Source organism: Coregonus clupeaformis, chromosome 16 (genome assembly GCF_020615455.1).
Source record: "Coregonus clupeaformis isolate EN_2021a chromosome 16, ASM2061545v1, whole genome shotgun sequence".
Taxonomy (NCBI): Eukaryota; Metazoa; Chordata; class Actinopteri; order Salmoniformes; family Salmonidae; genus Coregonus; species Coregonus clupeaformis.
In genome coordinates, this window is record NC_059207.1 from 38498603 (window position 1) to 38742395 (window position 243793).

Genomic DNA, 243793 nt, shown 5'->3' on the forward strand with positions numbered 1-243793 from the left:
TTAGGTTGTCCATTTTGTTTTCCAATGATTGTATGTTGGCTAATAGGACTGATGGAAGAGGCAGATTATTCGCTCGCCGTCGGATCCTTACAAGGCACCCTGACCGATGTCCACGATATCTCCGTCTCTTTCTTAATGCGAATGACAGGGATTTGGGCCTTGTCAGGTATCTGTAGAATATCCTTCGCGTCCGACTCGTTGAAGAAAAAATCTTCGTCCAATACGAGGTGAGTAATCGCTGTCCTGATATCCAGAAGCTCTTTTTGGTCATAAGAGACAGTGGTAGAAACATTATGTACAGAATAAATTACAAATAACGCAAAAAAACACACATAATAGCACAATTGGTTAGGTGGCCGTAAAACGACAGCCATCTCCTCCGGCGCCATTCTAATCACATATTTATGTTTATTTATTTTCCCTTTTGTACTTTAACTATTTGCACATAATATGACATTTGAAATGTCTTTATTCTTTTGGAACTTTGTGAGTGTAATGTATACTGTTCATTTTTATATTGTTTATTTCACTTTTGTTTATTATCTAGTTCACTTGATTTGGCAATGTAGACATGTTTCCCATGCCAATAAAGCCCCTTAAATTGAGGGGGGGGGGGGTGAGTGAGGAGGGAGAAAAAGACTGGCACAGGGGGAGAGGGGTTTGCCCAGACACAGAGCAGAGGGTCATGGTGAAAACATGCCCTGTCCTTTGTAGTGAAGGCTGGAGGGTAGGAGACCATGGGGTCACTCGTCAGAGGTGAGGGGAGCCGCCAACAAAGCTGTGTCATCTCGCAGAGGAAACAAGGCTAGTGTTTTCTTTCACTCCTCACTTTGCCAGCCTGTTTGAACTGCAGTGGGCCACCCACTGTCACCTTGTTTAGACAGCTAACAGTCTGCTCAATCCATTCATACCTGGACCATCAACAGCACTTGACACTGTTCAAAGGAGACAACAGAAGTTGTGTTTACTCCTTTTGGTCTCTCTCCGTCCCCGGAAATGGAAAACATAAATTTACTCAACATCTGTAGCAGAGATGAAACAGAATAATAATTGGATGCAATCATATGAAAGTCTGCAGTCCTTCTTGTGAGGCACATTCACGCCTGAATGCAATTGTAGTTTGGCATCAAACGAGATAAAGAAGAAAGAACAGGCAAAATCAAATCAAATTTTATTGGTCATATACACATATTTAGCAGATGTTATTGCGGGTGTAGCAAAATGCTTGTGTTCCTAGCTCCAACAGTGCAGTAATATCTAACAATTCACAACAATACACACAAATCTAAAAGTACAAAAATGGAATTAAGAAATATATAAATATTAAGATGAGCAATGTCTGAGTGGCATTGACTCAAATACAGTAGAATACAGTACATACATATGAAATGAGTAAAACAGTACGTAAACATTATTAAAGTGACTAGTGTTCCATTTAAAGTGACCAGTGATTCCATGTCTATGTACAGTTGAAGTCGGAAGTTTACATACACTTAGGTTGGAGTCATTAAAACTTGTTTTTCAACCACTCCACAAATTTTTAACAAACTATAGTTTTGGCAAGTCGGTTAGGACATCTACTTTGTGCATGACACAGGTGATTTTTACAACAATTGTTTACAGACAGATTATTTCACTTACAGTGGGGGAAAAAAGTATTTAGTCAGTATTTGGTCAATAACAAAAGTTTCTCAATACTTTCTTATATACCCTTTGTTGGCAATGACACAGGTCAAACGTTTTCTGTAAGTCTTCACAAGGTTTTCACACACTGTTGCTGGTATTTTGGCCCATTCCTCCATGCAGATCTCCTCTAGAGCAGTGATGTTTTGGGGCTGTCACTGGGCAACACGGACTTTCAACTCCCTCCAAAGATTTTCTATGGGGTTGAGATCTGGAGACTGGCTAGGCCACTCCAAGACCTTGAAATGCTTCTTACGAAGCCACTCCTTCGTTGCCCGGGCGGTGTGTTTGGGATCATTGTCATGCTGAAAGACCCAGCCACGTTTCATCTTCAATGCCCTTGCTGATGGAAGGAGGTTTTCACTCAAAATCTCACGATACATGGCCCCATTCATTCTTTCCTTTACACAGATCAGTCGTCCTGGTCCCGTTGCAGAAAAACAGCCCCAAAGCATGATGTTTCCACCCCCATGCTTCACAGTAGGTATGGTGTTCTTTGGATGCAACTCAGCATTATTTGTCCTCCAAACACGACGAGTTGAGTTTTTACCAAACCATTTTGGTTTCATCTGACCATATGACATTCTCCCAATCCTCTTCTGGATCATTCAAATGCACTCTAGCAAACTTCAGACGGGCCTGGACATGTACTGGCTTAAGCAGGGGGACACGTCTGGCACTGCAGGATTTGAGTCCCTGGCGGCGTAGTGTGTTACTGATGGTAGGCTTTGTTACTTTGGTCCCAGCTCTCTGCAGGTCATTCACTAGGTCCCCCCGTGTGGTTCTGGGATTTTTGCTCACCGTTCTTGTGATCATTTTGACCCCACGGGGTGAGATCTTGCGTGGAGCCCCAGATCGAGGGAGAATATCAGTGGTCTTGTATGTCTTCCATTTCCTAATAATTGCTCCCACAGTTGATTTCTTCAAACCAAGCTGCTTACCTATTGCAGATTCAGTCTTCCCAGCCTGGTGCAGGTCTACAATTTTGTTTCTGGTGTCCTTTGACAGCTCTTTGGTCTTGGCCATAGTGGAGTTTGGATTGTGACTGTTTGAGGTTGTGGACAGGTGTCTTTTATACTAATAACAAGTTCAAACAGGTGCCATTAATACAGGTAACGAGTGGAGGACAGAGGAGCCTCTTAAAGAAGAAGTTACAGGTCTGTGAGAGACAGAAATCTTGCTTGTTTGTAGGTGACCAAATACTTATTTTCCACCATAATTTGCAAATAAATTCATAAAAAATCCTACAATGTGATTTTCTGGAGAAAAAAAATCTCATTTTGTCTGTCATAGTTGACGTGTACCTATGATGAAAATTACAGGCCTCTCTCATCTTTTTAAGTGGGAGAACTTGCACAATTGGTGGCTGACTAAATACTTTTTTTCCCCACTGTATAATTCACTGTATCACAATTTCAGTGGGTCAGAAGTTTACATACACTAAGTTGACTGTGCCTTTAAAAAGCTTGGAAAATTCCAGAAAATGATGTCATGGCTTTAGAAGCTTCTGATAGGCTAAGTGACATCATTTGAGTCAATTGGAGGTCTATCTGTGGATGTATTTCAAGGCCTACCTTCAAACTCAGTGCCTCTTTGCTTGACATCATGGGAAAATCGCAAAAAATCAGCCAAGACCTCAGAAAACAATTGTAGACCTCCACAAGTCTGGTTCATCCTTGGGAGCAATTTCCAAACGCCTGAAGGTACCACATTCATCTGTACAAACAATAGTACGCAAGTATAAACACCATGGGACTTCGCAGCCATCATACCGCTCAGGAAGGAGACGCGTTCTGTCTCCTAGAGATGAACATACTTTGGTGCGAAAAGTGCAAATCAATCCCAGAACAATAGCAAAGGACCTTGTGAAGATGCTGGAGGAAACAGGTACAAAAGTATCTTTATCCACAGTAAAACAAGTCCTATATTGGCGGCAGGTAGCTTAGTGGTTAAGGGCGTTGTGCCAGTAACCGAAAGGTCGCTGGTTCTAATCCCCGAGCTGACTAGGTGAAAAATCTATCGATGTGCCCTTGAGCAAGGCACTTCACCCTAATTGCTCCTGTAAGTCGCTCTGGATAAGAGCGTCTGCTAAAATGTAAATGTATAACCTGAAAGGCCGCTCAGCAAGGAAGAAGCCATTTTACTACCTTCACCACCTGGGGGGCGGCCCGACAGGAAGTCCAGGACCCAGTTGCACAGGGCGGGGTTCAGACCCAGGGCCCTGAGCTTAATGATGAGTTTGGAGGGTACTATGGTGTTGAATGCTGAGCTATATTCAATGAACAGCATTCTTACATAGGTATTCCTCTTGTCCAGATGGGATAGGGCAGTGTGCAGGGCAATGGCGATTTGAATCATCTGTGGATCTATTAGGGCGGTATGCAAATTAAAGTGGGTCTAGGATATCAGGTAAGGTGGAAGTGATATGATCCTTAACTAGCCTCTCAAAGCACTTCATGATGACAGAAGTGAGTGCTACGGGGCGATAGTCATTTAGTTCAGTTACCTTTGCTTTCTTGCGTACAGGAACAATGGTGGACATCTTCAAGCAAGTGGGGAAAGCAGACTGGGATAGGGAGAGATTGAATATGTCCGTAAACAATCCAGCCAGCTGGTCTACGCATGCTCTGAGGACGCGGCTGGGGATACCATCTGGGCCGGCTGCCTTGCGAGGGTTAACACGCTTAAATGTCTTACTCACGTCGGCCATGGAGAACGAGAGCCCACAGTCCTTGGGAGCGAACCGCGTTGGTGGCACTGTGTTATCCTCAAAGCGGGCAAAGAAGGTGCTTAGTTTGTCCGGGAGCAAGATGTCGGTGTCTGCGACGTGGCTGGTTTTCCCTTTGTAATCTGTGATTGTCTGTAGACCCTGCCGCATACGTCTCGTGTCTGAGCCGTTGAATTGCAACTCCACTTTGTCTCTGTACTGGCGTTTTGCCTGTTTGATTGCCTTACGGAGGGAATAATTACACTGTTTGTATTTGACCATAAATCCCAGTCACCTTGCCATGGTTAAATGCAGTGATTCGCGCTTTCAGTTTTGCGCGACCACTGTTTTTGATTTGGCTAACCGAACTGAAGCATGCTGACAGTGGCTTCAAGGACACAACATCTCACATTTATCAATATCCACTGTCTAAATATATACAGTACCAGTCAAAAGTTTGGACACACCTACTCATTCAAGGGTTTTTCTTTATTTCTACTATTTTCTACATTGTAGAATAATAGTGAAGACATCAAAACTATGAAATAACATATGGAATCATGTAGTAACCAAAAAAGTGTTAAACAAATCAAAATGTATTTTATATATTTCAAAGTAGCCACGAGTGTGCAAAGCTGTCATCAAGGCAAAGGGTGGCTACTTAGAAGAATCTCAAATATAAAAAATATTTTGATTTGTTTAACACTTTTTTGGTTACAAAATTATTCCATAAGTGTTATTTCATATTTTTGATGTCTTCATTATTATTATACAATGTAGAAAATAGTAAAAATAATGAAAAACCCTTGAATGAGTAGGTGTGTCCAAACTTGTGACTGGTACTGTATATTTGCTAATAAATAATTAATCTTCTCTGGTGGAATTAGGTCTCAAGATATTGTACAATGCCCATAATCAGCTAAGATCTTTCTTTATCATGAACTGTATCTCACATTTACAATGAGCTAGTAGCTCACAGTTTAGTTAGGTAATGTGGGAAACTAAAGATGAATGTTCAATGCTCAGACATGCCTTTGGATTTAACATACACAGACATACACATAGACATAGACAGTAAGACACAGACACAGTGTTCCACACACATGATATTTAGGTATGCAATGCACCCATTTTCTTTTCTTTGCCTCAGTCAGTAACCTAATATGAGAGCTACCACCCTTAAAATTGCTTTCAAATCCCTCAACAAAAGATGTGTGTGTGTATAGTGTGTGTGCACTATTTCAACATCCTCTAACTTGTGAGAAGAGGCAGCAATAATCATGTCTGCAGCAAACATAAAGGAAGTAGGATAAATGAAAGAGCAGGAACAGAAAGAGGAGTGCATATCGTTTCCTATGCTGTTTAATCAGAGGGGAAAAAACTGCCATTCCCCAAAGATGCCCTTACTTCAGGGATAAAAAGGACGTATGAAATGTGCATTTCAAACAGTTTTCAATAGGACTGTTTTTGATACAATGTCAAATGTCTCTGCTTTTCCTCTGCCCTGGTTAAGAAACTGAACAACAAATGCAACATATACAATCATCAGCTATTTTGACCTAACACCTCTTTTAGCATATTATCAGAACAGGGGGAAAAAAGTAATAATAGCACTCATTTGACAGTGTACTGAAGTGAAGGAACGTTCCACTACTGGATTGCCAATAGCTGTCACATTGTCAAAGGGAAAAAATATGTGGAGACCATGTATTTCTGTTAAATGTTTTTTTTTATAACTTATATCTAACCTTGTTTCTTCAAGTACATTATTAACACTTTTGATTTTGTTTCAAATATTTACATTTTAACATACGCTCTTATTCAAAGCAACTTACAGTAGTGAGTGCATACATTTTCATACTGGTCCCCCATGGGAATCAAACCCACAACCCTGGCATTGCAAGTACCATGCTCTACCAACTGAGCTACACGGTACCAATATGACGCCTCAGAACAATGACAGTTCATAGTTCTCAAGTTGTAGCACAGCTCAGCTTTCGGAAATTGTTTAAAGCCTTTGCGTCTTGAGGTAGTATTGTTGCAGGGTATTTTCTCCCCTCAATAATTGACCACAAGCTTCATCACGCACAAAGTATGTTCTGGGAAGGATAGTGAGATTAGTTATTTAATGCTGTTTTGATATTTGAGCTTGAGGAATGCCTAAAGATACAGTAATCCTTCTGTGTAAGGAGGAAGCTTCATAGACGAGGTAAGACTGCTCACAGCTATGAAACAATATCTGAAACAGATTAAAATGATTTTTCCTCTGCTTGATTCCCACTGGGCAATTCAACATCTATTCCACGTTGGTTCAATGTTATTTCACTGAAATGACATGGAAACAATGTTGATACAACCAGTGTGTGCCCAGTGGTTTTATGTTCCTTTCAGCTTTCCCAGGTGCTATATCTTACATGAGAAAGGGTGAGAGGGCAAGAGAGGGTGTCTGTGTGTGTGTATGTGTGTGTGTGTGTGTGTGTTTGGGTCTGTATTGTTGTGTATTCCTTCACACTGTGCTTGCTGGATTTGCTACTGCCTATGGTTAGCCCACAGCTAATATGCTTCCACATTTCCACCAATAAGAATGGTTCTTTCAGCTCTGTAAAGTACTTTTCAAACATGTAAAAAACATTTCAAACATCAATACATCCAATCAGTGCTGCAGACAGCCAGACAAACACAGTGGGCTGTGAGCCTGTGGAAAGGCACCGCTTGATTCGTTCACCTACACCTCCACTCATCCCTTCATTCACACATCGCCAACAACCTGCAGTGCGAAGCAACGCACAAAATTACCCATAGTTATCCTGAGTCGATCCACACACATAACAAGGCGTTTTTGTTTAGTGTTGTGTTATTATTGGATCATCAAGTTCAAATTATCTGCTACAGCACACAATTGGGAGGGTTTCATTCAAGCTGGGGTTTTTGTACCAAGGCACAGTTTAAGCAAATAACTACTGCCAATGAAAATGTCTGGGAAAGCGCACTTCAATGTCCTCACAAATCTAAACAAACTTCAGAAAGAGAGGCTCTACATGTGGTTCCTTAAAAGAGAGCACCATGCCTTGGGTGGAAAGAAAACATGAGAAAACAACTTTGTTCCCTTATTTCTTTACTTTACAAAATCACAACTAATAACAGCAAAAGACAACTTTATCCCAATGCTTTTGCTTGCCAGCTCATACAGTGCCTTCAGAAAGTATTCATACCCCTTGACTTATTCCACATTTTGTTGTATTACAGCCTGAATTCAAAATGGATTAAATAAAAAATAGATATCACCCATCTACACACAATACCCCATAATGACAGTTAAAACATGTTTTTAGAAATTGTAGCAAATTTATTGAAAATGAAAAAATACCTAATTTGCATAAGTATTCACAGCCATGAGTCATTTCAGTCATTTAGCAGACGCTCTTAACCAGAGCGACTTACAGTTAGTGAGTGCATACATTTTCATTCTGGCCCCCCGTGGGAAATGAACCCACAACCCTGGCATTGCAAGCGCCATGCTCTACCAACTGAGCTACAGTAGACTACCAATACTTTGTAGAAGCACCTTCACCTTTGGCAGCGATTACAGTCGTGAGTGTTTCTGGGTAAATCTCTAAAAGCTTTCCACACCTGGATTGAGCAAAATTTGCCCATTATTATTTTCAAAATTCTTCAAGCTCTGTCAAATTGGTTGCTGATCATTTCTAGACAACCATTTTCAGGTCTTGCCATAGATTTCAAAGTAGATTTAATTCAAAACTGTAACTCGGCTACTCAGTAACACTCACTGTCTTCTTGGTAAGCAGTGTAGATTTGGCCTTGTGTTTTAGGTTATTTTCCTGCTAAAAGGTGAATTCATCTCCCAGTGTCTGGTGGAAAGCAGACTGTACCAGGTTTTCCCCTAGGATTTTGCCTGTGCTTAGCAACATTCTGTTTCTTTTTCTGACAAACTCTCCAGTCCTTAAGGATTACAAGCATACCCATAACATGATGCAGCCACCACTATGCTAGAAAATATGGAGAGTGGTACTCAGTAATGTGTTGGATTGGATTGGACCCAAACATAACACTTTGCATTCAGGACAAAAAGTTAATTGCTTTGCCACATTTCTTTGCAGTATTACTTGAGTGCCTTGTTGCAAATAGGATGCAAGTTTTGTGAATATTTTTATTCTATACAGGCTTCCTTCTTTTCACTCTGTCAATTAGGTTAGTATTATGGAGTAACTACAATGTTGATCCATCTTCAGTTATCTCCTATTACAGCCGTTAAACTCTGTAACTGTTTTAATGTCACCATTGGCCTCATGGTGAAATCCCAACTGAGTTAGGAAGGACACCTGTATCTTTGTGGTGACTGGGTGTATTGATACACCATCCAAAGTGTAATTACCATGCTCAAAGGAATATTCAATGTCTGCTTTTAGTTTTTTACCCATCTCCCAATAGGTGCCCTTCTTTGCGAGGCATTGGAAAACCTCCTTGGTATTTGTGATTGAATCTGTGTTTGAAATTCACTGCTCGAATGAGGGACCTTGTGTGTGTGGGGCACAGAGATGAGGTAGTCGTTTAAAAATCAAGGTAAACACTATTATTGCACACAGAGTGAGTACATGCAATGTATTATTATGTGACTTGTTAAGCACATATTCCTCCATAACAAAGGAGTTGAATACTGACTCAAGACATTTAATCTTTTCATTTTTTATTAATTTGTAATGTCGAAAAACATAATTCCACTTTGACATTATTTGACAGTATTGTGTCTAGGCCAGTGACCAAAATATCTCAATGTAATCCATTTAAAATTCAGGCTGTAAGAACACAACAAAATGTGGAAAAGGTCAAGGGGTGAGAATACTTTCTGAAGACACTGTATAGTTTACTTAAGTTATTTAAATCTCAACAGCAAACAATGAATCATCAACAGGAAACAGTGCATTCAGATACATACAGTGCATTCGGAAAGTATTCAGACCCCTTGACTTTTTCCACATTTTGTTACATTACAGACTTATTCTAAAATAGATTAAATAGTTTTTTCCCTCACGAATCTACACACAATACGCCATAATGACAAAGCAAAAACACGTTTTTAGAATTTTTTTGCAAGTTTATAAAAATAAATAAATGAAATGTCACATTTACATAACTATTCAGACCCTTTACTCAACACTTTGTGAAGCACCTTTGGCAGCTATTACAGCCTCGAGTCTTCTTGGGTATGACGCTACAAGCTTGGCACACCTGTATTCAGGGAGTGTCTCCCATTCTTCTCTGCAGATCCTCTCAAGCTCTGTCAGGTTGGATGGGGAGCATCGCTGCACAGCTATTTTCAGGTCTCTCCAGAGATGTTCGATTGGGTTCAAGTCCGGGCTCTGGCTGGGCCACTCAAGGACATTCAGAGACTTGTTCCGAAGCCACTCCTGCATTGTCTTGGCTGTGTGCTTAGGGTCATTGTCCCGTTGGAAGGTGAAACTTCACCCCAGTCTGAGGGACTGAGCGCTCTGGAGCAGGTTTTCATCAAGGATCTCTCTGTACTTTGCTCCGTTCATCTTTCCCTCGATCCTGCCTAGTCTCCCAGTTCCTGCCGCTGAAAAACATCCCCACAGCATGCCACCACCATGCTTCACCATAGGGATGGTGCCAGGTTTCTTCCAGACGTGACGCTTGACATTCAGACCAAAGAGTTCAATCTTGGTTTCATCAGACCAGAGAATCTTGTTTCTCATGGTCTGAGAGTCTTTAGGTGCCTTTTGGCAAACTCCAAGTGGGCTGTCATGTGCCTTTTACTGAGGAGTGGCTTCCGTCTGGCCACTCTACCATAAAGGCCTGATTGGTGGAGTGCTGCAGAGATGGTTATCCTTCTGGAAGGTTCTCCCATCTACACAGAGGAACTCTGGAGGTCCGTCAGAGTGACCATCGGTTCTTAGTAAACTCCCTGACTGTCACGACTTCCGCCGAAGTTGGTGCCTCTCCTTGTTCGGGCGGCGTTCGGCAGTCGTCATCACCGGCTTTCTAGCTGCCAACGATCTACGTTTCTTTGTCCATTTGTTTTGTCTTGATTGTACACACCTGGTTCCCATTACATTATATTATTTCCCTATTTAACCCTCTGGTTCCCACATGGTTTTGTGCGTGTTTGTTATTTGTTTTGTGTCTAAGACTTATGTGAGCTGGTGTGTTTTCCCTGCGTGGAAATCAGTGTTGTTTCTTTTTTGAGTAAAGTACGTTGTTTACTCAGTTCTGTGTCCTGCGCCTGACTCCGTCCTACCGCTGCACATGGACACTTGACAGAAACACGCACCACACATGGAGTCAGCAGGTGCATCCAGTCCTCCGATACCAGTGGAGGAGCGCGTCCAGCAGCACGCAACGATGCTCCAGAATCTTGGCACAGCCATCGATCGCGTGTTGCAGACCATGGAGCGATAGGAGAGAGGGGGTTTTCCCACAACCCACAACTTCAGATCAACCCACACCGATGTCCACCCCTCCGTCACCTGGACCCAGTGGGATTCGGCTCTCGCTCCCGAGGGCATATGATGGGACGGCTGCCGGGTGCCAGGGGTTCCTTCTCCAGATGGAGCTCTACCTGGCGACCATCCACCCGGCTCCCTCGAGATACGAGAGCGTGTCCGCCCTCATCTCCTGTCTGTCGGGGAGAGCGCTTGAGTGGGCCAACGCTGAATGGGGAGGAATAGACGCAGCGTTGGTTCGCTATGAAGATTTCACCCGCCGCTTCCGGGCGGTCTTCGATCATCCACCTGAGGGGAGAGCGGCGGGGGAACGTTTGTTCCACCTCAGACAGGGGAAGAGGAGTGCACAGGACTTCGCACTGGACTTCAGGACCTTGGCTGCCAGTGCGGGATGGAATGAGAGGGCCCTGATCGACCATTACCGGTGTAGTCTACGTGAGGACGTTCGTCGGGAGCTGGCATGCAGGGACACCACCCTTACCCTCGACCAGCTGGTGGATTTATCTATACGGCTGGATGACCTGTTGGCCACCCGCGGACATCCGGGTCAGGGTCCGTTCATTCCATCCCCCAGCACCTCCGACCCTACCCCTATGGAGCTCGGAGATGCTGCTCTAAGGGTGACCGGAGGGGGGGCCGTTTCCTGCACCAACTGTGGCCGCAGAGGGCACACTGCTGGTCGGTGCTGGGGAGGTTCCCCAGGGAGTCGAGACAGCAGGCAGGGCACTGGTGGTTCATCCCAGGTGAGTAGGCACCCGACTCACCAGAGCTCCCTGTTGCGCACGTGTGTATGCATAGAATTTCCTGAGTTTTCCCCGCCTTCCCAGCATAAGGCGCTAGTAGATTCAGGCGCAGCTGGGAACTTTATTGACAGTTCATTTGCACATAGATTAGGGATCCCTATTGTTCCTGTTGATGTGCCCTTCCCTGTACATGCCTTAGATAGTCGTCCTTTAGGGTCGGGCCTGATTAGGGAGGTCACAGCTCCACTATGGATGAAAATGCAGGAGGGTCATGAGGAGAGAATTAGTCTCTTCCTGATCGATTCTCCTGCGTTTCCTGTGGTGTTGGGGCTTCCCTGGTTGGCCTCTCATGACCCCACTATTTCGTGGCAACAGAGGGCTCTCAAGGGATGGTCACGTCAGTTCTCAGGGAGGTGTATAGGTATTTCCATAGGTGCAACTACTGTGGAGAGTCCAAACCAGGTCTCCACTATGCACATTCCCCCGAATATGCCAATTTGTCTCTCGCCTTCTGTAAAAAGAAGGCGACTCAACTACCACCCCATCGACAGGGGGATTGTGCGATAAGTCTCCAGGTAGGCGCAGCACTTCCCAGGAGTCACGTGTATCCTCTGTCTCAGGAGGAGACGTCGGCTATGGAAACATATGTCTCGGAATCTCTGGGACAGGGATACATTCGGCCTTCCACTTCACCTGCCTCCTCAAGTTTCTTTTTTGTGAAGAAGAAGGATGGAGGTTTACGCCTGTGCATTGACTATCGAGGTCTAAATCAGATCACTGTGAAGTACAGATACCCACTGCCTCTCATAGCCAGTGTGACAGAGTCATTGCACGAGGCGCGCTTCTTCACCAAATTGGATCTCAGGAGCGCTTACAACCTGGTGCGTATCCGGGAGGGGGATGAGTGGAAGACGGCATTTAGTACCACCTCTGGGCACTATGAGTACCTTGTCATGCCGTACGGGTTGATGAATGCTCCATCACTCTTCCAATCCTTTGTAGACGAGATTTTCAGGGACCTGCACGGGCAGGGTGTAGTGGTGTATATAGATGACATTCTAATATACTCCGCTACACCTGCCGAGCATGTGTCCCTGGTGCACAAGGTGCTTGGTCGACTGTTGGAGCATGACCTGTACGTCAAGGCTGAGAAATGTCTGTTCTTCCAACAGTCCGTCTCCTTCCTAGGGTACTGCCTGTCGGCGTCAGGGGTGGAGATGGAGAATGACCGCATTTCAGCCGTGCGTAATTGGCCGACTCCAACCACGGTAAAGGAGGTGCAGCGGTTCTTAGGATTTGCCAACTACTACCGGAGGTTTATCCGGGGCTTTGGTCAGGTAGCGGCTCCCATTACCTCCTTGCTGAAGGGGGGACCGGTGCGACTGCAGTGGTCAGCTGGGGTGGACATGGCTTTTGGTCACCTGAAGGCTCTGTTTACCTCGGCTCCCGTGCTGGCTCATCCTGATCCCTCCTTGGCATTCATAGTAGAGGTGGATGCGTCCGAGGCTGGGATAGGAGCTGTGCTGTCTCAGCGCTCAGGTACGCCACCAAAGCTCCGCCCCTGTGCTTTCTTTTCGAAGAAGCTCAGCCCGGCGGAGCGAAACTATGATGTGGGGGACCGGGAGCTGTTAGCTGTTGTCAGGGCTCTGAAGGCGTGGAGGCATTGGCTTGAGGGGGCTAAACACCCTTTCCTCATTTGGACTGACCACCGCAATCTGGAGTACATCCGGGCGGCGAGGAGACTGAACCCTCGCCAGGCAAGGTGGGCCATGTTTTTCACCCGTTTTGTTTTCACCCTATCCTACAGACCAGGTTCCCAGAACGCTAAGGCAGACGCACTGTCCCGGATGTATGACACAGAGGAGCGGTCCACGGATCCCACTCCCATGCCTTCTTGCCTGGTGGCACCGGTGGTATGGGAGGTTGACGCGGACATCGAGTGGGCGTTACGTACGGAGCCCACCCCCACCCAGTGTCCAGCTGGGTGTCTGTACATTCCGTCTGATGTCCGCGATTGATTGATCTGTTGGGCCCACACGTCACCCTCCTCTGGTCATCCTGGCATCGGTCGGAAAGTGCGCAGTCTTAGTGGGAAGTACTGGTGGCCCACTTTAGCTAAGGACATGAGGGTTTATGTTTCCTCCTGCTCGGTGTGCACCCAGTGCAAGGCACCTAGACACCTGCCCAGAGGGAAATTACAACCCCTACCCGTTCCACAACGGCCGTGGTCACACCTATTGGTGGACTTCGTGATGGATCTTCCTCCGTCACAAGGTAACACCATGATCCTGGTCGTTGTGGATAGGTCCTGCCGTCTCCTTCCTTTGCCCGGTCTCCCTACGGCCCTACAGACTGCGGAGGCCCTGTTTACCCACTTCTTCTGGCACTACGGGGTGCCTGAGGATATAGTGTCTGATCGGGGTCCCCAGTTCACATCGAGGGTCTGGAGGGCGTTCATGGAACGTCTGGGGGTCTCGGTCAGCCTGACCTCAGGTTTTCACCCCGAGAGTAATGGGCAGGTGGAGAGAGTTAACCAGGATATGGGTATGTTTCTGCGGTCCTATTGCCAGGCCCGGCCGGGGGAGTGGGCGGCTTTCATCCCCTGGGCAGAGATGGCCCAAAACTCCCTCCGCCACTCCTCCACTAACATGTCTCCGTTTCAGTGTGTACTAGGTTATCAGCCAGTCCTGGCACCGTGGAATCATAGCCAGATCGAGGCACCTGCAGTGGATGAATGGTTTCGGCGCTTGGAGGAGACATGGGACGCTGCCCATGTGCGCCTGCATCGGGCCATCAGGCGACAAAAGGCGAGTGCCGACCGCCACCTCAGTGAGGCCCCGGTGTATGCACCTGGGGACCGGGTCTGGCTCACGACCCGAAACCTGCCCCTTCGCCTGCCCTGCCGGAAGCTGGGTCCGCGGTTTGTGGGGCCATTTAAAGTCCTAAGGAGACTGAACAAGGTATGCTATAGGTTACAGCTCCCCCCTGATTACCGTATTAACCCCTCGTTCCATGTGTCTCTCCTCAGGCCGGTGGTGGCAGGTCCGCTCCAGCAGTCTGAGGTGCGGGAGGTTCCTCCGCCCCCTCTGGACACTGAGGGGGTCCCGGCGTATACTGTACGAGCCATCGTGGACTCAAGGCGTCGTGCGAGGGGCCTTCAGTACCTCGTGGAGTGGGAGGAGTACGGTCCGGAGGAGAGATGCTGGGTGCCGGTGGAGGACATCCTGGACCCCTCCTTACTGCAGATTATTTCACCGTCTCCACCCGGATCGTCCTGCGCCTCGTCCTCCGGGCCTTCCCCGAGGCCGGTGTCGGCGCGCTGCTGGAGCAGCGCGTCAAGGGGGGGGTACTGTCATGACTTCCGCCTCTCCTTGTTCGGGCGGCGTTCGGCGGTCGTCGTCACCGGCTTTCTAGCTGCCACCGATCTACGTTTCTTTGTCCATTTGTTTTGTCTTGATTGTACACACCTGGTTCTCATTACATTATATTATTTCCCTATTTAACCCTCTGGTTCCCACATGGTTTTGTGCGTGTTTGTTATTTGTTTTGTGTCTAAGATTTATGTGAGCTGGTTTGTTTTCCCTGCGTGGAAATCAGTGTTGTTTATTTTTCGAGTATAGTACGTTGTTTACTCAGTTCTGTGTCCTGCGCCTGACTCCGTCCTACCGCTGCACATGGACACTTGACACTGACCAAGGCCCTTCTCCCCCGATTGCTCAGTTGGGCCGGGCGGCAGCTCTAGAACGAGTCTTGGTGGTTCCAAACTTCTTCCATTTAAGAATAATGGAGGCCACTGTGTTCTTGGGGACCTTCAACCTTTTTGGTTCCCTTCCCCAGATCTGTGCCTCGACACAATCCTGTCTCGGAGCTCTATGGACAATTCCTTCGACCTCATGGCTTGGTTTTTGCTCTGACACCTGTCTATACACCTTATATAGACAGGTGTGTGCCTTTCCAAATCATGTCCAATCAATTGAATTTACCACAGGTGGACTCCAATCAAGTTGTAGAAACACCTCAAGGATGATCAATGGAAACAGGATGCACCTGAGCTCAATTTCGAGTCTCATAGCAAAGGGTCTGAATACTTATGTAAATAAATTAGCCACAATTTCTAAAAACTATTTTTCGCTTTGTCATTATGGGGTATTGTGTGTAGATTGATGAGGATTATATTTTTTTTATCAATTTTAGAATAAGGCTGTAATGTAACAAAATGTGGAAAAAGTCAAGGGGTTTGAATACTTGCCATTTTCAGAAAATTGCTTCTTACTTAATATGATTCAATTTGCTGCAATGAAGAAGAAAAACGTTTTGAGATCAACAAAATCCTGGATCTTTGGCACAGCGGTATCACTGACCATAGGGACATACATCCAACATATGGCCACTGATACGCCATTATAGCAAGGCAAAGGAAAGATGTGTGCCATAAAAGGCACAGGCATCTCAATCACTCTGAGCATGATATCTATCCAGTCCTCATCATTATGGCTCTTTGTCTTTATCAATACTCATTTCCCCTCTCTCTGCACCAGGCAGTACAGGAGCCTCCTATCCCCGCACACAGCCAGCCCAGTCCCAGGGAGTCCAGGCAAAGGAGGAAATCAATAGCAAAAATATTGCTGCAGGCTCACACATTTTTATCTGGTTTTGAATGAGTCAGCTTTAATTTTGCTTTGCTCTCAATTTGCTTTTGGGATGGCTTTGGCTGCACACTGTACTGTGAGGAAGCCTTCATGAGGCTTTTCCTATAAAATAATCTCTAAAACCCAAAAGTATATTTTACTTGTGAGTGTCCCAAACTGATGAACTAGAAGAGGAACACATCACAGGCCAGGGGTGTATAAGCATTTTGCTGCACCTGTGATAACATCTGTAAATCTGTGTACGCAACCAATAAACTTTGATTTAATTTAATTATAGAGGTACATCAATCACAAAGGTCCATCAATCACAAACAGCTCAGTCAACGGTAGATTATCTATTGTGGACAGATTTTAATGAATGAGCTGAAATCTATCTATGGAAGGATTTACGAGCAAGCAGAGCTAATGTAAGACAATGTGAGTAAGGGGCCGGTATAAAGAGATCCTCAATGTTGCTGAAAGAAGGGGGCTTCCTGCTCCTGTGAAGTAACAGGAGCAGGAAGCTGGCCTTGTTCTCTGCTCTGCCAACCAGGCCTCCCTCCACCACACTCCCACATCCACATCATTAGAGCAGTGGAATGAATGGGGCAGTGATTTGATTAAATCACCCAAGGTCGGTTAAAGATGGCTGCCCTTCGTTCACCCGTTTCTGCACTAGTTGTTTGGGAATTTGTTTCTCTTTTTTGGAGCAGAGACAAAAAGGTCTAGACAGAGAAAAGACCAGTGCCTTGCTGGGGAGAAAGGGAAGGGTCTAATCTAATTTGGTTGGAGCAGGATGTGTGTGTGTGTGTGTGTGTGTGTGTGTGTGTGTGTGTGTGTGTGTGTGTGTGTGTGTGTGTGTGTGTGTGTGTGTGTGTGTGTGTGTGTGTGTGTGTGTGCTCGGCTGTGCTGCGCAGTGTGAGGATACTGTGGGAATGGTGCTGGAGGACTGTGGCTCTGAATGGAACCTCCAGAGCCAGAAGCAGTGGGGAGTCTCCCCAGACGCACTGATTCCAGGCCAGTCACTCAAAGAGGGATTAGAAAAGAGAAGGCCTTCCTGATTAGCAATTCACACTCAAGTGCCCCCACAAAGACTCTGGGTCATATTTCCATCAATTCTTGTCTCCAATGGGAGCCTTTAGTTGTTTACTCTCTTTTTAACCATTTTCCTCCTCATTCGTTGCTCCATCTAAACTGGAATGTCCGTTAAACGCTCTGTGTTCAGAGAAACCTTGTTAAATAGCAAACCAAGTCTAGCACCACAGATTCCCATCGGATCTAAAATGACTTTCCCAACAAAAATGTGTTTTGCAAGCAGTTGACTGTAACTGTTTTGGTTCAGTGCTCAGTCTGGAGCTGGTGAGCAGACTCAGAGGGGACGCCTTCTCCTCCTCCTCTTCTTATGGCTGTTAAACGACGACCACTTGAAAGGAGGATGAAGTAAGAACAAACTTCTAAACTAATATTGCCCTTTTCAAAAGGAGCCTCAGACATTATTGGATCTGATGCATAACAAACATAATGAATTACAACACTGTGTTTATTGCAGGACTGTCAGCGGGTGGGTGAGACTTTCCCCGGTTGTGTGGACGCATCCGTCATCATCATCATCTCCCTACTACTCCACACTATAAACACTAGCAGTGAGGTGCCTTTAATCTAGTGGTGTAAAGTACTTCAGTCAAAATACTTTGAAGTATCACTTAAGTAGTTTTTTTTAAGCATCTGTACTTTACATTGCTTTTTATATTTTTGTCTACTTTTACTTTTACTTCATTACATTCCTAAAGAGAATAATGTATTTTTTACTCCATATATTTTCCCTGACACCCAAAAGTACTTGTTACATTTTAATGCTTATAGCAGGACAGGAAAATGGTTCAATTCACACACTTATCAAGAGAACATCCCTGGTCATCACTATTGCCTCTGGTCTGGTGGACTCACTAAACACAAATGCTTCGTTTGTAAATTATGTCTGAGTTTTGTTGTGTGCCCCTGGCTATCCGTAAATTTAAAAAACAAGAAAATGGTGCATTCTGGTTTGCTTAATATAAGGAATTCTTGAAATTATTTATACTTTAAATTTTGATACTTAAGTATATTTTAGCGATTACAATTACTTTTGATACTTAAGTATATTTAAAACCAAATACTTTTAGATTTTTACTCAAGTAGTATTCTACTGGGTGACTTTCACTTTTACTTTAGTCATTTTCTGTTAAGGTATCTTTACTTTTACTCAAGTATGACAATTGATTCCTTTTCCACCACCTCTTTAATCATCACAGTGGATACATACCACCAGTGGGTTGGTTTTCCACTATGGGCTGTTCGACTCGCTGTATTCATGACACCGCTGCACCAGTAGACTAGATTATGAGATGAAGCAGACTTTCATGGAGCTGAGTGAAGCGGAATAGTGGAAAAATTAGCCCTCATTAATAAGTCATTTTTATTGAACTATTAAAACCATATGTGCAAAGAATACTGGGGGCTTTGATGTTTTGCAGGGCTTTTAAATAATTAATTGTCGGATTCATATGCATTTCCTCAAAACGTCTGACCCTTTACTAAAACTGATGCTCTTATTAAAGTGCTTGTATTTCAAATGGGAAAGAAATAGTTTTTTGGGGGGGGGGATTATTCTTGCAGACATTTATGGAATATTCTTAGTAAACTGGGCTAGGGTTTCTCACTCATTGTTCTACCATCTAAAGTATATTCCTCTACATTTTCTGTTGTCATTCATTCATTCATTTCTTTGACATTACACACTCTGGGTCGGACAGAAGCAATATCTTACCACCTTTTTGGAATAAACTTTTTTTGAAATAAGTTAATTATTACACAAAGTAATAACGGCCATTTCGATTACAAACACCTGAGCCTTATTGGTAAAATATCCCCTGTACTAACTAACAACATACAGTGGGGTCAGAAATGATTGACACCCTTGATAAAGATGAGCAAAAATGACAGTATAAAATAAATAATTCAAATACTGAGCTTTATTGTATGCTAAAAGAAATTGGGAAATTATATTATTTTATACTTTATTTTTTTCAAGAGATTTTTTTTAACAAGTAAAGAATCATTCTCAAAAAGGTTAGAGTCAAAATTATTGACACCCCAGCTTTCAATACTACTCAATACCTCATCTTGCTAGGATAACGGCACTGAGCCTTTTTATAGCATTTTATGAGTTGGAGAACACATTGGGAGGGATCTTAGACCATTCCTCCAGATCCTGCCAGATCCTTGATATGTGCTCATGGACTGCCCTCTTCAATTCAAACCACAGGTTTTCAATGGGTTTCAAGTATGCAGACTGAGATGGCCATTGTAAAATGTTGATTTTGTGGCCAATAAACAATTTATTTGTGGGTTTTGATGTGTGCTTGTGGTTGTTGTCTTGCTGGAAGATCCACTTGTGGCTAAGTTTTAGGCTCCTGGCAGAGGCAACCAGGTTTTTGGCTCAAATATCCTGGTACTGGGTAAAGTTCATGATGCCATTGACCTTAACAACAACTCCAGGGCAAGTGGAAGCAAAATAGCCCCATAACATCAAAGATCCACCACCATCTTTTACATTAGGTATGGGGTGCTTTTCTGCTACTCCATTCTAATTTTGACTCCAAACCCTGGTGTGCATGGCCAAAGAGCTCTATTTTCATGTCATCCAACAAATGTAAACGCCTGGAGTTTGCTAAACAGCATTGGCACTTGGATTGGAAACTTTGCTTTGGCCATGCACATCAGTGGTGGGTTTGGCGTCGAAATGAGAATGCATGAGCAGAAAATAACCCCATACCTACTGTAAAATATGGTGGTGGATCTTTGATGAACCTGGTTACCTCTGCCAGAAGGCTGAAACTTGGCCGCAAGTGGATCTTCAAGCAAGACTACAACCGCAAGCACACATCAAAATCCACAAAGAAAAGGTTAATTGGCCTCAAAATCCAAATTTTGTAATGACCATCTCAGTCTCGACACTTGAAACGCATTGAAAACCTGTGGTTTTGAATTGAAGAGGGCAGTCCATAAGTGCAGACAAAGGATATCAAAGATCTGGAAGGATTATGTATGATGGAATGGTCTAAGATCCCTCCAAATGTGTTCTCCAACTCATAAAAGAAAAATGCTCAGTGCCGTTATACTCGTCATGGTAGGTATTGAAAGGTATTAAAAACAGTGGTGTCAATTATTTTGACCCCAAACTTTTTGAGAAAAATAAATCTCTTTATCTGAGCAATTGTATTAGTATAAAATAATAAAATTTCCCAAAAGATTTGCATACAATATAGCTCAGTATTTTTATTATTTATTTTATACAGTAATTTTTGCTAATCTTTATCAGGGTGTCAATAATTTCAGACCCCACTGTATATAATTGGAGCAGAATGAACTAAAATCGAATGGTAAATAAATGCATGTGATTGTGAGGGAGAACAGGAGCCCTGAACAATGCGCAGGGAATCTTGATAAATAGTCTCACCTCCAACAGAGTGTTGTTTCTTCTTATTGTGGGCCATGAATGAGGAGAGGAGGCCCTTGGTTAAGAAGATTATACCCCGACCCCACCCGTTCGTTTAATCAACATGCCCTTTCAGCTCTGCCAACAATACAAAACATGTCTAAAACGTCCCCCTCTCGCTCCCATGGCATACCTCTCTTATGTTGTAACAGACTGGGCTACAACTTAACCACAAGGAATTAAGGCAGATATTTTGCTTTATATGGTTTGGTTCGATTTGTGCCATCATATTCAGTGCTCATCTTCCTATTTGAGACTTCATTAACAAAAAACATTAACTTCAATTATTTATAAAATAGCTAATAAGTTTTCCGTTCATTTAAATTTATCAAAATTCCCACAAGGACCCAAGGAGCTTTCTTTTTTCACCATGTGCTTCTTTCATCCATGGTTAAATATGTAAATAAAATGTCTAAAGTCATTCTTCAAAGGGGAACAAAAGGAAAAAGGGAGCTGAGGGAAAAGACAGCCAGAAAATTCCTCCAATTCTCCATAACATTAGCCAGAGGGGGGCCAGCTTCTAGCCAGAGCCTAGCAGCAGGGGTGCCAGCTCGCGCCATAGAATCACACATCTTAAATCCCACACACAAAAAAATAAAATATATTTTCAGCTCCAGCCATCAAAGGGCCCCTTTCACTTGATTAGTTACAGAATTATCTCACATTTGCTGATTTCTCAGAGATGGAACTGCAATGCACTGTTTGCTTTATAGAGTTGTTGTGGTTGGAAAGATTGAGTTAAAGTTGATTGTGTGTGTGTGTGTGTGTGTGTGTGTGTGTGTGTGTGTGTGTGTGTGTGTGTGTGTGTGTGTGTGTGTGTGTGTGTGTGTGTGTGTGTTTGTGTATGTGTCTGTGCGTGTGTCTGTGTGTGAGTGTGTGTGTGTGTGTGTGTGTGTGTGTGTGTGTCTGTGTGTCTGTGTGTGTGTGTGTGTGTGTGTGTGTGTGTGTGTGTGTGTGTGTGTGTGTGTGTGTGTGTGTGTGTGTGTGTGTGTGTGTGTGTGTGTGTGTGTGTGTGTGTGTGTGTGTGTGTGTGTTTGTGTATGTGTCTGTGCGTGTGTCTGTGTGTGAGTGTGTGTGTGTGTGTGTGTGTGTGTGTGTGTGTGTCTGTGTGTCTGTGTGTGTGTGTGTGTGTGTGTGTGTGTGTGTGTGTGTGTGTGTGTGTGTGTGTGTGTGTGTGTGTGTGTGTGTGTGTGTGTGTGTGTGTGTGTGTGTGTGTGTGTGTGTGTGTGTGTGTGTGTGTGTGTGTGTGTGTGTGTGTGTGTATACTGGGGCGGGGGTGAATATATGAAAAGGAGGAGGGGGAAGTAAACAGAAAAAAATACAGAAAACAGACAGTAGTAGCTAGATACAGATGATATAGATTGAACACTGATTTCTCCATTTTGCTTCTCATTTTCAAAGACATATCATCATGACCAGCAAAACAATCATGAGAAGAAGGAAGAGAGCAAGAACAAAGAATTACAACAAACCAGTAGACTGTGTATTCTTATTTGGCTATGTGACAATGTTATCTTGTATGTTTCAATAAACAAGCCCAGATGGATAATAAGGGTGGATGTCTGCTTTAAAAATATGTCCGGCTGTGTTTCCTGAACCCAGATGATCAGTAAATAGAGAACACAATTGTTTTGGCCCTGTGAATGCAATGCAATGCTATCTCTCCACATTAAAGTTGTCATCTTTTTAGACTATTAAGCATCGGTTACACAGTAAAAGTCCTTCTGAATGGGAGCGACTGATCAGGCATGTCAGCTGTTGTCCTTGTAGGAGTTATTGTGACTGAGGAGGTATTCAATCAAAGTATTATAGATTCACATGTGTTAAGAAGAGGAGGAAGTGTCCAGATCTGAGACACAGGCAAATGTAGTAACTGTAGTTAGACGAGTAGAAACAGCTAACCTGCAGGTGGCACATAAGAAAGAGGGTATTATGTGTCCATAATGAAGTGTATTCATAACCTGTATTTATGTTCCTGCTCCGTCCAGACATTGTGCACCAACAGCTGAAATGCCACCTGTGAGATATGCAGTGCTAAACCATTTAGGCACGCTGGTGCCATGTTTCTCATCTTGCCCGAACACATTTCTGAAATAAAGCACTGTTTACTTGTGATCTGGATTTCACCCTAGGTGGAAACCATGGGCAGATGAGGGTATAAATCTCCAAACTAAAGACTTTCACAAGGTAATGTGAGTTGAGCTGTGAGGGATCTGGTGTCACAGACACTCTGGAGGGGTCCTCCATATCCTTCTCTCCCTGCCATGCCACCCTGCTGCAGAGGCCCTCACCTCAACCATGGAGCCATGCCGCTAGACTACATGTGGTTCACTTTGAGGTCCATATCACTGCAGTAGTAACCACTCTCCCAAACTAGCAGCACTGTCATAGTAGAATAGTCATAAACAGTGAGAGACACTAAGGACATCTAAAATGTCTTCAAGGGTATATCCAACAGACATGGTTTCTCTGTCATGTACAGTTACATGCCATAAGGGAATGCATGTAGTGATTGTAGTGGGTGTGAGAACAGGTGCTGAGATAATACAAAGCTAATACTGTTCCATCAAGGCTCATAATAGTCCCCCTCGTCCAATCCCCCCGTCCCCGGTACCACCTCTTTATTACCACAGACAGAGATGAGTAGCCTACATTGACTTCATAATCAGTTAATTAAAAAAAGAGACATATCCACACTGAACTGAACCCCACCAAATCTCTTCTGAGATAACTTTAACGGGAGCCATCATTAAAGCCTCACCAGACAGACTCTTCCCATCACTGCCTGTCTGAAACTAAAACAGACAAAGAGACTAATAACAGCCACCCTACACTACTCATTGGCACTATGACACTACCAGAGGATGACTGCTGGGGTTAGGCCTGAACTGTGGTATGCACTGACAGCTCCTAGTGGTAACCCAGGCCACTCCTCAGTGCCAAGATCAGACGCAGATGATGAATCAACTCCAACAAGACTGAAATGGATTTGTCTCAGTGTTTCTCCTTCAGGCACTTTCCTTTCGTCATAATCTGCCCATTTACAATTGAGAACTAAGATGTTCTCATAAGTCATTATAGAATGGTTATAACCGATTTTCAGACATCCTATTTTATTTAAAGAATAAACAGTATCATTTTGTGAAATAAATGTGCAAACAATCAGATTTGTTATGCTAGTATGTTCTTACGGAAAGAAGACTGATTTAAAATCAATCATGATGTAAAAGCTCTAGGCCTATATATGTTGATTATAAACACGGGAGAAAAGCTTGAAACACTCTAGGTCCAACTGTAGGATAATGGGTTTGGAAGTATCTTATAAAATGTTTTATGGTGGATTGTGAAAAGTGTCTGGTAAAATGTATGAGGGCTGGAAATTAAGTGTTGTAAATGATTGAATGGTAGATTGTGAAAATGTTCCTATTTGGTTAGGAGGGAACAGGTGTGTTCAATGAAAGGTAGTGAGCAGCTTTTTGATTAGATTGGTCAAGCGGAAATATTACCCCACTGTGTGTGTCTGCCTCTTTAGATGGACATACATGTGCAGACATTAAAGGCAGCAAAGATCCCTGAGGACTACTGTGAATATTTACATGTATGCCTGATGGTGGCTATATGGAGAAATTATAAATAGATGTCTGAGTCACTAAAAACCTACTTTATGCTAAACATGATAGGGAAAAAATATTTGATCCCCTGCTGATTTTGTACGTTTGCCCACTGACAAAGAAATGATCAGTCTATAATTTTAATGGTACGTTTATTTGAACAGTGAGAGACAGAATAACAACAAAAAAATCCAGAAAAACGCATGTCAAGAATGTTATAAATTGATTTGCATTTTAATGAGGGAAATAAGTATTTGACCCCCTCTCAATCAGAGAGATTTCTGGCTCCCAGGTGTCTTTTATACAGGTAACGAGCTGAGATTAGGAGCACACTCTTAAAGGGAGTGCTCCTAATCTCAGCTTGTTACCTGTATAAAAGACACCTGTCCACAGAAGCAATCAATCAATCAGATTCCAAACTCTCCACCATGGCCAAGACCAAAGAGCTCTCCAAGGATGTCAGGGACAAGATTGTAGACCTACACAAGGCTGGAATGGGCTACAAGACCATCACCAAGCAGCTTGGTGAGAAGGTGACAACAGTTGGTGCGATTATTCGCAAATGGAAGAAACACAAAAGAACTGTCAATCTCCCTCGGCCTGGGGCTCCATGCAAGATCTCACCTCGTGGAGTTGCAATGATCATGAGAACGGTGAGGAATCAGCCCAGAACTACACGGGAGGATCTTGTCAATGATCTCAAGGCAGCAGGGACCATAGTCACCAAGAAAACAATTGGTAACACACTATGCCGTGAAGGACTGAAATCCTGCAGCGCCCACAAGGTCCCCCTGCTCAAGAAAGCACATTAACATGCCCGTCTGAAGTTTGCCAATGAACATCTGAATGATTCAGAGGAGAACTGGGTGAAAGTGTTGTGGTCAGATGAGAACAAAATCAAGCTCTTTGGCATCAACTCAACTCGACGTGTTTGGAGGAGGAGGAATGCTGCCTATGACCCCAAGAACACCATCCCCACCGTCAAACATGGAGGTGGAAACATTATGCTTTGGGGGTGTTTTTCTGCTAAGGGGACAGGACAACTTCACCGCATCAAAGGGACGATGGACGGGGCCATGCACCATAAAATCTTGGGTGAGAACCTCCTTCCCTCAGCCAGGGCATTGAAAATGGGTCGTGGATGGGTATTCCAGCATGACAATGATCCAAAACACACGGCCAAGGCAACAAAGGAGTGGCTCAAGAAGAAGCACATTAAGGTCCTGGAGTGGCCTAGCCAGTCTCCAGACCTTAATCCCATAGAAAATCTGTGGAGGGAGTTGAAGGTTCGAGTTGCCAAATGTCAGCCTCGAAACCTCAATGACTTGGAGAAGATCTGCAAAGAGGAGTGGGACAAAATCCCTCCTGAGATGTGTGCAAACCTGGTGGCCAACTACAAGAAACGTCTGACCTCTATGATTGCCAACAAGGGTTTTGCTGCCAAGTACTAAGTCATGTTTTGCAGAGGGGTCAAATACTTATTTCCCTCATTAAAATCCAAATCAATTTATAACATTTTTGACATGCGTTTTTCTGGATTTTTTTGTTGTTATTCTGTCTCTCACTGTTCAAATAAACCTACCATTAAAATTATAGACTGATAATTTATTTGTCAGTGGGCAAACGTACAAAATCAGCAGGGGATCAAATACTTTTTCCCTTCACTGTACCTCCTGAGCATAACTCCCTTATATACTGAATATGGATTTTACTGTAGTTCAAATTTCACACAAAACAATGTAACCTATTCCTGAAACAATTATGAATCGGCTATTCTGTGATGAAATGGGGATCTCCATAGCCTACATCAGGTCATAGCCTATAATTATGTTCGAAATGGAAGGAAAACATTATTCACATTGTATAGGCTAGTGGTTGCTCTAGTGGTTTTTAAATTGTTGCTTTTTGTCAACACGTTAACGCACTACCCGACTCACAAAATATATAAGGGGAATTGGGAGATAAAAACTCGTGTTATCTCAACCTCATTCTATTTTACCACAATGCACGGACCGTGAAAATTGTCAGTTGTGGCAAAGAAAAGAACATATGTCTATCTCGATTGGAAGGAGCCAGAAAGACAGTTGGGTTGTCTTTAGCTACGTTTGGTGTCTGCATATACCTGCGCTGGAACGTGCTAAATTCTGACACTTTTGTATCTAAAGTTTTAGTCGGAAATAGAGCAAATGGCCAATGAGTAGTTTGCTGCGAACAAGCTCTAAAATGCTGTGATGGTTGGTCTATTCTACTGGCTGTTCCGCACGATTTGAAAATAATCACCGTGTCAGTTTCATCTTTCTTATGCAAAGTAGCTGTCTTTGAAGGCGGATCTTTTGGCAGGTTAGTCCAGGGCGGTGGCGACGATCAGCTCAAACGAGAAATGCCACCAACCACTCCAAACTGATTAGGTCTGTCTCCAGAGTGCTTCGTTAGGAATAGACCACAACTCTGTTTTAGTTTATAAGGTTACTACACCGTTTGCGTGGATTTATCGTACGCACTTAGCCTACCCAAACGCAGTGCAAGAGGAAGAACAATTTAGTTGAGTTGGTAAATATTGAAGTTATGACAGACTGGTTCCACTCGTGCTGCAGGACCTGATTTTAATGTCTATGTGCAGGACAGAAGCAGGAGGATTCCGTCCTGACGTTGTTGAAACTGAGGAGGACTGTCCCTAAACGCACTTTGAGAAGCGCTGGAACGTTTGTCAGGATCGGAACACTTTTATCCAATCAGAGAAAGAACCAAGGCAGACAGAAAAATAAATGGTGCGACGGACTAGACACAACTACCACAAATGCATTTAATCTCTTAATATGTTGGATTATTCTGGAACAAATTAATACACTTCAAAGCATGGACATTATGGTAAGCGACCATTATTTTGAGGGAAAATTATTCTCACTTTTTTTGGAATTGTCTCTGGAGTTAAATTCTAATCAAAGGAATTAGCCTACACGTTAAAAGGTGAAACGATGGTCTTTTCATAGACAATTGTGAGTTTTCATCCACAGTTTGGCACATTCATAAAACATAAGCTACAGAAAGCTTTTTAGTAGACCTTTCCTGTAGGAGACACAACTTCTGCTTTATCCTAAGAAGTGACATTTTATCTTCAATTGTTTGCCACTAAAAGGTTACAAGAGGACAGACTATGCATTCCACTGCTAAAAGGAGCCTTATCAATGTGCTGCTGGTCTGTCTGAGTGGTGGCTGCTCAGCCATTAGCTCCATAGACCCAGATCGGCCAGGTGAGGGGAGATGTCAACAGATTGTCATCCCCCTTTGTAAGGACATTGGCTACAACATGACAAGGATGCCCAATCTGATGGGCCATGAGGACCAGAATGAGGCAGCCATCAAGCTACATGAGTTTGCCCCGCTCATAGGGTTTGGATGCCACACTCACCTCAAGTTTTTTCTCTGTTCGCTGTATGCACCTATGTGCACGGAGCAGGTATCCACCCCCATCCCTGCCTGCAGAGTGATGTGTGAGCAGGCCAGGCAAAAGTGCTCCCCTATCATGGAGCAGTTCAACTTCCGCTGGCCTGACTCCCTGGACTGCTCCAGACTACCTACCAAAAATGACCCCAACAACCTCTGCATGGAGGCCCCCAACAACGGTTCAGACGAGCCCCCCAAAGGCTCCCACACCCAGCGTCCTGACTTCAGGCTTCATCGGCCCATGAAGGAGACGGAGAGCAAGGAGGCCTGCAGTAACCCAGGCAAGTTCCACTATGTACAGAAGAGTGAGTCCTGCGCCCCCAAGTGCTACCCCAAAGTGGATGTGTACTGGAGTCAGGGAGATAAGCAGTTCTCTCTGGTGTGGGTGGCTATCTGGTCCATCCTTTGCTTCATCTCCAGCTCATTCACTGTCCTCACCTTCCTTATCGACCCCCAGCGCTTCAAATACCCAGAGAGGCCCATCATTTTCCTCTCCATGTCCTACTGTGTCTACTCTGTGGGCTACCTGATCCGTCTGTTTGTGGGGGCAGACAGTATCGCCTGTGACCGGGACAGTGGGGTCCAGTACATCATCCAGGAGGGACTGGAAAGCACGGGCTGCACCATTGTCTTCCTCATCCTCTACTACTTCGGCATGGCCAGCTCTCTCTGGTGGGTCATCCTCACACTCACCTGGTTCCTGGCTGCAGGGAAGAAGTGGGGCCACGAGGCCATCGAGGCCAACAGCAGCTACTTCCACCTGGCGGCCTGGGCCATCCCGGCCATCAAGACCATCATGATCCTGGTGATGAGGAAGGTGGCGGGGGACGAGCTGACGGGGGTGTGCTACGTGGGCAGCATGGACGTGAAAGCTCTCACAGGCTTCGTGCTCATCCCACTCTCCTGCTACCTCATCATCGGCACCTCCTTCCTGCTGTCGGGCTTCGTGGCCCTGTTCCACATCCGCAAGATCATGAAGACGGAGGGGGAGAACACGGATAAACTGGAGAAGCTGATGGTGCGGATCGGAGTGTTCTCAGTCCTCTACACTGTACCTGCCACCTGCGTTATCGCCTGCTACTTCTATGAGAGGCTCAACATGGACTACTGGAGGAGGCTGGCCGTGGATCAGAAGTGTGTTGACAGCAGCAGGAACAATGCAGAGTCTGAGGAGTGTGGTATGAAGAGCTCCATCCCGGCTGTGGAGATCTTCATGGTTAAGATCTTCATGCTGTTAGTGGTGGGCATCACAAGTGGCATGTGGATCTGGACCTCAAAGACACTGCAGTCGTGGCAGAATGTATTTAGCAGGAAGCTGAAGAAGAGGACGAGGAGGAAGCCTGCCAGTGTGTTCACAAGCAGTGGGCCTTACGTCAAGCCTCACCCAGCACTCAAAGGGCACAGCACGAAGTATGAGCCTACCAGGCCCCCTCCTACATGCGTATGAGCTGGCGCTCTCACAGACAGTCTGCGAAACCAACACCCTTCTAAAGCCCTTACCTACAACAGACATTATAATCAGAGTGCCAACAAGAGACAACAATGTTCATATTTATTTTAAGTATATTTTTTCTTATCTTGATCCATCTCAAGCTACAAGGACAGCCTTTGTTTAAAAGATATGCTACTCCTGGAACCACTTATCCATTTAAGAACATGATATAGAAAAAAAAAATTTGTTTCCAAGACAAAGAAAGTGGAATAAACCATTTGGATGTGTCATGGAGTTGCTTGAATAATGTGCAATAAATGTTTTCCTTAGTGGCAAAAAAGACAGTACTGTAGAAACAGATTAAAGACAATGAAAAGACTCCACTGACAAAGGGAGTGAATGGTCTGGGAGATCGAGACCCTTTAGTGTTATGTTGTGTGACTTTTTAATGGAAATCAAGGCAGTCATACATGTTTGGACTGAAGTGAGAAAGCAGCTGTTGAAAGGGGCTCAGGACTACATGGACTGCCTATTGTAAAGCAAATTCATGCCACAAATAAATCAACAAGCACTGGGCATCGCAAAAGTTAATATTTGTACAGACAGTTTTCCTGTTGTTGTATCTTTGCTGTTTTATAGCACAAGGGAGCATTTGTATATATTTCTTAAAGTTCATGTTTTATAAAAAAAATTAATAAAACATTCCAGTTTTAAATGTCCTGAAATCTGGAATTGTATATTATAACTGTGTGGATTTTATCTGTCATGTGAATGAGTTCACCATGGGTTTTTACGAAAAGCACATTTCTCAATTTGTATGACAAATTATTACATTGGACATTTGAAGATAGTCATCACTTACCATTGATGTGAAGGTATGGGATATTTCAATCATCCACTGTGGTCTGAGCGTGTACTTGTGTGTGTGATAGTCCGTGCAGCCGTGCACACACTTGACTTACAGTATCTCTCTCTTTTGAGAGGTTTATGCTTTTAATTACATTGGTGTTTGAAGTTAGCCTTATGAATACTCAGACTTCTGTTGATACCTGATAGAATGGAGTGAGCTCTCAGTGAAGTACATACAGGATGTAGAAACAATGATATCTGTACATGTCTGTTTTAATTGTTGAGAAGGAAAGCATCATGGGTAATCCAGAGCCCACTCCCTCATAGCGCATTTATTAGAGTTGACTAATAGAAAAATGTTTGATGACATCAAAGAGATTATGAACAAAGCACTTTTATATTAGTGTAGAGTCATTTTTGAGAGTGAGGCTTTCATATTCCACTCCTATTAAAATGTATCTATTAACTTCCATGTTTCATACATAATCTATAAGGAAACAAAGGCTTTTATGTTTGTTTGGTCTGATATGATCCTCTCACAAATAACCTCTCACTCAAAGAACTCACTCAAGTCAGGCTTTGATTATGTTATTGAGATGATCAGTCCACTGCTTTAATGGGATTTCTCTAATTACAGTTATGCTCACACTTCTGTAGGCCTATAGATGAACATCTATGCAGTTAAGTTGAGATAACACAAAGACAATGATTTAGTTTTTGTGCTTTTTTGTCAGGCCACTGATTCAGTCACGTGTTTTCATGCATGTGTGTTTTAGGGATGGGGGTTATGCAATAATCCTACAGTCATTCAGGACAGGATTAGGCAGTTTGAAGGGTCTGGCTTTGAGAAGAGGATAACTGTAAACAAAATAAACTGTCTGTCATCTACCCTCCTCTTATCACCCAGGCATAGTGATATTTCTTTAAAGAAACATCTGGCCTGGATTTCAGGCTATCGTATTGACTGAGACCAGTTTTCAATAGCATGGTAGGCTATTGACTGAAACAAATATATCCGTTAGCGTACTAATTTGGGTGGGGGTTAAATGCTCTCACACTGTAAACGATTATGTAAACAGACCATCATTGTAAATAAGAATTTGTTCTTAAATGACTTGCCTGGGTAAATAAAGGTTAAATAACATTCAGGGCACATCCCCTTCAAACTACAAATCCATTCTGGAGCGGAAGCCACACTAATATGAGCTCAGCTACCCTCTGGGTTTTGTCTTTAGGATTTAGAGAGGTTACCAAATGGGTAGAATGTCATTCTAATGTGAGGGTACGTTTTAGCCTATTAGCCTTGAATACTCAACTACCAGCACTGAATTACCCAATTCCATTAGGTCATACCATAATAGACAATTTCAGAAAACACCAAAAAACAAGGATCATTGTGCACCTTCATTTTAACTTTAAGGTTATGTGGCTTTAATATGCATGAGAAGAACTCCCAGACCCAGGTATAATAATGTTGCAGGTTGAGTGTAAATATGTGCTCTCCCCTGAAGGCATTCAAGTTCCAGCATCAGCCCAACCCAAAATTAAAGCAGTGTCTATTGATACTCTGTGTTACGGAAAAAGTGAGTGTTTTCGAGGGCTTCAACGGAGGCCACCTGGATAACAGCCCCCAAGGTGTCTGGAAAAGCTGTAAATATGACAGTTACCACCCTCTTCCTCTGGAGCGTATGCTTCTAAGTTACTCTTTTCTTTTCAAAGAGAAACACTCTGAAGTATGTGAGCAAGGGCACAGTAGTGTCAGCCCAAAATGTTTTGGAATAGACTACACATGCTTCTGAATTTTGATAAAGGAAAATGGAAGACCATGTTTCTCTGAGGTAGATTTCTTGTTTTCAAGACACTATATCACAGATTATTAGACCTGCTATTCCTCATCGCTGCCATTGTTTTCCCCTAGCAGTGCAAAGGCTTTATGGGTCTGGAGCTATGATTTAATCAGCCAAGTGGCTCATTAGATAATGTGTGTGTCACATGGCCCTCTCATAGCCCAGTTGTTGTCCCTAGTGATGGTTTGGTAGACAGCATGTTTTGTTTGTCCCAGTGGGGAATCTGGCAGCCGGCATGTGACTGTGGCTGAGGGTCTTCAGATCACCATATCTCAAAGGCAGACCATGGCCCCAATCTGAAAGGCCTCACTCACCCCCCACAGCCCCTCTCACACTCACTCTCTCATTCTCTCACCCTTTGCTTCCTCGCAACTTTTCATCTCAACAACTCTCCTGCTAATATGACACTCACATACTGTAGTTCTCTACAGCAGCAGTCTTTTGGGGGAAGTGTAAAAGTGTTTGACAAAAGAGACTGGAGTTTCTGCTTGTGATCAGCTTACCCACTGGGCACAAACTGTTTGAATCAACGTTGTTTCAACGTAATATGTCAACGTATTGTGACTTGAAATCTACAGGAAAATACATTGGATTTGAAAAAAGTAATCAATGTCGTTTTGTGGTTGAAATTTCAACCACAGGATTATGTCATCATGGTAACCAAATTTCAACATAGACAAACCTTCTATAAAATATGTTGAATTTGTACCTTTATAATATAATATGCCATTTAGCAGACACTTTTATCCAAAGCGACTTACAGTCATGCGTGCATACATTTTTGTGTATGGGTGGTCCCGGGGATCGAACCCACTACCTTGGCGTTACAAGCGCCGTGCTCTACCAGCTGAGCTACAGAGGACCACAAACAACCTCAGATATTCAACTTTATTCATTTTACATTTAAGTCATTTAGCAACTTACAATTAGTGCATTCATCTTAAGATAGCTAGGTGAGACAACACATCACAATCGTATCAAGTATCATATGATGCAAAACGCAACATCATATGATGCAAAATGTATCATACTGGCTGTATTTCTGTATTTTGAAAGTTATATGTCTTGAAAAGTTGATTGCTGCCATTCAAAACATTTTGGGACTATGTCAACAATGGACTAATACCAAAAGATAGTTTGGGGGTAGTTTTCCTTTAAGAATACTCTTCAAAGAGCACCTCCTACTGGATAATCTACCATTTGGTCTCCCATCCAGGGTTTTAACCAAGCCAAGCGCTGCTATTACCAATGTGCTATCATGAGAATGATTGTTGAGAGATCTCCACTTAAAAACTAAATTGATTCACTGTTGCTATTGAAGTCATTCCAAAGGTAGGTTTAACAGAGCAAATGAAATATTACCATACTTTAGTCAGTCATCAACAGCTTTTTCTTAAAATCAACATAAATAGACAATACAACAGGCCTAGGGTTTCAAGCTCTGGTTGATTTGAAATGTAATGATGTTTAGTGATATTGAATTGTGTTTGGTTGTCATTGCAAGCAAATATCAACATTTGAAGAACATCTTCTGCTTGGATAGTTCCATCTGTGCCACTGACTTAGTCTGGCTTTAATTCCAATTTATCTACAAATTAATAATTGATATGTTTGATTCACGTCTCCATCTCAAACAAAGATCAACGTTAAAGAATAGGACTAAATCAAACTTTATTAAGTCCATGTAAAGTTAAATTTGAAATCCTATTCTTTAACTTAGATTTTTAGTTGAGATGGAGATGTGAATTCAACATATCAATTATAAATTTGTTGACAAAATGGAGTTAAAGCTAGACTAAGTCAGTGGCACAGATGGAACTATCCAAGCAGAAGATAAATATCCTTCAAATGTTGATATTTGTTTGCGTTGACAACCAAACACAATTCAATATCACTTTTGAAATACAATAAATAGCCTTGCCGACAAGTTAACAAATGGTATGCGGCGGCAGGTAGCTTAGTGGTTAAGAGCGTTGTGCCAGTAACCGAAAGGTCGCTGGTTCTAATCCCCGAGCAGACTAGGTGAAAAATCTGTCGATGTGCCCTTGAGCAAGGCACTTAACCCTAATTGCTCCTGTAAGTCGCTCTGGATAAGAGCGTCTGCTAAATAACAACAAAACAAAAACAAGAACAAGTATGTTGGATTCACGTATCCAACTCAACCAAAAATAAAAGTTACAAAATGGGATTAAACCAGTGGCTCAGATGGAACTATCCTAGCAGTAGATCCAGCTCCTAATTTTTTTATATACAGTGCCCTCCACTATTATTGGCACCCCTGTTTAAGATGTGGTCGAGGACTTCCAAAAATTCTCCTTTTTTTTTAAACAACATGATGCATGACCCAAATGCAAAAAAATTGAAAAATCCAACCTTTTATTTAAGTACATTACTTTGGTGGTAAAAAAAAAAATCACACATTTAGAAAAAAAAAAACTTGAAATCATGTGTCCCACAATTATTGGCACCCCTAACAATTCCACTGAAAATTGTAATTGATTTTTTTTTAAATATATTTTTCTGTAGTTGCTAAAGTTGGTCAGGGTATCTAGGAACTTTTAATTAGTAATTCATGACTTCCTGTTTCCCTGGGGTATAAATATGACGTGACACAGAGGCCTAATTCTCTTACCCATTTGTCAACATGGCAAAGACAAGAGAACACACCATTCAAGTAAGGCAGATTTGTGTCGACCTTCATAAGTCAGGCAATGGCTACAAGAAAATAGCCACTCGCCTTAACTTGCCCGTATCTACAGTCAGAGGAATCATTAAGAAGTTTAAAACAACTGGAACAGTGACAAACAAGGCTGGAAGAGGTCCCAAGTTTATCTTGCCACAACGCACAGTGAGGAGGATGGTAAGAGAAGTAAAAAAAAGTCCTAAGCTCACTGTCACAGAATTGCATCAAAGAGTGGCATCTTGGGGTCACAAAGTCTCCAAAACAACCCTCAGACGCTCTCTACATGCCAACAAGCTGTTTGGGAGGCATGCAAGGAAAACGCCTTTTCTCACTAACACTCACAAACGTAAACGTCTGGAGTTTGCTAAGCGGCACTGGGACTTCAACTGGGATCGTGTGCTTTGGTCAGATGAGACTAAGATTGAGCTTTTTGGCAACAAACACTCTAAGTGGGTCTGGCGTAAAACAAAAGATGAGTATGCCGAAAGCACCTCATGCCCACCGTGAAGTATGGTGGAGGATCTGTGATGCTGTGGGCCTGTTTCTCTTCCAAAGGCCATGGGAACCTTGTTAGGGTGCATGGCATTATGAACGCTTTGAACTACCAGGACATTTTAAATAAAAACCTGATGGCCTCTGCCAGAAAGCTGAAGATGGGTCGTCATTGGGTCTTTCAGCAGGATAATGATCCAAAACATGTGGCAAAATCTACACAAAAATGGTTCAGCAGTCACAAACTCAAGGTCCTCCCATGGCCATCTCAGTCCCCAGACCTCAACCCAATCGAAAACCTGTGGGGCGAGCTAAAGAGGAGAGTGCATAAGAGAGGACCCAGGACACTGGATGATCTAGAAAGATTGTGCAAAGAAGAATGGTCAAAGATCCCTCTCTCTGTGTTCTCCAATCTTGTGAAATGTTATAGGAGGAGATTAAGTGCTGTCTTGTTGGCAAAAGGGGGTTGTACAAAGTATTAACATCAGGGGTGCCAATAATTGTGGGACACATGATTTCAAGTTTTTTATTTTCTAAATGTGTGATTATTTTTTTTTTACACCAAAGTAATGTACTTAAATAAAAGGTTGGATTTGTCTCTTTTTTTGCATTTGGGTTCTATGTTGTTTAAAAAAAAGGAGAATTTTTGGAAGTCCTCGACCACATCTTAAACAGGGGTGGCAATAATTGTGGAGGGCACTGTATTTGGTCGTCGCAGGTATGTGGAGATCTTCACAATTGCTGTTATATTCGCAGGTTGACATTTGTTGTTAGGAGTCATGTTCTGGGGGCAGAACTGAGCGGATTCCACTTAGATAGGCTAGGGTAGAGTAAAGGGTAGGGTTAGGTTAGGTTTAAAAACAGATTTTATGATTTTGTGGCTGTGTCAGCTAGTGACCACTCTGCAGAGCTGCCTCTAGAACAAGATTCATAACGAAAAACGTTAACCTGCGTTATAATTTGCACAGAATCTTGAGCGGCATTGATCACTTGCACCATGACTTTTAATTTAAACTCCACTGCAATCCAGGTCATTTGGTGCTGTTATTAGATGAAGCACAGTGATACATTAATCTGTTGTATAAATAAACAAAACATCTGACATTGTATTCCCATTTTAACTTTCCTGTTTGTTGTAAATTGTTGAAAGCGCAGCGATAGACATTTGTGTGACAACTAAACAAAAAATCAGACATTGTTTTTCCATTGAAATTTGGTTTTGCTTTTAGATGGTTGAAAGCATAGTGATAACACATTGGAAATTCAACTAACTTTTGGCTTTCTTTTTGAGTGGGTGAATATACGGTAGGTTGTAATCTCATTGATCAACATCTCAATCAAATATTACCCAATTATCCACATTGAAATGACGTGGTGTGCCCAGTGGGTACTTGAAAGTATCAAACCTTTGATACTAACTTAATTTAATTGAAACTGACTGGTTTTCCACAAGTTGGGATGGCAGATGGTAGTATTTTCACATTGTGTAATTGAGATGATGTTAAGCGTCTTTGTGTGGCCGGGTGCTGTAAATATACAGTTAATGTGACATAACAGGCCTTCTGGAAGCAAGTCTCTGACGATCAATGACTCACATTCAGGGAGGGGAAAACCAGCAGGGTAACATCATCACTTCAGCTGATCCCTTAACACCAGCACATCAAGTCAAGATATAGTCATACACCTATAAAAACGATGACCAAATTCCTATTCCCTTGCCCCCACGCATATTGTGTAGCTTTTCTCCCATTGTATATGAAGGTGAGGTGGAACCAGAATTCTGCCTCTCTACCTGTGCATTGGCTGCTGCTGCTGCTAGTAGTCATAAAGTGCTCTGGCACGGTGACATAAATCAGGCTGTCTGGTTGACTGGTTGACTGGCGGTGAGGCAGCTTCCCTTTTATCAGGCTTTCTGAGGACGCCCCATGTCCTCATCCTCAGCTGCCCAAGCAGCACCTGTTTACCAGTCCAGGCCTGTCTGTGGGAGTGCAGTACTCAGCTCTTCTCTCTCTCTCTCTCTCTCTCTCTCTCTCTCTCTCTCTCTCTCTCTCTCTCTCTCTCTGTCTGTCTCTCTGTATCTCTGTATCTCTGTCTTGCACCCATTACACACACACACACAAAGGAATTTGTCTCTAGCTAGGGGGGAGCTCTCCCAACATGTAAGCTCCTGATGCACTAAAACAAATGTAAAGGTTTGTTTTATCTTTGAGGAGTGAACCCTGGCACTTCTCCCACTCATTTAACAACAGCAACAAATATACATAATTTGCCACTTGTAGAGCTGCCCTTCCATTGGCTTTGGTGGGAAAGAAAAGGAACAGTGTACAGAATAAAAGTGATCTTGTTAAAAAAATATATAAAAAAATACCTTAATAAAGGTCTAGACATATCTACAATGGCTGGTAGTAGGATAAGGATATTTTTGCAAAAAGTCCTATTATCATTCTCCACATCCATAGCAAACACACACACATACCTCCGTTTGCATTTGGGCTGCAGGAGAGGCAATGTTCCCCCTGACTATTGAAGGTGAGGGTAATTACATGTGTTTGATAGTAGCTTTGGTTAGAAAGTGAGCTGAATATGTTTATTTGCATGTTTAGGAGCGAATGAGGTAGAGATCAGGCAGATTAGTGTTAATTTAGACAGACCTCTGTTGACAGCCTGGTCTCATAGACTAGACGTAATATAGTACATGTAAATATGTGACACTCAAATCCTAAACTTAACCTTAATCCTAACCTCTAACCCCTAGCCTAGCTAACATTAGCCAGCTAGCTAACATTAGCCACCTAGCTCGATTTTGTAACATATCATACGTTTAGCAAATGTATAACATATAGTAAATTTTTCACAAATTAAAATAAAATAAATCTAATCAAATAAAATGTATTGGTCACATACACATGGTTAGCAGATGTTATTGCGAGTGTAGCGAAATGCTTGTGCTTCTAGTTCCTACTGTGCAGCAATATCTAGCAAGTAATATCTAACAGTACCATAACAAAACCTAATACACACAAATCTAAGGAAAGGAATGGAATAGGAATAAGATGCAATAGATAGTACAGAATACAGTATATACATATGCGATGGGAATGTAAGATATGTAAACATTATTAAAGTGGCATTCTTCAAGTGACTAGTGTTCCTTTTATTAAAGTGGCCAGTGATTTTCAAGTCTGTATGTAGGCAGCATCCTCTCTTTGCTAGTGATGGCTGTTTAACAGTCTGAAGGCCTTGAGATATAAGCTGTTTTTCAGTCTCTCTGTTCCAGCTTTCATGCACCTGTACTTACCTCACCTTCTGGATGATAGCGGGGTGAACAGGCAGTGGCTCGGGTGGTAGTTGTCCTTGATTATCTTTTTGGCCTTCCTGTGACATCGGGTGCTGTAGGTGTCCTGGAGGGCAGGTAGTTTGCCCCCGGTGATGCATTGTGCAGACCGCACCACCCTCTGGAGAGCCCTGCGGTTGTGGGCGGTGCAGTTGCCGTACCTGGTGGTGATACAGCCCGACAGTGTGATGGGTGAGTTGAAGGAGTCAGGCACAGGAGGGTAAATCACAGAATAACAGGATTTATTCCGGAAAACAGAGTTACGCAGTAATGCGTCAAAACAGTCCAGTGCGCAAAACAGGCGCACTGGAACCAACAAGGTACACGGGGAAAATAACCTGGTGATACAAAATAAAAGGAGCTCCACCGAGCTTCACTATCCTCACAATAAACAATCACACACAAAGACAAGGGGGCAGAGGGAACACTTATACAGGTACTGATGAGGGGTGTGTGTAATGAACAAGACAAAACCAATGGAATGATGAAATAAGGAGCGGCAGTGGCTAGAAGGCCGGTGACGACGAACGCCGAAGCCTGCCCGAACAAGGAGAGGTGGCAGCTTCGGAGGGAGTCGTGACAGACAGGATGCTCTCAATTGTGCATCTGTAAAAGTTTGTGAGGGTTTTAGGTGACAGGCCAAATTTTCCAGCCTCCTGAGGTTGCAGAGACGCTGTTGCTCCTTCTTCACCACACTGTCTGTGTGGGTGGACCATTTCAGTTTGTCAATGATATGTACGCCGAGGATCTTAAAACTTTCCACCTTCTCCACTGCTGTCCCGTCGATGTGGATAGGGGGGTACTCCCTCTGCTGTTTCCTGAAGTCCACGATCATCTCATTTGTTTGTAATGGAGATCCACAAATGAATACGGAACGTAACATATCATACTAAATGGAGCATCTCAGATTTACTTACAGAATAATATGAAATTCTCTGAGACCAGGTTGCTAGTCTGCTGTCAGCTGGAAGCAGGGTGTTTGCCATGGTGATTTAGCAGCGCCAGATTGTGACGCTCTAATCTGCCACCTTCCTAATCTTCACAGCAAAGTGCTCAGATAATAAAACCATCAGAATTCCAGCATTGCCCGGTGGAGGGGATGGGTTCCCTCTCTCTGAACGCATTCCCTCTCACACAAATACACACATATGCACATACAGTCATATTGAATGTAATGGGAGTGCTATTTTCTTCCCTTTGTCTTTAGTGCATTGGTGCATTGGAATGTAGTCACTGTATGATGCCTATTGTGATTACTGAACAAATCCTTCCCCATGCAAACTTTCAAGGAATGTCTGTGTGTGTGTGTGTGTGTGTGTGTGTGTGTGTGTGTGTGTGTGTGTGTGTGTGTGTGTGTGTGTGTGTGTGTGTGTGTGTGTGTGTGTGTGTGTGTGTGTGTGTGTGTGTGTGTGTGTGCACGCGTGCGTGCGTGCGTGATGTTGGCAAGGCAGTGAGAGGATTGATGGCAAAAGATGCAGGGGTGGAGGGAGCAAGCACACCAGGAGACTGTCAGTATGTTTGTGTACATTTGGGAGTGTTTGTGTGTTTGTGTTTGTATGTGTGTGTACATTTGGGAGTGTTTTTGTGTGAGAAAGATATATAGGGAGAGAACAGAGCGAGAGGGATGATGGTGGAACTGGCAGCGCTCAGGAACACCGCTGAGAGAGAATGCCTGTTGTTCAAAGACACTCTCAACAAACTTAACAAAGAAAGATGTCTCAGAGGGGGAGCATATGAATGGAAACTACACAATCAACTGTCACATAAACTTGTGGAAAACATCTCGGCCTCACTACCAGAACATATACAGATATTCTACAACATTTTACAAAACTAGATTCTGTATCAGTTCCAAAACAACATTATGTACAGCATATAACACATATAGGAATAAATGTGTTCTTGTCATTGTATATAACCATAAGTGTGCCAAATCCTGTTTCCCGCTATGTGAAGTATCTATATTTTTACTCCATGACAACAAATGTATAGTTTACTGTAATTGGTCTGTTCTCATTTTCACCTTCCAGGTCTGGTACATGCAACATATGTGTTTCTGTCCACAAGGATTGTATTAAGTGGTGCAATCAGAACCTGCCTGTATCCCTGGAGTGTTCCTTTTTTTCTGGGGAAAGTAGTTAATTTAAACTGGCATGTACAACACATAACATGTGTTACCCCTCAGTGGTTCCGTAGTTTACTCTAGGCAGTGACAGGACTGGAAGAAATGTAGGCCAAACACAGAACAATGACCAAGGAGTTGATAAATGGCTTTATTGTTTTGTTTCTTACTGTATCTGATACCAGATACATTCAAAGGAACATGTGTTCCTTTGAATAATCAAGTTAAAGCCTGGGAAGGGGATCTCAGTTTCCCAAACACTGAGGTTGACCCTGATTGCATGGTCCTGATAGTGGTAATGAGAGTGATGACAAGTGGGTAATCTACAGAGTGAGGAGGTCAGAAGCCACTTATCTGCCCCTAGTGGAAAATCCAGGCCCACTTAAAGTCTGTCTGGGCGACAGCTGTCTTAAGTGAGAGAGGCCCACAGGCATGCCCACTGCATTCTAGAACCCCAGTGTACTGTAAACGCTCCATGAAAGCATGCAGCACGCTCAACTTTAATCTCAATGTCTACTTGTTTACAACATATTTCATTTGCATATTAGTGTTTGTGGGTTCACAAATACAAGCGACATTGAAGTGATGTGCTAAACATAGCTCTCAGCATTTGATCGTTATATCAGGGCATGGGCAACATTTTCAATCAAGGCTAGACACAAAACAACATGACAAACAGCCTCTGATTTAGTTATTCAAAGGATAGAATAGTGTGCAGAGAAATTAAATCAAACTCCTCTCAATTGTTCATCTGAAGGTGGGGATTGAAATGATGGAAGCAGAGATGGATGAGCTCTCATTAAGTGTTGTTTTACTTAAGAATATAGGCCTTGGAGCTGAATTAACTAAGTGGCTGGAGCAAGTCAGCAGAGGTCAGGGAGGATATTGAAGGGCTCCCATGAGAGCCGGACACTTTTGAGGATATTCAAGGATTTGACCCGGTGACAACAGGGATGTCACTAAGGGTAAGACAGCATTACTTCTCCTTATTGTGCCTATGCCAAAAAGCAGAGGGGTCTCCAAGTCTTTGTCATAGTCACGTCGGTACATTCTCCCTTTCTTCCTCTCTTTCTTCCTTTTCCCGCTGTCATTCTTTCCTGCTGCCTCACCAAGGCCCTGGAAAAGGGAGATTTCTGTCCACTGACAATGCTTACTGAGTCACAGACATCCACGTATGTATACAGACACACAGGCCGTTGTAAGGTTCTGTATTTATTTTCTTAGTCAACCTTGTGTTCTTGTACGTAGTCCTGTTTCTTTGTGTTCTTGAACGTAGCCCTGTCTTTCATTTTTGTTCATTGATTTCACCTGTGTTAGTTACTCACCTGGTCTCATCAGCTCCTTATTTAGTTCAGTTCTTTCTGTTTGTGCCTTGTGAGGTATTGTTCGTTTTGACTCTACTAAGCCTAGCTCGTTTGTGAGAACCAGTTATAGCCTTCAGTCCTAGTTTTTGATTCTCCTGCCTGTTTGCATTTTCATTTACATTTTCGTCATTTAGCAGACGCTCTTATCCAGAGCGACTTACAAATTGGTGCATTCACCTTATGATAGCCAGTGGGACAACCACTTTACAATATATCTAAAAATATATATTTTTTTAGGGGTGGGGTAGGGGGAGGGTAGAAGGATTAATTTTATCCTATCCCAGGTATTCCTTAAAGAGTTAGGGTTTCAAGTGTCTCCGGAAGGTGGTGAGTGACTCCGCTGTCCTGGCGTCGTGAGGGAGCTTGTTCCACCATTGGGGTGCCAGAGCAGCGAACAGTTTTGACTGGGCTGAGCGGGAACTGTGCTTCCGCAGGTAGGGGGGCCAGCAGGCCAGAGGTGGATGAACGCAATGCCCTCGTTTGGGTGTAGGGACTGATCAGAGCCTGAAGGTACAGAGGTGCCGTTCCCCTCACAGCTCCGTAGGCAAGCACCATGGTCGTGTAGCAGATGCGGGCTTCAACTGGAAGCCAGTGGAGTGTGCGGAGGAGCAGGGTGACGTGAGAGAACTTGGGAAGGTTGAACACCAGACGGGCTGCAGCGTTGTAGGGGTTTAATGGCACAGGCAGGGAGCCCAGCCAACAGCGAGTTGCAGTAATCCAGACGGGAGATGACAAGTGCCTGGATTAGGACCTGTGCCGCTTCCTGTGTAAGGTAGGGTCGTATTCTGCGAATGTTGTAGAGCATGAACCTACAGGATCGGGTCACCGCTTTGATGTTAGCGGAGAACGACAGGGTGTTGTCCAGGGTCACACCAAGGTTCTTTGCACTCTGGGAGGAGGACACAACGGAGTTGTCAACCGTGATGGCGAGATCATGGAGCGGGCAGTCCTTCCCCGGGAGGAAGAGCAGCTCCGTCTTGCCGAGGTTCAGCTTGAGGTGGTGATCTGTCATCCAAACTGATATGTCTGCCAGACATGCAGAGATGCGATTCGCCACCTGGTTATCAGAAGGGGGAAAGGAGAAGATTAAGTGTGTGTCGTCTGCGTAGCAATGATAGGAGAGACCATGTGAGGATATGACAGAGCTTGGACTTGGTGTATAGAGAGAATAGGAGAGGGCCTAGAACTGAGCCCTGGGGGACACCAGTGGTGAGAGCACGTGGTGCAGAGACAGATTCTCGCCACGTCACTTGGTAGGAGCGACCTGTGAGGTAGGACGCAATCCAAGAGTGAGCCGCGCCGGAGATGCCCAACTCGGAGAGGGTGGAGAGGAGGATCTGATGGTTCACAGTATCAAAGGCAGCAGATAGGTCTAGAAGGATGAGAGGTCATTCTGAGAGAGATAGCAAGAGAGTTGGCTAAAGACGGCACGCTCAAGAGTTTTGGAGAGAAAAGAAAGAAGGGATACTGGTCTGTAGTTGTTGACATCGGAGGGATCGAGTGTAGGTTTTTTGAGAAGGGGTGCAACTCTCGCGCTCTTGAAGAGGGAAGGGACATAGCCAGCGGTCAAGGATGAGTTGATGAGCGAGGTGAGGTAAGGGAGAAGGTCTCCGGAAATGGTCTGGAGAAGAGAGGAGGGGATAGGGTCAAGCGGGCAGGTTGTTGGGCGGCCGGCCGTCACAAGTCGCAAGATTTCATCTGAGAGAGAGGGGAGAAAGAAGTCAAAGCATAGGGTAGGGCAGTGTGAGCAGAACCAGCGGTGTCATTTGACTTAATAAATGAGGATCGGATGTCGTCAACCTTCTTTTCAAAATGGTTGACGAAGTCATTCACAGAGAGGGAGGAGAGAGGGGGAGGAGGAGGAGGATTCAGCAGGGAGGAGAATGTGGCAAAGAGCTTCCTAGGGTTAGAGGCAGAGGCTTGAAATTTTGAGTGGTGGGAAGTGGCTTAGCAGCAGAAACAGAGGAAGAAAATGTAGAGAGGAGGGAGTGAAAATATGCAGGTCGGCAGGGAGTCTAGTTTTCCTCCATTTCCGCTCGGCTGCCCGGAGCCCTGTTCTGTGAGCTCGCAATGAGTCGTCAAGCCACGGAGCAGGAGAGGAGGACCGAGCCGGCCGGGAGGATAGGGGACATAGAGAGTCAAAAGATGCAGAAAGGGAGGAGAGGAGGGTTGAGGAGGCAGAATCAGGAGATTGGAGGGAGAAGGATTGAGCAGAGGGAAGAGATGATAGGATGGAAGAGGAGAGAGTAGCGGGAGAGAGAGAAGGTCGCGACGGCACATTACCATCTGAGTAGGGGCAGAGTGAGTAGTGTTGGAGGAGAGCGAGAGAGAAAAGGATACAAAGTAGTGGTCGGAGACTTGGAGGGGAGTTGCAGTGAGATTAGTAGAAGAACAGCATCTAGTAAAGATGAGGTCAAGCGTATTGCCTGCCTTGTGAGTAGGGGGAAACGGTGAGAGGGTGAGGTCAAAAGAGGAGAGGAGTGGAAAGAAGGAGGCAGAGAGAAATTAGTCAAAGGTAGACGTAGGGAGGTTAAAGTCACCCAGAACTGTGAGGGGTGAGCCATCCTCAGGAAAGGAACTCTCTCCAAGGGAACCTGGAGGGCGATAAATGATAAGGATGTTAAGCTTGAATGGGCTAGTGACTGTGACAGCATGGAATTCAAATGAGGAGATAGACGGATAGGTCAGGGGAGAAAGAGAGAATGTCCACTTGGGAGAGATGAGGATTCCTGTGCCACCGCCCCGCTGACCAGATGCTCCCGGGGTATGCGAGAACACATGGTCAGACGAGGAGAGAGCAGTAGGAGTAGCAGTGTTTTCTGTGGTAATCCATGTTTCCGTCACCGCCAAGAAGTCGGGGGACTGGAGGGTAGTATAGGCTGAGATGAACTCTGCCTTGTTGGCCGCAGAACGGCAGTTCCAGAGGCTGCCGGAGACCTGGAACTCCACGTGGGTCGTGCGTGCAGGGACCACCAGGTTAGAGAGGCAGCAGCCACGCGGTGTGAGGCGTTTGTATGGCCTGTGCGTAGAGGAGAGAACAGGGATAGACAGACACGTAGTTATAGTTAACAGGCTACAGAAAACGCTACACTAATTCAAAGGAGATCGGAATGAAATTAACTAAACATCTGGGGAAGCGAGGCCTCCCTCACTAACCTTTCACTGAAACACTCAAATTCAACTCTTCCAACTTCCACTTTAGAAATTATAATTGCTGTAATCTACAGTAGTTCAATGTTTCCAGGAATAGACTAACTTAGTTTATTCAGCTAGCTAACTTGGTACAGTATTCTTCTGTGAAAACCGCCCAGGGCACCGTATCCTATGACGCCATAGCTAACTAGCATGCTAGCATCCAATAACACACGGTTTAGCACCAGTACTTGGTTACAACAAACTACCAATGGATCATTCATGTCCGTGTCTAGTTCCTTTCATAACGCGGAAGTAATTAAACGTTGGCTAGATAGCACAAAGTCAGTCATGCTAGCTACACAAGTGGACTACACATCTCTAATGTTCAGAAAGTGAAGCTTACGTTGCAAAATTCTCATTGACTAAAATGATACAGTACTGCTAGCTGGTAATGTTGGCTAGCTAGCAGTGGCTGCGGTGTTGACTGTTTGAAAATGTAGCTGGCTAGGTAACCTCGATATTTTCTCTATACTACACCTTTGTCTTTGATACCAAGACAACTATGTAGCTAGCTAACGTTACACTAATCAAATCATTCCGTTGAAATGTATTTAGTTGCTACAGTACTGCTAGCTGGTATAGTTGGCCAGCTAGCAGTGGCTGCGGTGTTGCTACCCGCTAGCTAGCTAGCTTTAATGGTCCAGGTAGTGGGTTAGCTAGCTAGCCTCGTGCTTCACCGGGCTCAGCCGAATACACTACAATACCTACCTACAATAACTACCTACAATAACTACCTGGATAAACTACCTACAATACCTACCTACAATCTAAATGCATGGTTTAAGCTTTACTCGACACATATAAAGAAGAAGCCAAGCTTACCTCTCTGCTTACCTCCCCGCTTAGAGGAACACAACCTCACCCCATCGCTCCTCAGTTTGCCTACCTGTGTATGACCATTGCCTGCCTGTGACCACGATTCCTGCCTTCTGCGAAGGCTAAATAAACACCTGCCGTGCACTGCGCGTGAATCTACACCTTTTTCGCCCTGAGTATTCATTACAGCCATAGAGTTCCTAGATTACCCACTCTACCAAAATAACCCAGTAACACAAAACCATTTCTCTGAAACGCCAACTAACACATCATATATATTTCAGGAGAGAGGGACAGGATGTGTGTGGGTGAGATATCTAGGTGGTAGTCTCCAACAACACGGGTTGCATGAGAAGACAAGTGATAGGGTGCCAAGAAGTGCACACATACAGTATACCAGCCAATCAAATTCCTCATATTACTTGAGGAGGGAATATTATATCTGTGCTGATTATGTCCTGTGCCAAACAGCCCATTGAATGTCAGCACAAACATTCTTATTGCATCCTTACACTTATTACTCGAATGTTGTGAGTTCCTATGACAGTTAAATTAAATAAATCATATTTATGTATGCATTTCATTGTCATACAAATATGTTCCGAGAGCAAATGTCAGGGAGATTAGGCTGAGGGGAAAATTGCAGCAGTGCTATTTAAACTGAGGAGGAGCAGCCAGGAGAGCAGAAGGGAGCAGCTCCTCTCTCTCAGGTCATGGGGCATGTCTGTGCCTCAACCTGGCTGAACCTGTAGCTGTACCTGATTGCTGCGGCTGCTGCACTGTAATTATACTATCAGAGAGGGAGCGAGGCATCGTGGCCCCGGGGCCCCAGAAGGCCCCCCCTGACAGGAGTCAGTCACCATCAGAGAGACACTGTGCCCTCCTGCACTCACACCAAGCCAGCACTCTCTTGACTTCACAACCTCCCCTGACCATGGGAGCTGGCCGTACAGGAGCCTGCACCTGTCCAACAAGTTCAGCTCTCTCTCTCTCACAGCCAGCGCATACCACATGTGCATCCTGCACTCCAACATTCTGAACACTTTAAAGGAGTTATAGCGCCAGCCAACAGGAAACAATGGTGGCGACTGCTGATGTGAACCAACACCATTCTTCTCTGTTGGCTCACGGCCCTATGGAGGAAAACTCTAAAACACTTGGTATGGCCAACCTGACAGGAGAACCCATCCAATAGAATATAGAGTGGAGCAGCCCCAGCCAAGGACAAATTGGGGGTAAAAGTTCCTCTCCAGGTGACAATTGTATAAGATTTCATATAATTAATATTGATATTATAAATTATATACATGTATTTGCCCTTCATATTGAAATGTTGGCAGAATCATGGGTGTCTCCGGGGCTTACTTGAAAGATGATGGACTGCACATACAGTACATACATATTAAGCACCACCCCTCTCCTCCTTTCATATTTTCTCCAATTACTTTTCATACATGTACCTATACCTTTACACAGACACACACAAGTACAGTGTTTTAAAGCTCAGTTTTGACCATGCATTAACACACCACGCTATACACTATATCAACTATACAATATACACTATATACATTATACACACTATACACTACACACACTATACACTATACACTCTACACACTATACACACTATACACCAGTGGTGGAAAAAGTACCCAGTTGTCATACTTGATTAAAAGTAAAGATACCTTAATAGAAAATGACTCAAGTAAAAGTGAAAGTCACCCAGTAAAATACTACTTGAGTTAAAGTCTAAAAGTATATACCTAAGTATAAATAGTAAATGTAATTGTTAAAATATACTTAAGTTTCAAAAGTAAAAGTAAAAGTACAAATCATTATATTAAGCAAACCAGATGGTGCCATATTATTGTTTGATTTATTTACAGGAAGCAAGGGGTACACTCCAACACTCATAATTTACAAACGAAGCATGTGTGTTTAGTGAGTCCGCCAGATCAGAGGCAGTAGGGATGACCAGGGATGTTGTCTTGATAAGCATGTGAATCGGACCCTTTTCCTGTCCTGCTAAGCATTGAAAATGTAACGAGAACTTTTGGGAGTCAGGAAAAAAATGTATGGAGTAAAACGTTTTTTTTTTTTTGTAATGTAGAAAGACTTCATAGTTAGTGAGTGCACACATTTTTTTTTTTCATACTGGCCCCCCGAGGGAATCAAACCCACAACCCTGGCGTTGCAAGCGCCATGCTCTACCAACTGAGCTACACGGGGCCTATATACACTATATACACTATTCACACTATACACAATAAACTAACTATACACTATACACACTATACAATATACATTCTATACACTATACACACTATACACTATACACTATACACACTATTCACTCCACACTATACAAACTAATCACTCTACACACTATACATTATACACACTATACACGGTACACTATACACACTATACACTATACACACTATACACTATACACACTATACACACTATACACACTATAAACGATACACACTATACACACTATACACTATATACACTATACACACTATATACTATACACACCATATACACACTATATACACTATACACTATACACACTATACACACTATACACACTATAAAATATACACTATATACACTAAACACTATACACACTATACAAACTATAAACACTATACACTATACACTATAAACACTATACAATATACACTCTAAACACTATAAACACTATAAACTCCACACTTTAATGTACAGATACAGTACAGTACTTTAAAGTATTTTTACTTAAGTACTTTACACCACTGCTATACACATTATATGCATTTTACACTATACACTATACACACTGTACACTATACACATTATACACATGATACACTATACACACTATACACACAATACAATTTACGCTATACACACTATACACTATACACACTACAGACACAGTACACTATACACACTGTACACACTATACACTATACACCATACACACTATACACACTATACACTATATACACTATACAAACTATAAACACTATACACACTATACATTATACACATTATACACTCTACACACTATACACTATACACAAGATACACTATACACACTATAAACTATACACACTATACACTATACACACTATACACACTATACACTGTACACATTATACACACTATACACACTATACACTGTACACACAATACACTATACACACTATACAATATACCCTATATACACTACAAATTATACAATATTCACACTATACACACTATGCACTATACACACTATACAATATACACGATATACACAATACAGTATACACTATACACACTATAAACAATGTACACGATATACACAGTACATACTATACAATATACACACTATACACTATACACACTATACAGACTATACACACTATACAAACTATACACACTATAAACACTATACACTATACACACTATACAGTATTCACACAATACACTATACACACTATACACCATACACTATACACAGTATATAATATACACTATATACACTATATACACTATACACTATACACTATACACAACATACACTATACACACTATACACTGTACACTATACACACTATACACTCTACACTATACACACTATACACTCTACACACTATACACTATACACAAGATACATTATACACACTATAAACTATACACACTATACACTATACACACTATACACACTATACACTATACACACTATACACTATACACACTATACACTATACACTATACACACTATACACTATACAGACTATACACACTATACACACTATACACACTATACACACTATAAACACTATACACAATATACACTATACACTATACACACTATACACTATACACTATACACACTATACACACTATAATCTATACACACTATACACTATACACACTATACGCTATATACACTATACACACTATATACATTATACACACTATACAATATACACTATATACACTAAACACTATACACACTATACAAACTATAAACACTATACACTATACACTATAAACACTATACAATATACACTCTAAACACTATAAACACTATACACACTGTACATAGTACACTATACACACTATACACTCTACACTATACACACTGTAAACTCCACACTCTAAAGTACAGATACAGTACAGTACAGTACTTTTTACTTAAGTACTTTACACCACTGCTATACACATTATATGCATTTTACACTATACACTATACACACTGTACACTATACACATTATACACACGATACACTATACACACTATACACACAATACAATTTACACTATACACACTATACACTATACACACTATACACACAAAACACTATACACACTGTACACACTATACACACTATACACACTATACACACTATACACTATATACACTATACACACAATACACTATACACACTGTACACACTATACACACTATACACACTATACACTATATACACTATATACACTATACAAACTATAAACACTAAACACTATACACACTATACACTATAAACACTAAAACAGTATTCACACTATACACTATACACACTATACACTGTACACACTATACACTATACACACTATACAATATAGACTATATACACTACAAATTATACACTATTCACACTATACACACTATACACACTATGCACTATACACACTATACAATATACACTATATACACAATACAGTATACACTATACACACTATAAACACTATACACAATATACATAGTACATACTATACAATATACACACTATACACTATGCACACTATACACACTATACACTATATACACTATATACACTATACAGACTATACACACTATACAAACTATAAACACTATACACTATACACACTATACAGTATTCACACTATACACTGTACATAATATACACTACATTTACATTTACATTTACGTCATTTAGCAGACGCTCTTATCCAGAGCGACTTACAAATTGGTGCATTCACCTTATAGCCAGTGGGATAACCACTTCACAATATGTTTTTTGTTTTGTTTTTTGGGGGTGGGGTAAGGGGGGGTAGAAGGATTACTTTATCCTATCCCAGGTATTGCTTAAAGAGGTGGGGTTTCAAATGTCTCCGGAAGGTGGTGAGTGACTCCGCTGTCCTGGCGTCGTGAGGGAGCTTGTTCCACAATTGGGGTGCCAGAGCAGCGAACAGTTTTGACTGGGCTGAGCGGGAACTGTGCTTCCGCAGAGGTAGGGGGGCCAGCAGGCCAGAGGTGGATGAACGCAATGCCCTCGTTTGGGTGTAGGGAATGATCAGAGCCTGAAGGTACGGAGGTGCCGTTCCCCTCACAGCTCTGTAGGCAAGCACCATGGTCTTGTAGCAGATGCAAGCTTCAACTGGAAGCCAGTGGAGTGTGCGGAGGAGCGGGGTGACGTGAGAGAACTTGGGAAGGTTGAACACCAGACGGGCTGCGGCATTCTGGATGAGTTGTAGGGGTTTAATGGCACAGGCAGGGAGCCCAGCCAACAGCGAGTTGCAGTAATCCAGACGGGAGATGACAAGTGCCTGGATTAGGACCTGTGCCGCTTCCTGTGTAAGGCAGGGTCGTACTCTCCGAATGTTGTAGAGCATGAACCTACAGGATCGGGTCACCGCCTTGATGTTAGCGGAGAACGACAGGGTGTTGTCCAGGGTCATGGCAAGGCTCTTCGCACGCTGGGAGGAGGACACAACAGAGTTTTCAACCGTGATGGCAAGATCATGGAACGGGCAGTCCTTCCCCGGGAGGAAGAGCAGCTCCATCTTGCCGAGGTTCAGCTTGAGGTGATGATCCGTCATCCACACTGATATGTCTGCCAGACATGCAGAGATGCGATTCGCCACCTGGTTATCAGAAGGGGGAAAGGAGAAGATTAATTGTGTGTCGTCTGCGTAGCAATGATAGGAGAGGCCATGTGAGGATATGACAGAGCCAAGTGACTTGGTGTATAGAGAGAATAGGAGAGGGCCTAGAACTGAGCCCTGGGGGACACCAGTGGTGAGAGCACGTGGTGCGGAGACAGATTCTCGCCACGCCACTTGGTAGGAGCGACCGGTCAGGTAGGACGCAATCCAAGAGTGAGCCGCGCCGGAGATGCCCAACTCGGAGAGGGTGGAGAGGAGGATCTGATGGTTCACAGTATCAAAGGCAGCAGACAGGTCTAGAATGACAAGAGCAGAGGAGAGAGAGTTAGCTTTAACAGTGTGGAGAGCCTCCGGGATACAGAGAAGAGCAGTCTCAGTTGAATGACCATTCTTGAAACCTGACTGGTTTGGATCAAGAAGGTCATTCTGAGAGATATAGCAAGAGAGTTGGCTAAAGACGGCACGCTCAAGAGTTTTGGAGAGAAAAGAAAGAAGGGATACTGGTCTGTAGTTGTTGACATCAGAGGGATCGAGTGTTGGTTTTTTGAGAAGGGGTGCAACTCTCGCTCTCTTGAAGACGGAAGGGACATAGCCAGCGGTCAAGGATGAGTTGATGAGCGAGGTGAGGTAAGGGAGAAGGTCACCGGAGATGGTCAGGAGAAGAGAGGAGGGGATAGGGTCAAGCGGGCAGGTTGTTGGGCGGCCGGCCGTCACAAGTCGCAAGATTTCATCTGGAGAGAGAGGGGAGAAAGAAGTCAAAGCATAGGGTAGGGCAGTGTGAGCAGGACCAGCAGTGTAATTTGACTTAACAAACGAGGATCAGATGTCGTCAACCTTCTTTTCAAAATGGTTGACGAAGTCATCCACAGAGAGGGAGGAGGGGGGGAGGGGGGAGGAGGATTCAGCAGGGAGGAGAAGGTGGCAAAGAGCTTCCTAGGGTTAGAGGCAGATGCTTGGAATTTAGAGTGGTAGAAAGTGGCTTTAGCAGCAGAAACAGATGAAGAAAATGTAGAGAGGAGGGAGTGAAAAGATGCCAGGTCCGCAGGGAGTCTAGTTTTCCTCCATTTCCGCTCGGCTGCCCGGAGCCCTGTTCTGTGAGCTCGCAATGAGTCATCAAGCCACGGAGCAGGAGGGGAGGACCGAGGCCGGCCGGGGGATAGGGGACATAGAGAGTCAAAGGATGCAGAATGGGAGGAGAGGAGGGTTGAGGAGGCAGAATCAGGAGATTGGAGGGAGAAGGATTGAGCAGAGGGAAGAGATGATAGGATGGAAGAGGAGAGAGTAGCGGGAGAGAGAGAGCGAAGGTTGCGACGGCGCATTACCATCTGAGTAGGGGGCAGAGTGAGTAGTGTTGGAGGAGAGCGAGAGAGAAAAGGATACAAAGTAGTGGTCGGAGACATGGAGGGGAGTTGCAGTGAGATTAGTAGAAGAACAGCATCTAGTAAAGATGAGGTCAAGCGTATTGCCTGCCTTGTGAGTAGGGGGGGACGGTGAGAGGGTGAGGTCAAAAGAGGAGAGGAGTGGAAAGAAGAAGGCAGAGAGAAATGATTCAAAGGTAGACGTAGGGAGGTTGAAGTCACCCAGAACTGTGAGGGGTGAGCCATCCTCAGGAAAGGAACTTATCAAGGCGTTAAGCTCATTGATGAACTCTCCAAGGGAACCTGGAGGGCGATAAATGACAAGGATGTTAAGCTTGAATGGGCTAGTGACTGTGACAGCATGGAATTCAAATGAGGAGATAGACAGATGGGTCAGGGGAAAAAGAGAGAATGTCCACTTGGGAGAGATGAGGATTCCTGTGCCACCACCCTGCTGACCAGTTGCAGTCGGGGTATGCGAGAACACATGGTCAGACGAGGAGAGAGCAGTAGGAGTAGCAGTGTTTTCAGTGGTAATCCATGTTTCCGTCAGCGCCAAGAAGTCGAGGGACTGGAGGGTAGCATAGGCTGAGATGAACTCTGCCTTGTTGGCCGCAGAACGGCAGTTCCAGAAGCTGCCGGAGACCTGGAACTCCACGTGGGTGGTGCGTGCAGGAACCACCAGGTTAGAGAGGCAGCAGCCACGCGGTGTGAGGCGTTTGTATAGCCTGTGCGGAGAGGAGAGAACAGGGATAGACAGAGGCATAGTTGACAGGCTACAGAAAACGGCTACAATAATGCAAAGGAGATCGGAATGAAATGAACTAAACATCTGGGAAAGCAAGAGAGCGGGGCCTCCCTCACTTACGTTTCACTGAAACACCCAAATATAACTCTCCCAACTTCCACCTCAGAAACTATAATTGTTGTAAACTACAGCGGTTCAATGTTTTCTAGGAATAGACTAACTTAGTTTATTCAGCTAGCTAACTTGGTACAGTATTCTTCCGTGAAAACCGTCCAGGGCACCTAGTCATATGACGCCACAGCCAACTAGCATGCCGGACTCCAACAACACGGTTTAGCACCAATACTCGGCCACAACAAACCACCAGTGTGTCAACACTCCAAGCAGATCATTCGTGTCCGTGTCTAACGTTGTGGGTTAGTCCCGACAGCTTGAGCGAGTCCGTCGTCAACTTATTCAGCCAGTTAGTTAGCTAGAATAGTTAGCATACTAGCTAGCCATTGCTTTCTGCCAACGAAGAAACCCCTCCTCCCACGGCACGAACACACAGAGAGAGCCAAGCTAACGTTAACTAGTCACCCATGTCCCGAATTCCCTTGAACGACTCTGGCTACCAGTATGTAAAAACAAAACACAAATGTAGGTTATAACTTCCCCTAGCAGCTACTGTTAGCTAGCCAAGTGCAAAGCTAGCCACTGAATTGACTCAGCCAGTTCGCGTCTGTTCGCTAGGTCGTTCCAGCTATTGTTTAGTAGCTATCCAGGTAGCAACAAGCTAGCTACATTTCAAGCACAGTAGCCACTTACTACCTAACGTTAACGCTTCAGACAATGAGGTTAGAAAAACAGCTGAATGGTAGGCATTATTGTATGTAATTATTGTAGGCAGCTAGCTGGCGTAATTACAGGTACTCTCAGGCGTGAAAACACTATCCACAGTTGCTAATAGTTACCAGTAGCTACCCGCTAGCTAGTCCAGGTAGTGGGTTAGCCAGCTTCGTGCTTCACCGGGCTCAGCCAAATACAATACTAACCTACAATAATTACAACCCACGATAACAACCTACAATACCTAACTACAATCGAAATACATAGTTTAAGCTTTAATCGACAAAGACCAAACTATGTATATAAGCCATTTAAGCCAATCATACCTCAAGTTTACCTCCCGCCAGAGAGAAACATAACCTCACCCGACGACACCACTGCTATACACATTATATTCATTGTACACTATACACTATACACACTGTACACTATACACATTATACACACAATACACTATACACACTATACACACAATACAATTTACACTATACACTATACACACTAAACACCATACACTATACACACTATACAATATACACTATATACACTATATACACTATACACTATACATTATTCATACTATACACACTATACACTGTACACTATACACACTATACACTATAGACATGTTACACTATACACACTATACACTATACACACAATAAACTATACACACTATACACTATTCACACTATACACACTATACACACTATGCACTATACACACTATACAATATACACTATATACACAATACAGTATACACTATACACATTTTAAACACTATACACGATATACACAGTACATACTATACAATATACACACTATACACTATACACACTATACACTATATACACTATACAGACTATACACACTATACAAACTATACACACTATACAAACTATAAACACTATACACTATACACACTATACACACTATACACCATACACTATACAATATACACTATATACACTATATACACTATACACTATACATTATTCACACTATACACTGTACACTATACACACTATACACTGTACACTATACACACTATACACTCTACACACTATACACTATACACACGATACACTATACACACTATACACTATACACACTATACACTATACACACTATACACACTATACACACTATACACTGTACACATTATACACACTATACACACTATACACTATACACACTATACACTATACACACTATACAATATACACACTATACAATATACACTATATACACTACATACACTATACACTATACATTATTCACACTATACACACTATACAATGTACACTATACACACTATACACTATACACACGATACACTATACACACTATACAATATACACACAATAAACTATACACACTATACACTATAAACACTATACAATATACACTCTAAACACTATAAACACTATACGCACTGTACATAGTACACACTATACACTCTACACTATACACATTATAAACTCCACACTCTAAAGTACAGATACAGTACAGTACAGTACATTAAAGTATTTTTACTTAAGTACTTTACACCACTGCTATACACATTATATGCATTGTACACTATACACTATACACAATGTACACTATACACATTATACACACGATACACTACACACACTATACACACAATACAATTTACACTATACACACTATACACTATACACACTATACACACAATACACTATACACACTATATACACTATAAACACTATACATGATATACACAGTACATACTATACAATATACACACTATGCACTATACAAAATATACAATATAGACTATATACAAAATACAGTATACACTATACACACTATAAACACTATACATGATATACACAGTACATACTATACACAATATACAAACTATAAACACTATACACACTATACAGTATTCACACTATACACTATACATAATATACAATATACACACTATACACCATACACTATACACACTATACACCATACACTATACACACTATACAATATACAATATACACTATATACACTATATACACTATACATTATTCACACTATACACACTATACACTGTACACTATACACACTATACACTCTACACTATACACACTATACACTCTACACACTATACACTATACACACAATACACTATACACACTATACACTATACACACTATAAACTATACACACTATACACTATACACACTATAAACACTATACACTGTACACATTATACACACTATACACACTATACAATATACACACTATACATTATACACACTATACACTACACACTATACACTATACACACTATACACACTATAAATACTATAAACACTATACACAATATACACTATACACTATACACACTATACACACTATACACTATACACACTATATGCTATATACACTATACACACTATACACTATACACACTATATACATTATACACTATACACACTATAGACACTATACAATATACACTATATACACTAAAGACTATACACACTATACAAACTATAAACACTATACACTATACACTATAAACACTATACAATACACACTCTAAACACTCTAAACACTATACACACTGTACATAGTACACTATACACACTATACACTCTACACTATATACACTATAAACTCCACACTCTAAAGTACAGATAGAGTACAGTACAGTACTTTAAAGTATTTTTACTTAAGTTCTTTACACCACTGCTAAACACATTATATGCATTTTACACTATTCACTATACACACTGTACACTATACACATTATACACACGATACACTATACACACTATACACACAATACAATTTACACTATACACACTATACACTATACACACTAAACACACAATACACTATACACACTGTACACACTATACACACTATACACTATATACACTATACACACAATACACTATGCACACTGTACACACTATACACACTATACACACTACACACTATACACACTATACATACTATACACTATAAACACTAAAACAATATTCACACTATACACTATACACTGTACACACTATACACTATACACATTATACAATATACACTATATACACTACAAATTATACACTATTCAAACTATACACACTATACACTATAAACACTAAAACAGTATTCACACTATACACTATATACACTATACACACTATACACTGTTCACACTATACACACTATACAATATACACTATATACACTACAAATTATACACTATTCACACTATACACACTATACAATATAAACTATATACAAAATACAGTATACACTATACACTATACACACTATAAACACTATACATGATATACACAGTACATACTATACACACTATACAAACTATAAACACAATACACTATACACACTATACAGTATTCACACTATACACTATACATAATATACACTATACACACTATACACCATACACTATACACACTATACAATGTACACTATATATACTATATACACTATACACTATACATTATTCACACTATACACACTATACACTATACAAACTATACACTATACACACTATACACTATAAACACAATAAACTATACACACTATACACTATTCACACTATAAACACTATACACGATATACACAGTACATACCATACAATATACACAAATTACACTATACACACTCTACACTACACACACTATACACTCAACACACTATACACTATACACACAATACACTATACACACTATACACTATACACACTATAAACTATACACACTATACACTATACACACTGTACACATTATACACACTATACACACTATACACTATACACACTATACACTATACACACTATAAACTACACAGTATACACTATACACACTATACACTATACAGACTATACACACAATACACTATAAATAATATAAACACTATACACAAAATACACTATACACTATACACACTATACACTATACACACTATACACACTATACACTATACACACTATATACATTATACACTATACACACTATACACACTATACAATATACACTATATACACTAAACACTATACACACTATACAAACTATAAACACTATACACTATACACTATAAACACTATACAATATACACTCTAAACACTATAAACACTATACACGCTGTACATAGTACACTATACACACTATACACTCTACACTATATACACTATAAACTCCACACTCTAAAGTACAGATACAGTACAGTACAGTACTTTAAAGTAGTTTTACTTAAGTACTTTACACCACTGCTATACACATTATATGCATTTTACACTATACACTATACACACTGTACACTATACACATTATACACACGAACACTATACACACTATACACACAATACAATTTACACTATACACACTATACACTATACACACTAAACACACAATACACTATACACACTGTACAAACTATACAAACTATACACTATATACACTATACACACAATACACTATACACACTGTACACACGATACACACTATACACACTATACACAATATACACTATACATACTATACACTATAAACACTAAAACAGTATTCACACTATTCACTATACACTGTACACACTATACGCTATACACACTATACAATATACACTATATACACTACACATTATACACTATTCACACTATACACACTTTACACTATAAACACTAAAACAGTATTCACACTATACACTATACACGGTACACACTATGCACTATACACACTATGCAATATACAGTATATACACAATACAGTATACACTATACACTCACTATAAACACTATACACAATATACACAGTACATACTATACAATATATACACTATACACTATATACACTATACAGACTATACACACTAAACAAACTATAAACACTATACACTATACACACTATACAGTATTCACACTATACACTATACATAATATACACTATACACACTATACACCATACACTATACACACTATACAATATACACTATATACACTATACACTATACATTATTCCACTATACACACTATACACTGTACACCATACACACGATACACTTTACAAACAATACACTATACACACTATACACTATATACACTATACACTGTACAAATTATACACACTATACACACTATACACTATACAAACTATACACTATACACACTATACACTACACACTATACACACTATACAAACTATACACACTATACACACTATACAAACTATACACTATATACACTATACACTATACACACTATACACTCTACACTATATACACTATACACTCTACACACTATACACTATACACACGATACACAATACACTATACACACTATACACACTATACACACTATACCCTATACACACTATACACTATACACATTATACACACTATACACACTATACACTATACACACCATACTCTATACGCTATACAAACTATGAACACTATACACTATACACTATATACACTACACACTATATATAATATCATAATATGCCATTTAGCAGACGCTTTTATCCAAAGTGACTTACAGTCATGTGCTATACACACTACACTCTATATACACTATACACTATACACACTATACAGTATTCACACTATACACACTATACACTATACATACTATACACTATACACACTATACGCACTATACACACTATACACTATACAAACTATAAACTATTCACACTACATACTATACACACTATACAGACAATACACTATACACACCATAGAAACTACACACTATACAGACTATAAAATATACACAATTTCCACACTATACACTATACACACTATACACTATACACACTATACACAGTAAACACACAATACACTATACACACTATACCCTATACACACTATACACACTATACACTATACACACTATACAGACTATAAACTATACATAATATCCACACTACACACTATAAACACTATACACTATACACACTATACACTTTACACACCACACACACTATACACTATACACCCTATACACTATACACACTATAAACACTATACACTATATACTATATACAATATGCACTATACACACTGTACACACTGTACACACTATACACACTATACTCTATACACATTATACACTATACACTATACACACTATACACTATACACACTATATATTATACACACTATACACTTTTCTCACTATACACAATACACACTATACACACTATACACACTATACACACAATACACTATACACACTATACACACTATACAGACTATAAACTATACACAATTTCCACACTATTCACTATACATAATATACACTATACACACTATACACCATACACTATACACACTATACAATATACACTATATACACTATACACTATACATTATTCCACTATGCACACTATACACTGTACACCATACACACGATACACTTTACAAACAATACACTATACACACTATACACACAATAAACTATACACACTATACACTATACACACTATACACTGTACAAATTATACACACTATACACACTATACACTATACAAACTATACACTATACACACTATACACTACACACTATACACACTATACAAACTATACACACTATACACACTATACACACTATACACTATATACACTATACACTATACACACTATACACTCTACACTATATACACTATACACTCTACACACTATACACTATACACACGATACACTATACACACTATACACACTATACACACTATACCCTATACACACTATACACACTATACACTATACACATTATACACACTATACACACTATACACTATACACACTATACTCTATACACTATACAAACTATGAACACTATACACTATACACTATATACACTACACACTATATATAATATCATAATATGCCATTTAGCAGACGCTTTTATCCAAAGTGACTTACAGTCATGTGCTATACACACTACACTCTATATACACTATACACTATACACACTATACAGTATTCACACTATACACACTATACACTATACATACTATACACTATACACACTATACGCACTATACACACTATACACTATACAAACTATAAACTATTCACACTACATACTATACACACTATACAGACAATACACTATACACACCATAGAAACTACACACTATACAGACTATAAAATATACACAATTTCCACACTATACACTATACACACTATACACTATACACACTATACACAGTAAACACACAATACACTATACACACTATACCCTATACACACTATACACACTATACACTATACACACTATACAGACTATAAACTATACATAATATCCACACTATACATTATAAACACTATACACTATACACACTATACACTTTACACACCACACACACTATACACTATACACCCTATACACTATACACACTGTAAACACTATACACTATATACTATATACAATATGCACTATACACACTGTACACACTGTACAAACTATACACACTATACTCTATACACACTATACACTATACACTATACACACTATACACTATACACACTATATATTATACACACTATACACTTTTCTCACTATACACAATACACACTATACACACTATACACACTATACACACAATACACTATACACACTGTACACACTATACAGACTATAAACTATACACAATTTCCACACTATTCACTATACACACTGTACACTATAAACACTATACATTATACACACTATACAAACTATACACTATACACACTGTACACTGTACACACTATACACTATACACTATACACACTATACACTTTACACACTATACACACTATACACACTATACACTATAAACACTATACACACTATACACTATACACACTATAAACTATACACACTAAACACTATACACACTATACACACTATACACTATACACATTATATACACTATACACACTATACACTGTCCACACTATACACTATACACACTATACACTATACACACTCTACACTATACACTATACACACTATACACTATACACACTATACACTATAAACACTAAAACAGTATTCACACTATTCACTATACACTGTACACACTATACGCTATACACACTATACAATATACACTATATACACTACACATTATACACTATTCACACTATACACACTTTACACTATAAACACTAAAACAGTATTCACACTATACACTATACACGGTACACACTATGCACTATACACACTATGCAATATACACTATATACACAATACAGTATACACTATACACACACTATAAACACTATACACAATATACACAGTACATACTATACAATATATACACTATACACTATATACACTATACAGACTATACACACTAAACAAACTATAAACACTATACACTATACACACTATACAGTATTCACACTATACAATATACATAATATACACTATACACACTATACACCATACACTATACACACTATACAATATACACTATATACACTATACACTATACATTATTCCACTATACACACTATACACTGTACACCATACACACAATACACTTTACAAACAATACACTATACACACTATACACACAATAAACTATACACACTATACACTATACACACTGTACAAATTATACACTGTACAAATTATACACACTATACACACTATACACTATACAAACTATACACTACACACTATACACACTATACAAACTATACACACTATACACACTATACACTATATACACTATACACTATACACACTATACACTCTACACTATATACACTATACACTCTACACACTATACACTATACACACGATACACAATACACTATACACACTATACACACTATACACACTATACCCTATACACACTATACACACTATACACTATAAACATTATACACACTATACACACTATACACTATACACACTATACGCTATACACTATACAAACTATGAACACTATACACTATACACTATATACACTACACACTATATATAATATCATAATATGCCATTTAGCAGACGCTTTTATCCAAAGTGACTTACAGTCATGTGCTATACACACTACACTCTATATACACTATACACTATACACTATACACACTATAAATTATTCACACTATACACACTATACACTATAAACACTATACACTATACACACTATACGCACTATACACACTATACACTATACAAACTATACACTATTCACACTACATACTATACACACTATACAGACAATACACTATACACACCATAGAAACTACACACTATACAGACTATAAACTATACACAATTTCCACACTATACACTATACACACTATACACTATACACACTATACACAGTAAACACACAATACACTATACACACTATACCCTATACACACTATACACACTATACACTATACACACTATACAGACTATAAACTATACATAATATTCACACTATACACTATAAACACTATACACTATACACACTATACAGTATTCACACTATACACTATAGATAATATACACTATACACACTATACACCATACACTATACACACTATACAATATACACTATATACACTATATACACTATACACTATACATTATTCACACTATACACACTATACACTGTACACCATACACACTATACACTAAACACACGATACACTATACACACTGTACACTATACACATAGTAAACTATACACACTATACACACTATACACTGTACACATTATACACACTATACACACTATACACTATACACACTATACACTACACACAATACACTATACACACTATACCCTATAAATATTATACACACTATACACTATACACACTATACATACTATAAACTATACATAATATCCACACTATACACTATACACACTATACACTATACACACTATACATTATACACACTATACAAACTATACACTATACACACTGTACACTATACACATTATACATACCACACACATTATACACACTATACACCCTATACACTATATACACTATGCACTATACACACTGTACACACTGTACACACTATACACACTATACTCTATACACACCATACACACTATATATTATACACACTATACACTATTCTCACTATACACAATACACACTATACACACTATACACACAATACACTATACACACTATACACTATACACACTATACACTATACACACTATACAGACTATAAACTATACACAATTTCCACACTATTCACTATACACACTGTACACTATACACACTATACATTATACACACTATACAAACTATACACTATACACACTGTACACTATACACACTATACACTCTACACTATACACACTATACACTTTACACACCACACACACTATACACTATACACCCTATACACTATACACACTATAAACACTATACACTATATACTATATACAATATGCACTATACACACTGTACACACTGTACACACTATACACACTATACTCTATACACACTATACACTATACACTATACACACTATACACTATACACACTATATATTATACACACTATACACTTTTCTCACTATACACAATACACACTATACACACTATACACACTATAAACACAATACACTATACACACTATACACACTATACAGACTATAAACTATACACAATTTCCACACTATTCACTATACACACTGTACACTATAAACACTATACATTATACACACTATACAAACTATACACTATACACACTGTACACTATACACACTATACACTCTACACTATACACACTATACACTTTACACACCACACACACTATACACTATACACCCTATACACTATACACACTATAAACACTATACACTATATACTATATACAATATGCACTATACACACTGTACACACTGTACACACTATACACACTATACTCTATACACACTATACACTATACACTATACACACTATACACTATACACACTATATATTATACACACTATACACTTTTCTCACTATACACAATACACACTATACACACTATACACACTATAAACACAATACACTATACACACTATACACACTATACAGACTATAAACTATACACAATTTCCACACTATTCACTATACACACTGTACACTATAAACACTATACATTATACACACTATACAAACTATACACTATACACACTGTACACTGTACACACTATACACTATACACTATACACACTATACACTTTACACACTATACACACTATACACACTATACACTATAAACACTATACACACACTATACACTATACACACTATAAACTATACACACTAAACACTATACACACTATACACACTATACACTATACACATTATATACACTATACACACTATACACTGTCCACACTATACACTATACACACTATACACTATACACACTCTACACTATACACTATACACACTATACACTATACACACTATACACTATAAACACTAAAACAGTATTCACACTATTCACTATACACTGTACACACTATACGCTATACACACTATACAATATACACTATATACACTACACATTATACATTATTCACACTATACACACTTTACACTATAAACACTAAAAACAGTATTCACACTATACACTATACACGTGTACACACTATGCACTATACACACTATGCAATATACACTATATACACAATACAGTATACACTATACACACACTATAAACACTATACACAATATACACAGTACATACTATACAATATATACACTATACACTATATACACTATACAGACTATACACACTAAACAAACTATAAACACTATACACTATACACACTATACAGTATTCACACTATACACTATACATAATATACACTATACACACTATACACCATACACTATACACACTATACAATATACACTATATACACTATACACTATACATTATTCCACTATACACACTATACACTGTACACCATACACACGAAACACTTTACAAACAATACACTATACACACTATACACACAATAAACTATACACACTATACACTATACACACTATACACTGTACAAATTATACACACTATACACACTATACACTATACAAACTATACACTATACACACTATACACTACACACTATACACACTATACAAACTATACACACTATACACACTATACACACTATACATTATACACACTATACAAACTATACACTATACACACTGTACACTATACACATTATACATACCACACACACTATACACTATACACACTATACACCCTATACACGATATACACTATGCACTATACACACTGTACACACTGTACACACTATACACACTATACTCTATACACACCATACACACTATATATTATACACACTATACACTATTCTCACTATACACAATACACACTATACACACTATACACACAATACACTATACACACTATACACTATACACACTATACACTATACACACTATACAGACTATAAACTATACACAATTTCCACACTATTCACTATACACACTGTACACTATACACACTATACATTATACACACTATACAAACTATACACTATACACACTGTACACTATACACACTATACACTCTACACTATACACACTATACACTTTACACACCACACACACTATACACTATACACCCTATACACTATACACACTATAAACACTATACACTATATACTATATACAATATGCACTATACACACTGTACACACTGTACACACTATACACACTATACTCTATACACACTATACACTATACACTATACACACTATACACTATACACACTATATATTATACACAATACACACTATACACACTATACACACTATACACACAATACACTATACACACTATACACACTATACAGACTATAAACTATACACAATTTCCACACTATTCACTATACACACTGTACACTATAAACACTATACATTATACACACTATACAAACTATACACTATACACACTGTACACTGTACACACTATACACTATACACTATACACACTATACACTTTACACACTATACACACTATACACACTATACACTATAAACACTATACACACTATACACTATACACACTATAAACTATACACACTAAACACTATACACACTATACACACTATACACTATACACATTATATACACTATACACACTATACACTGTCCACACTATACACTATACACACTATACACTATACACACTCTACACTATACACTATACACACTATACACACTATACACACTTTACACAATATACACTATACACTATATACACTAAACTCTATACACACTATACACTATACACACTATACAGTATTCACACTATTCACACTATACACTATACACACTATGCCCTATACACACTATACACTATACACTATACCACTATACACTATACATACTATACACACTATACTTACTATACTCTATACACACTATACACTATACACACTATACAGAATTCACGCTATACAAACTATACACTATACACACTATACACTATAAACTATACGCACTATACACTATACACACTATACACTATTCACACTATACACTATACACACTATTCACACTATACACACAATACACTATACACACTATATAGGTTATAAACTATATACAATTTCCACACTATACACTATACACACTATACACTATACCCACTATACATTATACACACTATACAAACTATACACTATACACAATATACACTATACACTATATACACTAAACTCTATACACACTATACACTATACACACTATACAGTATTCACACTATTCACACTATACACTATACACACTATGCCCTATACACACTATACACTATACCACTATACACTATACATACTATACACACTATACTTACTATACTCTATACACACTATACACTATACACACTATACAGAATTCACGCTATACAAACTATACACTATACACACTATACACTATAAACTATACGCACTATACACTATACACACTATACACTATTCACACTATACACTATACACACAATACACTATACACACTATATAGGTTATAAACTATATACAATTTCCACACTATACACTATACACACTATACACTATACCCACTATACATTATACACACTATACAAACTATACACTATACACAATATACACTATACACTATATACACTAAACTCTATACACACTATACACTATACACACTATACAGTATTCACACTATTCACACTATACACTATACACACTATGCCCTATACACACTATACACTATACCACTATACACTATACATACTATACACACTATACTTACTATACTCTATACACACTATACACTATACACACTATACAGAATTCACGCTATACAAACTATACACTATACACACTATACACTATAAACTATACGCACTATACACTATACACACTATACACTATTCACACTATACACTATACACACAATACACTATACACACTATATAGGTTATAAACTATATACAATTTCCACACTATACACTATACACACTATACACTATACCCACTATACATTATACACACTATACAAACTATACACTATACACACTGTACACTATACATACTATACACATTCAACGTCACGGGTGGCTCAGTTGATAGAGCATGGTGCTTGCAATGCCAGGGTTGCGGGATCGATTCCCATAGGAGACCGGTATGAAAAAATATGATCTGGTAAAAGTGTCTGCTAAATAATGTATAATATACACACTATACTCTTGGAAGATTAGTCCAAATGAGGACTAAAAGAGATCCTAGGTTAATCATACTATACACACTATATCCGGTCCTGTGTGGCTCAGTTGATAGAGCATGGCGCTTGCAACACCAGGGTTGTGGATTCGATTCCCATACAGTTTACACACTATACTCTTGGAAGGTTAGTCCAAATGAGGATTAAAAGCAATCCAAATCACACTATACAGTTTACACGCTATACCTATTCCTATGTGGCTCAGTTGGCAGAGCATGGCACTTGCAACACTAGGGTTGTGCGTTTGATTCCCAAGGGGGACCAGTATGAAAAATGTATGCACTCACTACTGTAAGTTGCTGTGGATAAGAGTGTTTACTAAAATGTACAATATACTACACAGTATGCATGCTATACACACCAACTCCACAGGAGCAGACTTTTTTTCTTTTTTTTTCTTTCTTTGAGCTATGGGGCAAACAGAGGGAAGCTAATAACAGTTCAAATAGGACATATGGAATTAATGAACATAACTGTAGCTGCCATAGCGGTTTCCATTCAAATGTCCTATTAAGACTGAAATAAGGTGGCAGTGCTCTCAAGGTCAACATCCCTCATTGTAAAGATGTGTGTGTGGCTAAGAAGACAATCAGCTCTTGCGGTTGTATTTTGTCCGCATTCAGTGAGAATACATAGGCTCCACTGAGCCATAAAATCATTACAGAAGCTGCTGAGGAGCTTTTAACAGGTTCCAAGGACCATGGCTTACTTTTTAAATAAAACATAAACAAGAGAAAATATCAAACCCATTAATCTTTCATTAAGCTAGCCAGATAAAAAAGAATCGCTTAAAGTATCACTGGTTACCATCACTGCGAGTGCAAAAGCCCCCCGCTAACATCAAAGGCTTCTCAAAGAAACAGAGAGGGAGAGAACAAGTCAGTAAACTGAATTTGGCTGAGAACCAGATAGTGGTTCAGTTTTAATTTCGTCTGACTCATACTGGCATCGAAGAGGAAATGGGGGCTATGGTGTTTTTTAGGAGTGGCATCAAGGCAGCAGGCCTTTCCAAACAAACACACACACATAAGCAATTCACTGCTGCTCTGAGGGTTAAGTGGTTATAGACTGGGAGTACTGGCCAGGGATGAGTTCTAATACAGTAAGCCATCCTTTTCAGCAAGCTTATAGGATCCCTATGGCCAGAGACAGGCTGAACTGCACTCTTCTGTCCTCCCTGGCCCTGCACAGATACACAGGCATTCCTCACATGGAAAGGGAGGAGGGGTTGTGATGTTTGTGAGGGGTATGTAACAGGACATTGTAGGAACAGATGTATTTTGCCCTACATGGGTTGTGAAGGAGACATTTCAGTTTTGTGGTGCAGCACCATGTTTCAAATGTGAATCAACCACTGTGTGCTACTGGTTAGTTTATCAGAAAACGGATACAAGTCTAATTGACAGAAGATAACAGCTTTAAGTGATACTGTCTGTAGGTTAAGAATGGCGAGGACCTAATCACACCTGAGTAGGGCAGATATGAAACTCTTCAAGTGCTCTTTTTGTTGTTGTGACATGAAGGTGTGCAGATGTAGGTAGATGCAGGCAGGTGGGCAGGCAGGCAAGCAGCATAGTGGCTGTGAAACTGTGGTAGTGCCATGATTCTGTCTAGTTTTCTAATGAAGCTTGCTTTGGCCTGGATCTGTAGAGAACAACCACAGTGATGTATTTTGGCTTACTCTGCTTCTTTTCTTGTCTTTTGAAAGCATTAAAACAGCTTGGCAGTGGTGTCAAGTAGGTTAATAACATGCAGTGGATTAAGGTTTCAGTATGGCTCTTCACTCTGCTCAATTGGAGTGGAACTGATTTACTAAGGGGTAAAATAACAACTAAACCCTATCCCAACACACATACCTCTCACATGGTGACCTGCATCTCAACAGTGGGATACAGAATCTGAAAATGAGGTCATATTCATTCTGTCAGGGAAGTCAGGAAAGTAGCTTCTAATATACTTCACCGGCCCAGTGTGCTACATGGGTTAGTCATGCCTCTTACTGAATTAAACATGGCAAGAATAGTTTATTTTTATCTGCAGACAATGTACTAAATCTGATCACTGCTATTGATACTTGCCCGTTTCAAATATTTCCTTTGATACTGTGGGCCTATGAGATTAAAATGTATTAGTTCATCATCCTTTTCTAAAGGCTCGTGTAGCAAACATTCACTGATCCACATATTATGTAACTAATCGGCTATATCTTCTCAGACTGTATAAAATAAGGTCCTGTTAACATATTCTCTGATGAAAAATCTTGTGGTGTTTTGTGGAGTGAAAATATTTGCATGCAACAGAAATGCTTATGAAGGCGACTGAGATTGCCAGAGCTGTGCTCCCTACGTTTCCCCCATCAAAATCAACACTATATCATAATGTGATATCATACAGCCCAAACTCTCCGAACATGGATGATGGGTATTGAAGTAAAACCAGTTGTTTGAAATAAGGTTGGTCTAACAGGAATTGCTTGATCATTTGTTTCTTTGTTCACAACAGGAGTGGGAAGGAGCAGCTACTAGTTCTGATATTGATGATACTTTAATTGGCTTAGAGATGTTACAACCAATAATGTGTTTTGGTAGTTTGTACTGTACAACTCCCCTTTGTCAATGTGGAGTAGTTGTGATGTTTTGGGACAAACAGGGATAAAAGCCCAGGGTCCTGTGGCTAATGAGATACTGAGGCAGTAAGAATTATGCTTTTAATTACTGCCCAGGCATCGTCTGAAGGGGAGATTGCTGAAGAGCATGCTGTGTGTCTTAGGTTGGGAGTTCAGGCCCATGCCAGTCATGCTGTGGCTTCCCGCCTTTGATGCTCACTTCCCTCGGCTTTTCTTCCCCGCTCCTGCTTAGTAGATTCTTGCCGCACAGTGCTTCAGTGCACCTTTGTTCAAGCCCATGCTTTGGACAAAGAGAGGCATAGCGACTGAAATCTCAACTTCAAATCCCCAGACAGTTTCAGCAGTGTGGATAGCAACTTAATCTTTTGTGGAAATGAAATCAGTGGCTATCCCATTGTGTGACGGCTTTGGGCCAACTCCCGAGGAGGGGAGATGAGAGAAATTGTGTGTGTTTGGGTATAGGAGGAAATTCTCAAATCGCTAGTGCTGGGCATTTGAAATAACAAAAAGATGATCGCTTCCAAGTAATGTCAGCATGTAACATACAATTAACAAAAAACAATATCACTAAAAATAAGCCCCAAATCCAACTGGTTACTAAAGAGCCAAGTGATAAGGTTCTTTATGAACAAAGAATCTAGTGAGAATCTAGTGAGTCGAGACACCCCTGTAAGAGAGGAATACACTGTACATGCAAAGGCAGGCAGGCAGGGAGGCCATGTGAATCCACCAACCCTCTCCTCTTCCAGAGCCCAGCAGGAGGGTGTTGCTAAGCGTCTGCTCTCTGTTCCCCTGAAGCCCAGCTGTGGCCCAGCCCTTTGTTGACTTTTGAAAGATCACGTCATCCTCTCTGAGGCTCGCTCCAATGGGCACAGCCTCTGTAGGACACTGCTCTGGTCAGCATGAGCTGGTCAGGATGAGCCCCCTCCTCCTACGGCCCCCTCCTCCTACGGCCGAGCTGGCTAATGTTTACACATGTGGAGCCAAGCCAAAAACACAAGATTCACTACAGCATTTAGCTCCTGTTACTATTAGTTGTTTGGTATCTATAAAATGAGTCAATTACTTCCCTGTCTTTGGTGTCTGACTAGTAGCATGACAGGTGGGACAAACTAAATGACAGAAGTGTGTGATGTTTACATTTCACATCTTCGCAGACAGATGACAGTTATCTGATGACACAAGTGTTATTCCATTCACTGAACTAAGGGTCTCTCTCTTTCTCCATCAACAAACAACCTCCAAAACATGTTGTTCAGTCCTGAAAAGAGTCAAGCCTCTTGGCTGAATGAGATCTTTGTTATCAAACCCAGAGGGAAACAACATTTGCCAAATAAGAAGGAACTTGAATTTGAAGGGGAGAGTTTCCTTGGTACTTATTTGTGTTAGGGGAAGTATGGGTAAGGGTAATTATTTCAACAAACAGAAGAGAAGGAATTATCAAGGCCATGGCAGAGGTTTGGTTTAGTGTCTTGCCCTATATAATGTATACACCCAATTTCAGTGCTATACTTTCTGTACAAATGTCTGTAGACAGTGGTATAAAATGCTGCCCTTCCCTTTTAAGAAATACACTTATACACCGTTTATGAATTACTTGTCTAGGTTAGCCCAAGTCCGAGACCAATGTGTATTTTACCTACATGCTTTACACACAATGATGTTCAGGAAGGGGAATATTAATTGAAGTCAAGTAGCTGACTCCTTCTCCCTGACCTGGCTCTCACACCAAGCTAGTGCACAAATTTTAAAGGGTGGAGCTATAGTGTGTGTGCTCGCTGCAACCGGTTAATGACAAAAGACAGGGACACACAATCTCCCAGCCAATTAAACAGTCATGGTCTATTTTCTTCTATTTCCTCATTCCTGAACCATTTTTTTTTCTAAATGAAAGATAATATGAGGATGCATGTGAGCTCCAACCAACCGTTTTACTCAGGGCATAGCCAATCAGCATGTCACCCTGAGTGTGTGCTGATAGCTGAATTCTGTCATGTCAGTTGAGTGTCAGCCTAGCCTTCCAACTTGCATGGCAAACACTGGGCAGTCTGTCAGCTCAGGCTTAAACACTTCACATGCTGTAAGTCCTTTAATTTTTACATATGAGCTCAATAGCAGCCCCTCATAAACTGCCCTGTTATTAGACATGAGTCTTGTCCTTGTGGCACTCATGCCATGTTAAGTATGATTAACAGCAGCACCATGTCAAAACAGAAAATGGCCCCTTTTTCCACATTAATTGAATCACGTCAAAGCCCCTCTTCATCTAAAAAAAAGTTAATAGAATTTGACTCTTTGTAAGTGTGTCATACTGTATTTCAAAATGGCCTCAAATAATTAAATGTAACGCTGGGTATCTCCATGGCCCTCAGTCATAATGATCGCATGCTTCAGAAACTGTATTAGAATTAATCTGTGATCACTTTGAGTATATATTGATGAGAACAACTCAGAGATGTTTATCATCACAAGATGATGGATATGACAAGATTACAGCAAGTAGTAATAGTGGTGCTGCTTTAATTCATCTCTGACTACCAGGGAACAGACAGGCTGTTCCTTCCCATTTCTCTTTGACTCCCTAATGTTTGTTCTCTTTGTTTTACAGTTGATATATTTGCCTTTGATATTTTGATTTACTGTTCCATCAGTTGCGGTGTGTGGCACAGTTGCTGAATGGGACAACTTCAAACTAAATGTGTTGAGGGGGAAATGTGGAAAGAATGTCCATCACAGTCATCATCCTCTAGGGGGATCTTTATCTCGCACTCCATTTGTTTCCACTTACTGGAGTTCAAAGAATGTTCCAACTTTTTGGTCAAGGCTGCATTTAATGGAGATAATGGTTCAGTTTAGTAAAATGTGAGATTAAAGGCAGAAACATTTCAATCTATCAGAGAGCAAGAACCCTTTCCATGGATTTAACTCTTTTGGGGGAAGAAACCATCTTTCAGCAGTCTTCTACATGATGACTCAGCTTGACTGTGGCTTTGTAGAAGAATGGAGATAAGGAAGGATGGAGGATTCAAGACATATTTGGACACACCTACTCATTCAAGGGTTTTTCTTTATTTTTACTATTTTTAACATTGTAGAATAATAGTGAAGACATCAAAACTATGAAATAACACATATGGAATCATGTAGTAACCAAAAAAGTGTTAAACAAATCAAAATATATTTTATATTTGAGATTCTTCAAATAGCCACCCTTTGCCTTGATGACAGCTTTGCACACTCTTGGCATTCTCTCAACCAGCTTCACCTGGAAGGCTTTTCCGACAGTCTTGAAGGAGTTCCCACATATGCTTAGCACTTGTTGGCTGCTTTTCCTTCACTCTGCCGTCCGACTCATCCCAAACCATCTCAATTGGGTTGAGGTCGGGGGATTGTGGAGGCCAGGTCATCTAATGCAGCACTCCATCACTCTCCTTCTTGGTCAAATAGCCCTTACACAGCCTGGATGTGTGTTGGGTCTTTGTCTTGTTGAAAAACAAATGATAGTCCCACTAAGCCCAAACAAGATGGGATGGCATATCGCTGCAGAATGCTGTGGTAGCCATGCTGGTTAAGTGTGCCTTGAATTCTAAATAAATCACAGACAGTGTCACCAGCAAAGCACCCCCACACCATAACACCTCCTCCTCCATGCTTTACGGTGGGAAATACACATGCGGAGATAATCCGTTCACCCACACCGCGTCTCACAAATACACGGCGGTTTGAACCAAAAATCTCTAATTTGACTCCAGACCAAAGGACACATTTCCACCGGTCTAATGTCCATTGCTCGTGTTTCTTGGCCCAAGCAGGTCTCTTCTTCTTATTGGTGTCCTTTAGTAGTGGTTTCCTTGCAGTAATTCAACCATGAAGGCCTGATTTACACAGTCCCCTCTGAACAGTTGATGTTGAGATGTGTCTGTGACTTGAACTCTGTGAAGCATTTATTTGGGCTGCAATTTCTGAGGCTGGTAACTCTAATGAACTCATCCTCTGCAGCAGAGGTAACTCTGGGTCTTCCATTCCTGTGGTGGTCCTCATGAGAGCCAGTTTCATTATAGCGCTTGATGGTTTTTGTGACTGCACTTGAAGAAACTTTCAAAGTTCTTGAAATGTTCCATATTGACTGACCTTCATGTCTTAAAGTAATGATGGACTTTCGTTTCTCTTTGCTTATTTGAGCTGTTCTTGCCATAATATGGACTTGGTCTTTTACCAAATAGGGCTATCTTCTGTATAACCCCCCCCACACACACACACACACACACACAACACAACCGATTGACTCAAACGCATGAAGAAGGAAAGAAATTCCACAAATTAACTTTTAAGGCACACCTGTTAATTGAAATGCATTCCAGGTGACTACCTCATGAAGCTGGTTGAGAGAATGCCAAGAGTGTGCAAAACTGTCGTCAAGGCAAAGGGTGGCTATTTGAAGAATCTCAAATATAAAATATATTTTGATTTGTTTAACACTTTTTTGGTTACTACATGATTCCATATGTGTTATTTCATAGTTTTGATGTCTTCACTATTATTCTACAATGTAAAAAATAGTAAAAATTAAGAAAACCTTGAATGAGTAGGTGTGTCCAAACTTTTGACTGGTAGTGTATGTAAAGCCTTATACAGAGCTGGCTATAGTACATTTTGTGGTGAGGTATACTATACTATTTGGTGCTATTTGATTAATCCATGGGTTTAGAGGACATGGGTGTGTGGGCAAGGGAAGTGAGGTCATGTCAGGTAAACAATATTGTATTTTGCTCTTCCTGCATCTCCATGATGTGAGAAACACACAGTGGTGTGTGTGTGTGTGTGTGTGTGTGTGTGTGTGTGTGTGTGTGTGTGTGTGTGTGTGTGTGTGTGCGTGCACCATTTTACCGGGTGATCGCATTGATGCTGAGCAGATTAAGTTCCACAGCAGGCAATAGAGTAATCTAATTGTCCTAACCCGCTTACTGATATCATGTCACTGTATCCTTATTATTCAGAATCCCCTCTTGTTCTACATTACCAATCAAGTGTAGGAGCTCAATAGGTCCACTGCTATTCCTACGAAGGCTTTGATCCTGCTTTATTAGCATATTTTTGTCCAAATGGGACAGTGTGTTGGGGGGAAATAGTGCTAGCCATGATATATTGGACAGACATACACAGCTATTTTTAAACAACAAAACTAATTTGGTGTATCTTAAAGCACTGTTCATTTCGTGTTTCTCTTGGAGGAAGGCGCCTACTCATTTGTGTTGGGCCTGGATAGTCTCTCAGTGGTTGATAAGTGTAAGTGTGGGATCCACACTGCTGGACCAGCTTGAAGCCTGAAGCGCATTCATCAACGTCCCTGGCAGGGGGTACCTTTCTCAGCCTCACACTGCTCAGCTTGCAGCTCGCTCTCTGCATCGCTTTTCTTCTTTTCCCTTTCATTTTTGTTTCTTTTTTGGGCTTTGGCCTTTGTTGTTTTTTTTTTAAGGGAAGGGGTGGTGTTTGAAGGAAACTTTTTCTTCCCAAAGAAGGCCTTTATAGAATGTGTCCGATGTCTTATCATTGGAGTGAAAGGTGATATGATAGATACAAATATTTTTCGGAAGCCACACCACTGTTTTATCATTTGGAGCTACTAATAAAAATACATTCCAGCTTCAAATTGAATTATTTTTTTCTGTCTCATGGTTGGCCAATCTAGCTACCCCAAATATCAAATTGAATTTGAGGGAAATCTGTATTTGCTTGTATAGCCTAATGCTCATTGAGGATGAAGGGCATTTCTCCCTTCAGATGTCAGATGGATGTGATTATGATCTTGTAATAATTTACTTTGTTACTCCAAGTGAAGAAGTTCTAAAGACAAAAAAACTGCCGAACTGTCCTCTAAAAGAAAAGGGTCTTGTTGCTCTAAGGAGAAAGGAGTTTTATGACTTCTTCCCAGAGGGGCCCACTTTACGTTTCCAGGTGTTCAATTAGCACTTTATATGGAGCATTTACCTCTAATTTGCATTTAACTGGCCCGTCATAAACATTTAAACATTACATGCAGTCTTTTTAAAGACAAATGCTATACAGAGTAATATTTGTGTATTGTTTTTCCCTTGTTTGTCATCCATTTTGTGGTCCAGTGGCTTTTTTATTTATTTATAATGACTGATTGACGAAAGGAAGTTATAATACTTATGTAGATTATAGCGTTACATTAATGTTGATGACACTGATGCCCCCTCTCCCTCTTCTGTCTATCCTCTCTCCGTTCTCTCTCATCTCTCTCCCTTTTGTCAGGCAGGTAAACAGTGACTGGGGCGATTCCTCTCAGACTGGTCCCTCAGGTCTGAATCAGTAATCACTCTTAGATCTCAGACATGAAAGACTTGTGTGCATCTTCCTCAAAATGCCAACTTATTTTCTAATGGATAAAGGGTGAGACGGGAAAGGGGAGGAAGAGGGTGGGAGAAGAAATGTTGACTCTTATTTTAGCCCCTTGAAAGAACGTGAAAGATAAATAAAAGTGACTTTGTCACAGAATCATTAACATCTGAAACATTAATATTTTATCAATGTCAAGAGGAACGCCGAAACAAGAAAAGGAATGGTCCATCCCAGTCTTTAGGAAACTTCTGGCCTCCAGTAACTTTGGGTGAAGATATATAATAAGTATATAGGTTGAGCACTATTGTGAAAGAGCACAGTTTGGGGGATATGGCATGTAGAGGCAAACCGGATGAACATCATGAAAATGATCGGAGAGGTTGAGGGTAGAGGAAGTTCAGGAGTAAAAACAAACTAAATATAATTATTGTAAAATTGACTGTGTCCATAAAATGTATATAGTATGTATAAGCTGGAAGTAGAGGCCTAAGTGTTGTTGTTCACTAGTTTACTCCAATTAGGGGAGGGGTGGTAGGGTTGGAAAGTAATAAAAGAAAATACAAAATGTTAAATTATATGTATATATATGTATGTATGTGTATATATATGTATGTGTATGTAATATATATATTTGTGAGAAAAAACATATGGGGGATTGGAAGTGATGTAGACAATTACATTGATGGAAGTTACAATCTATCTGCAATATTAAAGCTGATCTACCCCCTAAAAGAAAAAAAACTATGGGTGAGTGCTTAGTACATGATGATCTGTTTGCCACCTAGTGCATATAAAAACCAACGTAAGAAGGGAGTTATTAAACAAATTATGCACAGTAATGTTTGATAGAAAAAAGACAGATTGCTCCTATGAAAAGAACAATGGGCATACAAAATTAGGAGGGATGACAGTGGCAAAGTTTAGGTATCACAGCTAGATTATTGGAGTGGCTGGGCTGCAAGGAAAAAAACATCAGATTCTGTTAAAAGTTTTACTATCCATGCTTCCTCATTATTCTTTGCTTACCAAAACAGCTCATCAAAATCTGAGATGATGCAAGCACAACACTAACATCAGCAGCAATTTATTGGGAAAATCGCACAACAACCTAGATCACTTTTCCTTTGAACAACCAGAGGAAATTAGATAGATGTCCATCCAGAATCCACGTTGAGCAATGTGCTCCCCCCAAAACAGGCATTTCCCATTGATCTAGTCAACATCAAAACAAATCATGGTGATGAAACAGACCAAAGTGGCACATTAGGGGGACTTCTACCAAGTATAATCTCTGAACGTATCAAAACACATCTCTGAGTTTAAGGCTAAATTCGGATTAATAAATTAGGTATTACCTATGGTATAAATTATAATTCCAGATGATTGGACTAGGTTGGGTACTTAATTTTGAATAGCACAACAACACATCCAAACACAATACAATTCTTATGTTATTAATTATAGGGCATGAGTAGTGAGTAGACCTGATATAATTTCAGATTATGTGTGTTCCTTGGGGTTTTGAATGACACCACCCTGTGTATTATGATGAAAAAAATATTGTTTTATGATGTCAACAAGATAAGAGGTTTTTTTCTAGAAATTATACAATTATGTCTAGATTATAATCAGGTAGTCTACTAGGACGATGTATAGACATGGGTTTATGTCGGTTTGTGTAGCTGCCAGGCCTGTACTTTATCACCATCTGGTGGATATTTGTAAGATTGCAGCCGGCAGGTGCAAGAGGTATACTGAAAACGTTCAAGGTCATGAAGATCACTCCGCTGATTATCTTTCCAAAAATAGATATCTTTCTCGCTTCCCTTTTGCACATATGTATAGTTAGAATTTTTTTATCCATTTTTTCTTGAAAACAAACCAATTTTATCCAATAAGTGAAATATGTTTCAAAATAAGATGTTTCTCGTCGAACTGTTGTTCATTTCATTTCCAGATTGAACGAGCGTAGTAATACTTTGAAGTGAGAAGACCTACACATACTGCGTTCAAGCAAGAAACAAATCCAATCGCTGCTGTTTATTCGTTCTTAGACTAGGTTGAGTTTGTAAGTAGGTAGAAATATTGATATCATATTCACATAAATCACCAAAGATTCTGCTAGACATTAAGTGTATGAATTAACTTTATGTGAAGAATAGAATCTGTAAATTTACATGATTTGAAGTTGGAAGTCAAGTTTGTAAATGTTGTCAACTAGCATGCTAGTTAGCTAGCAAATGTTGGCTGGCTAGCTAAACAACATTCCTGCTGCGTTTTTTAGACATCACGAACAACGAACACTTATCATGTTAGCTTGTTGAAAATAAGTTAATGAAACGTGTTTTTTAATTGTAACATTTTAATGTGCATAGATAGTTAGCTGTCACTCCAATGCTAGCTAGCTAAACTAGCTTTAAGGGGCCATGTGCCTGCCATGCAATTTTTTAAAACTTCATTGTGGAAGTAATGTTAGCTAGCCAGCCACTGCCCCAGCACATGCTTTTAATTTTGTCAACCAATTTTTCTCTTTTCACTTTGTGGTTGAAATAATTATAATTGGTAACGTTTTGTTGGCCATAGCTAGCCATTCATGTTGGCCATAGCTAGCCATTCATGTATTAGGCGTTGGCAAATAATGTGCTGCAAGTGACTTTAATTTATCTTACAAGGAACATAGTTATCCGAATATTTTAGTAAATTCATTGCAATAACGCTGTCTTCTTTTTAGGTTTTAGAAGTTGAAAATGACTGGCCGTGCACGAGCACGATCAAGGGGACGAGCGCGCGGTCAAGAGACCGTGGCACCTGGCATGGTTAGTCTGCATGAGCAACTACTTAATATGCTTTCTGTTAACTAGGGCCTGGAGTTTTTTCCTGGTCCTATGATACATATTATTACAGTAGTCAATTTTAACACTTTAGTTTTGTTTGTGACGAAAACATTGATGTACTTGAATCTTAAGCTGTTTGTTAATCAAATGTAAGAAATTACAGTTGTCTTACCTGATATGAGTCTGTGATCTTCTTACCTGCAGACCCCCTTTCAGGAGACTGCACGAGAAGCTCCCCCCTCTGAGGGTGAGCTTGTGGGTCGAGGAAGACAGAGAACTGCCCCAGGGGCTGTGTCCTCCGAAGGTGCAGTGCTCTTTTCATACATCCTCTGGATCATCTAATATGACACAGTAACTCCCAAAACAACTTTGATTATGGATAGCTGAATTTAATGGATATGAAAAAATACTGTGCATACATTTACAATGAACAACGATAGAAGGCTGACTTAAAGAATTTGTGTTTTGATTTTTCACAGCCGTTATTCAGATATCTGCAGGGTTTCAGCAGGTGAAGATCGGAGAGAGAGGTGGACGACGCCGTGACTTTCACGATGCAGGAATCAACACCAGGCAGGCCATGGAACACGTGAGAGAGTCCAAGTCTGGTGTGTAAATGGCTTATGACTACATGGTCTGACAGGAATTGCCGTGATACATCCTTATTTAAAAACCCCAAAAGTGTTACTGAGCTAAATCATTTAGTAAAGATGTCAAAAATAAAATTGCGCTGCCTGCAGTCTGGTTTAATGGTAACCGTTGATATTTCCTCAGGTTTCTCTGGCTCTCCCATTGAGCTGAAAGCCAACTTCTTCAAAATCCTGTCCCGCCCTCAGTGGGTGCTGTACCAGTACCATGTGGACTTCAAGCCCGTCATGGAGTCACGGCGCCTACGTTCTGCCCTCATGTATCAGCATGAGGAGACACTAGGCAAAGCTCGCACCTTTGATGGAGCCCTCCTCTTCCTGCCTCACAAACTGCACAACACGGTACAGTACACTGGAGGGCACTATTCCTCTGGTGGCTTAATATAGTCATGTCAGTTAGTACTAACTGCCTGTGTAACATGGGATTTACAGTTAAAGGTGCAATATGCAGAAAGCGCTCCACCATTTCCTGATTGCTAAAATTCTAATAGTTCGCTTAATTTCAGTTTGTGACAAAACAAGAATCATTTTACCATCTAAACCGCTGTGAAATATATTTTAAATAACCCAAAATATTGTATTGTACAAAACCGAAAGTAAAAGACGCAAAACTTTCTGAATTTGGTTGGGTCGCCAAAAAGTTGCGTATTGCAGGTTTAAGTTTCTCTTAAGCAACATAAAGGCTGATTGGCACCTAGGTGCTTTTTAGACTTACATTAATAAGTTATTCTAAATATGCTGGGTCTTTATATACACTTTCTTTGTTTATAGGAGACTGTGCTATACAGTGAGACCAGAATGGGAGAGAAAGTCCAGATCACTGTCACTCTGACCAATGAGCTGCCCCCAACTTCCCCAGTGTGCCTGCAGTTCTACAACATCATCTTCAGAAGGTCAGAACACCCACTGAAGGGTCATTGTCGTGTTCACAGCTTTGAGTTTCAAAACTCTGAAAATAATGATATTCCATATCTGTAAAACATAGGACAGTGACATGTTGACACCAAAACCCCAGCCTTGGCTCTACTCCATCATTGCCTAATTTTCAGAGTGCTGAGGATGCTGAACATGCAGCAGATTGGACGCCATTACTACAACCCAACAGACCCCCTCAATATCCCACAGCACAGGTCTGTATTTCACTAGCCTCAACAGTGGAATCTATGGAGACTAGAGAACCAGAATTAAGCAGTGTGATGTATTTTGTCGTTCTTCATTGTGTGCTGTGTGTGTTCTTCAGGCTGACCATCTGGCCTGGCTTCACAACCACCATCCTCCAGTACGAGTCCAGCATCATGCTGTGCACGGACGTGAGCCACAAGGTGCTGCGCAGTGAGACGGTGCTCAGCTTCATGATGGGCCTCAGGCAGCAGAGTGGAGATCAGCGCTTCCCAGAGGCCTGCACCAAGGAGCTGGTGGGACTCATCGTCCTCACCAAGTAAGACCCACTACTACATAGTGCCTTCAATACTGAACTACAGGAGTCTAATCTGAAAAGTATTAACCCTTTACACTTCTGGGAATTGGCCTATATGGATAGGGCTAAATTGAAATGTTTCTTACAGAATAAATATGAAAGACATGCATAGCCATGGTAGCAATCGAAAGGGAACAGTTTATAGATAAAGGGACAATTATTAGACCGAAGGTGAGTACACAACAGTTCACCTGACACAAGACTAAATCCAAACATTACACTGTTAATTTTATGTGCGTTTTACATTTACTGTACTTTTCACCACATTTGTTAATAATTAAATCTGAAAATACTCTGGATACATTCAGTAACATAAGACTATTCCTGGAAAATGTGGGGTAGGTGCAACATAAGACCAACAAATGACAAGGGTTTGAGTGAGAGGACTATCTGGTGTCTCCAAGTAGCCACACACCTTTCCAAAGTGTGTACAGTTCCTAAGCATTTTCAATGCACTTTTAGGACTTAAAAGAAGAGTTTTCAACAATAATGTACTTTTTTGAGCTCTCCTAGCTGTGCCGTTGAGGAACTAGAGCAATCACATATGTAGTTTACTTTGGAACACAACTCTGCATCCCCGCCATCACACAATTACTTTTGTTGTTTACGCAATCCAAAAACGGTACATTATAAATCGCAATCTAGGTCAGGTGGGCATGATTTGAAAGCTTTTTCTATTGCCAACATTACTAGCAAAGTTATAAAATAGGATCTTAATGTTACGCTTTCACAAGGCAATTTAAAGAACCGGATTGTAAGTTTGGTAGCTTGGCATAGAAAGGAGTTATGAGCAGGGGTTGGAACTGAAATTATTTTCCAATCATTGTGTTCTGAACAGAAACACTTTTTTCGTTTAGTTTCGACCAGCAAAATAAAGTTCTGAACTGGTTCGAACCCAAAAAAAATCGAATCAATTTATATTGGTCGCATACACATATTTAGCGGATGTTACTGCGGGTGTAGCGAAATGTGGGTGTTCCTAGCTCCAACAGTGCAGTAACATCTAACAATACACGTATAAAGAAAAATAGTAAAGTAATGGAATTTAGAAATATTAGGACAAGCAATGTCGGAGTCTGGAGTGTATGTATGTACAGTGCATTCGGAAAGTATTCAGAACCCTTAACCTTTTCCACATTTTTAGGTTACAGCCTTATTCTAAAATTGATAAAAAAAAATTTTTGGTCTGAGAGTCCTTTAGGTGCCTTTAGGCAAACTCCAAGTGGGCTGTCATGTGCCTTTTACTGAGGAGTGGCTTCCGTCTGGCCACTCTACCATAAAGTCCTGATTGGTGGAGTGCTGCAGAGATGGTTGTCCTTCTGGAAGGTTCTCCCATCTCCACAGAGGAACTCTGGAGCTCTGTCAGAGTGACCATCGGGTTCTTGGTCTACCTCCCTGACCAAGGCCCTTCTCCCACGATTGCTCAGTTTGGCCAGGGGGCCAGCTCTAGGAAGAGTCTTGGTTGTTCCCAACTTCTTCCATTTCACAATGATGGAGTCCACTGTGTTCTTGGGGACCTTCAATGCTGCAGACATTTTTTGGTACCCTTCCACAGATCTGTGCCTCGACACAATCCTGTCTCGGAGCTCCATGGACAATTCCTTCAACCTCATGGCTTGGTTTTTGCTTTGACATGCACTGTCAACTGTGGGACCTTATAGACAGGTGTGTGCCTTTCCAAATCATGTCCAATCAATTTAATTTACCACAGTCAAGTTGTAGAAACATCTCAAGGATGATCAATGGAAACAGGATGCACCTGAGCTCAATTTTGAGTCTCATAGCAAAGGGTCTAAATACTTATGTAAATTCTTTTATTCTTAATATATTTGCAGAAATTTCTAAACCTGTTTTCGCTTTGTCATTATGGGGTATTTTGTGTAGATTGAGGAAAAACAATTATTTAATCAATTTTAGAATAAGACTGTAACATAACAAAATGTGGAAAAGGGATTTCCGAATGCAGGGTACTGGGCGGAGGCCGGCTAGTAGTGACTATTTAAGTCTGATGGCCTTGAGATAGAAGCTGTTTTTCAGTCTCTCGGTCTCAGCTTTGATGCACCAGTACTGCCCTCTCCTGGATGGTAGCGGGGTGAACAGGCCGTGGCTCGGGTGGCTGAGGTCCTTGATGATCATTTTGGCCTTCCTGTAACACCAGGTGCTGTAGATGTCCTGGTGGGTGGGCAGTGTGCCCCTGGTGACGTGTTGGGCACCCTTTAGAGAGCCCTGCGGTTGCGGACGGTGCAGTTGCCGTACCAGGCGGTGATACAGCCCGACAGGATGCTCTCAATGGTGCATCTGTAAAAGTTTGAGGGTTTAGCATGCTGACTAGACCGGGCGCGCATGTTGATTTTGTCCATCCACACCAGACATGATCAGGACACGCATGTTGAAATATCAAAATTAACTCTGAACCAACTATATTAATTTGGGGACAGGTTGAAAAACATTAAACATTCATGACAATTTAGCTAGCTAGCTTGCTCTTGCTAGCTAATTTGTTGTGGGATATAAACATTGGGTTGTTATTTTACCTGAAATTCACAAGGTCCTCTACTCCGACAGTTAATCCACAGATAGAAGGGTACACTGAGTTAGTTTCTAGTAATCTCGCCTCCTTCAATATTCTTCTTCTTCTGACTTTATATTGGCGGTTGGCAACCAACTTTAAGGTGCATTACCACCACCAACTGGACTGGAGTGTGGACCTCAGAGCATCGTTCAATCAGATTGTCAGTGATGTGGATGGGGGTGGGGGCGTGCTCCCTCTGCTGTCTTCTGAAGTCCACGATCAGCTCCTTTGTTTTGTTGATGTTGAGGGATAGGTTATTTTCCTGGCACCACTTCGCCAGGGCCCTCACCTCCTCCCTGTAGGCTGTCTCGTTGTTGTTGGTAATCAGGCCTACCACTGTTGTGTCGTCTTTAAACTTGATGATTGAGTTGGAGACATGCGTGGCCACGCAGTCATGGGTGAACAGGGAGTACAGGAGGGGCCTGAGCACGCACCCTTGTGGGGCCCCTGTGTTAAAGAGCAGAGTAGTGGCAATGTTGTTGCCTACCTTCACCACCTGGGGGCGGCCCGTCATGAAGTCCAGGACCCAGTTACACAGGGTGTGGTTCAGACACAGGGCCCTAAGTTTATAGCGTTCCTTTTTTTAAACAATTTTTTTACTTCAATCAGTGCAGATAGAGAAGGCAAGGTAGTTGTTTACATGCGTGATGGACAGACAAGTATAGCCTGGTGCAAGAGCGAAAGAGGGTTGAGGAGGAGGCTTGATGGGCTGGGCATCTTGTTATGATATGCATTATATGAATTAGGTCCACATAATTATACCTAGAAAGAGTGGCTTCTATTGGGGAATTTTGAATGTCCTTTGAGCTAGCGCGCTAACAAGCTTGAGCTAGCTAGCTAACGAGCTTGTGTGTGTGCTGAGCAGCACCAGAATTAAAAATATGTCTTACCTTTTTGTAACTCCCATGTGAAACGTGATAACTAGGCCTATAGTATCCTTAACTAGCATTAAAAGTTAATCCATTCTTCTCTAGCTAATAAAAAATATCTCTCCCTATCTTCTGAATGAAGCTTGTTACGTCAGTACAGTAGCCAATGCTTCGGAGGGGGGAGGGGCAGGTAGCCTAAACACGCACAGGCAAAGATTTTCAGCTTGCAGGCAGACACTGGAATACGTTTCTAAGGGACAGCGTGAGGGCTTTGAATAGGCACTTTGTTGCGTTTTGTTGTGGGACTTTATTTTACGGTTTTCTGGTCTGTTCCCTGAACCGGTTCCAACCCCTGGTCATGAGTGCATTCAGCTGCGTGTGCTGCGGGGAGTTTTCTTCACAATAAACAAACATAGGTACATTCTGTTCAGAACAACCCAGGGTATGACGCCATGTCATCTTGTAACTGTACATCAAACACAGTGGTGTTAAACATTTGGACTCACAGGTGTTTGGCTTGCTTGTGTGACATCAAAGCTGTGTTTATTATAATCCTCAACGTCTCATCTTTCAAAATATAGCATTTCCCTCACTCAAACAACAAAAATGTTGGTCAGTTACCGGGAGGGATGGGGGCAACTGCTTGTCGTGCGAGGTGCTCAAGTTCAGAATGTTTGTCAGTCAAAACCCATATAGCTCCGTGAAGCAGAGAGACAGAGCTCTGACGTCATGTATAGCATGTTAGTGGCCAACTGCCATTTTCCAACCCGTATACAAGTAAGAGTGTAAAGGGCTAAGGTCTTTGCTTCCATTTATTTCACATAAGCACTATTGATAACATGTTAAGATTCTGCAAAGGATAACAATGATGTTAATGAACAACAGAAAATTAGGCTACATTTTAATGTAAATGCATAATTTCCCTTAGGTACAACAACAAAACCTACAGGATTGATGACATTGCGTGGGACCACACTCCCAACAACACATTCAAGAGGGGAGACTCTGAGATTTCTTTCAAGGACTACTACAAGGCAGTAGGTTTTCTCCCTCACACACGCGTATGAGCTGTTGTCACTTAATGGAACCTTGACTGAACTAATGGTGGTTTAATGTCTCTTCAGCAATATGGTCTGGACATCACTGACGGCAACCAAGTGCTTCTGATCAGCCATATGAAGAAGATTGGTCCTTCTGGAGGACCACCCCCAGGGCCGGCCATGCTTGTCCCCGAGTTCTGCTACCTCACAGGTACCACTGACTATAACAAAACACTGCAAATGTTTTTTAAGTGTTAGACGTACTGTCGTGCCAAGTATTATGTGACCAAACCACAACTTTTGGCTTCTGTTTGCCTTTTCTTCAAAAGGCCTGACTGACAAGATGCGTGCTGACTTCAACATCATGAAGGACCTGTCCACCCACACCAGACTGACCCCAGAGCAGAGGGAGGGGCGGCTCAACCACTTCATTGGGAACATCCACAAGTAAGTTTAATGTCTGTGGTTCCTATTCCCCAGCTTTGATTGATTACAATACTGATCATCTCTTTATTTTGCAGGAACACTGAGGCCCAGACGGAGCTGAATACCTGGGGACTCAACTTTGACAACAAACTCCTGAGCCTCACAGGCAGAGTCCTCCCTGCGGAAAGGATTGTGCAGGGATCCAGAACGGTATATAATCCAACACAAAATCAAAGTTTTAGTGGTGTTTATATTTTTATTTATTTTTTATTTTACCTTTATTTAACTAGGCAAGTCAGTTAAGAACAAATTCTTATTTACAATGATGGCCTACACCGGCCAAACCCGGACGACGCTGGGCCAATTGTGCGCCGCCCTATGGGACTCCCAATCACGGCCGGTTGTGATACAGCCTGGAATCGAACCAGGGGGTCTGTAGTGACGCCTCAAGCACTGAGATGCAGTGCCTTAGACCACTGCGCCACTCGGGAGCCCAATATTAGTATATGGGGGTGGGGCGTCTTCCTGCGCTTTCCCGATTTAACAGGTTAACATTCAATGTTTGTCAAGTATGGTATTTTCAGCAGCTGTAATGTAACCGCTATTTTTTGTGTTCTCTCCTAGTATGAGTACAACCCCTGGCAAGCAGACTGGTCCAGGGAAATGAGAGGCATCCCCCTGATCAGCTGCCGACCGCTGGAGAACTGGTTCATGTTCTTCACCCGCAGAAACAATGATGTGGCCCAGGCCCTCCTGCAGACCCTCAACAAGGTCTCCACGCCCCTGGGCATCCACATGCAGAGGGCCATCATGTGAGTGCACACACACACACACAGAGTAAGATACAGAGAACTGTACCACCCAGTTGTATGGAATACCAAGTGAAGCCTTTCTCACCAGATAAATGACTTGATGTCCCAGAGTTGACATAACATTGCATTCTTCCAGGGTGGAGTATGAGGACCGGCAGGAGTCTCTGCTCAGGGCCCTGCAGCAGAATGTTAAGAAAGAAACCCAGATGGTCAGTAGTCACTCAGCTAATGTCTGGCTAAACATGACTGTCATGGTGTTATTACAAACATGTTGCAGCTGTATCTTAGGAATCTATGTCAGTTGTGTTGGGTTCCTTCCTAAGGTGGTGGTGGTCCTGCCCAGCAACAGGAAGGACAAGTACGACAGTGTGAAGAAGTACCTGTGTGTGGACTGCCCCACACCCAGCCAGTGTGTGTTGGCCCGCACCCTCGCCAAACAGCAGGCCCTCATGACTGTGGCCACCAAGATTGCCCTGCAGATTAACTGCAAGATGGGGGGAGAGCTGTGGAGCGTGGAGATCCCAGTAAGACACATGCACAAATCAAATGCATCCCATGTATTTCAATGGAAGAATGTGCCTATGCTAAGCCATTACACGTGAAAGACAACCACCTTACCTGCCTGTTTTACAGCTGAAGCAGCTGATGATTGTGGGCATTGACTGCTACCACGACACGGCTGCTGGCAAGAGGTCCATTGGAGCTCTGGTGGCCAGTCTTAACCAGGGCATGTCCAGGTATGTGTCCATATAGCCAGGAGGCATGCTTGGACCCTTTCCCATCAGGGTTTGTTGCCAAGCTAAGAGTCTGATGGCAGAAACTGATTTTATGATGAATGAGTTAACAATTAAACTAATGGGACATACCTCTGATTTCCCAGGTGGTTCTCAAAATGTGTGCTACAGAACCGTGGACAGGAGATCATGGACGGACTCAAGGTGGCGCTTCAAGGCATGTTCAGTCAAATCAAACACTTGTTACATAAAAGGAACTATTAAATGCTCACTTCAAGTGTTTTTCTATGATCCATTTGAGCCAATTTAGTGTCACATTTGTGACAGCTTTTTCAAAGTCTAGGGTTGAAAGGGTTTTATCCCTATTGAAGTTTGTGACCATGATCCCCAGTATCCTGAGTGCAGGCTCTTTCTTTTCCAGGTGCCCTGAAGGCGTGGCTGAAGCACAACAACTGCCTGCCGTCACGTATCATTGTGTACAGAGACGGAGTGGGAGACGGGATGCTGCAGAGCGTGGTCAACTATGAGGTGCCACAGATCATGGAGTCCATCAAGACCATGGGACACGACTACGCGTAAGAGACAATCTGTTCTAGAGACTTGCCACTGTTATTCTAATGCTGATATTGTTCTTTCCTGTGTTACCCCCTCCTTACTTACTTACTTACTTTATTGTCCCCATGGGGAAATTTTGTTGCAGTGTCATGTACACATTTAAAGTGGCGTTAAATACAAAACAAGATTGACAATACAACTTTCAATAACAGTCACGCACCAATAAAAGTAAGAAATAAGAAATAAAACATTTAAAACAAAGACTAGCCTGCTGGCCTTACGGGGTCAATGGGAACATTTGCCCGAGCTATTTAAGAGGGATATCACACCTGGCACAAATGATTGTCTCGTTCTATTTTTCCTGCTGAGGGGTGCCCTATACCTACGCCCAGAGGGGAGTAATTCAAAGTCCAGGTACAGGGGGTGACTTGGGTCTAAAATGATTTTGTGAGCCTTACGGAGGGCCCTGACCTTAAAGATCTCATCCAGGCCTGTCTGTTTGACTCCTAGACCCAAACTCGCTGTGGTGGTTGTGAAGAAGCGCATCAGTTCCAGGTTCTTTGCCCGCATCGATGGCAAGCTGGCCAACCCTCCCCCTGGAACATGCATCGACACTGAGGTCACCCGCCCAGAATGGTACGATCACTGATAAATCAGTCAATGTCAATCATGGAACTGTAATCATGTGTGACTACATATCCATATCGTCTTTCTTTCCTTTTCAGGTACGACTTCTTCATCATCAGCCAGGCCGTCCGTATGGGCAGTGTCTCCCCAACCCACTACAACGTGGTGTACGACAGCAGCGGACTGAAGCCTGACCACATGCAGCGACTGACCTACAAACTCTGCCACATGTACTACAACTGGCAGGTAGGCTGTAATCTCGTAGCTAGTTGTATTGCAAACATTCCTAGCTGAAGACTACTGCTGTATCCATATTGGTTATTGATTGCTATGTTGTTGAGTATTGTTTCTTTCGGACATGATAGTAAGTAGTATATTGTGGGAATGCATGGTCATTGGCTTTCTGTGTGCTTATCTCCAGGGGATCATCCGAGTGCCTGCACCCTGTCAGTACGCCCACAAATTGGCCTTCCTGGTGGGCCAGAGTATCCACAGAGAGCCCAACATGAACCTGGATGACTTCCTCTACTACATGTAAGAGAACACGAGCTACCTAAAGAGTACATTGGAGAACTTGCTTTCCTTGAAACTGCTTGATTTTTGTTCAGGAAAATAGACTGAATTTACTTTGGGGTAAAGTGGTTAGGATATTCCCCAATTTACAGGAGAGTGAAACCAATATTTTTTTTATTTTTTTTTTACACTTCAGCAATTTGTTTCTCTTCTCTGTTTTATGCTACTGTTTTCTTTGAAAAAAATATTTTTTAGATGGTAATTGCAAAGTGTTTTATTTGTGTGGCATGGTATGAGACTGTTTTGAAATGTTTGCTACCTCAGCTGTTATTTTGGCTGTACAGTGCATTCGGAAAGTATTCAGACCCCTTGACTTTTTCCACATTTTGTTACGTTACAGCCGTATTCTAAAAATGGATACAATTGTTTTTTCTTTCTCATCAATCTAGGCACAATACCCAATAATGACAAAGCAAAAACAGGTTTATTACATTACATAAGTATTCAGACCCTTTATTCAGTACTTTGTTGAAGCACCTTTGGCACCGATTACAGCCTCAAGTCTTCTTGGGTATGACGCTACAAGCTTGGCACACCTGTATTTGGGGAGTTTCTCCCATTCTTCTGTGCAGATCCTCTCAAGCTCTGTCAGGTTGGATGGGGAGCGTCGCTGCACAGCTATTTTCAGGTCTCCAGAGATGTTCAATCAGGTTCAAGTCCGGGCTCTGGCTGGGTCACTCAAGGACATTCAGAGACTTGTCCCGAAGCCGCTCCAGTGTTGTCCTGTTGGAAGATGAACCTTCGCCCCAATCTGAGGTCCTGAGCGCTCTGGAGCAGGTTTTCATCGAGGATCTCTCCGAACCATCGGGTTCTTGGTCACACCTCCCTGACCAAGACTCTTCTCCCCCAGTTGCTCAGTTCGGCCAGGCGGCCAGCTCTAGGAAGAGTCTTGGTGGTTCCAAACTTCTTCCATTTAAGAATGATGGAGGCCACTGTGTTCTTGGAGACCTTTAATGCTGCAGACATTTTTTGGTACCCTTCCCCAGATCTGTGCCGCAACACAATCCTGTCTCAGAGCTCTACAGACAATTCCTTCGACCCTATGGCTTTGTTTTTGCTCTGACATGCACTGTCAACTGTGGGACCGTATATAGACAGGTGTGTGCCTTTCCAAATCATGTCCAATCAATTGAATTGACTCCAATCAAGATGTAGAAACATCTCAAGGATGATCAATGGAAACAGGATGCACCTGAGCTCAATTTTGAGCCTCATAGCAAAGAGTCTGAATACTTATGTAAATAAGGTATTTCTAAAAACCAGTTTTTGCTTTGTCATTGTGGGGTATTGTGTGTAGATTGATGAGGGGGAAAAATAATAATTAATTTAATAACTTAATTAATAATAATTAAATCAATTTTAGAATAAGGTTGTAACGTAACAAAATGTGGAAAATGTCAAGGGGTTTGATTACTTTCTGAATGCACTGTACCTCTTTGTTAACTATCACAGTGAATATTAAGGTTATTGTCTGGCTTGAAAAAAATTTGTTCAAACTTTGGAGCATAAAAAAAAGCAGTTAAATCAATTGATCAAAGTAATTGTGGATCAAGTTTTGTTTGTAATTTGATTACCCTTCAGTAAAAGTGTAGTACTGGTGTTATTGCATTACTGTCTAGCACCCTCAAACTCAACTCTGGACCTCAAAGCCAGTGCCATTGCGTTTTTTAATTGTTCCCCTCTAATCAGGGACTGATTTAGACCTGTTACACGAGGTGGGTGCAATTAATTATCAGGTATAACAGAAAACCAGCAGGCTCTGGACCTTGTAGGATAAGAGTTGAATACCCCTGGAGCAGTTAGTATTTGAAGTTGTGATAATTACATGTCCCTTTCCTTTTTCAGGCCTATGCCCTTTTCAGAGTAACTCAATTCTGTCCATACTCAGGACTTTGATATTAACGTTTATGACTTTATTCAATCCGTAGTGCTGAAGACCTGCACTACATACAGCGCAATAGAAATGTAAAGCCAATGTTCCCGCATTCACAGTAAACGACTTAGTATGTCAGCTCAATCGGAAATTACCTTTACATTTAAATCGCGCTACAGCGCTGAACTTGAGCGATATGGATTGAATCGAGTCCTTAATCCTTTGACTTTGCTGTTACACCATGGCATTCGAGGAATAAAACACAGGGCAAGCAGCATTACAAAATATGAAATTTATTTGATACAAATTTTTGCACATGCACACCCACACAATATTTTGTAACCACCAATATAGGCTGATCTTTTTTTTTTTCATAAAGCTAGCACACAATTGCAGACTTAAATCATTATGGTTTTGAAGACACCATGGGGAAAGCTTTGCACTGTTTGATTATCAATTTTAATGTACAAAAAAGGCAGTCTGAAAATCAAGTATAAACATTTAAAAACAATTTACAAATGGACAAAGTACAAAAAGAGCAACAGTCAAAACAATATGTATAGAAGCAATGACTGACAATTGTACAGAAAGTTGTACAGAATGCTTTTCATACATTCTTTTTTGGCAGTCTCAGTTCAAATCTCATGTAAGTAGTAGTCCAGAAAAAGCAGTGATATAAAGTGAATGGAAGGATGAAATGATTAACAAAATAGTGTAAAGCGTTAACAGATGGAAGGTTTCATTTAACATACAAACTGGACCAGAGAACGCTGGACATCTGCATACTCCTAATGGATAGTTTTGATAAATTAAAATACATTGGCTTTCAATTAATCATACATTCACTACTCTGTGCTAGTTGGGTGCTGACACAAATACAGTACTTCTACCCTTTGCAAATATATGAAATGGAGAGTTGACTTCTGTGAACCTATAGTCAAATTAGTTGAACTTATAGGGGTCGTTATGGAGGTAGACTTGTGTCTTGTTGAAATCACAATTTCTATGTAACAACAATAACTTGATATAGGGCTCTTATCTGATGAAGGTTATTCAATCAAACCTAGTCTCCGGCATAAGTCTAAAACAACATTCTCCTGCTGCAAGAATTGCAAGTTTGGGGTGTACTCTACAAAACTTTTAGTTTGAAACAAAAATAATACCAACTGCTGATTGCAACTTATCCTGGAAACAGTTTGAATTAAACTGGCCTTCAATTGCATTTCCTTCACGTCCATTGTCTTTTACACAAACCTGTGTCAAAATGGGATTGTGAATGCAGTGAATACATTGCATGTATAACATGAAGAACAAAATAAAGTGCCTTGTATTTATTTCATTAAAGTATTTTGTGCCAATTATAGTATTCTCCTCCAAAAAACATGACATTCGTACAAGTAATAAACTGCACATCACTAGTCTTGATCAACATAATTTGCAAATACATTTCATTTTCAGAAGTAATGCAATGACATGAATGCATACAGGACATAAAAATGCTCCACTCACTGGACAAAATACAAACCATTGTGCGTTTATAAGGCAAATACATGGAGGTTGGTTTTAACTAGGCATTTCATGACCATTCAACAACAACAAAAAGATACTGAATCTTGAAACCCTGTCCTATCTCATGTGCTTGTCCAGAGTTATTTCGGTGTGTCTGAAGAACTGATACTTGCTTATCAAATTCTCTCCAGACCAATCTGACTCAAGTCTTTCTGGAGATTTTGCATATTTTACCACTGCACATATCATGACTTCAGGTGCTGACTAGTTAAATGTGTACCTGGGCTTGAATTGAACTGAGTACGAATGTGACATTTAGGTTTGTATTGAATATTCTGTTTGTATGTAAAAAAAAAAAAAAAAAGAAAGAAAGAAAAAAAAAGTACTCTATTTACTATTCGTTTAGCAAATTTGGCTCATACACTGTAGATTCTCTCATTATAAAAATGCACTGACAAAACATGCAAATTGAGCCTTGAGTTCTGATAGAAAAGGCCAGCAGTTAGCATGTGCTTTCAAAGGTTGGATAGGCATTTTCATTCTGGATGTGGTTTAGGTAAAACATGCAAACCTCCCATACTGTTCAAATGACCTCAGCTGCCTGACCCTAAAACTGCTATTTTCCTTGCCTCAACATGGGTACTACAATATGAAGGTTAGGGTGGGCCACCAGCAGTAGTATCAAGTATGATGTTGACTGGCCATTCTGAGCCCTATCCTTTGATCTCAGCCCTAAAGAGACGCTGGTCTAAACACCTCTTACACTGAGGGACATTGTAGTCTACAGCATCATCAAAACACCTACGTACCTATTGGCCTTCAAAATTGAGAATATTTCAAATCATCCATCCATTGTAGGCCTCTGCTTCAGATAGCAAAACATAAATGACCAGAGGTTGGCTTATGACACTAAATGTCAAACTATGAGTGAGGTCCCTGAACCATATTCAAAATACATACTGCAATTTACATAAGAAAATATGGTTTCTAGAATACAACAGATTTGTAAGAGTGACTAACTGTCAAATGCCATCAAAATCAAAGTTTTGACCACTATATGTTTTCACAGGACTGCTTACAGTAATGGAAGTGTTGGAGATTAAGTATGATGTGGTTGGTAAGATACTTCAACAAGTATATGAAGGGGTTATTTTACAGCGCCAAGTCTTTTCAATAGTTTCTTCCCTTTGGAGAGCAGTCCCTTTTTCTTTTTGGAGGACAAGTCGCGGGGGCCCCTGATGGGACTGCCAGGCCCCACGGTAGCAGAGCCAGGGATCTGTTGGCGCTCTGTGGGGGAGGTGGCTCTTCTGGGCGGACCCGATTTTTCCAATGGAACCTAATGGGAGACCCGTAAGGGACAGTTCAGCGGGGTTAAAAAGCCAGCCCTCTTGCACCCCAGTCACTACTCCCTTCCACTCAGTCCTTTCTGTCTCAACAGGGCCACCATACCTTTGGCTTCATCAGTCTATCAACTTGTGAATGTTAGGATATTGTCTCTTTAGTGTACTGAGGTGCTGTATACCCCCCTCCCCCACTGCCATTTAGGTACAGTCTTTCATCAAGCTGGTTTAAATTATAAAGACTTCAATGTCAAAGAATGTCCACATACTCTTTACCAATCACATATTTCTATGCTGAGATTCTCCAGAATGGCTATCAATGGCAAAAGCCATGTCTTTCACACAAAAACAAGAGACACAATATTGTATTAACATTATGGGACAACATATGACAGCAGATTTTCTTTTTAAATATAAAGGGCATTCATATACAACTGGGTTACAGTAAACATCTAATATCTAAATATTCCTTCATTGTAATCATGAGCTAAAAGGCTTATTTTCAATTGCACTTAGGAAAGATGTATCCTTAAGATCCCATTAACATGAGACTAGTCTAGCACTGTAGTATATACAGTAGATTGTAGGATATAGCTACATATAGACATGTCCAGATCAATAAGAGGGTCATACTATTCTGCACATTGAACGTTCATAGTTTATCATACGTAGAGAGGGGATAAGTGTTTCAATTTACCAGTTTTTGAAGCAATTAATCACTTTTCACCAGGTAACTTCATCAAGGTTGTTGGAACCAATTTAACCTGCTTTAAAAAAAGTTGTATTTACAAATCTGATCACAAGCAACGTAGATATTTATACAAACTAATTTTTAAAAATGTGATTCTCCATTTCTCATGTTAATTAAAATACAGTTTGGAAATCTAATTGATGACACTTTCTATGAGGAAAAAATGTTAGTAGCTATTTTTGCCATTTCGCATCATTCCTTATGTGAGAGAAAAAGTGCACCCCACTAACAACTTAACAAGGGCATGTGGAGCAGACCACTATCTTGGGTATATATGGGTAAAGTAATGCCAATTAAATGTTTATCTGATTGATTGGAAACCTCAACAAGAAGGAGTTGCCTGTCTGGCAGACAGTTAATTACCATTGGCTTGTTTCTAGCAGAGTTTGATTAGATTAAGTGTGGCAGGGTGCACTACTTCAAGGAGAGGGGAGGTTCTATCTATTAGAACGTTAGTTATAGAGTCTGATTGAATGTTACCACTAGTACTACGGGGAGGCAACCTAGGCGTGCAACAATGGCCTTTTAGCTTACCATGAGTTACAGCAGGAGACTTATCTTGAGAGACGGACATTGTAATGTACAACACCCAGAGAAACAACTGAAGATACCATGCTTCTTGTCTAATGCATTGGCTAGGGTGGCCGTCCTTAAGGTAACACAACAACCTGAATGCTTTTACAATAAACTCACGTCAAATAAAAGCATGTACACTGGGGTCAAATGTGTCATCCTGGTGTGTACCACAGTATTCTATAAATATTTACATCCATTTGAAAAGGAATTAACTGAAATATAAACTGCCAAGATAATGGTCATAAAAGATGTGTGTTGCATACCGGAAACTAAGGGGAACCCATGTCATCTACATTAGACGAGGGCTGCGTAACCTTGGTATCCTCAGTTGCTCACTTACGTGATGGAAACAGAGCCTTTAAGGTGTAAAATGAACACTCTTCTTCTGTTTTGCCAAGCGGGTGAGGAAAAAAATAAAAAATGCAGTGATGGCATTTCAATAGTCTGCACTATGAGAATGACAAATTATAAAACCAACCAAGAAACTCAAGATGAAACCTGCTCATATTCAAACATTAACTTGCAATTATTTGTTAAATACATTATTATTGTAACATTATTTTACAGCTAGTATTATAATTACTTTTGAAATTATACTCTCAAAGAGGAACATAAGCTTCTTGATGCTATTTTACAAGTAAGCAATATACAAAAACAAGGCTTTCAGGCGCAAATACAAAAGTTCTACTGTACTAGACTTATTGTTCACTATAAAAAGGTTCAAAGGGAATTCATGCATCTTAAAGAGAGAACATGCAGTGCTACAGTCTAGATCTTTCATCCAGTACATCAAAACTATTTCTGATCAAACACAGGTAATATTCATAAAGCATTTATTACAATACTTAAATATTCATGTGCAAAAAAAACATTGCATGTTGTTGACTGCTATTTTTCAAGACATTACATGACAAGAATTCAGCTTTTCTTTTATTCTTTCGGTCTATTCTCTTTGAGAATGCTTTATGAATATGTCTACATATTTTACAATGCATATGTTTCCCCCTTCCCCACCTCCCCCCACGGCAGTCAACATAAAAAATAAAAGTACCTCTGTCAAGTATTAATAGTTTTCTTTATATTTCTGAGACATCAACAACGTTTACAGCATAATGTTCCAAAGTCTGAATTCCCATCATATGTTCAGGAATGAAACACTCACAAGCACAGACGGAAAACTAAAGGAGAGTAAGGAGGTAAAGGGAATGGAAAAGAGGGCTAGTACTGCGAGAGAGCATGTACCCTTTTGGTCTTTATCCGCGCTGCAGCGTCCTGGGGATATCGAGGATCTCGAGATGGTGTGTCAGTGAGAAAAACCTCAACATCATGAGGCACTTCTTCTAGAAAGTTGGAGGGAACAAGACCTTTGTGTCCATTGAGCTCGCCCTGAGGGATCACAAACACAGGGTGACTGGCATAGAATGTACATTGGATTCCATAATATAGAGAACTAGACTAAAGGTATATTAAATTATGATCAATTTAAATTGTTTATCATACGGCTACTATTACTATCACTGTCATTTTCACTGTTTTTATTTGCACAAAGCTGGTTGAAGAAATATGAACTACTTTATATCAAGTGTAAGTCACATCTCACATACTTACATAATGAAACCCATCTTCATCAATTTCACCAAAAACTGTTATGACATCACCAGCACAGAATGTCAGTTCAGCCTGTCAAAACAGGTTTGAGTTAAGTTTGACCTGCTTTCTCTACAACAAAGCAGCTTGCATCTGTTGAAGATTCTCTCTATAACCCAAGCACGTGGGATACTGTTAGGGTTTAATTTGTGTGAAATGCTGTACTTCCTATTCCAATCACTGAGATGCATTGTAAATCTAGAAGTGTCAGTACAATCTTGGCAGACTGTTGCAACTATAAAATGCATCAAGTGTTGGAAGTTTGAAGACAGGATTGCAACCAGTGATGTGTATAAACCCTGGATGACTGACAGGGGGCGCTGTAATGAAGCCACCACACAGCCATCTTGGTACTCATCATCCATTGTAAAAAATATTTTGGAGGCTATATAAATGCATTTATTAATGTCTAGATTCATTTTTTACACGTTTATTCTATTACAGACACCTTAATACATACTTTGAAATGATATTATATGAGCTAAAAATATATATATATATTTTTAGTAACTGTCCCCACTACAACAATAAATTACTTAAATACATACAATTTTGTCCTTGAAACATTTAATTGAAATACTGTAGAATTCCATTCATTCCTATGTAGGACTGCTCCTACTGGGGAGTGCCTATATGGCCAACCGGTGGCTTCAAAGCCTCTCAATGGCCAATACATTGCATCAGCAATCCAAGGTTTGTATACATCATTGATTGCAGCACAGACAATAGGCATACCATACTACTATCTACTATCCACTCTTCCAGGCCTCTCCAAAATACACAAACCAAACGTAGGAGATGCCTCAACACACAGACCAAACCGAGGAAGAATGCCAGTGCAGGCAATTGGTGAGGGGCTGTGTTCATGAGAGGGGTATACTGTAGCCCCCTCCACCATGTGTCCACCTCTGTTGCACCTCCTCTGAACACTCCAACAACAGTCAGGGAGAAAACACAGAGAGCGGACACTCCTCTCACTCACCTCCTCATTCAGCATGTCTCTCCCATACTGTGTCTGGGGCCGTGCCAATAGAAAGGTGAGAGTGAGTGAAACCAGGGGGGAAGGGCCATAAGAACAACAGGAAAAGGTTAAGCTACTAATGGGGACCAGGTAATGGTAAAGATGGGGAGTAAATCTGGGGAGTAAGACTGGCTGGTGTATTGGTGCAATGTTGGCAAGGCAAGTAGGTACATCGTTAGTAGTAACAGGGTAGAACTACCTCTACACCTGACTCTAGCAGTACCTCCACATCCACATTGGGGGAGCTCTCCCTGGGGTCATAGTCATACAGTGCCACCATTCTATGTGTGGACGAGGGGTGCTGACGACCACTCCGCCTGTTCCTCTCTGGACAGAGACACACAGAAAGTCATCAATCAATAAGAATGACAAGTAACACACTAAACTAGAGATAATCACCTTACTAATCTCAGTTGTAAAATCACACACTAAAATGACAGTATGCAATGCCTTCTGATCTGTCATGAATGACCGTCTATACTAGGCAAAGGCTGCATGAACATGGTACATGAAGGTGAAAGCCATAATGAACACCCCCATTGATTTACTGAAGATGAGCATGTTCTAGACAATTCTGACAGAAAAGACCCATCAAAAAGAAATGAGGACCAAGGTACTCTTCATGTAATTAATTAAAATGCCTTTATTTGTATGGCATGTTCAATGGAAACAAAGTCTCGGCTGCATGGCCTTCCTGTACTCCCTGACGAAGGCCATGCAGCCTTCGTCAGGGAAAAAAACTTTGTTTCCATTGAACATGCCATACAAATAAAGGCATTTTAATTAATTATATGAAGAGTACCTTGGTCCTCCTTTCTTTTGATGACCAATGTACCCCTTTTACCAATGAGCACCTTCTGTCTACCAGAATCTACTATTGTGTACCTTAGCAGCGCTTCCCTTCTTTCTTTTTTTCTACAAGATAATACCCATAATTCCCAACTCAAACACTCATATAAGAAAACTAAATGTAAAATGTAAAGAAATGGGTGAAGAAGCAAAGCGTGAAGATAAAAAAGATGGTGCAGAAAGAGTACATCTAAAGAGAACACAAACCTCGCTTGGATTTCCGGGACCTGCGGTTTATTGAGCGGCCATCTTTGAAGCGGTTGCAGTTCACTTCACGGGAAAGCAGAGAGAAAAGAAAAAGAAGGAGGGAAACGATTGTAGAGACAGAGAAAGGAGAGTACCATCAGCAATATACATCAGTGTGTAAAGAAAGCAAGCGAGAGAAGAAAAGAGGAAGGGAAGAGAAAATCAGCCCCAAATTAGAGTAAGAAAGAGTAGTGGAGAAAATAAAAAAAACTGAGAGAGAAAGTGGGAGTCCAGGTGCTGCCCTACCTAATTTCTCTACAGGAGTGTTGAGTGGGAGGAAGCCCTGTTTGAGTAGCTGGTCCATCATCTCATCATCCTCAGTCTGGATCTCTGACACCATGTTACAGGGGATCAGACCCGGACGGTCACGGATCTCTGCCCTGTAGAACCCATCCGTGTCCTTATCCCCAAACACCTGACCAGCACAGAGAACAATGTTAGCAGGGGGGAGAAATAGAAAACAGCCACCACCACTACAGTTGTTTTAATAGCAGCTTCACGACTACACAACTACATCTAACCCATGAATGTAAGTCAACACTAGGCCCTTCTGTTGTTAGGATGAGTAAAGCAGATTGGACAACAGCACTGTGTGGATCAGGCTCCCACCTTGATGATCTGGCCCTCTTTGAAGGGCAGCTCCTCGTCTGCAGCATCAGGGTTGGGGGACATGGACAGAGGGTCGTAGTCAAACAGGGCCACAAATATACGCGCCAGGTCCTCTGGCTCCGACTCCTCATAGTACTCTGGCGAGCGCCGCCCTCGGCCATGCCCGCGGCCTTGCCCGCCATACCCATCTGAAACACAGAAGGCACTGCTGCTACTGCCAGCCCTGCTACTGCCAGCCCCCAGCACAGGATAGGCTGGGGTGCAGAGCGGAGTAGAGGGCAGCGGGACGAGAAGATGTCACTTTGTCATGGCTGACAGACATGGGAGAGGGCCATGAAACATGTGTGTGAAAAAGAGCCCAAGATTTCAAGGGGGATTTAAAGAGGTTTGAAGATAGAATGGTCATTCTGCACTATTGTGTCCATCATCCTCTCAAAGGGCACGCCTCTAAAAATGTTGATAAGACCCTACTGTAATTACATACTGTAGCAACATTTCTGAATTTATTAGAACATGTAAGTATTTACTAAACTATTTTTACAGTAAAAAAAAAAAAAAAGTCTAAGCTATCTATAATTGACAGATAGCACAGATTGGCTGTTTTTTCACACATTTACATTTTTACATTTTACATTTTAGTCATTTAGCAGACGCTCTTATCCAGAGTGACTTACAGTTAGTGAGTGAATACATTTTTTTTTTCTTCATACTTTTTTCATGCATCTCTGAATGCTGGTAGGACAGACACCAAAACGACAAACAAAGTACCTTTATAACACTCACAGATACAGTTAGACAGAGGTAAAGTAGGAGAGACACCAGCACATGTCAAGCCAAGCCATGGGATGCAGGTGGAACTACATGACCATGCACATAACAAAGAATGGAGGGAAACAGACTCAGACTGTTCATTGCTGTTTTACTTCACTGTCTCACGGAGCGCAACAGGCATTCATGCGTTCCACTCTTCAAAATGAGGAAGTATGCTTCAATATCAATACAAGAGGGGTGAAACCATGCTCACATTAGAAATACAGCATTAAGCTAAAAGGGCAAATGAATATTCCTGCATTAAATTATAACATCAAATGCAGAAACCTGACTCATCGGCGGCATCAGGGACAGTGAGGGGAAAGGAAAGGAATCCACCTGATATTCATTCACTAGTGGATTTCCTGGAGCTCCATGTCCAAACAAACCACGTTTCAATAGCACAATTCAAGGAACATGTCTGTTAAATTATGTTTTAATGATACAATGTTTGGTTTAGATGACAGCAATTTCATCACGGTGCAATGGAGTGATACCAACAAGACATGAGTGCACTTACTCATCCAATGGTTTTCCTTCTCACTGTACTGTAAACAATCAGTCATGCAAAATCAACAGTCAACAGGGGGAGACTATATGCCCTGGGAGGGGGAGAGGAAGGGTGAAAAGAAGGGATGGGTGAGAGGGAAGGAAGAAAGAGGGGTCTCCAAGGGAGGCCTGGGGTTAAGGCTGCTGAGAGCTTTAAAGAGAGGGGAGGGGACACTCATTCTTCAGCTACAGAAAAAGTGGCCATCTTGTCTTTCCCGGCAGCCTAGTGTAAAATTCACACTTAAGCTTTAGACTACTAATCCTTTCTAATATCAAGTAAGGTTCTTAACACTGTCTTTACTGTAATTTTCACCGTTTATTTATGTTGTTCTAGAGAGAAGCTGGGCCACATACCATCGTCATGCCATATCCTGCGCCGAGCTACACTGCCATGATAGTAAACATCCTTCTTGCCAGGTGAGAGGTTTCCCTCACTCCCCTCACTGTTACTCTCCATCATTGTGATCTCTACAGAAGACACCAATCAGATCACAGCGTTACTGTCAGGGACCCCCCCCACCCACACACACTGCTCTACTCCACGGACCGGCCCATGCCTAGCTTGACATGCTGCTGGAGGGGGAGGGGTCATGGGGAACAGGGGGTGGGATAAGGCAACAGGTTGTACTCTGGAGTTCTTCAATGTAAAACAGCAATGCTTTGCACTGTGTGAGACAGATGGAAGGGTAAGAGAGGGTGAGCCCTCTATACACACAGTATATAAAGTCTATAGACCTAGAACCACACTTAACGGCTTATGCACATTTAAAAAGCCAGTCAGAGACACCATAAAGAGGTATGAGGTTGGTCAGAACTACAGCTGTAGGATCACACCACCACTACAGAGGACTACATGGTTGTTTAAGGTCATGTGTCTATGGGAGAGATGTTCAGCTCAGCTCACAAGGGTAAGGCAACACAATGAATAATAAATACACAACACCAGAGTCCCAGCAGGGGAGGACGGGGCATCCCATCATGTGGTGACCACACTAACCAATGGAAGGAACCATCATGGGTCGTCGCTGTGTGGGGTTGCCGCCATGGACCGGCCTCCTCCCTGAATGGTCTAGCCGGTCGCCATGGGAGCACCCATGGGAGGGGGAGTTCCCTATAATCTTTAGAGGGAGAGAAAAACACAGCGTAAATTAAAACAAACTGCCTTTTACACTGCCTCTCTCACATAACAAATCAGCCATTCAAAAGGATCGCAAAACCATAAGAGCAAATGATATCACTTCCATTTGTCCTTAAGGAGGCAAAATAAGGGTCATAAATAAACCCATAAAATAAAGAGACCAAACAAACCAAAAAAACATCAACAGAACCAAAGTAAATCAACCCCAGACACCACAACAGGATCAGATGTTTAGCTAAAGACCATTTGTTTTTTTGTTCTGCGCATGTCAGCTCCTTGGTGAGAAGAATGCGTGAGCGAGCGAGTAGAGGAAAGAGAATAGAATGGAGAAAGGGATAGTTAGCTGAGGACAACCATAATGGCTTCAGCCTGGGGCCCAAACAAGAGAGAGAGAGACTGAGGCCCAAAGGCTTCTCATCCAGTTAGTCATACAGGATATATGGGACAGAGATGGGGGGTGGGGGATCGAGCAACAAGCTGACCACTGCTGTGTGTAGTATATGAGGAGGAGAGGAGATTCTGTTGAAAATATTAGGGGAGAGCATGAAGAGGGGAGAGCATATTGTCTGCAGAGCACTAACATAATGCAGATGGAATGAAGGCTAAATCAGCTAAAAGGCTATGAGAGACTACCCTCAATGTGGTCCCACTAGGAAAGGCTTTATCTGTCAAGGACTACAGCCTTTACGCGCAATGAAAAGCAGAACATGCTGGAATAGAGGTCCCCCTGTGGAAGGCAGCGCAATCAGGGTAAAGTCAGAGGTGGGATAGGATGGGCAAGATGTCTGTCAGAGCTGCATATCAAACCCATTGGCTGGTAGAGAGAGGGGGAAGTCGGAGCAGAATAGGGATAGCGCATCCCCATGAAAACTATAATGGTTGAGCTGTCATTTTGTTTTAAAAGGAATCTTTCTCCTCAGACACATCAGAAACAAAAACTTTCTGAAATGGCCTTTAGATAATCAAAAAAGCTTCACTTAAAAACTCACTGGACGTTCTAAGAACGAGCAAACTACACACATGAAAAACTACAAATAAGAATCACCATGAACATGTACTAATAACTTGCCAGAATATTGCACAAAACAAAAATAAATCAATGTAAAGGTGGGAGACCCATAGAGAGAAAAAACACCAAGAAAAAAGGTATGGTTTTACTGCTTGCTGATGGAATGTACAGCAGGTAAGAGTCTGAGTCACACACACCAGCGGCTGGTCCGAGACCCTGTTGAGCCTGTTCACATAGCTGGCCCTAAGGTCCCTTTGATAGGGCCTGTCCAGCTGGTGGAGCCTGCCCTCGCTCAGGGCTCCGTCCCTGGGGTAGCGTCTGGGGCTGTTCCCTGGCTCCCTCTCCCGCTCCCGGCCTGGCCCGTAGTGCACCTCCCTGTTCCTCAGGTCAGACACATGGCCCGTCTTAGGGCTGTCACAGTAGTCCTCATCCATGCTGCACTGCCGTGTCAATTGCCTCTTCCTGCCTGCAGCCAGGGCCCGTCGCTCTACCGGCCCCTCACAGTGGATGTAGTGGACAGGACCCCGCATGGGGCTGCCGTGGGGGTAACCCCGGTACCCCAAAGAGCCCTCCTCCTCGCTGCCACAGTCCAGGCCGCTGTCAGGGCTCTTGGTGGTCTGGCGGCTGGGCCGGTTCAGGCTGCGCTCCTCGAAAGTACAGCCATAGTTCGGAGAGGAGTGCTGGGGCTGCAGCAGGCGACAGTGGTTCTTGCTGGGGGAGAGGTGGTTGTGCTGGTGGGGGTCCTGTTGGTAGATATGGGGGCCCCTGCGGTGCATGCGGGGTGTACCAGGCCTGCCTTCGTCGTCAAAGCGCAGGCGCTGATGATGATGGCCCATCCCATCCACTCCGTCAGGCTCATCCTCGGCCACCTCAGGGATGCTGTGGAGGCGTTTACTACGCAGGGACTTCTGTCTCACCACCTCCCTCTGTAGGTCCCAGCAGTCCCTCTCCTCCCCTAGGTCCTGACGCCTGTAATATGCCTGTACGACCAGCCACGGTGCGGAGCGCAGGGTGGATTGGTTTGGCATTTCAATTAAGAATTTTGTTTAAAATTTAGTTTTTGAAGGTGTTAGAACAGGCAGGAAACAACACAGTGTGTGAATAAAAAATTAAATGGGAAAAAAGACAAAATAAGAACAGAATTAGTTATTTGTGGCAGAATGGCCAGATGTAAGGCATGCAGTGTCATTCCGTGAGGTGGGGGAAATGGCATGCTCTGAACGGGAATCTCTGGGACGAAAGCAAAGGGAGTGATAGACAGTCACACTGAGGATGGGTCTGGGGGAGGATTTAGCTAGCCAGGACAGATTACAAAAGGGTGCAAAAAATCTGCCAAGGGAGAAATCCTCACAGATAAATGAAACAGGTGACAAACACACAAAACATATAAGTGAATGAACTTATAAAGAAAATACTTAAAACACATTGCACCAAGCACAGCCTGGGCAAGTGAATAAGACCTACAGCATATACATTAACCAAGAGGAATAAGGCAGCAAACTGAGCAAAGCACTTGCATAAGCAAAATAAGACATTTAAAAAGTATCTCAGTCTGTTCTAACATTTTCAGACATGACCCAAGGGCTGTTCTTATGACAGATTTAGATTTTCCATCAATAATGACTATCGACTGAATCTCAGCTGTGTTGCTTCTGATATTTGACCATGATTGCATGCACTACTGCATAGTACACACCATTTCCAGAACATAGTAAAAAGATGCAAATACATACAGAACATGAATGAGACATACTTATTGGTGACATGATGAGGTACTATGGAAAACATAGGCAGATGCAGCAGATCAATACACCTAAAAAGACAGTTCTGTTGAGTACTGTACAGTATTCATACAGTGTGAGGAATCATTTCTGGCTGACTCTTACCAACTTGATAAGTTAAAAGTTTAACAAGTATTCTCACAGCATTGCATGACTGTAAACATGTTTCTTTGGAAGTGACCTGGGGACCTTTCATTTCAACACTCCCAATGAATACAGATTACAATTTAGCTTCTTGTTTATCATCAACACAGTAAATATAACCTATGTTTCACTACTACTAATAATTTCACTCAGGAGAACTTGTTACATAATGATTATTGGCCACACATCCACATGTGCCCCTTGAACATACTCAATGGAGACAGGTCCACACATCCACAAAGGTAACCATCATCAACATCAAGATAATAACTGAAACACAAAAGGTACAACATGACACGGACACAACCCAAAGTGAATTATTCCATTTAAGTAGCCTAAACTCACTTAAATGAGATTCCCATTGCATTCGATATGCCATGACCCTTCTAGCTGATGGTACAGTACATTTTAAAAGGTCAATGTTTGGTCATTGACATATTCATTTACAACACATTTTTAACAGAGTATTCATGAACAGTAGGCCTACTAATTATACAGTTTTTACAAAATATGTGCTCTTAAACTGTATATTAAAATGCAATGCATATTGAGACAAAACAACATTCCATGTTTCTATCAACACCAAGCTCATTTTAAACATGATTGAGTAAGACAACACATAGTGTGTTCACCTCTCTTTATCCAGTCCATGCTGGGTGTGTATAGTACAGCCATTCAGATGGGTTAGTTAAGACCTGGATGATGAAGCTGATATGCAGTGTGCTGTTCAGCTCAGAACAGGATGGAGCATTCAGCAGGCAAAGCCACAGTGGGCCTGCATGTAGAGCCAGACAGTGAGAGAGGGCAGCCGGGGCCACAGTAGATAGGATGGCCCTCCCTCCCTCCCTCTCACCCCAACCCCACTCCCTACTCGCCTCCCAACCTCCCATGGACCACCACTAGATGGGGTGTATATATGTGTGCTGTACCTTGAGAGTGTTGTGAGAGTTGATGCTGCGTCGACGGCCCTCCTCCAGCTGCATCTCAGAGTACAGGTCCTCCTCGTCCTCCTCCATGATGTCAGACAGGTCTGAGCCGCGGCTGCTCTCCGTCTGGTACTCCTCACTGTGGCTGTGGCTGTGGTGGTGCTGGGAGACAGGGGAGAGGACAAGCATTAACATGGAGCCACAGGTTACAGTATCACCTTAGAACAACAAGCCTGTGTCTGACTGGCTGAACATGGAGACAGGGGGGGAAGCTTTAAACAGGTCAACATTCACAAGGCTGCAGGGCCAGACGGATTACCAGGACGTGTACTCAGAGCATGTGCTGACCAATTGGCAAGTGTCTTCACTGACATTTTCAACCTGTCCCTGACCGAGTCTGTAATACCTACATGTTTCAAGCAGACCTCCATAGTCCCTGTACCCAAGAACACCAAGGTAACCTGCATAAATTACTACCGACCCGTAGCACTTACGTCTGTAGTCATGAAGTGCTTTGAAAGGCTGGTCATGGCTCACATCAACACCATCATCCCAGAAACCCTAGACCCACTCCAATTCACATTCCGCCCTAACAGATCCACAGATGACGCAATCTCTATTGCACTCCACACTGCCCTTTCCCACCTGGACAAAATAACACCTACAGGAGGATGCTGTTCATTGACTATAGCTCAGCGTTTAACACCAAAGCTCATCACTAAGCTAAGGACCCTGGGACTAAACACCTCCCTCTGCAACTGGATCCTGGACTTCCTGACGGGCCACCCCCAGGTGGTAAGGGTAGGCTACAACACTTCTGCCACGTTGATCCTCAACACGGAGGCCCCTCAGGGGTGCTTGCTTAGTCCCCTCCTGTACTCCCTGTTTACCCACGACTGTGTGGCCAAGCACGACTCCAACACCATCATTAAGTTTGCTGACGACACAACAGTGGTAGGCCTGATCACTGACAACGATGAGACAGCCTATAGGGAGGAGGTCAGAGACCTGGCAGCAGGGGCGGTGTGTTCATTAGGGCGATATGGGCGACGCACTGCCAAACGGGAAAAGGAAGGGATTTTTTTTCTAATCAATTATATCACGGCAACAGTAGTTATCAGTGTTCTAATCTAGACGTCTGATCTGCCACTAAATGTCCAATCAGGCTAAAGTCGTGCTTCAAATGGCCCCGCCCCTTTTTGGGGCGATTTCAGTCAGGTTGAAAATCGCCCAGGAGTCTCTCATAGACTATCATGTAAAATATTTTTTTTTTCAAATATCAGAGCTTTCAATACAATCTCTATGGGTTCCGGGAGGGCTTGCACTTATGCGCTTTCGTCATACGTAACATAAGTAACCATGAACATAACTAAGAAAAGAGCGGGTAGCAGCGTCAATCAATTCACGTACAACTGTCAAGATGGCTAGCTTTGCGAGGCAAAGATGAAACTGAGGGCTCCACCAACCCTGGTATTTTTCTTGGACTTGTCAACTTTGTGGCACAATTAGATGAGGTGTTTGATGACCATCTTAAAAATGCTAAAGTTTTCAAGGGAACATCAAAGACCATTCAAAACGAGCTACTGGAGTGTATGCTAGCGGTCATGAGAGAACATATTGTGGAGGAGGTGAAGTCGGCGAACTTCGTAGCTATCCAAGCTGACGAGACCACGGACGTTTCTACACAGACACAGCTGGTGCTTGTGCTGAGGTACATAGATAGCAACCACAAAGTGCAGGAGCGCTTTTTTGAGTTCCTTCCCATCTCGGAATCAACCTTAGTCTCAATCGCCAGTGTGCTTTTGGAGAGACTGAACGGTCTTTTTGCCGACGACGAGAAAGTCAAACTCATTGCGCAAGCTTACGATGGAGACAGTGTGATGAGGGGAGAGAAGGCTGGTGTGCAGCAAAAGTTGCGTGAGCATTTCAAGAATGCCCATTACGTGCATTGCTATGCGCATCAGCTGAATTTGATCATGCAGCAAGCTAGAACAGTTTCAGTACAAGTAATGTAGCCTCTCTCTCTCTTTGTCCCTCCCTGTCTGTCTCTTTAACACACACACGCCCAAATCAGTTCACAGTTGATGTTGTTTAAAATAGTTATTTTTCATTTTTTTTAAAGTAAAAAAATCAAAAAATTCTGTTCATGTTCATTTTTACAAATCTATACAATTGGCCAGAATATGGTTGTTCATATTTACAAATCTATACAATTGGCCAGAATATGGTTGTTCATTTTTACAAAGCCATACAGATAGCTGTGTTTACCTTTTCTAGAAATTATTTTCTAATTCTGTTTTCAGGCAAAATGTCTATCACTGTTCATTTTCACAAATCTATACAAGAGGGCAGAATATGGAAGTCTATAAAAATGTCTTATTACCAATAACTTGCATCAATGTTTTCAGTAGCCTCTATCAAAAGCTCCTGCTTGCTTGTTGTGAATTATGCTCAGGTGCACATATTTCCAATTCAACCATGAGGCCTTTTTGAAGCAAGTAATGTGTATATCAGTATTGACTTATATGCTGCCCCTGTCTTCATGTTGTTGCTGGACATATCTTTTTTAAAATGTGTGTAGGTCACCTAAATCATCAGAAAAATTGCCCCCCCTGAGAATTTTTTCAGGAGCCGCCACTGCCTGGCAGTGTGGTGCCAGGACAACAAACTCTCCCTCAACATGATCAAGACAAAGGAGATGATCGTGGACTACAGGAATGGGAGGGCCGAGCACACCCCCATTCTCATCGACGGGGCTGTAGTGGAGCAGGTAGAGAGCTTCAAGTTCCTTGGTGTCCACATCACCAACAAACTATCATGGTCCAAACACACCAAGACAGTCGTGAAGAGGGCACGACAACGTCTATTCCCCCTCAGGAGACTGAAAAGATTTGGCATGGATCCTCAGATACTCAAAATGTTCTACAGCTGCACCATTGAGAGCATCCTGACTGGTTGCATCACCACCTGGTATGGCAACTGCTCTGCCTCCAACCGCAAGGCACTACAGAGGATAGTGCGTACGGCCCAGTACATCACTGGGGCCAAGCTTCCTGCCATCCAGGACCTCTATACCAGGCGGTCATATGAAGGCCCTAAAAATTGCCAAAGACTCCAGCCACCCTAGTCATATACTGTTCTCTCTGGTACTGCACGGCAAGCGGTACCGGTGCGCCAAGTCTAGGTCCAAAAGGCTTCTTAACAGCTTCTACCCCCAAGCCATAAGACTGCTGAACAGCTAATCAAATGGCTACACGGACTATTTGCATTGACCCACCCTTTTTTTACGCTGCTGCTACTCGCTGTTTATTATCAATGCATAGTCACTTTACCACTACCTACATGTACATATTACCTCAATTACCTCGACTAACCTGTAACCCTGCATATTGACTCAGTACCAGTACCCCCTGTATATAGCCTCGTTATTGTTATTTTTTTTTTTTTTTTTTTTTTTTTTTACTTTAGTTTATTTAGTAAATATTTTCTTAACTCTTATTTTTCTTAAAACTGCATTGTTGGTTAAGGGCTTGTAAGTAGGCATTTCACGGTAAGGTCTACACCTGTTGTATTCGGCACATGTGACAAATAACATTTGATTTGATTTAACATGGAGTTACAGGTTACAATCATATCTTATTTTAACACTTATAAGGCCTTTATTCATTTGTCTTTGTCACACATAGAGTAGAGTAGAATAGAATAGAATAGAATGGAATATAAAATACATTCATTTTTCTTCATTTTTCCCAGAGCGATGATGGGGACGCAAACAAACTGTGTTATTCTGTAATGAAGATGTGACAGGGTTGTTGTTTTGTATTACCCGTACATGTCTCCCCAGTTCAGAGCCTCTGAGGAACTCGTCCACAGAGGCCCCTCTCCTCCTGGTGTGGGGAGAGTCATAACCATCCTCCTCCTCATCAGAGTTCACGCTCCGCTCACTGAAGATATTCCTCTTCTCCATCTGACACAGGAAAACACAGACAAGCAAACCCCATGCATGTATATAGCTGCAAATGCATCACACTATCACAATGATACAGTTGAAGTCGGAAGTTTACATACACCTTAGCCAAATACATTTAAACTCAGTTTTTCACAATTCCTGACATTTAATCCTAGTAAAAATTCCCTGTCTTAGGTTAGTTAGGATCACCACTTTATTTTAAGAATGTGAAATGTCAGAATAATAGTAGAGAGAATTATTTATTTCAGCTTTTATTTCTTTCATCACATTCCCAGTGGGTCAGAAGTTTACATACACTCAATTAGTATTTGGTAGCATTGCCTTTAAATTGTTTAACTTGGGTCAAACGTTTCTGGTAGCCTTCCACAATCTTCCCACAATAAGTTGGGTGAATTTTGTCCCATTCCTCCTGACAGAGCTGGTGTAACTGAGTCAGGTTTGTAAGCCTCCTTGCTCGCACACACTTTTTCAGTTCTGCCCACAAATGTTCTATAGGATTGAGGTCAGGGCTTTGTGATGGCCACTCCAATACCTTGACTTTGTTGTCCTTAAGCCATTTTGCCACAACTTTGGAAGTATGCTTGTGGTCATTGTCCATTTGGAAGACCCATTTGCGACCAAGCTTTAACTTCCTGACTGATGTCTTGAGATGTTGCTTCAATATATCCACATAATTTTCCTTCCTCATAATGCCATCTATTTTGTGAAGTGCACCAGTCCCTCCTGCAGCAAAGCACCCCCACAGCATGATGCTGCCACCCCGTGCTTCACGGTTGGGATGGTGTTCTTTGGCTTGCAAGCATCCCCCCTTTTCCTCCAAACATAACAATGGTCATTATGGCCAAACAGTTCTATTTTTGTTTCATCAGACCAGAGAACATTTCTCCAAAAGGTACAATCTTTGTCCCCATGTGCAGTTGCAAACCGTAGTCTGGCTTTTTTATGGCAGTTTTGGAGCCGTGGCTTCATCCTTGCTAAGCGGCCTTTCAGGTTATGTCGATATAGGACATGTTTTACTGTGGATATAAATACTTTTGGACCTGTTTCCTCCAGCATCTTCACAAGGTCCTTTGCTGTTGTTCTGGGATTGACTTGCACATTACGCACCAAAGTACGATCATCTCTAGGAGACAGAACGCGTCTCCTTCCTGAGCGGTATGACAGCTGTGTGGTCCCATGGTGTTTATACTTGCGTACTATTGTTTGTACAGATGAACATGGTACATTCAGCCGTTTTGAAATTGCTGTCAAGGATGAACCAGACTTGTGGAGGTCTACAATTTTTTTTCTGAGGTCTTCGCTGATTTCTTTTGATTTTCCCATGATGTCAAGCAAAGAGGCACTGAGTTTGAAGGTAGGCCTTGAAATACATCCACAGGTACACCTCCAATTGACTCAAATGATGTCAATTAGCCTATCAGAAGCTTCTAAAGCCATGACATCATTTTCTGGAATTTTCCAAGCTGTTTAAAGGCACAGTCAACTTAGTGAATGTAAAATTCTGACCCACTGGAATTGTGATACAGTGAATTATAAGTGAAATAATCTGTCTGTAAACAATTGTTGGAAAAATTACTTGTGTCATGCACAAAGTAGATATCCTAACCGACTTGCCAAAACTATAGTTTGTTAACAAGACATTTGTGGAGTGGTTGAAAAACGAGTTTTAATGACTCCAACCTAAGTGTATGTAAACTTCCGACTTCAACTGTATGTAAACTTCCGACTTCAACTGTACATGATATTAGTTCTCTATAGTGTTGACTCAATAGTACCCTGAGAGTCTATGAGGCACTTGGTACACAAATCAAGCTCTGTTTGCGCTGTGCTGTGTGTAATCATGTCTTAGGTAAATCTGAAGTGGCTGCTTACCCGGTTGCTCTCAGCGAACACTCTCTGTGCAGCTTCCCTGGCCATGGCCTTGGCGATGGTGTTGGGGATGGGGGCTCCCTGAGGCTGGGGTAGGATCCTCTGTGGAGAGGGTGAACGGCGCCCCTGGAAGTGGGGCGGCTCCAGAGTGTGTCCACGCATGGTAGGAGGGAGGGGCGATGGGGATCGCTCCCAGGGCGGGCCAGGCCGCAGGCCCGCCTCATACTCTTTGGTTTCTGACTCTCTGGCACTTACTAAATTGGGCTTAGACATGGGGTAGAGCTGGTGTTGGGGCTGGGGGTGAGGGGGTGGGTGGCGCAGAGGCTGACCATGAGGCAGGGTGTGGGGCTGGGATTGAGGCAGAGGGTGGACCTGAGGTTGGGGGTGGGACGGGGGGTAGGTCTGGGGGTAGGGCGGGTGTGTTTGTGTGTGTGGCTGATGGTGCTGGGGTTGAGGCATAGGATGGAGATGTGCAGGGGAGTGGTGGTGGGGTGAGTGATGGGGAGGCCCCAGGATATTGTGCGGTATTGTGGCCACGGGGGAGTCCTGAGACTCTCCTTGTGCTGATAACGTCCTGACAATGACCTCCCTGGCCTCCAGACACTGGATCCTATTCAGCTCCACTGTCACATAGTCTGCTGTTGGGTACATCACCTCCGCTATCTGGACACACACAGGTACAGGGACAACACACTTCAATTCACATGTCTTAAGTAACAAACACAATATATTATTTCTGAATTTCAGGCAAAATGGGGCCTGGTAAACCTGTTTTCAAACAACTGCATTACATAAGCCCTACAGAAACCATGGACTGAACATCACTGTTACCTCACCACTCTCCAGCAGACGGCGGTAGAGTGTTACACACAAATCACAGCATTGAGGGTTGGCTTTACACCACTCACTCCCTTTCACAGCATTAAACATGAGGTTCTGCATAATACATCATTCTAATGCACCTTTTGTCCCTTTGTGCACACGGCATAGCCAATCACGTTGGCTCCGTTGGAGGTTCCAGTGGGGGTGAGAATGGGGGGTTTCCATCGCACCTGCAGCACCCCAGGGTTCTGGCCCAACTGGACCTTCACCTCCTGGGGAGGAAAGGGAGGACCTACAAAGGACAGCAGACAAACAGGAGAGTAAGGATATAAACACAATACACTATCAGCTGAACAGTCCGTATGTTCCTTCAAAGGAAAATAATGTCTTGACCTGATTCCATACAATGCCAGAGAGGCACTCAGATAGTTAATGTTGCATTAGATATTTTATGCAATCAAAAATGTCTGTAATGAGGCAATAAGGAAACAGTATAATGTGTATTGTACGTGTGTATGTCAGTGGAGGCTCCTCAGAGGAGGAAGGGGAGGACCATCCTCAGTGAATTTCATAAAAATAAAAATAGTGAAATATTAAAAAGTTATCCTTTTTAGATAAAACTATACTAAATACAGTGCATTTCGAAAGTATTCCAACCCCTTGACTTTTTCCACATTTTCCCTCATCAATCTATACACAATACCCCATAATGACAAAGCGAAAACAGGTTTTTAGAAATGTTTGCAAATGTATAAAAAATAAAAATCGTATTTACATAAGTATTCAGACCCTTTGCTATGAGACTCGAAATTGAGCTCAGGTGCATCCTGTTTCCATTGATCATCCTTGAGATGTTTCTACAACTTGATTGGAGTCCACCTGTGGTAAATTCAATTGATTGGACATGATTTGGAAAGGCACACACCTGTCTCTATAAGGTCTCCCAGTTGACAGTGCATGTCAGAGCAAAAACCAAGCCATGAGGTCGAAGGAATTGTCCGTAGAGCTCCGAAACAGGATTGTGTCAAGGCACAGATCTGGGGAAGGGTACCCAAACATTTCTGCAGCATTGAAGGTCCCCAAGAACACAGTGGCCTCCATCATTCTGAAATGGAAGAAGTTTGAAACCACCAAGACTCTTCCTAGTGCTGGCCGCCCAGCCAAAATGAGCACCTGCTCCAGAGCGCTCAGGACTTCAGACTGGGGCGAAGGTTCACCATCCAACAGGACAACGACCCTATGCACACAGCCAAAACAACGCAGGAGTGGATTTGGGACAAGTCTCTGAATGTTCTTGAGTGGCCCAGCCAGAGCCCGGACTTGAACCCGATTGAACATCTCTGGAGAGACCTGGAAATAGCAGTGCAGCGACGCTCCCCATCCAACCTGACAGAGCTTGAGAGGATCTGCAGAGAAGAATGGGAGAAACTCCCCAAATACAGGTGTGACAAGCTTGTAGCGTCATACCCAAGAAAACTCGAGGCTGTAATCGCTGCCAAAGGTGCTTCAACAAAGTACTGAGTAAAGGGTCTGAATACTTATTGTGATGAGGTGATTTTGAAGGAGTAAGGTGCAGAAGGATTTATTCTGAACCACAGAGTTACGCAGTAATGCGTAAAAACACTCCAGTTTGTAAAACAGCCGCACTGGAAAATACAAGGCACACAGGGAATATTCCCGGTAGATACAAAATACATGGAGCTCCACCGAGCTTCTCTCTCCTCCACAATAAACAATCACACACAAAGACAAGGGGGCAGAGGGAACACTTATACAGGTACTGATGAGGGGATATGAACCAGGTGTGTGTAATAAACAAGACAAAACAAATGGAATGATGAGATGAGGAGCGGCAGTGGCTAGAAGGCCGGTGACGACGAACGCCGAAGCCTGCCAGAACAAGGAGAGGAGGCAGCTTCGGAAGAAGTTGTGACACTTATGTAAATGTCATATTTCAGTTTTGTATTTTTAATAAATTTGCAAACATTTCTAAAACCTGTTTTTGCGTTGTCATTATGGGGTATTGTGTGTAAATTGATGAGGGAAAAAAACTATTTAATCAATTTTAGAATAAGGCTGTAACGTAACTAAATGTGGGAAAATTCAAGGGGTCTGAATATTCTCAGAATTAACTGTATATTCATGTCACCAAATAATTTATTAAAACACACTGTTTTGCAATGAAGGTCTACTGTAGCCTCAACAGCACTCTGTAGGGTAGCACCATGTTGTAGACGGAGGACAGCTAGTCTCCATCCTCCTCTGGGTACATTGACTTCAATACAAAACCTAGGAGGCTCGTGGTTCTCACCCCCTTCCATAGGCTTACACAGTAATTATGACAACTTCCGGAGGACGTCCTCCAACCTATCATAGCTCTTGTAGCATGAACTGACATGTTGTCCACCCAATCAAAGGATCAGAGAATGAATCTAGTACTGAAAGCATAAGCTACAGCTAGTTAGCACTGCAGAGCATAACATGTGGTGAGTAGTTTACTCAAAGAGAGAGAAAGACAATAGTTGAACAGTTTTGAACAAATTCATTTCTTCAAAAATGAAGGAGAAGCAAGCGAGAGAGAGAGAGATAGGTATATTTCATTGCATTTCCTTTTCACTTTCACTTACTTAGCTAGCAAATGTAGCGAGCTAGTTTAGCCTACTCAAACACCTGGCTCAAACAGAGAGGGATGCTGTGTTAGCTAGCTGGCTATGGCTATCCAACACTGGAACTGTTCTAAGTCAAGGTAAGCTTTTGGTTTAATAAATGTATTGCCACCGGGCCCGCCGGTGTAACTGCTAAACTGTTTGCTGACTGTACCCTGTACAATATGATTGTAGCGGGTTTACTAACGCGTTAGTTCTAGTAGGTATATTGACTATGACTTTAGCTAATAGGGTCACAATGATGTAGGCTGTGTGTAGCGTTTAGCGGTTATGATATGAAGGTTTGGCTTGGAAAGGTTTTTTCGCCTGGCCTGACAGCTGATGTGTTGTACACTAAAGTCCACAAGCGAAGGGAAAAGGTGAGAGGAGGAGAGCGCGTAGATGCAAGAAGGAATTATACAATGATCAAAGGGATCATGCTGTTTGTAAACTCAGCAAAAAAAGAAACGTCCTCTCACTGTCAACTGCGTTTATTTTCAGCAAACTTAACATGTATAAATATTTATATAAACATAACAAGATTCAACAACTGAGACATAAACTGAACAAGTTCCACAGACATGTGACTAACAGAAATTGAATAACGTGTCCCTGAACAAAGGGGGGGTCAAAATCAAAAGTAACAGTCAGTATCTGGTGTGGCCACCAGCTGCATTAAGTACTGCAGTGCATCTCCTCCTCATTGACTGCACCAGATTTGCCAGTTCTTGCTGTGAGATGTTACCCCACTCTTCCACCAAGGCACCTGCAAGTTCCCTGACATTTCTGGGGGGAATGGCCCTAGCCCTCACCCTCCGATCCAACAGGTCCCAGACCTCAATGGGATTGAGATCCGGGCTCTTCACTGGCCATGGCAGAACACTGACATTCCTGTCTTGCAGGAAATCACGCACAGAACGAGCAGTATGGCTGCTGGCATTGTCATGCTGGAGGGTCATGTCAGGATGAGCCTGCAGGAAAGGTACCACATGAGGGAGGAGGATGTCTTCCCTGTAACGCACAGCGTTGAGATTGCCTGCAATGACAACAAGCTCAGTCCGATGATGCTGTGACACACCGCCCCAGACCATGACGGACCCTCCACCTCCAAATCGATCCCGCTCCAGAGTACAGGCCTCGGTGTAACGCTCATTACTTCGACGATAAACGCGAATCCGACCATCACCCCTGGTGAGACAAAACCGCGACTCATCAGTGAAGAGCACTTTTTGCCAGTCCTGTCTGGTCCAGTGACGGTGGGTTTGTGCCAATAGGCGACGTTGTTGCCGGTGATGTCTGGTGAGGACCTGCCTTACAACAGGCCTACAAGCACTCAGTCCAGCCTCTCTCAGCCTATTGCGGACAGTCTGAGCACTGATGGAGGGATTGTGTGTTCCTGGTGTAACTCGGGCAGTTGTTGTTGCCATCCTGTACCTGTCCCGCAGGTGTGATGTTCGGATGTACCAATCCTGTGCAGGTGTTGTTACACATGGTCTGCCACTGCGAGGACGATCAGCTGTACATCCTGTCTCCCTGTAGCGCTGTCTTAGGTGTCTCACAGTACGGACATTGCAATTTATTGCCCTGGCCACATCTGCAGTCCTCATGCCTCCTTGCAGCATGCCTAAGGCACATTCACACAGATGAGCAGGGACCCTGGGCATCTTTCTTTTGGTGTTTTTCAGAGTCAGTAGAAAGGCCTCTTTAGTGTCCTAAGTTTTCATAACTGTGACCTTAATTGCCTACCGTCTGTAAGCTGTTAGTGTCTTAACGACCGTTCCACAGGTGCATGTTCATTAATTGTTTATGGTTCATTGAACAAGCATGGGAAACAGTGTTTAAACCCTTTACAATGAAGATCTGTGAAGTTATTTGGATTGTATGAATTATCTTTGAAAGACAGGGTCCTGAAAAAGGGACGTTTCTTTTTTTGCTGAGTTTATGTGGCTGCTATGAAAGTTAACTCTGTTTGCGTGGGATCAGGGATGTATTCATTCCGCCGACTCTGTTGAAAAACATTTCTTAAATGGAAGCAAATGGAACGAAACGGGGATAAACATACCTGAATTTGTCCAATATAAAATCTTGTTTGCAACTGTTGGACTAACGATTACACCCTAGATCAGCTAGATGCAGGCAAACGTGTGCAAGGCAGTATTGAATGTGTCAATGTCTATCACCTTAATTACTCAAATTTCTCTTCACCTGTGCACCTACGTTGTAAACTTTAATTCATAGGCTAGGTTGTAGCAACCTCATGATGGATAAGTACTACACATGATCGAGGGATATGTATGTATGCATGTATGTATGTGTGTGTGTGTGTTTCACAGGAGGTTGATGGCACCTTAATTGGGGAGGACGGGCTTGTACAGTATGTACAGTATGTATGTATGTATGTGTGCATTTGCATGTACCATAGCCCGTGATGTATACGTTTGTGTCCACTACAGCATGTCTACATATGTATGTCTATGGGTGTAACATTATCATGCTGTCAGGATTTCTGTCCAAATATTCCTCAGAGCAGACAGACACAGTCAGGTTGGTTTTTGCAGTCCCTCTACCTCCGCTCTGCTGCGTGCTAATCAACAGGACCCATCTGTGCTGAGCTGCCAGAGCCCCGCAGAGAGACACACACACACACACAGTCAGACACACAAACACACACACACAGTCATACAGAGGCAGCAGATGCAGTCAGAGCAGAGTAGAGAGCAGAGTAGAGCAGTGAAGAGCAAAGCAGTGAAGAGCAGAGCAGTGAAGAGCAGAGCAGAGAAGATCAGAGCAGAGCAGTGAAGAGCAGAGCAGAGCATAGCAGTGAAGAGCAGAGCAGAGCAGTGAAGAGCAGAGCAGAAGGCACCCAGAGCAGAGCAGTCTGAGAATGTGCATCAATACAGTGGGGGAAAAAAGTATTTAGTCAGCCACCAATTGTGCAAGTTCTCCCACTTAAAAAGATGAGAGAGGCCTGTAATTTTCATCATAGGTACACGTCAACTATGACAGACAAAATGAGAAAAAAAAATCCAGAAAATCACATTGTAGGATTTTTAATGAATTTATTTGCAAATGATGGTGGAAAATAAGTATTTGGTCAATAACAAAAGTTTCTCAATACTTTGTTATATACCCTTTGTTGGCAATGACACAGGTCAAACGTTTTCTGTAAGTCTTCACAAGGTTTTCACACACTGTTGCTGGTATTTTGGCCCATTCCTCCATGCAGATCTCCTCTAGAACAGTGATGTTTTGGGGCTGTCGCTGGGCAACACGGACTTTCAACTCCCTCCAAAGATTTTCTATGGGGTTGAGATCTGGAGACTGGCTAGGCCACTCCAGGACCTTGAAATGCTTCTTACGAAGCCACTCCTTCGTTGCCCGGGCGGTGTGTTTGGGATCATTGTCATGCTGAAAGACCCAGCCACGTTTTATCTTCAATGCCCTTGCTGATGGAAGGAGGTTTTCACTCAAAATCTCACGATACATGGCCCCATTCATTCTTTCTTTTACACGGATCAGTCGTCCTGGTCCCTTTGCAGAAAAACAGCCCCAAAGCATGATGTTTCCACCCCCATGCTTCACAGTAGGTATGGTGTTCTTTGGATGCAACTCAGCATTCTTTGTCCTCCAAACACGACGAGTTGAGTTTTTACCAAAAAGTTCTATTTTGGTTTCATCTGACCATATGACATTCTCCCAATCCTCTTCTGGATCATCCAAATCCACTTCAGATGGGCCTGGCGGCGTAGTGTGTTACTGATGGTAGGCTTTGTTACTTTGGTCCCAGCTCTCTGCAGGTCATTCACTAGGTCCCCCCGTGTGGTTCTGGGATTTTTGCTCACCGTTCTTGTGGTCATTTTGACCCCACGGGGTGAGATCTTGCGTGGAGCCCCAGATCGAGGGAGATTATCAGTGGTCTTGTATGTCTTCCATTTCCTAATAATTGCTCCCACAGTTGATTTCTTCAAACCAAGCTGCTTACCTATTGCAGATTCAGTCTTCCCAGCCTGGTGTAGGTCTACAATTTTGTTTCTGGTGTCCTTTGACAGCTCTTTGGTCTTGGCCATAGTGGAGTTTGGAGTGTGACTGTTGTGGACAGGTGTCTTTTATACTGATAACAAGTTCAAACAGGTGCCATTAATACAGGTAACGAGTGGAGGACAGAGGAGCCTCTTAAAGAAGAAGTTACAGGTCTGTGAGAGCCAGAAATGTTGCTTGTTTGTAGGTGACCAAATACTTTTTTTCCACCATAATTTGCAAATAAATTCATTAAAAATCCTACAATGTGATTTTCTGGATTTTTTTTCCTCAATTTGTCTGTCATAGTTGACATGTACCTATGATGAAAATTACAGGCCTCTCTCATCTTTTTAAGTGGGAGAACTTGCACAATTGGTGGCTGACTAAATACTTTTTTCCCCCACTGTACATCTTAATCACGTTTCTCCACTAGATGAGTGTCAGCAGAGATATAACTACCCCTTTCTGAAGAGGAGGACTCAGCAGTAGACATTCTGAGCATTCAGCTGTTTTAGTCATTCAACTATGAATATTATAAAGCATGTGTGTCAGTGAGAGCTCAAATGTGCATTTAAATCATCTCAGTGAAACTCTTCCACATATGTACATTCATGCAGAGAAGAATAAGTAAGAGACAAATCTCATTTGTCTATCAATAACCCTTGAATAAACCCTTGTATGACGTTTAGATTGCAGGATACATCCAGTTATTTCTAACCATCTCTGTTCTCCACATGAGCAGTGGTCCTGGTTGGAGCACAATACGTGGCCTGCATTATAGTCAAATACAACAGCGTAACTAAAGTCCACTTGACAAATCAATTGACAGCACATTACACTTTAGAAGAGAACAATGCCATGTATACCACCAGCCAGGGGTGTCAAACAAAACTCAATATACTTCAAAATGACTAAAACCTAATCAAAACTGTGTAGACATGTTTTTTGACTGTGTCAAGTTCGCTAATAATCACTGAAATGAAAGCTAGACAGTCAGGGAGCTTTGAAGATTCCAAAAACGATGGATAGAGGACTATTTTTAGCTAATTTTGATGGCAAGGAAATTTAACACATTTTCAGTGCGGCCCTCTGGACCTTGTTGAAGACGGAATGCAGCCCCCGGAGCAAAATTTGCTAAAAACAGGCTGCTCCATGTGTTCAACAACAGACGTGTGATGAGCTCACACCCAGTCACACTGTGGACAACAGACATTATTACCTCAGTGATTCTACCATGTTCCAAGCTCCAGTATAATATTGTAAATGACAGAACATAAAGACTAGGGAGGGACGGTGGCATCAAAGACATCAATGGAGAGAGGACTGGAATAGCTCATGACGCGGTGGAGGGCACAAAGTGGGTAATGTAATTGGTGACTTCATCCACAGGAACAAGATCAATTTCCAGTAATTGAAAGTCTCTCAAATGCTGTCTTTATCTTATCAAGTGCCACCATCGCATTGTGAGGTTAAGGCCTACTGTGTTCCCAGTAATAAGCCCCCTCCCTGTTGCTGCTGCCTACACACATAAAGCTCCCAGTACAGCTGTCCTTCCTGTCCTGTTCTGTCCTGTCCCCTCCCTCTCACCTCTTCCTGACCTCTGCTCTTCCATTATACTCGAGCAGTCACTCACACACAGCAGGGCTAGTCAGTACATTCAGGTCAGCTCAATTCAGTTGGAGTTTGCAAGCTTTTTCTTAAGTTTATCATTATTTTAGACACAAATGTATTTTCTTTTTTTATTAGGACTGATTACTAATGTCCAGACAACAGAGGGAAATCATTGGTAGTGTTCTTGAAAAGTGATTTTCTCCTAGTGAAAGCCTAGCAGCCAGTGGGGTTTATGGGAGCTGGCAGACAGAGTCAGCTGTATGTACAGTAATGACTGTGCCGTCTCTTCTCTCTCTCTTCTTCCTGGCGTGTAGAGCAGTATGGGGTCTCAGGGGAGACCAGTCCCACAGAGCTACAGAACATACACTATTTACACACATTAGGCATCTAGAGTTTCTCTCTCTCTCCCCTACCGACTCTGTTTTCGCTCTCGTCCTCTGCAGCAAACGCTCCCTAGATGTCTATTTCATCACACTTCTTGTTTTCTTCCATCTTTAGCGTGTGCCTCTCTTATCAAAGCCAGCACACACAAATCCTTGAAGGCAATCAAAAAAAGTGACTGAGAAATATGAAAACGAGCCTTTAGATGTCAGGTACAAGGTTGTAAATATAATAGGCTCAAAGCTTGTCAGAGCTAAAGTAAATAGATTGCTGTGTTTACGCCAAATTGCCAAAGGCTTTTTAGCCAGAAATGGTTTTGAGAGCAGGAGAACACAGTGAGAGTATACGGCTGTGCAGGCTGGATATACAAGAGGCAGCAGAAGCAGCAGGAACTAACTACAATTGCACTGCTTCCTCAATACCCCCTGAAGAGACAAATAACCAGGCCAGTTATGCTGAGTACACCTCTTTGGGAGACCTGAAAGCATACCGATCCATCAACAGTTCTATCCATTCCACACACACACACACCGACCAATTCTTAAAATGATTTACAATTATGCAAAATGCCACCTGATGACTAAGTGTGTGTTTTAATCAGTGGAGGCTGCTGAGAGGAGGACGGCTCATAGTAATGGCTGGAATGGCATAAATGGAATGATATCAAACACATCGAACACGTGGTTTCCATGGTTTCCATGTGTTTGATACCATTCCATTCACTCCATTCCAGCCATTATTATGAGCCGTCCTCCCCTCAGCAGCCTTTACTGGTTTTAATGATGGGGGAAAGGAAGAGATAGTAGGAGGGCTGACCTGCAGGCTGGGTGCAAAACTCCACAGAGATCTCCCTCTTGTCCCTGTGTTCCAGGGGCAGCTGCCAAGGTATCTGGTGTGGCCGCGCCACGGCCTTCACCTTGTAAACGGTCATGGGCTTCAGTTGGAAGAACTGGTACTTGTAGGCCCCTGCCTTCACCATGTCATACTCAGCATCGTTCAGGAAGATGGTGTGGCTGTAGTTGCTGTTGCTAGGCTGCCAGGAGAGCTCAGAAGAGACCTGTGTGATGTTGTCTACCCTCAGATAGTAAGGAGCCACCACCACATCCTTCCCCACCAGCAGAGTGCAGCGCAGCTCGTCAGACGGGCCCCGCTCCGTGATGCTCTGCACCGAGATGCGGTAGGTATTGGTGGCCAGGTTGAGCTTCTCGATAAGCGACTTTGTCTTGCCCCCAAAGGGCACGCTCATCCTCACCTCCTTGTCCACCAGGACGTTGTAGCCACTGATGGAGCCCCAGCCGGGCGGCACCACCGGAGGGTCCCAGCACACGATCACACTCTTGGCCAGCTGTTTGATCAGATTGATACGGCGAGGGTAAGGCACAATGTTTTCACCAATCTCGTCAATGCTGACATCCAGGGTCCCTGTCCCGTTGCTGCAGGAACCCATAGAGCCCAGGAAGTCCATGCCCAGGCTACTGCTGCCCAGGCTGGTCAGAGTGCTGCTCAGACTGGAACCCAGGCCAGTGGAACCGTGACTGGAACTATGAGTGGAACCCAGAGTGGAACCCATGTGGCTGCCCAGAGTGGAACCCATGTGGCTGCCCAGAGTGGAACCGTGAATGGAACCCAGAGTGGAACCCATGTTGCTGCCCAGAGTGGAACCGTGAGTGGAACCGTGAGTGGAACCCAGAGTGGAACCCATGTTGCTGCCCAGAGTGGAACCGTGAGTGGAACCGTGAGTGGAACCCAGAGTGGAACCCATGTTGCTGCCCAGAGTGGAACCCATGTGGCTTCCTAGAGTGGAACCGTGAGTGGAACCCAGAGTGGAACTGAGGTTGCTCCCCAGGTTTCTCTCCAGGTTTCTCTCCAGGTTTCTATCTAGGCTGGGGCCCAGGTCCAGTTTACTGTCAGACAGCAGGCTGCTGATGCTGCTCAGGCCCATGCTGCCCAGCCCTGTGGAGCCCAGGCTGCTGTGGTTACTACTGAGGTAGCCTGACTCTTTGGCCCCATCCCTGTGCTGAGCAGAGGGCATCTTCTCGTCCTTAACAAAGTCCACAAAGTTGGAAGGGACAAGTCCCTGCTGTCCATCCAGCAGCTCTCCTGATGAACAGAGAAATAGAGATAAAGCAGTAAGTATTAGTATTAATAACAACTCTCCCAGTGAAGAGCAGTAAGTAGTATTAACAACAACACTCACAGTGAAGAGCAGTAAGTAGTATTAATAACAACACTCACAGTGAAGAGCAGTAAGTAGTATTAATAACAACACTCACAGTGAAGAGCAGTAAGAAGTATTAACAACAACACTCACAGTGAACAGCAGTAAGTAGTATTAACAACAACACTCACAGTGAAGAGCAGTAAGTAGTATTAACAACAACACTCACAGTGAAGAGCAGTAAGTAGTATGAACAACAACTCTCACAGTGAAGAGCAGTAAGTAGTATTAACAACAACACTCACAGTGAAGAGCAGTAACTAGTATTAACAACAACACTCACAGTGAAGAGCAGTAAGTAGTATTAACAACAACTCTCCGAGTACAGTACAGTGAAGACTAGAGATGACAATCGTAAAAGCCACATTAGCACGGATTGATCCACAACTGCCTAATCCTCGTCTCATCTAATGCCCATACAGTAAATACATCCCATAATCCATGCTGTCGCTTAGCAACAACAATCATTCTGCTCTGAAATAATTATTTTTAAATCATGCAAATTGGTTTTTAACAGAGAGGGTAAAATACAGTGAGTAATCAGACCTTCATAGAAGCCGTCATCATCCATGGTCCCATACACGTAGAGGTACTTCCCTGCCACTAGGGGGAGCTCTGCCTCAGGATGCTCATTGGGCCCATTACAGGGGTTATAACTGGGGGAAAGAAAGAGTAGAGTACAACAGAATCAAGCTGATGAACTCGCTGTGTTGCTCCTCTTAACCCAACACAAGTGGAAATGTGTCCAATTATCTCAGGCTAGATGATGAATTCAGGTTCAAAAAGGTTCAAAACCCAGGTTCAAAATGGGACAATTATTAAACACAATATTAGGAACTGTGTATGGACAATTAGCTTCTGTCAAAACTTGACGATATTGTGATGGAAAAGCACAGTAGCCTAGCTAAATAGTATCCGAGCAATTCCAAACAAATCCAAGCACAGTAAACATTTTGCCACAAACACTGCACCCTTATGTAACTCTATGAAAGGGGAATTGCTGAGTGCTGCATTAAAAAAACAAATATAACATTTTCCAACAGGCAACATTTTTCAACAGGCTAAATGAGAGAGGAAGAAACAGTGAGGGTGGACAGCACTGGGTTCCATTCATGTATTTGCCTTTGTTCTAGGGGATTCCAATTATTCCAGCTGACAGTTCATTTTATTTGGTGAGAGCATAGCACTGCATCATTATTAAGAGGTGAGTTCAAACCTCAGTGGGACAATGTGGGTGGAAAACACTTCTGAAAAGTGCTGTGCAGGGATGCATTTTTAATATGACACTGTAGTGTAAGGCATCTCAAAGCAGTTCCCTCCTCTCACCTGTACCTGGCGATGCACAGACGGACCTTGCCTGTGAACCTCTTCTTGGTCCTAGTCGTTGAGCTTAGTTCTTTGTCCATCTGGTGAGAGAGAGAACAAACCTTGAGAGATGAAACAACCAAATATATTACATTTTTTTTCACACAAAAAAAAACACTTTATGCTCACTATCGTGGAAATCAGTGGGATGATGGCAGAGCCTATAAACTTCTCCTATACACACTTGGTAAACCTCACAATCCTCCCAGCCGAGGAGAGTAAAAGGAAACAGATAGGCCTCTTCACACCCCATCCTCTCTGCCTCACTGTGTTTCCTCAGTCCTGCCTCTCGAACTGAGTGGGACTTCAGCTTAGACTTTCAAAACAGGAAGCAATTTTGCAATCATGTAATAAATGCTGTAATTATGTAACATTAGTGTAATTAATGCGTTACCATCTTCTGAGGAGTTTTTTGAAATGGCAATCAAGCTATTTAGGTCCATCTTCATTAGGCTTATACAATCAGGGCTAGAGTGGAGGGAGGGAGGGACAGACAGACAGACAGACGGACGGTGTTAGGGGGAAACCTAGTAGGACTCACCTCGGTGAGGAGGGCTCGTTGGGAGCTGCCAGCTCGGCTGCTGCTGCGGGTGAGGAATGTTGGCTTTACCGACACGAGCTCTGGCTTGTCCCCACTGATCTGGAGCGGTCGGATGAACTCAGAGATCACAGATCTGCTCAGCGGACTCTCATTGCCTGCAGGCAAAACAAAGGAACAGCTAAGATCTGAAATATGACTACGCCTGCTAAAATCATATTTCTATCTGTGTGTAATAATAATGTCCAAAATGGAGTGCTATTTATCACATACTATTATTTATCCATTTCATCATGTGATCGTCATTCATCGTCATCATCACCATTCATCATCATCATCATCATCATCATCATCTGTAACGATCCCGGCTGTCTGAGTCGGGGTCTGGTCGTAAGCTCCAGTTTCCCGAGGGTTCGGGAACGCTCCGGGGAGCGCTCTGGTTTCCGCACCTGATTCCTGTTAGCAATCTGCACACCTGGGCCTAATCAGCACCTTTCTTAGGCTCTGGCCCAACATCCAGTTCCTGCCGGATCGTTAGCCATGAACAGTAGGTGTTCGTTGTATCAGTTGAGCGTTCTAGCGTGAGTTTTGTTATTTTGTACTTTGTTGAGTTTTTGTGTCCTTACCTCCGTTTTTGTTCCACCTGCAGTCACACGTCCGGAACCTTCACCCCCACCTCTGCCTGATGGTGGCGGCTGCCGAGCCATCACTGGACCCAGACTGCACCCCCAACTACTCAACCACGCCGCCCGCTCTGTCCCTGGATTATTCTGCACCTTTTTGTTATCTGAATAAACCCTCACTTTCGTTCAACTCTCCTTGTCCTGGTCTGCTTCTGGGTTCTGGCTGAGGGAACTGTGACAGAACGATCCGGCCAATTATGAACCCAGCGGACCTGGACTCAGTTCGCCATGCCATTACCCAGCAGGAGAAGATGTTGGGCCATCATAGCACGGTACTACAGGAGATCGCGTTGTCAGTTCGGAACCTTTCTACCGGCCTGATGGAGGTCCAGAACCAACGCCAGTGTCCGGTGGAGGACCCACTACCGGTTTCACCCATCTCGCCTGCCGCTTCTGAAGTTGTGTCCCTCCGTGAGCCCAAGGTTCGACGCGGATAAATATGAGGGGGAGCTGGGAGGATGCCGTTCCTTCCTTATGCAGTGTGGATTAGTGTTCGATCTACAGCCCTACTCTTATGCCACAGACAAGGCTAGGATAGCCTTTGTGATTGAGTTGCTGCGTGGTCGAGCGCTGGAGTGGGCTTCAGCCGTTTGGGAACGACAGGATCCCTGCATGGCTTCATACCAGGGGTTCACGGCCGAGATGAGGAAGCTCTTCGACCATTCCGTCCGAGGGAGGGACGCAGCTAGGCGCCTGTTTTCTCTTCACCAAGGAACTCGCAGCGTGGCCGATTTCGTGATCGAGTTCAAGACGTTGGCTGTGGAGAGTGGGTGGAACGAGGAGTCTTTGCAAGCGGCTTTTTACCAGGGTCTGTCGGAGCAGCTCAAGGATGAGTTGATCTCCTATCCGGAGCCTAGTGACCTGGACAGCTTGGTAGCCTTGTCTATTCGGGTGGATAATCGAGTCCGAGAGCGAAGGAGGGAGAAGCAATGGGGTCCGTCAATCGATCAGCTTCTCAGTTCCCAGTCGGGTCGGGTGGTGGACCAGAACACGTCGATCATTCTCCACCACTAAGGATTAGTGGAGAGGACCTCTCTCCCGATTCTGAACCCATGCAAGGGGGACGGCACGGGTTAACCAAGGAGGAGCGTCAACATAGACGTAAGACCAACTGCTGCCTCTACTGTGGTCGCCCGGGACATTACATCTCCACCTGTTCCCGGCGGTCGTCAAACTGCCCGGCTCGCTAAAGTTGGGAGGACTTTTAGCGAGCCAGTTTCAACCTCTCAGTACCTCTGTCAGACCCCGCTTCCCGGCTACCCTTGTGAACAGGAATCAGAGCTTAGCGCTTAACGCTTTTATCGATTCAGGTGCCGATGGAAGCTTTCTTGATGCCGAGTTGGTGGAACAGCTGGGGCTTTCCAAGGAGCAATTGCCGGAAGCCATTGAAGCGACCACTCTGAACGGCAGTAGTCTGGCACGTATCGCGATGAGGACTGAACCGGTTAAGATGCGGTTGTCAGGGAATCATTCTGAGATGATTTCATTTTTTCATTCTGCCGTCTTCCCATGTTCCTCTGGTCCTTGGATACCCCTGGTTGAAGGAACACAATCCCACGTTCGATTGGGTGACGGGCAAGGTAACGAGTTGGAGCCTGGATTGTCATGCTAACTGTCTCAAGACTGCCTGCCCCCATTCGGTTCCCAGTCAGGTGATTGAGGCTAAACCTCCAGATTTGTCCCTGGTTCCCGAGACATATCACGATTTGGGGGAAGTTTTCAGTAAGCAGAAGGCTCTGTCACTCCCTCCCCCACCGACCATATGATTGTGCCATCAACCTGGTCCCTGGAGCTGTCTACCCCAAGGGAAGGTTATACAGTATCTCCCGACCTGAACGTGAGGCGTTGGAGACCTACATCAAGGAGTCCCTAGCTGCTGGTCTCGTTCGTCCCTCGTCATCACCCCTGGGGGCAGGATTCTTCTTTGTGGGTAAGAAGGATGGCTCTCTTCGACCATGTATTGACTATCGGGGGTTGAATGACATCACGGTCAAGAACAAGTATCCCCCTGCCCTTGATGAGTTCTGCCTTCGACTCCTTACAGGGTGCTACGGTGTTCACCAAGTTAGACCTACGCAATGCGTATCACCTGGTCCGGATCAGAGAGGGGGACGAGTGGTTGACGGGTTTCAATACACCGATGGGGCACTTCGAGTATCAGGTGATGCCGTTTGGACTGACCAATGCTCCAGCGGTATTCCAGAGTATGGTGAACGACGTCCTGAGAGATATGATCGGTCTCTTCGTGTTTGTTTACCTGGATGACATTCTGATCTTCTCGAAGGAACCTTCCGACCACGTCCAGCATGTCCGGCAGGTTCTGCAGCGATTATTGGAGAATCGCCTGTTCGTGAAGGCCGAGAAGTGCGAGTTTCACGCCCACACGACATCCTTTCTCGGGTACATCATCTCCAGGGGTGAGATTAGGATGGACCAGGAGAAGGTTAGAGCGGTTCTGGAATGGGCCCAGCCCGGTACGAGATTGCAGCTCCAGAGATTTTTGGGGTTTGCGAATTTCTACCGCAGATTCATCCGGGATTACAGCCGTGTGGCCGCTCCATTAACTGCCTTGACTTCCAGCATCAGGACCTTCAAGTGGAATCCGGAGGCGGATCGGCGTTTCTGGATTTGAAGAGGCGATTCACCAACGCACCGATTCTCTCTCAACCGGACACGGCCCGTCAGTTCGTCGTTGAAGTGGACGCGTCTGATGTGGGAGTTGGCGCCATCCTGTCGCAGCGATGCTCCACGGACAGTAAACTCCATCCCTGCGCCTACTACTCTCGTCGCCTTTCGCCTGCGGAGAGGAATTACGATGTGGGTAACCGGGAGCTTCTCGCGGTGAAACTTGCCTTGGAGGAGTGGCGCCTCTGGTTGGGGGCGGAGCAACCGTTTATTGTCTGGACTGACCACAAGAATCTTGCTTACGTGCAATCGGCTAAACGTCTCAACTCCCGTCAGGCCAGGTGGGCGTTGTTTTTCGGACGATTCAAGTTTGCCCTGACGTTCCGACCTGGATCTAAGAACGGCAAGGCGGACGCCTTGTCCCGGATGTTCTCCAAGACGGAGGAGAGTGGGTCCAAGACCGAGACTATTCTCCCCCGGAACTGCGTCGTGGGAGCAGTGATGTGGAAGATTGAGGAGGAGGTGCTGGCGGCCCTTCGGACTCAGCCCGGTCCCGGTAACGTCCACCCGGTCGGTTGTTTGTGCCTGAGTCGGTTCGTCCTGCTGTCCTCAAATGGTCCCACGCCAGCAAGATGGCTTGTCAACTCCGGCGTGGCTCGGACGATAGCGTTTCTTCGCAGACGTTTTTGGTGGCCTGCCATGGCCGAGGATACTCGGGGTTTTGTTGCTGCCTGTCCAGTGTGTGCGCAGAATAAGAGTACCAATCGGCCCAGCTCTGGACTACTTCATCCCCTTCCTATTCCCCGGCGTCCATGGTCGCATCTGGCCCTGGACTTCGTCACGGGGTTGCCCGCTTCTGAGGGGAACACGGTCGTTCTGACTATCGTGGACAGATTCAGCAAGTTCACCCACTTTGTGCCTATTGCCAAGCTTCCCTCTGCCTCGGAGACGTCCGAGATCCTGGTTAGGGAGGTTTTCAGGATCCACGGTTTGCCCAGTGATATCGTTTCCGACCGTGGCCCTCAGTTTACCTCTGCTGTCTGGAAGTCCTTCTGTTTGGCCATTGGAGCTACAGTCAGTCTCACATCTGGTTTTCACCCCCAATCCAATGGTCAGGCGGAAAGAGCCAACCAGAAGATGGAATCCACGCTACGCTGTCTGGTCTCTTCCAACCCCACCTCCTGGGCCTCTCAGTTGCCTTGGGTTGAGTATGCCCACAATACTCTCCCTACATCGGCCACTGGGATGTCTCCCCTTCCAGTGCCTGTATGGCTACCAACCTCCCCTGTTCCCTTCTCAGGAGAAGGAGCTCTCAGTGCCTTCTGTTCAGGCCCATATTCGGCGTTGCCACCGGACCTGGCATCGGGCCAGAAAGGCACTCCTTAGAGGTTCGGACCGGTATCAGCTCCAGGCGAATCGTCGCCGGATCCCCGCTCCCACCTATACCATCGGAGATAGGGTTTGGTTGGCCACACGGGATCTTCCGTTACGGACTGAGTCTAGGAAGTTGTTACCGAAGTTTATTGGTCCGTTTGTGGTGGAGAAGGTGATCAATCCAGTGGCAGTGCGACTCAAACTACCGAGGACGCTCAGAGTCCATCCCACTTTTCATGTCTCCTGCCTCAAGCCTGTCTTCCTCAGTCCTCTGTTGCCTCCTCCGCCTCCTCCTCCTCCTCCTCGGATGATCGGAGGTGGTCCTGCCTACACGGTGCGTCGCATTATGGATGCCAGACGGCGGGGCCGGGGTTTCAGTATCTCGTGGACTGGGAGGGGTATGGTCCGGAGGAGAGGAGTTGGATTCCGCGGCGACAGGTCCTAGATGCGGATCTCATCAGGGACTTTTACCGCCTCCATCCTGGCGCTCCGGGGAGTCCGCCCGGTGGCGTTCGTCGGAGGGGGGTACTGTAACGATCCCGGCTGTCTGAGTCGGGGTCTGGTCGTAAGCTCCAGTTTCCCGAGGGTTCGGGAACGCTCCGGGAGCGCTCTGGTTTCCGCACCTGATTCCTGTTAGCAATCTGCACACCTGGGCCTAATCAGCACCTTTCTTAGGCTCTGGCCCAACATCCAGTTCCTGCCGGATCGTTAGCCATGAACAGTAGGTGTTCGTTGTATCAGTTGAGCGTTCTAGCGTGAGTTTTGTTATTTTGTACTTTGTTGAGTTTTTGTGTCCTTACCTCCGTTTTTGTTCCACCTGCAGTCACACGTCCGGAACCTTCACCCCACCTCTGCCTGATGGTCGGCGGCTGCCGAGCCATCACTGGACCCAGACTGCACCCCCAACTACTCAACCACGCCGCCCGCTCTGTCCCTGGATTATTCTGCACCTTTTTGTTATCTGAATAAACCCTCACTTTCGTTCAACTCTCCTTGTCCTGGTCTGCTTCTGGGTTCTGGCTGAGGGAACTGTGACATCATCATCCATACATCATTTGATTAGATACCATTAAAAGTAATACATAATATGTAACATTGTAACATTGCAAGAACCCACAGCACAAACAACAGATGGATACAACCCATTAACAATTAGGAAAATAATAATAATAATTGCATTAGTGTTAAAAAACATACAGATCCTTATGTAATCAGAAGGAGAGTTAGAGTCCAGGCACATGCCCAATGTAAAGGTCAGTATTATTGGCATGTATTTATTTAAGTCAACAACAAGAATGTGCCAAGCTGTGGTAAAGGCTATGTCATACAGTACCCTGATTTATTATTTCATTAGGCTACTTGCTCTATGTTGATCCATGTACGTCACAAGCGCTGCTTTCCAGATCTCCAATTTCAGGAGCAGCTGCACGTTTGTCTTTCCATCCTCATAATCCTGGATTGTTCATTTAAAATGTATTTTGGCTGCATCTTGCTCTAATAAAGCTTTCCACTGCTTCCACTGTCTGATTTAACAGTTCAAACCTCCACATACAGCTCACAGATCACTGAAATAACATTATTATGAATATTCTATGAGCTGTGGTCTATGGCGTACATACAGCTAAAACTAAAACAAAGCTCTTCTGGGATTCCTCTGACCTTTCCCTGTGGGGGCGGCCAGCCCGTTGAGGAGCTGGGAGAGGGATTTGTTTGGCGATCCGGGGGATTCACACACAGTTAAGGGATCGGTGCCACTGCCAAGGGTATCAAACTTTCCAGTTTGTAGCCGGAACTTCTCTAGCTCTTTGGACAGGAGGTTGAACTGCTCACTCTGTGTCCGACATTTCTCCTCCAGCTCTCGGACTTTGGCCTGGCGACAGATAGCGAGAGAGAGAGAAAGAGAAAGACAGAGAGAGAGAGAAAGACAGAGAGAGGGAGAAAGACAGAGAGAGGGAGAAAGACAGAGAGAGGGAGAAAGACAGAGAGAGGGAGAAAGACAGAGAGAGGGAGAAAGACAGAGAGAGGGAGAAAGACAGAGAGAGAGAGAAAGACAGAGAGAGGGAGAAAGACAGAGAGAGGGAGAAAGACAGAGAGAGGGAGAAAGACAGAGAGAGGGAGAAAGACAGAGAGAGGGAGAAAGACAGAGAGAGGGAGAAAGACAGAGAGAGGGAGAAAGACAGAGAGAGAGAAAGACAGAGAGAGGGAGTAAGACAGAGAGAGGGAGAAAGGAAGGAAGAAGTAGAGAGACAAAAGAGAAGAAAGTAACAGAAGGAAATAAAGTGAAAGAAAGAGAAAATCTGAAACCCAAAACTGTATACTTCTATAAATACACACACAAAATCAGGTAGGATGAGATATTGGACTTTAAAAACGTGGGGTTCATTCCTTACTGAGAAAAGGGAGTTGACGCCTTAAATTTCCTATCAGGCAAAATACAGTCCAGTCATAAACACCTAAACTAGTCACAGTATGCAGATCACATGCAGGACTACAGTTAATGCACATTATTCTATAGAGCAGCCTCTTGTTAAGAGGAAGTATGCATACCAAAAACTGCACTGTGTTCAAAGCGCGGGGAATGCTCCTCAACTTCATTGCACATAGATAGTAAAATAAAGGCAAGAATCATCATCATGAGTTACGAAGCCGACAAAAGAGGGGCAACAGCAATTAAAAACATCATAGAACCATGCAATCAAATCCTTGGCTTTCTACAGTGAAATACTGTCTGTTCTCCACACTGGCCCGTTGATAGGAGACTACGGTACAGTGGGAGAACAGGCAGGCCTAGCAGAAACCCCAGGGGTGCCCAGCTCAAGATCTTCCCTTGGGCAGGGGTAAGTGTTGAGTGTTAACCAACCCCTCAACACATAAACCCAAATCAGCCCCTTCATCAGACCACCCTGGGAGCATTGCTGAAGCTACCATGTCATTTGCGGCACTCTCTCCCCAAAGCACAGTGATGCCTAATGTCTGTGGCGTTTTATTTCAGCTCTGAGTGACTTTCATGCAGACACGTTATTGTCAGCGCGTGAACATGCTATTAGAAGAGGAGTGGCATTTGTAATCACTGCATATGATTCAATGGGTTGATGCATTAGCACAGAGGGTGGTTAGCCTTTCACCATCTTAAAGCCCTCACCTGGATGTATGACCAGTACTGTAGTAGCCTAGTGAAACATGCTGCACTGCATGCAACGCCAACCAGAAATAACGGTTAGAACGTCCTCATAACAGCAATTGTTTCCATTATGCCAGCATCTAAATACAATACCTCAGACATTAGAATGATGCCATAACTAAAATTCAGGCATAACTAAAATTAGAGATGATGAGAGCGATTTTCTGATGGCCTCTCCTACGTCCCAGTTAGGCCTTCTGTCCTGTTGTGTCCTGTTCTGTTCTGTCCTGTGACAACCCCTTCCCCAGTGACTGTCCGGTAAGCAGAGCGGGCTCTGAGCCTAGTGGAGTGTGGATGCACATGCTTTGATGACAAGCTGAATCAAGGAGGCGTGTGTGAGTCATCATTTTATGGACAGGACAGCCTTGCCTTTGGAAAGCACACATTCAACAACTGAAACAACAATACAACTATACATCTTTTTAAAGTAAGAATTTGTTCTTAATTGACTTGCCTGGTTAAATAAAGGTTAAATACATTATGAACAGCAGCTAGCAACAACAACAAAACCTTAGCAATGAATTAATGACTGGCCATTGTTTCATGTCCAGTATATGACATTGTTCAGCTCTTGAATCTCATGTTTTCAAAATGAAAATACAGTGCATTCGGAAAGTATTCAGACCCCTTCACTTTTTCCACATTTTGTTACGTTATTCTAAAATGAATTAAATTGTTTTTTTTCCCCCTCATCAATCTGCACACAATACCCTATAACGACAAAGCAAAAACTGGTTTTTAGAAATGTTCGCAAGTTTATTAAAAATAAAAAACAAATATCACATTACATAAGCATTCAGACCCTTTACTCAGTACTTTGTTGAAGCAACTTTGGCAGCGATTACAGCCTCAAGTCTTCTTGGGTATGACGCTACAAGCTTGGCACACCTGTATTTGGGGAGTTTCTCCCATTCTTCTCTGCAGATCCTCTCAAGCTCTGTCAGGTTGGATGGGGAGCGTCGCTGCACAGCTATTTTCAGGTTTCTCCAGAGATGTTCGATCGGGTTCAAGTCCAGGCTCTGGCTGGGCCACTCAAGAACATTCAGACACTTGTCCCGAAGCCACTCCTGCATTGTGTTGGCTGTGTGCTTAGGGTCGTTGTCCTGTTGGAAGGTGAACCTTCGCCCCAGTCTGAGGTCCTGAGTGCTCTGGAGCAGGTTGCTCTCTGTACTTTGCTCCGTTCATCTTTCCCTTGATCTTGACTAGTCTCCCAGTCCCTGCCACTGAAAAACATCCCCACAGCATGATGCTGCCACCACCATGATTCACCATAGGGATGGTGACAGGTTTCCTCCAGACGTGACGCTTGGCATTCAGGCCAAAGAGTTCAATCTTGGTTTCATCAGACCAGAGAATCTTGTTTCTCATGGTCTGAGAGTCTTTAGGTGCCTTTTGGCAAACTCCAAGCGGGCTGTCATGTGCCTTTTACTGAGGAGTGGCTTCCGTCTGGCAACTCTACCATAAAGGCCTGATTGGTGGAGTGCTGCAGAGATGGTTGTCCTTCTGGAAGGTTCTCCCATCTCCACAGTGGAACTCTGGAGCTCTTCTCAGAGTGACCATCGGGTTCTTGGTCACCTCCCTGACCAAGGCTCTTCTCCCCCGATTGCTCAGCTTGGAAGAGTCTTGGGTGTTCCACTGTGTTCTTGGGGACCTTCAATGCTGCAGACATTTTTGGTACCCTTCCCCAGATCTGTGTCTCGACAAAATCCTGTCTCGGAGCTCTATGGACAATTCCTTTGACCTCATGGCATGGTTTTTGTTCTGACATGCACTGTCAACTGTGGGACCTTATATAGACAGGTTTCCAAATCATGTCCAATCAATTGAATTTACCACAGGTGGACTCCAATCAAGTTGTAGAAACATCTCAAGGATGATCAATGGAAACAGGATGCACCTGAGCTCAATTTCGAGTCTCATAGCAAAGGGATGTAAATACATTTGCTAACATTTTTAAAAAACAGTTTTCGCTTTGTCATTATTGGGTATTGTGTGTAGATTCATGAGGATGTTTTTTTATTTAATCCATTTTAGAATAAGGTTGTAGGGGTCTGAATACTTTCCGAATGCACTGTAAATCTAAAGCAATATCTCCCATCAAAATCAGCTTATGAAAATGACCTCTTGATGGACTGCCACTTTGGTGTGGTGTATGCTTAAAATGTGACTATCAATTTAATCCCCAAAACGTTGCCCTTCCAATTCTGAAATGTAATTCCATCATAATTTACTTCCAAAGAGCCAAAAACTAGGGGGATATATCCCTGATGTATATTGTATTGTACAGGCAGAGATGAAAATATCAAGTAAATAAAAACAATTCTGAAATACCTGCATGCTGTCCAAGTGGTTCTGTATATGCACAAAACACACACCAATAACACAGTGAAAAAAAGATGTAGGAAAGAAATTAAGCACAATTACACATACGAACACTCATACACACCTTGAAATCAAAACATACGATTTTCTGTAGCACTAATGCAAAAGTATTTGTTAATAATAATAATAAACAACCACACATTTTCAATAATATAATGATCAATAACGACGTATGTCGACATAATATTGTTTGAATATACTGAATAGACATTTACAAAAACACAAAAGCTAATGTGTCATATCAAAAGCACTGTTCCGTTCTTATTTTGCACTGCTAGTTACATGGGTATACAGTTTAGACTTTAAAAATCATCAAAATAAAGTCATCATGGGCAAGAATCTATTATTCCACCTGGTCTTGGTCTTTATGCATGCCACATTCACAACCTTCAACAGAGTGCACAGGGTCTCACAGACAGAGCCAGTAGAAAATGACCCCGGGCTCACACATGTCCGACTGGCAGGCTGACCCATACACACACACTCCAACAGCAGACACACACTCATGTGCACACGCACACACAACACGGCCAGCCAACCTCCTGTCACCCCCCCCCAGTGCCCAGACACTCACCTCTAACAGATGGACGGCGCCCTCATGCTCCTTCTTAGCCTCAACCTGAGCCTGTAAAACATAACATCTGTGTTACATTCAACACACATACAACCCATGATCTCAACAACTGGACAACTAGACCATTGGGAACTGGCTGGACAGCACCAAAAAACACTAAACAAGTTAGAAAATGCTGTGTTTGAGCTGTTATGAAGGCCATCTATGAAAACAATGGTGTGTAAACATTCAAACAATTATAACAAACAATTAATAATGTATCTTCAATATACTTCTGTAGTGCTCTCTTGAAACTAGATTGCGGGGCTATTCTAGAAGATTCATCTTTGTGTGATATAAACCCACTGTAGTGTATAATAAACATAAAATAATGCATGCTAGTTTACTTCATGTGACTGGGAACATCTGTTGAGAAAACTAACGTTCCACATGAATAGGAGAACATCTGCAGACTTTCCAATTTCATGAATCCACTTCGGAGGCAATTAATTGTAGAGATGCAGAAAGCAGCCAGTGTCTCTATAGAAAGATAACGCTGTAATGAGCTCCTTTTGCTAATGAGAGAAAACAGAGCGTATTTATGGCCAACTCTAAAATAAGTAGCACAGGCAGTGAGAGAAAGAGAGAGAGAGAGAGAGAGATGGAGAGAGAGTTAAACGGAGAGAGAGAGAGAGAAACGGAGAGAGAGAGAGAGCGAGAGGGAGAGAGTGTGAGAGCGTGAAAGAGAGAGCGAGAGGCTGACGATTCCAGATGAGTTGTTGCTTGACATCAGCTCCTCTCCTCAGAGGAGGAAGGCAAAACGTCAAATCATCCGGGCCAGCCTTTTAGCAAGCCAACAAAAAACGTCAAGTCTGATCTAACTTTAAAGTTGTATTGTCTGCTCCCCGTAGCAGGGAAAGAGCTTGTTACTGAGTGGCTTGGTTCCAGCACTCTCTCTCTCTCTCGCCCCACAGCCTGGGGGGCTGGCAGACAGACAGACAGATTTAAGAGGATACGCCAAAGCTGTAGCAGTGCTCAACACAAAGCTCTTTGACCTCTGACCCAGCACTGGTCTGGGCTAACAAGAGGGCCGCCCCTCCCTGTGCCGCTAGCGCTGGCATGGTGACCTTACCTTCTGCAGAAGGTCAATCTCCTGCTGCTTTGCATTGAGTACAGCCAAGGCTTGTTCATGCTCCAACTCTAGCTGCTGCCTCCGCTCTGCAGCCTCACGCATATGCTGTCCGCAGAGGGCAGGGGGAGGGGGAGACAGAGGGAGGGTAGTGGGGGTCATAGAAAGGACTGCTGTTAGTAGAACTAAAAACCCATGACATCAGGCTACCACAAGTCTCCAGTCCTCTGTCCTCAACAAACTCCTGGCTTCTATGTTACAAATACTGAGCTTGTTGACACTTTACTGGACCTCCAAGTCTTGCACCTCACTTTAGGCAGATGTTATGTCAAAACACCAATGTGACAAATGTCAATGACCAATGTCAATTTACAGCTTGTTTCAAATTATCTAAATTAGAGAGATCCCCCAAAGCCTGGATCTTAACTTCAAAATCCATACTAGAATGAATGTTTGAACATGTTTGGACGAGAACTGGAGAAGCTTTGCTGTGCATGATCAACCAATCATCAATCAACCGTTTTCAGTTTGCTGCACCCTTTGGGTAACACAATACCTGTGTTTGATGTCTCACTACAGAAGAGCTGTCCTAAGCAATGATGTGTTTGCATGATCAATACAGGGTTTTTAGTTATATGAAAAGGGTGAGCAAACTCCAAGGCGTGCTCACTTGTCCGTGGTCATCCATAACAACAAAAGAAGCCATACAAAACAAAGGCTAAATGCAAGGCCTTCCTCAACCATCATGTCAAAGTGCCATCCAGTCATCTTATTGCTTTCATTTAAATGTGAAGAATCATAAAAATACACACACTTGCAGAGTTGATAGGGGGAAGAAAGCAAAGGACATTTTCATGCCGTCCAATATACATCTATCCCCTGGGTTATTTCATGTCATCAAGCCTGTGTGTGACATTGTCATCATGAACAGTGATACCCAACCCCAGCTCTCCCCTCTCCCACCCCTTCCACATATCCACTGAACTCATAGACGCGCCTCATCATGCACACCCACATTCCACAGTGCGCTGGACTGGTTCTAGCCAGGTGCCCATTCATACTGGACTGGTTCTAGCCAGGTGCCCATTCATACTGGACTGGTTCTAGCCAGGTGCCCATTCATTCTGGACTGGTTCTAGCCAGGTGCCCATTCATACTGGACTGGTCCTAGCCAGGTGCCCATTCATACTGGACTGGTTCTAGCCAGGTGCCCATTCGTACTGGACTGGTCCTAGCCAGGTGCCCATTCATACTGGACTGGTCCTAGCCAGGTGCCCATTCATACTGGACTGGTTCTAGCCAGGTGCCCATTCATACTGGACTGGTTCTAGCCAGGTGCCCATTCATACTGGACTGGTCCTAGCCAGGTGCCCATTCATACTGGACTGGTTCTAGCCAGGTGCCCATTCATACTGGACTGGTTCTAGCCAGGTGCCCATTCATACTGGACTGGTCCCAGCCAGCTGCCCATTCATACTGGACTGGTTCTAGCCAGGTGGCCATTCATACTGGACTGGTCCTAGCCAGCTGCCCATTCATACTGGACTGGTCCTAGCCAGCTGCCCATTCATACTGGACTGGTCCTAGCCAGCTGCCCATTCATACTGGACTGGTTCTAGCCAGGTGGCCATTCATACTGGACTGGTCCTAGCCAGGTGGCCATTCATACTGGACTGGTCCTAGCCAGGTGGCCTTTCGTGTCATAGGAAAGCAGCCCAGAGAAATAGGGAGAGCTAGCATGGCCACCGGGGTGGAGAAAAGCATTCAAAATGGGGCTACAGGGGCTGCTCCCCATACAGATGGACATGGCAGTGATACCTGATCAATCTAGCAGGGGAGAGAGGGGATGGAGGGGAAGGGGATATAATAATATAATATAATATGCCATTTAGCAGACGCTTTTATCCAAAGCGACTTACAGTCATGCGTGCATACATTTTTGTGTATGGGTGGTCCCGGGGATCGAACCCACTACCTTGGCGTTACAAGCGCCGTGCTCTACCAGTTGAGCTACAGAGGACCTACAGAGGATGGAGGGGTAGGGGTGAGGGGTAAGCGTGGGGAGGACAGACTGCTCCAAGCTTCCTAGTCTTTCACAGCTTCTGGTCAAGCTTCCTCCCACATCGGCACTGGAAGGCAACAGACAGGTCAGGGATATTAGAGAACGAGAGAGAGAGAGAGAGAGAGAGAGAGAGAGAGAGAGAGAGAGAGAGAGAGAGAGAGAGAGAGAGAGAGAGAGAGAGAGAGAGGAGAGGAAGATAGAGAGGTGGTCAGGGAAGGGTAGAGGCTGGCAGAGGGTCAGGCTCTGTAAAACAACCTGAGCTAGGGCTAGGATTCTTATTAATCACATATATACAGTAGAGATACAGTAGACATACAGTAGATATACAGTAGATATAAGATAAGGTTATCTATGTTTCCAGACTCTCACCTTTAGCACCTGCTCTAGGTTCTCCAGTTTGCCTTGGAGCTGGGTCTTCTCCCGCAGGGCTGAATCTCTCTCCTGAGTCACAGCACCGAGGGTCTCTTTGAGCTGCTCATACTCTGACTTCACCTGCACCCACAGAGCACAACACAACACAGGTAGCTGATTAAACTCAACTCCACAATGGAGTTGAGCGGCAACTAGTGTGGGCGGAAATGACGTTTTTACATAAAATTATGTTTTCATCAAAAACGACTGAATTCAGCACCCAAAGAATAGCACACAATTACACACAACATTGTCCTGACTGGCTGACTGGCTGGCTGACTGGCTGGCTGACTGGATAGCTGACTGGCTAGCTGACTGGCTGGCTGACTGACTGGCTGACTGGATAGCTGACTGGATAGCTGACTGGCTGACTGACTGGATGGCTGACTGACTGGCTGACTGACTGGATGATGATAGCTACAGTATAATAATGGTGGAGTAACAGAACAGTTTTCACTGTCATAGATGTGTATTGTAGCATGACACTGGGTCTGGGATCAACTATTGTATACACTTGTAATGCTTAGTTCTTATTCAACAAGGAAACCCGAACAGAGTTAAGTGAATTAAGTTGTATTTTGTAGTGTACTACTATAGCTACTGCTACTGTAAAATACAATTAGAAAGGGGATGGCTGCCATGTAATCACACCATTTATACTATGACTCACACAGACCGTGGTGTAGCCATCTCCTCCCCTGATAATGTGTTTTTTCTCAAACAAGGTTAGTGGTGACTAGTGAAGCCATGTATAGGTAATCTTCCTTAGTGAATACATAACTGACTAATGAGGGAGGAAGGAGGCTGTTACAACAACAACAACACAGAGAGCTACTTCAGAGTCAGTGGTCCATCTCCACACAGTGGGGGTGATCTGTATGTAGAAGGATGAAAGGCATTGTTGTGTCTCAGCTAAGTTGGCCAGATAGGACTGAACAGTATGGTGTAGTAGGGGAGCCAACTCAGACAGACGGGCCAGTGGGAGTGCAGATGGGAGGTGCCGTTACACTACCACACTCCGCCCCTTCTCACTAGTCTCGTCATCACTCTAAGAGATGATGATAGGGAACACAGAGGTGCAGGCGAGGCGAGGGAGGTCGAATATCTGCCCTCATATCTGCCTCAGTGATAACACTGACGGATGGCTGTCTTGTTTGAGAGCCTAGTGTTCTGATTAGACATTAATAACGAGCATCCCCCTCCTCAACTCCCTCCACACCCAGCAGCTACCTGACAATCAACTCCTCCAGGAAATTGCCTTAGTGTCGATACAGAAGACTTTCGATGATCGATACAGAGGACCCCTGTCTTGGTGTTATCAGCTGGGCAGGAAGGAAGGTCTGTGAGGTGTGAGAAGCTCACAGGAAGTGCTCAAATACAATCAGAGGCTCAGGGTTCTAGCCATGTTACAGATGAGGCTGGAGACACTAGCAGCTTCAGTATCAGCACTGCGCTTAAGGAAGATAAACCCATTCATTTATATAACAGGAGAGAGAGAGAGGCCAGGGCAGCTCTGGCAGTATTCCACTGTGATGCAAACAGCGCTCTGATAAGACAGGAAGTGTAAAGACAGAGAGAGCAGAACCCAAGCCCACCGCCTTTTATTACGAAAACCCCTGATCATTTAGTCCCAGTCACATGACAAAAACACCATTATAAACAGCCAGTGGAGACGTAGAGAGTGGAAATGGAGTGAACCCCTGAGACGGTGTGTGCAGAGGTTTCATTGTGTAGTCATAAATCACAGCAGCACATTGTAGCCACAGATAGAACAATGAGCCAGATATTTCGCTGGATGTATAAATCTGAAGCATCCGGTTGGCATTTCCCATCACCAGCAAATATGGTGATGAGAGGAAGCTCAGTGGCTGGCAGTGGGAGAAGATGGAGCGAGATGGATTTTGGCCGACATTCTGCAAATTTTCTCATTGATAAAACATTTGATCTCAGTATAGTTTTCTGTTCCCAAAACTAGAATGTTACGAACAGAGTGGACTAAGTTTTGTAGACTTTACCCTTCGACAAAGTTTTAAAAAATTGCGTTGTTTAGGAGTGCGAGGGCGCATTGAGTTATTGCACACGCACACTTCACAGAGTAGGCGTTCCCTAATGGAAATATATGCAGAACGCGCAAATAGGATCTCACGAGCTCATGCTGTGCTCTGCCCACATCCTTCCTTCCTTGTAAGGTTCTGTATTTATTTTCTTAGTCAACCTTGTGTTCTTGTACGTAGCCCTGTTTCTTTGTGTTCTTGAACGTAGCCCTGTCTTTCATTTTTGTTCATTGATTTCACCTGTGTTAGTTACTCACCTGGTCTCATCAGCTCCTTATTTAGTTCAGTTCTTTCTGTTTGTGCCTTGTGAGGTATTATTCATTTTGACTCTACTAAGCCTTTTCCTAGCTCGTTTGTGAGAACCAGTTATAGTCTTCAGTCCTAGTTTTGATTCACCTACCTGTTTGCCTACCTGTGTATGACCATTGCCTGCCTGTGACCACGATTCCTGCCTTCTGCGAAGCCGAAATAAACACCTGCCGCACTCTGCGTGTGAATCTACACCTTTTTCTCCCTGAGTATTCATTACACTTGTTCTGCCCGCTATGATGTATTTGCTCCCATTGGAAACAACAGGCTGTGGTGTATCTTGGGTTAGTTAAAAGTATTTTTGTATTTGTATTATTATTTAGTCTGTCTTGTGCACATTAACAGCTAAAAGCAGAATTGCAGTATACAGACAAAAAGAAAAAAGGTGATAAAAGTTAGTTGAAGAAGAAAGAAATGGAGTGAAGTCTAGTCTTGACAGGTTCAGATGGTGACTGCTCTTGGTGAAGGTCATTCTGCTGGCAGCCCAGTTGGATGGTACTAGGAGGGAACAGGTTTGATGATAATGGTGGCTAGCTGGTCCTGTTGTTGTTCGCAGTCGTCAGCTCTCTGTAGCAACTGTACAACTCCTCCACTGGCAATGTGTAGCACCAACTTGGGTGATGCTTCTTCTGCTGCCGATACAGGCACTAAAAGCTCACCAAACATCAGTCCAGTATATAAAGTAACCCTCATACTACGAGGGAGCGCTCTCTGCCATCTCCACACTGCAGTCCTCTCACTTTGGGTGGTTGAAAATAGAAGCTGGTGCTGTGCATCTCTTGAATGCAGTAGACAGTTAGCTATAGAGCTAGTTTAACAAACCAAACAAATCGATCTGCCATAAATTCTGCCACTCTGTTGGTCAAGGCAACTAAATATATTTGATACAAATTCAATGAGTTATCAAACAAAAAATATAATAATTTATAACACTTAAATCAGCTAAATATGTACAATGTTTACAGGAGCTCTCAGACTATGCTGCCATTACAGCACCATGGCAACCATCTTCGGTGTGGCTGTCTCTCCTACAGTACCTACCTGCTCATTTTGGACTGCCTTCTGGCTATTGTTGAACAAGTGGTGACTCAAGTGCTTTTTCTCCTGGAGAACATCTTGAAGCTCATTCTCCTGGAGAGAGAGGGAAGACAGAGAACAGATAGAGAACAGTGTTTAGACCTCAGAGGAGAGGAGCTTCTGATTAGGCCAGTAGAGTAGTGTAAGCTGCTGCTGTACTCAACAGAGCAGACGGTGTTGCAGCCATAGGTGCTGCGTTATTCATCCACTGGTGGTTTGCTCATCTGTCCTAGGAAGCATCCCACTAGGCACACACTGGTTGAATCAATGTTGTTTCCACGTCATTTCAATGAAATGACATAGAACCAACGTGGAATAGACATTGAATTGACATCTGTGCCCAGTGAGCTGACTAAAGGAACAACATGCCTTCATCAAAAACCAACATTTCCATATGACAGTTTACATAAAAACACAAACACCAGATCTTACTGCAATGCGTTAGATGTAGTTGGTGGGAAGAGAAACAGCTAGAAAAAAATGGCATATTCAACCAAGTAATGCTTCCACTGAAACCAAATGCAAATAAGATTTGCATTTTTATACCCACTCTACACACCCATGGCATCCTCCCCCGCCCTTCTTCCTACCAAGTGTCAGGGGGAGATTAAAAAACATCCCTTCATTGCAGAGGAGGAAAACGTAATTAGATTCAATCAACAACCATGAGGGTGCCGCAGATGCAATTTGGAGTGTCAACTGGAGAACTTCTCTCTTTTGTGATGTGCAGTTCACTTTAACTACAGCGGCAGGCAAAGCAAAGGCAGTATTGTTCTGCAAGGATCTAAGAAGCCTTCGCCGCTCATGCATGATAGATTTACTGTAAGTACAGTGTGTGTCTTTTAATGGCTATTGACAGTGCACTGTGTTGCCCAGGAATCTTCTGATGTTTTACTTATGAAGGTTAGACATGTTGGTATAGAGGACAAATGTGAACTGTGAAAACACAACATATACGGGCACAAATGCACACACTCACACACTCACACACTTACACAGCCTAACAGAGAGATATCACACCCTAGAGCCCTCAAACTCAACTCTGGATCTCAAAGCCAGTTCCACTGCGTTTTTTCATTCTTCCCCTCTAATCAGTGACTGAGTTAGACCTGGGACACCAGGTGGGTGCAATTAATCATCAGGTAGAACAGAAAACCAGCAGGCTTCAGACCTCGTAAGGTAAGAGTTGAATACCCCTGCCCTAGAACATGTCATAACACATCAGACAGAAGAAATGGCCATCTCAGTGCAGAGAGGGCACACTTTAAAGAGACATGTGACACCGCTTTGCTCTGCAGAAGTCTGGCTGTACTTCCATTCATTTCAATTCCCTCTCATCAAAAAACATTGGCGTTTCAAACTGCATCAATTCATTCGAGTCAATTCCAATCTTTCTTGTATAAGCACATGTTTGCATTGGCATTTCAATACATGTAAATCGATCCCTTCAACTAAGAGCTGATTTAGGTTGGCTTTCTGAAGGACACAGGTCCAGTTGTACATGTATATGAAGTGAGACCAACTGAAAACAAAACAGAGATGCTGCTGCATCATTAATGCTGAGTGAGGGGTCATCATAACAATAACAGGCAGTGTCTGCGCTGAATGCACAACATGCACGAGCTCCATCTCTGCCAAGCTGAGGCTAGCAACACCAGAGAGAGAGAACGGCAGAGTGAGATGTTCTAGCTACACCCAATACTCTGATTATTAATTTCACTGAATGATTTGTAATGCTTGTAGATTGTCTGAAAAATACCGTAGTGAACAGGAAAACCAGACAATAGCTAGAATACCCAGTCGTCTCATAATGTTTGGATGTAATTTGCAGAAAACATTTGAGATGACTAATAACTGTATAAAACTGTACTTCCATTCATTTCAATTCCCTCTCATCAAAAAACATTGGCGTTTCAAACTGCATCAATACATTCGAGTCAATTCCAATCTTTCTTGTATAAGCACATGTTTGCATTGGTATTTCAATACACGTAAATCGATCCCTTCCAACTCAGAGCTGATGTAGGTTGGCTTTCTGAAGGACACAGGTCCAGGTGTACATTTATTTGAAGTGAGACCAACAGAGACCAACTGAAAACAAAACAGAGATGCTGCTGCATCATTAATGCTGAGTGAGGGGTCATTATAACAATAAGAGGCACTGTACGAGATTGCCGCAGAGCTCCCCGGGACAGCCGCGCAGAAGATATATCAGCCCACAGAAAGAAGGACGAGATTGAACTTCACTCAAATTTCTAGAGCAGTGGTCGCGAACCAGTCAATCGCGATCAACTGGTGCATCTCCAAGGCATTCCTAGTCGATCTACAAACATTTCAGTAAAAAACCCAACGATAAAATCTTAGGTGCACATGATGCAGCTGCCCTGCACCGGGTAGGCGAACTGTTGCCATGTTGAACCATTTCATGTGTCTGAAGGTACAAACTCTGCCTTCCCAGCTGGCCCAGAGAGCAAATCAAGTGCACCATAGGCCTACTGATGGCCAATCGGATGGCTCAGATTACCGTGTCTGCAGTAATGTAGCAGGCATAAAAGAAAGCTAAGAACTCCTGTTTTTATGAGTGAGTTCATGTTTAAGTTCTTACTCAGTACTGTCAACACTTTGTATTCAACACTTTTTAAGCCATAAAATGCACATTCTTCCTATTTCCACTCAGCGCTACAACAAGCACTGCAGCAGTAAAAGGCGCTGCATGGTCACTCTGATGTCTGCCTTGGCTGTGCAGCATTTACGGTGATACGGCCTCTGCAGAAGTCAGGGCATTCATACTTATTGCGCTTCACAGAGCAGCGCAGAGCTGTTGTGAAGGAAGTTGTCAAGGAAGTGAGTTTATGTTTATACAGGACCTCTCGCCCTCATCTACCGTCAACCAATCATGACAATGCGGAGCTATATGGAGCCCTCCGCATTGTTACACATTTTGAGAGGCGCACGGCGATTCCGTGCAGAGCTCAAATTGGCCTCTGCGTGCCCCCTGAGCAGTGTTGCCAACTCATTTTCAGGGGAAGTTGCTAGAGGCAGGTCGATTTGTTGCTAAAAGTTGCTAAATTACGTTGTGATGGCATTGCGCGATGACGTAATTACGTAATAACGTAAAACTGCGTCATTACATAGAATACACAATAACGTTACTCAAATTGACTGGCCATCTCTCCAACAAATATGATTTGACATCTGTTAGTTTAGATTTGTTTGTTTATTATCACATATTTGTATTTGTAAAAGTAATATAAACACAACACATTTTATATGATCAGATATTTGTATTTTTAAACACAACACATTGAATTATTGAACAATTACACATTATTGAACAATTACATTTTATTTATTTTCTTATTAACTAGTAAACCTACACATTCTGAACAATTATAGTTTTAAGCAGTCTATTGGTAGTTAGTTAACATGCTACCTAACTGATCAACAATTATAGGTACAAGTTAATAACAAGGTATATATGATATCTTATTGAACAAGCAACTTAACTCAAATAATGATGTGTGCGCTAGGCATCTCTCTCCAGCTCTCTCCAGGTTGTTGTGCTGCTTGGCTGGCCTGCTGCTGCCTGTGCACGAGCTGAGCGCCTGCTGCTGACGTCACTCACAATGTACTTTTGCAGCCAGGTACGTGTGTTGTGACTGAGTGTGACAGAGAAAATCATTTTGGTGTCATTTAGAGGGAAAATGCGTGCATTTTAGCGTTTGAGTCACTTTTCAAAAGTTGCTAAAAGTTCCAAATACGTTTTTAAAAGTAGCTACATGTGTTGCTAGTTGCTGTTTGAAAAAAAAGTTGCCAGGGTAGTCTGAAAAGTTGCTAAATCTAGCAACAAAATTGCTAAATTGGCATCACTGCTCCAGAGGCTTTGCTATTGCGTCACAGCATCCATACGGCGCCTCCGACCACATTGTCGGATCAAGCATACAGTAAATAGGCTGTTATGAATGAGCAGGAAAGTGTATCTATAGGCTTGAGTTGTTGTTATTATTAGTGGCTTGGGTCTTTTTTAATATCGAGGAATATTTCACTTTCTCTGTTCATAGGAGTAACAACATGAATGTGTCCATGAGGCAGAAATAATGCAGTGCGACTGGAGTTCCGCCATCAGCTGGAAAACGTGTCCCTTTTTGGTCAGTGTCAGTGGAGGAAATGGAGAGCGGAGGGATATTGAGAGGCGGACCCTCAGTCTGCTGCTCTCTCCCTCCGCTGAGACTGGCCATCAGATGCAGGCACCATCAGCCCAGTAAAATAAAAAGCAAATTATTTAAATATTCGCTCACTCAGCTGTGCCTCACAAGTAATACAACAACGGCTGTATTACCTGTGTGATCATATAGCCTACCTCAAATATAGAAATACAATTTGCATTGACAGGGCAATTCAAGCAAAGCCAATATGTGGTGATAATGTATTGGGCCTATAGCTTACTGCACAAACATTGTTCTTTGTGTTTGTAAACAACCCCTGAAAATAATCAATGAGTGCTCAGATGTAATGAAGCCTTCATGACCACAGAAACATGCTGCATTTCACACATCAACATATCAGTTCATCTCTGAGAGAGAAATACACACACACCCGTAGGAGAAACCATATCAACAACCATGCTGCTAACAAATTCCCCTGTTTCCCGTCTGTATGCTGTATGCCAAACCATGGTGATATTACAAACCCTCACCAAGAAGATTACTAGCCTATGAGGCCAATAGCTGGATTAAGTAAAATTATCAGCCTGATACCTCACACATTTCCCTCAGTTTACTGAGCAAATGGCTATATTATTGTTTATCTCAGTTGAACTAAATGCAGTCTAGTGTTTAGACTTTTTGGTTAAGTAGTTGATAAGACAAGCTGCCTCATAGATCATGTTGTTTTAACAGCCTTCTGTACTGTGTGTGCAGAGATGAATATTGGGGTGGTGTTAGTATGGCTAATGTCCATCACCAAGGTGACTGTCCTTATGGGCTGTGACATGCTTTATTCCACATCAGTGATCAGGGCAGCAGTAAAATACACACTCTGTCCATGGGTCCTACTGGGTAGGATGAGGTGCCAGATGGCCCTGCCACTAAACACTGTCACTCACTATACTACACAGTCTACTACACACTCCAACATCAAGTGTTTTGTTTTTACTCAAATGTGTGCTATGTTAATCGCAAAATAGAGTTTAGGCAGTCTTTAACTAGTGACTGACTAGTGCACTGAAATGACCCTGGCTCTGCATCTACATTCACCTGGAGAGAAACACAGAGAGGTCAGCCAGCATAGACCAAACAGACTGACACTAATGCCTGCCCCCCCCCCCCATCCCCTCCACTCTAACATGGACTGCTTGCCTCTGGTCGTGTCTCTGTGTCTGCCCAGCTGCCTGGCTGTGTTTCTGTTTCTCTCTCAGCTCAGTCTATGAGGAGATAAGAGCAGCGCTGAAGTCTCTGTAAAGGCTAGCCTGTCTGCCATTTATGTACGTCATTTGGGGACAGTTTCTCCTTTGGGTAATTCCCGGGGACTGAGGAGGTTGACAATGGCGACAGACAGGACAGGACAGACAGGACAGACAGGGGAGCAGCGCGGTGGAGTGGAGTGCTGCTGTGCTGTGCTGTGGGGAGGGAACATGAGCAGGAGCACGCAGAGCATACAGCCTTAATGGAGTGTTTATTTGGGGCAGAGCACCACACACAAAGGAAGCCCCTCTAAAGAGGAGGGCCTTGGGGCAGCGACCAGTGAATTCTAATGGTCCAGCTGCAAACAGGCAGCACCATTTAGCTTACTGATGGAACCTTACCCTCCAGCACCCTGCAGACCTCCACAAGAAAATAATGCACACAAAGTGTTGCTTAAATCAGTCTATCTACATTATTCTGGGCTTCCTTTCTAAACAGGTTGGCATGAATAATACATCCGGCAATGACAAAACTATACATATACAATTACTATAGAATAATATGAATAACAAATACAATGACAGTACAAATGTCATGCTTAAACTAGTCTCTTGTGACAGACTTAACATAAATGTAAACAAATGTCATCAAATCGAGTAGCTAGCTAGCTAGCGCACACAACATTTGGTTCTGGGTTAAGAAATTATGCTTAAACTGATATGATGAGACATGAGCTGTAGTCAGACATGCACTCAGTTGCACGTGACAAGCAATGTAAAACAATACACTGCAATACAACACAATGAGACATAGGTGAATCTCTAGAAAATGTCCATGCGCTATATCTAGATTTCACAGCTTATTCCAAAGCACAAAAACCTACTATGTTATTACATGTGAAATATGCAGAAGGAGCGCGAGAGAGAGAGAGAGAGAGAGAGAGAGAGAGAGAGAGAGAGAGAGAGAGAGAGAGAGAGAGAGAGAGAGACAGAGTGAGTGAGAGCGAGAGAGAGAGAGAGAGAAAGAGAGAGAGAGAGAAAGAGAGAGAGAGAGAAGAGAGAGAGAGGAGAGAGAGAGAGAGAGAGAGAGAGAGAGAGAGAGAGAGAGAGAGAGAGGAGAGAGCGAGAGAGAGAGAGAGAGAGAGAAGAGAGAGAGAGAGAGAGAGAGAGAGAGAGAGAGAGAGAGAGAGAGAGAGAGAGAGAGAGAGAGAGAGAGAGAGAGAGAGAGAGAGAGAGAGAGAGAGAGAGTGTTTTGAATAGCCCCAGCAAAAGCTCCCATTATCCATCCTGATGAAATACTGTATATGTTTGAAAATGTCAAGGTAAGGGAGAAAAACTCCTCCTTAAATGTCAGAGTGGATTACTCTCTCAGCACTGGCTGCTTTCTGCCTTGTCCTTTCTTCTCTCCCTGACCCTTTGTATAGAGTCAAGGCCAGCCCAGAAGGCACACTGACATTTCTGCTACTTTATGAGAAACGTTCCTGGGGGTGCAGAGGCAGCAGAGAGGCAGAGAGAGACGCAGAGGAGAGAGGCAGAGAGAGAGGCAGAGAGCAGCACATGGGAGCAGAGGGCTTGTGTAACACATCTCAGACCTCCTTCTGTGAACAACCATGACATCTACACAGCATGAACTATACTGTATACATCAGTGCCAACATATCCAGGGCCCAAGGATACATCTTACTAGCTAAGTGTACAGTATATCTCTATAATGTATTGTAGCTTGTAGAATATATAAACTGTACAGTATATCTCTATAATGTATTGTAGCTTGTAGAATATATAAACAGTGTGGATATTGTCATCTGTGCAAAGAGCAGAATAAACACGAATGCATAAATACTGTACATCCTCGCATTATCAGAACGCAGCAGAGTTAATGTTCAATTAATTTGTTTATGCTACACATGCAAATCCAATTAATGTGAGCCTATTTTTTTCATTTCTATAATCACCTCTAGAATGCCAGGAGCTCTGTGTGTACGTGATGATATGGGGCAAAGCTCTCTCTCTCTCGCTCTCTCAGGTACAAATCAATGGGACTGAGACTCTTGGCATTTCAGCGAGTGAGAGCCAGAGGTATTTTTAGAGCACTTACCAAAGTCTGACATGTTTTAATCTGTTTCTTCAACCCCTCCTTAGAGCTTCACACTCCACCCTTTTCCTGCTGATCTGTCTCCTGAGAAGAATAAAAGACTGTAGCTGTGTGTGGCTTTTCTGTTTTGTCAGGGACAATGACTTTAATTTAGTCATGCCACAGTATGACAACAGTGTCCTGAGAGAAAACAGTCTGACAGTGAGACTAGTCAGTGGAGGACAGAGCCTTTCATTTCTTCAGTGCTGTCTCAGAGTGTGTGAGCGTATGTGTGTGTGTGCATGTGAGAGGGGGGCAAGAGAGATAGAGGGAGGGAGAAAGAGTCCATTCAACTCCTTTCTTCTTCATCCACGTGCCATCATAAAGGTGTCAACCACCTGCCTCTCAAGTCTGTGTGTGATGAGGTGGTGTTGAAGAAGGAGCAGGAGGGTAAATCACAGAATAACAGGCTTTAATCCGCAAAATACAGGTTTACGCAGAAATGCGTCAAACACACTCCAGGGCACAAAACAGGCGCAATGGAAAATACAAGGCACACGGGAAAATACTCCCGTCGATACACAATACACAAGCTCCACCGAGCTTCACAAACCTCCACAATAAACAATCACCCACACAGACAAGGAAACAGAGGGAACATTTATACCATGACTAATGAGGGAATAAGGACCAGGTGTGTGTGATTGAAGACAAGACAAATGGAGTGATGATAAATGGATCGGCAGTAGCTAGTAAGCCGGTGACGCCGAAGGCCGAAACCTGCCCGAACAAGGAGGGGATGCAGACTCGGCGGAAGTCGTGACACTGTGAGACTCAACCTTCACACCAAATGTCCAACATAAGCAAGGAAAAACATGAAATAGCTTGGCCCTCCACAGAGAAGGCTGGGTTATAATACCATGCACTCTGCAGAGTCCCTCCTATGAAATGCAGTGAGATACAAGTTCAGACAAAGCCTCCATTCCCAGCAGCCCCTCTGCCACCAGGCCAGGCAGCATCCACATGATAGCTGCTGATACTCCTTCCCCACATGAGGTGTGTTTCCCAGTCAAGCACCTGGGGTATTCAATGCTGGTTTTCACACCACCCATCTATCGATCAGCTGTATAATTGAGTTGTCAATTGAACACAAAGTCTTCCGGAGAATAACAATATGTAGTTAAAGAAAACAGGTGGCGTGAATGTTAGCCTCCCATAAGTGGTCCCAGGATTCACAGTGGGAAAAGATGCTGCAATTTTGCATACAGTGCCTTTGGAAAGTATTCAGACCCCTTGACTTTGTCCACATTTTGTTACGTTACAGCCTTATTCTAAAATGGATTAAATAAATGTTTTCCCTCATCAATCTACACATAATACCCGATAATGACGAAGCGAAAATAGGTTTTTAGACATTTAAAAAAACCAGAAATACCTTATTTACATAAGTATTTAGACCCTTTGCTATGAGACTCGAAATTGAGCTCAGGTGCATCCTGTTTCCATTGATCATCCTTGAGATGTTTCTACAACTTGATTGGAGTCCACCTGTGGTAAATTCAATTGATTGGACATGATTTGGAAAGGTACACACCTGTCTATATAAGGTCCCACAGTTGACAGTGCATGTCAGAGCAAAAACCAAGCCATGAGGTCGAAGGAATTGTCCGTAGAGCTCCGAGACAGGATTGTGTCGAGGCACAGATCTGGGGAAGGGTACCAAAAAATGTCTGCAGCATTGAAGGTCCCCAAGAACACAGTGGCCTCCATCATTCTTAAATGGAAGAAGTTTGGAACCACCGAGACTCTTTCTAGAACTGGCTGCCCGGCCAAACTGAGCAATCAGGGAGGTGACCAAGAACCCGATGGTCACTCTGACAGAGCTCCAGAGTCCTCTGTGGAGATGGGAGAACCTTAGAGAAGGACAACCATCTCTGCAGCACTCCACCAATCAGGCCAGACGGAAGCCACTCCTCAGTAAAAGGCACATGACAGCCCACTTGGAGTTTGCCAAAAGGCACATAAATGACTCTCAGACCATGAGAAACAAGATTCTCTGGTCTGATGAAACCAAGATTGAACTCTTTGGCCTGAATGCCAAGCATCACGTCTGGAGGAAACCTGGCACCATCCCTACAGTGAAGCATGGTGGTGGCAGCATCATGATGGGGGGATGTTTTTCAGCGGCAGGGACTGGGAGACTAGTCAGGATCGGGGGATGAACGGAGCAAAATACAGTGAGATCCTTGATGAAAACCTGCTCCAAAGTGCTCAGGACCTCAGACTGGGGCGAAGGTTCACCTTCCAACAGGACAACAACCCTAAGCACACAGCCAAGACAACGCAGGAGTGGCTTCGGGACAGGTCTCTGAATGTCCTTGAGTGGCCCAGCCAGAGCCTGGACTTGAACCCGATCTAATATCTCTGAAGAGACCTGAAAATAGCAATGCAGCGACGCTCCCCATCCAACCTGACAGAGCTTGAGAGGATCTGCAGAGAAAAAAGGGAGAAACTCCCCAAATACAGGTGTGCCAAGCTTGTAGCGTCATAACCAAGAAGACTCGAGGCTGTAATTGCTGCTAAAGGTGCTTCAACAAAGTACTGAGTAAAGTGTCTGAATACTTATGTAAAGGTGATATTTCAGTTTTGTATTTTTTTGCAAGAATTTCTAAAAACCTGTTTTTACTTTGTCATTATGGGGTATGTGTGTAGATTGATGAGGGGAAAAAAAACAATTTAATCCATTTTAGAATAAGGCTGTAACGTAACAAAATGTGGGAAAAGTCAAGGGGTCTGAATACTTTCCAAATGCACTGTACATATGTGTGCCATTTAGAGGGTGAATGGGCAAGACAAATTATTTAAGTGCTTTTGAATAGGGTATGGTAGTAGGTGCCAGGCAGAAGCAATGGATGAATTCTCAGGTGGACTGCCTGGTACAATATAAATGTTTTATATCAGCATTTACCTTTTACTGGGTTCAGGTATCACCTCAAAATAAGTCCCCATCAAACAATTAAGGGCACCTTGAAAGCCCTAGTGTTGTTATTTCTAGCTGCAATGTTAATACATTCCAATGTATCAACACATTTGACAGGCTTGAACACATCAAAACCCATGTCCTAACTGTGAACAGCAACTGGCCTATGTCAATATTGTTTCCTTCTAGTCTTCAGTAGATTGAGCTCCAGCTAACTGATTGCTGTGAAGTGTTAATGAGGAATGTGCTTTCTACTGTAGGCATGCTGGGAGTGAAAGGGTGCAGAGGAAGTGCAGCTGGATATTCTAAGATTAGTGTGTAGAACTCAAAGGGATTTTAACTGTGTCAATATGTTCCACTACTGTACACTCCCTGGTGGAATGGAGCTAGATCCCTAGACAGGACTACAATAACCATTAGTATAGCCACCAGAAGACCACAGCACATAATGCATATGAAAACACATTCCTTTGCACATCATCCATTTCAACCTGGGATTTTCCCTATATTTCATAAAAATACATATACTGTCACTTTGTAATAGAAAGTTACTTGTTTAATCTACCTGGTTTGTCTGAATGTTTTTTATGTTTTATTATTGAAAATAAAGTGATTTTTATGCAATAGGATTCTATGTTGGTTGTGCTTTTGAGTTGGCACAGGGGTTCTCTAGCAATATGTCTGAGGCAGAAGGAGAGCGGACGGAAGGGGAGGGACCCACTTTGACCCATTGTTAATTCCGTCAACAAATATTGTGACTAAAATATTTGTCTCAAACACCTATTTTTCAGTGGCAATTGATGAGACTATAACTGACTAAATATACCCAGAAAAAACTATAAATAAACAAAATAATTTTTTATTTCAGTTGACTTAAACTAGACGAGACAAGATTATCTCTGTGACTAAAATCAGACTACTAAGTGGACTGGACAAGAGTTTTTGGAGAGGTTGAGAGATTTTCAGTGATAAGCCAATTAGTATTAGCAGCACAGATGCACAGCGCAGTTCTGTGTAGCAGTGGGAAGGACGCACCACACCCGGCACACATCAGCTGCCTCATCAAGGCAAAGGGGGGCTATTTGAAGAATCTCAAATATAAAATATATTTGTATTTGTTTAACACTTTTTTGGTTACTACATGATTCCATATGTGTTATTTCATAGTTTTGATGTCTTCACTATTATTCTACAATGTAAAAAATAGTAAAAATAAAGAAAAACCCTTGAATGAGTAGGTGTCCAAACTTTTGACTGGTAGTGTATGTAAATTAGATTTCTGTTTGTCATTTTCAATACATTTGCAAAAATGTCTAAAAACATGTTTTTACTTTGTCATTATGGGGTAATCCATTTAGAATTCAGGCTGTAACACAACAAAATGTGGAATAAGTCAAGGGGTATGAATACTTTCTGAAGGCACTGTAGCTTAATGAGGCAATACAAATGTGATGTGACTAAAATGAAACGGCATTTAGTTGACTAAAATGGCCCACTGTTTTCGTCATTTTGACAATAATTTGACTAAATCATTATTAAAATGACAAAAATGTGACTTTATAATTTCCAAAAAAGAGTGCCAAAATGAACACTGCTTTGACCCATACATGCTCTTTGACCTTGTGTTGCTTACCCCAGGCAACTGACAGTTGCTATGACTGCATCCTTAACCACCCCTATCCATCACAACCAGTCTACCAAGTTTAATTATGCGTGTGTGCATGCATGCATGCATGCGTGTGTGTGTGCGCGTGTGTCTGTGTGTGCGTGCTGTATGTGGTTATGAGTAGAGAGGGTTACATTCTTTCATTTCTGTAATCACCATCTACATTATTAACTATGAGTGAATCACACACGCTCACCACAATCAGCTCCGTCTCTCTCTGTGTCCCTGGGGTGCCACTATAATGTGTACAGTTTTTATAACCAGACGGCTTGACATCGGGCTAAGTGCTAGGAATATTTCACACACACGCACGCACACACACAGACACACACACAGACAAATACACACACACACACACGCAGCTCTCAGGCTGCTCGGGCTCCTTTGTTTGGAACACACCAGCCAATGTTCAATTAAAAATCCCTCCAATAAAAGATTCAAATGGCTGCCGTTGTGAGTAATGAGCTCCAAGATAAAGTGTATAGGCGTTTACTGCACATTAAATGAAGACAGATGAGGGAGACAAACCCCCTTAAGCTGGATCTATTGTTTGGGCCACAATGACATTAATATAAATACATACACAACAGAGGATAAACAGTAGAGTGAAATATTTCCTCTATGTACGCCCACATGTACTACAGTTTTTTACAATCACTTTGGCACTAATTTCAGAACCTTGACGTAATTTTTCAAAACTCTAGACACAAAACTCACAACCAATGATCAAAATGCAAATTTTTCAAAACTCTAACACTTTTTTCAATTGCTTGGATACAATACACATAAAACTAAGATCATTTGTTCATTTAACAAAAATCACCTGTTCAATATGACACAACTTAACATCAAAGTACTACTATTTCAAAAGGCAATTCACACATTACATTTCAGATGAGTGTCTATTAATTTCATTACAATTATCCAACTATCAATTGATACAACTGCTCAAAATGATAAGTAACTGTTGCATTACTCTTAATGCATAGTTGTATGGAAACAGACAAACAATATTCCATGTTTAGATCATGAAAGTTTAAAGATAACGAGATTCATTGTCACCAGTTAGCGTGGAGCATGAACCAATTAGACTACATTATCTATGGATGTAATATTTCATCATCATTCTTTATCAGACAGCGTTTATTTTGTCCCATGTACCACCTTTTCAGACTATTTACAGTATTGACAGTACTGCACTGTATGGATGCAGGCCCTTGTAATTGCTTGTCCAATTCTGCCAACTCGTTACTGATGATTGAGTTCACATTGTGGAACGAGTATATAAAGAATTGATTGGGATCCACTTGCAACAACATAGCGATACGTACTGTAACATGGAGCCGGCAGGCGATCCAGGTCACAATAGAGGTCAAGCAGTGGTGGGAGGAAGACGAGGAAGACGTGTTGGTCAAAGGAATGGCAGAGGACAAGCACCCCTTCTGAGAGGTGGTCGTGGGCTTCGTTTGATGTGGGGAAACGTGGTAGAGGACAAGGCCACGGACCAAGACAGCGGCAGCAACAGCAAAGAGTGTCCAACGAAATCCGAGCAATAGTTGTAGACCATGTCATAAATCATGGCATGACAATGACTGAGGCGGCTACAATGATACAACCAAACCTCAGAAGGTCAACCGTGGCCTCAATAATCAGACCTTTCCGCAATGAGGCCCGGTAAGTCCTCAGCATGCACTAAACATTATGCTACTCTCAATTGTCAAATGACTGCATACCAATGTGTATCACAGAGTAGGTGATGTGACCAAGTGTCTTCTTACTGTAGAATTGAGACTAGGCCAAATAGGGGAGACAGATGCAAAATTCTGACTGACCAACAAGAGCAGGCTGTGGTCGATTTGGTTCGGGCCAGAAATGATATTCGCCTTACAGAAATTTGGCAGCATATCTTGGACAATGAAGACATGTTTAACAATGTGGAATCCATAAATTTGCCGACTATTGCACGCATGCTGAAAAGGCACCAGGTGTCTTTAAAACAACTATCCCGTGTGCCTTTTGAAAGAAATGCAGACAGTGAAGCAAATGAGGACTGAGTATGTTCAGGTATGTTCAGTTTCAAGATGGCTGTTGTAATAAAATTCCCTAATAATTCTACATTGTACAGTAATCAGTAAATCTCTTTCCAAAATGTATTTGTAGAGGGTGATGGAGCTGGATGCTGATTTACCACCCTGTATTTACCCCCATACTCTCCTTTCCTTAACCCGATTGAGGAATTTTTCTCCACATGGAGATGGAAGGTTTATGATAGGCGCCCTCATGAACAAGTCACTCTTCTCCAGGCCATGGATGACGCATGCAATTGTCACGCTCTGGCTCCGGGACTTTGTATGTTGAGCCAGGGTGTGTTCGTTTTGTTGTGTTTTGGTTGGTTGTCTTTGGGTGTGTTGTCTTGGTTGTTCGTGTGACTCCCAATCAGTGGTAACGAGTGTCAGCTGTCGGCTCGTTATCTCTGATTGGGAGCCATATTTAAACTGTGTGTTTTCACCTTGGGGTTGTGGGTTTTTGTTCCATGTTCTGTCAGTGTCACAGAGGACTTCACGTATCGTCATTTGTTTTGTTGTTTCGTGGTTGCTTTAATTGAATAAAGTCAACATGTTCGCTCAACACGCTGCGCCTTGGTCCGTTTCCTTAGACGGTCGTGACAGAAAAACCCACCGTACCAGGACCAAGCAGCGTGTCCAGGAGCCAAGGGTATGGACATGGGAGGTGATTTTGGACGATAAAGGGTCCTGGACTTGGGAAGAAATCCTGGCCGGGATGGATCGCCGGCCATGGAGTGAGGCAGTGGAGAGGCGACGGAGAGAGGAGCAACGTCGTCAGCAGGGCCATCGTCGGAAGGACGAGAGGCAACCCCAAAAAGTTTTTTGGGGGGGGCACATGGCTTGGGCGGCTGGGCAGCAGGAGGCTGCCACAGGGAGACGTGGAGAGAAGGCTACCGGATTACGGGAGCCATTGGCGAGTAGAGGGAGGGAAGTTGTTGTGGCACGGCGTGAGAGACTGAGGTGTGTTACCAGTCCGGTCCGGCCCGTTCCTGATCCCCGGTTAAGGCCAGTGGTGTGTGTTCCCAGTACGGACCGGCCTGTTCCTACTCCACGCACCAAGCCCACGGTGTGCGTCGCCAGTCCAGCCCGGCCGGTTCCTGCTCCACGTACTAAGCCTACGGTGTACGTCGCCAGCCCAGCCCGGCCTGTTCCTGCTTCTCGCATCAAGCCTACGGTGTGCGTCGCCAGCCCAGCCCGGCCTGTTCCTGCTCCACGCACCAAGTCTACGGTGTGCGTCGACAGCCCTGCCCGGCCTGTTCCTGCTCTACGCACCAAGTCTACGGTGTGCGTCGACAGCCCTGCCCGGCCTGTTCCTGCTCTACGCACCAAGTCTACGGTGTGCGTTGACAGCCCTGCCCGGCCTGTTCCTGCTCTACGCATCAAGTCTACGGTGTGCGTCGACAGCCCTGCCCGGCCTGTTCCTGCTCTACGCACCAAGTCTACGGTGTGCGTCGACAGCCCTGCCCGGCCTGTTCCTGCTCTACGCATCAAGTCTACGGTGTGCGTCGACAGCCCTGCCCGGCCTGTTCCTGCTCTACGCACCAAGTCTACGGTGTGCGTCGACAGCCCTGCCCGGCCTGTTCCTGCTCTACGCATCAAGTCTACGGTGTGTGTCGACAGCCCTGCCCGGCCTGTTCCTGCTCTACGCACCAAGTCTACGGTGTGCGTCGACAGCCCTGCCCGGCCTGTTCCTGCTCCTCGCACCAAACCTACGGTGCGCGTCGCCAGCCCGGTCCGGCCTGTTCCTGCCACCCGCACCAAGTCTACGGTGCGCGTCGCCAGCCCGACCCGGCCTGTTCCTGCCACTCGCACCAAGCCAAGGGTGCGAGTCGTCAGCCTGGTCCAGCCCGTTCCTGCTACTCGCACCAAGCCAGGGGTACGAGTGCGTCGGCCTGGTCCAGCCCGTTCCTGCTACTCGCACCAAGCCAAGGGGTGCGAGTCGTCAGCCTGGTTCAGCTCGTCCCTGCTACTCGCACCAAGCCAAGGGTGCGAGCCGTCAGCCTGATCCAGCCCATTCCTGCTACTCGCACCAAGCCAGGGATGCGAGTCGTCAGCCTGGTGAGGCCCGTTCCGGCTCCACGCATCAAGCCTAGGGTGCGTATCGTCAGCCAGGTCCGGTCCGTTTCTGCCTCACGCGCCAAGCCGGGTACGCGTCGTCAGTCCAGATCCTACCAGCTGGGTCGGATCGGACCGGGGGCGCCACGGGGGATTGAGGAAGGGTGGTGGTCAAGCCCGAGCCGGAGCCGCCTCCGAGGAGCAACACCCACCCAGCCCTCCCCTGTTTGGGGGTTTTTGAGGCGCGGTCGCAGTCCGCGCCTTTAGGGGGGGGTACTGTCACGCTCTGGCTCCGGGACTTTGTATGTTGAGCCAGGGTGTGTTCGTTTTGTTGTGTTTTGGTTGGTTGTCTTTGGGTGTGTTGTCTTGGTTGTTCGTGTGACTCCCAATCAGTGGTAACGAGTGTCAGCTGTCGGCTCGTTATCTCTGATTGGGAGCCATATTTAAACTGTGTGTTTTCACCTTGGGGTTGTGGGTTTTTGTTCCATGTTCTGTCAGTGTCACAGAGGACTTCACGTATCGTCATTTGTTTTGTTGTTTCGTGGTTGCTTTAATTGAATAAAGTCAACATGTTCGCTCAACACGCTGCGCCTTGGTCCGTTTCCTTAGACGATCGTGACAGCAATGACATCACGGCAGACCAGTGTCAGGCCTGGATTCGCCATGCCCGAAGGTTTTTTCCAAGATGTTTGGCTAATGAAAACATCCATTGTGATGTAGATGAGAACCTGTGGCCAAATCCACAAGACAGAGTGGATGAAAATGTAGAAGTATAGTAATCACTCCTATGTTTTGCTTTTTACAGTACAAGCAAGCAAGTTGAGGAACACTGCATTTTGTTTTACAGTACTGTATTGTTTTTCATCAATATATTTCAGATTTTGTTCAATGATTCCACTGTGTCTGTAGTATTCTCTCTACTACTGCAGTACTTTTACAGGGATGTATTTACATGTAGTACATAATGAAACATGTATCACATATTTTGTACTACAATATTTAATGATTGTACGAACAATGACACAGTGAAACTATCGGTTGCTTGTGTGTGGGTGATCTAAATTAACATTTCATTGGTATTTCACAATAAATTAGTTTTTTGAACCAATGATTGTGCAAGTGCAATATTTCTTTAAAGATATGAATGCACAATGCAATGTTTTGAACATTGGACAGCCTGTGTTACAAGTGATTACCATTTTGTGTCTAGAGTTTGTGATGTCACGAGAGGCTGTGTCCTGGAGGGACGTTACATCCCCCTGAGGTGGCTGCAAACCCAGACAGCTATGGCTCCATCTGCTGGTATGGTCGGGAACTCCACCCCTCTATGGCCAATCTTCCCACGCAGCTGAAACAAATGAGGAGCTGATGAGCTGAAGGTTTGGGAAGGGAAGAGACACAGTCTCCAACCTGGGCTCTCTGGAGGACAAGAGTGCTGCACGTCCACTTCCATGAGGAATATAAGGATTTGGAGATACTTACCTTTGGGAAATACTCACCTTTGGATATATGCACCTGTGGAAATACGTGAGAGACATTTGGAAGGAATTTTTGCTGGGTTGGCCACTAGCTGCAACGTGGACTACAGTAAGGCTGGGGAAAAGTTATCTGAGCGAGTGAGAATTATGACTTTGGATGTGGAAGAGACATCCCTGAACTGTTAACCCTTAAAGAGCCACAAGAGAACAGAATTTTGTTATATTTTCGTTAATTTCCCAAGACCTATAATAAAATCCTTGTTTTGTTTGAACCTTGTCTCCTTGCACTACTTGAGCAATCCCGCTGAAAGCTGTGTAGCCTCTCGTGACGTCACAGATGGTGGAGAATACAGGCACGCTCAAGCGTTAATAGTGCATGTCAGAGGAGGATACCGAAGGTTTGATCACCCAGTTTTCCAAGTTGGCCGTAGGCTCCCCGCCCGACTGAAATGGAGGACATATTGAAAGCCCTTGTTGCTGGCCAGCAAGCCCAGATGCAAGCAAACGTGGCTCTCTTGGAGGAGCAAAAGAAAGCCAACCTTCTGAAGGCAGAGGAATTGCAGTTGCAGAGACAGAGGGTGGTCCAAAATACCCGCCCAATAAAGGCAAGTGACTTTATATCTAAGATGGGAGCTACCGATGACATTGAGGCATACCTGCATGCATTTGAGGCCACGGCCACTAGGGAAGCCTGGCCCAAGCAACAGTGGGTTGGTCTGTTAGCCCCCCTTTCTAACCGGGGAATCGCTGAATGCTGTCCGGGACCTGGGCCCTGACCAGGTTACTGACTATGATGCCCTGAAGTCTGAGATCCTCAGCAGATATGGACTCACAAAGTTTGGTATGGCCCAGCGCTTTCACAGCTGGACCTTCCAACCAGACCAACCTCCTCGGGCGCAGATGCATGAACTTGTCCGAATCGCAAGGAAATGGCTGGATCCGCAGAGGAATACAGCAGCGGCGGTGGTGGAGGCCGTTGTGGTGGATCGTTACCTACGCGCCCTGCCTTATGAGGCAAAACGGTTCATCAGTCAACAGGCCTTGACCACGGCTGATCTGACCGTGGAAGCTGTGGAAAAGTACCAGGCCACAGCGGAGAGGCTGAATGCTTCCCGAAAAGACCCCAGGAGTGCGGCCCCACCACAAATGGGAAGAACCCGTCCAAAGGACCCCAAGGTCTCGAACCCAGCCACGTCAGGACTTATCCCGGCTCCAGGGGGAGCCAGAAACCAGGCGGGTCCAAGAAGAGTACACCAGGAGGGGGAAACTCGACAGTGTTACCGGTGTGGGGGAGATGGGACATATCTCCTGGCAGTGTGGGAAACCAGCCGAGGAACCTATGCCCACTGCGGAGTCCTCCAGCTCAGCACCCACACACCGTTTTGCCTCGCTCTTGGGAGTCGTAGATGGCGGCCCAGATCGACCCCCCACCTGCCCGGTAACTGTGAATCACCATGATGTGGAGGCCTTACTGGATTCTGGTAGCCGGGCCACCCTGGTGCGTAAGGATTTGGTGGGCCCAACGTGTCTGACCCCCGGGGAAAGTCCTCCCAGTTTCCTGTGTCCATGGGGACACCAGAGAATACCCCATTACTGAACTTACAATGACCAGCACACGGGGAACCATACACACGACGGCGGGGGTGGTTGATTCCCTCCCCGTCCCTGTCCTAATTGGACGAGACTGCCCAGCCTTTACCCACTCTGGAGAGAGTCTCAGGAGAGGATAACCCGAGTACCTCGGAAACGGAGAGGCAAGACTCATCCTGGGAAGGCTCCGGTGCAATCCTCCGAGTTACTCACTCCCGCCCGGGCTCTGAGAGGGATGGCAGGTGCCCAGACCGACACAGAGACGGAGCTACAGAATCTGGACAAAGAACTGTCTGGTCTGAAGGGGACCGCTGAGAGGTATCGTTTGTTAAAGCAACAGTTAGACATGAAGACAGAAGAGTTAGATATCCTCCAGGCTAAACTCCAACAGAGCTCCTTCCCTAAGCAACAGGAGGAGCTGGAGAGGCTGCGCAGGACCATCGAGGAGTGTGAGGAGACCCTGCGCAGTAGTAAGGAGGTCCAGAAGAAGGCAGAGGAGAAGTACAAGGTGTTGGAGAACAAGATGAAGAATGCGGAGGCAGAGAGAGAGAAGGAACTGAAAGCTGCTCAACAGAAGCTAAACTCTGCTAAAACCAAGGCTGATGCGTTCAGTAAGAAACTCAAGGAGAGACAACAGGAGGCTGAGTCCCTGGTCCTAGAGTTGGAGGAGTTGAAGAGAGAGCAGTCTGGCAAGCACCACGGCAATGCGGACGCCCTCTCCCGGCGTGATGCCTTCTTCGCTGCCTTTACCCCGACGAGGACGTCGGTCCCGAGGAGGGGGATGTGTGATGTCACGAGAGGCTGTGTCCTGGAGGGACGTTACATCCCCCTGAGGTGGCTGCAAACCCAGACAGCTATGGCTCCATCTGCTGGTATGGTCGGGAACTCCACCCCTCTATGGCCAATCTTCCCACGCAGCTGAAACAAATGAGGAGCTGATGAGCTGAAGGTTTGGGAAGGGAAGAGACACAGTCTCCAACCTGGGCTCTCTGGAGGACAAGAGTGCTGCACGTCCACTTCCATGAGGAATATAAGGATTTGGAGATACTTACCTTTGGGAAATACTCACCTTTGGATATATGCACCTGTGGAAATACGTGAGAGACATTTGGAAGGAATCTTTGCTGGGTTGGCCACTAGCTGCAACGTGGACTACAGTAAGGCTGGGGAAAAGTTATCTGAGCGAGTGAGAATTATGACTTTGGATGTGGAAGAGACATCCCTGAACTGTTAACCCTTAAAGAGCCACAAGAGAACAGAATTTTGTTATATTTTCGTTAATTTCCCAAGACCTATAATAAAATCCTTGTTTTGTTTGAACCTTGTCTCCTTGCACTACTTGAGCAATCCCGCTGAAAGCTGTGTAGCCTCTCGTGACGTCACAAGTTTTGAAAAATGACGTCAACGTTCTGAAATTAGTGCCAAAGTGATTGTAAAAAACTGTAACTACAGTGTGTGTAGGAGTTGTGTTTTCCAGACTGTGTTAATGTGTGACTGTGTGTTAGTGGGTGTAAGTGTGTGACTGTGTGTGACTGTGTGACTGTGTGTTAGTATGTGACTGTGTGTTAGTGTGTTAGTGTGTGTGACTGTGTGTGACTGTGTGTGACTGTGTATAAGTGTGTGACTGTGTGTAAGTGTGTGTAAGTGTGTGACTGTGTATTAGTGTGTGACTGTGTGTAAGTGTGTGACTGTGTGAAATTGTGTGTAAGTGTGTGACTGTGTGTATGTGTGTGTTAGTGTGTGACTGTGTGTTAGTATGTGACTGTGTGTAAGTGTGTGACTGTGTGGCTGTGTGACTGTGTGTAAGTATGTGACTGTGTGTAAGTGTGTAAGTGTGTGACTGTGTGGCTGTGTGACTGTGTGTAAGTATGTGACTGTGTGTAAGTGTGTAAGTGTGTGACTGTGTGTTAGTGTGTATAAGTTGCTATGTGAGCCAGGGAAAAGATAGACATGGAAGGGTTCCCGGTGTGTGAGTCTCCTGTTGCAACCAGGCACCATGTGTCTTAATTGTGCAAGATACTGTATGGGAGCACTCCAGCACTGAGAGACAAGGGGGAGGAGAGAGAGGCACTGTGATCTCTATAGAAACACACTACAGTACAGGCAAGCAAAATAACAACAGCACTAGTAAACTGGTTTTCGCAGGGGTCATAACTTGACTCATATTGTATAGGACGTTCCTACACAGTATGACGAGCATTGTGGCAAGTAGGCTTGAATCAGAGCAGAGCACTCATAACAACAGAGCATGATGCCACAACAGTGACCTGTCATAATGATCTGCAGTCCAGCACCATGGAGAGCACTCATGTTGACAGATCAGAGATACACTGAGTGTACAAAACATTAAGAACATCTTCCTAATATTGAGTTGCCCTCGGAACAGTCTCAGTTCGTCAGGGCATGGACTCTACAAGGTTTCGAAAGTGTTCCACAGGGATGCTTGCGCATGTTGACTCCAATGCTTCCCACAGTTGTGTCAAGTTGGCTGGATGTCCTTTGGGTGGTGGACCATTCTTAATGCACACGAGAAACTGTTGAGTGTGAAAAAACCAGCAGTGTTGCAAATCCTTCTTTAGCCTGTCTCTTCCCCTTCATCTAAATTGATTGAAGTGGATTTAACAAGTGACATCAATAAGGGATCATAAGGGATCATAGCTTTCACCTGATTGTTGCATTGTTGGGTTTTGAGTTCACTCAGTGTAGAGATTTGCTATCTATCCTGTAGCGGTTTCCTCAGGCTCTACTGTGGTTGGGCTGCTATGGAGGATGGGACCTCTCACCCCTGTCCCCTTGTCCTCTGTCCTCCTCTACCAGTCCTCTTACAGAGGATGGGACCTCTCACCCCTGTCCCCTTGTCCTCTGTCCTCCTCTACCAGTCCTCTTACAGAGGATGGGACCTCTCACCCCTGTCCCCTTGTCCTCTGTCCTCCTCTACCAGTCCTCTTACAGAGGATGGGACCTCTCACCCCTGTCCCCTTGTCCTCTGTCCTCCTCTACCAGTCCTCTTACAGAGGATGGGACCTCTCACCCCTGTCCCCTTGTCCTCTGTCCTCCTCTACCAGTCCTCTTACAGAGGATGGGACCTCTCACCCCTGTCCCCTTGTCCTCTGTCCTCCTCTACCAGTCCTCTTACAGAGGATGGGACCTCTCACCCCTGTCCCCTTGTCCTCTGTCCTCCTCTACCAGTCCTCTTAGCATAATCAACGGCACAGTTCAGACACTGATTTAGTGACACAACAATCTCTTCCCTTCCATTCTCAGCCCTTTTATCTGCTGCTATCTTACCATGTAAATGAGAAAAGCCCCTGTTTATTTTCTGTGGTGAGAGTGCAGGGATATGTTTCCTTTCATTCTCACCCTCACAATCTCTCTATGCATCATGCATAATGATGGCTCCTAATCCTGAGAGAGAGAGAAGAGAGCGAGAGCGTTATCTGTTCCATTCTGTTTTCTCAGCCTTGTCTCTAGGAGTACTGTGGAACAGTTAAGGATGAAAGATGCTTGGATAATATCTGTCTGATCCATTAAACATGATTCATTTGGCCTCCTGTGCTCAATGTGATATTGGCATGGTTAACCTCGTATCTAATTATGCCATTGAATTTTTATCCCATAAGAAAATATGCTGTCAAAATACTGCAACCATTCAGCGGTAGTCATTTAAATGTACTGAGGCAGGTAGTCACACATAGCGCCAGAACATTTGACCTTTACTGAAGGAGTAACACACAGAATCACACAGTTCTTCATCTATGACAGGAGAGCACAGCTTTACAGCTAATTTGATGCCTCTCAAAATGCCAATGCTGCAGCCGAAGATATACTGTACACACACAACGGAAGTGCCTGGCAGACACACTCTCCTTGTTGTTCTCTGTATCCCTGCCTTCACTCTGCAGCTGGTAGAGGAGGGTTAGCTCTGTATGTGCTAACTCCACAGCGAGGATATAAGACAGAGTTGGCTCTGAAGGGAGGCAGTAGCATGGCACTGCTTAGCGTTAGCGTGCGACTGCACTGCACTGGGCTCTAAACCACTTCAAAGAGGATCCCCCTCTGTTACCTAACACCTCAGCCCAGGCAGCTCCACTTCGGATCCACACAGCAGCACTGACTACACATCTCATACCCCCAGCCCAAACACACAGTAATCCAGCATAGCCCAGCAAGCAGTAATGATCAGAAATCATTAGAAATGGCAGAGTAAGTTACATAACTGCACAGCTTAAGTCTGCGTGCGCGGGCGCAGATGCCTGCTCTGTTAATACTCTACTCGTCTGGCTCGTGTGTGTTGTGTATGTGTCCCTCAGCCCCTCCCTGCTTCTATCTGCTCCCCTGTGAGTCCTGTAGGAACCTCAGCTGCACAGAGCACACTGACAATACTTCTCTCACATGAAGAGACACACACATACACACACTGTGATACTCACAGAGCCTGGAGCAGCAAGAGAGAGAGAGAGAGAGAGCGAGAGAGAGGTGAAGAGAAACTTTCGTATGGCAGTGAATGCACTCAAAGAAAAAGCCCGCAGAGCATTGTTTGCAATAAAAATGAAATTATTCAAAATCAACATACCAATTAGAATTTGGACCAAAATATTTGACAGTGTAAACCTACCAATAGCTCTTTACGGAACTGAGGTTTGGGGGCCACTCAATAAACTGGACTTTGAAATGTGAGACAAACATCCATTTGAAGCCCTACATGCAGAATTATTTGGAAAATTCTACAAGTCCAAAGAAATGCACCAACTAATGCATGTAGGACAGAATTAGGCCGCTTTCCAGTGGTAATGAAAATAAAAAAATTCAAGTCCAAATTCAAGTCTCCAATTTCAGCACTTCAAACCCAAGAGCTGAAACGGGCCCTGTCAGTCAGCTGGTGTTGGACCTAACCAACCAAGCTAACACCAATAATTCGAATAAACAAAATCTCAAAGCCGACTAATTTGCTATCTGGCCCTAAACAGGGAATATGAATTGGCTGATTATCTCTACTCTGTCAGAGATAAGAAGCAGAGACAGATGCTTACCAAGTACAAGCTGAGTGACCACCAATTGGCAATAGAAACCGGCAGACATAAAAAGACATGGCTACCCAAAGAGGAGCGTGTATGTGGTTGCTGCACGACAGGGGAAGTAGTAACAGAGATGCACTTTCTGCTTTACTGTGAGAAATATTCCTCACCAAGAGATTCATATTCGCAGAAATTACTACATTTATTCCAAATGTTATCTTATTAAACCCAGAGGAAAAACAAAAAATACTCATGGACGAAGGAGCCAAATACTGTATGTATTTGTCTGCCATAGCCTGAGGGACACTGAATAATTATAACAATAGTAGCATGTCTATTTTCATGTTTAGCCTTTTATTGTCCCTATTATTTATTATATTTCTACTATTGACTCTTACCATTTTATTCTTGTTATTTCTATTATTATTATTTGATTATTATTATTATTTAGTAATGGACAGATGGACAGAGGAAAAAGAGAGATGATGAGAGAGAGTGAAAGAGGGACAGAAAAAGTGTCAGTGTGTGTGTGAAAGAGGGCGAGAGAGAGAGAGAGAGAGAAAGATAGCAAACAGGGTAAAGCATAAAGGGGAGAGAAAGAGAGAAATGGAAGGAGGCAGGATTTACAGTATAAGCCCCTCAGCTCTGCAGCATCTTAACCTGGGTATCAGTATAGCTTACTCCTTATCGAGGACCTACAGTATTAAGCGTCATGCAACAGTAGCAGAAGTAGCAGCAGTATTAGTAGCAGCAGTAGTAGAAGCAGCAGTAGCAGCAGCAGTAGTAATAGCAGCAGTAGCAGTAGCAGTAGCAGTAGTAGTAGCAGTAGTAGTAACATAAGTAGTAGTAGCAGCAGCAGTAGAAGCAGTAGTATAAGAAGCAGCAGTAGCAGTAGCAGTAGCAGTAGCAGTAGTAACAGAAGTAGAAGCAGCAGCAGCAGTAGTAGTAGCAGCAGCAGTAGCAGAAGTAGTAGTAGCAGCAGCAGTAGTAGAAGCAGTAGCAGTAGTAGTAGCAGCAGTAGTAACATAAGTAGTAGTAGCAGCAGCAGTAGTAGCAGCAGCAGTAGCAGCATCAGCAGTAGTAGCAGTAGAAGCTGTAGCAGCAGCAGCAGCAGCAGTAGTAGCAGTAGCAGCTGTAGCAGCAGTAGCATTAGCAGTAGAAGCAGTTCTACAGCAACATGACTGGGTCCCTCCACCAGAGACCACAAGATGTATGCACTCTGGATAAGAGCGTCTGCTAAATGACTAAAAATGTAAAAAGAGGAGAGAAGGAGGGAATTGGAGGAGAACAGAAAGGAAAGCAGGAAATACAAATGGCTAAGAGGGAGGGAGTATAGGACCAATAGCCATAGCTCAGTGGTGTAAAACACTTAAGTAAGAATACTGTAAAGTAATACTTTGGTCGTTTTTTGGGGTGTCTATACTTTACTATTTATATTTTTGACAACTTTTACTTCAGTATTTTCCTAAAGAAAATAATGTAGTTTTTACTCCATGCAATTTCCCTGACACTCAAAAGTACTCGTTACATATTGAATGCTTAGCAGGACTGGAAAATGGTCCAATTCACACACTAATCAAGAGAACATCCCTACTGCCTCTGATCTGGCATACTCACTAAACACACATGCTTAGTTTGTAAATGATGTCTGAGTGTTGGAGTTTGTGTCACGCCCTGACCTATAGACTCTAGTTAGTTTGGTCAGGGTGTGAATATATGTGTGTGTTTTTCTATGTGGTGGATTCTATGTTTCTATTTGTATGTTTGGCCAGGTGAGGCAGCTGTTGCTCGTTGTCTCTGATTGGGGATCATACTTAGGCAGGCAGTTTTCCTGCCTGTGTTGTGGGATGTTGTTTGTGTTCGGTGAGTTTGGGCGTGTGGGCGTGTGGGCGTGTGTGGGCGTGTGTGTGTGTGTGTGTGTGTGTGTGTGTGTGTGTGTGTGTGTGTGTGTGTGTGTGTGTGTGTGTGTGTGTGTGTGTGTGTGCGTGCGTGCGTGCGTGCGTGCGTGCGTGCGTGCGTGCGTGCGTGCGTGCGTGCGTGCGTGCGTGCGTGCGTGCGTGCGTGCGTGCGTGCGTGCGGGCGGGCGGGCGGGCGGGCGTGTGTGCGTGCGTGCGTGCGTGTGTGTCCTTCCGACGTCACGTTTCGTTGACTTTTCTTGTTTTTGTATGTTTATACGGTTTAATAAACATGGATGCATTTCACGCTGCGCCTTGGTCTGACCCGTCCTTCAACGTCCATGACAGTGTGCCCCTGGCTAAGTACAAAAAATACATTTGGTTTGCTTAATATAAGGAATTTCAATTCATTTATACTTTTACTTTTGATACTTAAGTATATTTAAAACCAAATACTTTTAGACTTTTACTCTAGTAGTATTTTACTGGGTGACTTTCACTTTTACTTGAGGCATTTTATATTAAGGTATCTTTACTTTTACTCAAGTATGACAATTATACTTTTTCCACCACTGCCAAAGCTATAGTAGGGCTGGCCGGCTGGCTGGAAGGTATAGAAAGCCAATTAGGGTGACAGAGGACTGAACGCCATTTACCTGTGGCTGCCTCTAATTCAGATAATCCCAGGACATGACCACTAAGCATTCAGATGAGACTTTGACCTTATATTAATGGAAAGCAAACAATGAGTCACAAAGCTACCAGAGACTAGTGAAGAGCAGACAGGAGAGGGAGAAGGTACAACTACAGCATGTACAGCTAGCTGTTCATCACACCTCAGGTCAAATTACTAGGATATGCTGCTACAAGACAAAGCAGCTCTTTAAGAGAGCAAGATGTCATTAGGTTAAGGTTGGTAGCATGGTCAACTGAGAATGTTTGAGTGTTTTTGTATTTGAACATGTTTTCTCGAGTAAGGCTCGCATCTGATGACTAGCTTCATTATAGCCTTGTTCCCACTCCCTCCCAACACTACTACCTACTCAGACACTTAGAGGCTTACTCACTCTCACTCTCAGACCATGACAATTCAAACCTCACATGGTAACACACACCTTCAACAACAGCTCATAATTTCTCTGTGCACAGTAAACATCTCCGGTAATCACATAACCAATACACAGCACTGATCTATCTCCATTCTCCAGTGTTCACAGCTCCCCAGCTGAGGCTGACTCAGTTATTGTGCCAGCGGGGCAGTGCATTAGAGTGGGCAGTAGCCAGCCAGCCAGCCAGGTAGATGAGTTAGCTGCTGAGGGGAGGAAGGTAGGTATTGACTCACTGTTCTCTCTCTGAGTAGGAAGGACAGAGTGTTCATCACATCAGCCCAGCCCCAGGAGAGGAGAGGAGAGGAGAGGAGAGGAGAGGAGAGGAGAGGAGAGGAGAGGAGAGGAGAGGAGAGGAGAGGAGAGGAGAGGAGAGGAGAGGAGAGGAGAGGAGAGGAGAGGAGAGGAGAGGAGAGGAATAGTCTTTTTTTAAATATAAACATAAAGTAAATGGCAGTAGATTTGAATACATTTTTTTGCATCAGTATAATACAGGAAGGAACAATTTATAGTACAACATTTACACGTGTATTGGGGGAAGGGGGGAATGGGGGGCAAGTGCATAAATTGAGCAGTTGGTGGCGCAGTGGTCTAAGGCACTGCATCGCAGTGCTAACTGTGCCACTAGAGATCCTGGTTCGAATCCAGGCTCTGTCGCAGCCGGCCGCGACCGGGAGACTCATGGGCGGCGCACAATTGGCCCAGCGTCGTCCAGGGTAGGGGAGGGAATGGCCGGCAGGGATGTAGCTCAGTTGATAGAGCATGGCGTTTGCAACGCCAGGGTTGTGGGTTCGATTCCCACGGGGGGCCAGTATAAAAAAATATGTATTCACTAACTGTAAGTCGCTCTGGATAAGAGCGTCTGCTAAATGACTAAAATGTAAATGTAATGTAAATGTAGCAGCAGTTGTGATGTGTGCTAAGGTGCAGCGCATCAGAGCAGGTGGTCAGTAGTTTGATGGCTTGTAGATAGAAAGGGTCTCTGAGCCTGTTGGTATCAGACTCAATGCTCTGATACCGTCTGCCAAACGGTAAGGGAGAGAACAGCTCGTGGCTGGGGGTGTGGGGTCCTTGATGATGCTGCGGGCCTTTCTCAAGCACCGTCTTCACCACCCGCTGGAGGGCCTTGGGGTCGTGGACAGAGCAATTACTGTACCAGGCTGTGATGCAACCAGTCAGGACCCTCTCGATGGTGCAGCGGTAGTATTTGGTGAGGAGAATTTCTTCAGCCGTCTTAGGAAGTAGAGACAATGTTGCGCGCTCTTGACAAGAGTGGTGGTGTTGTTGGTCCATGACAAGTCCTCTGTGATGTGCACGCCAAGGAACTTCAAACTTGTGACTCTCTACTACAGTCCTATTGATGTGGATTGGGTCATATTCCCTCCTTTGCTTCCTGAAGTCAACAATCAACTCCTTTGTTTCACTGACATTGAGGGAGAGGTTGTTGTCATGACACCAGAGTGCCAGTTCACTTACCTCCTCCCTATTGGCTGACTCGTCGTTGTTGGTTATCAGGCCTACAACCATGGTGTCATCAGCAAACTTTATGATGGAGTTGGTATCGTGCAAAGCGACGCAGTCGTGGGTGAACAGGGAGTACAGCAGAGGACTGAGGACACACCCCTGGGGGGCCCCTGTTTTAAGAGTTAGTGTGGAGGAGGTTTTGTTGCCAATCCTCATAACCTGTGGTCTGACTGTCAGGAAGTCCAGGATCCAGTTGCAGAGGGTCCAGACCCAGGGCTCTGAGCTTGGTGTTGAGCTTGGAGGGAACAATAGTGTTGAAGGCTGAACTGTAGTCAATGAAGAGCATTCTCACATACACTACCAGTCAAAAGTTTTAGAACACACCTACTCATTCAAGGGTTTTTTATTACTTTGTACTATTTTCTACATTGTAGAATAATAGTGAAGACATCAAAACTATGAAATAACACATATGGAATCATGTAGAAACCAAACAATTGTTAAATAAATCAAAATATATTTTAGATTTGAGATTCTTCAAAGTAGCCACCCTTTGCCTTGATGACAGCTTTGACCACACTTGGCATTCTCTCAACCAGCTTCATGACGTAGTCACCTGGAATGCATTTCAATTAATAGGTGTACCTTCTTAAAAGTTAATTTGTGGAATTTATTTCCTTCTTAATGCATTTGAGCCAATCAGTTGTGTTGTGACAAGGTAGTGGGGGTGGTATACAGAAGATAGCCCTATTTGGTAAGTCCATATTATGGCAAGAACAGCTCAAATAAGCAAAGAGAAACGACAGTCCATCATTACTTTAAGACGTAAAGGTCAGTCAATACGGAACATTTCAAGAACTTTGAAAGTGCAGTCGCAAAAACCATCAAGCGCTATGATGAAACTGGCTCTCATGAGGACCACCACAGGAATGAAAGACCCAGAGTTACCTCTGCTGCAGAGGATAAATTCATTAGAGTTACCAGCTTCAGAAATTGCACCCCAAATAAATAATTCACAGAGTTCAAATAACAGACACATCTCAACATCAACTATTCAGAGGAGACTGTGTGAATCAGGCCTTCATGGTGGAATTGCTGCAAAGAAACCACTACTAAAGGACACCAATAAGAAGAAGAGACTTGCTTGGGCCAAGAAACACGAGCAATGGACATTAGACCGGTGGAAATGTGTCCTTTGGTCTGGAGTCCAAATTGGAGATTTTTTGTTCCAATCACCTTGATCTCCGCATGTGTATTTCCCACCGTAAAGCATGGAGGAGGTGTTATGGTGTGGGGGTGCTTTGCTGGTGACACTGTCTGTGATTTATTTTGAATTCAAGGCACACTTAAAAAGCATGGCTACCAAATCAAATCAAATCAAATCAATGCTTACTTACAGCCCTTAACCAACAGTGCATTTATTTTTTACAAAAAAAGTAAAAATAAAACAACAACTAAAAAAGTGTTGAGAAACAAAGAGCAGAAGTAAAATAAAATAACAGTAGGGAGGCTATATATACAGGGGGGTACCGGTGCAGAGTCAGTGTGCGGGGGCACCGGCTAGTTGAGATAGTTGAAGTAATATGTACATGTGGATAGAGTTAAAGTGACTATGCATAAATAATTAACAGAGTAGCAGCAGCGTAAAAAGGATGGGGTGGGGGGGCAGTGCAAATAGTCCGGGTAGCCATGATTAGCTGTTCAGGAGTCTTATGGCTTGGGGGTAGAAGCTGTTGAGAAGTCTTTTGGACATAGACTTGGCACTCCGGTACCGCTTGCCGTGCGGTAGCAGGGAGAACAGTCTATGACTAGTGTGGCTGGAGTCTTTGACAATTTTGAGGGCCTTCCTCTGACACCGCCTGGTATAGAGGTCCTGGATGGCAGCATTCTGCAGCGATATGCCATCCCATCTGCTTTGGGTTTAGTGGGACTATCATTTGTTTTTCAACAGGACAATGACCCAACACACCTCCAGGCTGTGTAAGGGCTATTTTACCAAGAAGGAGAGTGATGGAGTGCTGCATCAGATGACCTGGCCTCCACAATCCCGACCTCAACCAAATTGAGATGGTTTGGGAGTCGGTCCGCAGAGTGAAGGAAAAGCAGCCAACAAGTGCTCAGCATATGTGGGAACTCCTTCAAGACTGTTGGAAAAGCATTCCAGGTGGCTGGTTGAGAGAATGCCAAGAGTGTGCAAAGCTGTCATCAAGGCAAAGGGTGGCTTTTTGAAGAATCTCAAATATAAAATATATTTTGATTTGTCTAACACTTTTTTGGTTACTACATGATTCCATATGTGTTATTTCATAGTTTTGATGTCTTCACTATTATTCTACAATGTAGAAAATAGTACAAATAAAGAAAAACCCTTGAATGAGTAGGTGTTCTAACATTTTTGACCGGTAGTGTAGATGAACCTCTTTCCCAGATGTGTTACAGCCGTTTGAATAGCGATGGAGATGGCATCCTCCGTGGATCTGTTGGAGTGGTAGGCAAATTGGAGTGGGTCCAGTGTACCGGCCATGCTGGCCTTACTGTGGGCCATGACCAGCCTCTCGAAGCAATTCATGATGACCGAGGTATATAATGCATGTGTGGATGATGTGTGAGTGAGGGGACAGAAGGAGCCTAAGGCTGCATCTCAACACAGAGGACCACAAAGGACCTAGACAGTGATGTCACTGAATCATTACCAGGCTGCCACTACATACAGATAACACACCCACACATTCTAAATACAATTAATTAAGACAGAATGACACACAATCACTCACATAACAGTGTCCATGTTCTCCATTATTGGCAGCCTCCCTCATTCTGTTCTGCAGACAGGCAGGGTGTGTGGTCTGTCCCTACAGCTGAGTCCCTCTCTCTCATCACAGGCCCTTGGAGAGACTCAGAGAGAGGAAACATCACAAGCCCTGCCATGAACACATTCATTCACATCCAGGCGGCCTGTTTGTCTGGCTAGACACTTGGGCCCTGCCCAGATAAGCTGATTATGACACAAAATATTACATGCTGTCCTATTTGTTCTGATCCAGTGTTATCACAATGTCTCTGGTAATGTAAAATCAATGACCCATAAAACCAGGAAGATGAGACAGAGTCTTAATTAACCTCAACTTTATTGAGCTAGCTAACACTAATTCACAATTAATGAAAATTAGACTATTACACTTTTCCACTGCCTCACTATCTGATTTGACCTGTTAATGCCTGTCTCACTGTAGCAGCAGATCCATCTCTGTGATAGAATATTCTGTAGTATTGAAATTCACATCAGGATAGTGGCAGGTATAGCCTTTGAAGTGGAGTCTGCTCTAACTAGCACGTCTCTCTGCTGGTGCATCCGCTTCCCCGTCCTCTGCATCAAATGAAGGTCCGCTCCTCAGGATAAAACACTTACCTGCTAGCAAAAGGCTAATTCACTGCGGTCTCTCCCCAGACAGACAGTGAGACAGACAGACAGACAGTGAGAGGGTCCAGGGACTCTTCCAAGCAGAGCAGAGGTACAGTGACTGCATGGCAGAGGTGGAGGAAGCAGGCAGTGTCTCCCTTTGATCCTGAGTCAGTTAGATCTACAGACTGTCTGCTGTTCAACTCTACAGGGAGGAGACAGAGATGTGCGGAAGAATATCTTATTTGAATATACCCAATTATTCCCAATTTACTATTTGTTTATGGCTTATTAGAAAGACACTCTCTGGAGAATGCTGAACAAACATCACATAGGCCTACAGTACAGTACAGTACAGTACATTAAGCCTTCTGTCTTTAAAACCCCTCACCTGTTCAGACGTGCAGTGCCAGCTTTCAGCGTTTTCACATGGGTATTGAATTAATTCAAAAACTACAGTGTCGATGCTGCAAGTCAGGTGGTATATTTTTAGCAGCTTATCAACTTTTAGCTTTGGGCATACTGTCTCATAGTTTGTGACTTATCCAGTTCCACTAAAGACTTGAGTGAATAGCCAGAGGGAAGCCCCTGGCTGAGTCTATCCTGAGTCTCAGTGGCAGCAAGGCCAGGCCAGGCATTCACATCCCTGCCTCAACCCTCAACCCAATCTACAGCCTGCCTGGCCCCTCATACTGTCCTCTATTAGTGGACCCATCAACAATGACACACCAGAGAGAGGAGGGAGAGCGAGAAAGAGAGAGAGGGGGGGTGGAGAGAGAGAGAGAGAGAGGGGGGGTGGAGAGAGAGAAAGAGGGGGGTGGAGAGAGAGAAAGAGAGAGAGAAAGAGAGAAACAGAGAGAGAGAGAGAAAGAGAAAGAGAAAGAGAAAGAGAAAGAGAAAAAGAGAGAGAGAGAGAGAGAGAGAGAGAGAGAGAGAGAGACCTGGTCAAACCTGACCTGGTAAATAACTGGGCCCTACCTACAGTGAGGGAAAAAAGTATTTGATCCCCTGCTGATTTTGTACGTTTGCCCACTAACAATGAAATGATCAGTCTATAATTTTAATGGTAGGTTTATTTGAACAGTGAGAGACAGAATAACAGCAAAGAAATCCAAAAAAACTCATGTCAAAAATGTTATAAATTGATTTGCATTTTAATGAGGGAAATAAGTATTTGACCCCCATCTCAATCAGAAAGATTTCTGGCTCCCAGGTGTCTTTTATACAGGTAACGAGCTGAGATTAGGAGCACACTCTTAAAGGGAGTGCTCCTAATCTCAGCTTGTTACCTGTATAAAAGACACCTGTCCATAGAAGCAATCAATCAATCAGATTCCAAACTCTCCACCATGGCCAAGACCAAAGAGCTCTCCAAGGATGTCAGGGACAAGATTGTAGACCTACACAAGGCTGGAATGGGCTACAAGACCATCGCCAAGCAGCTTGGTGAGAAGGTGACAACAGTTGGTGCGATCTCCCTCGGCCTGGGGCTCCATGCAAGATCTCACCTTGTGGAGTTGCAATGATCATGAGAACGGTGAGGAATCAGCCCAGAACTACACGGGAGGATCTTGTCAATGATCTCAAGGCAGCTGGGACCATAGTCACCAAGAAAACAATTGGTAACACACTACGCCATGAAGGACTGAAATCCTGCAACGCCCGCAAAGTCCCCCTGCTCAAGAAAGCACATATACAGGCCCATCTGAAGTTTGCCAATGAACATTCGAATGATTCAGAGGAGAACTGGGTGAAAGTGTTGTGGTCAGATGAGACCAAAATGGAGCTCTTTGGCATCAACTCAACTCGCCTTGTTTGGAGGAGGAGGAATGCTGCCTATGACCCCAAGAACACCATCCCCACCGTCAAACATGGAGGTGGAAACATTATGCTTTGGGGGTGTTTTTCTGCTAAGGGGACAGGACAACTTCACCGCATCAAAGGGACAATGGACGGGGCCATGTACCGTCAAATCTTGGGTGAGAACTTCCTTCCCTCTGCCAGGGCATTGAAAATGGGTCGTGGATGGGTATTCCAGCATGACAATGACCCAAAACACATGGCCAAGGCAACAAAGGAGTGGCTCAAGAAGAAGCACATTAAGGTCCTGGAGTGGCCTAGCCAGTCTCCAGACCTTAATCCCATAGAAAATCTGTGGAGGGAGCTGAAGGTTCGAGTTGCCAAACGTCAGCCTCGAAACCTTAATGACTTGGAGAAGATCTGCAAAGAGGAGTGGGACAAATCCCTCCTGAGATGTGTGCAAACCTGGTGGCCAACTACAAGAAACGTCTGACCTCTGATTGCCAACAAGGGTTTTGCCACCAAGTACTAAGTCATGTTTTGCAGAGGGGTCAAATACTTATTTCCCTCATTAAAATGCAAATCAATTTATAAAATTTTTGACATGCGTTTTTCTGGATTTTTTTGTTGTTATTCTGTCTCTCACTGTTCAAATAAACCTACCATTCAAATTATAGACGGATCATTTCTTTGTCAGTGGGCAAACGTACAAAAAACGTACAAAATCAAATACTTTTTTCCCTCACTGTATAGTAAGTATAGTATCAGAGAACATGGTACACAGTAAAACTGCAATAGTTAATTTAACTCCTATGGTGTCACACTCTGGCTCCAAGGACTGTGTGTTAGAGCCAGGGTGTATTTCATTTGGTGGTGTTGGGTTGGGTGAGTTTCATTTGTTTGTGTTTTTGGTGATTGGTTAATGACTCCCAATCGGAGGTAACGAGTGTCAGCTGTCGGCTCGTTATCTCTGATTGGGAGCCATATATATTCTGTGTGTTTTCTCCTGTGTTTTGTGGGTTATTGTTCCGTGTTCAGTCGTGTCACTGAGGACTTCATTATCGTCATTTGTTGTTTTTTCGTGGTTGCTTTATTTAATAAAGTCATCATGTTCACTCCACGCGCTGCGTATTGGTCCGCTCCTTCAGACGATCGTGACAGAATAACCCACCATAAAGGAACCAAGCAGCGCGTCCAGGAACAAAGGGTCTGGACATGGAAGGAACTGGTGGAAGGTAAAGGGTCCTGGACTTGGGAGGAGATCCTAGATGGTATGGATCGCCGACCATGGAACGAGACGGTGGAGAGGCGACGGCGAGAGGAGCAACGGCATCAGCAGGGCCATCATCGTCGGAAGGACGAGAGGCAACCCCAAGAAATTTTTGGGGGGGGGCACATGGCTTGGGCGACGGAGCAGCAGGAGGCTGCCACTAGGCAGAGTCAGAGGGCTGCCAGGTTAAGGGGGCTGACGGAGGCAGAGAAGGGACGGATTCAGTGGGCTACCAGGTCAAGGGGGCTACTGGGTAAAGCAGGGAAGGAAGGTGTTGAGGCACGGCGTGAGGTACTGGGGTGTGTAACCAGTTCGGTCCGGCCCGTTCCTAGTCCCGAGGTGCAGCCAGTAGTGTGTGTTCCCCGTACGGTACGGCCTGTTCCGGTCCCTCGCACTAAGTGTAAGGTGCGCGTCGCCAGCCCGGTTCGGCCTGTTCCTGCCATACGCACCAAGTATGCGGTGCGCATCGCCAGCTCAGCCCGGCCTGTTCCTACTCCACGCACCAGGGATACGGTGCGCTTCGCCAGCCCAGCCCGGCCTGTTCCTACTCACGCACCAGGGATACGGTGCGCTTCGCCAGCCCAGCCCGGCCTGTTCCTACTCCACGCACCAGGGATACGGTGCGCTCGCCAGCCCGGCCCGGCCTGTTCCGGCCACTCGCACCAGGGGATACGGTGCGCGTCGCCAGCCCCGCCCGGCCTGTTCCTGCTCTCCGCACTAGGCGTGAGGTGAGTCCCCAGGGTCCAGCATGCCCTGTTCCGGCTCCCCGCACTAGGCGTTATGGGAGTCCCCAGGGTCCAGCATGCCCTGTTCCGACTCCCCGCACTAGCCCTGAGATGCGTGTCCTCAGCCCGGTACCTCCTGTTCCGGCACCACGCATCAGGCCTACGGTGCGTCCCCAGGGTCCAGCATGCCCTGTTGCTTCTCCCCGCACTAGTCCTGAGATGCGTGTCCTCAGCCCGGTACCTCCTGTTCCGGCACCACGCACCAGGCCTACGATGCGCCTCAGACGGCCAGAGTCTGCCGTCTGCCCAACGGGGCCTGAACTGTCCGTCTGCCCAACGCCGTCTGGAACTGCCCGTCTGCCCAACGCCGTCAGAGCCTTCCGCCAGACAGGATCAGCCAGAGCCGTCTGCCAGACAGGATCAGCCAGAGCCTTCCGCCAGACAGGATCAGCCAGAGCCTTCCGCCAGACAGGATCAGCCAGAGCCTTCTGCCAGACAGGATCAGCCAGAGCCTTCTGCCAGACAGGATCAGCCAGAGCCTTCTGCCAGACAGGATCAGCCAGAGCCTTCTGCCAGACAGGATCAGCCAGATCCGTCAGTCGGCCATGAGCAGCCAGATCCGTCAGCCAGCCATGAGCAGCCAGATCCGTCAGCCAGCCATGAGCAGCCAGATCCGTCAGCCAGCCATGAGCCAGCCAGCCAGGATCCGCCATTTAGTCAGGTGCTGCCCCTTAGCTCGGTGTTGCTCCTTATCCTGGTGCTGTCCCTTATCCTGGTGCTGTCCCTTAGCCTGGTGCTGTCCCTTAGCCTGGTACTGCCCCTTAGTCCGGTACTGCCCCTTAGTCCGGTACTGCCCCGTAGTCCGGTACTGCCCCTTAGTCCGATGCTGCCCCTTAGTCCGGTGTTGCCCCTTAGTCCAGGTGGGGTTAGTTGGAGGGTGGTCATTGGGAGGAGGCTACCGAAGCAGGTTGTGACTGCGGTGGGGTGGGGATCACGACCGGGGCCAGAGCCGCCACCGGGGACAGACGCCCACCCAGACCCTCCCCTAGACTGTATGCTGGTGCGCCCGGAGTGCGCACCTTTAGGGGGTACTGTCACACTCTGGCTCCAAGGACTGTGTGTTAGAGCCAGGGTGTATTTCATTTGGTGGTGTTGGGTTGGGTGAGTTTCATTTGTTTGTGTTTTTGGTGATTGGTTAATGACTCCCAATCGGAGGTAACGAGTGTCAGCTGTCGGCTCGTTATCTCTGATTGGGAGCCATATATATTCTGTGTGTTTTCTCCTGTGTTTTGTGGGTTATTGTTCCGTGTTCAGTCGTGTCACTGAGGACTTCATTATCGTCATTTGTTGTTTTTTCGTGGTTGCTTTATTTAATAAAGTCATCATGTTCACTCCACGCGCTGCGTATTGGTCCGCTCCTTCAGACGATCGTGACATATGGAGTCTAATGTAACACTATTTTGGGGTTTATATGGTCCCACCCCCATTTTGTGTTAAAACTACTCTGGTCATGGTGTTGATATTTTGGAGTTAAAATGACAATAAATGGAGTAAATATCTAACTCTCAGAGAGTTGCTTAAATGTAACTCCAATTGCCATTTTACTATTTTCAGTGTCGTTTTTAATCAACTCCCTTGCCATTTTACACTTTTCTGTGTTGTTTTCTATTAACAATCCACTACAGCAGAGTACATTTCTCTTTCAGTTTACTTCCTTTGAGTTATAAGTGTGTAAAGCCTTATTTGATTATTTCTGTGGTTATGGTGGTTTGCCATTTGATATTCAATCTTTGTTGTAAGCCAACTTGCAGGAAGATGTCCAGCAGTTTTACATCACTCACAGCTTACATTTACAGTAGAATGCCTGTCAGAGTAGGGACGCAAATATAGTACATGAAGACTACCTACACCATGTAAACTGGAACAACTATCTTACTAAGGGTTGCTATAAATCCAACCACTTAAAGATTGGATTAGTTTAGAAAAATGTATGTTTCTTATCTTTGTGTAGCATAAGATAAACATTTATCAATATAAATGCGAAAACACAGATATTGAAACAAACTATTTTGAAAATCAACCTGCAATAGAGCATGCTGGGAAATATGACAATGTGCCCCTCCCACATCTGTGGATAACTCCATAGATTTAACTCCCTGTCTCTGGTTACTCTTAATGGAGTTAAAAGTAATGAACTCCTGTTATCAATCCTAACTCCAGGGAACGTATCACTCTCTTGAGGTTTAAGATACCTACCAGTAGAGTCAATTTAACTGATTTCAACTATCCTTGATTTACTGTGTAGCAGCTAGAAGCAGGCCGTTAATGGGTGCTGGGTGAGTGGTCTGGGTCTGGGAGGAGAGGAGAGGAGAACAGTCCCTGTAGCAGTGGCCTGTAATGGGAACCAGGTGGTGCCCAGGAGGAGATAAATAGCTATGCTTTCACCCCTCTGGAGCCTGGCACAGGCTGGCACAGAAGCAGGAGAAACAGACGCCACCCCCCTCCCCCCCTACACCCACCCGCCCATCTGGGTCTGGCCAGACTGAGACGCTCCCTAAACCTCCCTCTCTCCACTCCCTCACTGCCAATTTACAACAGGACACTCCTTTACTGGACAGACATCACACTGCTTTCTCTCTTTCCAAACCACATAGACAGACAAACCCAAGAGTTGGCTACTCAGGTAGCAGACACAGACTTAATTAAATTTTCAAATACTTAATCTGAGAGAGTCAGTCAGTCTGAGAGGGGCCTGTATGCAATAGAACAACTATCACAATCACAATATGCATAATACTGTACGTACATATGGCATTATTCATCAACAAAAACATTAAGTTAATGGAGTGAAACATACGCAGAACATCCAAAAAATTTAAGAGCAACACACACACACACACACATGCACACACTGGTCAGGTCACACACAGCAGAGTTGAACAACTAAGGACGCGTCCCTGCTGAGGCTCAATTGAAAACAAATAACTTTGTTTTCTACAACACAGAGCCCTGTGACTCCAGGGTGGTTGAGGAATCTGTTTTTCTCTCGGCCTGTGTGTTTTCTCCGTAAGTGGCGCAGTGGTCTAAGGCACTGCATCTCAGTGCTTGAGGCGTCACTACAGACCCCCTGGTTTGATTCCAGGCTGTATCACAACCGGCCGTGATTGGGAGTCCCATACGGCGCACAATTGGCCCAGCATCGTCCGGGTTTGGCCGGTGTAGGCCGTCATTGTAAATAAGAATTTGTTCTTAACTGACTTGCCTAGTTAAATAAAGGTAAAACAAAAAACCAACATTTGCAATCAAAAGACCTCGACTGGCAAATCAATTTAGCAGGTATTGGAACAAGCCTTCACGATCTCACAACATATAAAAGAGACTATGATTGTCATGAGATTTTTTTGTCTGTCCGGCACAGATAGGATCCTGAGTTGAGATTTACATAAAGAGGCAACGCTTTGTATGCTAGGCCAATAGGAGAGCAAAAGCAGAGTCAGTCACGCAGGCGTGTCACAGTCTGGCATTAGCATATAAACTACAGGCCTTAGTGGATGACTGGATGGCTGCTGCTGCTGAGGACTCAATTGTCAATTTGTTCGCTGGTCCTTATTTCTGGGAGGGGATGAACAATAGAAAAACTGCCATTCACTCAGCTACTGACTCCATTCACAACCCTATTCACATGTCACATCCAGTTTCAAGAACAGAAGTAGATTTAGAAGAGAGGGTTGAGGGAGAAAATGAGAAGTGAGAAACCAAATGGGAAAGAGAGAGAGAGAGAGAGAGAGAGAGAGAGAGAGAGAGAGAGAGAGAGAGAGAGAGAGAGAGAGAGAGAGAGAGAGAGAGAGAGAGAGAGAGAGAGAGAGAGAGAGAGAGAGAGAGAGAGAGAGAGAGAGAGAGAGAGAGAGAGAGAGAGAGAGAGAGAGAGAGAGAGAGAGTGAGGGAGAGAGAGAGAGAGAGAGAGAGAGAGAGAGAGAGAGAGAGAGAGAGAGAGCGTGAGAGGGAGAGGGGGAGAGAGAGAGAGAGAGAGAGAGAGAGAGAGAGAGAGAATGGGGAGAGGGAGAGAGAGAGAGGGAGAGGGAGAGAGAGGAGAGAGAGAGAGAGAGAGAGAGAGAGAGAGAGAGAGAGAGAGGAAGAGAGGGAGAGGGAGGGGGTAGAGAGAGAGAGAGAGAGAGGGGAGGGAGAGAGAGATAGAGGGGGAGATAGAGGGGGAGAGAGAGAGGGAGAGGGAGAGTGAGAGGGGAAGAGAGCAGGGTGCAGAAAACTGAGGGCAGCAGGTGAGCGACAGTGTTAACCTTTCATTACCTCGTCGGCCCTCTTAACTTGATTGGAACAGAACAGGCAGCGAAACTAACAATATTGCCATTATGTCCTTGTTTTTTTCTTTTCAGGAAAGGGGAGAAAAAAAAACAGATCTGAGATAGATTTCCCACTTTTCGCATTGGTGAATGGTCTCTGTTTTAATGTTGACAGTAACGAGAGGAGACAGCATATGCTTGGAGACCAACAGACCTGGTTGATAGCAGGGGAGCGTACCTCATTTGTATCATGCAGAGGATATTAGCGGATTACACGTCAGCTAGTGTGTGTTTGTGTGTGTGTGTGTGTGCATGCGTGGGTCGGTGGGTGTTTTCAGTGGGTGGGGAGCCAGACCCACACTGACCAGTATACAGCTCCCAATATCATTACAAGCAATGCTCCCTCACAAGAAAGAGCACAAAATCTGTTAGTAACCAATCCTTCGATTCTCAAGGCAGAGTCGCTGTGGGTGAACTCAGAGTACAGAGACACAGGATCTCATTTAGCCTCTGTGAGAGGAGTGATCAGAGTCTCAAAGTTGGTCCACAATGTGATGTGACTGTGTGACCGGAACACAACCCCCATCCTCTGATCTGTTTGACTTTCCCTAGACCAGACACTGTGCCAGAGAGGCTGAGTGTGCATGGGAGTGTGTGTGTATGTCTCCCCACTGCCTCCGCTCTGAAGCGAAGTCCTTCACTTGGAATCGTCCTACCTCTGGAAGTAATGATAGTGGAAGAGCTATTAAGTCCTTTCCCTCTAGAAAGGCTAAATGATCGCGTGCTGAGCTCTGAGGTAGTGAGAGATGTCAAAAGAGGAATCTTCTGCACAATAATGGACTGTCAGTGTGAGTAGAATGAACTGAGAGAAGTCCCAAACCAAGCCTCACTGTGCAATGTACCATCCACTCTCTCACAGTCAGAGTCATCAAACCTCTCACTAAAGGCCTGAACTGATCGCGATCGATGAACAGCCACCAAAATAGTGTTAGGCAAAAAAAAAAAAAAAACTACTCAAATGACATTGGTTTGAATTGATATCCAAACCATTTTCACTAAATCTAATTTTATGTAATTATGATACCCAATAGACAGCGCATAATAACTTTTATGATACATGTATTTAGTTTTAAGCAAATAATTGCTGGCTATGCCATGACAGATGATGGGATTAGTTTAGGAGAGGAGACCCCATTATGGCTGAGCTGCAGAGATCTGACTGCCATAATGCTGCTGCACACTGGACATGTCCAGTCCTCACTGGGAGGAGGAAGTACATCATTTAGAGAACAGAGAACTGCATTCCTCCCCTTCCATCATGGTGCGGCAGGTAGCTTAGTGGTTAAGAGCGTTGTGGCAGTAATCGAAAGGTCGCTTGTTCTTATCCCAGAGCTGACTAGGTGAAAAATCTGTCGATGTGCCCTTGAGCAAGGCACTTAACCCTAATTGCTCCTGTAAGTCGCTCTGGATAAGAGCATCTGCTAAATGACTAAAATGTAAATGTAATGATAATATATGTTATTTTACATTTTAGTGATTTAGGGGGGCGGACAATGACCCAGGTCTGTCCTGGCTGTAGTCAGAGTACTGCTGCAGCCACAGTAAAGATCCCACAGGATCCCACAGCTAAAATAATCAACATCATTCAACTTCAGCCCTCTGGTTGAATCATCAGCACTTGTGCCATTTGTATGGTAGTAAAGTGTGTTTTCCCAATCAACACAATATGGTATAGGAAAAAAATGAACACAATCTGATGAATCACCCTCAGATGCCGTGAGTCCTCATGTCCCCTACTACCTTGCTGCATTTTGCAAAGCAACACATAAATCAGCGTACTATGCTCTCCCTCTATCTCCTGCTAAATCTACATAACTGAGCAGTGGTTGGGTGAGGGAAGATGAAAAGGGGAGGGGAAAAGGGGAGAGGGAGAGAGAGGAGAGAGAGGAGAGAGAGAGAGAGAGAGAGAGAGAGAGAGAGAGAGAGAGAGAGGGGAGAGGGAGCTAGAGGAGAGAGTGAGAGAGGGGGGAGAGGAAGAGACAGAGAGAGAGAGAGAGAGAGAGAGAGAGAGAGAGGGGGGGAGCTAGAGGAGAGAGAGAGAGGGGGGGGAGGAAGAGAGAGAGCGAGAGAGAGAGAGAGAGAGAGAGAGAGAGAGAGAGAGAGAGAGAGAGAGAGAGAGAGAGGAGAGAGAGAGATAGAGGGGAGAGCGAGAGAAATGGGTTTCCATGGCCGAGCAGCCGCACACAAGTCTAAGATCACCCTACGCAATGCCAAGCGTCGGCTGAAGTGGTGTAAAGCTTGCCGCCATTGGATTCTAGAGCAGTGGAAACGCGTTCTCTGGAGTGATGAATCACGCTTCACTTTCTGGCAGTCCGATGGATGAATCTGGGTTTGGCGAATGCCAGGAGAACGCTACCTGCCCGTATGCATAGTGCCAACTGTAAAGTTTGGTGGATGAGTAATAATGGTCTGGGGCTGTTTTTCATGGTTCGGGCTAGGCCCCTTAGTTCCAGTGAAGGGAAATCTTAACGCTACAGCATACAATTACATTCTAGACGATTCTGTGCTTCCAACTTTGTGGCAACAGTTTTGGGAAGGCCCTTTACTGTTTCAGCATGACAATGCCCCCGTGCACAAAGTGAGGTCCATACAGAAATTATTTGTTGAGATCGGTGTGGAAGAACTTCACTGGCCTGCACAGAGCCCTGACCTCAACTCCATCGAACACCTTTGGGATGAATTGGAACGCCGACTGCGAGCCAGGCCTAATAGCCCAACATCAGTGCCCGATCTCACTAATGCTCTTGTGGCTGAATGGAAGCAAGTCCCCGCAACAATGTTCCAACATCTAGTGGAAAGCCTTCCCAGAAGAGTGGAGGCTGTTAAAGCAGCAAAAGGGGGGACCAACTCCATATTAATGCCCATGATTTTGGAATGAGATGTTCGATGAGCAGGTGTCCACATACTTTTGGTCATGTAGTGTAGATAGAGGATATGAAAATGGAGATGATTTTTTTCATACTGGCCCCCCGTGGGAATCGAGCCCACAACCCTGGCGTTGCAAGCGCCATGCTCTACCAACTGAGCTACACGGGGCCCACATACACAGGGTTGCGTAATGGGCCTGCTCAGTCACATCACCGTGTGAGACCCAGCAGCCAGCCAGGGCTAGTGCACATGTAGCTAGAGACCACTCTATCCTTCTGGGGAAGATAGAGAAGGGGGATTATTTCAGTGAGCGCATGCACAGGATTAGACGGCCTTGTTGTGACACAATGTACTAAAAATAGCCCTATCTTAATAGAAAGAAACAGTGCCAGCACTTTCACCTGACATGTCAGCTGCATTACAACCATGATAAATGTGGGAAAGAAATGAAGTGAAGCCGTTAGGAATCAGGATGAGTTAAGGCAGATACTGTATATTATATGTGATGTAATGTAATGTGGAGCCTGTAGGGTCTGACTATGCTGTGTGGTAAGGTAGGAGAAATGGCTGCCTGGCCAGACCTGGTGATGTGTTTTCTACTGCACATACATGACCATTAATCACACTCAGCCACTTTGCTCTTTTTCTCTTTCCAGAGAGAGAGACAGTGCAGTGGCAGGAGGGCTGACAATCCACAGCAGCACTACACTAGGGCAGTAGAGCACTGACAATCCACACAGCAGCACTACACTAGGAAGTAGAGCACTGACAATCCACACAGCAGCACTACACTAGGCAGTAGAGCACTGACAATCCACACAGCAGCACTACACTAGGCAGTAGAGCACTGACAATCCACACAGCACCACTACACTAGGCAGTAGAGCACTGACAATCCACACAGCAGCACTACACTAGGGCAGTAGAGCATGTGAGGACCGTGTGGCCAGCTGCGGCAGCTAGCAGTCACTGTGAATGTCACTGTGTTAGGTTAGCTAGCTAGTCCAATGGAGGGAGGGGAGGGGACCCGACGGATTTAAGCGGTGGTGGGATGGGATCCGTGTAAACGCAATCCAGAGGATACTCCACTGTACGGCTGGCATCTTCATATCCCACTCTCTGTTCTGTACTTAACTCTTCCTCATAAGCACTAAATGTCCCTGATAAATGTTCATGCACTTGTAAGGTGCTCCACTGCAGATAAGAGCATCTGCTCCCATGTGTGTGTGTGTGTGTGTGTGTGTGTGGTTTGCTATTCTGTTAGACAGACACAGAGAGAGCAGGTAGACCAGAGCATGTTTCATGTAAGAGATCCTATGTGGCCTCCCGAGTGGCACAGTGGGCGAAGGCACTGCATCACAGTGCTAGAGGCGTCACTACAGATCCGGGTTCGATCCCAGGCTGTGTTGCAGCCGGCCGCGACCGGGAGACCCATGAGGCGGCGCACAATTGGCCCAGCGTGGTCCGGGTAAGGGGAGGGTTTGGCCAGCCGGGATGTCCTTGTCCCATCGCGCTCTAGCGACTCCTTGTGGCAGGCCGGGCACATGCACACTGACTTCGGTCGCCAGTTGTACGGTGTTTCCTCCAACACAGGTTTCCGGGTAAAGCGAGCAGCGTGTCAAGTAGTGCGGCATGGCAGGTCGTGTTTCGGAGGACTCATGGCTCTCGACCTTCGCCTCTCCCGAATCCGTACGGGAGTTGCAGCGATGGGACAAGACTGTAACTACTACCAATTGGATATCACAAAAAGGGGTAAAACGCTATCTACCCCCCCCTCTATCTACCCCCCTCTCTCTCGCTATCTATCCACCAACCCCCCCCCCCATCCCCCTCTTTCTCTGGGGCGCTGGAAGAGAGATTTCTGCAGGGATGTGTAGAGTGTGAGTCATCAGCAGTGCAGAGAGAGAGAGAGAGAGAGAGAGAGAGAGAGAGAGAGAGAGAGAGAGAGAGAGAGAGACTGTAATGAAGACAGCCCTGGTAAGAGATTGTGATCTCAGGCAGTCACCACCACAGCACAGGTTCACTGGGTAAAAGTCCTGTAATACAAACTAGCCCTTTGTAAGCGTTATATGATTTCCCTATTCCCAGTGTAAAATTCAGAATGACTTCTCTGAAAGGGATTGTGAAGTTTAATTTAAAGCTACATTTAAGTTTATGACTGCTTGAAAACCCCCATTCTCCTTCTAACTCTCCTCCATTTACATTATATCCATATCCCTCCTAGATCACCTTATCCAGTACATTCACACACTGAACACTCTACCTATGTTTTCCTCCAAACCAACCCTTTCCCCTTACCTTCACCCAAACATAGACAGTGCAGGACTGGAAGACTAGTTCCCTCATGTCCTACTCAGACAGACACAGCAGGCCAGCTAGCTACAGTACAACAGGGCTCTGTCTCCTAAGGGCTGTCTGTCAGTGGCCAGAGCATAGAGGAGATGGAGAGATACAGCTCCTGCTGCACCCCCCTGTTCACGTCAGCTTGAAACCAGCACAGAGGTCTGTAATTTAATCCTGAAGTTCTGCCATGCTGCCATCTAAGCCCATTGATTAAATTACTGCATGATGCCTGCTGTCCAGACATTCCATAATACGCCAGCGCCCCAACGGTGGACATGCATTACCAGATGAAGACTGTATTTGACCCAGCAAACTAATATAGACTCACAATATAACTAAGTCTGAGTGGTGAAGTGCACTCTTTCCAAGGGGATGTATTCAGATCTATAAAGTTATTTTCAGAGCTGTCCGTATTAGGCCACAAATAGCTTTCCTCCTCATCTAATATGAGCATGCCTTCAATGATGAGTGCATACATTTGTCCTATTTCACACATGTATAAGTGTGTATTATGCGCTGGGTGAATTGGAAATGTTTTTTGTTGTTGTTGGTGTAATCGAAGCAAATCACCACCCCCAACAACAAAAAAATCAGGTGAATTCCTGGAACTAAAAGACACGTCAGCACTCTGAGTCCCCACTCGGTCCTCACTCTCTTCCTCAGCCGTTTCCAAAGACCATTACGTCACAAAAGAAAATGTGCAGAGCCCACTGGTGTCTAAAGACTGCAGAGAGAGCAGCCTCACAGTCACAACTTCAAGAGCTTGGGAAGGAAAACAATGGGCCAGCTCCCCACAACCTCTGAAACAACAGGGCTATAAACAATGGGCCAGCTCCCCACAACCTCTGAAACAACAGGGCTATAAACAATGGGCCAGCTCCCCACAACCTCTGAAACAACAGGGCTATAAACAATGGGCCAGCTCCCCACAACCTCTGAAACAACAGGGCTATAAACAATGGGCCAGCTCCCCACAACCTCTGAAACAACAGGGCTATAAACAATGGGCCAGCTCCCCACAACCTCTGAAACAACAGGGCTATAAACAATGGGCCAGCTCCCCACAACCTCTGAAACAACAGGGCTATAAACAAGTCCACTAAAGCAGTGAGATTGGTAACAGTCAGGTGAACGGCTCATCTAAAAGGCTCTGAATGAATGGGTTGGTGAATCACACACTGGAACAATAGTCACCCCAGCAACCTTTCTCACAGTCTGTGAGCAGAGTCACAGTCAGCACAACAACACCTCTGATACCTGGAGTGACTATTCTAATAGTCAGCTCCTCTCTCTCCCTTGGAGAAACGCTGGCAGCCATCTTCGCCCTTTCCCTCCACCCAGACAGCAATCTAATTAAGGAACGCTAGATTGAACCTATCCCACCTTCTGATGGCGTTAAATTCGATGTTACTGATTTGGAAATGCAATCTAGCTGTGACGTCGTGTTCTGTCTGCTGGCGATAGAGAATTGTGTAGGGTGTCTGGAGTAGGGGAGGGGTGTGTGTGTGTGACTTGACATGACAAAGGAGAACTAAGGAAAATATATCAAAGTCATCAATCGCCATCAATCCAGCTTGGGACCCACAATAAAACACAGTGTAACTAGCCATCACTTAATGGGAATTACCTATTTAGTTGCTACTGCTATAGAAGCACATTTAGGTTACCAACAGGATTGTCATTTAGCACCAGTAGTGCCTACTGTGGTTCTACTATTTTGTGTCTTAAGAAACTGCACACACACACACACATACAAACACACACACACACACACACACACACAGACACAGACACACACACATAGACACACACACACACAGCCACACACACATACAAACACACACACACACACACACACACACACAGACACAGACACACACACACACACATAGACACACACTCACAGCCACACACACATACAAACACACACACACACACAGACACAGACACAGACACACACACATAGACACACACACAGCCACACACACACACACACACACACACACACACACACACACACACAGACACACACACACACACACATAGACACACACACACAGACACACACACACACACACACACACACACACACACACACACACACACACACATACATACATACAAACACACACACAGACACAGACACACACAGACACACACACACATAGCCACACACACACACACACACACACACACAGACACAAGCACACATACAAACACACACACATACAAACACACACAGACACAAACACACACAGACACACACACACACAGACATACAAAACACACACACACACACACACACACACACATATACAAACACACAAACACACGCACAATCAGTTACACAGGGTCGGATCTTCTTTGGGAGAGCAAGTATCAATATTTATGCACTGGCTGGTTCTACTATTTTGTGTCTTAAGAAACTGCACACACACACACACACACATACAAACACACACACACACACACACACACACAGACACAGACACACACACATAGACACACACACACAGCCACACACACACAGACACACACACACATACAAACACACACACACACACAGACACACACATAGCCACACACACACACACACACACACACACACACACACACACACACACACACACACACACACACAGACACAAGCACACTTACAAACACACACACACACACACACAGACACACACACACACACATACAAACACACAGACACACACACATACACACACACACACACACACACAATCAGTTACACAGTGTCGGATCTTCTTTGGGAGAGCAAGTATCAATATTTATGTACTGGCTGGGTCCATAAATCTTAGTGACTGGTCCAAAAATCAATGCACGCCTGCTACATATTTTAATCTCGTTATGAAGGTCACATTACTCCTGCAGAGGCTGGGACAGAGGCTGGGACAGAGGCTGGGACAGAGGCTGGGACAGAGGCTGGGACAGAGGCTGGGACAGAGGCTGGGAGGATGAGGCATGCCCTAGGTTAAATCCCCCAGGGGCTTTTCATTCATCCTGCCCCAGCAGTAGCCCAGCCCCAGCCCCAGCCCCAGCCCCATCTCCATTCAACCCACACTGATACTGATGCTCTACCACCATTCCAAACATGTGTAAAAACCAGCCACAAATAGACAATGTTTACCTAACATGACAGGCCCTCTTGCCATGCTTAAAAAGGCAAGACTTTTCAGAGTTGATCCCTGTGCAACACGTGCATTATAGATGAGGCAGAGGAGAGGGGGACTGTTCAGTGGAATGCTATCAGTTACCACTAGACTTCTCTCTCTCTCCCCCTCTCTCCCCCTCTCCCTGCAAGCTAAACGTACAGCACAACTTTCCAGCCTCCATAGGGGCTTCACACTGTTAATCTTTTCTGTCCTCTGTGGAAGTGTTGTACTGTAGGAGCCCCAGATGCCATGGCATGAATTCGTCACTGGGCTAACAGGCTTATGAAAGTTAGATGAACGTTTTACGATCTTGTTAAAACCAGTTACATTATTAAAAGGGCACATTCATTCTGAAAGGCGAGAAAGGGAGCCTCCAGCAGATTGGAATTTTAATAACCTCAATACTGTGATTGAGAAACTTGGCAGAACTTTAACTCTACCACCCTGTTATATGTGCACAGTGGTGACTTCTCTCCAACAAATACACCCCACTACGTAAATAAAACCCACAGATTTCTACATGAACCTTTGATACATCCACTGGCAATACCACATAGATGCTGGTATGTGTTGTATCAGAAGGCTAATGATTAAGGTGTGTGGTCATGACAGGCTAAGTGTTGTAGTGTCAGCAGGCTGGAAGTAACTGACCCTGGGGGAGATGGGAGAGGACTCTCTCTCTCTGATGTCTCTGATAAGTGTTATCTCATCATCCTCACTGTAATTTGGTAAAGGCTCTCCCACTGGCTATGTACTGTGTGTGTATGTGTGTGTGTGTGTGTGTTTTCTTTATCTGGCTCAACACCAACCTCTCCATGTATCTCCCTGTATAGTACAAGTATGACAGACATGTTAACTCCTGCACTGCATTTAACCTGTAAAATAATTGCTAGAATGTGCCTTGTTCCAACCAAAGTCATACTACAATAGCTGGAATGTAAAGATTCAGAGGGTTGTGGTGTCAGAGTGGTGAGGAGTGCTAAGGAGTGAATGGTGTGTTCATCTTCAGACTCAGAGCAGCATAGTCCTGGGTACCGGGCCGGATGCTCCAGAGCGTTAATAAGAAGGCTAATTGAATTATGGCAGTGGTGGAGGCCTGTAGTGTGGGAGCCACACCGCTCTAATTTCATTACTCATGTAAACATGGGCATGGGGAGGCAGCCCCCCCCAGTACAGCAGCCTGCCCTGCTGCATCACACACACACACACATTTGTTTAACTATCCTTGTGGGGATCAAACAATTTATTCCCATTCAAAATCCTATTTTCCCTAACCCCTAATCGTAAAGCTAACCCTAACCCTTAACCTGGTGGTCCTCTGTAGCTCAGCTGGTAGAGCACGGCGCTTGTAACGCCAAGGTAGTGGGTTCGATCCCCGGGACCACCCATACACAAAAAAAAAATGTATGCACGCATGACTGTAAGTCGCTTTGGATAAAAGCGTCTGCTAAATGGCATATTATTATTATTATTATAACCTAACCCTTATGTTAACCCTAACCTTAACCCCAAACCTTAACCCTAACTCCTAACCCTAACCCTAATTCTAACCCTAACCCTAAATGAAACCCCAACCCTAAACCTAACCCCTAAACATAAAATAGCCTTTTTCCTTGTGGGGACCGGCGAAATGTCCCCACTTGTCCGAATTGTCCTTGTTTTATTATCCTTGTGAGGGCTTCTGGTCTCACACACACACACACACACACACAGGTAGGTGTCTGTTTTTGTGAGGATTGTGCAGCATCATCATCGCCTCACCCCCATCGGAATATGCCTGTTTTCTGCAGGTTTCCTCCTGTGTGTGTTTGTGTGAATTCTGATGCAGCAAAAAAAAAGATCAGAGGGAATAAATGCAGAGCACCATGGCACAGGAAGAGCAGAAACATACACACACACCTTCAGGCTGTGTCACTGCCTGAGCAGAGCAGTGGTGCCAGCACTTTCACCATCCTCTGTTCTCCTATTCTAAATACAGATTTGCAACTCTACTGTATACAACAGGATTCCTTTTAGACAGGAGTCATACATTCTTTTGCATTCCTAACTGCTGTTTTATCATGGGGAGTTATTCAGAGGTTGATAATGAACATGACTGTGAGCAGTAGCGGTGCTATCAGTGTGAGACTGAGATGCTCTCAGAAAGATACAGTCTTGGGCATTGGGTCAGAACGCTGTGGAATAGATGACCGACCAATCAGAGAGGAGGAAGTAACCACAGAGACATAGATACAGAGCCTAGCAGTCATATCATACAGCCACAGCAGACTAGGGCAACAGTGGGAAGGGGAATCACAATGACAGTCTTTACTATAACAAGGAGGAGACCCACTGACAGCATGCAGAGTTCAGAAACACCAGTGCTCCAAGAGAAAACATACTCCTTCCTTATCGAGCTTTCATTAAGCATGACAGGAATGTTTTGTGGTAATCACATGTTTTAATGTCAGCAGACAGCCATGTACATGAAGAGTGATAGTGGTACCTTTGCTTACATGATGTCTGCGGCTTTGCTGATTGTAGGCTATCTCCATCAGAAGATAACAGAGTTGGGGGCTAATGGGGCTTGCTACGGAGGTACCTCACGCTCTGTCAGTTTTTCATTACCAATTCACTCAGTCTTCCACGGGAGCATCATGTATCAGTAATTACCGATGCCAAGACAATCATTTCAGAATCCATAATCTGCTGTTTTTCCACTTCAAGGGACTAACATCCCTCCCAGTCTCCTTCCCGTTCCTCCCATCCCATCTCTCTGTTGACTGAGCAATGACAAACAACAACTTAATGACATGATAGGACGTAATTTGACTTTAGAAGCACTCGTTTCCTAGCAACTTCCAGGTAGAGGGGGCAGGGGTTTGTGTGACCAGAGCTTGTCTGACCATGTCTCCATGACAGGACATAAATCACAAAACAAATGAAGACAACACCTGGCGGCTAATAGCCTGCTGGTCATTCTTCCTCAATCTAGCAGTAGCCTATATATTGTGGGTAAAGGTCGTGGTTTGCATCAAATCTTTAAAAATATTGGCCAAAAATCTACATTGTTAGACCCAGCTAGTGTTCTGAGAACCATATGTTTCTTAGAGAGTGGTTGTCCTATGGTTATTTTGCATACAACCTTCCCACAACATTCTGAGAATGGTGCAGGATACCCAGCTAGCACATAAGGTTCTGAGAACCATATGTTTCTTAAGTGGGAATTTCAGTGCTTCAGCATAACGTTTCCTACAGGTTCCCTCATGGTTCTTTTTAAAGTAATGTTCTCAAATTGTTCCCAGAACATTAAGAAACAACGTTCTTCTGTGGGGAATTTCAGTACTTCATCATAACGTTTTCTACAAGTTTTCTCTTGGTTCTATTTAAAGTAATGTTCTCAGAACATGAAGAAACATTTTCATAAAAACCACAAGAAAACCATAGTAACGTTCAAATGTCACGTACGTTAAGGAACGGGACGGACCAAGGTGCAGCGTGAAAGGCGTACATGTTTATTAAAGAATAAACACACGTCACAGTAACCAAAATAACAAAACTTAACCGTGACGGTCCAAAGACTAACACACAAGCCTAACACAGGAACACAACAAAAACCCACAACACAGGCAGGAAAACTGGCTGCCTAAGTATGATCCCCAATCAGAGACAACGAGCGACCACTGCCTCTGATTGGGAACCACACTCGGCCAAACATAGAAATACAAACCTAGACATTCACACCCTGACCAAACTAGCTAGAGTTCTATAGGCCAGGGCGTGACAGTACCCCCCCCCCCCCAAAGGTGCGGACTCCGACCGCACAAACCTGACTGAATAGGGGAGGGTCCGGGTGGGCTTCCAGCCTCGGTGGCGGCTCCGGAGTGGAGCCGCTGACCGGAGCTGGACTGGGCACCGGTGGAGCGGACTGCTCTGGCTCCAGCGTGGAGCCGCTGACCGGAGCTGGATCAGGCACCGGTGGAGCGGACTGCTCTGGCTCCGGAGTGGAGCCGCTGACCGGTGCCGAACCAGGCACCGGTGGAACAGGCACGGGCCGTGCCGGACTGGCGACGCGCCCCACTGTCTTGGTGCGAGGAGCAGGAACAGGCCGGGCCGGACTGGTGACGCGCACCACTCGCTTGGTGCGAGGAGCAGGAACAGGCCGGGCCAGACTGGCGACGCGCACCACTGGCTTGGTGCGAGGAGCAGGAACAGGCCGGACTGGCGACGCGCACCACTGGCTTGGTGCGAGGAGCAGGAACAAGCCGGGCCGGACTGGCGAAGCGCACCACCGGCTTGGTGCGAGGAGCAGGAACAGGCCGGGCCGGACTGGCGACGCGCACCACCGGCTTGGTGCGAGGAGCAGGAACAGGCCGGGCCGGACTGGCGACGCGCACCACTGGCTTGGTGCGGAGAGCAGGTACAGGGCGTACCGGACTGGGAACCGGCGCTGGAGGTCTATGACTGTCTCCGTCCTTTACACTCCGCGCCCCGTCCTCCTCCAGGGAGGACTCCTCCTTGAGCCCCCACGAGTGCAGTGGTCGAGGCTCCTCTCTGTCGCTCCCCGACCACCCTTTTAGCCCCCCCAAAAAAAATGTATTGGGGCTGTCTCTCCACCCTGATCCCTTTCAGGGCCTCCATCTGCCATGCCAGATCCTCTCTTATCTCCCGCCAGGTCCATCCTCTCTGCTCCTCCTGGGCACGCTGCTTGGTCCATTGGTGGTGGGTTTTTCTGTCACGTACGTTAAGGAACGGGACGGACCAAGGTGCAGCGTGAAAGGCGTACATGTTTATTAAAGAATAAACACACGTCTGTAACGAACCCTGCATCCTGAGTCGGTTCCTGTCGGTGTTGTCAGTTTTTCTGTTCGGGATCTCCTGTTTCCCGAGGGTTCTGGAACGCTCCCTGCCTGGTTGCCGGGCGACATTGCTAGGCGGGAGCTCTCATGATTTACCACACCTGCATCCCATCAGCAATCTGCACACCTGGTCCTGATCATCACCCTTTTTAGGCGCTGACCTGACATCCATTCCCTGCCGGATCGTTAGCCATGAACATCACTCGTCCGGAACCTTCATCCTACCTCTGCCTGGTGGTCGGCGGCTGCCGAGCCATGATTGGATCAACCACTGCACCCCCAACAACTAATCAACGCCGCCCGCTCTGTTCCCTGGATTATTCAGCATCACTCTTGAATTTGTAAATAAACACTCACCTTCGTTTCAACTTACCTTGTCCTGGTCTGCTTCTGGGTTCTGGCTTTGTAACTCGTGACAGAACGATCCGGCCAGTAATGAACCCAGCGGACCTGGACTCTGTTCGCCATGCCATTTCCCATCAGGAGAAGATGTTGGGACAACATAGCACGGCACTACAGGAGATAGCGTTGTCAGTTCGGAACCTTTCCACCGGGCTGACGGAGATCCAGGCCCAGCTCAGTTTGCCGGTGGAGAATCCACTACCGGTTTCACCCATCTCGCCTGCCACTTCTGGAGCTGTGTCCGTCCATGAGCCCAAGGTTCCGACGCCGGATAAATATGAGGGAGAGCTGGGAAGATGCCGTTCTTTCCTTATGCAGTGTGGCTTAGTTTTCGATCTACAGCCCAACTCTTATGCCACAGACAAGGCTAGGATAGCCTTTGTTATTGAGTTGCTGCGTGGTCGAGCGCTGGAGTGGGCTTCAGCCGTTTGGGAACGACAGGACACCTGCATGGCTTCATACCAGGAGTTCACGGCCGAGATGAGGAAGCTATTCGACCATTCCGTCCGAGGTATGGACGCAGCTAGGCGCCTGTTTTCACTTCGCCAAGGAACTCGCAGCGCTGCCGACTTCGTGATCGAGTTCAGGACGTTGGCTGTGGAGAGTGGGTGGAATGAGGAGTCTCTGCAAGCGGCCTTTTACCAGGGTCTGTCGGAGCAGCTCAAGGATGAGTTGATCTCCTATCCGGAGCCTAGTGACCTGGACAGCTTGGTAGCCTTGTCTATTCGGGTGGATACCCGAGTTCGAGAGCGAAGGAGGGAGAAGCAATGGGGCCCGTCCAATCGATCAGCTTCTCAGTTCCCAGTCGGGTCGGGTGGTGGACCAGAACACGTCGATCATTCTCCACCACAAAGGATTAGTGGAGAGGTCCTCTCTCCCGATTCTGAACCCATGCAAGTGGGGCGGCACGGGTTAACCAAGGAGGAGCGTCAACATAGACGTAAGACCAACTGCTGCCTCTACTGTGGTAGCTCGGGACATTACATCTCCACTTGTTCCCGGCGGTCGTCAAACTGCCCGGCTCGCTAAAGTTGGGAGGACTTTTAGCGAGCCAGTTTCAACCTCTCAGTACCTCTGTCAGACCCGTTTTCCCGGCTACCCTCATGAACAGGAATCAGAGCTTAGCGATTAACGCTTTGTCGATTCAGGTGCCGATGGAAGCTTTATGGATGCCGAAGTGGTGGAACAGCTGGGGCTTTCAAGGAGCAATTACCGGAAGCCATTGAAGCAACCACTCTGAACGGCAGTAGTCTGGCACGATTACGATGAGGACTGAACCGGTTAAGATGCTGTTGTCGGGGGAATCATTCTGAGGTGATCTCATTCTTCATTCTGCCGTCTTCCCATGTCCCTCTGGTCCTTGGATATCCCTGGCTGAAGGAACACAATCCCACGTTCGATTGGGTGACGGGCAAGGTAACGAGTTGGAGCCTTGATTGTCATGCTAACTGTCTCAAGACTGCCTGTTCCCATTCGGTTCCCAGTCAGGTGATTGAGGCTAAACCCCCAGATTTGTCACTGGTTCCCGAGACATATCACGATTTGGGGAAGTGTTCAGTAAGCAGAGGGCTCTGTCACTTCCTCCCCACCCGACCATATGATTGTGCCATCAACCTGTTCCCTGGAGCTGTCTATCCCAAGGGACGGTTATACAGTATCTCCCGACCTGAACGTGAGGCTTTGGAGACCTACATCAAGGAGTCCCTAGCTGCTGGCCTCATTCGTCCCTCGTCATCACCCCTGGGGGCAGGATTCTTCTTTGTGGGTAAGAAGGATGGCTCTCTTCGACCGTGTATTGATTATCGGGGGGTTGAATGATATCACGGTCAAGAACAAGTATCCCCTGCCCTTGATGAGCTCTGCCTTCGACTCCTTACAGGGTGCTACGGTGTTTACCAAGCTAGACCTACGCAATGCGTATCACCTGGTCCGGATCAGAGAGGGGGACGAGTGGTTGACGGGTTTCAATACACCGATGGGACACTTCGAGTATCAGGTGATGCCGTTTGGACTGACCAATGCTCCAGCGGTATTCCAGAGTATGGTGAACGACGTCCTGAGAGATATGATCGGTCTCTTTGTGTTTGTTTACCTGGATGACATTCTGATCTTCTCGAAGGAACCTTCCGACCACGTCCAGCATGTCCGACAGGTTCTGCAGCGATTGTTGGAGAATCGCCTGTTCGTTAAGGCCGAGAAGTGCGAGTTTCACGCCCACACGACATCTTTCCACGGGTACATCATCTCCAGGGGAGAGATTAGGATGGACCAGGAGAAGGTTAGGGCGGTTCTGGAATGGGCCCAGCCCGGTACGAGATTGCAGCTCCAGAGATTTTTGGGGTTTGCGAATTTCTACCGCAGATTCATCCGGGATTACAGCCGTGTGGCCGCTCCGTTAACTGCCTTGACTTCCAGTATCAGGACCTTCAAGTGGAATCCGGAAGCGGATCGAGCGTTTCTGGATTTGAAGAGGCGATTCACCAACGCACCGATTCTCTCTCAACCGGACACGGCCCGTCAGTTCGTCGTTGAAGTGGACGCGTCTGATGTGGGAGTTGGCGCCATCCTGTCGCAGCGATGCTCCACGGACAGTAAACTCCATCCCTGCGCCTACTACTCTCGTCGTCTTTCGCCTGCGGAGAGGAACTACGATGTGGGTAACCGGGAGCTTCTCGCGGTGAAACTTGCCTTGGAGGAGTGGCGCCACTGGTTGGAGGGGGCGGAGCAACCGTTTATTGTCTGGACTGACCACAAGAATCTTGCTTACGTGCAATCGGCTAGACGTCTCAACTCCCGTCAGGCCAGGTGGGCGTTGTTTTTCGGACGATTCCATTTTTCCCTGACGTTCCGACCTGGATCGAAGAACGGCAAGGCGGACGCCTTGTCCCGGATGTTCTCCAAGACGGAGGAGAGTGGGGCCAAGACCGAGACGATTCTTCCCCGGAACTGTGTCGTGGGAGCAGTTATGTGGAAGATTGAGGAGGGAGGTTATGGCGGCCCTTCGGACGCAACCCGGTCCCGGTAACGGTCCACCCGGTCGGTTGTTTGTGCCTGAGTCGGTTCGTTCTGCTGTCCTCCAATGGGGCCACGCCAGCAAGATGGCTTGTCACCCTGGCGTGGCTCGGACGATGGCGTTTCTTCGCAGACGATTTTGGTGGCCTGCCATGGGAGAGGATACTCGGGGGTTTGTTGCTGCCTGTCCAGTGTGTGCGCAGAATAAGAGTGCCAATCGGCCCAGCTCTGGACTACTTCACCCCCTTCCTATTCCTCGCGACCATGGTCGCATCTGGCCCTGGACTTTGTCACTGGATTGCCCTCTTCTGAGGGGAACACGGTCGTTCTGACTATCGTGGACAGATTCAGCAAGTTCGCCCACTTTGTGCCCATTTCCAAGCTTCCCTCTGCCTCTGAGACGTCCGAGATCCTGGTTAGGGAGGTTTTCAGGGTCCACGGGTTGCCTAGTGATATCGTTTCCGACCGTGGTCCTCAGTTTACCTCTGCTGTCTGGAAGTCCTTCTGTTTGGCCATTGGAGCTACGGTCAGTCTCACATCTGGGTTTCATCCCCAATCTAATGGTCAGGCGGAGAGAGCCAACCAGAAGATGGAATCCACGCTACGCTGCCTTGTCTCCGCCAACCCCACCTCCTGGGTCTCTCAGTTGCCTTGGGTTGAGTATGCCCATAATACTCTCCCTACATCTGCCACTGGGATGTCTCCCTTCCAGTGCCTGTATGGCTACCAACCTCCCTTGTTTCCTTCTCAGGAGAAGGATCTCTCAGTACCCTCTGTTCAGGCCCACATTCGTCGTTGCCACCGGACCTGGCATCGGGCCAGAAAGGCACTCCTTGGAGTTTCTGACCGGTATCAGCTCCAGGCGAATCGTCGCCGGATTCCCGCTCCCACCTATACCATCGGAGATAGGGTCTGGTTGGCCACACGGGATCTTCCTTTACGGACTGAGTCTAGGAAGTTGTCACCGAAGTTCATTGGCCCGTTTGTGGTGGAGAAGGTGATCAATCCGGTTGCAGTTCGACTCAAGTTACCGAGAACGCTCAGAGTTCATCCCACCTTTCACGTCTCCTGCCTCAAGCCTGTTCTCCTCAGTCCTCTGTTGCCTCCTCCGCCTCCTCCTCCTCCTCCTCGGATGATCGGAGGTGGTCCTGCCTATACGGTGCGACGCATTATGGATTCCAGACGGCGGGGCCGGGGTTTCCAGTATCTCGTGGACTGGGAGGGGTATGGTCCTGAAGAGAGGAGTTGGATTCCGCGGCGACAGATCCTTGATGCTGACCTCCTTCGGGACTTCTACCGCCTCCATCCTGGCGCTCCGGGAGTCCCGCCCGGTGGCGTTCGTCGGAGGGGGTACTGTAACGAACCCTGCATCCTGAGTCGGTTCCTGTCGGTGTTGTCAGTTTTTCTGTTCGGGATCTCCTGTTTCCCGAGGGTTCTGGAACGCTCCCTGCCTGGTTGCCGGGCGACATTGCTAGGCGGGAGCTCTCATGATTTACCACACCTGCATCCCATCAGCAATCTGCACACCTGGTCCTGATCATCACCCTTTTTAGGCGCTGACCTGACATCCATTCCCTGCCGGATCGTTAGCCATGAACATCACTCGTCCGGAACCTTCATCCTACCTCTGCCTGGTGGTCGGCGGCTGCCGAGCCATGATTGGATCAACCACTGCACCCCCAACAACTAATCAACGCCGCCCGCTCTGTTCCCTGGATTATTCAGCATCACTCTTGAATTTGTAAATAAACACTCACCTTCGTTTCAACTTACCTTGTCCTGGTCTGCTTCTGGGTTCTGGCTTTGTAACTCGTGACAACGTCACAGTAACCAAAATAACCAAACTTAACCGTGACGGTCCAAAGGCTAACACACAAGCCTAAAACAGGAACACAACAAAAACCCACAACACAGGCAGGAAAACTGGCTGCCTAAGTATGATCCCCAATCAGAGACAACGAGCGACCGCTGCCTCTGATTGGGAACCACACCCGGCCAAACATAGAAATACCAACCTAGAAATTCACACCCTGACCAAACTAGCTAGAGTTCTATAGGCCAGGGCGTGACATCAAAGAACGTTCTAAGAATGTTATTTAAAAACACATACATTACGTTCTCAGTGTAAAAAAACTTTCTCCATCTTCTATCTTGCTAAGTGTGTTCAGGTGTGTTGGCCGCGCCCACTAATTGGCAACTCCTGATCGTTCCCAGAACCAATGGGAAACCAAAAAAGTACGTTTCCAGAACTTCTAAGGAACCATATGTGTTAGTTGGGGAGGCTCTAGGATGAAAATAAGGTTTCAAGTGAACATTACATTATTCTTGGGCCAAGAATGAGTTCAAACTAATTCAGGTTAGGCCTAAGTGATTCAGCAGTGAGACTAGATAGATGACAGCAGAATGGTGGAAAGGCCTGACAGACTCTTCCTTCGAAAGGCTAAGTATCACATGTAGCCCAGTGACGAGCTAGATGAGTTACAATTCAATAATAAATACTTAATAATTCATGAACAAATCTTCTAATCAACAATGGCATTATTTTGAATTAACTCTGCAACTCTTCCAACTATTGACTTTTTTCACAAATGCCACCAGTTTGGCACCAAAACATTTACAACAAAGACATATTGACATGTACAAAAATATATAAAGATATTTCATGCTGAAACCCTCATATTGAACACCAATGGTATTCACTAAGTTGATGGTTTATATTTAGGATAATATTTTACAGCTTTGTCATTCAATTTTTTATTTTAAAATCATCTTATTTGATTATTTTATATATTTTACATGTGATAAGGCCACACAGAGGGCCAGAGATAATTACAGACACCTGTGATAATCTGAATTACCCAAAAGGGCCACTAGATTTCTTGTGATACACAAAATAAATTCCTTGAAAGTTACCAAACTTCTGGTAGTTTACTGGTAAACTTATAACGTTTCCAGTAATATACCATCCCTTTGCAACCCTAGATAGTACAAACATCCACTGTCAGGAAGCTGTTGTACACCAATCCAGCTGTAGTTCAATATTTCAAAGAAACAGTACAGCAACAGTTATTAACATCAACCAAATGACTCCCAAAGCAGGCCATGCAGCTTGTTGGATTCAGGATTCAGCGTGATCCATCCTGTCTTCCTCCAGCCTGCTCAGAGTCTAGGAGAGACTCAGCCCCCTACACACACAGCACAGCTCATCCCCATCCACTCAACACACAGCACAGCTCATCCCCATCCACTACACACACAGCACAGCTCATCCCCATCCACTACACACACAGCACAGCTCATCCCTATCCACTACACACACAGCACAGCTCATCCCCATCCACTACACACACAGCACAGCTCATCCCCATCCACTACACACACAGCACAGCTCATCCCCATCCACTCAACACACAGCACAGCTCATCCCCATCCACTACACACACAGCACAGCTCATCCCCATCCACTACACACACAGCACAGCTCAACCCTATCCACTACACACACAGCACAGCTCATCCCCATCCACTACACACACAGCACAGCTCATCCCCATCCACTACACACACAGCACAGCTCAACCCCATCCACTACACACACAGCACAGCTCATCCCCATCCACTCAACACAAGCAGCGCCCTGAGAGCTAATCGATGCAGCTCATTCATATTGGACCACGGGAGGACGTCAGGGGAAGCCTGGGGAATTACAAGCAGTCTCCACTGTGAAGACACAGCCTATTTTTATTTATTTAACCTTTATTTAACCAGGTAAGCCAGTTGAGAACAAGTTCTCATTTACAACTGCGACCTGGCCAAGATAAAGCAAAGCAGTGCGATAAAAACAACAATGCAGAGTTACATATGGGGTAAAACAAAACATAAAGTCAAAAATACAACAGAAAATATATATACAGTGTGTGCAAATGTAGCAAGTTATGGAGGTAAGGCAATAAATAGTCCATAATGCAAAATAATTACAATTAGTATTAACACTGGAATGATAGATGGGCAAGAGATGATGTGCAAATAGAGATACTGGGGTGCAAATGAGCAAAATAAATAACAATATGGGGATGAGGTAGTTAGGTGGGCTAATTTCAGATGGGCTGTGTACAGGTGCAGTGATCGGTAAGGTGCTCTGACAACTGATGCTTAAAGTTAGTGAGGGAGATAAGAGTCTCCAGCTTCAGAGATTTTTGCAGTTCGTTCCAGTCATTGGCAGCAGAGAACTGGAAAGAATGGCGGCCAAAGGAGGTGTTGGCTTTGGGGATGACCAGTGAGATATACCTGCTGGAGCGCATACTACGGGTGGGTGTTGCTATGGTGACCAATGAGCTATGATAAGGAGGGGATTTGCCTAGCAGTGATTTATAGAAGGCCTGGAGCCAGTGAGTTTGGCGACGAATATGTAGTGAGGACCAGCCAACAAGAGCGTACAGGCCTAGGATCAGCCTGATGCCTGGAGAAGATATAACATGCCTGCCCCCCTCCTCTCCCTCCCCAACAGTTTACTCCCCATGGCCCTGCTGCATACCAGGCCAGTAGCATGGCTAGTGTAGCCACTTGGCAGGACTGGAACCTGTTGGCTATATAAGGAGATGGATGTACTGATGGATGTACAGTACATCTATACCCTTGACTTTCTTGAAAATAGTTTTTGCAGAGAGGATTTTATTTTAGACATATGCACAAGATCTTAGAGCTTGTCCATCAGCAGCAGTGACTTCAGCAATGACCATTCAAGCTGTGTCTGACTGACCTCAATGAATCCCTCAGGCTACTACTCCAAACAGACAGACGAGCAGACAGTCAACTTCATTAAATCTTTAGCAGAATTAGCAGTCTAGCTGTAGGAAAAATAATTCATGGTTCACAGGTTCACAGTCCAGAGCAGAGAAACTAAGGGGAAAAAAGCAGTGTCTGACTGCTATGGGCGACTTCCTTGCCTTGCCAAGACAGCAGCCTCTTGCCACTCTCAAAATAATATCCACCACTGCAGCCTCAAATAGATAGAGATAGTCAGTGACTCACCAGTAGTTTGTGCTGTAGCCTGTGTTGGCTGAAGGTCCCAGGCTTGAGTTTCAGGGCTCGGTTGTTGTCCCCTAGAAGATGTAGTCTGTCCACACACTGACACTGGGGCGGTACATCTGGGAAGTGGAGGGACACAACTTCATTTCTCAGCTGTGGAGGAAAACAAGACATAAAGTTGAAAACGTTGTCATGGTCATCTGAACTATTCCAGCTAGTCATATCACAGTCATCATGACCTCTTTCAATGGACAGAAATGGTTATGACCTGCCTATAAATAGGCATATACTGTATAACCTTAACAAATCCTTAGTAATGTTAAAGTTGAGTGTTGCTGACATATAGCTAGACTAGTCTCCATGTTAGTTTCCCCGTCAGCCCAGTGGGTTATAGAGTATCCCAGGTCAGGACTATATAGCAGGTGGTCTGGGTTGAAAAACAACCTGTCCTGCTGCTGATGCTAGGCTAATTATGAGCCTGATGCTCCAGTAAGGCTCCAGTTACAGCATACAAAGGATGGAGTATAGACTGGACCACCTGCACATCTGCTGCGGCTCCCTTGAGTAAACATACAGCTCTAAAGAGATCTGATTATACATGCAAATACACACACATGGGGAGATTGCATAACATATAAACACACACACACACACACACACAGACACACACAGACACACAGACACACAGACACACAGACACACAGACACACAAGCAAAAGCAAAGGTTCACTAAAGGAGAAATAGTAAAAACTAAGTGAAACAAGTTGTCCATGAAGGCCTACTGTAGGCTAAGTACAAATCCGATTTGTTTATCATGAATAGTACTAGGTCATGCCTGTAACATGCTTGCTACATCATGCAGATATTGTCCATAAAACATGAACTGCAACATACTGTACAATACAGAGCTCAGGGGCAGATATGTGAAAGGAGGAAAGCAAACCACAAATACACACAGATGGTCCAAGTACTGTTTACATACAGTCCCCTCCATTCCAACACCAGGCAAAGGAAATGTCCACATACAGTATCTAGTTAACACCACACCGCAACACTCACTCAACCTAATACTTACAAACCCACACAAGTATAAGTTGCCAACGTGGTAAAATAACATCCTCTCTCCATGTTGGACCACTTAGCAGGCAATGCTGATAGCTGTAGCTAAACTGCTTGTTATTGCCAAGCCAGTGGCGCTAGCTCAAAATAATAATGCCCGCTTTAATTATTCATGCCTTCAGTCAGGTGGAACCAGATGCTGCTACTGTGTCATAGACTTGAGGAAGAGCTGTAACTCGACTCAGCCAGGGCCAATGATGGATACATAAATCCTGGATTGCTGATGCTATATATTGGCCAATTATTGGCTTTGAAGCCACTAGTCGGCCATATTGGTATTCCCCAGAATGAGCAGGGAGTACCATAGGAATTAATAGAATTCTAAAGTATTTCAATGAAAATTGTAAGGACAAATGACATGTATTTAAGTATTTCTTTGTTGAAGTGGGGACAGTAACATTAGTACTCTCTAAAAAAAGTACTTTAAGGAATCACATAACATAGTTCACATAACATAATTTACAAGTATGCATTAAGGTGTCTGTAATAGAATAATCTTATCAAAAACAATTAAATAAAATTAATTTCTATAGCTTCCAAAATCTTTTTTACAATGAATGAGGAGTACCAAAATGGCTGTGCGGTGGCTTCAATACAGCACCCCCTGCCAGGGTTTATATACATCATTGGCCAGAGCAGGCCAGCCGGAAAAGGCCATCTCTGCATGGGAGAGGGTGACTTGCCTACATTATGGGGACACAGCCTGGCTTTAGCTAGCTGGGGACAGAAACACAACACAACCGTGACATGACACCAGCAGCTTTGCTGTTTACATGTGACATTCCCTCCCAGTGTTCAGAGCAGAGGACACGATGGTTCAGTAGTTTTATTAGTCGTATGTACAGGATACACATGGTATACTCCGTCCAACGAAATGCTTACATGCAAGTTCCTTATCAACAATCCAACAACAATAAGAAATAAGATAAGAACAGGAACATAAAGTAAATGGCTCAGTAGAATAGAATAAACATTTTAACATACAGTATAATACAGGAAGGCACCATTTATAGTCCAATATTTACACGTGTTTTGGGGAAGGGGGGATTGGGGGAAAGTGTTTAAATTGTGCAATATTTTGCAATAATAATAAGAGTCTGGTAGCAGCAGTTGTGATGTGTGTGTAGCATGAATGTGTGTGTGTGTGTGTGTGTGTATGTGTGTGTATGTGTGTGTGTGTTTGTGTGTGTCTGTGCGTAGAACATTTCAAATTGGAATTGGGTTTACTTTCTGAATTGACTGGAATTCAAATGGCATTGAGCCCAACCCTGCAGTCCATATGTAATCTCTGTAACACAGGAGTAAAATCTTGCGTAATTTGGTCAGCTACATGCAGAATCTGCCCACGGGAGATTAGTCCATATGGAGTAGATCACCCTAAGGTGCTGCTGGCAGTTCACCGGCCCCAGTGTCGCTCCATCCCCTGCCCTGACGTTTGTAGAAATGGCCGGAAGATGCCCGTGCCGGTGCCATCCTCTGGCAAACTAATTCCATGGTGCTGTGTGCCTGTATGTCTGCCTGCTTGTCTATCTTCCTGCCTTCTGCTCATGGGAACAGGCAGGGATATTTTTAGCTGCTCGTCCCCAGCTGCACATCTCCAACCCGAGGCCAACGGGCAATTAGTGTTTATTTCTCCTGACAGGAGGCAGCTCGCCTACCTCCGTAACACAAACAGACATCTTCATCCAGGCTTTTCTTACCCTGCCCCATGCCTCATGCCCCATGCCCCTGTCCGATAGGCCACACAGGCCTTACTCAACCACCCCTCCCCCTCACTCTCATGTCTGTACAGTGTGTAACAGTCCTGTACAGTTTTTGCCCATTGCTGCTCATTTACTGTTTATACCGCTGCAATAGCCTTGCGAATAACTATTTCTGCTCTATAAATGCTCCATGAATTTGAGCAACACTGACTTCATGACTGAAAGTCAAAGTTTGTTTTTCATCATCAGATACTTATGCTTGTCAGTGGCCACATTCAGAGTAAATTTGAAATGTGGTTTAGAACATTATATGTTCATGAATGATTCATAAGTGCAATTTTGTTGAACGGTAGAATAGCACTCACTCACTGTAAGTAGCAGTGCAGGACCGCTCAGGCATGTAGGCAAGGGATGTGAGAGTATAGTATCTCTGGGCCATAAGGACAAATTATTCTGTCAACTGTGATTGCCAGGACTGAAGGGTAGGTCTCCCTATATACCTTCATTAGAATGAATGAAGTCATAGAAACGCTATATGAAGATCAATATTTATATGAATGTCTGGCTCAGGCAGGCTCAATCAAATTCTCTATTTGATTTCCAGTGGAGGACCATTTGTACAGAGCTCAACCTGGACTGTGGCTCATGGTTAGTAAATATTTACTTGTTGAAATAAGAACACGTCATATTTAGCTCGAGTTCAGCAGGTATAATGACTCAATTTAGGAGTCTATGTCATGTCTGTCTCTTTAATTCATTTTAGCCAGGGCAAGGCTAATTCAATCCAGTTTATTAAAGCTTCTTTATGCACTTACCCTGTGCCCCTGCTCATTGTGACTTGTGCATGGACAGTGGAGACTGTAGAGTGGAGAGGAGGCTTATACCTAACCCATAGACTTCACCTTACAGACACTGCAGCCTTATAGACAGCCTACCAACCAAAGGGTTAGGATGAACCGCTGAGAAATGAGAATGATCATGCAGTAGCACAGTGGGGGAAAAAAATGATTCTTCCTAATTATGTGTGAAATTCCACTTAATCAGGGACTGCAAATCAATTAATCCCTCCACACAAACACAAAGCATTTAACACCACATCACATTAGCAGTCCATTATCATAGAATGAAAAGTGCTGTGGAACCGACCAGCCAGCCAGTGTGTCCCGAACAGCAGATTGGCAGAGTGTGTGTCTGCTCCTCTCCCTGCCAATACCACGCTGTAATCAAAGGCCAATTAGTCCCATTAACCTCACACAGACAGGGCAGAGTTGACAGGGTGCACAGATGAGCTGCAGCTCATCACTATGGACAGACAGAGGAACAACAACCTACACTGGATCCTGTCTCTCACGTCACACATGTCCTGCTCTAGTCTAGTGTATCATGTCCTTCTGGGTTGCCATTGGAAGCAAGGAGTAGTGTATCAATCGATTACAAATCAAATCAAATCAAATTGTATTTGTCACATGCGCCGAATACAACAGGTGTAGACCTTACCGTGAAATGCTTACTTACAAGCCCTTAACCAACAATGCAGTTCAAGAAATAGAGTTAAGAAAATATTTACTAAATAAACTAAAGTAAAAAATTTAATAAAAAGTAACACAATAAAATAACAATAACGAGGCTATATACAGGGGGTACCGGTACCGAGTCAATGTGTGGGGGTACAGGTTAGTCGAGGTAATTTGTACATGTAGGTAGGGCTAAAGTGACTATGCATAGATAATAAACAGGTAGTAGCAGCAGTGTAAAAACAATTTAAATAGTTCGGGCCATTTGATTAATTGTTCAGCAGTCTTATGGCTTGGGGTAGAAGCTTTTGGGCCTTCCTCTGACACCGCTTAGTATATAATATATAGGTCCTGGATGGCAGGAAGCTTGGCCCCAGTGATGTACTGGGCCACACGCACTACCCTCTGTAGCGCCTTTCGGTCGGATGCCGAGCAGTTGCCATACCAGGCGGTGATGCAACTGGTCAGGATGCTCTCGATGGTGCAGCTGTATAACTTTTTGAGGATCTGGGACCCATGCCAAATCTTTTCAGTCTCCTGAGGGGGACACTAGCCAATATTAATACTATATCTGTCTCATACCTCACAACAAGAATCTCAGAGATTCTTTCTGACTTCAGACCCAAATTTTAACAAATATGTATGGAAATTTGCACCTGGTGCAAATGTAAGCATATGAGAGAAACATCTAACAAGGACATTGTTATAGGCTACACTACACATATCAAAAAGGCCTACGAAAACATGCCAAGCTAACTTGACATTGAGAGAGATGCATATGTGCTTCATTCATAGTTTCTGTAACACAGTACACCCTAGCAGAGAGTGGTCAGATCAGGCAGAAAATTAACAGAACTGAGCCTGCCGGGGACAGGGAGACATAGAGATTGAACCTGCAGAGATAAGCTTTTTCATTACAATGCTAATCCTGTCTCTAATCGCCGCTGCCTCAGCTAGATTTTGGCCAGACCCTGAGACCAACATAATCATGCACCTCCCCTGGCCTGGCCTGGCCTGGCGTGGTGTGCCACCTCTAGGGGACACTAACAGACTGTCCAAACTAAAGCTATCCCTCTCATCTCTCTGTTGTGACTGGCACCTCAGGATAGACATACATGGACCAATCAAAAATCAGATCAAACAACATTTTATTGGTCGCATACACATATTTTGCAGATGTTATCGCAGGTGCAGCGAAAAGCATTGCTTATGTTTTTAGCTCTAACAGTGCAGTAATAACTAACAATACCAAACAATACACACAAAATATTTAAAATAATTATCAGAACTAGCAATATCAGAGTTCGGAATATATATATATATATATATAAAAAATGTATATATACAGTGCCTTCAGAAAGTATTCATATTCTTATTCCACATTTTGGTGTGTTACAGCCTGAATTCAAAATGGATTCAATAGATTTTTTCTTTCACCCATCTACACACAATACCCCATAATGGTAAACATTTTTAAACAAAGTTGCGCCCCTGTATACAGTGCCTTCGGAAAGTATTCAGACCCTTTGACTTTTTCCACATTTTGTTATGTTACAGCCTTATTCTGAAATGGTAAAAAAGATATATCCTCAACAATCTACCTACAATACCCCATAATGACAAAGCGAAAACAGATTTTTTGATATTTTTGCACATTTATTCATTACAAAAAAACAGACATACCTTATTTACATAAGTATTCAGACCCTTTGCTATGAGACTCGGAATTCAGCTTAGGTGCATCCTGTTTCCATTGATCATCCTTCAGATGTTTCTACAACTTGATTGGAGTCCACCTGTGGTAAATTCAATTGATTGGACATGGTTTGGAAAGGCACACACCTGTCTACATACGGTCCCACAGTTGACAGTGCATGTCAGAGCAAAAACCAAGCCATGCGGTCAAAGGAATTGTCCGGACAGCTCTGAGACAGGATTGTGTCGAGGCACCGATCTGGGGAAGGGTACCAAAACATTTCTGCAGCATTGAAGGTCCCCAAGAACACAGTTGCCTCCATCATTCTTAAATGAAAGAAGTTTGGAACCACCAAGACTCTTCCTAGAGCTGGCCACCCGGCCAAACTGAGCAATCGGGGGAGAAGGGCCTTGGTCAGGGAGGTGACCAAGAACCCAATGGTCACTCTGACAGAGCTCCAGAGTTCCTCTGTGGAGATGGGAGAACCTTCCAGAAGGACAACCATCTCTGCAGCACTCCACCAATCAGTCCTTTATGGTAGAGTGGCCAGATGGAAGTCACTCCTCAGTAAAAGGCACATTACAGCCCCCTTGGAGTTTGCCAAAAGGCACCTAAAGGGCTCTCAGACCATGAGAAACAAGATTCTCTGGTCTGATGAAACCAAGATTGAACTCTTTGGCCTGAATGCCAAACGTCACATCTGGAGGAAACCAGGCACCTCTCATCACCTGGCCAATACCATCCCTATGGTGAAGCATGGTGGTGGCAGCATCATGCTGTGGGGTTGTTTTTCAGTGGCAGGGACTGAGAGACTAGAAAGATGAACAGAGCAAAGTACAGAGAGATCCTTGATGAAAACCTGCTCCAGAGCGTTCAGGACCTCAGACTGCGGCAAAGGTTCACCTTCCAACAGGACAACAACCCTAAGCACACAGCCAAGACAATGCAGGAGTGGCTTCGGGATAAGTCTCTGAATGTCCAAGAGTGGCCCAGCCAGAGCCCGGACTTGAACCTGATCGAACATCTCTGGAGAGACCTGAAAATAGCTGTGCAGCGACACTCCCCATCCAACCTGACAGAGCTTGAGAGGATCTGCAGAGAAGAATGGGAGAAACTCCCTGAATACAGGTGTGCCAAGCTTGTAGCGTCATACCCAAGAAGACTCAAGGCTGTAATCGCTGCCAAAGGTTCTTCAACAAAGTCCTGAGTAAAGGGTCTGAATACTTATGTAAACGTGATATTTCAGTCTTTTATTTTTTATACATTTGCAAAACATTCTAAAAACCTGTTTTTGCTTCGTCGTTATGGGATAAAAGCAATTTGATACATTTTAGAATAAGGCTGTAACGTAACAAAATGTGGAAAAAGTGAAGGGGTCTGAATACTTTCCACACCCCTGAGTAAATACATGTTAGAACCACCTTCGACAGCGATTACAGCTCTGAGTTTTTATGGGTAAGTCTCTAAGAGCTTTGCACACCTGGATTGTACAATATTTGCACATTATTCTTTTTAAAATTCTTCCAGCTCTGTCAAGTTGGTTGTTGATCATTGATAGAAAGCATTTTTCAAGTCTTTCGATAAATTTTCAAGCCAATTTAAGTCAAAACTGTAACCAGGCCACTCAGAAATGTCGTCTTGGTAAGCAACTCCAGTGTATATTTGGCCTTGTGTTTTAGGTTATTGTCCTGCTGAAAGGTGAATTTGTCACCCAGTGTCTAAAGAAAAGCAGACTGAACCAGTTTTTCCTCTAGGATTTTGCCTGTGCTTAGCTCTATTTGGTTTATTTTTATCCTAAACAACTCCCTAGTTCTTGCCAATGACAAACATACCCATAATAGGATGCAGCCACCACCATGCTTGAAAATATGAAGAGTGATGTGTTATGTTGGATTTGCCTCAAACATAACACTTTGTATTTAGGACAAAAAGTTAATTTCTTTGCCACATTTTTTGCAGTATTACTTTAGTGCCTTATTGCAAACAGGATGCATATTTGTATTATGTACAGGCTTCCTTCTTTTCACTCTGTCATTTAGGTTGGTATTGTGGAGTAACTACAATGTTGTTGATCCATCCTCAGTTTTCTCCTATCACAGCCATTCAACTCTGTAACTGTTTTAAAGCCACCATTGGCCTCATGGTGAAATCCCTGATTGGTTTCCTTCCTCTCCGGCAGTTAGGAAGGGTGCCTGTATCTTTGTAGTGACTGGGTGTATTGATACACCATCCAAAGTTGAATTAATAACTTCACCATGCTCAAAGGGATATTCAATGTCTGCGTTTGTTTGCCCATCTTCCAATAGGTGCCCTTCTTCGCAAGGCATTGGAAAGCCTCCCTGGTCTTTGTGGTTGAATCTGTGTTTGAAATTCCCTGCTTGAATGAGGGACCTTACAGATAATTGTATGTGTGGGGTATGGAGATGAGGTAGTCATAAAAAAAGTATGTTAAACACTTATTGCACACAGAGTGAGTCCATGCAACTTATTATGTGACTTGTTAAGCACATTTTTACTCCTGAACTTATTTAGGCTTGCAATAACAAAGGGATTTAATATTTTTTGACTCAAGACATTTCAGCTTTTTATTTTTTATTAATTTGTAAACATTTCTAAAAACATAATTCCACTTTGACATTATGGGGTATTGTGTGTAGGCCAGTGACACAACATCTAAATGTAATCCATTTTAAATTCAGGCTGTAACCCAACAAAATGTGGAAGAAGTCAAGGGGTGTGAATACTTTCTGAAGGCACTGTACATATGAAGTGGATAAAACAGTATGTAAAAATACTTAAAGTGACCAGTGTTCAATGACAATGTACATAGAGCAGCAGACAGACAGAAGACCCTGCCTTCTCCAACCCAGTGACAATCTGCTGACTGAGAGAAGCTCTATGGAACTGAACCCCAACCTTTTTACAAAAATACCACCTGCACTTTGACAAACACCACAGAAGCTGTTGCTATTACCAAATTGCTAGTTCCAGTCAGATGTAGTCATGTGCCACCCTATTTTAGGTTCAAATGTGATTTTCAAAGGGACTTTTTTCTCTTTTCTCTTTTTGATACTTTGATCTTACTGTTGCAGTTATGAATTTGGGTGCTGCCTGTACTGTCCCTCTCAAAATGAACCCTTGTTCACCCCACTGGTCCCTTGCAGCTATCACACATACAGCCTTGCCTAAGTAGTCCTCTCTTCTCTCCTCCTTAGGCAGCCTCCTCTCCTCTTCTCTCCTCCCTAGGCAGCCTCCTCTCTTCTTCTCTCCTCCCTAGGCAGCCTCCTCTTCTCTCCTCCCTAGGCAGCCTCCTCTTCTCTTCTCTCCTCCCTAGGCAGCCTCCTCTCCTCTTCTCTCCTCCCTAGGCAGCCTCCTCTCCTCTCCTCTCCTCCCTAGGCAGCCTCCTCTCCTCTTCTCTCCTCCCTAGGCAGCCTCCTCTCCTCTCCCCTCCTCCCTAGGCAGCCTCCTCTCCTCTTCTCTCCTCCCTAGGCAGCCTCCTCTCCTCTCCTTTTCTCTCCTCTCCTCCCCAGGCAGTCACCTTTCCTTTCCCCTCCTCCCCAGGCAGTCTCTTCTTCTCTCCACTCCTCTCCTCTTCTCCTCTCCTCTCTTTTCCTCTCCTCTTCTCCTCTCCTCCTCAGCCAGTCTCCTCTCCTCTCCTCTCCTCTCCTCTCCTCTCCTCTCCTCTCCTCTCCTCTCCTCTCCTCTCCTCTCCTCTCCTCTCCTCTCTTCTCTTCTCTTCTCTTCTCTTCTCTTCTCTTCTCTTCTCTTCTCTTCTCTTCTCTTCTCTTCTCTTCTCTTCTCTTCTCTTCTCTTCTCTTCTCTTCTCTTCTCTTCTCTTCTCTTCTCTTCTCTTCTCTTCTGTCCTCTTCTCCTCTCCTCCTCAGCCAGAGTCTTCTCTCCTCTCCTTTTCTCCCCAGCCAGCACTACATTCTCATTAAGACAATCAATGGCCTGACTACGACACAGTGACGCTGCTAGAGCAGTACCATCAGAAGGAGCCTATGCGTGCAGCCACACCACATCACCACAGACAAGTCCAAACAATTCAACCCAAAACCGACTTTGTAGCAGACGAGTGATATGCATTTTACTGTCTTTTTCTTTCACACTGTTCTGTTAACCTTTTTTTATATGCATCTAAACACATTCTAGCAACACATGAATTATCATATTTGACTTATTCAGGACACCAGGTTTGTTTGAATAGGACCCCTGATTTCTGGGTAACATAAAGTTCCATCAGATTTTCTGTCCAAACAGCACAATCAGTGTAGCCCTCTGACTGAGTGGATACACCCAGATCAACTCCCCCAGACCAGCTAGCGGCTACCACGACGTACTCACAGCTAAACTTCAGCTGTTTTCTAACCTCATGTCTGAACCGTTAACGTTAGGTAGCAAGTGGCTACTGTGCTTGAAATTTAGCTAGCTTGTTGCTACCTGGATAGCTACTAGTAAACAATAGCTGGAACGACCTAGCGAACAGACGCGAACTGGCTGAGTAAATTCAGTGGCTAGCTTTGCACTTGGCTAGCTAACAGTAGCTGCTAGGGGTAAGTCATAACCTACATTTGTGTTTTGTTTTTTACATATTGATAGCCCGAGTCGTTCAGGGAATTCGGGACATGGGTGACTAGTTAACGTTAGTTTGGCTCTCTCTGTGTGTTCGTGCCGTTCGTGCTGCGCCTAGGTAGCTAGCTGAGTTAGTCTATTCATAGAAACATTGAACCGCTGTAGTTTACAACAATTATAGTTTCTGAGGTGGAAGTTGGGAGAGTTATATTTGGCTCTCCTTTCCCAGATGTTTAGTTCATTTCATTCCGATCTCCTCTGCATTATTGTAGCCATTTGCTGCAGCCTGTCAACTATGCCTCTGCCTATCCCTGTTCTCTCCTCTCCGCACAGGCTACACAAACGCCTCACACTGCGTGGCTGCTGCCTCTCTAACCTGGTGGTCCCTGCACGCACCACTCACCTGGAGTTCCAGGTCTCAGGCAGCCTCTGGAACTGCCGTTCTGCTGCCAACAAGGCAGACTTCATCCCAGCCTATGCTACCCTCCAATCCCTCGACTTCTTGGCGCTGACGGAAACATGGATTACCACTGAAAACACTGCTACTCCTACTGCTCTCTCCTCGTCTGACCATGTGTTCTCGCATACCCCGAGAGCATCTGGTCAGCGGGGTGGTGGCACAGGATTCCTCATATCTCCCAAGTGGACATTCTCAATTTTTCCCCTAACCCATCTGTCTATCTCCTCATTTGAATTCCATGCTGTCACAGTCACTAGCCCATTTAAGCTTAATATCCTTGTCATCTATCGCCCTCCAGGTTCCCTTGGAGAGTTCATCAATGAGCTTGACGCCTTGATAAGCTCCTTTCCTGAGGATGGCTCACCCCTCACAGTTTTGGGGGATTTCAACCTCCCTACGTCTACATTTGACTCATTTCTCTCTGCCTCCTTCTTTCCACTCCTCTCCTCTTTTGACCTCACCCTCTCACCGTCCCCCCCTACTCACAAGGCAGGCAATACGCTTGACCTCGTCTTTACTAGATGCTGCTCTTCTACTAATCTCACTGCAACTCCCCTCCATGTCTCCGACCACTACTTTGTATCCCTTTTCTCTCTCGCTCTCCTCCAACACTACTCACTCTGCCCCTACACAGATGGTAATGCGCTGCCGCAACCTTCGCTCTCTCTCTCCCACTACTCTCTCCTCTTCCATCCTATCATCTCTTCCCTCTGCTCAATCCTTCTCCCTCCAATCTCCTGATTCTGCCTCCTCAACCCTCCTCTCCTCCCTTTCTGCATCCTTTGACTCTCTGTGTCCCCTATCCTCCCGGCCGGCTCGGTCCTCCCCTCCAGCTCCGTGGCTTGATGACTCATTGCGAGCTCACAGAACAGAGCTCCGGGCAGCGGAGCGGAAATGGAAGAAAACTAAACTCCCTGCCGACCTGGCATCTTTTCACTCCCTCCTCTCTACGTTTTCTTCATCTGTTTCTGCTGCTAAGGCCACTTTCTACCACTCTAAATTCCAAGCATCTGCCTCTAACCCTAGGAAGCTCTTTGCCACATTCTCCTCCCTGCTGAATCCTCCCCCCCCCCTCCCTCTCTGTGGATGACTTCGTCAACCACTTTGAAAAGAAGGTTGACGACATCCGATCCTCGTTTGTTAAGTCTAATGACACTGCTGGTCCTGCTCACACTGCCCTACCCTATGCTTTGACTTCTTTCTCCCCTCTCTCTCCAGATAAAATCTTGCGACTTGTGACTGCAGGCCGCCCAACAACCTGCCCGCTTGACCCCATCCCCTCCTCTCTTCTCCAGACCATCTCTGGTGACCTTCTCCCCTACCTCACCTCGCTGATCAACTCATCCTTGACCGCTGGCCATGTCCCTTCCGTCTTCAAGAGAGCGAGAGTTGCACCCCTTCTCAAAAAAACCAACACTCGATCCCACTGATGTCAACAACTACAGACCAGTATCCCTTCTTTCTTTTCTTTCCAAAACTATTGAGCGTGCCGTCTTTAGCCAACTCTCTTGCTATCTCTCTCAGAATTACCTTCTTGATCCAAACCAGTCAGGTTTCAGGACTGGTCATTCAACTGAGACTGCTCTTCTCTGTGTCACGGAGGCTCTCCGCACTGCTAAAGCTAACTCTCTCTCCTCTGCTCTTGTCCTTCTAGACCTGTCTGCTGCCTTTGATACTGTGAACCATCAGATCCTCCTCTCCACCCTCTCCGAGCTGGGCATCTCCGGCGCGGCTCACTCCTGGATTGCGTCCTACCTGACCGGTCGCTCCTACCAAGTGGCGTGGCGAGAAGCTGTCTCCGCACCACGTGCTCTCACCACTGGTGTCCCCCAGGGCTCAGTTCTAGGCCCTCTCCTATTTTCCCTATACACCAAGTCACTTGGCTCTGTCATATCCTCACATGGCCTCTCCTATCATTGCTACGCTGACGATACACAACTAATCTTCTCCTTTCCCCCTTCTGATAACCAGGTGGCGAATCGCATCTCTGCATGTCTGGCAGACATATCAGTATGGATGACGGATCACCACCTCAAGCTGAACCTTGGCAAGACGGAGCTGCTCTTCCTCCCGGGGAAGGACTGCCCTTTCCATGATCTCGCCATCACGGTTGACAACTCCGTTGTGTCCTCCTCCCAGAGTGCGAAGAGCCTTGGCGTGACCCTGGACAACACCCTGTCGTTCTCCGCTAACATCAAGGCGGTGACCCGATCCTGCAGGTTCATGCTCTACAACATTCGGAGAGTACGACCCTGCCTTACACAGGAAGCGGCACAGGTCCTAATCCAGGCACTTGTCATCTCCCGTCTGGATTACTGCAACTCTCTGTTGGCTGGGCTCCCTGCCTGTGCCATTAAACCCCTACAACTCATCCAGAATGCCGCAGCCCGTCTGGTGTTCAACCTTCCCAAGTTCTCTCACGTCACCCCGCTCCTCCGCACACTCCACTGGCTTCCAGTTGAAGCTCGCATCTGTTACAAGACCATGGTGCTTGCCTATGGAGCTGTGAGGGGAACGGCACCTCCGTACCTTCAGGCTCTGATCAGTCCCTACACCCAAACGAGGGCATTGCGTTCATCCACCTCTGGCCTGCTGGCTCCCCTTTCTCTGCGGAAGCATAGTTCCCGCTCAGCCCAGTCAAAACTGTTCGCTGCTCTGGCACCCCAATGGTGGAACAAGCTCCCTCACGACGCCAGGACAGCGGAGTCACTCACCACCTTCCGGAGACATTTGAAACCCCACATCTTTAAGGAGTGGTTATCCCACTGGCTATAGGGTGAATGCACCAATTTGTAAGTCGCTCTGGATAAGAGCGTCTGCTAAATGACGTAAATGTAAATGTAAATGTAAACTGCTAACATAACATAACGACAGGTGGCACAACATATGGTCATTTCCATGTAAAAAGCCCCATGAGCACTAACATGTGAAGTTCATAGGCGCACATCAAATTTGGTGTCAAATGAAAGCTAAGAGTCTATATTTTTGAGAGATTAAGGCATATATACATTTTTCAACCATTCTCCATCCAAAAAATTAGGAATACGCAAAGGCTTTGATTTCTGGTCAAACAGATGGAAAAAGGGTCTTAGAAAACATCTAGCAGAAAAAGTCTTAAAAGGTATTAGAAATACATAAAATCAGAATAATGTTAAAGTAATAACTCCTGACAACTAATATCAACATTTATATTATGTTTTACTTGGTTTATGTGACAGTCTGGACAACATCTCCCTCTCTCTCTCCCTGTCTCTCTTCTCGCTCCCTCGCTCTCCAGTTAATGTAACTTATCCCGGTTCTTACTGACACCTACCCATGAGCCCCGTTTCCATTTACTGTAACCAGCCCTCTCACCCACTGAGCACCATCCGACACCGGACATCCATGGACTTTGAAAAGTAGTTAAAATTTGGTCAGTCCAAATCTGAACCAATCATAGACGTCTGTTTCACAAGTTTGGACAGCACAGTACAGCACAGTATAGTACAGTACAATAAAGAAAAGTAGAGTAGAGTATAGGTCAGCACAATACAGTACAGTACAGTACAGTACAGTAGAGCACACTAGAGTAAGTACAGTATCATTTACTGTACTGTACTGTACTTTACTGTACTGTATTGAACTTTAATGTAGTAATGTATTGTACTGTACTGAACTCTACTCTACTGTGCTGTACTGTACTGTGCTGTACTTTGATTTCCAAAGTTGTGAAACATAGATTTCTATGATTAGTACAGATTTGGTCCGGTCCAGACCAACCAAATTTGGTATTGTTTGGTGGTGGACCTTATTAGAATAATAGCCAGTGTGTAGAATAATACCCAAACATGCAAAGGAGGATATAAATTTTTTATACCTTTGTGGACCTATTTAAGATACAGTTGAAGTCGGAAGTTTACATACACCTTAGCCAAATACATTTAAACTCTGTTTTTCACAATTCCTGACATTTAATCCTAGTAAATATTCCCTGTCTTAGGTCAGTTAGGATCACAACTTTATTTTAAGAATGTGAAATGTCAGAATAATAGTAGAGAGAATTATTTCTTTCAACTTTTATTTCTTTCATCACATTCCCAGTGGTTCAGAAGTTTACATACACTCAATTAGTATTTGGTAGCATTGCCTTTAAATTGTTTAACTTGGGTCAAATGTTTCGGGTAGCCTTCCACAAGCTTCCCACAATAAGTTGGGTGAATTTTGGCCCATTCCTCCTGACAGAGCTGGTGTAACTGAGTCAGGTTTGTAGGCCTCCTTGCACGCACATGCTTTTTCAGTTCTGCCCACAAATGTTCTATAAGATTGAGGTCAGGGCTTTGTGATGGCCACTCCAATACCTTGACTTTGTTGTCCTTAAGCCATTTTGCCACAACTTTGGAAGTATGCTTGGGGTCATTGTCCATTTGGAAGACCCATTTGCGACCAAGCTTTAACTTCCTGACTGATGTCTTGAGATGTTGCTTCAATATATCCACATAATTTTCCTTCCTCATGATGCCATATATTTTGTGAAGTGCACCAGTCCCTCCTGCAGCAAAGCACCCCCACAGCATGATGCTGCCACTCCCGTGCTTCATGTTTGGGATGGTGTTCTTCGGCTGGCAAGCCACCCCCTTTTTCCTCCAAACATAACAATGGTCATTATGGCCAATCAGTTCTATTTTTGTTTCATCAGACCAGAGTACATTTCTCCAAAAAGTACGATCTTTGTTGCAATGTGCAGTTGCAAACCGTAGTCTGGCTTTTTTATGGCGGTTTTGGAGCAGTGGCTTCTTCCTTGCTGAGCGGCCTTTCAGGTTATGTCGATATAGGACTCGTTTTACTGTGGATATAGATACTTTTGTACCTGTTTCCTCCAGCATCTTCACAAGGTCCTTTGCTGTTGTTCTGGGATTGATTTGCACTTTTCGCACCAAAGTACGTTCATCTCTAGGAGACAGAACGCGCCTCCTTCCTGAGCGGTATGACGGCTGCATGGTCCCATGGTGTTTACACTTGCGTACTATTGTTTGTACAGATGAACGTAGTACCTTCAGGAAATTACTCCCAAGGATGAACCAGACTTGTGGAGGTCTACAATTTTTTTCTGAGGTCTTGGCTGATTTATTTTGATTTTCACATGATGTCAAGCAAAGAGGCACTGAGTTTGAAGGTAGGCCTTGAAATACATCCACAGGTACACCTCCAATTGACTCAAATGATGGCATTTAGCCTATCAGAAGCTTCTAAAGCCATGACATCATTTTATGGAATTTTCAAGCTGTTTAAAGGCACAGTCAATGTGTATGTAAACTTCTGACCCACTGGAATGGTGATACAATGAATTATAAGTGAAATAATCTGTCTGTAAACAATTGTTGGAAAAGTTACTTGTGTCATGCACAAGGTAGATGTCCTAACCGACTTGCCAAAACTATAATTTGTTAACAAGAAATGTGTGGAGTGGTTGGAAAACAAGTTTGAATGACTCCAACCTAAGTGTATGTAAACTTCCAACTTCAACTGTACATCACCATTAACAGAATGACATTCATAATTATGCATTTCTGTATAGTACAGATCAGGGACCGTGATATAATTATGTTACCGGGTGTTAATCCACTTCACTTACTGTAGTTCAATAACCAAAATAGTTATTTTCAAATTCATTCTTTCTGCAGACATCTTTGAATCTTAATTCTGAGTAGATATTTAAGAGACTTTTTGGAAAACGTGGTCACATAAAAAACTGAGGGTGATATTACCGTCATTCTGTTACCAAACTTTACATCTGCACTGTTCTTTTCAGTGGTAATTGTTAAAAGTAGTACTCGTGCATAGAGTTGTATGGTTTGTTTAACTTCGCAATCAATGGTTTTTGTTTGGCATACTTTTAAAGTGAATAATCAGAGTCTCGGCGTCATTCTGATTCCGTGGAATTTCCCATATCCACTTACATCTCATTTACATCTCAATTACAAGTTATGTGCTCGGGGGAGCCAGAGCATAACGCAAACATGTGCACATATGGTTGTGTGTGTGTGTGTGTGTGTGTGTACTGTGATGTGCTGTGCTGTGTAAATGTACACACACAAAAACAGACACACATACACACACTTCTGGTAGCTTAAGATTGAGTGTGTAGAGATAGGAATTACAAATCATGGATGAACCAGGTTTGCAAATCTATGGTACAATTAAATCTGCTCGCATAAGTAAGAAAAGCCCTGCCGCTTTTCAGCAGCAGGAAAAAATAAGACAAAAATCACATGCTGGCCTTATCATGCACCGGACAGGTTCACAGCAACAATGACGGGGCTGATGATGATGCACTTTCACTGACTGGGCGGTCTACTACTGTCATCTTTACAGAGCTGCTTTCCCAGGCAGAGAAGATGCTGTTGCGTAATCCTGGACACGGACCCTTCTGTTCATATCACTAATACCTCCCACCGTGGCAGCTAGGGCCGGTCACGTGCTGCAGCCAGGCCAGCCCATAACAGCAGCAGCAGCAGTAATACAGGGCTCCAGCTGTTACTACAGCCTAGGCTCAGTCATCAAAGAAAGCAGTGAGTGCACAGGGCCACGCTCCTCTCCTCTCACATAACCCATCCTCCCTCCTCCACTGAGGGGCCAGCCTTGACCTATGTCTCTGCATCACTCTCAGCCTCATTCAGCACTGCTCCAGCTGTTACTACTGTGCTGTACACCACATCACCACAGCATCCTCGCTAGCACAGGAGGAACACTGACCCTCGCACGCTTACATAAGGCTTCTATCGTTAAGAAACCTCTACACGTAGTGCTGTACTGTGCTGTACTGCTGCTGGTTTCACTGGCTGCATTAGGCTGCATGATATAGCTCTGACACAGTCAACCATTTTATTTTACTCAGCTTGGAAGCACCACAGTGCTTCTCGCGATACAGTCGTTTCATCAGTGAAAGAGGGGCACATTAAACATTTTAATAGGATTGTAGCTAGACAAACCCTTCCCCTAAAATGATCATTGAATCATGTCATTTTGTTGGCATCAAATGGCATATTATTATTTTTTTCTTACACTGAACGGGAAACTTCTATTTGAGTCATTTGATTTTCAAACGGCTACCAGTGTACTACAGTACATAGTGAAGATGAAAGCAGCTTGATGTCTATTCATGGATAGTAACTGGAATGATAAATGACCATGTTTCCTTGTCAAGGTGGGCAGGTGGAGCTGTGAATGGGGATAGGGGGTGGAGGGATGGAGGGCTATTCTCTCACGCCCCAGGTGATTGGTGGAGAGTGACAGCCCTAATTACGGGACTTCTGAGAAGCGACCTTGGGAGGCAGAGAGAACTCATTCACACACACAAACACACACACACACACAAGCATACGCACACGCACACACATTCTCTCTCTCACACACACACTAAAATACAGTTCTTCTTTCCTTTTTCTCATCTCTGCTTTTATTCAAAAAGTGTTGCTGAATGCTGAATGAATCCCTGAGAAGACACACCAATGCCACCCCCAGTGCCATCCCAATTAAACGATGTCCTCTAACGATCAACTTACCAACCACACTCTGTTGTGCCCTAATTCAGCAACTCATTGCAAATGAAACACTGACATCCTATTCCTAAATTATTCAACCCCCTTAACACAAACTGTAATAACAAGAATCCTCTAATTTCTCACAAGTGATGTACACTAACACCTTGACCGCTAATATAACACTCAGTTCCCATATCATCCATTAAAACAGACCAATAGGCTTTCCCCTAATTACCATATTAATTCCACCTACACATTTACACAGGTTTCCCTATTCATATCATCTATGTTCCCTAATGATACCTTTCCCCTTCTAATACATAAAGCCCCCTAATTATCAACTTCCCCAGCACACCAGCACAATGTGTCTTCCTTAGCATACAGTATTAGCATGAAACATTACTAGCACAAATACCTTAGTTTGGCTTCTTATTGACCATTCCCCAAACACACTACAGTCCCTAAAGTCTTCACAACCACACTACACAAATACTAATGTCCTCCAATCATTTCAACTCTAGAGCACAGGATTCCTATACAACATACTTCCAGATCCTCTCCTACATGCTAAAGCTATTCTACTGTATGTCCTCTGGCTGCTGGCATTCTCTGTCTGGTCCTGCTGGAATATTCTGCATTCTCCTTCTCAGCTCCACGTACAGCAGAGAGAGATCCATGTAGAGAACTGCAGAGCAGCTGAGCTGTGACTCAGAGGTATGTTATGATCATCACTCCCCCAGCAGCACAGTGCTTCTGCAGCAGCAGCATCAGCAGCCGTAGAAAAAAGACAGTACAGTGCAGCCTGTACAGAAAAACAGAGGGGGTTTGACAGTACCTCACGAGCAGCAGTCCTGTCTCTGCATTTCCCTGTTGTAGGAGCGGTGCAGAGGCAGCAGTGTCCTACTGTGTCAGACCATCAGCTGGCGGTAGAACCAGGACGATGACCGTGGCAGGGAAGCGGTTGGTTGGTCGGGGCTGTGTGTGTCCGCTGCTGTTTAAAATGGTTCATCAGCGCGGAGAGAGACAGCCAGAGAGCATAATTCAGCTCACACTACTGTGGTTGTGCAGCAAGCACACACACACTCCCCTCTCCCCCCTCTCTCTCTCGCTCTCTCTCACACGCTTACTCACACAGACACAGGCACGCAGGGGTGCAGAGGCCGTGAGTGCAGTACACGGCAGCACTGAAGCAGCGCTCTCTCCAGGAGGGCTCTTTCAGTCTCTGCCTTAAATCACTGTTGTTCTTTTTCTCTCTTCGTCTTCACTCTCACCAATTACAGAGAATGGATATGTCCATATGCCCTTCTAGTACCTTCTCCCAACACACCGCCAGCCCATCTCCCCACAGCTGATGAGAAGCCATGATTAAAGCGGACAAGGTCAAATTAGGTTCTGTTTGGCTGTGGCCTCCCCTTCTCCTTCCTCCCTGCTCTGTAGCAGTGCTTCTTGGATTCTTTTTGCAAGCTGACTCTGGGACTCTGCTCAGCCTCCTCATGGGTCATTATGCTAAAGAGGATCCCCCTAGGCCCAACCCAACAAACCCTCTCTCATTGCACAGTGGGCACGACCAATCAGCTACGCCAAACATTGGCAAGAACATTGCTCATCCAATCCTAGATTGGGAAATCAAACGCAGATGGGTATTAAAGGGGATTATTCGTGTCGTCCTGGGTTTTTCCCCTATTGGGAGATAGAGGAAAGAGGGGGAAAAAACACATGCAGAGGCTGCTCCCTCTGGATGGCTGTGGTAGTGCACTCTGGAGAGGGAGGGAGCGAATAAACAGAACCCAAAACTGATATGCTCTCCTCTGCTTGGCTGCCTAGCAACCACAGCAGCTCTTTTTTTCTCTCTGTTTTGTGTCCTCCCTCCCCTTCCAGCGGGACCCTCTCTGCAATCCCAATTGAGAGCCTCCATTGCACAACTGCTGCTTAACGCTCTGGCACTAGATCACACGCGATTGATGTCAAATGCTCCCCGCCCATGTCCTCTACTCTCAGTGCAAACACGCAAGGAGGAGCTCAGCACTGGCTATGAGCTGCAGGCAGACACACACCTGATCATTACAATACACATTACAGGCCAGGCCACCTCCAATCCAACATTTTAATATTTCCCCTTTCATCGTCTCTATCTTGGCAAATTAATTTAATACTTGGCAAGAAAAAAGAAAAATCCTACCTGTTTGATAAATTACAGACACATAAACAAACAATGACTGTGTAATAGCTCTGCATTTTAAAAAAACTGCTTGGATCCCGACGCCACCATACCCTAACACATCAGCACAAATATGAGATAATATGCAGTTATGAGAGAAAGAACAATTATAGAATAGAAGTCCCCATGTGGCTTAGACTGGAGAGGTAGTGAGGATGTCTGCCTTCATGCTGCAGATCAAAGCCATGTGGGTCAAACTGCTGCTTGCTTTTAAAGTTCATGTCAGCCCTGGGAGCGACCTGTGGGCTAAAAGCCCACTTTAGACCACAACGTCAGAATAAAGGGTCAAAGAGGAGAAACAGAGCTAATTTCTCTGTGAATGTCTCTGAGTGCTCCAAAGTGGGACCTTGGACAAGGCCCTTTCTATTGATCTGTTAGGCCACTTTAGCTGCTAAGGAAGACCGCTAAAGATGTTTCTACCTTTGGGTTCTGTAAGGGAAGCTATAATGTTTTGTTTTAAGAAATGCATATACAAATAAAAAGTTATATAATTATAGTACTACACTTTCAAAGTATATCATATCAAGTTAGTTATTGTAAAAAAAAAAAAAAAAAAATATATATATATATATATACTCTATTATACTGTATAGAACTGAGTATTGCTGCTGTAAATGAATACAATTAAACTCATCTTGGTTGATTCATAAACTGTACAATTAAAATCCATGGATAGTAATGACCCTGCACTGTTGAGCTTTGGGACTGAATGGTGAGCACTTTGGGAGAGCTTTTGGACTGAACGGTGAGCGCTTTGGGAGAGCTTTTGGACTGAATGGTGAGCGCATTGGGAGAGCTTTGGGACTGAATGGTGAACACTTTGGGAGAGCTTTTGGACTGAACGGTGAGCGCTTTGGGAGAGCTTTTGGACTGAATGGTGAGCGCTTTGGGAGAGCTTTGGGACTGAATGGTGAGCGCTTTGGGAGAGCTTTTGAACTGAATGGTGAGCGCTTTGGGAGAGCTTTGGGAGTGAATGGTGAGTGCTTTGGGAGAGCTTTGGGAGAGCTTTTGGACTGAATGGTGAGCGCTTTGGGAGAGCTTTGGGAGTGAATGGTGAGTGCTTTGGGAGAGCTTTGGGAGTGAATGATGAGTGCATTGGGAGGCTTTGGGAGTGAATGGTGAGCGCTTTGGGAGAGCTTTGGGACTGAATGGTGAGCGCTTTGGGAGAGCTTTGGGACTGAATGGTGAGCGTTTTGGGAGAGCTTTGGGACTGAATGGTTAGCGCTTTGGGAGAGCTTTGGGAGTGAATGGTAAGCGCGTTGGGAGTGAATGGTGAGCACTTTGGGAGAGCTTTGGGAGTGAATGGTAAGCACTTTGGGAGTGAATGGTGAGCACTTTGGGAGAGCTTTGGGACTGAATGGTGAGTGTTTTGGGAGAGCTTTGGGACTGAATTGTGAGCGCTTTGGGAGAGCTTTGGGAGTGAATGGTGATCGCTTTGGTAGAGCTTTGGGAGTGAATGGTGAGAGCTTTGGGAGTGAATGGTGAACACTTTGGGAGAGCTTTGGGAGTGAATGGTGAGCGCTTTGGGAGTGAATGGTGAGCGCTTTGGGAGTGAATGGTGAACACTTTGGGAGAGCTTTGGGAGTGAATGGTGAGAGCTTTGGGAGTGAATGGTGAGCGCTTTGGGAGTGAATGGTGAGCGCTTTGGGAGAGCTTTTGGACTTGTGATGTCACGAGAGGCTGTGTCCTGGAGGGACGTTACATCCCCCTGAGGTGGCTGCAAACCCAGACAGCTATGGCTCCATCTGCTGGTATGGTCGGGAACTCCACCCCTCTATGGCCAATCTTCCCACGCAGCTGGAACAAATGAGGAGCTGATGGGCTGAAGGTTTGTTGAAGGGAAGAGACACGGTCTCCAAGCGGGGCTCTCTGGAGGACAAGAGTGCTGCACGTCCACTTCCATGAGGAATATAAGGATTTGGAGATACTTACCTTTGGGAAATACTCACCTTTGGATATATACACCTGTGGAAATACGTGTGGGACATTTGGAAGGACGTTTTGCTGGGTTGGCCACTAGCTGCAACGTGGAAGACAGTAAGACTGGGGAAAAGTTATTTGAGCAAGGGAGAGTTATGATTTTGGATGTGGAAGAGACATCCCTGAACTGTTAACCCTTAAGAGCCACCAGAGAACAGTATTGTGTTATACTTTCGTTAGTTTCCCCAGACCTTTAATAAAATCCTTGTTTTGGTTGAACCTGGTCTCCTTGCACTACTTGAGCAATCCCGCTGAAAGCTGTGTAGCCTCTCGTGACATCACAGATGGTGGAGAATACGGGCACGCTCAAGCGTTAATAGTGCATGTCAGAGGAGGATACCGAAGGTTTGATCACCCAGTTTTCCAAGTTGGCCGTAGGCTCCCCACCGACTGAAATGGAGGACATATTGAAAGCCCTTGTTGCTGGCCAGCAAGCCCAGATGCAAGCAAACGTGGCTCTCTTGGAGGAGCAAAAGAAAGCCAACCTTCTGAAGGCAGAGGAATTGCAGTTGCAGAGACAGAGGGTGGTCCAAAATACCCGCCCAATAAAGGCAAGTGACTTTATATCTAAGATGGGAGCTACCGATGACATTGAGGCATACCTGCATGCATTTGAGGCCACGGCCACTAGGGAAGCCTGGCCCAAGCAACAGTGGGTTGGTCTGTTAGCCCCCCTTTCTAACCGGGGAATCGCTGAATGCTGTCCGGGACCTGGGCCCTGACCAGGTTACTGACTATGATGCCCTGAAGTCTGAGATCCTCAGCAGATATGGACTCACAAAGTTTGGTATGGCCCAGCGCTTTCACAGCTGGACCTTCCAACCAGACCAACCTCCTCGGGCGCAGATGCATGAACTTGTCCGAATCGCAAGGAAATGGCTGGATCCGCAGAGGAATACAGCAGCGGCGGTGGTGGAGGCCGTTGTGGTGGATCGTTACCTACGCGCCCTGCCTTATGAGGCAAAACGGTTCATCAGTCAACAGGCCTTGACCACGGCTGATCTGACCGTGGAAGCTGTGGAAAAGTACCAGGCCACAGCGGAGATGCTGAATGCTTCCCGAAAAGACCCCAGGAGGGCGGCCCCACCACAAATGGGAAGAACCCGTCCAAAGGACCCCCAAGGTCTCGAACCCAGCCACGTCAGGACTTATCCCGGCTCCAGGGGGAGCCAGAAACCAGGCGGGTCCAAGAAGAGTACACCAGGAGGGGGAAACTCGACAGTGTTACCGGTGTGGGGAGATGGGACATATCTCCTGGCAGTGTGGGAAACCAGCCGATGAACCTATGCCCACTGCGGAGTCCTCCAGCTCAGCACCCACACACCGTTTTGCCTCGCTCTTGGGAGTCGTAGATGGCGGCCCAGATCGACCCCCACCTGCCCGGTAACTGTGAATCACCATGATGTGGAGGCCTTACTGGATTCTGGTAGCCGGGCCACCCTGGTGCGTAAGGATTTGGTGGGCCCAACGTGTCTGACCCCGGGGAAAGTCCTCCCAGTTTCCTGTGTCCATGGGGACACCAGAGAATACCCCATTACTGAACTTACAATGACCAGCACACGGGGAACCATACACACGACGGCGGGGGGTGGTTGATTCCCTCCCCGTCCCTGTCCTAATTGGACGAGACTGCCCAGCCTTTTACCCACTCTGGAGAGAGTCTCAGGAGAGGATAACCCGAGTACCTCGGAAACGGAGAGGCAAGACTCATCCTGGGAAGGCTCCGGTGCAATCCTCCGAGTTACTCACTCCCACCCGGGCTCTGATAGGGATGGCAGGTGCCCAGACCGACACAGAGACGGAGCTACAGAATCTGGACAAAGAACTGTCGGGTCTGAAGGGGACCGCTGAGAGGTATCGTTTGTTAAAGCAACAGTTAGACATGAAGACAGAAGAGTTAGATATCCTCCAGGCTAAACTCCAACAGAGCTCCTTCCCTAAGCAACAGGAGGAGCTGGAGAGGCTGCGCAGGACCATCGAGGAGTGTGAGGAGACCCTGCGCAGTAGTAAGGAGGTCCAGAAGAAGGCAGAGGAGAAGTACAAGGTGTTGGAGAACAAGATGAAGAATGCGGAGGCAGAGAGAGAGAAGGAACTGAAAGCTGCTCAACAGAAGCTAAACTCTGCTAAAACCAAGGCTGATACGTTCAGTAAGAAACTCAAGGAGAGACAACAGGAGGCGGAGTCCCTGGTCCTAGAGTTGGAGGAGTTGAAGAGAGAGCAGTCTGGCAAGCACCACGGCGATGCGGACGCCCTCTCCCGGCGTGATGCCTTCTTCGCTGCCTTTACCCCGACGAGGACGTCGGTCCCGAGGAGGGGGATGTGTGATGTCACGAGAGGCTGTGTCCTGGAGGGACGTTACATCCCCCTGAGGTGGCTGCAAACCCAGACAGCTATGGCTCCATCTGCTGGTATGGTCGGGAACTCCACCCCTCTATGGCCAATCTTCCCACGCAGCTGGAACAAATGAGGAGCTGATGGGCTGAAGGTTTGTTGAAGGGAAGAGACACGGTCTCCAAGCGGGGCTCTCTGGAGGACAAGAGTGCTGCACGTCCACTTCCATGAGGAATATAAGGATTTGGAGATACTTACCTTTGGGAAATACTCACCTTTGGATATATACACCTGTGGAAATACGTGTGGGACATTTGGAAGGACGTTTTGCTGGGTTGGCCACTAGCTGCAACGTGGAAGACAGTAAGACTGGGGAAAAGTTATTTGAGCAAGGGAGAGTTATGATTTTGGATGTGGAAGAGACATCCCTGAACTGTTAACCCTTAAGAGCCACCAGAGAACAGTATTGTGTTATACTTTCGTTAGTTTCCCCAGACCTTTAATAAAATCCTTGTTTTGGTTGAACCTGGTCTCCTTGCACTACTTGAGCAATCCCGCTGAAAGCTGTGTAGCCTCTCGTGACATCACAGACTGAATGGTGAACACTTTGGGAGAGCTTTGGGACTGAATGGTGAACACTTTGGGAGAGCTTTTGGACTGAACGGTGAGCGCTTTGGGAGAGCTTTTGGACTGAATGGTGAGCGCTTTGAGAGAGTTTTGGGACTGAATGGTGAGCGTTTTGAGAGAGCTTTGAGACTGAATGGTTAGCGCTTTGGGAGAGCTTTGGGAGTGAATGGTAAGCGCTTTGGGAGTGAATGGTGAGCACTTTGGGAGAGCTTTGGGAGTGAATGGTAAGCACTTTGGGAGTGAATGGTGAGCACTTTGGGAGAGCTTTGGGACTGAATGGTGAGTGTTTTGGGAGAGCTTTGGGACTGAATGGTGAGCGCTTTGGGAGAGCTTTGGGAGTGAATGGTGATCGCTTTGGTAGAGCTTTGGGAGTGAATGGTGAGAGCTTTGGTAGAGCTTTGGGAGTGAATGGTGAGAGCTTTGGGAGTGAATGGTGAGCACTTTGGGAGAGCTTTGGGGGTGAATGGTGAGCGCTTTGGGAGTGAATGGTGAGCGCTTTGGGAGTGAATGGTGAGCGCTTTGGGAGAGCTTTGGGACTGAATGGTGAGTGCTTTGGGAGAGCCTTGGGACTGAATGGTGCAGGGTGAGGTCAAATCCTAATCGCAGCATCATCAACTACTAATCCTTTAAAGACACACTACAACTTCCCACTTGATAAAACCAACGCTTTTTTGCAGCATGCTCCATTTTGTAAGCTACCAGACTGTGACAATAACCATAACTTCTGTGTAATATCGCCACATAAAGATATTGGCATAATCAAACCTTACAACCTGGAGAAATACACCACCTCAGTCAGTAGAGAAGGATCCACTCACCTTGTCCCTTATGTGGGTGGAGTTGGTATTAGTTGTGTCTGACCACTGTCTCTGGCTCCACAGCACTTCCTTCTGGGACTGGAACGGTCTCAGTAGTTTCTCCACTTCAGAACAAGCCTTCTGCTCTTTCTGACCACCCATTGTCTCCTGTGTATCACAAACACACACACCCACATACACACACACACTACAATCAAATACAACCACAGGGACACTCAAAACTGCTCTTACAGACCCAATTGTGTGTCCTCTCAGACTGCACGAAGTCCATATAATCAATGTAACATTGCATATTAATTATGAATCCCCCACTGATCTTCGGAATGACCTACCATGGCAGTGCCGTCCGCATGTTTTCCCAAAAGCTCTGGGCTCTGGCCATGGTCAGAAGCCACTGATGATGTCACTATAGCATGCTGAGATTATTAATATCTGTTTTCCGGGGAGTTACATAATGGTGGATGTTGGATTATTTGTTAGTGCATAGAAAACACTACAGACACAACACTGCTGCCTCGCAGACATAAGCCTTTAAAAATTAAACAGAAATAAACATGTGAGAGGCCATTTCAACAGCTTCAAATATGGATTTCTGGATGTTTTAGGCTATTAATTGACAAACCAAACATACCGGTAGGCTTGTTTTAGCTTTTAAAAAATCTATGTTTGAGTCAGTGAGAAATGTCCTTAAAACTGAAACCCGTGCATAAAACACAACCCATGCTAAACATAATAGTCAACAGCTACTGTATCTACCACTAATATGGTATCATCATTACAATGCTATCACACAAATAAATTATAGGACTCTCATTGTATGCCAAAGAGTTTTGAATAATTGAAAAGCATTTGAAGCTAAAGAATAATTAAATACTTGAATTTGCAAGGAGGAATATTAAAAAACAATACATTTTGCATCTGGTATAATAAGGTAATGAGTCAAGTGGTCCAGTGCTCGATTATGGACACTAGATGTAGGTCCGTTGTAGCTCAGTTGGTAGAGCATGGCGCTTGCAACGCCAGGGTTGTGGGTTAGTTTCCCACGGGGGCCAGTATGAAAAATGTATGCACTCACTAACTGTAAATCGCTCTGGATAAGAGCGTCTGCTAAATGACTAAAATGTAAATGTAGATGTCAGCAGATATGAGGACTCATCTACTTGGATTGACTCATCAATTATGGACGCTGCAGCGTTGATTTAATTTTGATTTACCGTAGTTTTTATTATTAGGATATTACCAGACTGATGAGGACTTTTTATATTCAATTAAATTCCAGCCAAAGCATTTCTAAAGGTTGAATTGAAACTACTGACACAATTAATATGCCCACCACTGGACAGACATTTAAAACTTGAATTATGAAGCCTCATGATGCTACGACTAGGCTACATTTCAGCAGAACATTCATGGTCATGACACGAAGACAAACATAGCTTGCAGTTAGAGCACTGAATAGCCTACCAAACCAGGCCGTTCTAGCCTAGGTCATTTCGGGCCAGAGCTAGAACACAGATGCACTTATGGTAGCCTACCGTATGTAGGCCTATCGCTCGCCATTCTCTCAGTTCGGGACCCACTGGTGTAGCCGGCGCGGTCTGCTCGTTGCCGACTACTGCGTTGTGTTCCGGTGCACTGAAGACAAGACACTGGCGTACTTGAAGGCACTTTATTGTGTACAACTCTCTCAATCTGTTCAACATCAAGGAGAGAAAATGTTCAAAACTCTACCCTCGACCAGAATCCGCCTAACATAAAAAAAAACTGAAACGTGGGCTTCAACACAAGAGGATAGAATGACGATCGCTAACTTACAGCTAAACAAAACACGAGGTTAGCTAAGTTAGCAATTTCTCAAACTCTCAAAAATAGCTAAATTCACGACACAGCTTGATTAAATGTATGTACACTCATCATATAATATACATACAAGTTACTATGTGCACTGAAACGTTTTAGTTTTAACAGGTATATCAAGTTTATATCACGCCGAAGTGAACACATACCTCTCTCAGTCGAGTAGAATGCAGACTGAGAAAAGCATGAGACAACTCCGCATATAACCAAACCAACACTCTAGAGGGCGCACTTACACAACTAACTCTCCCAATATCTGTAAACTACACGAAATGCTGAACAATACAATATTTTGGTGAAATCAACTCACAAAATAAATAAAAAATAGAAAATGAACGGTTGCAAAAATCTGTAATTCTTTGACCTGTTACATTCACCCCTCTTTAATTTCACAAAAATCTTTCGCACGTCGAGGGTGGAAAATAACCAAAAACATATAGAATAAAACTCTTGTCCACTTGGTCCAAGATAGCCCTGGGACTCCATTTCCCATATACAGCGCATAAAGCTACTTACAAAGTAAGTTAAAAGAAAACAGCAGTTGATCAGGCTACTGCCCCTTCTAGTGAATATGATGCCTTATACACCATATGAGATCTTGGAACACTTTCCCTCCAATATGAACATCTCATGACCCAGGTCATACTACTGGTAATAAAGAAAAATATCTTAATCTCAAAAATGTATCTAAAATAAAGAACGGAAAGACAGTGACCTTCTGACTCCTGTAACAAAACCCTTGGTGAGTGGTTTTTGCACCATGTTCTCTATCAAGCGATCGACTGCCTTAACAACCCTGCCAGTACGTGTTCTGACAACTTGACTTTCAAACCCTTGTACTTGGGGGGGTATCTGACTATCAGTCAGTGTAACAGGTGAATTGACGTCCGAAGACCCTGTCTCATCTAAGTCAGGAACATCAATTGGGGCAACAGAGTCAGTGTCAGTCATGTGCAAATCAGGGGGGTCACTGGAATCTCTCACAGGTGAGTATTCATTTTCCCCTTGGCCTCTGACCTCTTTAGACTGGGCTCTCGTGGGTGTCAGTTGAACAGACTTCCTGGACAGAGAGTGGGGCATCTCATTCTCCATCTCAGACTCATCAGCTTCTCCAATAGACTCAGAGTCAGAGGATGCGTTTAACCACGAACATGTACGGTCCTCAGAAGCATCTACTGCTAGGCCACTCAAAGCATCAACAGAAGGAGGCTGAAACTCACTGGCTACATCCGAGGCAGCTCCATTCATCTCTTCATCGCTTAGTTCTGGCATGGGCAAGAAGCTCACGTCCAACATCAAATTCCGATGAACAACTTTTGTTTTCCCACTTTCGTCTCTGACTTTGTAAACGTGAGTCTGAGGGTTCCGGTCTATGATGGTATACATAGTGGCTTCCCACTTATCCGCTAACTTCCTCTTCCCTCTCTCTGCTTTATTAGCTAACAAAACTCGGTCGCCAACGTTCAAGTGGGTTCCACGAACTCTCTTGTTGTAGCCATCAGCTTGATGTTGCTGTCCTTTCCTCGCATGCTGCTGAGCTATGTCGGCAGCCACATGGAGGTTCGCCATCAGTTTCTCTGCATAGGTCTTATAATTCACCACGACTGGATCCCTCAAGACTTGTTTGAAGACCATGTCTACTGGGAGTCTGGGGACTCGACCATACATCAAATAGAATGGAGGATATCCAGTTGTTTCATGAGTGGTGGCATTATACGCAAAAGTCAAAGTCTGTATCTGTTGGACCCAGTGTTGCTTAGCTGTCAGGGGTAGGGGCACGCAACATACTGCCAAGTGTCCTATTGAACCTTTCGGTTTGCCCATTTCCCATGGGATGGTATGCTGTTGTGTGTGTTTTCATAATCCCTGTGAGGCTGAGGAGTTCAGCTATGAGTTTGCTTTCAAAATTGGCCCCTTGATCAGAATGTATTCGCTCTGGGAAACCGTAGATGCAGAATACGTTATCCCATAACTTCTTTGCTATTTGCTTTGCAGTTTGGTTTATGCAGGGAAAGGCATGAGCCAACTTTGTAAAGTGGTCTGTTATGACTAACACATCGACAGATCTTTGCTTACAGTCCTCAGCACTCCAAAAATCAATGCACACCAGCTCCATGGGTGCCGAAGTGCGAATGCTCTCCAAGGGAGCTCGGGCAGCTGGTTCAGGGGTCTTTGCAAGGATACAGCGTTGGCAGCATTTCACATATTCCTTGATGTCTCTTCCCATTTGCGGCCAGAAGAAACGCTGTCGGGCGAGGTGTGTTGTTCTAGCCTGCCCTTGATGCCCAGCGAAATCATGCACACCAGCGAGAGCTTTGGCCTTCAAGCTAGCAGGCAGCACAAACTGATACCTCTTCTCTCTGCTTAATGGGTCTTTGGTTACCCTATATAGGACTCCGTCCTGGACTTTTAGATGATGCCACTGCTTGCACAGTGTCTGGGTCGTAAGAGCTAACCTCCTCCTCCCTCGCCTAGGTGGTGGCTCACCCCTCTGAATGAGTGGCAGGACTTCCCTGATAACTGGCTCTATTTCCTGGCTGTGCCTCAGCTCGCCGATGGAGAGGGCTGGAAGTGTGTCTTGTTCTGAGGGCACCGCCTGGGGAAGAACATTGAGAAACTGTGTTGCTCTTATCTCTGCTCCCCTTTCCCACTCTACATGAGCTTCACAAGCAGATTTCACATGAGAGGGTTCTTGACTGCCGGCCAGCCTGTCTTGAGTGGGGTCCATAGTTACACAGCACCCTGCATCATGTGCCTGGAGACACTGGGTCTTACTCCGGAAGAGATCTTGGACTTTCTCCTCTTTGGTTGCCTCCGCCTCGGCCAAAAGACTTTCATAGCTGATCAACCTTTGGCTCACTGATTTAGCAAACAGATCTCTACTCAGGGCATCTGCCACAATGTTCTTTACCCCAGGAATGTGTTTGATACTGAAGGTGTATGGGGAAAGCTTTGCCACCCACCTCTGTTCGCAAGCGTCAAGTTTTGGTTTGGTCATTATATACAGTGAAGGAAAAAAGTATTTGATCCCCTGCTGATTTTGTATGTTTGCCCACTGACAAAGAAATGATCAGGCTATGATTTTAATGGTAGGTTTATTTGAACAGTGAGAGACAGAATAACAACAAAAAAATCAAGAAAAACGCATGTCAAAAATGTTATAAATTGATTTGCATTTTAATGAGGGAAATAAGTATTTGACCCCCTCTCAATCAGAAGGATTTCTGGCTCCCAGGTGTCTTTTATAAAGGTAACGAGATGAGATTAGGAGCAAACTCTTAACGGGAGTGGTCCTAATCTCAGCTTGTTACCTGTATAAAAGACACCTGTCCACAGAAGCAATCAATCAATCAGATTCCAAACTCTCCACCATGGCCAAGACCAAAGAGCTCTCCAAGGATGTCAGGGACAAGATTGTAGACCTACACAAGGCTGGAATGGGCTACAAGACCATCGCCAAGCAGCTTGGTGAGAAGGTGACAACAGTTGGTGTGATTATTCTCAAATGGAAGAAACACAAAATAACTGTCAATCTCCCTCGGCCTGGGGCTCCATGCAAGATCTCACCTCGTGGAGTTGCAATGATCATGAGAACGGTGAGGAATCAGCCCAGAACTAGACGGGAGGATCTTGTCAATGATCTCAAGGCAGCTGGGACCATAGTCACCAAGAAAACAATTGGTAACACACTACGCCGTGAAGGACTGAAATCCTGCAGCGCCCGCAAGGTCCCCCTGCTAAAGAAAGCACATATACAGGCCCGCCTGAAGTTTGCCAATGAACATCTGAATGATTCAGAGGAGAACTGGGTGAAAGTGTTGTGGTCAGATGAGACCAAAATTGAGCTCTTTGGCATCAACTCAACTTGCTGTGTTTGCAGGAGAAGGAATGCTGCCTATGACCCCAAGAACACCATCCCCACCGTCAAACATGGAGGTGGAAACATTATGCTTTGGGGGTGTTTTTCTGCTAAGGGGACAGGACAACTTCACCGCATCAAAGGGACGATGGACGGGGCCATGTACCGTCAAATCTTGGGTGAGAACCTCCTTCCCTCAGCCAGGGCATTGAAAATGGGTCGTGGATGGGTATTCCAGCATGACAATGACCCAAAACACACGGCCAAGTCAACAAAGGAGTGGCTCAAGAAGAAGCACATTAAGGTCCTGGAGTGGCCTAGCCAGTCTCCAGACCTTAATCCCATAGAAAATCTGTGGAGGGAGCTGAAGGTTCGAGTTGCCAAACGTCAGCCTCGAAACCTTAATGACTTGGAGAAGATCTGCAAAGTGGAGTGGGACAAAATCCCTCCTGAGATGTGTGCAAACCTAGTGGCCAACTACAAGAAACGTCTGACCTCTGTGATTGCCAACAAAGGTTTTGCCACCAAGTACTAAGTCATGTTTTGCAGAGGGGTCAAATACTTATTTCCCTCATTAAAATGCAAATCAATTTATAAGATTTTTGACATGCATTCTTCTGGATTTTTTTGTTGTTATTCTGTCTCTCACTGTTCAAATAAACCTACCATTAAAATGATAGACTGATCATGTCTTTGTCAGTGGGCAAACGTAAAAAATCAGCAGGGGATCAAATACTTTTTTCCCTCACTGTAGGTCAAAGGATTATTGTCGGTCCACACTGTAAAAGTGTGGCCTTTCAACCAGTGGCAGAATTTTTCACAAACACTCCATTTGAGCGCCAAGAACTCCAGTCGGTGAGCAGGATACCTCTTTTGTGAGCCAGTGAGGGTCTTGCTGGCAAAGGCGATCGGGCGTGCCTTCGTTTCTCCTTCTGGTATCTGGGACAGAACTGCCCCAAGGCCATCAAGAGACGCATCAATGGACAGAACCAAGGGCTTAGAAAAGTCTGGATGGCTAAGGACCACACAATTCAGGAGCTTCCCCTTAAGGCAGGCGAAAGCGGAATCGCAGTCAAGGGTGCAATCCGCAGGTTTGAGCTTTCTGTAGACTCCCGCATTCTGACTGTACTTCCCGGCCTTTCCTCTCCGTTTCTGGCCAGCTGTGAGAGAAAACAGGGGTTTTGCGATGGAGGAGCAATTTGGTATGTAGTGTTGGTAATAAAATACCATCCCCAGGAACGACTTCACTCTGTGAACTGAAGGAGTGCAGCCATCATCTTCCATCAAGTCCCTCTTTGACATTTTGGTGATGACCTCGACCTTCTCTGGGTCAACAGCAACACCGTCACTGTCAACGATGTATCCGAGAAACTTCACAGATCTCCGCAACAGATGGCATTTTTTTGGACTCAACTTTAGATTGTGCTCCCGTAGCCTCTGGAAAACAACCTCTAATCTGCTGAGGGCCTGCTGTTCATTGGGGGCAAATATCAAGAGATCATCTAGGTAGCACAAGAGACTGCTGAAGTTAAGATCACCAAAGATACTCAGCATCATCCTCATGAAGGACGCTGGACTGTTGCAAAGCCCCTGTGGCATTCTGTTATACTCGTGCAGGCCTAATGGTGTTGTGAAGGCGGTATACTTTTTGTCCTCCTCATGCATGGGCAAGTTATAAAATCCAGACGTGAGGTCCATGGTGCTGAAGACAGCATTACCGCCAAGGGCAGCCAAGCAGTCCGATTGATGGGGCAAAGGATGAGCATCCTTGATAGTTCTTGCATTCAGCCATCGGAAGTCTGTGCATATCCGGAGGTCGCCATTTGTCTTCCAAACCATCACGAGTGGAGAAGCATATTCACTCATTGATTTCCGTATGATTTCCTGTTCCTCCATCTCGGTGAGAACTTGGCGCAGCTTTTGATAGTGGGCTGGCGGCACTCTGCGATATGAAAGACGGAAGGGACGGTCGTCAGTGAGGCGGATCCTATGGGCAAAGCCCTTGGCTTCTCCACAGTCAAGATGATGCTTTGAAAATATATCCTGATATTTCTCCAGCAATGTCACAAGTTGGAGCTTGGTGGAGGGGCTCGCTTCACAATGATCAATGTCGACATTTTCTAGACCAGACTTCTGCAGTCTGTCTTTCAGGTCACCGTTGTCGTCCTGTTTCACATGAGTCACTTTAACAGAGCCAGCATCACTCTGACAGGAACCCTGGAACAGTGTGAGATCTTCAGCTGCAACACAAGTAGAGACGTCCGCAAGCTTGCTGTTCCTTTTCAGTGTGAGTGGTTTGTCTGAGATAGTGATTTTCATGGGAGTCCAGCCATCTCCCCATAGCGGTGTTACCACTCTCCCCACCATAATACCCCGAGGCACACACCTGGAGGTTGTAGGCTCCACCATAACTGTACTCCCAGGTGACTTGGGCATATTACTTGGCAGTCTTCCCCACAGCAGGTACTCTTGTTTGGGAAGGAGAGTCACCGCCTGAGTTAGCTTCACTGTCCCTACTTTTCCTGGGACATCTTCATCCCTCCATCTTGTGAGACTGGTCATCATTTCTAGAAACTGTTCGCCATCTGGAGACCCTTTTGTGTTGCTCGAGATAAGTGTCCAATAACTGTTCTCGTTTTTCAGCTGATGCAGTACACGTTTCAACATGTTGGTGCCTACTATTATGTCGTCTTTCTGACCAGTGATCACCAGAACTGGGACCATGCACTTTACCCCATACAGACTTAGTTCCATGTCATACATGCACTTGGGGCGCACTTGTACTCCTCCACAGCCAACAAGGATGATATGCTGTGAGAGTTCTTGATGTGGGGTCAAGACGCTATCCGATAGTAGTCTCTGCTCTGCCTCTTCACTTATCGTGCAGGTCATTGAGCCTGTATCGAGGAGCCCTTGCAACTGAGCACAGCCATTAACTGTCACCGGTGCGTGAAATAACTCACTGAACGTCTCAACTCGGTGAATATTCTGAACAATTACCGTGCAATTATCAGACATTGCTTTACAGACATTGACATACATCTCCTTCAATTCTTCACTTTCTTCAAGGGTTGAATCTTCAACGCTCACACATCCCCTTTCCGTATGTGAGCTATCTAGTTTAAACTGGCTCCACCTTGCTCAGAGTTAGGTGGTGTGTGCGCTAACTGTGGCTGAGCGTTAATTCTTGGCCGGCGCTGTTGGCATTCTCTCTTCCAGTGGCCGGGCTTGTAACAGCCCATACAGAGGTTCGCCTGTCTACAGTGTGCAGTAGTTGAGTGTTCGGCAGACTGACAGACTTTACATCTACTCTGAACAATAGCTGCTGGCCCCCTGCTTGGTGGCACGACTGCTGTTGTGTGTGCCGTCTGCTCTAGCACACGGTTCAGCAAGCCAATGAGAGACTGCATGCAGATGCTCTCTGTCTGAGGAGAGGATGGAAGCCCCATTGCCTTTGGGTAACCAGTAAGGTCTGTTGGGTTTTCAGCAGCGACTGTCTCTGTGGTTAATGCCTGAGCATGTGCACCAATGTTCTTTGGCCGATAAGATTTGGCTTGACACATTGTTCTAGCCTCTCTCTGATGTTCAACGAGGTGTTCCTGAATCTCATTTGCTGTCCACTTTTCAGCTGTTTTGCACTTTAGGACACTTGCAAGAGCGGGGTCGGGACAGTGTTTCACCAGCATCATTGTGACTTCTTGAGAGGGGTCCTCAATGTTTCGCCCCTGCCTTCTCAGACACTCATCTGCGACATCCACAGCCTT

General features: G+C 44.2%; 3 protein-coding genes and 1 long non-coding RNA gene across 5 annotated transcripts; 3 read left to right on the forward strand and 1 right to left on the reverse strand.

Moving 5' to 3' along the window:
• The first annotated feature begins 17334 nt into the window (after nucleotides 1-17334).
• LOC121584152 lies at nucleotides 17335-22261 on the forward strand. The gene is made up of 3 exons (XR_006003665.1): nucleotides 17335-17680; nucleotides 17790-17883; nucleotides 22179-22261. It is a non-coding gene; the product is annotated as an uncharacterized LOC121584152 (long non-coding RNA).
• A 4428-nt stretch (nucleotides 22262-26689) lies between these two features.
• On the forward strand, nucleotides 26690-30006 carry LOC121584780 (frizzled-10). The gene has a single exon (XM_041900890.2). It carries the CDS (start codon nucleotides 27543-27545, stop codon nucleotides 29277-29279), a length of 1737 nt encoding a protein of 578 aa, XP_041756824.1. The 5' UTR covers nucleotides 26690-27542; the 3' UTR covers nucleotides 29280-30006.
• Nucleotides 30007-80403: 50397 nt separating this feature from the next.
• Nucleotides 80404-92032, forward strand: piwil1 (piwi-like RNA-mediated gene silencing 1). 2 transcript variants are annotated; one of them, XM_041899992.2, is made up of 21 exons: nucleotides 80404-80591; nucleotides 81251-81335; nucleotides 81558-81657; nucleotides 81833-81961; nucleotides 82128-82342; nucleotides 82772-82893; nucleotides 83050-83130; nucleotides 83241-83438; nucleotides 87847-87955; nucleotides 88043-88169; nucleotides 88288-88405; nucleotides 88480-88594; nucleotides 89009-89196; nucleotides 89333-89405; nucleotides 89520-89720; nucleotides 89830-89933; nucleotides 90077-90147; nucleotides 90352-90505; nucleotides 90996-91121; nucleotides 91211-91358; nucleotides 91534-92032. In XM_041899992.2, exons 2-21 carry the CDS (start codon nucleotides 81267-81269, stop codon nucleotides 91648-91650), a joined length of 2565 nt encoding a protein of 854 aa, XP_041755926.1. In that variant the 5' UTR covers nucleotides 80404-80591; nucleotides 81251-81266; the 3' UTR covers nucleotides 91651-92032. The 2 variants fall into 2 exon arrangements, with proteins under 2 accessions (XP_041755926.1, XP_041755925.1); XM_041899991.2 differs by having other exon boundaries at nucleotides 80404-80587.
• A 1378-nt stretch (nucleotides 92033-93410) lies between these two features.
• Nucleotides 93411-227255, reverse strand: LOC121584778 (RIMS-binding protein 2-like). Its single transcript, XM_041900889.2, has 24 exons — nucleotides 227175-227255; nucleotides 207759-207908; nucleotides 145707-145796; nucleotides 142261-142383; nucleotides 139833-139937; nucleotides 138722-138772; nucleotides 138097-138117; nucleotides 134244-134454; nucleotides 127906-128060; nucleotides 127326-127405; nucleotides 126546-126655; nucleotides 124598-125881; nucleotides 115265-115416; nucleotides 114306-114965; nucleotides 112290-112430; nucleotides 108467-108625; nucleotides 104463-104583; nucleotides 102107-102294; nucleotides 101744-101912; nucleotides 101459-101521; nucleotides 100602-100729; nucleotides 99343-99414; nucleotides 98977-99120; nucleotides 93411-97174 (listed from the first exon to the last, which is right to left on the reverse strand). Exons 5-24 carry the CDS (start codon nucleotides 139932-139934, stop codon nucleotides 97124-97126), a joined length of 4062 nt encoding a protein of 1353 aa, XP_041756823.2. The 5' UTR covers nucleotides 139935-139937; nucleotides 142261-142383; nucleotides 145707-145796; nucleotides 207759-207908; nucleotides 227175-227255; the 3' UTR covers nucleotides 93411-97123.
• Nucleotides 227256-243793: the final 16538 nt, after the last annotated feature.

Excerpts from the sequence above, each read along its gene's own strand:
- piwil1 (XM_041899992.2), top strand. The coding sequence starts at position 81,267 with ATGACTGGCCGTGCACGAGCACGATCAAGGGGACGAGCGCGCGGTCAA. Across the intron at positions 87,956-88,042 it reads TCAAGGACTACTACAAGGCA|CAATATGGTCTGGACATCAC; the intron begins GTAGGTTTTCTC and ends ATGTCTCTTCAG. Across the intron at positions 89,721-89,829 it reads TGTGGAGCGTGGAGATCCCA|CTGAAGCAGCTGATGATTGT; the intron begins GTAAGACACATG and ends CCTGTTTTACAG.
- LOC121584780 (XM_041900890.2), top strand. The coding sequence starts at position 27,543 with ATGCATTCCACTGCTAAAAGGAGCCTTATCAATGTGCTGCTGGTCTGT.
- LOC121584778 (XM_041900889.2), bottom strand. The coding sequence starts at position 139,934 with ATGCGTGAGGCTGCAGAGCGGAGGCAGCAGCTAGAGTTGGAGCATGAA. Across the intron at positions 127,406-127,905 it reads AACGAGCCCTCCTCACCGAG|ATGGACAAAGAACTAAGCTC; the intron begins GTGAGTCCTACT and ends CTCTCTCACCAG. Across the intron at positions 112,431-114,305 it reads TGTTCGCTGAGAGCAACCGG|ATGGAGAAGAGGAATATCTT; the intron begins GTAAGCAGCCAC and ends TTCCTGTGTCAG.